The sequence below is a fragment of the Phyllobates terribilis genome, unplaced genomic scaffold (assembly GCF_046119375.1).
Source record: "Phyllobates terribilis strain yellow unplaced genomic scaffold, ASM4611937v1 Scaffold_5__5_contigs__length_657084704, whole genome shotgun sequence".
Lineage (NCBI taxonomy): Eukaryota > Metazoa > Chordata > Amphibia > Anura > Dendrobatidae > Phyllobates > Phyllobates terribilis.
Genome location: NW_027362765.1, coordinates 372342178 through 372609808, shown reverse-complemented (window position 1 = coordinate 372609808; position 267631 = coordinate 372342178). Strand labels below are relative to the sequence as shown.

Below are 267631 nucleotides of genomic sequence, written 5' to 3'. Positions count from 1 at the left end.
ACCAAACCCCTTCCAATCCACCAGAAAAAAGGTTGTCCCTCCTACCCTCTTGGTGGCCAGGATACTCTCCACTTCAAAGACGTCCTCCGCCGAAACCGGAGTAGGAGTACCTGGATTGTCGGAAAAAGTGTTAAGGACAACGGGTTTGAGGAGGGATACGTGGAAGGAGTTGGGAATGCGTAGGGTGGCCGGGAGTTTTAATTTGTAGGCCACTGGGTTAATTTGCCTGAGGACTTCGAAGGGTCCGATGAACCGAGGGCCCAACTTGTAGGAGGGTACTTTGAGCCGCAGATATTTGGAAGAGAGCCAAACCTTGTCTCCCGGACGGAATTGAGGTGGATCCAGACGTCTCTTATCAGCAAATCTCTTCATCCGCTCGGAGGACAGAAGAAGAGCGGACCTGATATTCTCCCAAATAGTAGAAAACTCGCTGACAAGAGACTCTGCGGCAGGGTTGTCCACAGAAGCGGAGACAGGAACTGGAATCCGGGGGTACTGGCCATAGACAATAAAGAACGGGGATTGGGAAGAGGATTCGCTCTCATGGTTATTATAGGAGAACTCGGCCCATGGTAGGAGATCCACCCAATCCGAATGGTGGGCATTAACGAAGTGCCGTAGGTAGCTGGTCAGGATCTGATTGATTCGCTCCACTTGACCATTGGACTGTGGGTGGTAAGCGGAGGAGAAATCCAGGGTGACGTCTAGTAGCTTACATGTGGCTCTCCAGAAGCGTGAGGTGAACTGAACCCCACAATCCGACACGATGTGGAGGGGTAGGCCATGGAGACGGAAGATATGGCGGATAAAGTCTTTAGCCAGCTCGGGTGCAGATGGCAGACCAGGCAGGGGAATGAAGTGGGCCATTTTAGAAAAGCGGTCAACGACCACCCAAATGACTGTACAACCGTCAGAAACAGGAAGATCGGTGATAAAGTCCATAGCAATGTGCTGCCATGGAGCAGCAGGTACGGGCAGGGGCAAGAGATGGCCAGCTGGTAGATGTCTGGGAACTTTGTTACGGGCACAGGATGAACAGGCCGCGACGAAGTCTACAACGTCCTTACGCAGGGTAGGCCACCAGTAATGCTGGGAAATGAGCTGGAAGGTCTTCTTTTGGCCAGCATGGCCAGCTAGTTTAGAAGAATGTCCCCAGCGAAGAACCCTCTCCCGATCTGATACTGCTACAAACGTCTTACCGGGTGGAAGATGAGTCAGATCCAAGGGGGCCACATTCATCACCTTGGAGGAGTCAATAATGTGCGTAGGCTCCTCCTCTAGATCGGAGGACAGGAAGGACCGGGACAAGGCATCAGCTTTGACGTTCTTGTCCGCCGGGCGGAAATGAAGAATGAAGTCGAAGCGGGCAAAAAACAACGACCACCGGGCCTGGCGAGGATTGAGTCTCTGGGCATTTTGGAGATATGCCAGGTTTTTGTGATCCGTGTAGATAATTACCGGGTAGAGAGCCCCTTCTAGCAGATAGCGCCACTCCTCCAGTGCCAATTTGACGGCTAGCAATTCACGGTCTCCTATGGAGTAGTTGCGCTCAGACGAGGAGAAGATTTTGGAGAAGAAGCCGGCGGTTACCATTCTCCCGGTAGAAGATTTTTGGGTGAGTACCGCTCCGGCTCCGGAGGAGGAGGCATCAACCTCCAGGTAGAATTGTTTATTATAGTCCGGACGATGCAGGACGGGGGCAGAGGCGAAGGCTCTCTTTAAGGAAAGGAAGGCCTCCTTGGCTTCAGGCGACCATACCTTGGGATCTGCCCCCTTACGGGTAAGCACAGATATGGGAGCAGTCCGGGACGAGAAGTGTGGGATGAAAAGACGATAGTAATTAGCGAAGCCCAGGAATCGCTGTATCGCCTTCAAACCTTCTGGACGGGGCCATTTTAGAACAGAGGAGAGCTTCTCTGGATCCATTTGTAAATTGCAAATTGCAGGTACGTGTTCACACTATTAAAAGTTTGACAGCCTTTTTTCTGACCATGTGTCCCTCCCATTCAGTCACAGGTGGTTTTAACTAGCTCTACCAGCCCATACATTGTAGGTTAAAAGCCCAAGCAGAGACATATTGTCCATACAGGCTTACAGCCCAAGAGTGGCATATCCAGTGGTAGTGTAGCGTAGTTTCCCATCATACGAAGGTGACCTTGTCGTGGTTGATGGGCACACATAAATTGGCCAAATTATGCGCAAAAAACCTTCATTTTTCAAAGTGACATTAGTCCAGATACAATATTTCTTATATTTTCATGTATGGAGTGCCGAAGTTCTTTTTGCAATTGAGATTACTTTTTTCTTCAGAGCACCCGAATAGACCAGTGAGCGACCCCTCTCTTTTTTCTATTAATCATTTTTGGGATCCCGCTCCTGGAGCATTGCAGCAGGTACGTGTTCACACTATTAGAAGTTTGACAGCCTTTTTTCTGACCATGTGTCCCTCCCATTCAGTCACAGGTGGTTTTAACTAGCTCTACCAGCCCATACATTGTAGGTTAAAAGCCCAAGCAGAGACATATTGTCCATACAGGCTTACAGCCCAAGAGTGGCATATCCAGTGGTAGTGTAGCGTAGTTTCCCATCATACGAAGGTGACCTTGTCGTGGTTGATGGGCACACATAAATTGGCCAAATTATGCGCAAAAAACCTTCATTTTTCAAAGTGACATTAGTCCAGATACAATATTTCTTATATTTTCATGTATGGAGTGCCGAAGTTCTTTTTGCAATTGAGATTACTTTTTTCTTCAGAGCACCCGAACAGACCAGTGAGCGACCCCTCTCTTTTTTCTATTAATCATTTTTGGGATCCCGCTCCTGGAGCATTGCAGCAGGTACGTGTTCACACTATTAGAAGTTTGACAGCCTTTTTTCTGACCATGTGTCCCTCCCATTCAGTCACAGGTGGTTTTAACTAGCTCTACCAGCCCATACATTGTAGGTTAAAAGCCCAAGCAGAGACATATTGTCCATACAGGCTTACAGCCCAAGAGTGGCATATCCAGTGGTAGTGTAGCGTAGTTTCCCATCATACGAAGGTGACCTTGTCGTGGTTGATGGGCACACATAAATTGGCCAAATTATGCGCAAAAAACCTTCATTTTTCAAAGTGACATTAGTCCAGATACAATATTTCTTATATTTTCATGTATGGAGTGCCGAAGTTCTTTTTGCAATTGAGATTACTTTTTTCTTCAGAGCACCCGAATAGACCAGTGAGCGACCCCTCTCTTTTTTCTATTAATCATTTTTGGGATCCCGCTCCTGGAGCATTGCAGCAGGTACGTGTTCACACTATTAGAAGTTTGACAGCCTTTTTTCTGACCATGTGTCCCTCCCATTCAGTCACAGGTGGTTTTAACTAGCTCTACCAGCCCATACATTGTAGGTTAAAAGCCCAAGCAGAGACATATTGTCCATACAGGCTTACAGCCCAAGAGTGGCATATCCAGTGGTAGTGTAGCGTAGTTTCCCATCATACGAAGGTGACCTTGTCGTGGTTGATGGGCACACATAAATTGGCCAAATTATGCGCAAAAAACCTTCATTTTTCAAAGTGACATTAGTCCAGATACAATATTTCTTATATTTTCATGTATGGAGTGCCGAAGTTCTTTTTGCAATTGAGATTACTTTTTTCTTCAGAGCACCCGAATAGACCAGTGAGCGACCCCTCTCTTTTTTCTATTAATCATTTTTGGGATCCCGCTCCTGGAGCATTGCAGCAGGTACGTGTTCACACTATTAGAAGTTTGACAGCCTTTTTTCTGACCATGTGTCCCTCCCATTCAGTCACAGGTGGTTTTAACTAGCTCTACCAGCCCATACATTGTAGGTTAAAAGCCCAAGCAGAGACATATTGTCCATACAGGCTTACAGCCCAAGAGTGGCATATCCAGTGGTAGTGTAGCGTAGTTTCCCATCATACGAAGGTGACCTTGTCGTGGTTGATGGGCACACATAAATTGGCCAAATTATGCGCAAAAAACCTTCATTTTTCAAAGTGACATTAGTCCAGATACAATATTTCTTATATTTTCATGTATGGAGTGCCGAAGTTCTTTTTGCAATTGAGATTACTTTTTTCTTCAGAGCACCCGAATAGACCAGTGAGCGACCCCTCTCTTTTTTCTATTAATCATTTTTGGGATCCCGCTCCTGGAGCATTGCAGCAGGTACGTGTTCACACTATTAGAAGTTTGACAGCCTTTTTTCTGACCATGTGTCCCTCCCATTCAGTCACAGGTGGTTTTAACTAGCTCTACCAGCCCATACATTGTAGGTTAAAAGCCCAAGCAGAGACATATTGTCCATACAGGCTTACAGCCCAAGAGTGGCATATCCAGTGGTAGTGTAGCGTAGTTTCCCATCATACGAAGGTGACCTTGTCGTGGTTGATGGGCACACATAAATTGGCCAAATTATGCGCAAAAAACCTTCATTTTTCAAAGTGACATTAGTCCAGATACAATATTTCTTATATTTTCATGTATGGAGTGCCGAAGTTCTTTTTGCAATTGAGATTACTTTTTTCTTCAGAGCACCCGAATAGACCAGTGAGCGACCCCTCTCTTTTTTCTATGGATCCATTTGTAGACCTGCCTGGGAGATAACATAGCCCAAGAATGGAAGGGAGGTCTGATCGAAGAGGCACTTCTTGTATTTTGCATAGAGGTGGTTCTGCCGGAGCCTAAGCAGGACCTGACGAACATCCCTCCGGTGTGTGGGGAGATCCAGAGAGAAGACCAAGATATCGTCCAGGTAAACCACTATGCAGGAGTACAAGAGGTCACGGAAGATGTCGTTGACCAGCTCTTGAAAGACAGCGGGGGCGTTACAGAGACCAAAGGGCATCACAAGGTACTCATAGTGACCGTCCCGGGTATTGAATTCTGTCTTCCACTCATCTCCTTGACGGATACGGACCAAGTTATATGCCCCTCGTAGATCCAGCTTGGAGAAGATCCTGGCGCCCTTGAGACGGTCAAACAATTCGGAGATGAGCGGCAGGGGGTATTTGTTTTTTATAGTGATTAGATTGAGTCCTCTGTAGTCAATACAGGGACGTAGCGAGCCGTCTTTCTTTTTGACAAAGAAGAATCTGGCTCCAGCCGGGGAGGTAGATTTTCGGATAAATCCCCTAGCCAGATTCTCCTCAATGTATTCAGACATGGCCCGGGTTTCGGTCACAGACAACGGGTAGATACGCCCACGGGGAGGAGTGGCGCCAGGTACCAGGTCGATCGGGCAGTCATAGGGCCTATGGGGTGGCAACGTCTCTGCTTCCTTTTTACCGAAGACGTCCGCATAGGGCCAGTATGGAAGATTAGCTGGAGTAGGCGGAGGGCGAGCTGGGCGGACCGGAACCAGGCAGGTCCTATGGCAGTCTGGACCCCACCGGAGTACTTCGCCGGATCGCCAGTTCAATACGGGTTCATGTGTCTGGAGCCAAGGTAGACCTAGCAACAGGGAGTGAGAGAGTCCAGATAGCACATGGAAGGAGATCTTCTCAGAGTGCAGCATTCCCACCTGCAGAGTTAAGGGTTCAGTGACGAGCAGGATGGGTACTGGAAGGAGTTTACCATCCACGGAGGCAACTGACAAAGGTTCAGTGAGAGGCTTGGTGGGAATATGGTATCTCTCTACTAAGGACTGGGAGATGAGGTTCCCAGCCGCTCCAGAGTCCAGGTGAGCGTTTTCAAAGTGCCGATCCTCTCCCTAGGAGAGAGAGACAGACAAAGTCAGGGAGGGAGAGGACTTACTTTTGTCTAGGACGACCTCTCCGAGCGATCCTAGACACTGGCGTTTCCCGGCCTCTCCGGGCAGGAACGGATCAGGTGCTCCTTGCTGCCACAATAGAAACAGCTCCCCTCGGCCCGGCGTGACTCCTGGCGGGATTTGACCAACTTGGTCTGGTCGACCTGCATGGGCTCGGGTGAGTGCACCCGGGGAGTAACTGAAGAAGAGACAGGTCTCTGGAAGTTAGGAGCAAGGCGGGGAAACTTTCTCTCACGGGTGGTTTCCTTGGTACGTTCCTGAAACCGGATGTCAATCCGGGTAGCAAGTGACACTAGGTCGTCCAGGGTGGTAGGGATGTCCCGACAGGCAAGTTCATCTTTAATCCGACCGGAAAGACCCTCCAAGAAGACGGACAGCAGGGCCTCGTTATCCCAGGCAAGTTCAGAAGCGAGGGTACGGAACCGTATGTCATATTGGCCTACGGTGAGAATCCCTTGGCGGAGACGTAGCAGAGAGGAGGCTGACGAGGTCTTTCGTCCCGGTTCATCGAAGACTTTCCGGAAAGCAGTGAGGAAAGCTGACAAGTTGGATACTAGGGGATCCCCTCTCTCCCACAGGGGATTTAGCCAAGCCAGTGCCTCTCCAGTGAGATGGGACATTATGAAAGCCACTTTGGTGGTAAAGTGATGTGCCAAGAGTTCAAAGTGCAGGGTGCACTGGTTTATGAAGCCCCGAGCTTGAGCGGGGTCGCCTCCGAAACGAGGAGGTGCAGAAAGCCGGGGTCCAGAGCAGGATGCCATGGTATTGATGGGCAGCGGCGCTGCCGGGGTGCGAGTCATGCAACTAGCGGTGGTTGTAGGTGGAGGAGTCAGTGTGTCCAGGCGGGAGTGGACATTCCGCAGGTGGTTCAGGATGGACTCCTGCTGGGATCTCTGACGGGAGACTTCCTGGTATAGGTCTGAGAGCGAGGGAGCTTGGGTACCACCGGGTTCCATGGCCCGAGCGAACTGTTACGGGGCCGGGTGGTGGAACCTCTGTGCCGAGGTGCAAGGAGGGACCCAGAGGGGCGTGACTAAGTATCCACCCGAACCGACCCTGGTCGTACGGAAGCAAACGACACCGTGACCAGGGAGGATCCGGGCTGAGGGATTAGGTGCTACTCTGGGGACGACCTTGTAAGAGAGCAGGTGGCTCCCACGGGTCAGATGACTGGGACTGACCGGTATGGCCGATGGACACGGCAAGCAGGCGGAAGTCTCTGGTAGCTGGCAGGTGGTCACAGTTCGAGGAAGAGGGGCAGGTAACAGTCTTTAGGTTTACCAGGAAGATGGTCACAGCAAGTGACGGCAGGGTCTCCAGGCAGGCTGGCAGGAAACAGGCAGGTGCTCCCAGGTGAGCGGGCAGACAGACGAGGTGGGTAACTGGCAGGTAACTGGTGGGTGCTCCCAGGTGAGCGGGCTGACGGACACAGCAGGTAACAGGCGAGTAACTGGCGGACGCTCCCAGGTGAGCGGTCTGACAGACGAGGCAGGTAACAGGCAGGTAACTGGTGGACGCTCCCAGGTGAGCGGTCTGACAGACGAGGTAGGAACAGTCAGGTAACTGGTGGACGCTCCCAGGTGAGCGGTCTGACAGACGAGGCAGGTAACAGGCAGGTAGCTGGTGGACGCTCCCAGGTGAGCGGTCTGACAGGCAAGGCAGGTAACAGGCTGGCAGGCAGGACGAGGAGTCAGGCTAGCAGCGGAACCTGAGGGCTGAAGCACAGGTGAGACACAGTGCAAACAACTTTGCTCGGGCACCTCCATTTTGGAGGAGGTGCCTTATATATGGGAAGTCCTCCGGCAATTGGCCGGGGACTCCTTAGGACGACGCGCGCGGCCCCCTTAAGAGAGGGGGAGCGCGCGTGCGCGTGCCCTAAGCACAGTGCCCGGGAAGGAGCGCGTGACGGTAGCAGCGAGGGAAGGAGCGCAGGAGGACGCCGCGCGCTGAACAGGAAGGTGAGAGGGACGGCGTCTCTGCCTAGCAGGAGGCAGAGACGCCGATGCTACAAAAAGCAATCCAGAGAACACAGTTTTTCTGCGCCATTTGCTTGTTGGCACTGCAGAATACAGCCAGGTCCTTTCCATATTACAGCGCTAGAAATCCAGCTATTTAAAACTGTGTTTTCTCCGTCACACGGATCACATATACGTTGTCAGAAAATACTGCCATTTCTGGCCTCCATTAAAAATTTCCTTTAGTGTGTCATTGAAGCAATTCACCACAGTTTGCTGCTCAAACTACTTACCTACAGGCCAGGTATTTAAAACTCTGTTTTCTCTATCACACGGATCACATATAAGTTCACTCCAAACTCAGTCATTTGTAGTGAGCGTGGAAGATACTGTCCTCCACTTAAAATGGGCAAGGCACGTGGCAAGGGACGGGGAACTGGACGTGATGGTAATGGTGCATGCAGAGGCCGAGGCCAAGGACGTGGGCAAGCTGAAATTGTGCCACAACAAACACCCACATCTTCTCGCCCGACCTTCCTGTCCCAATTCTTAGGGGTCCTGCAGCACACCACTATTGAACCCAGAGCAGTGACAAAAGGTTGTTGGTTGGATAGCAGATAATGCTTCCAGTCACTTAGCCACCACCACCACCCTGTCTTCCACATGGTCAAGTCTCAGTAGCCGTGAGTCTGGACTCCATATTCCTCACCCTGATCCTCCTTCCTCCCACCATGCCGAGTGCCCGGAGACAAATGATCCCACACTTGGACACTCTGAAGAGCTGTTCACTTTTCCATTCATAGATTCGGGCCTCTTGCCCGGTCCACTTGAAGCGAGGCAAGAGGAGATCGCATGTAGCGATGCCCAAATATTTCAGCAGCCACGGTCATACGAAGGCGACGGTGGGAAGGTATCACAAGAGGTGGACGATGATGAGACACAATTGCCAGAAAGTCAGGAGGAGGACCAGGGTGCGGAAGTGGAAGACGAGGTGGTGGATGATATAGTAACTGACCCAACCTGGCAGGAGGACATGCAGAGCGAGGACAGCAGCACACAGGGGGAGGGAGGCAGAGCACCCCAACAGGCAGGAAGAAGCAGTGTGGTGGCCGCAGACAGAAGGCAGGCAACCGTTCCCCATAACACCAACACGAAGGAAGTTGCCAGTACAACTGTTAGGTCTTCCCGAGTCTGGTTGTTTTTTAAAGACTCTGCCGATAACCCCAAAAAGGCCATTTGCACCACCTGCCAGACCAGCATCAGCAGGGGTGGCAAAACGACCAGCCTGACCACCACCAGCATGATCAGGCACATGGCAGCAAAGCACCCGACTTTGTGGGCCGAACCCCAGGGTCCAGGAACTGTGTCTGCGGGTGGCACCATTGCTTCTTCCGCTGTTGTGCATGCAAGGCAATCACCTGTCCATGGTGCATGCGAAGACGCCTCCTGCCCTGCACCGGTCGTTGCTCACTCTCAAGTAGCAGCATCAGGAAGCATGTCCATGTCCTTGTCCCAGCGCAGCGTTCAGTTGTCCATACCCCAGTCCTTGGAACGCAAGCGCAAATATGCAGCCAATGCCCCACAGGCCACACTATTAAATTCTCACATTTCACGACTGATTGCGGTCGAAATGTTTCCTTTTAGGCTCGTGGAGACAGAAGCATTCCGCAACCTGATGGCGGCGTCCGTCCCTTGGTACTCGGTCCCCAGCCGCCACTATTTCTCCTGGTGTGCCGTCCCCGCATTACACAAGCACGTGTCCCAAAACATTAGCCATGCTCTCAACAACGCAGTTACCGGTAAAGTCCACCTAACCATGGACACATGGACAAGTGCTTGTGGGCAGGGACGGTACATCTCGTTATCGGCACACTGGGTTAACATAGTGGAAGCCGGGACCCAGTCGGACCTTGGGATGGAACACGTCCTCCCGATGCCAAGGATTGCGGGCCCTAGGTCAATCAGGGTTGCCCCCACGGTCTACAGCTCCTGCACCTCATCCTCCTCAGCCTCCATCTCCGAAATGAGCACATCAGTCACAAGCTGGAAGTGACTCGCCCCCTGAGCCATGGGGCACTCGGAGCCGGGCAACAGGGAAACGATGGGGGTAGTAGTGGCAACCCGGTCCGTGGCTCAGGGTGGTCAGACCAGTGGCAGTCCTTTATAAGTTTTAAGTAATGTCCGACTACGCCACCCATGGATTGCAGTCAGGGCTAACCACCGCTGCAGTGCAGACCGCTGGGGCTGATATAAATGTGCTGCACTGAATGGTACAGCTCCCCACGGGAGGAGTATGGCCCCAGGGCAGTATATAATGGATGATGGAGGGGATGATTCCGACCGTGATAGCCAGGAAACGGAGGCCTCTTAAACAGTTCAGGGTCTTTATTAGAACAGGTAAAGTGACCCGGAAACAGGCCCGGCTAGGAGGGGGCCTGGATGTCTGAGAACAAGTGGGAAGCTGGCCCTCGTCAGGGTGAGGGTGTAGGCCTACCGTGCTCTCTGTGCTCCTTCTGGCTATTTCCCTCCTTATAGTGTAACAGCCCACGTTCCCGAGCTCACCGTGTCCTCTCGCCCGTATGGCTTGCAACTTGGGTCCCTTTCTACTCCCGGCCTGGTACTGCTTTGCTGGTCCCTTATGCTGTGGCGGAGCCTCCGGGCTTCTTAGGCCAAGGAACATACAGTCCCCTGCGGACTGGTTATCTGCTGTAAGACTTGGAATCCTCCCAGCCTCAGACACCAAAGTCTGGTAGATTAGTTTCTTTGTCTGCCAGGATAGGCTCACTTCGCCTCTTGTCCCTGGCTCGTGGCTCTCCTACTGCCACACATCCTCTTAGGCTGCAACACAACTGTCTGTCCCTGCTCTGGGACACCTCTCAATCCAGAGACAGGTTGTCCAGTTCTCTCTAACCCTGCCCCCAGCTCCAGCTTTTATAGAGGCAGCCTGCTCCCCCTACTGGTCTGGGACAGGAGGTGCTGCATGCTAATGGTCCTTGACTAGAGGACCTCCCTCTTGCTCTCAGACACAGCTTTATTATATTTGTGGCATCCAGGCCAGGGTGACACAGAAGCACTGCAGCACTGCCTCGGCCAAGCGGCAACAGGCTGTGCTGAAGCTAATATGCTTAGGTGAAAAACCGCACAATGCTGAAGAGTTGTGGACAACTCTGAAAGAGCAGGCTGATCTGTGGCTCACACCGCTGAACCTACAGCCAGGCATGGTCGTGTGTGACAATGGCCGGAACCTGGTGGCGGCTCTGAGGCGAGGCAAGCTCACACACGTACCATGCCTGGCCCATGTGCTTAACCTCGTGGTTCAGCGGTTTCTCAAATCCTACCTGGAGCTGCCGGATCTGCTTGTTAAAGTACGCCGCCTGTGTGCCCATTTTAGAAAGTCCGCTACAGCTTCCGCCGCCCTTACAGTGTTTCAGCAGCGTTTGCAGCTTCCGGCTCACAGACTGGTGTGTGATGTCCCCACGCATTGGAACTCTACACTGCAGATGTTGGGAAGGATTTGTGAGCAGAAGAGGGCAGTTGTTGAATACCAGCATCAACAAGGCCATCGGTATTCAGTTCAGACTCCACACATAAGACCTCAGGAGTGGACATGGATGTCAGACATATGTACCATCCTCCAAAACTTTGAGGACTCCACCAAGATGGTGAGCGGCGATGACGCCATAATTAGCGTCACCATCCCGCTTCTCTGTCTTCTGAAACACTCTCTGCTGACAATCAAAAAGGATGCATTGCAGGCGGAGCACGATGAGATGGAGCAAGGAACTATACAGGGTGATTACACACAGCCAAGCCTCATCTCATCCCAACATGGATTGGGTGACAATGAGGAAGAGGAGGAAGGACAGGAGCTAGTTTCATGCACTATAGACGGTACTACCTGCACAGCTGTCATACCATCTGTTCAGCGTGGATGGCCAGAGTACAGAGAGGAGGAGGAGGAGAACATAGTCAGTCATCCTCTTGGTGAGGACATGGAAGTCTTGTCTGTTAGTAGTCTGGCACGCATAGTTACATAGTTTATAAGGCCGAAAAAAGACAAGCGTCCATCCAGTTCAGCCTATTTCTTGTGCACTGCAGCTATTCCGCAGCGTTGATCCAGGGGAAGGCAACAAAAAACCATGAGGTATAGGCCAATTTACATCATTGAGGAAAAATTCACTTCCCGACACCAATCTGGCAGTAAGATTAAATCCCTGGATTAATTAACTAAGCATAAGATGTAATTTTATTGTTCTCAAGAAAGGCGTCCAGGCCTCTCTTGAACTCATTAAGTGAGTTGGACATCACCACTTCCTCTCCCAGAGAGTTCCAGAGTCTCACGGCTCTGACCGTAAAGAATCCCCTTCTATGCTGGTGCAGGAACCTCCTTTCCTCCAGACGCATAGTGTGCCCCCTCGTCTTTGTCACCATCCTTGGTATAAACAGGTCATGGGAGAGATCTCTGTACTGCCCCCTGATGTATTTATACATGTTTATGAGGTCTCCCCTAAGCCTTCTCTTTTCCAATGTAAATAGGCCTAATTTTGACAACCTCTCTGGGTATTCTAGTCCCTCCATTCCCTTTATTACCTTAGTCGCCCTCCTTTGTACCCTCTCTAGCTCCAATATGTCTTTCCTGAGCACCGGAGCCCAGAACTGTGCACAATATTCTAAGTGCGGCCTTACCAGCGCTTTATACAGAGGAAGAACAATCTTCTCATCATATGCCCCTATTCCTCTTCTGATGCATGCCATGACGCTATTTGCCTTCGCAGCTGCTGCCTGACACTGGGCACTCCAATTTAATTTGCTATTAACCAAGACGCCCAGGTCCTTCTCCATGTCAGATTTCCCCATGGCTGAGTTTATGTTACGCTGCCTTTCCCATGACCCTCGCATTCTCAAAATTTTGGGTGACAGTCATTACTGGTTGGTGACACTTCTAGACCCACGCTACAAGGAGAACTTTATATCTCTTATTCCTGAGGCGGACATGTCTACAAAAATGGGGCTGTACCAGAAGGCCCTTGTTGCGGAACTATTAAAAAAATTCCCATCTGAAAACGCTGGTGGCAGAGGGCACACTTCGTTGGACAACCAAGGAGTACAGGCGAGAGAGACACAACTTCAATCCAGCAGAGGCAGGGGAACACTGTCAAAGTTCTAGGAGAGTTTTCTCAGACCCTCCCATCGCACAGGCCCTGAAGCGCGGGGTACTCTCACAAGGAGTGCAAAGTTTGGGAAGATGCGGAGGGAGTACCTTGCCGACCGTACCAACGTCCTCCGTGATTCCTCTGTGCCTTATAATTATTGGGTATCCAAGCTGGATACGTGGAATGAACTGGCTCTCTATGCCTTGGAGGTCCTGGCCTGCCCTGCCGCCAGCGTTTTATCAGAGCGGGATTTTAGCGCCGCTGGTGGAATTATAACTGATAAGCGCATCTGCCTGTCAACTGAAAATGCTGACAGGCTGACTCTTATATAAATGAACAAGGGCTGGATTGGGCCAGACTTCTCAACACCACCGAATGATAGCAGCGTAACATAAACTCAAATCCAGTGTCTTTTCTTGGGAGGTGTATTTGACGCACCCAGGGGATGGGGACGACTCGGCGCCCGGGCATTGTTGTTGCCTGACCTTGGGGGATGTCGCGGTGGTCGGCTCTCGGGCCCGTACCCTGGGGTCACTCTTAAAAGAAGGGGGGAAGTTATATGGGATAGGGAATGTTCGTGACGCCACCTGTGGTGTCTGGTGAAGATCACCAGCGCTGCGACAGTCCTCTGAGGCCGGTGTTCAGGCAGCTTAGTTGGTGCGGCTCCCCACAGGTGGAGCGGGGCCTCAGGGCAGTGTAGGTGAAGGGATGCAGGACAGAGGGGACCCAGCCGGGTCGGAGGAAGAATAGGCACACACACAACAGTTCACTTCAGTACCTTTACTGGTGGTGTTTCTGGCACAGTCCAGGGTACTTCAGGGTGAAGGGTGCATATCAGGACTCTCCCCAGTGAGCGGGTGTGGGGCCTCCTGTTCCTTGCCTTTCCTTGATAAGTTTCTGACCTGCCTGGAGCTAGGCCTAACTTGGTCTCTGTCTTGCACCTGCTGACCTGGTGGTAGGGCCTTCTGTTGGAGATCACGCTCCCTGGTCTCTTGGGCCTCCGTGACTCCTGACCCTGGTATAACAGTCAGCTTTTGGTGTTCCTGGGACATATAGTTCGCCAGGGGTTCCGGTTGTTTCTGCTGGGTGTAAGGGATCCCTGCAGACGCGGACCCGGTGTCCGGTATATGCTCTGGGGTGAGCTGGTTAAGCTCCTCTGCCCCCTTTTTGTTGCTTACTTACTCCACTCGCCTTCGGCCATGCTCGGGGCCCTCCTTAGGCTTCACACGGGCAGTAGGCCTCGCTATTCTTCACCGCTCTTTAGGCGTCGGCACGCCCTAGGCTCACTAATCTGAGCTCACTGAGTCTGAACTGACCTGACAACCTCTCTGGCTGCAGCAGACTTCACACAGACTTCACTCTCTGTGGACTCCAGACTGAGCTGCCTAGCTCCACCTTCCCTTTTTATATCCCTAACGGGCTCCCTCTGCTGGTCTAAGGTGGAGGTGTGTGAATGCTATGAGGGCCTATTGTGGAGAAGTCCATCCATGCACCCCTCTGGGATCTGTGGCACCAATGCGCAGCAGGGCGCCACATTTCCCGCTAGCAAAGCTCAGTACTCCCGGACTGAAGTAATTTTTATAACAGGTGACAACAATAACTCTTCCCTTTATGGGAGGCACTTTGCTTAAACGTTGCATATAAAACATTAGAGATAATAAATAGATATGTACAATACAATAAGCAACCTCAGAATTCAAGTCTCTTCCGGTGAGGTCCCCTAACAGGGTGTCCATCTCACAGGTTAAAGTACTTGGTAGCTTGAGGGACCTGTCCAAAGCAAACCCTCCACGTAGGCCCTGGGGTGGCTGCAGGGCATGGCGATCCTGAGTTGGACCTCCACTTCTGCCACGCCAGACAGGTTTTTGTTCTGAGGTTACCTAAAGGGGCACTCCAGGGAGTGCAATTATTTACAGCAAACAGTTTTTGGGCTGCACACAGTCCTCAGCCACAAAGTTCTTTATGTACCCTTACGGGTAACTAGAGGCAACCAGAAAAGTGTCCATTTCACTTAGATTGTCCATTATAAGGCAAAACACAAGTTAAGGAATTCATACATGAAAATACACAATATAATACCCCAAGGGCAACTATCTACACTGTCAGAGTTTCCTTCTCTATTCTCTATATCTGACAGGGGTCTGACCTCGTGTGCTACGTGTCGACCTACAGTACGTGGTACTGGGATGCGTGAGGCACTAGTATTTGCACTACCTCCCATTCTGTCAGTTCTAAGTGTTGGGGGACTGCAGGGTTGCCTTAACCTCTCTACGGGACTGGCAAGTATACCATTGGCTGGGCCCTCTTGCTCTGCTCCAACCGGGGATCCTTCTTGAGCAGGCTCTTCTGAAGCACTTACAGGCTCTACTTGCTGTGGAGGGTCTTCTGGCTGTTGAAAGAAGTGGATCACAGGTATTATTACTGCTCCTCCTAGTTGAGGCCAATCTGCCGGGAAATCTCCCAAGTCAGTATGTAGTACTGCTTCTTTAGGCTCCTCCGGTACGGTGAGAGGCACTTCTTCTTGGGACTTTAGCAGGTCTGGACACAACTCCAGATGGTCTCTAGATACCGTTGCAGTCGTTATTCCTCCGTCTTTGCTAATCAAACAGGTCTTCTTGTTATCAAATCTTGAATTTAACACAGTGTAGGGTTCTCTCTCCCACTGGTCATCAAGTTTGTGGTTTCTCCTTTTCCTCTTTAACACCACTTCTCCTGGTGTGAAGAGTTCTGCGGGCGCACTTTTATTGTAGTGGGCTTCCTGCTTGTCCCTTACCCGAGTGAGACTGTCTTCAACACAGGCCTGTACTCTTCTGTACTGCTCCTGTCTGGTTGTGTCCCAGTCCTCAGTGGACATATCTGCTTCTGGTTCTACTACACCAAGCTCCAGGTCCATGGGCAACTTCCCGGGTCTGGCTCGCATGAGATATGCTGGAGTACTATTGGTGGAACTCACAGGTATGTGGTTGTACAGATCTACTAGGTCAGCTAGTAGGTCTGGCCACTGATTTCTCTCCTCTAGTGGTAAGGTCTTCAGCAGGTCGATGACGATGTTATTCATCTTTTCACAGAGACCGTTGGTTTGGGGGTGGTACAGTGTAGTACGGATCTTTTTACACCCGTACAGATCGCAGAACTCCTTGAACAATTCGGCTGGGCCTTGATCCGTCAGCACCTGCTCCGGGTATCCATGGGGCCTGCAGAAGTACGCCTGAAACGTCTTCGCTGCAGTTTCTGCCGTTAGATCCTTGACGGGGGCGACCACCAGGAACCGGGAGTAGTGATCCACCATGGTCAGGGCATAGGAATATCCTGACCTGCTGGGTGACAACTTGACATGATCCAGGGCCACGATCTCCAAGGGACGAGTCATCTTGATGGGTTGCAGGGGTGCCTTCTGGCTGCTGTAGTCTTTTCTTCTGAGGCTACAGGGTCCACAATTCCGGCACCACCTCTCAATGGAACTGCGCATTCCTACCCAATAAAACCGACACTTCAGCAGGGTTTCTAGCTTCTTCCAGCCAAAGTGCCCCGCCTGATCGTGGTAGGCTTCCAACACCATCTGGATGTCTGTCTTGGGCACCATTATCTGCCATACCATCTCATGGGTTTTGGGGTTGACGTACCTCCGGCACAGTTTCTCTCTATAGATGAACAGCCGGCTCTTCTTATTCCACAGCTGCTTGGCTTGTAGAGACTCGCCCTTCTCCAGGGAGGAACCTTCCTGGGTTATCAGCTCTTTGATACGGCTGACAACCGGGTCGCTGTCCTGGGTCTCCTTCCAGCTGTGGTGAGGCAGGGGGTTTAACGTCTTACCGCGATGCCTCCTGGAGGCTCGTTGCTCGTGGACCACTCCATTACGGTATAAGGCAGGTAGCTCAATCTCCTCCAAGTCATCCACTTCTTCTTCAGTGTCCGACTGGTGAGGCATCCTGGACAGGGCATCGACATTGGCGTTCTTGCGGCCCGCCGGGACTTAATAGTGAATTGGTAGTTTGACAGCCAAGCCATCCATCGTTGTTCCATGGCTCCTAACTTGGCTGTTTCTAGATGAGTCAAGGGGTTGTTATCAGTGAAGGCAGTGAATTTACTGGAGGCTAGGTAGTGCTTGAACCGCTTGGTGATGGCCCAGACCAGGGCCAGGAACTCCAACTTGAAGCTGCTATAGTTCTCTGGGTTCCTCTCGGTCGGGCGGAGCTTCCTGCTTTCATAGGCAATCACCTTTTCTCGGCCATTCTGCTTCTGACTCAGTACAGCTCCTAATCCTTTGTTGCTGGCATCAGTGTACAGCATGAATGGTTGGCTGTAGTCAGGGTAGGCTAGGATCTCTTCGCCTGTCAGGATCTCCTTCATCACCTCAAAGGATTCAGCTTGCTCCTTACCCCACTGGAACGGGGGGTTTCTGCCTCTCCCGGACTGTCCTGCCAGGAGATCTTGCAAAGGCGCCGCTTTCTTGGCATAGTCCTTCACAAACCTCCGGTAATACCCGACTAGTCCCAGGAACTGACGTACCTCCTTGAGGCTCTTCGGCTCCGGCCATTTCTGGATGGCAATGACCTTCTCCAGGTCTGGTGCTACTCCCTCTGGACTAACGATGTGCCCCAGGTACTGTACCTTTCGCTTGAGCAGGTGGCACTTTGAGGGCTTCAGCTTCATCCCATACCGGGACAGCGACTAAAATACCTCCTCCAGGTGCTTCAAGTGGTCCTCATACATCTTGGAGTACACTATCACGTAGTCCAGGTATAGTAGTACAGTCTCGAAGTTGCGGTGTCCAAGGCAGCACTCCATCAATCTCTGGAACGTTCCGGGGGCGTTGCAGAGTCCAAACGGCATACTATTGAACTCGCAAAGTCCCATCGGGGTGGTAAAGACCGTCTTCTCCCGATCCTCCTCAGCAACAGCTACTTGCCAGTACCCACTAGTGAGGTAAAGGGTGGAGAAGTAATTTGCAGACTTTAAGGCAGCCAGGGATTCCTCTATACGTGGTAAATGGTATGCATCTTTATGTGTAATGCGATTTACTTGTCTGTAATCTACACACATTTTCATGCTTCCGTCCTTTTCCTGACTAGAACTAGGGGAGCTGCCCAGGGACTACAACTATCCCTTACTACCCCTGCCTTCTTCATGTCGTGCAACATCTCCTTCACCTTCTGGTAGTGTGCTGGTGGTATAGGCCTGTAGCGTTCTTTGATGGGTGGATGGTCACCTGTGGGGATATGGTGTTGAACCCCTTTAATCCTCCCAAAGTCAAGTGGGTGTTTACTGAATACCTATGCGTATTCAAGAACCACCCGATGTACACCCTACTTCTGATGGGCAGGAGTGGTGTCTGTCCCAACATGGAGCTGTTGACACTAATCCTCCACCTGGGTTGCCAGGTCATTATCCTCTACTTCGTCTGGTGAGGTTAAGCACTCCGCCGTGTGTATGGAGTTGTTATTTACTGTGTACAGTTTGGCAACAGTGGCGTAGCGTGGTAATCTAATCTCGTCCTCCCCATAGTTTAGGAGGCGTACGGGCACCCTCCCATTGCGTACATCCACTACCCCTCTGGCAGTCAAGAGTGTAGGCCTATGCTCCGAGCTAAGGGGCTCTACTACTGCCTGGTAGCTCCGTCCTTTGAGACCTATTGCTGCTCTACACCAAATCAGCATTTCACTCATCAGGGAAATCACAATGGGTACCGGGTCTGTCACCCGTACATTACCAATTTCACCGCCTGTTAGCTTTACCTGTTGCTGGTACATAAGGGCTCGGATCTCTTTCTGGAGCGCCCTTCTCTGCCCTGGTCTGGCAGTGTCAGCTATCTGTTGGAGCAAGAACACCACTTCTCCCAAACAGTTACTAACAATATTTGTGCCAAGTACCACATACAAGTCTGTATCATCAGGATTAGTCTCTACTACAATTAGTCCCTGGTCCTTCAGTTCCACTCTTCCCACCTTTACTGCCACATCCTTAACCCTGACTAGGTTAAGGGGGAGGCCGTTTGAGGCATACACGGAAAGATTTGGATCTGGTGGGTGAAGCTAGTCTATGGACCAGAACCTTTTGTAGAGGACATCAGGCATGACGGTTACCTGAGATCCTGTGTCCAGCAGTGCAGGTGTCGCGATGCCGTCCAGCACGATGGACAGGAAAGGTCTTCCTCCCACGAACCTGCGGTACAAGTTTGATGGGCCTGAGGGGTCTACTCCTGGGTGTCGGCCCTCGGCCCCAGGGTTTGCTCGTTTAAAGGACAGCTCCGGACGGCGTGACCTGTCCTGTGGCAGCGGTGGCAGACAGGGTCCTTCGGCGGGCGGTGTTGGTCGCTGGTCCTCCCAGGGGGTGGCATTGTCCTCCTCCTCCTTCTCATCCAGGGGACATCCTCAAGGCTGTCGGCTAGCAGGATCCTTCCTTCCTCCTCGGGCTCCGTCCGCAGCTGCAGGGCACTCAGTACAGTGGTCAGGGTTTTGCTCAACTGACGTACTTCAGAGCGCAGGCTGTCCAGCTCACTAGGGGATGTTGCTAGAACCTTGGCTTCAGCAGACACCGGGGAAAAGGTGGACGCTGCAGGCACTGGGGTGGCCCCACCCTGGTAACATTGGATAGCAGTTGTTTCCAGGGGCTGCAGTCCTTTTATAGCCATGTCCTTAAGGGTGTCAAAGGTGGCATCTGGATGATCCAGGGACCACCAACGCACAGTCCTGCTCTCCTCTTGAGACCTCAGTCCCCGGATAAACTGTTCCTTCAGCATTTTATTTTCATTATCGATGCTGGTTGGACTAACCTGTTTCAGAGCTCGCAGGGCCCCTTGTAAACGCCAGGCATAGTCCCGAACACTGTCCTCCGGTTGCTGAGAGCAGTTGTAGAACCTCATCCGGACGTCTGTCTCAGTACGATTGTCAAAGACAGTCTGTAACTTTTTAAAGACACTGACTCCTGGTCTGCGGCCGACCAGGTTTCTACTTCTCGCTCTGCAGCACCAGTCAATTGTCCCAATACAACAGCGGCTCTTTGCTTGCCTGTCATAGAGTACATGTCCAGTATACCGCATATTTTCCTTTTGAATCCAGACAGGGTATCTGGTTTGCCGCTGTACTGGGGGAGCCACTTCGCTCCAGGGATGTATGGTAGGGCCATGGGTATGACAGGGGTGACAAGCCCTGTTTGTGGAGCGGCTGCTCCGGCCTGCTCAGCGCCAAGCGTGGGTTGATCATCAGGGCAGTTAACCGGTACTCCGGCGTTCTGCTGTTCTTCGGACATTCTGGCGCCCCCCTAGCGAACCGTGGCCTACCTTCTTTTCTTCCGGTAGGCAGCAGCTCCGCAGGTGACGGTCTTCCTTCAGGACCTTGCGTCGCTTGCGTCCTACGTCAGAGCGCTCACCGGGGCTCCTTCCAGGACCTGGCGCTTCCTGGTTTGACGTCGAGGCGTGGGGCGTGTCCGAGACTTCGCGTGCTTCAGCAAGTATGCCTCTCAGTTTCCCGCGGTTACGCCCTTCTTCCCGCTCGGCGGCACAACAATGGCGGCGATCTTCGCCACAGTTAAATACACAGTTCTGACTAAAGGTGCACAGTACCCGGTGACATCGGGCACAACACTCCGTCGTTGCAGCGGGCACGGAATCCTGTTCGTGACGCCAGGAAGAGATGATGCGCCCAGAGGATGGGGACGACTCGGCGCCCGGGCCTTGTTGTTGCCTGACCTTGGGGGATGTCGCGGTGGTCGGCTCCCGGGCCCGTACTCTGGGGTCACTCTTAAAAGAAGGGGGTTAGTTATATGGGATAGGGAATGTTCGTGACGCCACCTGTGGTGTCTGGTGAAGATCACCAGCGCTGCGACAGTCCTCTGAAGCCGGTGTTCAGGCAGCTTAGTTGGTGCGGCTCCCCACAGGTGGAGCGGGGCCTCAGGGCAGTGTAGGTGAAGGGATGCAGGACAGAGGGGACCCAGCCGGGTCGGAGGAAGAATAGGCACACACACAACAGTTCACTTCAGTACCTTTACTGGTGGTGTTTCTGGCACGGTCCAGGGTACTTCAGGGTGAAGGGTGCATATCAGGACTCTCCCCAGTGAGCGGATGTGGGGCCTCCTGTTCCTTGCCTTTCCTTGATAAGTTTCTGACCTGTCTGGAGCTAGGCCTAACTTGGTCTCTGTCTTGCACCTGCTGACCTGGTGGTAGGGCCTTCTGTTGGAGATCACGCTCCCTGGTCTCTTGGGCCTCCGTGACTCCTGACCCTGGTATAACAGTCAGCTTTTGGTGTTTCTGGGAAATATAGTTTGCCAGGGGTTCCGGTTGTTTCTGCTGGGGCTAAGGGATCCCTGCAGACGCGAACCCGGTGTCCGGTATATGCTCTGGGGTGAGCTGGTTAAGCTCCTCTGCCCCCTTTTTGTTGCTTGCTTACTCCACTCGCCTTCAGCCACGCTCGGGGCCCTCCCTAGGCTTCACACGGGCAGTAGGCTTCGCTACTCTTCACCGCTCATTTGGCGTTGGCACGCCCTAGGCTCACTAATCTGAGCTCACTGAGTTTGAACTGACCTGACAACCTCTCTGGCTGCAGCACACTTCACACAGACTTCACTCTCTGTGGACTCCAGACTGACTGCCTAGCTCCACCTTCCCTTTTCATATCCCTAACGGGCTCCCTCTGTTGGTCTGAGGTGGAAGGTGGAGGTGTGTGAATGCTATGAGGACCTCTTGTGGAGACGTCCATCCATGCTCCCCTCTGGGATCTGTGGCACCAATGCGCAGCAGGGCGCCACATATTCCCATACACCTTTTCACACCCACACATGGGTATACGCTTCCTGATTTTGTCTATTTGCTTTTGTCCTCCTCCTTCTCCTCATCCTCCACCACCATATCACCAGGGTGACCGTCGTCCGTGATGCAACACCCACATAATTTTTTTAAAGGGTGTTTATGATGCCCGTGAAAATTTTTTTTTTATACAGTATGTTCATGTATACCCCCCAGGGGTAAATGTTTGTCAGCCCATACACTTAGTGCATGGGCATTACAAGTATAGGAGGCCCACTCCTTTCTAATGGCAACATTTTTTTATGAGGCCCTCCTCCACTTCTCTTCCAAGGGGCATTGAAGTGCCTCCAATTTTTTGGCAGCTCTTGCATTCACTGCATAGTCCAACACTATGGGAGACTCTCTCCTTTCTAATGGGAATTTGTCGTTACTGTGGCCCTGCTCAGTGTGTCTTTAAATTCTTAGTGGGGTTTTTCCTAAAATTGGTCAGCCATTGGACTCACCGCATACCCTATAACTGTATAGCAGACTCTCTCCTTTCTAATGGGAACATGTCGTACCTTGTTACTGTGGCCCTGCTCTATGTGTCTTTAAATTCTTAGTCGTTTTTTTCCCAAATTTTGGCTGCCCTTGCAGTCACAGCATGGGCATTACCACTATAGGAGACCCGCTCCTTTATAATGGGAACATTTTTTTTACTGAGACCCTCCTCTATGTCTCTTCAAAGGGGTATTGGGTTGCGTCCAAATTTTTGGCAGCCCTTGCAGTCACTGGATACGCAATAACAGTATAGGAGACCCACTTGTTAATAATGGGAACAACAAATCATAGCCGGCTGATGGCTCTCTAACAATAGCTAGGGCCGACTGCTGGCCTTTTAAGAATAGTAAGTGCCGTCTGATGTCCCTGTAAAAATAGGCTTTATGACTTTCAGAGTCCCTCCATCATAAATAAAACAGGATGTGTCTGATGATGTGTCACACACCACATTGCCAGATAAGGTTGTAAAATGTTAAAATGACATTTCCCGGTGAATGCATTTGTCTTAAAAATAACGTAAAAGGGGGGCGTGGCCTGGGCTCTGGCATGGATGGTCGTGCTTGATTACTGCTCCTGCTCCCAGGTCACGTAAAGTACTCAAAACCCGGCATATTTTCTATTTAATTAGCTGTGGCCCCTAGTATCCTGTCTCTGTTCCTTCGTGGACTCACCGGATCGCTCATACCGCGGTTGTAGCTGGCAGGACCGAAGAGGACACAGCGGAGACCCCGGAGCGGCGCGGCCTGTTCAGTAGTGGAGCTTCCCGCCTGGGCTGTGACGTGTGCGCCGCGCTGTGTGAGCAGCTGGCATGACGGTGGGACGCGAGACTGCAGGAGACCATGGGGAGTGATCCGGTCGCTCCACCGGCAGCCGAGGAGAGCCTGCGCAGAGAGCGGCGGCGGGTTCCGGGTTAACTGGTGAGCACGTGACAAGGAGGCGGTGACGGTCACCCGGCTTTGCTCCCTGAGCGGAGCAGGAGCCATCGGCCGGTGTCCGGTTTTCTGTGCCTGAGCCGAGCAAGCGGGGATCGGTGGGTGAGGTCCGGTGGGGACGTCTCTGCTGTCCCTGGGGCGTGGGAGTCCGGCGCCATCTTTCCCTATATAGCTCCGCCCACGAAGCCTGAAGAGCGCGAAAGGCGCCATTATACTAATTCCTCGGCTCCTGCCTCTATTCTCTTCAGCTGAGAACCTGTTTAACCTCCAAGCTCCTGGAGAGGATCTTGTTAAGATTCTGGCACCATTTCACAGTCGGCTGTATACTAGGAATAGCTGAATTGAGTATTTCTTATCCTCTAACTACATGGCGAGAATACAGTCCACAGTGCCTGTGGCAACAATAGGACATTAATTCTGATAACACTTCTGGAGGTCCACATCTCTGTGATAGTGACAATATGCTGGAAGAGAAGAGCTGAGACACTTTTATTGTGCTTTGATCATACACAGGCACAGATTCCATTTCAGATTCTTTTATGTACAACTTCTCTTACTGTGTGCTGGGTCTCATCAATTTGTGGAGTGTGAGCTCCATCTGCTGGAACGACCGGGTTACTACATTTCTACAATGTTGAGTTTATAATCTCCACAATTATGCTCAAAGCCTTATAAATATGCTGATATATTGACTTTTCTAATGTAACCAAGTGGTGTCTAGACCTGCTCGTAATCAGCTGCCATATAATGGTTCGCACAGATCATAAAATACGGGCAAAAAGCCTTCAACGACAAACCTCTATAACTTTGTCTACCACACCTAAGGGAGATTTAGCTAAATTTCTATAAAAAAAATTGGGAATGTCACAGCCAGCTGACAGAGAGACTGCTGTGATGCGACTTCTGTGGTTAATGATCTCTCTGACGAGGGCCCGGGCGATTCAGACTGCAGGTCTACCTCGGAGGACTCGGCTCCTCTCTCCAGATCCTATATGAAATCTTTGCTAGAATCTACTGTGCGACCCTTGCTCAAGGAATTGACTGAACTATGATCCGACATAAGACATATAGGGCACAGGGTCGAAACACTTGAAAATACACAGATGGACTTAATAGACGCCTCCAATACCCTTGGCGATCATATCCTTGTCCATCAGCAACACCTTAACTCCGTTTATCTGGCACTAGAGGACCAGGAGAACAGGAGCAGAAGAAAAAACGTGCGCCTCCGCGGGCATCCCCGAGTCGTTTGCACCAGAATCCCTTAAAAAAGTGTCCAAAGAAATATTTGCAGCTTTACTGGGCACTGAAAGAGCGGACGCTATTATCATTGAAAGGGTTCACAGAGCCCTTAGACCAAAGCCCAAACCTAATGAACGCCCAAGGGATATAATTTGTGGTCTCCTCAGTTATGTCGACACGGCTGCCATTTTGTCTGGAGCTAGGGAAAAATCACCCCTGACATATGGAGACGTCAATTTCCAAATTTTCCAGGATATCTCCCCAACTACATTGGCCAAGAGAAAAATCCTCAAACCATTGACAGATGCAATATTAAGCCAAGGCCTACGATTCAGGTGGTTGTTCCCCTTTGGGTTGGGTATTACCAAAGAAGATCGTCAGATCATCATTCGCTCCCCGGAGGACCTGGAAGCAGCCTGGGAGCCTTTACAAATGGACCCCATACCCATTCCCTCGTGGATTCCACTAAACATCGGTTTACCCATTCCACGGCTTGAAAAGCCCGACGATTGGTCGATCAAAAAAAAGTCGGCATCACCTAAGGCCAAAAAGCAAGCGAATAGGCAGCAACATACATGAATGTGACTATCACCTTTCTTTAAATGGACATCGAGACTGATCTCCTATACTGTCCTCTTTCCCCTCGGGGGCTAATGGATAATGGCAGGGGTCTCTCATATTTTTGATTAGTTTACTTGGGAATCTTTGGACCTGGGTTCCCTTCAATTTTTGGTGTGGACCATAAAGGTGTTTCATTCCCATTACAGGTCTATTTTTCAGGTTGAGAACACCGAAGATATGTCTAAATATGGCTAGTTGTACTGGGAAAGGTTCGCTCACTGTGGCGTCCCTCAACACAAAGGGACTGAATAGCCCCGCCAAATGTAGCCAGATCTTGTCCCTTCTGAATAAAGCTCATTCCCAGGTAATTTTTTTCCAGGAAACCCATTTTAAGAGGGTTAGATCTCCCAACATGTCCTTTTCTAAATACCCAATTTGGTTCCATAGCTGTCCAGGGTCGGCTTCTAAAGGGGTCAGTATAGCCTTAAAGAGGGGACTACCTTTCACTTTAAAAGATAGCATCACGGACTCGGAGGGCAGATACGTCTTTGTGAAGGGTTTTCTATCTAATACCCCAATTACATTAGCAAACGTATATGCTCCAAACCAGGGTCAGGTGGAGTGGTTGTCAGATACTTTGGACGCGCTCTCACTGTTCATGGAAGGACTATTAATTTTGGGAGGAGACTTTAATTTGACGTTACAACCGGACTTGGACTCTTCCTCAGGGAAGTCTAAAATTTCTCATAAAGATCGGAGAAAATTGATCAATAAATTGCAAACTATCCACTTATTAGATCCCTGGAGATTGGCCCATCCCAATGAAAAGGATTATACGTTTATTTCCTCCCCTCATGACACGTTCCACAGAATCGATTATTTATTAGTTCAATCCTCGGCCATTAAATTGATCACTTCTACTTCAATCGGATCCATAACATTATCAGATCACGCCCCGATCTTCCTATCGGTTAAAATAGACTCTTTATCGCGACATCCTTCCTCATGGCGTCTGAACGAAACACTCTTAGATAACGCTGATAATGTTTCCCAGATTACCTTCTCATTGCAAAGGTTTTTCAGGGAGAATAAGGTCAACGGTGAACTTACCCCCATGGTATGGGAAGCCCATAAAGCTGTCCTAAGGGGGGAACTGATTTCTCTGGGTTCTCACAAAAAAAAGAAAAGGGACAAAGAAATTTTCTCTCTTCTGCACCTAATCAATGTTATGGAGCGTTTGCATAAACAAAAAAAAAACGGATGGCGTCCGAACAGAGTTGAAGGATTTGAGAGAAAAACTAAAGGACGTACTTAATGTGCGCTCAGCTAAAATTTACGCACGTTGCAAACAAAAAATATATGTACACGGTAACAGAGGTAGCAAACTTACTTCTAGAATGCTAAAGGCACAGAAAGACAAATGCTTCATCAGGCAGATTCGTTGTGAGGGGGGTGAGACCATTTCGGATTCAGAAGGGATAGCAGAGGCTTTCTGCTCATATTATCACTCACTGTATAATCTAAACCCCCATGATTCCATGTCTGACCCTCCTTCAGCACTCCATCGCATACATGACTTTCTCTCTACTCTTGCACTACCGGAGATCTCCGTTTCAGGTCATTCTATTCTACTTGCCCCAATCTCCTTTCGAGAGGTTAAGGAAGCACTTGCTTCTACTCCTAGTGGAAAGACTCCCGGTCCGGATGGTTTCCCCATTATATATTACAAGACGTTCGCAGAGGTATTTGTTCCTCATTTGGTTGAATTATTTAACCTCTTTCTCTCAGGTTCGGTACCTCCACCACAGGCTCTAGAGGCACATATTACTGTGCTTCCTAAGGAGGGAAGAGACCGCACCGTATGCAGCAGCTGCCGTCCTATTTCCCTGCTGAACGCAGACCTCAAACTATGGGCAAAAATTTTAGCTAATAGAATTCACTTAGTATTGGCAGACCTAGTTCACCCTGATCAGCTTGTTTCGTACGTGGAAGGGAGGGAAGGGACAACACTATTAAAGTCTTACAGGCAATTTCGTATGCTAAACACAATCGTCAGCCGCTTATATTACTTTCTACGGATGCTGAAAAGGCATTCGATCGCATCAGTTGGCGTTTTATGGCGTGTGTTCTGCGGAAGTTTGCCTTTTCCCCTTCTTTCATAGACGCAATCATGTCACTGTATACTTTCCCTACGGCTAGGGTCAGGGTGAACGGGATTTTATCTGCACCTTTTAATATCACTAATGGCACCAGGCAGGGTTGCCCTCTCTCTCCTTCTTTATTTGTATTAGTGATGGAATCCTTTATCCAAGCAATCAGACAACAGCCTGGGATTGAGGGTTTGAAGATCAACCATTTAGAGTTGAAGGCTGCTGCCTTCGCGGACGACCTCTTGCTCCTCTTATCCAACCCAAAAATGTCAGTCCCATAGATTTTGCAGCTTTTCTCCTTATTTGGAGAACTCTCCAACTTTAAGATTAACTTAGATAAATCAGAAGCACTGAATATATCGGCTACTGAAAAAGATGTACAAATTTTGAAGAGCCTTGCCCCTTTTAAATGGCAACAACACAAACTTAAATATCTTGGGATATATATAACGGATGATCCCAGTACGCTTTTCAAACATAATTTCTCCCCTCTGATAGGACAAACCGAAACTCTCCTACGCTCTTATAATACTCCTCTTCTGTCCTGGCTCGGTAGAGTCAACGTGTTTAAGGCTGAGTTCACATGATGCGTATTTAATGCGTTTCCGCGGCGTTTTTGCAGTTGCGTAAACGCTGCGGAAACGCATGAAAAACGCATGGTAGAAGGGCAGCAATGTTCCCCAATTGAAATCCGCATGTGCTGTGCCCATGATGCGGATTTTTCCGCAGCGTAAACGCTGCGGTCAAAAATCCGCAGCATGTCAATTAATTTTGCGGAAACGCTGCTCTTTTGCCGCCATTGACTTGCATTAGACCGCATGGAATCCGCATCACTGTATATGTTGATGCGCTTTTCATGCGGTCTAATGTGCGGATGGTACCCGGGTGTGGAGGAGAGGACTCTCATCCAGACCCAGGTACCATTAAAAAAAATAAAATAAAATAAAAAATATATATATTCTCACCTTCTGATGTCCCGCGCAGCGCTCCTGCTTGGTTCGCGGCACTTCGGGGTTGAATGAAGAAGGACCTTCGCTGACGTCAGAGTCATGTGACAGGTCACGTGACGCTGACGTCGGAAGGTCCTAAAGTCTTCACTGCCGGCAGCCGGGACCGAGCGAAGCAGGACACCGGGGGCCATCAGAGGGTAAAGTATATATTTATTTTTTATTTTTTGACATTCACACACTATATAAATCCATGTCGGTTGCATGGATTTATATAGTGTAAAGTTGACAAGCACTTTCCAAGTGATGCTAAAATCGCTTGGGAAGCGCTTGTCAACCCGCATGCGGAAATGAAAGTGAAGACCGCTTCATTTCCGCATGTCCCTGGCAGGAAACCGCATGTAAAATCCGCATGTACAATCTGCATGCATTTTTTCTTGCCAGAGAGATGCAGAAACGCTCAGGAAAACATCCTGAGCATTTCTGCATCGTGTGCACATACCCTAAGTCCTATGTTTTCCCCATGATTTTGTATGTGATGAATATGATCCCAATTCAACTCCCCGTTTCTATTATACGCTCTCTCAATCAATTAATAGCCAAATTTGTTTGGAAATATAAAAAAGCCAGATTACCTTTGAAACTCTTGATGCGCTTAAAATGTGGGGGAGGAGTGGGTTTACCTAACCTAGCTCTTTATCATCAAGCCATTCTTCTGGCAAATTGGTTAAAATTAATAAGATGGGCGGAAAAGGGTCATGATTCGCACATTGAAATGCAACTTCTAGGAAAACATGCATTGAAATACTTATGGACAGACTGCCCCCTTCCTAAAGAGGGACTGGGAGATGTTCTCCTAGCTACTCTACAAACCAGACGTGCACTGGTTCCAATCCAAGCCCCAACTTGTAATTTTCTAGATAAAATACCAATAGGACTTCTCCCCTATCTCTTCTCTCCGGGTTTTACAGACCCTTATGATCTATGGTCCTCCTTACCACTTAAACCCACTTCAGATTTACTTCAGGGGAAAATTCCATGTGTTGACAGTTGGCCACTGGTGGCGGGGAAACGCCCTCTCAATTTTCTACAACACCTACATATTGCCCATTATATGAACTTGATCACAGGATTACCTCAACCCCACACCAAATGGCTTTGGCTTGAGATTCTAACCAAAGTCAATCATTTTGTTCCGAAAATTGTTTCTAAACTTTACTCTAATCTTGCAAACTTGACAGACAATGCCCCACCGTTATTCTTACACTCTTGAGAATCTGAATATTCACCTCTCCCCAAAAGATAAACAAATGATATGCCTCAATTCACATGGTTCTTCACGGTGTGTGGTATCCCAGGAAATGGCGTACAAATTGCTCTCGCGATGGTACTATACACCAGATAAACTTTATCATTTGGGGTTAACTAGCTCTCCTCAATGCTGGAGTTGTGAGGGGTCGCGAGGTACTTTGTCCCATGTCTTCTGGTATTGCCCGGTCCTTCAACAGTTTTGGTCTGAGGTTATGGGAGTTATGCGTTCTCTCAAACTAATAGTTTCAGATTTGACGGTAGTAGAGGTGCTTTTGTCCCTTCCCACAAACAACTTCCACCCTAAAAAACATGAGTTGGCCCCACTGATGTTAGGGGCTGCGAAACAACTGATAGCCTTTAAGTGGAAGCAGCGAACCCCACCAACTTTGGATGAATGGAAATGTAAAATGAGAGACCTTTTCAGGTTGGAGGAATTGACGAGTTGGGACACCCTGACACATGAGAAATGTAGGAAGATCTGGGCCCCGTGGATACATTATACGGGGGGTAACACATCTTAGTCCCTGAGTGTCTGGGGGGCACCACAGTGGTCAGCCGTGTATTAAATCACCGTTAAGTGTTGTGTACAACAATATTAACCCTCCACATATATTGCCAAATTCCGCAAGGAGACTTGAGGGTTTACTGCCCTGAGGGCTCTGGTTTGATAAGGGACGGATATTGCAATGTTCTCTAATGTATACTTAACGTTGGTTTATCTCAAGAGTTGCTTTAATTCTTGGGATGAACTAATGCTTTATTAATACTCTCCTGTAATTGGGAATGTTTTGTTTTGAATTGTTTTGAACTGTTTAATATTTCTCTGCTTGTTTAGAGAAATTTGTTAAATCTACTGTATTAAGATTGTGCAACGCAGTGTTTTTGTCTTCTTAACTATCGGAACCCATATGTATCTCGGTGTTGCATAGTATTTCTTCTTTATTGCAAAATTAAAAATAAAGAATTGAAAAAAAGAAATAAATAAATAACGTAAAAAAAACAAAACAGTAGGATCTTTCTTTAGAATAAAAAACAGCGTCACCAATTTAACCTCAATGTAATCACATTGTTCAGCTCATGCACCTCCTCCTCCATCTCCGAAATGATCACATCAGTCAAAAGCTGACAGCACTGCAGCACTGCCTTGGCCAAGCGGCAACAGGCTGTGCTGAAGATAACATGTTTAATGCTTAATTGACAAACCGCCCAGCGCTGCAGAGTTGTTGAAAGCTGTAACACAGCAGCCTAATCTGTGGCTCTCACCGCTGAACATACAGCCAGGCATGGTCGTGTGTGACAATGGGCGGAACCTGGTGACAGAGAAATGACAGCCGAGGTAGATACGGTTTCCCTCTATGCCAGTCCTTTCACCGAGCTAAAGAATATGGCTCTGGTGAAATACAACTCTCACGAGAAGATTGAAAAACATTGTGCCCACCAGAGGATTTGATTCTGAGGGCTAACCTTTCTCACCCGCTCAAGAGCCCCATAGCAGCTGCAAAGTTAGGGCTATCATGAACTCTCCTGAGGTAGAAGCCAAGGCACACCAGAGGATCCTCTGGTGGGACTGTCCAACCCTGCCGAGAAGCAGTCCTGGCTAAGAAAAGTGTGTGGGAAGGTTCCCGGACTCTCTATGGCTGCTTTTTTACTGAGGAGGAAACACACGCAAACACGGGGAGAACATACAAAGTCCTTGCAGATACCCAGGATCCCAGCGCTGCAAGGCTTCAGTGCTAACCACTGATCCAATGTGCTGCGGTTCACCATCTAATATCTAACAGGCTGGAGAAACTTGCACCTACTGCCACGCTATCTTCAGCTCCTTCGTGAGAAAATGTATTTGGGCAGCCACTCAGTCTACCAAATAAAATTCCTGAGAAGGAAATTGGTGATGGCTTTGCTACTGGTACTGGGAGCGTCTTACCATAGTTTGCTGGAAATATTCCAGGCTGGTAGGAGGCAAGCAAATTCCCACAGAAAAGTACCAGCAGTAATGTTCAGGCCACATTTCAAGTGCAAGCAGCTTTAGAGGACTTCCTGGGAGAAATGACACGCAGGGTAGATACAGTTTCCCTCTATGCCAGTCCTTTCACCGAGCTAAATATAACTCTCAGCAAAAAAAGTTGTGGACTGGCTCCGTACTGTCCCTGGCCACATTCACCTGTCCACGTGTTTGTGTGTTTGTGGTTAGGCGGTCCTTCCCAGTAAGTGCACTGGGGAGGGCACGGGTAATGTTGTGGGACCCGTGCTAGTGGAAGGCGGAGGCGATACCGGGAAATATAATGGCGGCTGCGGACCGAGTGGCAGTTTAGTGTTGCGGCCTGTGGGTGGGTGGGTGGCTGCCTGCATACTTGCACTTGCATTCCAAGTAACAGAAAACCAAGCAGATGGTGGGCTATATCATCAACATGGCCTCACCTCGGCACTATGAACTCTCCTGAAGGAGAAGCCAGGGCTCACCGGAGGAGTCTCCGGTTCCCTGGTGAGCCCGTCCAACCCTGCCGAAAAGCAGCCCTGGCTAAGAAAAGTGTGGGGGAAGGTTCCCGGACACTCTATGGCTGCTTTTTTATTGTGGATCGGCCATGCTTATGCATGTTATTTCTCAAAATGCATTACAGATCAGGCCATTTTCAAACTCTGTATTCAAGAAATTAAATGCGCAAAGAAAGATGTGTGTGTGTCAAAGCACCACAGACAAGTGCGAGTTGATGTTGGACGGGCTGCCATTGCGTCTGCAACAAGCTGCATTAGAGGACTTCCTGGGAGAAATGACACGCAGGGTACATACGGTTTCCCTCTATGCCAGTCCTTTCACCGAGCTAAATACAACTCTCAGCAAAAAAAGTTGTGGACTGGCTCTGTACCGTCCCTGGCCACATTCACCTGTCCACGTGTTTGTGGTTAGGCGGTCCTTCCCAGTAAGTGCACTGGGGAGGGCACGGGTAATGTTGTGGGACCCGTACTTGTGGAAGGCGGAGGCGATACCGGGAAATATAGTGGCGGCTGGGGACTGAGTATGGACACTCGGCCGCCACCGGCATGACGTTGTGAAAAGCTTTTGCCTCCACGAGCCTAAAAGGCCACATTTCAAGTGCAAGCAGCTGTCAAAAATTTGTCAGTATAGTATTGCAGCCTGTGGGTGGGTGGGTGGCTGGCTGCATACTTGCGCTTGCATTCCAAGGAATGGGGTAGGGACAACTGAATGCTGCAGTGGAACAAGGACGTGGGTGGTGATTGTTGCAAGTTTGCAACGACAGGTGCATGGCGGGAGGCATCTTCGCATGCGCCAAGGATCACTTATGATGGGCACACTTTTAGGCAGTGACATGGGAGTCAGAGATGCTTCCAGAGGTCTTCCTGATGCTGTTCCCATGTCTTTTCAGCACTGTATTGCATGTGTCTGATGATGTGTCACACACCACATGGCCAGATAAGGTTGTAAAATGTTAAAATGACATTTCCTGGTGAATGCATTTGTCTTGGTTGAAAGCAATTCAAAAGTGCAAAAACGCATCAAAAACGCTACGTGTGAACATAGCCCAAGTTGTGGAGGAGTATTTTTGTTTTTGGTTATTTATTTTGCCTTATATACAAGTCATTACCCTGGAAAGGATGATCCTTAACATGTTTCCCAGGAAAATCCATTTTGGTTTCGTTTTTGTATGTTTTATTGTGAGTCCGTAAAAGTGGTGTAATACTCTGACAACGTTGCTGACAGCAGTGACCTGGGAGTCAGAGATGCTTCCAGGGGTCTTCGCCTTGCTGTTCCCATGTCATTTGAGAACTGTTCCCATCGATTTGTACAATTTTTAGGCCCTCTGCAGACCGCCGGGGGGAGCCGCCTGAAAAATGCTCGTTGCTCGGGTCGAGTATACCCGAGTATTCCAATGTGCTCAACCCGAGCAACGAGTACCCGAGCATTTTAGTGCTTGCTCATCACTAATTTTTACAAAAGTGATTTTAATTTTTATATTTTTGTCATTTTTTTTTATATAATGTTTTGTTTCACTTTTTTTAATTCTCTTGGGGACTTGAACCATTTTGTCTGACCATTTGTTCTATACACTGCAATATCACAGTATATATAGAAAATAATTGTCTCCTATGAAGCTCAGCCTACAGCACGGCTTTTCAAGTGACAATAGCAACTCATCAGCATTCGTTGCATGGGATCGATGGACACATGAAATGGGGATTCCCTCTCTAGATCGCACGCAGATTGATAGCAGCATTTAAGGGGTTAACAGCAATGATCAGAGTTCAGCTTTGATTACTCCTGTTACAGGCATATGCAGACTGTGTAACATAGGCAGCATCTGATGTGTATGGTGCAGGCTCAGCTCCTGTGTCCGCTCCATACACAGGTAGCCGACATTGTACATACTAGTATGTCCAATGTAGTTGAGGAGTTAAAATTACACAATTTTGAAAAAAGTAAATTTGAAATGCTTTGTGAATATTTATATCAATTCTTGCAACAAAAAAAAACTGTCATGAAGTGCCTTGGGAGTGTGGGCGCTAACCAGGTCCTTACAACTAGGGGCAAGCTAGTCTATCCCTGTCCCCCGGATTACTCCTGAAGGTGGAGATGCCAGGTTCATGTGCCTTGCTATGCTCCTGTATCAACCCTTAACTGTTTCCTCCTCTACCCAGGGAGGTGGGAAGTCGAAGTGTATAGGAATACACCAACCAGACAAACAAGGGAAGACGGACAGGGATAAATGAAAATGATAATCATACAAAATACACTCATTAAACAAGAGAGTGGAACACAGGGGAATTAAAGGAAGGAGAAACCAAATAGCAAAGGATGAGGATCTGCAAACAAAAGTGGGTGGCAAAGCAAAGTGAAACGCTATTGAATTGACGCCGGACACAATCTTATATAGACCGATAAACCTGGGTCTCAATTTCCAAGACGAAACCTTCAACTTATTGTTCTTCGTGGACAACCACACCAAATCACCAACACACAGGTCCGGACCCACCAAACGCCTCCGATCAGCCACACTATGATATTTGGACCCCATCATCTTCAAATTATCAAGATGTAATAGATGAAGAAAACCATTCCTCCTCAAGTACCCCAGAAGAACGATTCCTCATGAAAGAGCAGAATTGAGAATGAAATTCGTATGTCCCGATGAATGGGGACTTGCCAGTGGACTCAAGACAACAGTTATTCACATCTGTACATCTTCCTTAATGGTCATCTTCCCATCCCCAACCTCGGCATACCAGAATTTTGCTTTCTCTCTCCGCCGTTAAGTCACATTGTGCGTGTAAAGCTGTAGTGCTACAGCTAATGAGCCTGGGAAAAAGGTGCCACACAGCAGAGGTGTTGCACCTCTGTATTGAGAATCAAATTTCATGTTGGATGTTTCTAATTCAACTACAGTAGTTGCTTGAGGCAGGCAGATGCTTATCCATCATGCAATATGTCAAGGAAGATGTTCTGTAGCAGAACAATTAAGAACCATCTTCAGCTTAAAGAAGAACGAGGAGTCCTGAAAGTGATGGAACTGCCCCACAGAGCCCTCATCTCACATCATCCCGTCTGTCTGGGATCACATGAAGGGACAGAAGGATCTGCAGAAGCCTCATACACAGAAGATCTGGGGTCAGTTCTCCAAGATGTTTGGAACAATTTCCCTGCAAGTCCTTTCAAAAACTGTGTGCAAGTATAAGTTTACCTTAAAGAACTAATGATTTGATGCTGTTTTAAAAGAAAAGTTTGGTCACATCAACTATTTAATTTAATTTCTTTTTTAGTTCATTTACTTTGCATTTTGTTAATTCATACAAATAAACTATTAACCCCTTCCGGACTGGGAGATTTTGCATTTCTGCACTTTCGTTTTTTTTCCTTCCCTTATTCCAAGAGCCATAACTTTTTTTATTTTTCTGTCGACATAGCTGTGTGAGGACTTGTTTTTCACAGGACAAGTTGTACATTAGAATGACACCATCCACTTCCACAGGTGATTTATTGGAAAATGGGAAAAAAAAAATTCCAGTGGAGGCGAAATGGCAAAGAAAGCCCAATTCCGCAATTGTTTTGGGTTAGTACGATTACACAGATACCAAACATGCATAGTTTTCATTTTATTTAAGTGGTGAAAAAAATGCAGAAAGTTATAAATATAAATACGTCTCGCCATTTTCAGAGAGACGTAACGTTTTAAATTTTCGCCATAAGTATCTGTGTGAGGGCTTGTTTTTGCGCCCCAAGTGAATGTTTTTATTGCTATCACTTTTGGGGTAGATACAATGTTCTGATTGTATTAATTTATATTTTGATAGATCGGACTGTTACAAACACGGTGATACCAAATATGTGTATTTTTTACATTTTTGTTTCTATTATTATTTTTAATGGGGGGGGGGGGAGTGATTTGAACTTTGATATACATTTTTTTTAACTTTTTTTTTTTCACTGTATTTGTTAATTCCCTTAGGGGACTTGAACCTGCGATCATTGATCGCTTGTGCTATACACAGCAGCGTTACAGCACTGCTGTGCAAAGCAAAAATTACAGTCTCCTATGAACGCCAGCTACATAGAATCATAGAATCATAGAATGGTAGAGTTGGAAGGGACCTCCTGGGTCATCTGGTCCAACCCCCTGCTCAAAGCAGGATTCACTAGATCATACAGGATGTATTTCACAGGATTACCATCATGACAGACACTGGGGTCTTCAACAGACCCCTATATGTCATCATAACTCAACAGCACCCCGCGATCATGTGACGGACACGCCGATGGATGGGTGGAATGCTTCGCCCCCCCCGCTGGCGCACATTAAAGGTCGCTGTCAGAGATTGGGGTCAACAGCTTAACAGCCACGGACAGAGCTCCTCTCCACCTGTGGCTGTTAAGAGGCAGATGATGGCTGAAAAACACAGCCATCATCTGCTGGGAAAGATGCTCAGCTTGTGAGCCCGCATCAAAGTCAGAGCTGAAAAAAGGTCGGTAAGGGGTTAACACTTTTATGTTTCGAAAAAATTCTTACTTTGCAGCATTTTTTTTTTTTCTTTTACACCTGGCAAACTTTTGCACAGTAATGTATAGTTGCTAAAATATTTCTATAGTTTGTATGGACATGTGTGACATATTACAAATTCTTTTCAGTATACTTTTACCTCCTAAGGAATGATGAATGTCAAAATTACTTGGATGTGCACAATTTTTGCGCAGTTCTGCTCTCACGCACCTTGTTTATTAAGCCTTTCATGGACAAGTACAAAACACAGTCAGGTTCAGATCCTACTCTGCCCCCATCTACTGTATTTTGAGACTTGCTGGAACATAGCAAGGTAAGTTACTAGAAATAGGAACAAACCTGAATGGGCACATCTAACCCGCAGTGAGATGGCTTTTATGCTCTTTTGATCAAAATAGTGTCAACTAGTGTATGGTGGTCCAGTTTTTCGGTTACACTCTGACAAAGTCACACATGCCATATACATTCATGGTCGAAAGTTTTGGCACCCTTGAAATTGTTCCAGGTTCAGGTGTGTGCCTGGTTTAAGATGTAATTTTCATATTGCCCTCACCTGTTACTTGCCATAGGTGAGTTTGAACAAGAATCACATGCTTGAAATAAAGTTGTTTACCTACAATTTTGAAAAGGTGCCAACAATTTTGTCTGGCCAATTTTTGGTGTTTTGTGTGAAATTATGTCCAATTTGCCTTTTTTGTTTTCTCTTTTTTTTGTGTTGTTCCAATACCCACAAAGAAACTAAACATGTTTATATCAAAACATGTGGAATTGCAATAATTTTCTGGGAGAAATACTTCATTTTCTGGAACAATTTCAAGGGTGCAAAACACTTTTGGCCATGACTGTATATAGCAAAGTCTCAGTGTAGGCTTTGTGCTGTATACAACAGAGTCTGTGTATTATTATGCATTGCTTATATAGCGCCATTATATTCCGCAGCGCTTTACATACATCATCACTCACAATCTACATTCCCTATCAGTATCTTTGGAGTGTGGGAGGAAACTGGAGAGCCTGGAGGAAACCCACGCAAACCAAACAAGGGGAGAACATACAAACTCCTTGCAGATGTCCTACGTGGGATTTGAACCCAGGACCCCAGCGCTAATCACTGAGGCACCGTGCTGCTCTGAATTCTTGTACTAGGGTGGTAGTCATACTGAAGATCGCATAATCCAATTGCGGAAAATGTATTGATGGAAATTAACTGGGAAGAAACTAATTCCATACTTAGGATATTGCAGGGGAGTTACCATTATATATGCCAAAAAATTGGTGGAATGACATAGGTTCTCAATACTGTAAGAGTTTGATATCTGACAAAATTCATAAACTGTACTAGGGACATACAGGTGCATCTCACAAAATTAGAATATCATCAAAAAGTTAATCTATTTCAGTTCTTCAATACAAAAAGTGAAACTCCTATATTATATAGAGTCATTACACACAGAGAGATCTATTATATAGAGTCATTACACACAGAGAGATCTATTATATAGAGTCATTACACACAGAGAGATCTATTATATAGAGTCATTACACACAGAGGGGTCTATTATATAGAGTCATTACACACAGAGGGATCTATTATATAGAGTCATTACACACAGAGGGATCTATTATATAGAGTCATTACACACAGAGGGATCTATTATATAGAGTCATTACACACAGAGGGATCTATTATATAGAGTCATTACACACAGAGGGATCTATTATATAGAGTCATTACACACAGAGGGATCTATTATATAGAGTCATTACACACAGAGGGATCTATTATATAGAGTCATTACACACAGAGGGATCTATTATATAGTCATTACACACAGAGGGATCTATTATATAGAGTGATTACACACAGAGGGATCTATTATATAGAGTCATTACACACAGAGTGATCTATTTCACGTGTTTATTTCTGTTAATGTTGATGATTATGGCTTACAGCCAATGAAAACACAAAAGTCATTATCTCAGTAAATTAGAATAATTAATAAAAAACACTTGCAAAGACTTCCTAAGCATTTAAAAAGGTCCCTTAGTCTGTTTCAGTAGGCTCCACATTCATGAGGAAGACTGCTGACTTGACAGATGTCCAGAAGGCAGTCATTGACAGACTCCACAAGGTCCCAGAGTCTGGAGGAAGACTGGAGAGGCCACAATCCAAGCTGCTGGAGGTCTAGTGTGAAGTTTCCACAATCAGTGATGGTTTGGGGAGCCATGTCATCTGCTGGTGTAGGTCCACTGTGTTTTATCAAGACCAAAGTCAGCGCAGCCGTCTACCAGGACATTTTAGAGCACTTCATGCTTCCCTCTGCCAACAAGCTTTTTGGAGATGGAAATGTCATTCTCCAGCAGGACTTGGCCCCTGTCGACACTGCCAAAAGTACCAATACCTGGTTTACACACAACAGTATCACTGTGCTTGATTGGCAGCAAACTCGCCTGACCTTAACCCCATAGAGGATCTATTATAGAGAATCTATGGGGTATTGTCAAGAGGAAGATGAGAGACTCCAGACTCAACAATGCAGACGAGCTGAAGGCTGCTATCAAAGCCACCTGGGCTTCCATAACACCTCAGCAGTATTCTAATTTACTGAGATAATGACTTTTGTGTGTTCATTGGCTGTAAGCCATAATCATCAACATTAACAGAAATAAACACGTGAAATAGATCCCTCTGTGTGTAATGACTCTATATAATAGATCCCTCTGTGTGTAATGACTCTATATAATAGATCCCTCTGTGTGTAATGACTCTATATAATAGATCTCTCTGTGTGTAATGACTCTATATAATAGATCCCTCTGTGTGTAATGACTATATAATAGATCCCTGTGTGTAATGACTCTATATAATAGATCGCTGTGTATAATGACTCTATATAATAGATCCCTCTGTGTATAATGACTCTATATAATAGATCCCTCTGTGTGTAATGACTCTATATAATAGATCCCTCTGTGTGTAATGACTCTATATAATAGATCCCTCTGTGTAATGACTCTATATAATAGATCTCTCTGTGTGTAATGACTCTATATAATAGATCCCTCTGTGTGTAATGACTATATAACAGATCCCTGTGTGTAATGACTCTATATAATAGATCGCTGTGTGTAATGACTCTATATAATAGATCCCTCTGTGTGTAATGACTCTATATAATAGATCCCTCTGTGTGTAATGACTCTATATAATAGATCCCTCTGTGTAATGACTCTATATAATAGATCCCTCTGCGTGTAATGACTCTATATAATAGATCCCTCTGTGTGTAGTGACTCTATATAATAGATCCCTCTGTGTGTAATGACTCTATATAATAGATCCCTGTGTGTAATTGACGCGCCCCCTGGGCCATATTCTTTAGGGGAATACCCGGAGCCGGATCAGATGGGAGTTGTAGTCTTCCGAGTGGCTATGACCCGGTCCGTGCCCAGGGTGTCAAACTCAGTTGTATGTGGCAGTCCTACAGATGTTACTAAGTTCTTAATGTCGACTACGCCACCCGTTGTATTGCGGTCACTATGGCCGCCGCTGCAGCAGGGTCCGCTGAGGCTGATGGTGTTGGTGCAGCTTTCGGTAGTATAACCCCCAACGGGTGGGGTATAGCCTCAGGGGGTCAGGTGCAGAGGATGGGGGTTGTGGTGGTGCAGCATAGATGTTAAATGAAGACAGAGTCGGGTTGTGCAGTTTAGGGTATTTACTCACTGCTGATGTTCCGGTCACTCCAGCTTCAAGTGACCACCCGAGCCGTGCTGCGTCCACCAGGTCCTGGATTCAGCAAACCCCCAAACAAGTCCGGAGCGTGACCCTGAGCTCTCCTTCTGTCCTTTCCTCTGGCCGTCCCCACTAGTGATCCACCTAGGTCCAGCTCCCTCGGGCCTTCTGTTGGGACACCCTTGGCCTTGGGTTCCCTGACCCTCCACGTGGTATGCCTTCGGGGTGGATGTGGTGGGTGGCCGTGGCAGACGCTGCCCACGGCCTCCGGTCTCTGGCTAGGGTGTGCTTTTGCCCCCACCAGTTTGGGATCCGGTACCCTATTGCCGACTCTTCACCCGGGGATTGAATTTGGGTTCTCAGAGTCCTCTCTTTGTCTCCTCTGGGTCTTTCCTTCTCTGCTCCACTCTCTCTCTGCAGGCTCATCTGGACCTCTGCTTCTTACTCTGACTGACTGACTGACCCTGTTCTTTGATGGTGCCCACCTTATATACACCCTCTATGTGTGAGCTCAGGCGACCAGCACCCAATGAGCTCCTATCTTTACCCAGGCTGCTCCCCCTATCTGCCCCTACACTACTTGGGATGTTCCACCCCCCTCCCACTCCAGCCAGGAACAGACTCGGTCGTACCTGCACATTTCTAAGTGGGAGTACCGTCGGTCTGCTCCTCGGAAATGGGATGTGTGTAGTGCATGCAGCCTACCGAGCTCAGTTCCACACTCCATCCTTACCCGGGAGTGGAATATCACACCTCTGGGTTGAGGTGCAATACCCCTGTAGCAGCCGAATCCTCAGGGTGCTACATTCCCCCCTGGTAAATCACAGCACGTCCTCGGGCTGTAAGACATAAACAACACCAAAACATACAAATTTTTTTCATAAACAACATAATAAAACATATTAAAATATCATATAAAACATTCTCGTCGCCTCTGGCTCCTCCTCCGGTCACTGTGCAACGTGTGACCGGGTAAAGTGCGACAGTCTTTTCTTGAAAAATGGTTTTCCTATAAAACCGGTAGGGAGCGCTTTAGGAAGCGCAACTATATACAAAAGGGGTAGTGGCCGCTCTCAGTCCTCGGCCAGGTATTAGGGAGGAATGACCGCTCTCAGTCCTCGGTCAGTGGGATTTAAGGGTTAAACGGGTAAACAGTTCACACTTGCTGGTCCCAACGGGGACTATATTAGCAACAGTTACAGTTCACTGTGCCCCGACGGGCAACTATATACAGCTTCTACTCCGCTGTACTCAACGACGACGTCCTCCTGCTCTTTCTTTGTGATTCACTTTAGCTTCAGACCCGTCCGGGTCCTCTTGCTCTTCCTCCTCACACCGCAGCTCTTCCTCCGTCAGGCGATGCACATGGAGGGCGTAGGGTCCTTTGGCACACTTGTGCCGGGTGAAGGTGACCTCGTCCCCTAAATACAGGTCACGACCTCTGTGTCCCTCCGGTAGGTGGGACTCAACGTCTCTCCTGGTCACGAAGACGTCGCCTAGGGTGCGGTGGTCTCGGATGAAGCCCCACCCATGCTGCATGTTAAACTTGATCACAGTCCCGGTGGTGCGGGGACTATGCGCTGCACGGGGGTCTCTCCTGGCCCGGCTCTTCTGCTCCACGCTCCTTATTTGAGCTTGCTGTTCCCGGACCCGCCTCTCTCTCCGCTCCCTCTCAAAGACCTCGAGCTGTTGGCGGCAGCACTCAGCACGCTCCGCTGCAGCTGCCCGAGTCTCCTGAGTGAACCCCATGAGGTCTTCTCCGGTGGGGTCCCACTCAAACTGGGTCTCTTCTAGCGGGGGCGAGATCCTCTTTACGGGCTTTGGAGCCGGGATCAGGGGTGCACACATGGCCCCAGCCTTCCTCTGCCGTTCCAGTTCATGATATTCTTGGGGCCAGATGAAAGGCTGCCCATCCGGGCACGTGTGTTGGATAAACAGGTCCTCTCCCAGATGCGGCACTCTTGGTCTTATGGGCGCGGTGGTGTTAGCGCCCGGGTTGCCCGGGCCTTGCGGCCAGGCCTGGGGTATCTGGAAGGTGAAGGGCACCGTAAGGATGGCGGCGCCCTGGGCTACTTGGCCCTGCGACCAGGCCGGTGGCTCCGCGGAGGTAGGGGGCGCTGTTGGTATTGCGTCGCCCGGGGGTACTAAGCCTTGCGACCAGGCTGGTGGTACTTCCTGCTTGGTCACGCTCGGGGTCGAGGCGTGTGACGTCACAGGGGTCGCGGCTCCCGTTTGAGGCCTAGTCTGCGGCGGTGACGTTGCAGCGACGGGCACGGCAGGGGATACTTCGGGCTCTGCGACGGGGAGCTGGGGCAGGTGCGCGGTTTCCCGGTTTGGGGTAGAGACGTCCCCTTTACCTGCCTCCTTTCGTTCGGCTCCCTTCTCGGCGCCGTCTCCGGCCTTCAGTCCTCCTGCGCCATCCTCAGAGGCGGTCTGTCTCCTCGTCTCGGGTGGCGTGCTCCGCTGACGAGTTCTTGTCTGCTGGACCATCTCACGGCTCCATTCTGCTAACGTCTCTCGCTGCACCCGGGCCATCCTCCTTGCGAGGCCCTCCAGAGCGGTCTGCGCACACTCCCGGTCTCGGGGGAGCTGTGCTAGGACCTCCACTAGGCCTAGTGGGGTCGTTGTTTCCAGCAGGCTCCTGACCAACGGGTCGGTGCTGCTCTGCTCTCCTACAGTTGTCTCCAGCAGGCTCCTGGCCAGCGGGCCGGTGCTGCTCTGCTCTCCCTCCTCTGTTTCTAGCAGGCTCCTGGCCAACGGGCCGGTGCTGCTCTGCTTTCTCGCCATCTCCGGGTAAGCTCCTCCGATACTCTTCTCCAGGCTTCTTGCCTCCGGGTGCGCTCTCTCCAGACTGCTCCAGGCGACACCCATCTTTGCTCTCTTCTTCTCAGTCCTCCCACTTCGAGGGCGGTCCCGGGGCCACTTGGTGATTGTCAGCTCCAGGGGCAGTTCTTTCACGCTGACAGACACCTCTAGCATCACAGTCTCTGTTGGTGGGGGCGGTTTCCACTTTTGGCGCCATTTTCGGTCCTGGCCCACGATGGGAGGCGGCCTCTTGCCATCCTCTGGCACGCCCATAATGGCGTCCGCTCTGACAAGGCGGGAAACCTTTGGAAATGGCGGGAATCGTCTCCCAGTGGCGGGAAACTCTGCAGATGGCGGGAAAAAGCTGTTAATGGCGGACAACCGGCGGGAATCGACCTGTGATGGAGTCCGATGGCGGGGACCCTCCGGAACCGGCAGGAGACTTCTTTTTGAGGTAAACTCGTTCTTTTCTTCAGGCACGCAGTACCCGGTTGTTGTGGGCACGTAATCCTGCCGACTACGCCAAAGTTGACGCGCCCCCTGGGCCATATTCTTTAGGGGAATACCCGGAGCCGGATCAGATGGGAGTTGTAGTCTTCCGAGTGGCTATGACCCGGTCCGTGCCCAGGGTGTCAAACTCAGTTGTATGTGGCAGTCCTACAGATGTTACTAAGTTCTTAATGTCGACTACACCACCCGTTGTATTGCGGTCACTATGGCCGCCGCTGCAGCAGGGTCCGCTGAGGCTGATGGTGTTGGTGCAGCTTTCGGTAGTATAACCCCCAACGGGTGGGGTATAGCCTCAGGGGGTCAGGTGCAGAGGATGGGGGTTGTGGTGGTGCAGCATAGATGTTAAATGAAGACAGAGTCGGGTTGTGCAGTTTAGGGTATTTACTCACTGCTGATGTTCCGGTCACTCCAGCTTCAAGTGACCACCCGAGCCGTGCTGCGTCCACCAGGTCCTGGATTCAGCAAACCCCCAAACAAGTCCGGAGCGTGACCCTGAGCTCTCCTTCTGTCCTTTCCTCTGGCCGTCCCCACTAGTGATCCACCTAGGTCCAGCTCCCTCGGGCCTTCTGTTGGGACACCCTTGGCCTTGGGTTCCCTGACCCTCCACGTGGTATGCCTTCGGGGTGGATGTGGTGGGTGGCCGTGGCAGACGCTGCCCACGGCCTCCGGTCTCTGGCTAGGGTGTGCTTTTGCCCCCACCAGTTTGGGATCCGGTACCCTATTGCCGACTCTTCACCCGGGGATTGAATTTGGGTTCTCAGAGTCCTCTCTTTGTCTCCTCTGGGTCTTTCCTTCTCTGCTCCACTCTCTCTCTGCAGGCTCATCTGGACCTCTGCTTCTTACTCTGACAGACTGACTGACCCTGTTCTTTGATGGTGCCCACCTTATATACACCCTCTATGTGTGAGCTCAGGCGACCAGCACCCAATGAGCTCCTATCTTTACCCAGGCTGCTCCCCCTATCTGCCCCTACACTACTTGGGATGTTCCACCCCCCTCCCACTCCAGCCAGGAACAGACTCGGTCGTACCTGCACATTTCTAAGTGGGAGTACCGTCGGTCTGCTCCTCGGAAATGGGATGTGTGTAGTGCATGCAGCCTACCGAGCTCAGTTCCACACTCCATCCTTACCCGGGAGTGGAATATCACACCTCTGGGTTGAGGTGCAATACCCCTGTAGCAGCCGAATCCTCAGGGTGCTACATTATGACTCTATATAATAGATCCCTCTGTGTGTAATGACTCTATATAATAGATCCCTCTGTGTGTAATGACTCTATATAATAGATCCCTCTGTGTGTAATGACTCTATATAATAGATCCCTCTGTGTGTAATGACTCTATATAATAGATCCCTCTGTGTGTAATGACTCTATATAATAGATCCCTCTGTGTGTAATGACTCTATATAATAGATCCCTCTGTTTGTAATGACTCTATATAATATATGAGTTTCACTTTTTGTATTGAAGAACTGAAACTTTTGATGCTATTCAAATTTTGGGAGAAGCACCTGTATTTGTATTTACCCCCCATGCAGAATCTCCCACAAGATAAGACTATATTGAAATAAATCCTTTGGTAAGCTTTCCACTCTTAAGATCAAGGGATATACAAAGTGTTTTTTTTTTTGCATACCAAACCAGAGGGCACTAGGAAACTATAGTAGACCTTGAATACTTAAAGAGTTGTCTAGAATTAGAGAAAACATACCGTAGCTTTTTTTCTTTCAGAACCAGCATCAAACCTGCTCATTGGCTTGTATTTCTTGTATTGCAGTTCAGTCATAATAAATGGGGTTGAGCTGCAATACCATCCACAACCTGAAGACAGGTGTGTCACTGTTTCTGGTAGAAAGCAGTCAAGTTATTTTAGTCTTGCACAACTGTTGAAAAAACAAACAAACAAAAAAACGTTCTGAACATGGACCATCAAGTAGGTCTTCTCGATGCTTAAAGAGATCAGATGACTATGGTCGATATCAAAGATGCATATTTTATTTTCCATGAAAATAATGAAAAACTGGAAGAGGCTCTTGAGAACCATTCTCTAAATTGATAATTGATGTAAGATCAGAGGCAGCGAGGGCATCAGGTCTCTGATCTTACATCAATTAAGGGTCAAGAAAACTTGCTCTCAAAGAATATTACATCTCTATCGCCATCTATCTATCAATATGAGAGAGAAAGAGAGGAGTGCTGATGGGTTTGGACCATATCTATTGTGGACCAAGTTGAGGTCTGAATTGGGCATGCACCCTTTACTGGGTGTGCATCTTGCTGCTATGGTGCTGCTTCTACCTTCTGGATATATATAAAATGTTTCTTCAGCTACTTTGTTATACCTTACTTTATACCTTGTAACAATGCTACTCACTTGGGAACGATCTGAGGTATCACAGGAACCGTTTCTATTTAAAGTCCAGCTGGTTTATTTCAGTTCTCATAAACCACGTCACAGGAAAACTTAAATACAGCCCTTGTACGGTACAAAGTGAAAATACAAAGTAACAAGTCCATACAATAGGGCCGGTTAGCCTGCCTGGCTTAGAGTCCAGCTTCTTAGTCCCTTAGCATAGGCACTTAATCCAGGAGATCTGCACACCTACACACAAACACACTCACGTGTAAGACAAACGGGTCTTATTTTCAGGGGTGGAGATATGGTGAGCAGCCATCACTCTGAACTCTTCTGACACTTATAATCAACCTGTCGTGGCCAATTAACCCTTTTTAGTCCGATATGTATTAAAGCAGTACTCCAGGTATATCTCCCATCCACTAGGTGTCCTACAGCCACCTTATAACCTGATAGAGAGACCTACGTAGTCTCAAAGTCTTGCTTTTTAACATTTATTTTACTTTTGTTAGCCATTAACAAATAAGACTATATATTTTTTTCTCTTATTGAGAGCAACTAGGGTGGCTGGAAGTTGGTGGTGATCCCAGCTGTGCTCCAAACCAATACATTAGTTAAGTGATTTGATGAATTCCATAGAATATGTGGGATTGGTAATATCTACTAAACAATTCAAGACTTGTTCCAAGGAATATCTTTCATATTCATTGTAGACACCGACAGTCAGACCCTCTACTGAGACTACTTAGTCTAGGAGATACAGTTTCAGGAAAGTAAAATCTGCAACTTTCAAAATAATAATCAAATACTAGGTCTCATGTCAACCTGAGTTGAGGCAGTACCTTGGTCCAGACCCCTACACCTGAAAATCCTTTCCTAATAGACAAGAAATCATCATCTTGCATCATTGTGGAGCTTACATAATGGATCTTTTAGAGCTCAATAGGATTGGTCACACATTGGGAAAGACCACTCATCCAAATCGAAGAAGATAAAGGTAGTCTTCAAAGAGCTGTACAATTTTCAGGACAGGATCAGAGAGAAAGTGATAAAAATATAACAAGGCAAACTAAAACTACGTTCATCAATTTTTTCCTCATTAGGAACCTGGCAGAGGTGCAATCCACAGCCTCATCCGCGGTCCACAAAAAATGTTTTATATAATTATTTCCAATGAAAAGAAAATTACACAAAGTCTTATCACTATACAGTTGTGCTCAAAAGTTTACATACCCTGACAGAATTTTTCCTTTCTTGGCCTTGTTTCACAGAATATGAATGATAACAAAAAATCTTTTTCTCCACTCATGGTTATTGGTTGGGTGAAGCCATTTATTGTCAAACTACTGTGTTTTCTCTTTTTAAATCTTAATGACAACCAAAAACGTAAAAATCACCCTGATCAAAACTTCATATACCCTGGTGATTTTGGCCTGATAACATGCACAGAATTTGACAGAAATGGGTTTGAATGGCTACTAAAGGTAACATCCTCACCTGTGACCTGTTTGCTTGCAATCAGTGTGTGGGCATAAAAGCTGAGTGAGTTTCTGGGATCCTTACAGACTCTTGCATCTTTCATCCAGCCACTGACGTTTCTGGATTGTGAGTCATGGGGAAAGCAAAAGAATTGTCAACGGATCTACGGGAAAAGGTAGTTGAACTGTATAACACAGGAAAGGGATACAAAAAAATATCCAAGGAATTGATAATGCCAGTCAGCAGCGTTCAAACTGTGATTAACAAATGGAAAATCAGGGGCTCTGTAAAAACCAAACCACTGTCAGGTAGACCAACAAAGATTTCAGCCACAACTGCCAGGAAAATTGTTCGGGATGCAAAGAAAAACCCACAAATAACATCAGCTGAAATTCAGGACTCTCTGAAAACTAGCGGTGTGGCTGTTTCAAGATGCACAATAAGGAGGCACTTGAAGAAAAATGGGCTGCATGGTCGAGTCGCCAGAAGAAAGCCAATACTGCACAAATGCCATAAAGTATCTCGTCTACAATACGCCAAACAGCACAGAGACAAGCCTCAAAACTTCTGGAACAAGGTAATTTGGAGTGATGAGACCAAAATTGAACTTTTTGGCCACAACCATAAACGTTACATTTGGAGAGAGGTCAACAAGGCCTATGATGAAATGAACACCATTCCTACAGTAAAGCACGGAGGTGGATCGCTGATGCTTTGGGGATGTGTGAGGTACAAAAGCACAGGAAACTTGGTAAAAGTAGAAGGAAAGATGAATGCAGCATGTTATCAGCAAATACTGGAGGCAAATTTGCACTCATCAGCCCGGAAGCTGCGTATGGGACGTACTTGGACGTTCCAACATGACAACGATCGAAAACACAAGGTCAAATCGACCTGTCATTGGCTACAGCAGAACAAAGTGAAGGTTCTGGAGTGGCCATCTCAGTCTCCAGACCTCAATGTCATTGAGCCACTCTGGGGAGATGTCTAGTGAGCAGTTCATGGTAGACAGCCCAGGAATTTATAGGAACTGGAGGCTTTTTGCCAAGAAGATTGGGCAGCTTTACCATCTGAGAAAATAAAGAACATCATCTACAACTACCACAAAAGACTTCAAGCTGTCATTGATGGTAGATGCGGCAATACACAGTATTAAGAAATGGGGTATGTGAACTTTTGATCAGGGTCATTTGGATGTTTTTGGTTGTCATTACGTTTAAAAAGAGAAAACACAGTAGTTTGACAATAAATGACTTCACCCAACCAATAACCATGAGTGGAGAAAAACGTTTTTTTAGTTATCATTCATATTCTCTAAAACAAGGCCAAGAAAGGAAAAATTATTTTTGTGTATGTAAACTTTTGAGCACAACTGTATATGTATTATCTGGATTCTATTCATTTAAACATTTCATACAATTATTTGATGTTTAACAAGGTCTAATTTATGGGTAAAACATTTCCTGCATTCATTATACAAACATGGCTTCTCTATCTGTGTGAATTCTATGATGATTAACAAGATCTGATTTCTGGTTGAAAGCTTTCCCACATTCTGAACATGAAAATGTCTTCTCCCCTGTGTGACTTCTCTCATGTTGATAAAGACCTGTTTGATGTGTAAAACATTTTCCGCATTCTGGGCATGAAAATGGCTTCTCCCCTGTGTGACTTGTCTCATGTTGATGAAGACCTGATGGACGTGTAAAACATTTTCCGCATTCTGGGCATGAATATGGCTTCTCCCCTGTGTGACTTCTCTCATGTCTAAGAAGATTTGACTTCTGGTTAAAATATTTCCCACACTCTGAACATGAAAATGTTTTCTCCTGCGTGTGATTTCTCACATGTACAACATAATATGATTTATTTGTAAATCGTTTTCCACACTTTGAGCATGAATATGGCTTCTCAACTGTGTGACTTTTCTGATGTCTAACAAGACGTGATTTAACTGGAAAACATTTCCCACATTCTGAACATCCATATGGCTTCTCCGGTGTGTGACTTCTCTGATGTCTAAGAAGATATGATTTATTGGTAAAACATTTCCCACATTCTGAGCATGAATATGGCTTTTCCCCTGTGTGAATTCTCTGATGATTAACAAGATGTGATCTATGATTGAAATATTTCCCACATTCTGAACATGAGTATCGTTTCTCACCTGTGTGGATTCTCTGGTGACTAACAAGATGTGATTTCTGGTTAAAATATTTCCCACATTCTGAACATGAATATGGCTTCTCACCTGTGTGACTTCTCTGATGTATAATAAGATGTGATCTCGCGTTAAAACATTTCCCACATTCTGAACATGAATACGGCTTCTCCCCTGTGTGTTTTCTCAGATGTACAATAAGATGTGATCTCGCGTTAAAACATTTCCCACATTCTGAACATGAATACGGCTTCTCCCCTGTGTGTTTTCTCAGATGTACAACAAGATGTGATCTCGTTTTAAAACATTTTTCACATTCTGAACATGAATACGGCTTCTCCCCTGTGTGTTTTCTCAGATGTACAAGAAGATGTGATCTCGTGTTAAAACATTTCCCACATTCTGAACATGAATACGGCTTCTCTCCTGTGTGTTTTCTCTGTATAACAAGAGATGATTTCGCGTTAAAACATTTTTCAGAGTCTGAACATGAAAACGGCTTATCTCCTTCGAGAGCTTTTTGATGTTTCGAACCTCTTCTGTGAATTTTATTTTGCTTTTCAGTCTGTATTGAATCAGAAGATGAGGGGATATCTGGGGTAGTGACAGGTGTAGCCTGTGAGATACCAGGATTATCTGCTTGAAAATCCAACATCAGATGTCCCTCTGAGCTCCTATTACATTCATCTGACAAAAATAAAACAAATTTTTATTATTTTTGAATAATAAAACTTTAAAACTATGTGGCTATTTTATATTATATTACCTCGACATAGCTGGAAATTACAGTTAAACCACGATTCGTAAGGTAACAGCTGACAATCTCCTGTTCTTTATCTCCCACCAATATATTTAAATCATTACTTCTTATACATTTTCAAAAGCACTTAATATTTTCCTGGTGAAGTGGACGGACCATCCTTGAAACACATAGTCTATTAAAGTTTCTCATCTGACCTGGAATCAGCTCGTCTCCTTGCAGCGCCCATAGGAACCTTGGCTCTCTCTTGTTCCTTCATGGTGTCGGATTAATCACCAAATAGCTAAAGATTGCTTCCCTCATAAAGCAGATTTGTCACCAGATTTCACAATATATAGGTAAATAAATTTCTCCAACTTGATGAGGTTGTTGTACTTACTGTGAAAATCCAAGTCAGAATGGATTTCAAATGAGCATATTAGGAGTCCAACTGGTGTTCAAAATTATTCTATTGTTGGTTTTAAAAATCACTACACCAGCCTCTTCAGGTTTAAGAGATCTATTTATGTTTATTTGCAGTTTATGTTGTGGAATCTGGTGACAGATGATCCACTTAGAACAAATTGAACATAAAATTGTTGCATCCGGTGGGGAAGTCGAATTTGGGACTGTAATCTGCATTTACTGCTCACCTGAGCCGTTATCTGTAGGATTCTCCTCTTTACACTGCTCATCATCCCAGATGTCGATCTCCTCTTCTTTTATTATGGTTAGATCGATATTACTGTGCAGATCTTCATTCTGATTCAAAAGCGGTGAAATAAATATGTTGAAAGCCACAGATACTTGAACACATCACATGGAATGAGCAGAAAAGATTATTAAAGGGTTATTCCATGCAAATAAAGAAGTTTTCCCCTATCCCTTAATAAGGGGATAACTATGATCAGCGGGGGTGCGACTGCTGGGACCCAAAGCTGATCCCTAGATTGAGGCTCTGTAACCCCGAGATTGCAGCTATATTGCCCCGTGACATGAGATGAGCATGCTTGGCCTCTGCTCCAGTCATTGTCTATACCAGGGGTGGACAATTAAATTTCCTTTGGGACCACAAGAGACCATGACTGTCACGGAGAGCCAAACCAATAGGCTAAAGTGAATTCTGCTCAATATTGATGTCAAGGAGGACACCGGGGCTGGGAAGGGGGTCACCCAGATCCCACTGCTGCCACCAGTTGTCAAGGAAGAGACCGAGAGAGTCACGCAGACTCCCACCACTGCAACCAGTTTGTCAGGGATATGCAACTCCGCTGCCTATCCTTAGGTAGAGAGACTGTAAGATATGAAGAGTTCCAGAAATCTCACATTTTGGAAAATTTTAATGGACATTCTCTATTTTGATATTCTGTTTTTTTCATATGGGATTATTGAGTTAACTAATGTAATCTATGATCGCATTGTTGGCTGTGAGTTGCCCATCCATTGCCAACTGGCATTGCCAATAGTTTCTTGGCCAAAAACAAGGTTTCTCGCAAAAAAAATCTTAATTTAGTGATCCCAAATATCTTCCTCCAGTACCCCTGACAGACAAATCAATGGATCACATCAAATTGGAATAAATATTAGAGAGGATAAAAGAGCAATCCCTTCACGCCAAAAGGATACAATGATTGGGCAAGCCCAAATCATATGTATAAAATCCGCATGTATGGTATGACACCTTAGGCGTTCTGAAGCAGAGGAACGTCTCATCCGGAATAGTTTGAGGGGAGTAAGATATGACTGATGAATAATATACAGTAAAGCTCAATCATTTTGTTATTGGCGAAAGGATGAGACAACCCCCTCCCATTCCTCCTCCCCAATATTGGGGATCAAGGTTCTCCATTTATCTATTACTGTCAGTGGATTTAAAACCAAACCCATCCATAATAAATATGTATACAGACTGGATATAAGACTTTGTGGACCCTGAGATTTAAGAATACCTATTAAGGGAAAAGATGATATATCTCGGCTTGTGTTTAGATTGGGTAGATGGGATTGAGGCGCCGCCGTGAACTGAAGGTACCTAAAGAATTGGGACCTCGGAATCTGTAATTTAATCTGCCCCTGCTCAAATGACATTAGTATATTTTATTAATTTTATTTTACTCACTTATATAGCGCCATTAATTCCACAGCGCTTTACAGACCCTAACTGGTCCCTCTTCTTCCCAAAGGGAAAAGTATGGAAGAAACATCACGATTTTCGCTTTAGGGGCCGCATATAACATTTGAATCCATGCACGTACCCTGGGACCAAAAGCAAACATAGAGGAATGGCCACTCCAATGAATCAAAGGCCTTGGCTGCATCGAGCGAGGCCAGGGCTCCACTATTTTCCGGTATTAAAGAACTATATTGGACTATGGATCGTACTCTTATGATATTAATAGAGGTTTTTTTTCCCAGGCATAAAACCAGTTTGATCTGGGTGTACGATAGGGAGGATCACTTCATTAAGCCTCATGGCTAGAATTTTAGTAAGTATTTTAAAATCTACATTTAATAGTGAAATAGGACAATATGATCCACACTCCAAGGGGTCCTTTCTGTCTTTTTTTCAGAACAATAATATTGGCGTCCTAAAAGGATTCAGGCAGAGAGCCATCATGTAATGCTTCAGAAAAAACCTCTAGAAGATGAGGTACCGGAACTTTCTGATATCTATGATAAAGTTCTAATGGTAGGCCATCTCGTCCAGGAGCCTTGACCGAGGTCATATCTGTCATTAATTTCCTCTAGAGTGATAACTGCATCTAAAAAAGATTGTTGGAAGGTGCTCAACTTGGTGAATTCAAGTTCTGATAGATATGAAAGGCAATCTGATTCATTGTGAGTAGTTTTGGAGTTATATAGTGACTTATAGAAACTATGAAAGCCTCCAAGGATGACTTTTGCAGATGTGACCACTTGGCCCCCCAGTGTCTGGATCCTGAGAATAGTATTAGTATCATTGTGCCTACGAACCATAGAGGCTAGAAGCTTACTTGACTGATTTTCCAATTCAAAATATGATTGTCTATTAATAAGAATAATTTGCGTTTAGACTCAGAATCTGCCTGTTGAGTATATAGTCTATGAGAGTGTAGCCAATTTACTCTAGTTTCATTAGATGGGTCTGAAATATAAGATTGTTTGGCTTCTTTTAACTTATGTTAAAGCTCAGCATCTTCTTGTGAAGTTGTTCTTTTAATATATGAAATAGTGGAGGATAGACAGCCTCTGAGAAATGCCTTCAACGTGTCCCAAAAGTTAACATCCCTTGGTGCTGAATGTGCCTCCACAAAACATTCCAGTTGATCTGGAATCCTGTCTTATGGACCTATCAGTTTTAAGCAGAAAGGATTAAGCTTCCACGAAGGCCTACCTAATATCTGATCCATTCCGAGAGTTAGTATCATGGGGCTTTGATCTCAGATTCCCCTAACCCCATGTTCCACATTGTCCACCCAGGCCGCTACATTACTAGAGCCAAATATATAGTCGAATCTTGACAGTGTATATCTTGTTGAGGAATGACAAGTATATTCTTTGACTCCAGGGTGGTGTAATCTCCGGAGATCTATCTAGCAATTACCCTCCATATATGTTGACAGAACATTAGAAGATGATAATGTTCTCATTTGTGGATTATCATATAGCCATATTTCATCTAGATTACCATCCATAATCAAATTAAAAAGTCACCCATACACAAGACATGATCATCAGAGTAATTTAGCGCAAAGCTGACTGCCTTTTGGATAATTAAGTTAGCAGGGGGTGGATTATATATACATAGTAGCACATACAGTTAGGTCCATATATATTTGGACAGAGACAACATTTTTCTAATTCTGGTTCTAGACATTACCACAATGAATTTTAAACAAAACAATTCAGATGCAGTTGAAGTTCAGACTTTCAGCTTTCATTTGAGGGTATCCACATTAAAATTGGATGAAGGGTTTAGCAGTTTCAGCTCCTTAACATGTGTCACCCTGTTTTTAAAGGGACCAAAAGTAATTGGACAGATTAAATAATTGTAAATAACATGTTCATTTCTAGTACTTGGTTGAAAACCCTTTGTTGGCAATGACTGCCTGAAGTCTTGAACTCATGGACATCACTAGACGCGGTGTTTCCTCCTTTTTGATGCTCTGCCAGGCCTTCACTGCGGTGGTTTTCAGTTGCTGTTTGTTTGTGGGCCTTTCTGTCTGAAGTTTAGTCTTTAACAAGTGAAATGCATGCTCAATTGGGTTGTGATCAGGTGACTGACTTGGCCAATCAAGAATATTCCACTTCTTTGCTTTAATAAACTCCTGGGTTGCTTTGGCTTTATGTTTTGGGTCATTGTCCATCTGTAGTATGAAATGACGACCAATCAGTTTGGCTGCATTTGGCTGGATCTGAGCACACAGTATGGCTCTGAATACATCAGAATTCATTCGGCTGCTTCTGTCCTGTGTCACATCATCAATAAACACTAGTGACCCAGTGCCACTGGCAGCCATGTATGCCCAAGCCATCACACTGCCTCCGCCGTGTTTTACAGATGATGTGGTATGCTTTGGATCATGAGCTGTACCACGCCTTCGCCATACTTTTCTCTTTCCATCATTCTGGTAGAGGTTGATCTTGGTTTCATCTGTCCAAAGAATGTTCATCCAGAACTGTGCTGGCTTTTTTAGATGTTTTTTTAGCAAAGTCCAGTCTAGCCTTTTTATTCTTGATGCTTATGAGTGGCTTGCACCGTGCAGTGAACCCTCTGTATTTACTTTCATGCAGTCTTCTCTTTATGGTAGGTTTGGATATTGATACGCCTACCTCCTGGAGAGTGTTGTTCACTTGGTTGGCTGTTGTGAAGGGGTTTCTCTTCACCATGGAGATTATTCTGCGATCATCCACCACTGTTGTCTTCCGTGGGCGCCCAGGTCTTTTTGCATTGATGAGTTCACCAGTGCTTTCTTTCTTTCTCAGAATGTACCAAACTGTAGATTTTGCCACTCCTAATATTGTAGCAATTTCTCGGATGGGTTTTTTCTGTTTTTGCAGCTTAAGGATGGCTTGTTTCACCTGCATGGAGAGCTCCTTTGACCGCATGTTTACTTCACAGCAAAACCTTCCAAATGCAAGCACCACACCTCAAATCAACTCCAGGGCTTTTATCTGCTTAATTGAGAATGACATAACGAAGGGATTGCCCACACCTGTCCATGAAATAGCCTTGGAGTCAATTGTCCAATTACTTTTGGTCCCGTTAAAAACAGGGTGGCACATGTTAAGGAGCTGAAACTCCTAAACCCTTCATCCAATTTTAATGTGGATACCCTCAAATGAAAGTCTGAACTTCAACTGCATCTGAATTGTTTTGTTTAAAATTCATTGTGGTAATGTCTAGAACCAAAATTAGAAAAATGTTGTCTCTGTCCAAATATATATGGACCTAGCTGTATTCTCTGGAATTTATCATGGCATTTACCAAAACAAAATCATCCTTCTAAATCTCTACGAGCTGCCCTAACCTCCCATCTGACGGTCTTATGAATTCAGAATGAGACCCCTCTCAAGTAACTTGTGTGGAAAGAATGTAACGACCATTGTACCCATGGTTTGTTTAACCATCTGGCTGAATCTCTAGTAAGATATGTTTCAACCAAAGCCAAGATGAGTGGCTGATAACTTTTGATTTGTGAAAATACCTTAACCCTTTTTCGAGGGGATTTCAGACCCCTTACATTCCATGTCATACATTTCAATTGTGATGCCATTTACCTATAAAAAGAGGAAAGGCAAGGGGAAATCAAACAATTGCAGCTTATATCTACTATTATCATCTTCCCAACACAGCAATCCAGCTCCACCCATTCTATGAAACGATAAGGCTTTCTGCGTAGATATACCATTTCAGTGAGTCCATAGTAATAATATTGCATGAAAATATAGGGGGTCAGCCCTTACTGGACATTGAATGACACTGTGGCTTTAAGGGACCATGCCCTCTGATTATTGCTTTTGGATTAGTCGCCCCCCCCCCAAACCCTCTATTGTTTTGGTGTTCTGGAACGCTTCAACAGATCCCCCTGATTCTGAGATTGTTTTTTCGTGACATATTGTACTTCATGATTGTGGTAAAATTTCTTCGATATCACTTGCGTTTATTTGTGAAAAAAATGGAAATTTGGCGAAAATTTAGCAATTTTCAAAATTTGAATTTTTATGCCCTTAAATCAGAGAGATATGTCACACAAAAGAGTTAATAAATAACATTTCCCACATGTCTACTTTACATCAGCACAATTTTGGAACCAAAATTTTTTTTTGTTAGGGAGCTATAAGGGTTAAAAGTTGACCAGCGATTTCTCATTTTTCCAACAAAATTTACAAAACCATTTTTTTAGGGACCACATCACATTTGAAGTCACTTTGAGGGGGCTTTATGACAGAAAATACCCAAAAGTGACACCATTCTAAAAACTGCACCCTTCAAGGTGCTCAAAACCACATTCAAGAACTTTATTAACCCTTCAGGTGCTTCACAGGAATTTTTGGAATGTGGAAGAAAAAAATGAACATTTAACTTTTTTCACAAAAATGTTACTTTAGACTCAATTTTTTTTATTTTCACAGGGGTAACAAGAAAAAATGGACCCCAAAATTTGTTGTGCAATTTCCCCTGGGCACGCAGATACTCCATATGTGGGGAAAAAACACTGTTTGGGCGCACGGCAGGGCTCAGAAGGGAAGGAGCGCCATTTGACTTTTTGATTGTAAAATTTGCTTGAATAATTAGTGGACGCCATGTTGCGTTTGGAGAGCCCCTGTGTGCCCAAACATTGGAGCTCCCCCACAAGTGACCCCATTTTGGAAACTAGACCCCCAAGGCACCTATCTAGATGCATAGTGAGCACTTGGAACCCCCAGGTGCTTCACAAATTGATTCATAAAAATGAAAAAGTTTTTTTTTTTTCACTTTTTCATTTTTACAAATCAATTTGTGAAGCACCTGGGGGTTCCAAGTGCTCACTATGCATCTAGATAGGTGCCTTGGGGGGTCTAGTTTCCAAAATGGGGTCACTTGTGGGGGAGCTCCAATGTTTAGGTACGCAGGGGCTCTCCAAACGCAACATGTTGTCCGCTAACAATTTGAGCCGATTTTCCATTCAATTTGTTAGCGGACACCATGTCGCGTTTGGAGAGCCCCTGATGTGCCTAAACAGTGGAGCTCCCCCACAAGTGACCCCATTTTGTAAACTATACCCCTCAAGGATTTTATTAAGGTGTATAGTGAACATTTTGAACCCAGAGGTACGACACAGAATTTGATAACATTAGGTCATCATATTGAAGAAGTTGTCATTAGTCTTGAGCGCAAGTGCTTGCTACTTGAGTTTGCATCGGGTACTCAGGTATGCACCATGTACAGCGTGTGCTCGAGTGACATGCTCGAGTCCCTGCTCCGCATGCTTCACGGTTATTAGACACCCAAAAAAAAACATGCGGGGATCGCTCGTGCATGGCAGGCAATCCCCGCAAAGTTTTTTTGGCCGTGAAGCATATGGGGCGGAGACTCAAGCATGTCACTCAAATACCCACGATACTCAATGCATACCAGAGCACCCAATGCAAACTCAAGTAGCGAGCACTTGCGCTCAACACTAGTCGCCATATCGTCATCTTTTTTTCTTACTTTTGAAAAAAATCCCAACCCCATCACAACCCTAACCCCAAACCCAGCCCTAACCCTAGCCCAACCCTAACCTGAGAGTTTATTTTTTACGCCGTTCCTCATGCGGTATAAGTGATTAGATGACTTTATTCTTCGGGTCGGTGTGATTACAGCAATACCAGAATCATATGGGGTTTTTATGACTGACAGCTGTCACACACTAAAAGACGCATTTTTTGTAAAATCTAGTTTTTGCATCGTCATATTTTGAGAGCTATAATTTTTCCAGATTTTGGCAGACAGTCATGTGACAGCTCGTTTTTTGCGGGATGAGTTGACGTTTTTATTGGTGCCATTTTCAGGCACGTGACATTTTTTGATCGCTTTCTATTCCGATTTTTGGGAGGCAGAATAAACAAAAACCAACAATTCAGGAATTGTTTTTTTTTATTCTGTTCCGCATGTGGTAAAATTGATAAGGCAGCTTTATTCTTCGGGTCAGTACATTTACAGCGGTACCACATTTATATCGTTTTTCTATGTTTTGCACTTTTACATAATAAAAGCAATTTTATAGAAAAAATTATTTTTTAGCATAGCTTTATTCTGAGAGCTATAACTTTTTTATTTTTCAGCTGATGGAGCTGTATGGCAGCTTGTTTTTTGCGGGACGAGATGACGTTTTCAGCGGTACCATTTTTATTTATATTTGTCTTTTTGATCGCGTGTTATTCCATTTTTTGTTTGGCGGTATGGTGATAAAGCATTGTTTTTTGCTTTGTTTTTTATTTTATTTTTTTACCGTGTTTACTGAAGGGGTTAACTAGTTGGACAGTTTTATAGGTCAGGTTGTTCCGGACGTGGCGATACCAAATATGTGTACTTTTATTGTTTTTTTTTTATAATAATATTTATTGATGGGTACATTATATTTTTATTTTTGGTGGATTATATATATATATATTTTTTTTTATATTTTTGCAATTTTTTTTTTTTTTTTTTCACTTTCTGATAGTTTTTATACTTTATTACTTTGTCCCACTATGGGACTTTCACTTTTTTTTCTCTGATCGCCTGCATGGCACAGGAATGCAGCACCATACCTGTGCCATGCAGGCTGTCAGCGCTGGACAGGGAGAAGATAGTTTGGAGATGCACTGCCCATGTCCAAAAAATCTTCCTGCTGTCTGGTGACCCGGATGTTGTCATGACGACATCGGGTCGTCATGGCAACATCCTGGAAGCTGCGGCAGACATCGCTGGAGGCCGGAAGAGGAGGTGATTATCGGCGATCACCTCCCCTTGCCACCGCAATGCTGCGATCGACTTCGATCGCAGCATTGCGGGGGTTAATGTGCTGGGAGCGGTGCGGGACCGCTCCCTGCACATAGCCCTGGGTGTCAGCTGTGACAATCAGCTGACACCCGGCAGCGATCGCGCCCGCACAGCCTGTGTGCGGGCGAAGTCGCCAGGGCGTACTAATACGTATCAGGTCCATAAGGCCCAGGGCACAGATACGTACTAATACGCCCTAGGTCATAAAGGGGTTAATATCATCGTTATAAAAACTGTTATTCTTATCTTCCGGCATATATCCTCTTTTTAATTAATAAAGTTGGTGTTTTCTTTCTGCCTCCTGGTCTGCTGGGCCGTACTTGAATCCTGCCTTGCGGTGTTCTTCAGACAAAAAGACAGTAAAAATAATAAGTAGATATCCTGGCAATATTCAACCCATAAACAACAACTGTCAACATAATTGAAAAAAGGAATGAACTAAGCATTCCTTGTAACTCTTCATCTCGGGGAATACCGTCACTGATCACAGTGTAAGGTATGATTGGGTCTCTGGTGGTGTAAAAACACCCCACAAAAGTTCCCACATATGCAAGAGTATGTTCAGCCATTCAAAGCCCAATATTCAAGCAAGGGAAGGGTGGTGCAAAGAAAGTTAGTCATCCCTTTCCAGGCTCCGGGGGCAGCTGAAGCCATTCCAGTGCCCTCATCTGGGGTGGTAAAGAATATAGTAGAATTTTGAAAAGCTATTGGGAGACGAGCAGGATAAATGATAATGTTAAATGAGTAAATGATGCCTCAGTCTTTGAGTTTCTTCTTTACGTCCATAAATTGAGCTCTCTGTTTCTGCAGTTCCACTGAGAAATCCGGAAAGATAGAAATCGTGGAGTTGTACTTAATGGGGCCTTTTGGTCTAGATAACAATAAGGTAGTAACCCTGTCCTTACAATTCAACAGCCTAGCAAGGAAAGGCCTAGAAGGGGCGCCCAGAGGAGGGGGTTTATGCTGGGACTCTAGGGGCCCTTTCCACTGCAAATACTGGGGAATATTCATCTCCCTAAGTAGATTTAAGCCAATTTTCCAGGAAGATTTCAGGCTGCAGTCTCTTCGCTCGCTCTGGCAGACCCATGATCCGTATATTGTTCCTCCGCATCCAGTTTTCCAAGTCGTCATCTTTTTGGCGCTAAACGTTTATGGACCCACCAAATTTAGTCAGTTTTGCGACCATAGGTGGTATTTTGTCTTCCAGGTCCGACACCCTTGACTCAGCTTCAGAGACACGGTTTCTGATAGGCTGAATGTCCTGATGCAGTAGGCCCACATCTGAATGAACCTCCTCAATTTTCCCCGTCAAAGAGGCTTTGCAAGTGGATATAGCTTCTAAAAGTTGATCAGCAACTTGTTTCAAAGTCATTTCTTCCTGTCCTCCTCCCTCCTCATCATCAGACATGTGGTCCATAGGTTGATCAGTTGAGGTTTTGGCCGTTGAGAATATTATCCCTTTACGTGACCAGGAGGTTTCTAAAGGATCCCCTCTAGCGAAATCTGTCAATTTATCAGCTATGTTTGAATTCTTCCCCCGACTCATCTCAGAAAGCAGTATAAGTATGGTGTATTTAAGAGGGTTTATTCTGATGGTAAATTATGTGATGTTCTCAATCAACAGTCTCTTTTAGCTGGACAATACTGCCACCTATGGTCCCTGCCAAAGAGGCGCGCCAAAACTTCCTTTATAAAGTTAAATGTCAACTCCACAAATAAAAGAAAGAATGATAGTTCCAAATTACGTTGCATATCTCCTAGTAGATGTTCCAATCTCTCTGTACCAGCTGTGTGGCCGCAAGAAAGTGACATGAACTATGTCTCCAGCACTACAGGGCATTCACTTCACCCTCCAAGGCCCTAAGGACGCTGTGCATCTTCTATTTGCTTATCTGCTTAGCCTCCAGGGAGGCCACAGGGCCGGTTCTATATGGTGCTCTCCCGCTGCACTCCCCAAGCAGCCACAGCCCTGGCCCTCTGAAGGGAGACCACCCGCTAGCCGATACCTCTGATGGCGCCTGTGTGCAGCGCCACCGCTCCACTGAAGGTTTTCTCCGCCGGAATCCACGAGTCGAACCGGACCGGAGCCCTCTCCGTAGCAGCTCCTCAGAAACCCTGCGGTTCCCACTTATCCGGACTGGAATCCCGAGTACAAGAAGACGACCGGAATCTAGTAAGTTGAGGATAATGAAGAGGATGGCGGGAGCTCAGCTCTCAAGCGACCTCTCTGCACCGCAGCATCCCCACTCCCCCCTCATTTTCCTTTTTGTAATTTTTAAAATGTAAAAGATGAAAATATATATATATATATATATATATTTTCCCTAAAATACAAAAGGAAATGTGTCATCTTTAACTTTAGGCCTTTTAGAGATCATTTCATCTTCAGCTTGCTTAACTGTTCACAATAACAGTCATTTTGACCAAGGGTGCCCAAACTTTTCCATGTCACTGTATACAATTGCATACAATAAAAAGGAATAACAAGAGAAAATTACTAAACCTCATGTTGCAGGAATGGCTCTAATCTTTATGGAGAGAAGCACTCAGATTAGGAAAATGGGACACTCTCACAGAGAACTATGCCTTCTAGAACAGGGGTCTCAAACTTCGCTAAGTATATGGGCCGCACTTAGAAAAAATGTGAATTTGAAGGGTCTCATTCTTTGCAGGATGAGACGAAAATTTTAATACCATATTGTTTTTTCTATACACCTTTTGGATAATTTTTTGAGCATTTTTGTTTTTAAAATTGTATTATTTTAAATGGCATTCATTTTATGGGCTATAGTACAGTTGTATAGTTTTTACAAGTTTACAGTTCCACAGTTTTTACAATTTTTATTTCCTTTTTGTGCCCCCTAATTGGCCACATGCAGTGATTTTTTTTCTTATAATTAGCACCATATAATAATTCTTACCAACTTCTTATAGTAATATCCCCCATATTGTAGTAGTGTCTGCATTTTGTAGTGATGTGCCCATCCCAGTCCCCATCTTGTAGTAATGTGCCCATCCCAGTCCTCATCTTGTAGTAATGTGCCCATCCCAGTCCTCATCTTGTAGTAATGTGCCCATCCCGGTCCCCATCTTGTAGTAATGTGCCCATCCCGGTCCCCATCTTGTAGTAATGTGCCCATCCCAGTCCTCATCTTGTAGTAATGTGCCCATCCCGGTCCTCATCTTGTAGTAATGTGCCCATCCCAGTCCTCATCTTGTAGTAATGTGCCCATCCCAGTCCCCATCTTGTAGTAATGTGCCCATCCCAGTCCTCATCTTGTAGTAATGTGCCCATCCCGGTCCCCATCTTGTAGTAATGTGCCCATCCCAGTCCTCATCTTGTAGTAATGTGCCCATCCCGGTCCCCATCTTGTAGTAATGTGCCCATCCCGGTCCCCATCTTGTAGTAATGTGCCCATCCCGGTCCCCATCTTGTAGTGATGTGCCATCTCGGGCCCCATCTTGTAGTAATGTGCCCATCCCGGTCCCCATCTTGTAGTAATGTGCCCATCCCGGTCCCCATCTTATAGTAATGGCCCATGCTGGTCCCTAACTTGTAGAACATTCAACTGAAAAGAATCACTGACTTTGGTGGCCCTGAGGACCAGGCCGCAATCATTACCGGGGCTCCAGTGCCCGCTGGCCGCATTAAGCAGCCTCAGGGGCCGCGTGTTCGAGACTCCTGTTCTTGAATGATCCAAGGCAGACACCAAAACTCTGATTTTTATTAGGTCAAGGTTACGCCCACATACCTCCCCTTAGGGAGCTCATATGGGGGCTGGTTGTGCGATGTGCTAGGAATGTTAGAATTTTATGAGATCCCTAACTTTCAAGATATCTTCGCCCCTGGAGGTCCCAGGGGATAGATATTGCTGTCATGTATTTTATTGCGATTTTACCTGTCCATAGAGTTAAAACATGGCATGGATAGCACCATTGGACCGATATTCAGTTGGAGGGGTTAGAGTGGCCTTACAGTGATGTGAGTGAATGCGTTATGTTTTTCCCGTTGCTACGACACAGAAAATATATCTCCCATAAATATCAGAGTGATGCAAACCCCAATATTCATCACTGACCACTAGCTCCAAAAAGTCTCAGAACAGGGCTTTGATCAGAGGAAGAGCTATTCCTGGGAAAGGTACTTCCCGCCTCTGCAGAATCTAATCTCAGTCCTGGTGGCTCATACCCAGAGCTAATCCTTTGTTGTAATTATGTCACTGTAGATCAGAGGTCTCAAACACGCGGGCCGCATGAGGCCCCTAAATCTGCTTTATGTGGCCAGCAGGCACCGACCCCTTCATGATCCTGTCCTGGTCCAGGAGGAGCCGCTGACAGCAGCGCTGCACTGCCGCGCAGAGATCGTCTTCCAGCACAGCAATTCCAATGCCAGCCGCCGGCCAATCAGAGGCCAGCAGCTGACATTTGTGTGCCCGCGCAGCGAGTATGACGTCACTGCCATGCGCAGATGTCAGCGGCTGGCCTCTGATTGGCCGGCGGATGGCATTGATTGGAAATGCTGTGCTGGGAGACAGTCTCTGTACGGCAATGCAGCGCTGCTGTCAGCGGCTCCTCCTGGACCAGGTCAGGATCGTCAAGGGGTCGGTGCCTGCGGGCCACATCTGCAGGAAGGACGCCGACGGAACGGAGGACAGGTGAGAATCATCTTTGTTTTTTCCCTTTTATGTGTGTGAAGAACATCACAGGGGGCACATAGCCACAAGATGGGGACCTGGATGGGGCACATAGCCACAAGATGGGGACCTGGATGGGGCACATAGCCACAAGATGGGGACCTGGATGGGGCACATTACTACAAGATGGGGACCTGGATGAGGCACATAGCCACAAGATGGGGACCTGGATGAGGCACATAGCCACAGGATGGGGACCTGGATGAGGCACATAGCCACAAGATGGAGACCTGGATGGGGCACATTACTACAAGATGGGGACCTGGATGAGGCACATAGCCACAAGATGGGGACCTGGATGGGGCACATAGCCACAAGATGGGGACCTGGATGAGGCACATAGCCACAAGATGGAGACCTGGATGGGGCACATAGCCACAAGATGGGGACCTGGTTGGGGCACATAGCCACAAGATGGGGACCTGGATGGGGCACATAGCCACAAGATGGAGACCTGGATGGGGCACATAGCCACAAGATGGGGACCTGGTTGGGGCACATAGCCACAAGATGGGGACCTGGTTGGGGCACATAGCCACAAGATGGGGACCTGGATGGGGCACCTAGCCACAAGATGGAGACCTGAATGGGGCACCTAGCCACAAGATGGGGACCTGGTTGGGGCACATAGCCACAAGATGGGGACCTGGATGGGGCACATAGCCACAAGATGGGGACCTGGATGAGGCACATAGCCACAAGATGGAGACCTGGATGAGGCACATAGCCACAAGATGGAGACCTGGATGGGGCACATAGCCACAAGATGGGGACCTGGTTGGGGCACATAGCCACAAGATGGGGACCTGGTTGGGGCACATAGCCACAAGATGGGGACCTGGATGGGGCACCTAGCCACAAGATGGAGACCTGAATGGGGCACCTAGCCACAAGATGGGGACCTGGTTGGGGCACATAGCCACAAGATGGGGACCTGGATGGGGCACATAGCCACAAGAAGGGGACCTGGATGGGGCACATAGCCACAAGATGGGGACCTGGATGGGGCACATAGCCATAGAATGGGGCACATTGCCACAGGATGGGGACCTGGATGGGGCATATTAGTACTAGATGTTTGCCATTATTACTATATGGTGCTAATTGTAAGACAATATTACTGTATGTGGCCAATTGGGGGAAACAAAATTGTAAAAGTTAAAAAAAAATCAATAAAAATAAAGCATGAAAAAATATTTGGCAGTAAAAATGCTGTTTTATATATAAACTAAAGTAAACACAAAAAAGTGCACGTTTATTATCGCCACATCCGTAATGACTCAAGCTATAAAAAAATAAACAAGGAAAAAAATGTTCAAAAAGGTGTATACAAAAAAAAAAATGGTATCACTAAAAATGTCACTTTGAACAAAGAATGCGGCCCGCCAAATTCACATTTTTTCCATGTGCGGCCCATATACCCAGCCGAGTTTGAGACCCCTGCTGTAGATGGTCACTACTTCAAAGGCGGTTGAAGTGTTGCATCCCGAGGATGCAGATAGCGGTGACAGATGGCAGCAGCAGACGGACAGTGGGTGAGGGCATACTGCGGCCTGTGGCCACTCTTTTAGCCCTCCAGCTGTCTCTGTCTGCGGGCTGAACCGGAACAGCCAGAGGGCCGGATGTGGCTCATGGGCCACAGTTTACCCTGCTCTGGTCTATGTGAATGCCAGAAATAGCCAAGCACTATACTTCGCACTTCCATTCACAATGAATGAAGCATGCGCACCTCCACTCCATTCAGGATGAGGCCATAGACTCACAATATAGGATTTACAGAGCCCAAATCTAAAGATTGATGACGATACCAGCATTTGGACCCCCAGTGATCAGCAAGTTATTCCCCATCCTATGTATATGGAATAACATGTTGTTTTGAGAATAACCCTTTAATTTGCAGAACGACCAAAAATAACATTACAGCAAATAGCTGGAGGTCTGCTAAATAAATCCAACCTGCCGGTTCCTTATCACAAACTATTCCATAGCCAGAAAACTGCAGGAAGATCAAGACATGTAATGTCTGTGGTCAGCTGCCTTCTCCGCCATGTATAATTCATATAATAATGAAGATTAGCAGAACAACACGACCTACGCAGCCGCCTACATCAGATTCCTAGAAATTTTTCTCCACCTACCTGATGATCCTGTGAACAGTCCTGCGGTCCGGGATGTCTCTCTGCCGTCGTCCTCTTACTGGTTCTTACTATAGGGGACACATAAGAAAATCACTTCATTCTTTATATATAAGTAAATTAAGGGTTGACAGCTTTGGAAAACTCTAACTACTTTTAGACTGCTCATAGACTTTATACATCCAGGCAGTCCACACTTTACCCTGTGATGTTCTAGAACATCAATGCAGTGTAGGCAGCTGGCACAAGATCGTGTAATTGTGGGGATGCAGAGCCGGCTGTCAGGCACTGACAAACTTCCCAGAGAAAGGATAAACATGGTATATTACCATCATCACCTTCTCAGTCTCTGTGTAGACAATCTTGAACCAGTTCTTGTTTATATAGTTTAGAAAGGAGCAGCACTGACCTTACTTCCACCTCAGGACCCAGTGAACATGTGATCACTGGGTATATGGAGGGAACAGGAGACCCAGTCTTGGAGACCCAGTTAGCTCTGCTATATAGGCAGGAGGCTAAAATTACCCTGTAACTAGGCCTAATATATAAGCCCCAGTTATAGGTGTAATCAACAATAAAAACATGTTGAAATGCCTCTCCCCCAAAGGTCTTTTAATACCTTAAGGGGGCATAGTGTGTTAAAATAAAGTAAAACATAAGTAAAAAAAAGCATAAATAAAAAAAAAAAAAATACAAATAAGGCACCACCGGTCTGAATTGCTTTTTCTAGCCCCACCCCTATTGAAAAAAATCTGTCCAATATACTGTATAAAAATAATTTCTACTGAAAAGAAAAGAACCATGTAAAATATTTTTATCAGTCCTTTCTGGTCATAAAAAAAATGGGAAAAATACACACGTTCCTATTTTTCTTAACATTTTCCGCCAAGATCAGCAAAAAAAAAAGGAATATAAAAAGGACGTAAAAATTAAGCTTCATTTATCGCGAAAAAAAAGAGGCAAAAAATTATTTGAACGCCTGAATGAGAAAACTTTTTTAGCGCCATTAAAATCATATGTTTGTTGAAACCCCAAAAATGTGGCTGGTCAGGATCGATGGTCATGAATTAATTAAGAATTGCAATGATGGTAATAAATGTACTAGTAAGTTTTATTAGAACTTTTGCTCTGTTTTCGCACCTTCTTATAACAGCTGCATGTTCTAATCACACACCGATCTCATCATTAATATGGAGGAGCATGTGGCCAGACACGACACTCTACATCCAAGACACAAGCTCAGGTCCTGTGTGTTAAATTGAAGAATGCAAAAAGGTCTCATCATTGGCCTCAGTGGTGATCAAGAAACACATCACAGCTCCTGTTCCGGTGTTTGATAGCCAAGGTCAAATGTTTGAGTGGACTATGAGTGTGGGGTTTAGTAAGGTTAGTTTTACTTATTTTTTATATCCTTCTGAGCTTTTTATTTTTTATTATTATTTTTCAGTAGCTGGTCAACCCTTTAGGATTTTCCTAAAGCGGCCAACCCCCTTAACTGATCCGTGTATTTAGTTGTGTCTATTACCTGGTGATGTGCGGGGCCGGTGCTCCTCCATCATGACATCCTTGTACCGATCCTTGTGTCCTTCCAGATACTCCCATTCCTCCATGGAGAAGTAGACGGTGACATCCTGACACCTTATAGGAACCTGGCACACACAATGATACCGTCATCCTCCCGATCCCTTTATAGCATCACTGTATAATGTCCCAGCATTCCCAGCAGTGTCACCTCTCCAGTCAGCAGCTCAATCATCTTGTAGGTCAGTTCTAGGATCTTCTGGTCATTGATGTCCTCATGTATCTGGGGGTGCGGTGGAGGCTCCGGGATTGGGCTCAGGGTTCCTCCCCATCCTTCAGACACAGGGGCCTGATAGCGATCACTAGAGGTCTTCTTCACCACCATGTAATCCTGTGTATGGGGAGATGCAGTAATAAATATCACTACAGACTTATTATTACCATAGATAGGAATGATGTCAGAGATTGTGATGATGTCACATCACCTCTCCAGTAATCTGGAAGAGTATCTCTAGGGTGATATTCAGTATACTCTCCGCCATTTTTCCGTCTCGGATTCTATCCATCCTTAACCGGTGAATCAGGATAATTCTCTTATATAGAAGATATCAGAATAGAGGATCCGATATTGTAGGGACCTGAATGGGAAGAAGATGAGCAGATCTCAAATCCTAAAGAATCCTATATAATAATATAATTATTGGAGATAATAATGGGATACATTTATAGGAGGATTATGTTGCTTAGTGATAGTATATCATTGGAACATGCTGACACTTTATAATCTGTGGTGATATGACCTCTGGATACTCCACTAACCCCCAAAAGTCACAGCTGTGACTCAGTGCCGCGTCACCTTCAAGGTGTCTCCCTGAACAGTGGCGCTCCCAACACCAGACTACTGCAGGAAACTGCAGCTCGAAAAACAGTGAGGGACGCAGCGCTACACCAGGACTATAACTGCCTTATTGTTAGGATCAGTATGGGGTCAGAAATCCACCAATTATTAAAGGGGTTGTCCATTTTATCTTTATTTTAACAGATTTGTTGGGGCCATGTCCCCACCCTGAAAGAAGTGTCATTAGTGACTACTGAGCATATGTCAGTTGTCAATTCAGATGTATGCTCAGTACGAGCTTACTTCTCACCGTGTGATATTCTTTTCAATGCACAGTGACAGTGCGCTCCCTCGCTGGCTCTAATGAGAAGTGACCAGGCGGGAAAAGAGAGCAATGTTAGTACTCCTTGGAAGGAAAAAAAACACAGTGAGCAAATCTTTTTGATTGACTCTAGTTACAAACTGTGACATAAAAAAACAAACAAAAATGAGAACAGAATAAAAGAAAATCAAAAAAGCTCTAAAATAAAAGTAACACATTATTTTATGCCACATTTGGTGTCAATTTAAAGGAGGTTGTCCAGTCAAAAGTGATCAGTCTGCAGTCACTCTGTGTGATTGCAGACTTATGAATCCCCCCAGCGCACGCACTGTACGCTGCGGGGATTCGCCGGTTTCAGACGCGGGACTGATGAGTTATACAGACCCCCGGTAAGTGGGCATGGACTCCAGGCACTTGTATTGACGTAAAGAAAAAGAGGAAATGGTGCCAACTCAAATAATCATAAAGAAAAAGATGAAATGGAGTTCTATTGGCATAAAAAATATAATGTTAGTAATTACAGGAAAATTCCAACCTAAATAAATTTCACAATAAATCACTAAGACAAAAGTGTATGGTGATAGAAGAAATGGCGCCATAAGGAACAAGACCAAATATTGCAAGATGCCCAGTGTATAGGACTAAGTGTCAGGAATCATATAAGGGATACCGCATGTAGTCAGTGTATGAAAGACCATTATAGGCCACAAAAATCACATAGGGAGAGCAGATCCCAAAGTAGTCCTTACCAAAAAATAGGTCAAGTCAGATATGGAACACCACTGTATGAAGCAGATGGTAGGCACACGAGTTCCATATCTGACTTGACCTATTTTTGTGGCCTATAATGGTCTTTCATACACTGACACTTAGTCCTATACACTGGGCATCTTGCAATATTTGGTCTTGTTCCTTATGGCGCCATTTCTTCTATCACCACGCACTTTTGTCTTAGTGATTTATTGTGAGATTTATTTAGGTTGGAATTTTCCTGTAATTAATAACATTTATATTTTTTATGCCAATAGAACTCCATTTCATCTTTTTCTTCATGATTATTTGAGTTGGCACCATTTGGCTGGTACCGGCATTGTGGTTTGTTATACATATTTGGTCTTCGTATAATTTACTTGTATTGACATGTAACACCAATAACATCAGCCCTGATACGGCGACATGGAAAGAGAGTAAGAAAGTTCTGTCTGTTGGAATGCAACAATAAAAAATGACAAAACTATAAATAAATACTTAATGATAGGAAGTAGGCTGGTCGTGAAGGGGTTAACAGTCCCTGTACCCAGTAATGGGGGGTCTCCACATACCTCCTCCTCCTGCAGAGCTCCACACTGGATATATGGCTGCTCTGTGCTTACAGGACCTGTGGTGATGTCACACATGGATGGGAGGAGTCAGAGATCACATGACCAGGAGGCTCAGTGCGCAGGACTGCTGTGCTGGTTGCCATGGTGCTGGGTCTCACTTTCCTTCTGCTGTTCCTATATCTCTTATATTCCTAGTTATACGTCATCTAATGTAAGCGTTATCATATCTGATGTCGATTAACCCATAAAGAACCCGTGTATTCTGCATCCTCGCGACCTGACAATTTTCTTTATTTTGCATGATCCAATTTCAAAAGCTGTAACATTTTCTTTTTTTTTTGGTGTTTTCAATATTTTTTTCTCTTTACGGCTTTTACCGTATGGGTTAATGAATTTCATACTTTTGATTGTTCTTTTACAGGTGCGGTAATACCAAATATGTTGATTTTTTTTTTATTTCTCTGTTGGTATTGGACATAAAAGGAAAGTGATTTAAATTTTTTATGTTTTTGTAAAAATTTTTTTTATATATTTTTGTTAATTTTTTAAGTCCCCTTTGGGAACTTAAACCGGTGATGGACTGATTACTGGCTCAAATCTGAATACAGCACAGTATCTACAGGGCTTCACATCGAGTACTGATGGCAGCCCATCGGCACTTGATAAGCGCATAGAATGACACCACCAGTTTAGATCGCATGTCTTAAATACCACTGTCAAGAGACCAACAATGGCATGGGCAGCACGGTGGCTCAGTGGTTAGCACTGCAGCCTTGCAGCGCTGGGGTCCTGGATTCAAATCCCACCAAGGACAACATCTGCAAGGAGTTTGTATGTAGGCATGAGCGAACATTTCAATTTTCGGTTCGGAAAGTTCGCCAAGCAAATTGATATTCGCTGAATTTATTCGTCAAACATTTCCGAATCCCATAGGAGTCAATAGGGGGACCAAAAAAAATGCATAGAGAACACCTAGAAATGGGACCAAAAGCTGACAAAACACATCAAATTAGGTATAGACACCAGGGAAGTATCATCAATTGACCCAGAGTACAAGTACTATAATTATTATTACTGTGACAGCGACATTTATTCAGATACATGTCAAAAGGGGTCACCGACTGGTACAACAGGAGAGAGGACCCTGCCTGCGAGGGAGCACTGGCACGGACGTGGTCTGTAGAATCACTGTGCCACGGACCCCAGAGAGCCTGGAGGGGCGTGACTAAGCGAGCACCGGACTGTTCACTAGAGCCTCTGATGGTGAGGTTAGACTTGGCTCCCGATGAACGCCAGGTGCCACTCCAGGACAGACCAACGGACGCGCAGCAGTATGTATCAGAGTGCAGCAGGCAGAGTCAGTATCAGGAGTGCAGCAGGCAAAGTCTGTATCAGGAGTGCAGCAGGCAAAGTCTGTATCAGAGTGCAGCAGGCAAAGTCTATATCAGGAGTGCAGGAAGCAGAGTCTATCAGGAGTGCAGAAGGCAGAGTCAGTATCAGGAGTGCAGCAGGCAAAGTCTGTATCAGGAGTGCAGCAGGCAGAGTCTGTATCAGGAGTGCAGCAGGCAGAGTCTGTATCAGGAGTGCAGCAGGCAGAGTCAGTATCAGGAGTGCAGCAGGCAAAGTCTGTATCAGAGTGCAGCAGGCAAAGTCTGTATCAGGAGTGCAGAAGGCAGAGTCTGTATCAAAGTGCAGCAGGCAGAGTCAGTATCAGGAGTGCAGCAGGCAAAGTCTGTATCAGAGTGCAGCAGGCAAAGTCTGTATCAGAGTGCAGCAGGCAAAGTCTATATCAGGAGTGCAGGAAGCAGAGTCTATCAGGAGTGCAGAAGGCAGAGTCAGTATCAGGAGTGCAGCAGGCAAAGTCTGTATCAGGAGTGCAGCAGGCAGAGTCTGTATCAGGAGTGCAGCAGGCAGAGTCTGTATCAGGAGTGCAGCAGGCAGAGTCAGTATCAGGAGTGCAGCAGGCAAAGTCTGTATCAGAGTGCAGCAGGCAGAGTCTGTATCAGGAGTGCAGAAGGCAGAGTCTGTATCAAAGTGCAGCAGGCAGAGTCAGTATCAGGAGTGCAGCAGGCAAAGTCTGTATCAGAGTGCAGCAGGCAAAGTCTGTATCAGAGTGCAGCAGGCAGAGTCTGTATCAGGAGTGCAGCAAGGACTGGTACGCAACCTTACACAACTTAGACTGCAGAACAGGAAGGTTCCACTACAGCCAACCCAGTAGAGGGAGACCCAATCATGATTCTCCACATTTCAAAAAATTAGGGCCTAAAACCTGCAGCAGCAGCAAGAGCAGGCACAGAAGCCATATCACAGACTGCAGTTTCAAGAGATCAATGCAGCACACTCAAAACAACAAAATCGCCTACTCTGTACAGTCTGCAATTGGGGTGCAAAAGTCCTTGGAGATCCATGACTTGTTCATCTTGATGAAAGTTAGGCGGTCTACACTTTCAGTTGACAGCCGGGTACACTTATCAGTCAAGACACTACCAGCAGCGCTGAAGAGACGTTCAGAGAGATAAAACCTCCAAGGCGTGAGAGGCGAGCTCAGGCCATTCATCCATTTTTGAAGACCAAATGTAAAAGGGTTAAAATCCTCCCTGATGGTATTCATATTAAGCTCTAGATACTCCTCCACCATCCTCTCCAGTCGTTTACCACGTGTCAGACTTGTACTCTGTTTTGCTGGTACATGAGCTGGGGCAAAAAATGTTTGAAAGGACTCCCAGAAATTGCTTCTGCCATTTACTCTGCTGCTGCGGCTAATGTTTTGGCGTTGACGAACTGACGTGCCAGAGGTTGAAAGACTACAGCTGCGATGCACACTGTGTGCCTCACTGTTATCGTGGGGAAAACGTCTATTAAGGTTGTGACGCGCCCCCTGGGCCGTGTGTGTGTGGGGATACCCGGTACCGGACCTTTTGTGGATGCTGGGGGTTGTAGTCCTTGCGTGGCGGGGACCCGGTCCCGTGGCTCAGGGTGGTCAACCCAAATGGCGGTCTATTTATAAGGTTTTGTGATTAAATGTCCGACTACGCCACCCGTGGATTGCGGTCAGAGTGAACCGCCGCTGCAGGGCCGACCGCTGAGGCTGGTGTTGCGGGTGCAGCTGAGAGTAGTATAACTCCTCACGGGAAGAGGCAGTAAATAGGGATGTTGGTGGTGATGGTGCGTGGGAGCAGCAGTAACCACACGGAGTCTGTCATGCAATTCAGGGTCTTTACTGTTGGTGGTATTAAGGGACCCGTCCGGAATACAGATTAACAATGGAGGCCTGGTCAGTCTGAGAGCAACTGGAAAATCCCGCTGGTCAGGGGGAGTTTGTAGGCCTACCGTGCTGACTTCACTCTTTCTTGGCTATCCCGCTGTAGTGTGGTGGTAGCCCACGTCTCTGAGTGTACCGTGTTGTTCTCGCCCGTATGACTGGCGACTCGGGCCTTCCGTACTTCTCACCCCTCCGGGGCAGTAGTGGTCCCTCTCGTGTGGCTGAGCCTCCGGGCTTCCTTGGACCAGATGACTTGAAGTCCCCTGCATGGTGGTTTTCTGCTGCTGGGCTTATAACCCTCACAGCCTCGGACTCCAGTTTCCGGCTTTGCAAGTCTCTAGCCAGGATGAGCTCTGCTGGCTCCCCTCCTGGCCTTGTGTTCCTCCTCTGCCTACAGGGACTCCTCAGCCTGCTGCTGACCTGTCCCTATCTGCAACTTCACTGGAACCTCTCTGGAACTTGACTCGAACTAGTCTCTCTAACCCCGCCCCAGGTCCAATTTATAAAGGGCAGATTTCTCCCCTCCCTGGACTGAGGCAGGAGGTGCTGCATGCTAATTGTCCCCAACCAGGGAACCTCCCACCTGCTCTCAGACATGACATTGCTGCCACTGTGGCGACAAGACCTGGGGTACCACATTTGCTTAAAAGCTTGTTTCGATACTCCAACATAAGCGGGTCCCTTTCCAGGGCGGAAAGCATCTGGCAAAATTGACTCTTATAACGTGGATCTAACAGAGTGGCAATCCAGTAGTCAGCATTATTTTGAATCCTAGCTATACGGGGATTTTGTTGCAGATAGTGCATCAAGAAGGCACTCATATGTCGGGCTCTTCCAGGAGGTCCAAAGCCAGGCTGTATTGTGGGCTGCATAACACTGTTGCTTGATTCCTCCATCCCCTCCTGCCAACCACGTTCAAACGAGAGGGTGATTATCCTTTTCATCCTCTGACAGCTGCTCACCCATCACCTCTTCCTCCTCCATTAGTTCCTCGGCTCTTGCACCTTCACTAACAGTTTGCCTGGTATCACCAAACCCCCTCAATCGCTGTAATCCACCATCCGCCTGTGTGACGACAGTCTGGAAATTTGAGCCATTAGTATCCCTTCCGCATCCTCCTCTTCTTTTGGGGCCACGACCTCCTGCCGCAGGTTATTCAAAGTTTGCTCCAGAATGTATATGACCGGAATAGTGATGCTGATGACTGTATCGTCAGCGCTAACCAGTTTAGCAGCCATTTCAGAAGGGTACAGAGGTCCTTAATCTGTTCCCACTCCGCAAACGTGATATGCCCCAAGTCCGTACTGCGTTGCCCCAAGCTATACATCATGACATATTGCGTCAGAGCTCGTTGCTGCTGGCACAGTCGCTGCAACATGTGCAGAGTGCAATTCCACCGTGTCGGCACATTGCAGATCAACCTGTTAACTGGCATGGATAAAGACCTCTGTATCGATGCAAGTCGATGACATGAGGGGTGCGAACGGCGAAAGTGAGCACACAGATTCCGTACTTCGTGAAGCAGCTCATCCAGGCCAGGATAGTGGCGGAGAAATCACTGTACCACCAGGTTGAGGACGTGAGCCATGCAAGGCACGTGTGCGAGCTAGGGCCGCTAACAGGTTCGCACCGTTATTGCACACGGCCTTCCCTGGCTCTAGGTTCAGTGGAGACAGCCATTGCTCAAACTGAGCCAGGAGAGCTGCACACAACTCTTCACCTGTATGACTGCGATCTCCAAGGCATATTAATTTGAAGACTGTCTGATTGCGGTGAGCCCTGACTGCACAGTACGGAGGTGGTGTGTATTCGCTCCACACCCTTGGAACGCGGGTCTCATTAAGCAGAGGTTGAGTGTGCAGGTGGAGGCCCTAGAGGAGGTGGAGGACGCAGAAGCAGCGGAGGAAGTGGGAAATACAGAGGTTTCTTCTGCAAGCCTTGGGTATTCCAAGATTTGTGGAGCAGCCCCTTCCCCGCCTGCCCCCACAGCCACCAGTCACCCAGTGCCCAGTCAGTGAGATGTAACGCTCTTGGCCATGCATACTCGTCCAGGTGTCTGTGGTGAAATGCACCCTGTCACATGTAGATTTAGACAAGGAACTGGTGATGTTGTCTGCGACATGCTGGTGTAGCGCAGGCACAGCTTTCTTAGAAAAGTAATGGCGACTGGGCAACTGGTACTGGGGGACTGCGATGGCCATCAGTTTTTGGAAACCGTCTGTATCTACCAGGCGGAAAGGCAGCATTTCCGTGGCCAACAGATTGGAGTTGGTGGAATTCAACCTCTTAGCTTTGTCATGCGTTGGATGAAACAATCTTTTACGTGACCAAAACTGCGGGACCGAGAGCTGGCTAAGGTGCTGAGAGAGGGCAGAGTATGGTGAACCGGAAAAACTGGTGGAGTGTAACTGAGGTGCAGATGTTACGGTGGATTGAGAAACATGCGGTGTGCTCAGGGAAACAAACACAGGAGGTGTCACTCAGCCTGACTGGAGCGGGTAAAGAACCGGAGCTTCTGCGATGGGAGACCTGCGTGACAATACTTGGCACGGTAACAGAGGAGGAGGAAGAAGCAGCGGATGTGTTTGATGGGGCAGCTGATGGTTGTTGAGGTGCGTTGGTTCGCATTTTAGCGCGGTAAGATTCCCAGCGTAAAGAATGTTGTTTGAGCATCTGAACGTTCATGCATGTAGTAGTCAAATTATTGCAGTTTTTCCCTCTACTGAGTTTTTTATCTCAAAGTTTGCAGATAATGTGAGTTGGCTCATCCTTTGCAGTGCCAAAAAATGCCCATGCTAGGCAACCTTTGCTGACCCTGCAAGCTGCAGACCCGTGACCGCTACTGGCCACAGCCACAGTTGTGGCTAAGGATGCAGTGCTCCTCGTGCTTGCATCACTCTGTGTCTGCGTCGTAGGGCGAAATGTAACCTCCTCATCTTCCTCCTCCACCTCCTCAGATGAGCTACTCGGCTGCGTTCACACCAAGTAGGATCTTCACCTCGTCATCATCCAATGCGTTATTGTGGCGCCCCTGCGGGTCCAGTTGCCACAGAGGTACTGCATCTCACCCAGAGGTGTGGTACCCCACTCTCAGGTAAGGACGGAGTACTACCCGGGACCCACACACCCACATCCAATACACTCCACTTCAGGAGGGAAGGGCGAGATTGCTCCTAAGGGAGAGCACAGTCCCTGGTCCCTAGTTGGAGGGTGGAACTAGTAGAGGGGGTGGGTGGAGGAAGAAGTTCAGTGGAGCACAGACAGAAAGAGTATAAAAGACAGATAGAAACCTCTAGAAAGGGTTCAGAGGGGAGTCCTGCTCAGGTGAGCAGTGCAGGAGGGTACATTCTCCTGGCTCCAGTGCTTGGAGCAGGAGTTCAGTGGAGAGAGAGGAGTCGGGCCTAGAGAGAGAGGCCCAGGAGGAGAGAAGACGGGAGCAGTAGGAAAGGCTCCAGTGAGACAGAAGGGATCCCAGGGGCACGGCGAGTGCAGGATGCCACCTGTGCGCCTGAATTCACGCTGACGTGGAGGGATCAGGCCGCAGAAGGGGACCGGCCCCAAACTAGTGGAGAACAACCAGGCTCAGCTAGCCAACCGGAGGCTGCAGAATTTTCAAGGTGTTGCAGCCGAAATCTACAATTACATGGCTGAAAAGGTGGCCACATAGGGTCCAGGGGACTTAGAGTAAGTCGCCCGACAAGGCCCGAGGCCACTGGCTTGGGACACTGATTGTGAGGCACAGGGCAGGAGGGTGAGAGCCCGCGTAGTGAGACGACCTGGAAAGGTACATAGAACGGGGTCCTGTCCAAGTGCTCCTGAGATACCTGAGAGTTTGCTGGATCACCACCCCAGAGGACACAGGACGACGTGGGTGGTTGCATACCGGTAACTGTAACTTGGAGAACTTAAGAACTGTGAGTAAAACCTGAAGACTGCACCCCACTGTGTCCTTGAATAATTGCTGCGCCATCACCTGCACTACACTGCACCAACAATATCTACCTCCACAATTCTTCATATAGTGCCCTGGAGCTTAGCTCTGCCTGTGGAGAGCTGAACCAACTCTGCTGCGTCACCATCAGCTCCAGTGGATCTGCACCGCAGCGGCGGCCCCATATAGCCGCATACCACAGGTGGCGTCACGAACATTATCTCCAAAAATTTATTCCCCTTTTACTTTTCCTTCAATTAATTGACCGCCCATGGCTACGGACCGGGTCACTGCCACTGTGACAACCCCAGCACCGACCAGCCCGGCTACCGAGTACCCCACGGCCCCAGGAGGCGCGTCATCCTCGCCCTCAGAGTGACCCCTCTCCTCTTGTTGCCCTGACAGCACAGTACAGTCCGCATGATCCTCAGGTATCTGAGTCTCATCGGGATCACCTCCCTTCTCTGTGGTTAAAGTCTGGTGACGAGGGTCAGGAACCTGCTCCGACCCTACTTCGTCCTGCCCCGAATCCAAGCTAAAAAAATTTTGGGCATCGGTGCAGATGCTTTCCTCCCCTTGACTCTGTGACTGTTTGGAGTACACTTCTGATGTCCATGGTGTAGAATGGGTGAAGAGTTCTACAGACTCGCCCATCTGTGGTTCGCTACAGTCAGTTGGGCAGTTGGCCAGTTGTGAGGCTGGGGGGGAAGCACAGGTAATTGGAGTGCCACCTCTGTGGACTGTACTGAGTGTGATGTTGAGGTGGAGGAAGAAGAGGAGAGGGCACTGGAAGCAGAGCTTGCCATCTACTGGAGCATCTGCTCTTTCTGGGCCTCATCAACAAGGCGCATCGCTGTGCGGTTGCCAAAGGAAGGGAGTGCAGTAGGCCGTCCACTAACATAAGTTTTCAGTTGTCTTTGGATAGGACCTGTTTGTGTTGGTTCACTCGTGATTTCACAAACATTACCACGTACCCCACGTACACCTTGAACACCAAGCCTATTCCCCCTTCCACCACGCCCTCTCTTTTTCCCACTCATGTTGGTCAGATCAGGGGCGGACCTACCGCCCATGCAGCCGGTTCATTGAACGGGGGCCCCCGAGGGAGAGGGGGCCCCTCCAGCCTCCAGCAGGGCTGCCATCAGGGCATGACTGCCCTGACTCCAGCATGGGGCCCGGCCGGTCGGGGCCCCCTCGGAGCCCTGTTGGGGCCCCCCTCTTGTGCGTCTCCTCATGGAGCCCCCCCCGCAGGACCCCCCGCCGTCACATGACCGGAGATGTCACTGCGCTCAGAATGTGCCCCCGGCCCCATGCTGAGCGCAGGGACATCTCCGGTCATGTGACGGCACCGGCACAATACTTACCCCTCCCCGTGCCTCCGCAGCGTCTTCCGCGTCCTCTGACTGTGACGTCTCAGGTCAGAGGGCGCGGTGATATGTTTACAGCGCGCGCGATCTCTCCTGAGCTGTCACAGCGGGAAGACGCTGGCGACGCTGTGGAGTCCGGATCAGCATCAGGTGAGAAGCGAGGTGAGTATTTGATTTTTTTTTTTTATGTATGAGGGCATGGGGCATTATATGGTGGGGGGAGAGTGGGTGTGACATCCTGCATGGGGCATTATATGGTGGGGGGAAAGTGGGTGTGACATCCTGCATGGGGCATTATATGGGGAGGGGGGTGGTGTGACATCCTGCATGGGGCATTATATGGGGGGGTGACATCCTGCATGAGGCATTATATGGTGGGGGGAGAGTGGGTGTGACATCCTGCATGGGGCATTATATGGGGGGGTGGTGTGACATCCTGCATGGGGCATTATATGAGGGGGTGACATCCTGCATGGGGCATTATATGGGGGGGTGGTGTGACATCCTGCATGGGGCATTATATGGGGGGGGTGACATCCTGCATGGGGCATTATACGGGGGGAGAGGTGACATCCTGCATGGGGCATTATAGGGGGGGTGACATCCTGCATGGGGCATTATACGGGGGGAGAGGAGACATCCTGCATGGGGCATTATAAGGGAGGGGGGTGTGACATCCTGCATGGGGCATTATATGAGGGGGTGACATACTGCATGGGGCATTATAAGGGAGGGGGTGTGACATGCTGCATGGGGCATTATAAGAGGGGGAGGCGGGAATTGACATCCTGCATGGGGCATTATATGAGGGAGGGGGAGGGGGGAATTGACATCCTGCATGGGGGCATTATATGGGGGTGGGGGGGTGTGACATCCTGCATGGGGCATTATAAGAGGGGAAGGGGGGAAGTGACATCCTGCATGGGGCATTATAAGAGGGGAAGAGGGGAAGTGACATCCTGCATGGGGCATTATAAGGGAGGGGGGTGACATCCTGCATGGGGCATTATAAGAGGGGGAGTGGGGAATTTACATCCTGCATGGGGCATTATATGGGGGTGGGGGGAGTGCGACATCCTGCATGGGGCATTATAAGAGGGGAAGGGGGAAGTGACATCCTGCATGGGGCATTATAAGAGGGGAAGGGGGGAGTGTGACATCCTGCATGGGGCATTATAAGAGGGGAAGGGGGGAGTGTGACATCCTGCATGGGGCATTATAAGAGGGGAAGGGGGGAAGTGACATCCTGCATGGGGCATTATAAGGGAGGGGGGCGTGACATCCTGCATGGGGCATTATAAGGGGGAAGCATGGGGGCCAATATTCTGTATGGAGCGTTATATGGGGGACAGTATTCTGTATGGAGTGTTATATGGGGACCAGTATCCTGTATGGAGCATTATATGGGGACCAGTATCCTGTACGGAGCATTATAAGGGGGTCAGTATCCTGTATGGAGCATTATATGGTGCCCATAATACTGTATGGAGGACTATACTGTCCGGTCTGCACTGTGCGCTGTGAGGATTCGCCGGTTTCTGAGCTATTGTAAAATTTACAATAGATATCGCTCATGTAATGTAAGAAGTGAAATCTTCGGGCTTGTACTATATATATATATATATATATATATATATATATATATATATTTATATGTATATATATTTCTCTGTGGTATCTGTGCATCATGAATCATGGTATGTGTTAAAGGGGCCACTGAAACTCTGTCGCCCAGAGCCCACAAAAACCTGGAGCCGGCCCTGGGGGTAAGTACCGTATATTCCGGCGTATAAGACGACCTGGTGTATAAGACGACCCCCCTACTTTCCTGTTAAAATATAGAGTTTAGGATATATTCACCGTATAAGACTACCCCTTTTCCAACGCATACCAAACACCGGTAAAAATTAAAAAAAAACAGATTTGAATTTAACATGGTCCTTTTTTAATTTAAATTCTTATGACATGCAGGTATATAGCAGGAAAACTGTCACTCATAAACATATTAAAATAGGGGGGACCCCACGTCATTTTTTGGGGGGGTCCCCCATTCTAATAGCTAGTAAAGGCTAGGTATTCAGCTGGGGGCTGATATTAGTAGCCTGGGAAGCTCCGTGGGTATTACCCCCTTCCCAGGCTTCAAACATCTGCCCCAGCCGTCTGCTTAACCTCCGCTAGAGACTATAATGATGGTGGATCCCACGCCAATTTTCTTTTTAAAAAATCCTTTATTTTAACACTAAATGACAATTGAGGGGTTAATAAAGATGCAGTCCCTAAATTATTAATTTTGTAATTAATTTTTCCCAAAAATGTTGACGTGGGGCTTCGCCATATTTTTGTGTCCAGCCAGGTACAGCAGGCAGGAACGGGCTGCCCCCAACCACCAGCTGCCTATTTGTACCTGGCCGGACACAACAATATAGGGAAGCCCTTTTTTTTTTAATTATTTCATGAAATAATTAAAAAAAAAAATACGTGGGGCTTCGCCCTATTTTTGTGTCCAGCCAGGTACAACTAGGCAGCTGGGGGCTGGAATCTGCAGCGCAGGGAGGCCCAAGCTTTCTGGGCCCCCCCCCGCTGCAAATTGCTGTCCGCAGCCACCCCGGAAAATGGCGCGTTCATAGAAGCGCCATCTTCTGGCGCTGTACCCAACTCATCCAGGGCCCTGGTGCGGTGGCTCACTGGGTAATAAAGGGGTTAGGGCCAGCTTGGCATTATCAGCTGGCCCTAAGCCCGAAATTCATGGGGTCACGCCAATATTAGACATGACCGCCATGAATTTCTAGTAAAGTAATTAAAAAAAACACAACACCCAGAATAAAGTCCTTTAATTGAAATAAAGACACAATTTTTTAATGTTCTAAATTAAACCATACTTACCATCACGCCCATTCCAGCTGAAGCCAACGATCTCCTGCAATAAAAGTAAAATAATAAAGCAACCTCATCCTTACCTCTCCATGGTTCCCAGGACCGGTCCAGCTCTGCTACATTCACATGACAGGCTGCACCGCAGCAGAACGCTGCCATCCAGCTTGCCATGCGGCAGACACTGAGAAGCGCAGGCATGCTTGTGCTCCTCAGTGTCTGACTGTGACGGCATCCAGATGAGCCGAGATCATGTCCAATGAACTCGGCTCACCTCATGCACGTCACTGACAGCGTGGGAAAATTCTCCTGCTCCCCGCATGCGCAGTAGAAGTTTCCCACGCTGTCAGTGACGGACGTCCAGGAGGTGAGCTGAGTTCATTGTCGGCTCATCTGGATGCCGTCACAGCCTGACACTGAGGAGCGCAAGCATGCCTGCACTTCTCAGTGTCTGCGGGATGAGAGGCTGGATGGCAGCGTTCTGCTGCGGTCCAGCCTGTCATCTCGATGTAGCAGAGCTGAAGCTGTCGTGGGAACCATGGAGAGGTAAGGATGAGGTTGCTTTATTATTTTTCTTTTATTGCAGGAGATCGTTGGCTTCAGCTGGAATGGGCGTGATGGTAAGTATGGTTTAATTTAGAACAATAAAGGATTGTGTCTTTATTTCAATTAAAGGACTTTATTCTGGGTGTTTGTGTTTTTTTTAACTTTGACTATGGGGTTAGTAATGGGGGTGTCTTATAGACGCCTCTCCATTACTAACCTGGGCTTGATGTCAGCTGGCATTATAAGCTGACATCAACCCCAGCCCTATTACCCCCTGCCACCGCACCAGGGCAGCGTGGAAGAGCGAGGCTAAGTGCCAGAATTGGCGCATCCTATGGATGCGCCATTTCTGGGGCGGCTGACGGCTGGTGTTTCTAGCCTGGGAGGGGGCCAATATTCATGGCTCCCTTCCTGGGCTATTAATATCAGCCCCCAGCTGTCTGCCTAGCCTTTGCTAGCTATTAAATTAGGGGGGACCCCACGTCATTTTTTTGGGGGGGTTCCCCATTTTAATAGCTAGTAAAGACTAGGTATTCAGCTGGGGGCTGATATTAGTAGCCTGGGAAGCTCTGTGGGTATTACCCCCTTCCCAGGCTTCAAACATCTGCCCCAGTCGTCTGCTTAACCTCCGCTAGAGCCTAAAATTAAGGGGAACCCCACGCCAATTTTTTTAATAATAAATCCTTTATTTTAATACTAAATGACAAGTACAGTAACCAACACTATCACTGTACTTCATATATATGTGACTGACATGTTTCTATCTATCTAATCTATGTGTGAAGCTCTACTCTGTCTGTTATAAATTGTCGGGTACCGCTGCTGAATTGCCGGCCGGCTTTTTTAAAGAGACAGTGCATGAAAACACTATTATTTGTTTTAATAAATCCTTTACACTAAATGACAAGTACAGTAAGCAATACTGTCACTGTACTTCATATATATGTGACTGACATGTTTCTATCTATCTAATCTATGTGTGATGCTCTATTCTTTCTATTCTAAATTGTCGGGTGCCGGCTTATGCCGCTGCTGAATTGCCGGCTTTTTATATATTGTCACAGAAGCGATGCGAACTTCCCTGCTCCGGACACAGCGCAGCGCTTCTGTGACAAGTGAAAGCTGTCAGCACAGAAGCCCTGCGCTGTGTCCGGAGCTGGGAATACGCAGCGATGTGTCAGTTTCAGCACAGAAGCGCTGACTGTCTGGACCTACCGCCGCCGTATTTTAACTCCCTCCACCTTATATTAACTCCGACATGGCAGGGATACGGCCACGGCAGCTTATTAACACCCCCAGAGTATCCCCGCATGTCAATTTCTGAAAGTTCAAAAGCATTACCGGCGTATAAGACGACCCCAGACTAGACAGAAGATTTTTCAGTCTTCAAAAGTCGTCTTATACGCCGGAATATACGGTATATCAAGTTTTATTTTTTTTAAATACAATTAATTAACTAGGAGTGGGGGGAATCAGAGATGCACGGGGGGATGACAGATGCACGGGGGGGGGGCCCTTCATGCCCCCTATGAAGGGCAGGGGGGGCCCCAAAAAAATTCTAGCACAGGGGCCCAATACAGTCTGTGTCCGCCCCTGGGTCAGATACAGTGGTAGGAGCACGTAATTAACTAAAGAAAAATATGTTTTTTTCCTGTGCAATAGCTCAGCACACACCTGAATTTCAGCGACACTAAATGACAAAGTAAGATATGGCCTGCCGTATAACCTTACTAACTGACAAAAGAAATTTATTAGTGTGCATGAGGCCAATAAAACCTACGAGATATTCTCCAAACAATTTCAAACTGAGATGTCCCCTGCTGTATTACTTTAGGAACAGAAGAAATTTTTTTTTGAATGTGGATGAGGCCAGTATGACAAAGAATATATGCTCCAAAATATTTCAAACTCAGATCTAGCCAGCTGTATCACTTTACTCAGAGCAAAAAATATTTTTGGGTTACTCTGCATAAGCTTTGCGTCCAGCTGACTTTGACCGCCACTGACATAGTAGCTGGCTTATAGCACTGTATGACTTTTGGCACAGAAAAAATATTTTTTGGACTGGGCCAGGTAAGAGAAGTTTTGTTTTTTTTTACTATGAAACCAGGACAAGTTCAACGCCACTATAATAGGATCTGCCTTTTAGCAGACTGGATCAACTTTGCCACAGTAAAAAACCTTTGGTGGACTCTGCCTGCCAACCAAACATATATATACTGTAGGTTTGACTGTGCGTACAAGATGAATTTGACCGTCACTGACATATTAGCTGGCTTATAGCACTGTATGCCTTTTGGCACAGCAAAAAATATTTTTTCTACTGAGCGTAGAAAGAGAAAAAATGTATTTTTTTTACTCTGAAACCACCTGAAGTTCAACTCCTCTAAAATAGTATCTGACATTAAAAATAACTTTAGTGCACACAGCTTTCAATATCACAATAGCAAAAGAAAAAAACTGATTTTGTGCTCTGCAATAAGAAGCTCTGCAGACTGTGCAGAGCACAATGTCAACCCCACTAAATGAAAAGGTGCACTGCGCTTGCTTGATCACATTAGCTAGTGCAAAAAAAGATTGAAGGTATACTGAGACATGGAGCTCTATACCAGCGGTGCACAGCACTATTGTATGGCATGGGCCCTATGTTTCTGTCAGAATCTCAGTACTTGCACAAGAACACCAAAAATGTGCTGCACCAGCGGTTGCAGAGGTACAGAGGCCAGGAGTTATCTACACTATCTGACTACCATACAAGCGCCCATCTATCTAGCTAATATCTCTCATTACACAGGAGAACACTGAGCTGCGTCTGTCTCCAGCAGTGACATGGATATAATGGCGCTGAGGGAACATGGCCGCTTTTTATATTGAGAGGACATGTGATTTCCACAGCCAATTGCAGAAGCCCTTATGTCTGGACAGTGTAGATGCTTCCTGCGCTATGATTGGCTGGCCACGCTTTCCTCAGTTAAAGTTACCACAGGAAAAGAAAGCTAAGAAAAAACAGTGAGCCACTGATCTGACCTGTTCTAAGCTCTCCACAGCGCCAACACTCACCTGGCACATGTCACCGCTCATCATACACTTGCACTATGCTAACAAAACTGTTCAAAACGCCGTGGTTGCCCTGTATTCGCGGTTCCACGCAAATTCGACAAACTTTTCCGATTTTAAGAAAATATGCTCGCCTTTGCGATCACGAATCCGAATGTGCCATATTCGTGCCAAATTTGAAACTTTCGAACATTCGCCGAACAAATTCGCTCAACACTTATTTGTATGTTCTCCCTGTGTTTGCGTGGGTTTCCTCCGGTTTCCTCCCACACTCCAAAGACATACTGACAGGGAATGTAGATTCTGATCCCCAATGGGGACAGTGATGATGTCTGTAAAGCGCTGTGAAATTAATGGTGCTATATAAGTGAGTAAAATAAATAAATCTAAAGGGTTAATGGCAGCGATCAGCATCAGTAGCTGCTGTTATAGGCACAGCCAGCTGTGTAATACAGCCAGCATCTGGAGAGTATGATGCGGGATGAGCTCCTGTACATTGGGTACACCAGTACACCCATTGTCTATAAAGGTTTAAAATTACATCTTTATGATAAAATTATATTCAACATGTTCTTTGAATATTTGCATCAATTCTTCCAAAAAAAAACCCCTCAAAGAACCCCTTTGGCATTAAAGTACATCACACCTTAAAACAGATAAGCAAATCGATTAGAAGCTAATCGATTTCAAGACAAATTTTGATAAACTCACCAAAGTCTGAGATTTCAAATACTCAGAGGCGGTCATATCGCCAGTACAACTGCATCGGGGCCCGGAGGCACCAGCGATTATTTCAGCTGGATGTGCGTCCTCAACTGACATGACATGTATTGAATCGCAGGGGACCCGACAGCGCCCTGTGCAGCAAATCATGCCACTGGCCAATCGGAGGCTGGTAGCTGACGTCAGCATGCATGTGACTGGGACGCATGGCAGTGACATCATGCACCATGGCATGCACACCAATGTCAGCTGCCGGCTCCTAAGCCTAGTAAAGAATAGGACACCGCGCCGTGAGTAGAATCGTCTTTTTGTTGCGGAAAAAAGGCAAAAGTTTTACAGTACAAGCAAAGTGAATGAGATCCATGCACATGTTGCTTATTTTTTCCTTGCAGATTTGGAGCAGATTAAAATCTGCATCATGTCAATTCTTGCAAAGTTTTTCACCCATACTAATGAGTGGGAAAAATGCTCAAAAAAATGCAGGTAAAAATCTGGCAACGAAAAGGAATTTTATGCAGTGTTAAAGAAGTTGTCCGACACTTTTTTAAATTGCCCAATGTATTCATCATGTGGGCATAAGTATATTTGTAAATACCTTGTGTTGCTGATAATGCCTGTAAGCGGCGGTATCGGTGGCCGCTCACAGAGGGGAGATGACCCTACCCCTGCAGCCCTACATTCTACAGGATAATGGAGAAGGAGACAGTAGGTCCAGGGGTTGCAGCAGCTCCAGTGTTGGTGAGGCAGCAGCTCTGGTGAGATGGCAGCAGGGTCATTGCAGGCTGTAAGCTGATCTGAAGAGATGGGTTTTCAAGTTCCGCTTGAAAGTTCCAAATGTAGGGGATAATCAGACATGTTAGTATACAGAATTCTACAGAATGGGGGATACTCAGGAGAAGTCTTGCAGGCGATTGGATGAAGAAATATGATTGTGGAGAAGAGAAGGAGGTCTTGGGAGGACCAGAGTTTATGTGGTGGGAGATATCGGACGATTAGTTCAGAGATACAGTGGGGAAAAAAAGTATTTACTGTGAGATGCTGTGCCGGAATAGTCACTGCTCCCCACGCCGGGACTCTGTGCGTGGGGAGCAGTGACCATTCACTCTTCTCAATAGCGCGCACACTGTGCCTGCAGCGCGGCTCCTGCTGCTGCCCTGAGGTCATGTGTGCCCACTATTAAAGACCATGACTATTCATTACAACCCATCGAACACTCGCATAGCACTCGCATGGCATACGGTTTTAGGTGACAAAAAAATGCATCATACTTGCCTGACACTCTCCCAACTTTTCTGGCTGAGAATCTCAGCTTCTTTTATATATGCAGATGTGAGTGAAGCCTAAAGATAAGCGGATAAGGAAAATTTTTAATTTGCCTGTTTGCTCAGATTTTACCATAGAATTCAATCTGCATGTAATGTCCATATGTTGTCTTTTTTAACATAGAAAATACTTTCATGTGAACATAGCCGAAGGCTCAGTACAGTTAAAAAAGCTTTATGTATGAAAATATTCAGACAACTTAAACTAAATTCACACTTATGATCAGAGTTATGATTTTCTGTTTTGTAATAGCAAGAAAATAAAAAACCTGATGCGAATTGCAAGCATCAATGGCACCAGATAGACCGCATTGACTATTGTTTTTTTTTTTGGCATTCATAATATTCTGCCTTTTTTTCCAGTAAAACTTGAGACAAAACCACCTACCCATGCAGGGAAAAAGATGACACAAAAATCGTGACAAAAATGTCTTTGTCATACTGCACTTGTCATCTCGTGGCCCCTAGCTCTTCAGCTGAAGTCACACAAGCTCCACATTCTTCACCCCTGTACTAGACATGTCCTCTCTTCCTTTTGAAAAGCTATGGCTCTGCCTATGATTTCCTCCACACAGGGTGTTTCTGTGAGTGTGAACAGTCCCTCTGACATGTCCATGGCTGTCTGTCAGCCCTGCACTCTGCCTGCGGTCTCTTCAGAAACTCCCAGCAGTAAGCTGAGACATGGCGCTGCTTCTATGATTCTATGATTCCCTCTGTATAGCAGTCACATATGTAATGCATGTTTCCTATGTGAGCAGGCTCCGGGGAAGTATTGATACAGTGGGCGGGGAGGACACAGCGGTACTTACAGCCCTGCAGCTCTCATTGCCGGCACCTACAGTGAAAAGTGGAGCAGTCACTCCAGAGAGAGGACGGGAGGGAAAGGGCTGTCTGATGAGAGCTCTCACTGACCCAGGGACATGGTGCTTCTCTGTGTGAAAGGTAACATGGCGGTACTGCAGAGGGTGTCATAGCGAGCACATTGTAGCAGCAGCACGGCTTCTGCTGCCGCTCTGCTGTCTGTGTGTCTGCTATTTAAGACCATGACTATTCACTGCACCCATGGGAGTGGGTTGTAGGGAATATTCATGGGCTTTAATAGCGGGCACACTAACCGCAGAGCACAGCAGGAGCCATGCTGCGGCTCCAGTGTGCCGGCTATTAAGGCAAATTAATATTCATTGCTCTCTACGCCCATGGGCGTGGGGAGCAGGGAATATTAATTTTCTTTAGTAGCAGGCACACCGCAGGCTGCAGCCGTTGCCTCCTGTGCCCTGCTCATCCCCCCACACCAGCCACAGTATGTAGTATGTACTATGGCTAGTATTCGGACTATAAGACGCACCCCCCCACTTACCTCCAAAATTTTGGAGGAAAAAAGTGCGTCTTATAGTCCGAAAAATACCTACTTTTTTTCCCCACTGTATATGGGGGAGACAGATTGTGGACGGCTTTGTGTGTTAGTAGCTTGAAGTGGATACATTGAGGAATTGGGAAACAATGAAGGGATTTGCAGAAGGGATAAGCGGAGGAGTAGCGAGGACAAAGTGGATTAGTAGGGCAGCAGAGTTAAGAACAGACTGGAGAGGAGTGATGATGTGATTAGGGATTATGAGGTCCCACATGGAGTCAAGACCATCCCAGTGATGTGGGCAGCTGGAAGGAAGAGGTGGTTGTCACACTGTCCCAACTACAATGCAAAAAATGGAGCAGGGTGCAAAAACACCGCGGCCGGCCCCTAGGCAGTACGTCGACTGCTACTGACTACCACGCTGACGAATTGAGCACACCAAAGAGAGCTCAAAGCAGCTCCGTGACAAGACACAGGTGGTTATAATCACCGATACATGGACCAATAAGCACAAGCAGGGACGTTATATGTCTCTAATTGCCCACTGGGTAAATGTGGCGACGGCTGGGCCTGAGTTTTGGTGCATGTCCTACCACCACTGAGGATTGGTGGATGTTTTTTGGATGTTTCTCTGTCCATGTTGCCTCCTCCTCCGTTTCCTCCAACATCTCCTCATTCAGTCAGTGTAACACCTGCACCACCAACTTTAGCACAGAAAGGGGAAAACGACAGCAGGCTGTTCTGAAACTCCTCTGTTTGTGGGAAAAATCCCACACCGCGCAGGAGCTGTGGATGGAGCTCATATAACAGACCAATGAGTGGTTGGTGCCACTGAACCTCAAGCCTGGCCTGGTAATTTGAGATAAAGGGCGAAATCTCATAGCAGGTCTGGGCCTAGCCAGTTTGATGCACATCCCTTGCCTGGCACATGTGCTGAATTTTGTGGCACAGAGCTTCCTTAAAAATTAAATCGATATCTCAAAGCTGATGATGAAAGTGCGGGCAGTGTGTGCGCGTTTTCGGCGTTCTCATTCTTTTGCTGCTCGCCTGTCTGAACTGCAGCATCACATCTGCATTCCCACTCACCGCCTCCATCGAACTCCACCTTGCATATGCTGGAGAGACTGTGCGAGCAGCAGCAGGGAATAGTGGAGTTTTAGCACACAAGGGTTGGGTAAGTCACTCTGCAGAACCCCACTTCACCACCAACGATTGGGCCTCTATGCAGGACGTGTGTGCCATGTTGCGCTGCTTCAAGTGCTCCACGAAAATGGTGAGCGCTGATGACGCCATCATCAGCGTTACTCTCCCACTTCTATGCTTCTTTGAAATAACGCTTCAGGCGATGATGGATGAGGTGGTGGCACAGGAGGAAGAGGATTAAGAATAGTTTAGAGATATTTGAAGAGACAGATTATGTGTGACATACAGAAGTAGTGCGGTTGCTTTAAAAGCATTCAGCAACTATTAGAAGTAACACAAGCACAGGAAACAGGAAGTGTTGTGCTCCAGAAGCATTCAGCAACTAGAGGGGTTAAAACAGTCACAGGAGAAGTGGAGTGTTTTAGCAGAGCCCCAGGGGGATTGTGGGGAAGTTGTTTACTGTCTGGCTGGAGCCCAAGAGAAAGGTGGTGTGTGTGTTCTGTATCTCACAGAAGCCCCCTGCAAGTGAAAAGGATTCAAGTCAGGAGTGAAGCTAAGCACAGGTCAGGTAGAGTTCCTGAACTAACAGTGCAGAGTTTTGTCAGGCAGAAAGATAATGACTGGAAGAAATGGTGTCACAGGGATCCTCTCCCTCAGCAAACCCTCCCCCCTCTCCTCCTTCTCACTGTGCTGTAAAGAATGCTGTGTTCATTAATGTGCCTTTGCATTAGAACTGTGCTGTCTTGTACTACTGGGAAGACTGTGAACTGCTGTGCTGCTAAGGAAACTGTACTGTTTGTCACTGGAGCCTGTTGCGCATAAGACTTAACTTGCACTGGCTGTGCGGCGTCTTATTAAATGCTACTGTTCTACGGTTTATGAGGACTCTTGTCAAGTGTGTCTGGTCAGCAAGTGAAACAACCTACGTGTCTGTGCCTGAGGGTCAATACCCCTGTGTGACTGAAAGAAGCTGCAGCACATGAAGGGCCGGCTCCAGGTTTTTGTGGGCCCTGGGCGAAAGAGTCTCAGTGGGCCCCTTTAACACATACCACGATTCATGATGCACAGATACCGCAGAGAAATATATGTATAGTACAAGGCCGAATATTTCACTTCTTACATTACATGAGTGATATCTATTGTAAACAGTATAGTCCTCCATACAGTATTATGGGCCCCATATATTGCTCCATGCAGAATACTGGTCCCCATATAACGCTCCATACAGGATACTGGTCCCCATATAACGCTCCATACAGGATACTGGTCCCCATATAACGCTCCATACAGGATACTGGTCCTCATATAACGCTCCATACAGGATACTGGTCCTCATATAACGCTCCATACAGGATACTGGTCCCCATATAACACTCCATACAGGATACTGGTCCCCATATAATGCTCCATACAGGATACTGGCCCCCATATAACGCTCCATAAAGGATACTGGCCCCCTTATAACGCTCCATACAGAATACTGGCCCCCACATAATGCCCCATGCAGGATGTCATCTCTCCCCCCCATATAATGCCCCATGCAGGATGTCATCTCTCCCCCCCATATAATGCCCCATGCAGGATGTCACCTCTCCGCCCCATATAATGCCTCAAGTAGGAAGTCACCTCTCCCCCCATATAATGCCCCATGCAGGATGTCACCCCCCCCAATATAATGCCCCATGCAGGATGTCACCCCCCCATATAATGCCCCATGCAGGATGTCACTTGTCCCTCCCCCCATATAATGCCCCATGCCTCCATGCATATAAAAAAAAAATCAAATACTCACCTCACTTCTCACCTGCTGCCGCTGCTCTGGACCCCTTACCCGCACTGGCATCTTCCCGCTCTGCACTGCCTGTGACGGCTCAGGAGACAGCACGCTGTAGAGACGTCACCGCGCCCTCTGAATTGAGACGTCGCAGTGCAGCAGCCGCGGGAGAGACCGGAGCTGCGGCGGAGGCACGGGGAGAGGTAAGTATTGTGCTGGGGCCCTGAGCAAGCAAGGGGGGGAGTGGGCGCTGACATCGGCACCGCACCACTCATGGGTCCCATAGCACGCAGGGGTGCCCGACGGTGAGTGGGCCCCCCCGCCTGCTCAGGGGCCCGGGTGCTGACGCCGGCCCTGAGCACATGGTCTGGTCACCCTGAGTAACGGTTCCCCCAGGATTCCAAAGAATTCATGTAACCTGTCTACCTGTAACCCTATCTGAACCTAGTGGCGTGCATGTAACATATGGATGGCTTTGTAGGTCAGTTAGTAGCTTTAAGAGGATATGTTGTGGAACTGGGAGACAATTACGGGATTTGCAGAGGGGAGAATGGAAGACAAGGGGCGACAGAATTGGATTAGTAGAACAGCAGCAGAGTCAAGCACAGACAAGAGAGGTGTGATAATGCAATGGGGGATGATGAGGTCCTATACACCTCAGACCGAGGACAGCTTGTCGTTACCCCTGGGCAGTCTGGCACACATTAGCCAATACATGCTGCTGTGCCTGCACAATGACCGTCAAGTTTCCTGGATTGTTTCAAGCGCTGATTACTGGGTGCCCACCCTGCTGGATCCCCGGTACAAGAACAACGTGCCATCCTAACTTCTATTACTGGAACATGATTGGAAAATGAGGGAATATAAGCGCACATTGGTAGGTGCACTACTGGCAGTGTCCTCTCCAGACAGCGGGGGCTCAGTGGAAGTAGAGGAAGAGGAAAATGATCAATGCAGCTGGGAAACCGGCACCACCACGGAAGGGAGGGTTAGAATGGCCGAAATGTGGAATACCTTCCTCAGCATGCTGCAACATCCAGCATCACTATCTTATATGGTCCGTATTAGCTAGAGGCAGCGTTTCTGTTATGCCTGTGGGGCAACTCACTCAGGATTAATAGGTTTGACACAGAACTAGGAGATGTAAACGTGGACCTAAACTTCCTAATTGGCCGTCGAGTTGCTTCACGTTCCTTCTAAAGAACCGGATGACAGAGCAGAGTATGAATTAAGTACAAGAGGAGAAGTGTGCTGAACAAAGGAATGAAGGAGTTTGTATGTTCTTCCTGTGTTTGCCTGGGTTTCCTCCGGGTTCTCCGGTTTCCTCCCACACTCAAAAGACATACTGATAGGGAATTTAGATTGTGAGCCCCAATGTGGACAGCGATGATTATGTATGTAAAGCGCTGAGGAATATGTTAGCGCTATATAAAAATAAAGATTATTATTATTATCTCAAAGTGAGTAAAGTAAATAACAAAACACGACAATGAATAAAGCAATTACTCTTAAAAAATATACAGCCTATTTACTAAAGTTAAACAGAAGAGAGGTTCAAAGTATAGCAAAGAAACAACAAGGTGAAAATCTAAATGAATCTACCACCAGCAGGAAACTCCTGCTGGGGGACTGAATATAAAATATAAAGCTGCACCCAAAAGGTGATAGGTGGACAAAGGAAAACACCTGTTTTAAGCAAGACAGACTGCAGCCAGAAAACAGAACCCAAACACTGAGAGAAAAGGTGTGTCTCCTGTGGCTTGGGAGAAAGAGATGCCGACCACAAAACACAAGCTCAAGGGATCGAATACATGAGCATGACAGTTTCAACAACATGGTGGAAGAGTATGTGTCCTCACGTCTCCACGTACTGAGTGATGGGTCTGGCCCATTTAACTTCTGGGTCTCCAAATTGGACACATGACCTGAGCTTGCCCTTTACACCTTGGAGGCGCTGGCCTGCCCTACGGCAAGTGTACTGTTGGACCATGTGTTTGGCATGGCAGTATGTGTGATCACAGATCACCGTATGCACCTGTCAACAGCCAACGTGGGCAAGCTCACATTCATTAACATGAACAGGGAGTGGATGCCACAGGACTTGTCCGTACCTTTGGCTGAATAGAAAAAAAAGTAAAGTGATGAACTGGGATACAAACTGGTGTGCATACAGCATGTAAGCGCACGTTCACACTAGCCACTGAACAGAAAAAAACAAAGACATAAACATATTAAGTAAATACCCTGCAGTGAATAAATAAACCGCAATTGTGAATGAAAATAACATAGGGTACTTAGTTAACATAATTTTGATCAAAAAAATGCAAAAGCCATCCCACCACTTCACAGTGACCCTATTTTGGGACGGTCTTAACTCTAATAATTAAACCTTACTATTTGTCAAGTGACTTGCATGTCGATAAGGGCTGAGAAATACTGAGCCCAGCTAGTAGACACACAGCCATGGGGAACAACATGAATATAATGTCCAGCGCAAGGAAAAGGTAGGCTACACCTTTATATGCACATGGTGCAAACAGACTGTCTAAAAAAAGCAGTGGGATGGCTTTTGCATTTTCTGATCAAAATTATGTTAACTAAGCACCATATGTGCTCCAAAAGATATGGGTGCAGAGGACACACAGCTCCTTTTGGCACAGTACTCCCACAGGGGGGTTGCAGGGTGCACACAGCAGCTTTTTGGCACAGTACTCCCACAGATATGGGTGCAGAGTACAAACAGCAGCTTAAAGGCACAATACTCCCACAAGTGGGGGGTGGAGAGTACAGACAGCGTTTTTTTGGTGCAGTACTCCCTCAGGCACGGGTGCAGAGTACACACAGCGGCTTCTGGCACAGTACTCCCAGAGGCAGGGTTGCAGAGAATACACAGCGGCTTCTGGCACAGTACTCTCACAGATATGGGTGCAGAGTACACACAGTGGCTTTTTGGCACAGATTTCCCACTGAGAGACATGTAGAGTACACACAGTGGCTTTTTTGAAGAGAGTGCTACCTAACACTGTCTCTCACTCCAGCCGCCTCCTTTCCCTACACTAATCAGAGCATAATGGTGGCGGCACTCGTGATCTGTCCTTTCTACAGGCTGGACCACGTGGTGCGCCGGCCAATCACAGCCATGCCAGTACTTGGCATGGCAGCAATGGCTCCGGAAGTGCTCACAGCCTAAAAGATTGTTGATTGGCTGTGCTCCAGCCTTTCAACAAACTTTATTAGTCTTCCGAACCCGAACAGAAAACCAGACATACAGAAAGAAGTCAGGGTTTGGTACCAGACACTAGGTGGCTGGAACGGACCCTGATCTTTACACTTTACATCACTATTTGTAATATCTTTATTGTCTGCACAGTCCCCTGTGAAATGTAAAGGGCTTCGGAATATGTTGACGCTATAGACATAAAAATTATTATTATTATAATTATAGATAACAGGGCGCTTTAAATAACGAGAATCCGATGAGTAAGGAATGATGCCGTACATAACAAGAAAGGGTGCTATATAATAACGGGCAGCAATATACATAATGAAAGGAGGATATATATATACATATATATACATATATATCATATATATACTTACCTTGTAATGTCTTCACATCCTGTTCCGTCCAGATGTGTCAGGATCCCAGAATTCCAGGCGGCGGAAGTTCGCCGACCACCATATTGGGACACCCAAGTGATGGCAGTCTCAATATGGAAACCGCTGGTGGTACCAGCCTCTTGCGGGGTTATCACACACTGTATACGCCGTAAGCACCACCACACACACACTCGGTATATGCCATACGCACCACACACACTGTATACGCCGTACGCACCACCACACACACTGTATATGCCGTACGCACCACCACACACACTGTGTACGCCATATGCACCAGACACACACTGTATACGCCGTACGCACCACACCCACACTGTATATGCCATACGCACCACCACACACACACACTGTATACATAGTACGCACCACACACACTGTATACGCCATACGCACCACCACACACACTGTATACGCCATATGCACCAGACACACACTGTATACGCCGTACGCACCACACCCACACTGTATACGCCATACGCACCACCACACACACACACACTCTGTATACATAGTACGCACCACACACACACACTGTATACACCATACGCACCACCACACACACTGTATACGCCATATGCACCACACCCACACTGTATACGCCATACGCACCACCACACACACACACAGTCTGTATACATAGTACGCACCACACACACACACTGTATACACCATACGCACCACCACACACACTGTATACGCCATATGCACCACACACACACTGTAGACGCCGTACGCACCACACCCACACTGTATACGCCATACGCACCACACCCACACTGTATACGCCATACGCACCACCACACACACTGTATACGCCATACGCACCACCACAGACACACACACTCTGTATACATAGTACGCACCACACACACACACTGTATACGCCGTACGCAGCCTCTTGCGTGGTACCACCAGCGGAACACCGTCGCAAACACGCCGTACATGCCGCCGCCGGGATCAGCCGAATGATTCACTGACCGCCGCCATCTATGTACAGGAGGAGCGCATGCGCAGTTTTAATGTGACCGCTATCGGCCTGCACAAAGATGGCGGCGATCTGATTTACTGCGCGGGGAGACAGCTCAAACGAGAGAGCACATGAGGGAAGAAGACAGCACAGGGGTAGAGAGAGAGAGCAGACAAGGGGGAGAGCACATGGGGTACACAGGTCAAAGAAGAGAGCACATGAGAGGAGAAGACAGCAGATGGGGGAGAGAGACAGAGCACAGGGGAGAGACAGAGCACAGGGGGGAGACAGCTCAAATGGGACAGCACATGGGGAGAACACAGGAAGGAGAGAGACAGCAGACAAGGGGGAGAGAACATGGGGTAGACAGGTCAAAGAAGAGAGCACAGACGGGAGAAGTCAGCACATGGGGGAAAGAGAGAGTGGATAGGTGGGTGAGCACATGGGGGGAGAGATTCTCAACTCTGCAAAGCCTGTCCTCATCGTGAGATTACCACCCTCCCGATGCGAGAGCATCGGGCCTCCATCTAGTATATATATATATATATATACATACACACATATACACACACACATACATACACAGTCTGCCCAGTGTACCAGTGTAACATAGAAGTGTACAGCTCTGAATAAGTATTCAGCTATGAACTATACCAGAATTTAATATGATGTATACAGACTGCACCTTTTCATCTATAACCATTGCATTCTAATCAACACCTCTGTTCACCCATTCCTCCTACAGGTATGTCACTCAGCTTTCTACAGGTATGTCACTCAGCTTTCTACAGGTATGTCACTCAGCTTTCTACAGGTATGTCACTCAGCTTTCTACAGGTATGTCACTCAGCTTTCCCCATGCTGTGATTTTTCCCTACCTCTGCTGGCTGTACTCTCTTGATATGTCTTTCACCTAATCACTGCTCTACCCCCACTCTTATTTATGACCCCCTTGTTTACTCTGGCATGAATATCCTGCATCTGGCTCAGTCTTAAATATCTGATAAAGATGAGCAGAGGCCAATCCCCTCTGTTTCACACCTGCATACATTTTGAAGCAAATATATTGTGAGCACTATGTCTGCAAGATGTCAGTCTGCTCAGTGTACCATACCAGTGTAACACAGAAGTGTACAGATCTGAAGAAGTAAACAGCTATGAATTTTTGGCGCCCCTGAGGGTTCGGTCGCCACAGAGGTACTGCACCTCTCCCAGAGGTGTGGTGTCTCCCTTTCTCTCAGGTAAGGAGGGAGTGCTGCATGGGACCCCAACACCTGCATCCAACACTACACTACCCCAGGCCAGCAGGAGGAGCAAGACGCAATGTAGTTTTCTGCTGAGCTCTGACCCTAGTTGGGGTGGGGGGAACCCAAAGTTAGGGGGAACCAGTAGTGGGTGTGGGTGGAGGAAGAAGTTCATGGGAGCACTCATACAGTAAAGATATAAAATTGGGAAGCCTTCTTAGGGTGGCAGTCTAGTAGTTGGTGAACAGCTTGGGAGCAGAGTCTCTCTAGGAGCTCTGCTCCATTTCAGGGGCCCAGGACTGAGGCCCAGGAGGGGAGCAGGGAGTAGGCTCCGATCAACAGACGGGATCCTAGGGGGTACGGCGAGTGCAGGCGGCACCCGTACACCCCGAACCTGCCAGGTGTCAGGAGGATCTAGGCCACAAGAAGGGGACCGGCCCCTGGCCCAGTCGTGCAGCTTCAAGCCTCGGCTGGAAAAACCGGAGGCTTCTGACTTCTATAGCAGAAGCCAAACTCTCACTTCAATCCAAAGTAAGGTCGAGCAGGTCTGAACAACTCCGACAGACAGGGGGGACTCCGCAGCACCCGAATAGGATTCACAGTGAGAAGCGTAGGGCAGGAGGGAGTAAAGACCCAGTGTGAAGTCGGTCTAGGAAGGTACATATGAAAGTGGGGTTCTGCCAGGTACACCCGAGCTGCCTGAGAAAGGACCTAGCCCCTGTCCGGTGAACGCAGTGCGACACGGGAGGCTTGCACCAGTACTGTGCACCTGAGGAACTTGAACAGAACTGTGAGTAAACTCGGATGACTGCACTGAACAGCTTCAGCTCCTTCATTTCACTGGTGCCTTTTCCCTCCCTGCACTACAACGCCCAGCGCACCTTCTCCATCTTCTCTTACACTGCCCTGAGGCCTGCTCCACCTGTGGGGAGCCGTTCCATCTTAAGCTGCCCTATCATCTGCCTCAGAGGACTGCCGCAATGCTGGTGATCCTCACCAGACACCACAGGTGGCGTCACGACAGTTTTTCCCTCCGCCAATAAGTTCCCCTCTTTCAGTGATCGCCCTGGGCCACGGACCGGGCCGGCCACCGTGATCTCCCCTAAGAGCAGCCATAAGGCCCGGCTGCCGAGTACCCCATGGCCCTGGGGGCGCGTCAAATTATACCAGAATTGAACCAGAAGGGAGCTGAAGGTAACTGGATACTTAGTCACTGTAAACAATGTTTCTGTTTGTTTTCACTCTCTCCTCTATAGTCCTTCACTTAATACTAAACCCCTTTATCCAAACACCTAGTAAGGAACTGGTCATCTCTCCCTCCATTCTCCCCATCCATGTTACCTCCTCCTCAGGACTGTTCCTCAACATACAATCCTTTGTCTCCAAACACAGATATCCACCTCATGCCCTCTCCTGCTCCCACTTACTAACACTTTCTCTGCTCCTCCTCACTGCCGGAGATATCTCTCCAAATCCCGGCCCTCCTCACCCCATCCCCACAGTCAATTCTACCTCTCATCCTTGATCTATAACAAATTTCCGTAACCTTTCTAACCTTATACCCATCCAGCCAGTCCATGCTTCCCCTGTCCCTCTAAGGCTAAGTTCACACATTTCATTTTTTCAGGGGTGTTTTTCTGCAGCAAAACCTTATCCCTTGGAAAGAAAGAAGCTGCTTTAAAAATGCAGGTTTTGGTGCATTTTTGGTGCATTTTCCAGAATCCCAAAGTTCTGCTTTGCTTCCACCACAGAAGCATGAACACTGGTCACCAATGCAAGACATATGTGAAACCATATTAACCAGAATTTCAAATGTACAGTGGGGGAGGTGAATTGTTCAGGAATAGTTTAGCTAAGACAATGACAGTGCATTGAGTTTGTATAACACTATTTACTTTCACACTATGGTCTGCCATTGAGTTGCACAGGCATTGTTTAATTTCACATCTGCCTGGGCCACAGGTATTGTTCAATCTCATAGGTAGCCTAGCCAATGTTTACACTGTACACATCACTAATTTAATTAAACTCTCCTCATTAAAACTACCATCTCAGTGACCAAGACAAGATGGTAAAATCACAAAAATAAATGAGTTTCACATACTGCTATACTTGCTTATTTTCATTAAAAACGCAGCAAAACCTGATAGCTATGTTCACACTAGGCATTTTTCAGTGCTTTTTTCACTACCCATTACTTCCAATGGGTGAAAAACGCTGAAAAAATATTGAAAGAAGTGACATGCTCTATTCTGCAAAAAAACGTGCAAAGCACAAAATTGTGATCAATCAAAAACCAAGGTGTGTGCATGAGGTTTCTGGAATCTCATACTTTGCTGGTACTGTAAAACGCAGCTGAATATTTGCACAAAAAAAACGCATAAAAAACCGCAATGTGTGAACATAGCCTAACAGGAGCCCTATGGAACACTCGCTCTGTCTGCAACAAACTTTCCTACATCCATGATCTTTTCTTTACTAACATACTCTCCTTTCTCACTTTCACCGAAACCTGGCTCACCCCCTCTGACACAGCCTCTCCAGCTGCACTTTAGTACGGTGGATTCCACCTTTCCCACCCCCCCCCCCCCCCCGCTCCAATGGCAAGCATGGTGGAGCAGTTGTTTTTCTCCGGTCAGATAACTGCTCCTTCTCTCATATCCCAATGCCACCCTCCGTTACTCTTCCCTCTTTTGAGGTGCACTGTGTGTGCATCTACTCCCCCTCCAACTGGCTATCATTTAGTGCCCCCCAGGGCCAGCCACCACCTTCTTTGACCATTTCACCACCTGGCTACTTCATTTCCTTTCCGCTGACATCCCCACTATCAAGGAAGAAAAAAAAAAAAAAAAAAACTCTTTAAATCTCTTAGTTTGCGAGTGTGAACGAGCTGCGTGTGTCCGGAGCGTAAGTGCGAACGAAAGTAAGTGTGTGACTTGTTTTTCAGTGACTTTGGATTCAGGGAGTTTGGAAGGGAGGACTTAGGACTGAATTGCTGACTGTATTTCATTCTTTCTTTACTTTACTTTTTGCTTAATTAATCCACCTGACCTACTTATCTGATTCCCCCGTCCATACTTGATACTTAACTGATCCCCTGCCGATATCTAATTGATACACTTGCACATCCCTAATTGATCCCCGTCCATACACCTATATATAAATAATTGTGTTTTGTACTTGTATATATATACTGACTGTATCCCCATATTTAGAATGACGTCCATTTTGGCCGGAGCCGTGCAGTGTACATCTTGCGCAATGTATGCATTCCGTGAGCAACCGCTCGAGGATCCATACTGCTGCGAGAGATGTGAGCATATCGTGCACTTGGAAGCCCAAATTCTGGATCTAAGTGCTCAGATAGCGGTACTGAGGAGCATCGACAACATGGAACGGAGTTTGCTGCTCACCGAGCAGACACTCAATGGGTCAATACTGGGGGTGGAGCATAGAGGGGAAGTGCAGGCTGAACAGGCAGGGAGCTGGATAACAGTTAGGAGGGATAGAGGGAAGAAGTATAGGAAGGCTGGTTCAGAACCGGCATTATTGGAGCACGACAGATCCTCTGACCGCTGGGGGAGTGTATGCTCCAGTAATGAGGGGGAGGGGGGGAAGTGTAGGGCAGGCAAGACAGGTTCTGGTAGTGGGTGACTCTATTATTAGGGGGACAGACAGGGCAATCTGTCACAAAGACCGGGATCGCCGAACGGTGTGCTGCCTCCCTCGAGCTCGAGTCTGGCACATCGCGGATCGAGTTGACAGGTTACTGGGTGGGGCTGGCGAAGACCCAGCGGTCATGGTCCACATCGGCACCAATGACAAAGTGAGTGGTAGATGGAGGGTCCTTAAAAATGATTTCAGGGACCTAGGTAGGAAGCTTAGGGCAAGGACCTCCAAGGTAGTTTTCTCAGAAATACTACCAATCCCGCGAGCCACACAGGAGCACCAACGGGAAGTTAGGGAGGTGAATAAGTGGCTAAAGAGTTGGTGCAAGGCAGAAGGGTTTGGGTTCATGGAGAACTGGGCTGACTTCGCGGTCGGCTACAGGCTCTACCGTATGGACGGGCTGCACCTCAATGGGGAGGGTGCAGCGGTGCTGGGGAAGAAGATGGCTAATAGTTTGGAGGAGTTTTTAAACTAGAGACGGGGGGGGGGAACCAAGGAAATAGGTGGGATGTGAGGCAAGCAAGGGGGAAGGGGAGAAGTGAATATAATGAGGGTGGAGAGGAGGGTGGGGATAGTACAGTTAGATCGTTAGAGAAGAATAGGATGCTAAATAACCCCAAAGTTTTATCTTGCATGCTGACCAACGCAAGAAGCCTGACCAATAAGGCGGATGAGCTGCAGGCGCTTATATCGGAGGAGAGGTATGACATCGTAGGTATAACAGAGACTTGGCTAGACGATAGCTACGACTGGGCGGTAAATTTATTAGATTATAGTTTATTTAGAAGGGACCGGAAACAGGGGAAAGGCGGAGGAGTCTGCTTATATGTAAAGTCATGTCTAAAACCCAGACTAAGGGAAGATATAGGAGAGGGAGAAGAGGGGGTCGAGTCCATGTGGGTAGAGATAGAGGGGGCAAAAAATAATAATAAAATATTACTGGGGGTCTGCTATAAGCCACCAAATATAACAGAGGAGAATGAGAATCTGCTATTAGGACAAATAGACAAAGTAGCAAAACATAATGAAGTGATTGTAATGGGGGATTTCAACTACCCGGATATTGACTGGGAAACAGAAACCTGTAGATCTCAGAAAGGAAAAAGGTTCTTGACAAATATCAAGGATAATTATCTCTCCCAACTAGTGCAGGAACCAACGAGAGGGAAGGCCGTGTTGGACTTAATATTGACTAATAGGCCTGATAGAATAACTGAGGTACAGATAGGGGGGCACCTAGGTAATAGCGACCATAATATTATCAACTTCAAAATGCCCTTCAGTAGGGTTATCAATAAGGGAACAACAAAAACATTAAACTTTAGGAGGGCGAAGTTTGATCAGCTGAAAGAAAACCTTCAACTTATTGACTGGGACAAAGTTCTTAATCAAAGGAATACGAATAGTAAATGGGAAACCTTCAAAAGAATTCTGAATACTCAGTGCGAGAGGTATATACCGTATGGGAATAAAAGGGCCAGAAATAAGAGGAAACCAATATGGTTGAACAAGAACGTAAAAGGGGCGTTAAATAGCAAAAAAGAGGCATTCAAGAGATTAAAACAGGAAAACAGTAAGGAGGCACTAATGTGTTACAAGGAAAAAACGAGAACCTGTAAAAAACAAATAAAAATAGCGAAGGAGGAAACAGAGAGACGTATTGCTAGGGAAAGTAGATCAAATCCCAAACTGTTCTTTACGTATATAAATAGTAAAAGGATTAAATCGGATAATATTGGACCGATAAAAAGTGATGAAGGCAAAATCATAGAGAAAGATGAGGATAAAGCTAATCTATTAAATAATTTTTTTTCGACAACTTTCACAAAGGAAATAGAACTAACAGGAGAAATGAGAAGTGACAAGCTTAATCCTCCACTAAGTATGACAAATCTAACCCAAGTTGGGGTACAGAAACGCCTCAGTAACATTAAAATAAACAAATCACCAGGACCTGATGGCATACACCCACGGGTACTAAGGGAACTAAGTAATGTGATAGACAGACCGTTATATCTTATATTTAAGGACTCTGTTGAGACTGGGTCTGTGCCACTTGATTGGCGACAGGCGAATGTAGTGCCAATATTCAAAAAGGGAGCGAAAAGTGACGCCGGAAACTATCGGCCGGTGAGTCTGACGTCCGTTGTGGGCAAAATTTTTGAAAGCTGCATTAAAGAGGCAATTACGGAGCATCTTGATGCTAATAATCTTTTAATACCGAACCAACATGGATTCATGAGGAATCGCTCCTGCCAAACAAACCTGATTGACTTCTACGAGGAGGTTAGCTCTCGAGTAGATCATGGGGAACCAGTGGATGTCGTGTATCTCGACTTCTCAAAAGCGTTCGATAGCGTGCCACATAATAGGTTGCTATACAAAATGAGAATGATGGGGCTGGGGGAAAATGTCTGCAAGTGGGTAGCTAACTGGCTAAAGGATAGAAGGCAGAGGGTGGTTATAAATGGAATATACTCAGATTGGGTAAGCATCACTAGTGGGGTACCACAGGGGTCTGTACTAGGCCCAATGTTATTTAATATCTTTATTAACGACATAGTCAATGGGATAAATAGTAAAATATCAATATTTGCAGATGACACAAAGTTATGTAAAACAATTAATACAAAAGAGGACAGTGCAGACCTACAGAGGGATTTGGATAAGCTGGGTAGGTGGAGCATTAAATGGCAAATGAGGTTTAACGAGGAGAAATGTAAGGTCATACATATGGGAAGGAAAAATGGAAGTCACCAGTACTCACTGAATGGGAAATCATTGGGGAATTCAGAGATGGAGAAGGACTTGGGCATCTTGATTGATAGCAAACTAAATTGGAGTGCCCAAAGTCAGGCGGCTGCTGTAAGGGCAAACAGGGTAATGGGATGTATCAGAAGAGGTATAGCTGCAAAGGATGAGAACATTGTTCTTCCACTGTACAAAGCACTGGTCAGACCACACTTGGAATACTGTGCTCAGTTATGGGCCCCAATATATAGAAAGGATATAAATGAGCTTGAAAAGGTACAAAGGAGGGCAACAAAATTAATAAAGGGAATGGAGGGACTACAATACCCAGAGAGGTTGGCAAAACTAGGACTATTCAGCCTGGAAAAGAGAAGGTTGAGGGGGGACATAATAACTGTGTACAAATATGTTAGGGGACAGTATAGAGATCTTGCCCGGGATTTGTTCAAAAGGAGGGATATTACGGTAACAAGAGGGCATTCACTAAGACTGGAAGAGAAAAGGTTTCAGCACCAGCATAGGAAGGGGTTCTTTACGGTAAGAGCAGTGAGAATATGGAATTCACTGAGTGAGGAGACGGTAATGTTGGATTCACTACACCAGTTCAAGCGGGGACTGGATGCATTTCTAGATACCAGGCAGATTTCAGCATATACTTAAAAATAAAATAAAATAGTAGGTTGATACAGGGATTTATTTATTCTGACTGCTGGTTTCAGAGTCGGGAGGGAATTTTTCCTCAGGTGAAGATTGGCTAAATCATTTGGGGTTTTTGCCCTCCTCTGGATCAACTTTAGCAATTACAGAACTAACAGGTCGAACTTGATGGACGCAAGTCTTTATTCGGCTTTACAAACTATGTTACTATGTTACAACATCCCTATTGACACTTCCCACTCATTTGTCTGTAAGCTTCTATCTCTCACTTCCTTCTTCGGCCTTGCTCAGTGGTCTTTCCGCAGCCACTCACAAAGATGGCCACACACTGGATTTCATCTTCACCCACTTCTCTTCCCTATCTAACCTCTCTAACTCACCTCTCCCTCTTTCTAACCACAACTTACTCACATTCTCTTTCCTCTCCCATCCAGGTCCACAATCCCCCGTCCACAAACTTGCACACCCCTGCAGACATCTCAAACACCTCGACCTACACTCACTCTTTGAATCCCTTCTCCCTCTTACATACATAAATTCCTTACACGATGCAGATGCTGCTGCCGCTTTATATCATACCACAACAGCTGCAGCTCTTGAATCGGTCGCCTCCCTCACACATACCAAAGCTCGCACAATCAACAGGCAACCCTGGCACAGCAACCTGACTAAAGAGCTGAGACGGGCTTCCAGGGTTGATGAGCGGAGATGGAAAAGGTCCCACTCCAATGAGCACCTCACCGCATTCAAACAGTCCTTCACTACTTTCAAGTCCACACTCATCAAAACAAACCTACTTCTCATTTCATCCCTGTCTCACAACCCTAAACAGCTATTCAGTACTTTCAATTCTCTCCTCCATCCCCCCACTCCCCCTTCCTCTCCTCTCATCTCAGCTGAAGACTTTACCTCATTCTTCAAGCAGAGAATTGACAACATAAGGCAAAGCTTTAGCCTAAAATCTGTTTGTCCCTGGTATGTGTCCTGCACCCAATATCTGCTGTACCCATTAATCCCTGCTTGTATGAATCTGTTTGTCCCTGTTTATCACCTCACTCCTTTGATCCCAATTCACGCTAGTCCCTATCTGTCTACTTCCTGAATGAATTTAGCCTCCTTCCTAATTACTCCCCCCCTCCACCTTGTGTTCTGTGTCCAGTCTCCCTGCGGCTCCTTCCTCCTGCCTTCTGATCACAGCTGATCAAACTCCATGTGCTGTTAAGAGCTTCATATATCCAGAGTCCAGAGGTCTGGCCAAGACCCTGGGTCTGGCTCTGAAGGGTCGCGCTTAAGGGTCTTATCTGAAATATGCCAAAATAGGCCAGAAGGTAGGAGTAACTATTTACTAATTGTGCTTAGTTTCTCTTTCTCTTAAACCTTCATTATGCTTACATACGCCCTTACTGTCTTTGCACCACTAATCCTTACTCTCCTTCGCTATCTGCAAACCCCAGCACTCTCTAACCAAATAATCATCTCTCCTTCCCTCTTACCGCCCCACCTGAACTCATCTGCAGACCTGCTCATCAACCTCAGATCTATCCTACCAAAACATAAAACAAGCCGAACACTCTCCTTCTCCCACCTGCTCTCCCTCTCTCTGCTTCTCCTCACTGCAAACTACCGCAACCTCTCCTGCATAAAACCCGTGCCCCTGAGGCCCACCCCCCTGCTCCCTCTTTCTGGAGCACTCTGGAACGTCCACTCTGTCTGCAACATGCTCCATTTTGTCCACGACCTTTTTACCTCTCGGCATCTCTCCTTCCTGGGCATCACAGAGACATGGTTGACACCCTTTGACACTGCCTCCCCTGCTGTGCTGTGTTACGGTGGCCTCCACTTCACCCACACTCCTCCATCCTGGTAACAGACATGGTGGAGGAGTGGGTCTTCTCCTTTCTACCAACTGCACTTTTAGCCCTATCCCACCTCTACCCTCCCTTCTTTTGAAGTCCACTCTGTCCGCATCTATTCTCCCTCCAACCTCCAAATGGCTGTCATATACCAACCTCCGGGCCTGGTCACTACCTTTATTGACCAATTCTTCTCCTGGCTTCTTTACTTTCTCTCTGCTGACATTCCCACAATGATCATGGGCGATTTCAACATCCCCACTGACACTCACCAGTCAACAGCATCCAAACTCCTGTCGCTTACTTCATCATTTGGACTTACTCAGTGGTCCTCCCCACCCAACCACACAGACGGACACACACTAGACCTCATCTTCACCCGATTCTGCTCCCTATCTAACCTCACAACCTCCCCGTTACCCTTATCTGGCCACAATCTACTCACTTTGTCATCCCTGTCCTTCTCACCTATCACCCATGTCCAGCAACTAGCATACCCCCGCAGAAACCTTGCACATCTAGACACAGACACACTCTCTGACTCTATTCTAACACATCCATATCCTCACTCCACGAAACAGACAGCGCTACTGCTTTCTACAATGACACTCTCACATCAGCTATTGACTCGGTTGCCCCTCTTATGCATGGCAGAGCGCGGTGAGTCAATAGGCAACCCTGGCATAACAACCTCACTAAACAGCTTCTGCAAACGTACAGGGTTGCGGAGCGGCGTTGGAAGAAAACACATTTGTAAGATGACTTCACTGCATTCAAACAAGCAACACTCGCATTCAAATCAGCCCTCACTTATGTTAAAGAGCCCTACTTCAGAACCCTCATGTCTTCCTTATCCTACAACCCTAAACAGTTATTCAACACTTTTAACTCTCTTCTCCGCCCTCCACTGCCCCTTCCAACCTCCGTCATCTCTGCTGAGGAGTTTGCTACACACTTCAAAAACAAGATTGACCAAACACGGCAAGTCTTTACTGTCTGACCACCACAACCCCTTTGTTTCCCAGACCATTGCCCTTCCCCCATAACCTCCCTTTCCAACATTACGGAAGGAGAACTCACTCGCCTTCTCTCCAAATCACACCTCACCATTTGTGTACTCAACCCCATCCAACCTCCTCCCCAACCTCTCCCCCACACTCGTCCCATCCCTAACCCATCTCTTCAGCCTATCACTAACTTCTGGTACCTTCCCCGCTGCCTTCAAACATGCCACAATCACGCCCATCCTCAAAAAGCCATCCCTCGACCCAACTGCCTTCTCCAGCTACCGCCCCATATCACTGCTCCCATTTGCCTTCAAACTCCTTGAGCAACACGTTCACACTGAACTTTCCTTTCACTTCTCATCTAACTCTCTCTTCGACAACCGACAATCTGGCTTCTGCCCCCACCATTCCACCGAAACTGCCCTTACCAGAATTACTAATGACTTACTTACAACCAAAGCTAACAGACAATTCTCTGTACTCCTTCTTGACCTGTCCTCTGCCTTTCACACAGTTGACTACTGCTTCCTACTACAGATCCTCTCTTCCTTTGGCGTCAAAGACCTTGCCCTATCTTGGGTCCCCTCATACCTTTCTAACTGCACATTTAGCGTCTCCCACTCCCACGCTACCTCCTCATCCCGCACCCTCTCTGTTGGAGTCCCTCAAGGCTCTGTCCTAGGACCCCTTCTCTTCTCAATCTATACCCTTGGCCTGTGACAGCTCATAAAATCCAATGGCTTCCAATACCATCAGTATGGTGATAACACCCAGATGTCACCTCTCTGCTGTCCAGAATTCCAGTATGTCTATCAGCCATATCCTCCTTCTTCTGCTCTCGCTTCCTCAAGCTCAATGTGGACAAAACTGAACTCATCTTTCCCCCATCTCGTGTATCTTCCCCACCTTTGTGATCTTTTTATCACAATAAATGACACCACACTTTCCCCAGTAACAGAAATCTGCTGCCTCGGAGTAAACCTTGACTCTGCCCTGTCCTTCAAACCCCACATTCAACCTCTCGCCACCTCCTGCAGCCTCCAGCTCCAAAATATTTCCAGAATCAGTCCTTTCCTCAACCAATCTACTAAACTGCTTGTGCATGCCCTCATCACCTCCCGCCTCGACTACTGCAACATCCTCCTCTGTGGCCTACCTGCTAACACTCTCGCACCCGTCCAGTCCATCCTCAACTCAGCTGCGCGACTGGTTCATCTCTCACCTCGCTACTCCTCTACTATCCCCCTTGGTAAATCCCTTCACTGGCTCCCAATTGCCCAGCATATCCAGTTCAAACTACTAACACTGACCTACAAAGTCATCCATAACCTTTCCCCTCTGTACATCTCTGAACTAATCTACCGATATATTCCCTCATGTAATCACCGGTTCTCCCAGGACCTTCTTTTCTCCTCCACACTTAATCGTTCCTCACCCAATCACCTTGAAGATTTCTCACGAATATTCCCCATACTATCGAATTCTGTGCCTCAACACGTCCGATTAGCTTCCACATTTGTATTCTTCAGACGGAACCTGAAAACCCATCTCTTCAAACAAGCCTACAGCCTGCAATGACCTTGCTTGCTGCCACCTCAACACCAGAGCTACTGCAACCACCCCAACCTACTGTCTCCTTCCCTGTTCCTGTAGAATGTAAGCCTGCAAGGGCAGGGTCCTCTTCCCTCTGTATCAGTCTATCATGGTTTAGTTTTGTTTACTGTAAATGATGTCTGTATCTGATATGTAACCTTTACTTATGTACAGCACCGTGGAATCAATGGCGCTATATAAATAAATAATAATAATTATAATAAAATCCCCACAGCCCCTTCTCATAACTACTCAACTCTCCTCCTCCAAAACCAGCTTCTCCGCCATCATGGAAGATCAACTTTCCTCTTTACTCTCCAAATCACATCTCGCCACCTGTGAACTTGACCCAATCCTGTCCCAACTCATCCCAAACTTTACCACAGTCTTCATCCCAACCCTAACCCACCTCTTCAACCTATCACTAACAACTGGTGTCTTCCCCTCATGCTTCAAACATGCCTCGATCACACACCCCCTCAAAAAGCCCTCCTTTGACCCATCCTCTGTCTAGCTATCGCCCCATATCAATTCTCCCCTATGCCTCAAAACTACTGGAACAACATGTCCATCTTGAACTGTCCTCCCACCTCTCCTCCTGCTCCCTCTTTGACCACTTACAAACTGGATTCCGACTGCACCATTCCACTGAAACTGCCCCGACTAAAGTCACCAATGACCTACTAACCGGCAAATCCAAGTGACACTACTCTGTCTTCCTCCTCCTCCTGGACCTGTCATCTGCCTTTGACATAGTGGACCATTCCCTTTTACTACAGAATCTCTCATCTCTTAACATCACAGACTTGGTCCTATCTTGGACCTCATCATACCTAACAGACAGTACATTCAGTATCTCCCACTCACACACCACCTCCTCATCTCACCCCCATCCGTCGGTGTCCCCCAAGGCTCAGTTCTAGGACCCCTGCTAGTCTCCATAAACATCGTCGGCCTCGGACAGCTCATAGAGTCTCATGGCTTTCAATATCACCTCTATGCTGATGACACACAGATCTACCTCTCTTGACCTGATATCACCTCCTTACTAACCAGAATCCCACAATGTCTGTCCACTATTTCATCTTTCTTGTCTGCTAGATTTCTAAAACTTTACATGGATAAAACCAAATTCATCATCTTTTCACCATCTTATTCAATCCCAGCCAACTAACCCAAGTCAATGGCTGCCCAGTCTCCCCAGTACTGCAAGCTCAGAGTAAACCCTTGACTCTGATCTCTCCTTCAAACCTCATATCCAAGCCCTTTCCACTTCCTGCCGACTCCAACTCAAAACTATCTCCCAGATCTGCACATTCTTCAACCATGAATCTGCAAAAACACTAGTGCATGCCCTCATCATCTCCCGCCTCGACTACTGCAACCTCCTGTTCTGTGGCTCCCCTTCAAACACTCTAGTACCCTCCAATCTATCCTAAACTCTGCTGCTCGACTAATCCACCTGTCCCCCCGCTATTCCCCGGCCTCTCCTCTCTGTCAATCCCTTCACTGGCTCCCCATTGCACAGAGACTCTAGTTCAAAACCCTAACCATGGCATACAAAGCCATCCACAACCTGTCTCCTCCATACATCTGTGACTTAGTCTCCCGGTACTTACCTGCACGCATCCTCATGAGATCTCCTTCTCTACTCCCCTCTTATCTCCTCTTCCCATAATCACATCAAGATTTCTCCAGTGCATCCCCCCTACTCTGGAACTCTCTACCTCAACACATCAGACTCTCGCCTACTGTGGAAACCTTCAAAAGGAACCCGAAGGCCTACCTCTTCCGACAAGCGTACAACCTGAAGTAACCCTCGCTCCACCATATCGCTGCGCGACCAGCTCTGCCTTCTCCTACTGTATCCTCACCCATCCCTTGTAGATTGTGAGCCCTCATGAGCAGAGTCCTCTCTCCTCCAGTACCAGTCGGTGACTCGTTTTTGTTCAAATTATTGTACTTGTTGTTTGCTATGCATAGCCCTTTTCACATGTAAAGCGCCATGGAATTAATGGCGCTATAATCATAAATAATAAATATATATCTATATATCTGTGGCTTGGTCGCCTTAAAAGGAGGGGGGCCCAAACATATTTCTTGCTCAGGGGCCCCAAGGTGTCATTGTCCTCCCGAAATACTTATCAATAAAATAGTAGGGTACATGGGATAAGTCAGTGTCTAATGCTGTTAGGCAGGGAGGGACAGATCGCTGCTGTCAGTGTGCTACTCTGCTCATTTTTTGCATTTGTGCATCCAATATTTTTTATGCCAAAATATACAAACATTTAGGCTATGTGCCCACGATGCAGAAATGCTCAGGATTTTTTCCTGAGCGTTTCTGTATTTCCCTGGCAGAAAAAAAAGCATGCGGATTTTACATGCGGATTGTACATGTGTTTTTCCTGCCAGGGACAAGCGGATGTGAAGCGTTCTTCACTTGCATTTCCGCATGCGGGTTGTCAAGCGCTTTCCAAGCGATTTTAGCATCACTTGGAAAAGTGCTTGACAACTTGGTCACACTATATAAATCCATGCAACCGGCATGGATTTATATAGTGTGACCCGAGAGAATGTCAAAAAATAAAAAATAAATCTATACTTACCCTCTGATGGCCCGCGCTGTCTTGTTTCCCTCTGTCCCGGCTGCCGGCAGCGCTACACTGAAGGACCTGCCGACGTCAGCGTCGCGTGACCCATCACATGACTATGATGTCAGCGCAGGTCCTTCAGTACATCGCGAACTGTCGGCATGCGAGGAGGAGCGCAGCGGGGGCCATCAGAAGGTAAGTATAATCTTTATTTTTTTTAATTCTTTTTTTTTACAGTTTTCTATGGTACCCAGGTCCAGAGGAGAGTCTCCTGTCCTCTAGACCTGGGTACCATCCGCACATTAGAACGCACGGAATGAGCATCTGCATATACAGTGATGCGTAATCCATGCGTTCTAATGCAAGTCAATGGCGGCGAAAACGCAGCACTTCCGCAAAATAATTGGTAGTGCTGCGGATTTTTCCGCAATGATAATCCGCAGCCGAAATTTCCGCAGCATGTGAACAGCACATGCAGATTATCATTGGGGAACATGGCAGACCTTCTACCAAGTGTTTTTTTAAGCGTTTCTGCAGCGATTTTGCCGCTGTGGAAACGCTTAAAAAACGCATCGTGGGCACACAGCCTTAAACTCCAGTTTAGTGTACGTGAGAAAGTGTGCGTGTCACAAAGTCTGTCTCGTTTGCACATGCTGTACGTGTATTCCAGTATTGCTGCCTGTTGCTATACTTTATTTGCACTTTATCTACCATTTTTTTGATGGTAGATAAAGTGCATTCACCTTGCATTTGGTACCATGTTAATGAGTTGATAAAAGATTGATTGCTGTCAGTCAGGGAAATATAATTCTAGTCTTGCAGATATGATACCTGTTAATGGCTAACGAAAAAAAAAATAAATGATGTTACAAAGCGAACTTTCAAGATCACTTGTGTCTTCAACTGGCATGGTATAACAAAGTATCTGAAGAAGCATATATACATACCGTGTACGTTACTTCAGATACTTTGTTACACCATGGCTAATGAAGGGATTAATATATGGATTATTCTGTATAAAAATATAGTTTTCAAAACCAGAAAATGCACTAGAAAATTACACAAAGTGTTATCACAATATAAAAGGAGAGCTATCTGGATTGTATTCACTTAAAAGATGTTTATTGATAATTGCAAACATTTTATACATTATATACAATTCTTTGATGTTCAAGAAGATTTTATTTGCAGATAAAAGATTTCCCACGTTGATAACACAAATATGGCTTCTCATCTGTATGAATTCTCTGATTATTAACAAGATCTGATTTCTGGTTAAAACGTTTTCTCCTGCGTGTGATTTTTCACATTTACGGCATAACATGATTTATTTGTTAACCCTTTTCCACACTCTAAGCATGAATAATGCTTCTCAGCTATGTGATTTTTCTGATGTCTACCAAGATCTGATTTAAACGCAAAACATTTCCCACATTCTGAACATGAATATGGCTTCTCCCCTGTGTGACTTCTCTGATGTTTAATAAGATATGAGTGAGCTATAAAACGCTTCCCACACTCCAAGCATGGATAAGGCCTGTCCCCTGTGTGAATTTTTTGATGACCAACAAGATGTGATCTCTGACTGAAATATTTCCCACATTCCGAACATGAATACGGCTTCTCCCCTGTGTGAATTCTCTGATGTATAACAAGAATAGATTTCTTGTTAAAACATTTCCCACATTCTGAACATGAAAATGGCTTCTCCCCTGTGTGCGTTCTCTGATGTATAACAAGAGATGATTTCTTGTTGAAACATTTTTCACAGTCTGAACATGAATATGATTTATCTCCTTTGCGAGCCCTTCTGTGATATTTTCTTTTCTTCACAGCCGGCGATGAATCGGAAGATGAGGGGATATCTGAGATAGTTGCACGTACTTTACGTGTAGCTTGTGAGTTATCAGGGTTTTCCGCCTTAAAATCTGACGTCAGATGTCCCTCAGAGCTCCTGTTACAGTCATCTGCCAAAAATTGAACCAACTTTGATTATTTATTAATAATAATAGAACTTTAACTCCTTCACCACCAATCCTGTTTTCACCTTCCTGACTAAGCCAAATTTTATAATTCTTGACCAGTGTCACTTTATATAGTAACAACTCTGGAACGCTTCAACATATCCTAGTAATTCTGAGAATATTTTTCCATGACGTGTTGTACTTCCTGATAGTGGTAACTATTGCTCGATATGATTCACATTTATTTATAAAAATATTGAAAATTTTATTAAAAAAAAAAAAGTGAAAATTTTGCAATTTTCATGTTTTGAATTTTTATGCCCTTAACCAGATATTTATTATGCATTTTGTGTACTATATAACTAACATTTACCACATGTCTACTTTACATCAGCATAATTTTTTAACTTTTTTTTTTTGTTAGGAAGTTAGAAGGGTTTAAAAGTTTATCAGCACTTTTTCATTTTTCCAACAAAATTCACAAAACTAATTTTTTTTATTTTTTTTTTTCCATTTTTTTTTTTTTTTAGGGACCACGTCACATTTGAAGTGACTTTTGAGGGCCCTATGTTACAGAAAAGATCGAAAAGGACACCATTTTAAAAAAACTGCACCCCTCAAAAGTGTTCCAAACCACATTCAAGAAGTTTATTAACCCTTTAGGTGCTTTCACATAAATGAAAGCAAAGTGGAAGAAAAATAATCAAACATTTTAATAGTTCCCAAAAAAATGTTGCCTTAGCCCCACATTTTTCATTTTCACAAGGGTAACAGGAAAAATGGACCATACAAGTCGTCGTGCAATTTCTCCTGAGCACGCGATGTGGTGGAAAACTACTGGTTTGGACACACGGCAGGGCTTGGGAGGAGCGCCATTTCGTCTTGAATAGATTGTGGACGCCATATCACATTTGAAGAGCCCCTGGCATGCAAAAACAGCACAAACCCGCAAAAATGACCCAATTTTGGAAACTACACTTCTTGAGGAATTCAACTAGGGGAATGGTGAGCATTTTTAACCCTCGGGAGACTCACAGAATTGTAGAACATTGGGTTGAGTAAATTAAAAATTACAATTTTTTTCCACTGAAATGTTGCTTTGGCACAAATTGCCTCTTCAGAGAGGAAGAGGACTAGAACGCATATGAACTAAAAAGTTAATATCGACCCTCTAACAAGACTTGCCATATGACTTGGGATAAAAGCCAATAAAAGGTTTCCTCACTCCGACATGCAAGGCTTGACTTGTCATTATCCACAAGGTGAAACGTTACCCCTTAGATCCCAGTCTTAAGCCTCTGACCTAGCCCAATCAGATCTTATACTTTGCACTAACAAGGGGCAATACCCCGAAACACTGTCAGCAAATTTATATTCTGGTCTTGGCTTTTATCCTAAGTGATATTGCAAGGCTCATTAAAGGGTCGATATTGACTTTTAGGATTGCCGCTTCCAATAGGTGGCACTAGAGTTTATTGGTATATTTTATTCATTTTTTTGCTCTTTATTTTTTTTAAACTTTTTTTTTTTTTTTCACTTTTTTAATTTAGTCCCTGTATGGGACTTTACCTTTTATCACTCTCATCAATGATATAATGCATTGCAATGCACAAGCACTGTAATGCATTATACAGTGGTTGCAAAAGTATTCACCCCCCTTGGCATTTTTTACTGTTTTGCTACCTCACAACCTGGAATTTCACTGTTTTGAGGGTTTGCATCAGTTCATGTAAAGAACATGCCGACAACTGTGAACATTCGGTTTTCTTTTCGTTGTGAAGCAAACAACAAATAGGACAACATAACTGAAAATTTCAGTGTGCATAACTATTCACCCCACTAAAGTCAGTACTTTGTAGAGCCTCCTTTTGCTGCAATTACAGCTACAAGTCACTTTGGATAAAATTATTATACATTCCTCAAGGTAAAACTGCTGCAGCTCCTTCGAGTTAGATGGTTTCCTCTGGTGAACAGCAATCTTCAAGTCTGATCTCAATTGGACTAAAGTCTGGGCTTTAGTACCCCGACTTGTACTTCTCAACAACTGTGTCCCTGACTTGTTTGGAGGTCTCCTTGGTCTTCATGGCGTTGTTTGGAGATCTCCTTGGTCTTCATGGCGTTGTTTGGAGATCTCCTTGGTCTTCATGCTGTTCTTTGGAGATCTCCTTGGTCTTCATGCTGTTCTTTGGAGATCTCCTGGGTCTTCATGGCGTTGTTTGGAGATCTCCTGGGTCTTCATGGTGTTGTTTGGAGATCTCCTTGGTCTTCATGGTGTTGTTTGGAGATCTCCTTGGTCTTTATGGTGTTGTTTGGAGATCTCCTTGGTCTTTATGGTGTTGTTTGGTTAGTGATGCTTCTTGCTTAATGGTGTAGCAGCCTCTGTGTCCTTTCAGAAAATATAAAGTGTATATACTGACGGACATGTGACACTTAGACTGCACAGAGGTGGACTTCCTTTCACTAAGCATGTGACTTATAAATGGTAATTGCTTGCACCAAAAAATTTTAGGGGCTTCATAGCAAAAGGTGTGAATATATATGCACATGCCAATTTTTTGTTATTTGATCCCATAAATTTAAATTTATACCTATATTTTTCTCACTTCACCAACTTAGTCTATTTGGTGCTGATGCATCACACACATAATGGAGTACAAAAATATTTAATCACATGTTGTAATGTAACAAAATAGGTAAAAAGCCAAGGGGGGGGGCGTGGCCTAGCTCTTGATGTGAGAGGTCGGGTGGCAGTGCCTCTCCACCACCATTAGCTTCAATTATCCTGCACAGAGCCCGAACCAGCCAAATCCCTTATCAGGAACTGCTGTCTGAGGGTCCCGGGAGTCAGAGGCGAGCTTCTGCCAGACTCAGAGAGTCCAACATGGGCCGCAAAAGGTAGAAGGATGCCGGGGCCTGCAGCAGTGCCTCAGCCCAAGATGGCACCGAGACAGAGGAAGAGGCGGGAAGGAGGAACACAGCCTATGCACGGAGGCTGGAGGCTTCAGCACGGCTGCACAGGTATGCGAGGGGCATGAAGGCAGATGAAGAAGGAAGTGAAGGCAGTGAGAAGCATGGAGATGAGGAGGAAGATGAGGAGGAGATGCCTGTGCCGGTGCTACATAATGAACAGCAGGAGGAGGGGGATGGTGACACTGTGCTGGCAGCTGAAAGTTCAGATGAGGCAGAGCCGACTCTGCGAGATGTATTCCAGGCTGTCTTATACTGCAAGACTGCTTTAACTGCTCTGACAAAGCAGGTGAATGGTCTGAAAGCCGACATGGGAGGCATTGAGGCTTCTATGCAGAAAGTTACAGCCAGATTGACTGAGGTGGAGGGCAGAGTTGGTGTAACAGAAGATCATTTAACCTCAGTGCAAAAGACGCAGCAACAGCACACTCAGAGGATCACGGTAGTGGCTAACAAAAATGATGACCTGGAAAACCGGTCACGCAGGAACAATTTGCGTATTGTGGGCATCCCTGAAAGAGCTGAGGGTGCTGACCCCACGACCTTTGTTGAAACCTGGCTGCTGGGAAAGTTTGGGTCTAATATCCTGTCGAGGGTGTTTGCTGTGGAGCGTGCACATCGAGTGCCCATGAGACCCCCAGTGCCTGGAGAGGGTCCTCGTACGATGTTAGCCAGAATCCTGAACTGCAGAGACCGGGACACTATCTTACGTAAGGCCAGAAAATTGACAGATCTTACCCTGGAGGGCAAACGCATTGAAATATACCCGGATTACTCGGCTGAGGTGCAAAAGCTGCGGCTACGGTATTGTGAAGTGAAGAAACAGCTCCGCTCTTTGAATGTGAAATACTCTACAATTTATCCTGCCAAATTAAGAGTGGAAGCCTTTGGAAAGGTCAATTTTTTCCCGTCACCGGTAGAGGCCGCCTCGTGGTTGGAGCGGAACCGGAGCAAATTGAGAGAAGCTGAGGACTCGGCACGGTGAATGCACGACCCTGCTATCCTGACCACTGGACAGGGTTGTGGCTCTACATTGCTCTGCGAAACCGCAGAGGAGGGGGAGAAACCCCCGCTGGGATCTACGTTTTATAGTTTTATAGTTAATTTGTTTGATTAATGGTTCGGGACTATGCATACTATTGATTATGTGGTGGAGAGACTGCCAATGCTGGAGGAGGACACGGCGCATGTTGATATGCGGTATACTACGATGTTGCTCAGGTTCTTTGATCTCCCACTCTCACGTTGGGAAGAGAGTGACAAGAGAAGGGTGGGGGGAGGGGGGGAGGTGGATGGGTTGGATTTGCGGGAAAATGGGGTTGCTTATGCTGTTTGACCTGGTATGCTTGGGAACAAAATGGAAAGATGTTACTTGATGATGGTGGATTGTTTTTTCTAATGCACAATGAGTAACCGTACGGTTCGGATTTTAAGTTGGAATGTACGTGGTATATCTGACAGGATTAAGAGGGCAGCAGTTCTGAATCACATCAGATCTTGTGATCCTATGATTGCGTGCTTACAGGAGACCCATCTCACTAGAGATACTAGGCACTGGCTATCGAGAGGGTGGATGTTAAAGACATATCATTCCACTTATTCCTCGTACTCCAGGGGGGTGTCAGTCCTAATACACAAAAACGCACATTATGAAGAGCTGGCAGTGCAAGTAGACAGTGAAGGGCAGTATGTATGGATTGCGTGCAGATTGTATGGACACAAAATGATTTTAGTGGCGTTATATATCCCTCCACCTTATTCTAAAAAGGAACTTCAAGCAGTAATGGACTTGACGGCCAGATGGGGGGAGGCTCCGATGTTGATTATGGGAGATGTTAACAACACCATGAATGATTACTGGGATAAAGTACGTCCGGCAGGTATGGAAGCTGGACGGGACGGAATGACTGCATTTGGCACCTACGTGGGGGAGCTGGGGCTGGTGGATCTGTGGAGAGTACGAAATGAGGGTAAGAGGACCTTCTCGTGTCATTCGGCTACACACGGAACACTGTCAAGGATAGACCTGGCTTTTGGGGATACTGCTATGGATGGGATGGTTGGGGAGGTGGAATACCTACAGAGGACTCTATCGGATCATAGTCCTATGGTTGTCACGCTTCTAGTGGGATCTGCTCAGGGTCAGAGGGGAGGTTGGCGTCTTCACCCGACGTGGCTTAAAGTGGTGGATATGGGTGGCATAACCAAAGAACTAGAGCACTTCTTCCAAGTGAATGAAGGGAGTTCTGAGGCCACAGTGGTGTGGGAGGCTATGAAGGCATTTACGAGGGGACTCTTTATAAGTGAGATCTCACGGTGTAAGACCAAAACTAAATTGGCAGATCAACAAATAAAGGATGACTTGACAAGGGCAGAGGCAGACATGATTTTGGCGCCAACGAGTGTAGCTCACAATAGACTAAAATTGGCACAGGAGGCAGTTAATAAACTGCACATGATGCAAGCTGAGAGGAAAAGGGCATTTCAGCAAGCCCAATTCTTTGAGGAAGGAGAGAGAGTGGGTCACTTGTTGGCGGTGATATCTGCGGCACAGAGGGAGTCTTCCAGGGTGTACAGGTTGAGAGACCAAGCGGGGACGACTCTGACAGACACAAAGGACATATTGGAGGTCTTCAAGGAATATTACATGGCACTGTACAATTCAAGAGTACGGGACACGGAGGGGGCCGTAGAGGAATTTTTGGAAGGCATCTCACTGTCTAAATTGTCTGAGGAAGATAGGATGAGGTTGGATGAACCTGTGAGTGTGGAGGAGGTGGAATGTGCAATTCTGTCTATGCCCAATAACAAATCACCGGGTGCTGATGGTCTACCTGGGGAGGTGTACAGGGAGCTGGTGGAACTGCTAGCTCCAAAATTGAAATCTGTGTTTGATGAGGCTTTGGTGAAGGGGGCGTTACCGAGATCAATGGAGGAAGCGGTGATAGTGGTTCTGCCAAAGGAGGGGAAAGACCCCATGGATGCGGAGTCGTATAGGCCCATATCGTTGTTGACAACGGATGTCAAAATACTCACTAAGATCCTGGCCACCCGGCTCACCGGGGTTGCGCATACTGTTATTCACGAGGACCAGTCGGGCTTTATGCCCAACCGCTCCACGGCTGTTAACTTGAGAAGATTATTTCTTAATATGCAGCTGCCTGCTGATAATGGTGGCGGGAGAATAGTGATGTCATTGGACGCTAGAAAAGCATTTGATAGCGTGGAATGGAAATATTTATGGAAATAATGGGATTTGGCCCCGCATTCATGGCCTGGGTGAAGTTATTGTACTCATCCCCAAGGGCGGTAGTTAAGGTGAATGGTGAACGGTCCGGGATGTTTGACTTACATAGGGGCACAAGGCAGGGGTGCCCGCTGTCCCCGCTATTGTTTGCGGTGGCAGTGGAGCCCCTGGCGGCCAAAATAAGAGCTGAGAGAGGAGTGGTCGGATTTAAATTTGGGAGGCTGGAAGAAAAAATATCACTGTATGCCGATGACATCCTGTTATTTCTGGAAAATGCAGGAGAGGCATTGGGGTGCACGATGGATGTAATTAAACACTTTGGGAGCATTTCGGGACTGGAGATAAACTGGCACAAGTCTTATGTCATGGCTGTAGATAGATGAGAGGGGGAAGCAGCTCCAGCTGGTTTCACAATTTAAATACCTTGGGATATGGGTGGCGCTTCCATTGACACGATTCACGGATCTGAATTTAGTTCCTCTGCTAGAGAAATTTAAAAAGAAAATAGGCGCATGGTGCCAATTGGCTTTGACGGTGACGGGTAGAACTAACCTGATTAAGATGGTCCTTATGCCACAACTAATGTACGTTTTGCACAACTCACCGATATGGCTACCAAAAAAACGGTTTCAGGGTATTGATTCTATCTTCAGATCCTTGATATGGGGCAAGAGGCAGGCAAGGATTAAATTGGGAACGCTGCAAAATGGGAAGGAGGAGGGAGGATTGGCCGCACCCAATCCCTGGGTCTATTTCTTGGCAGTACAAGGCCAGCATGTCAGGGGATGGAGAGAACCCGATTGTGGAGGGGCAGCTTGCCGGGTGCTGGTACATGTGTCGGGGAGACGCCCACTGGTCCAGGCGTTAGAGGATGGTACCTTTAAGAAATTGGGAGCAATATATCCTACCTTAGGCTTGACTCAGAAGGTATGGGACACTATTAAAAAGATCAGGGGGGGTGGACGGGCTGACTAAGTACTCACCGGTGTTGGGCAATGAACATCTGCCGGAACTTAATAAGCTGTGTCAAATGGGCAATTGGAAGGCGCAAGGAGTGAGATATGTGTGCCAGCTGCAGAGTGGAACGGACCTGAAGACCTTTGAGAAATTGAGAGAAGAATTTGATTTGCCTTTGGTGTGGGGATTTCAATACTATAGGCTTCGACATGCTTGGAGGGCACAGTGTGGATTGGGAGCCATGATGGTTCAGGGTGACATTGTACTAGACTCTGTATGTATGAAGGGAGGGACGAGGGGAGTCATATCGAGCTTATATCATGACCTACTGCACTCCTATCTGGGGGGAAATCACTTCATTGCAAAGAGTAAATGGGAAAGGGAGGTGGGTACCCTCACAACAGAACAATGGGAGGCAATTCTAGAATATGTCCCGAAGATCTCTCTAAGCGAGCAGGCACGGATCTCCCAATTATACATAATACATAGGACATACAAAACACCGCTGCGCCTGTACAAGGCGGGCTTGAGGGGAGATTCCAGTTGCCCTAGATGTGGCACGGACCAGGCCGGACTGCTACACATGCTATGGTCATGCCCACGGCTAGTGGCTTATTGGTTGGTCGTTGTTAACAAAATTGAGAGGGCTTATACATGTACAATTGACAGAAACCCGGTGCTGTGTGTTTTGGGGGAGGTGGATAGAATACCTGTCTCAGAACATTACAAAGTGGCGATAGCGCGATTGCTATATGTGGCACGCAAACTAATAGCACGAAAATGGACAGATTCGGAACCCCCCACTAGGAGGGAATTTATTGCTCAGACACGTACGGTAATGCATTTAGAGGAAAGCATTTACAGGCGGAGGCATGGAGAGAGAACTTTTGGGAAAATATGGTCCGCATGGATGGCGGTAATATGATTGTCAATGTTCCCAGGTATGCCCGGCATAAGGAGTATTGGCGGGAGGGGGGAGGGGGGAGAGGGTTTTGACTGTATTACTACACGTTATGTGAATTGTTATATGTATATTGATAACTGTTTGCTGTAAATTTTTGAAACCTAAATAAAAATAATTGGTTTAAAAAAAAAAAAAAAGCCAAGGGGGTGGGGGGGCCAATACTTTTGCAAACCACTGTTATACCAACAGAACACCTTGTAGACTATGATTCCGGCATGGTCTAACAGGCCAGCATAGCTGGCAAACACAGAGGTCATTTGGCCACGGTTTGCCATGACTATCATCGGCAACCCATGATTGCGTCGCAGAGAATGACGATTGGAAGGGAGAGGGAGCCCCTTCCATCTCACAGCGTTCTAAGTGCTGCAATCACTATGGACTGCGGCATTTATAGGGGGCTAAACAGTTGGGGGTGATGCGGGCACCACACTTGGCTGTGACAGCTCGGGCTTGTCTATCACTTAATCACTTGTCTATCACATACCTCATGTGCCCGCACGATCGCCAAGATGTACCTGTACGTCCATTTGAGAGAACGCACTATCGAGGATAGGTTAAGTAAGGGCATTTTTAGAGCGTTATCAACAAGCTATACAGTATCATAGTGTCGTTTTAATCACCAAATAGCGAAGATTGCTTCCCTATCAAGCGGATTTGTCACCAGATTTGACGATACATTGCTAATAAATATCTTTAACCTGATGAGGTTGTTGTACTTACTGTGAAAAAAAATCAAATCAGAATGGATTTCAAATGAGCATATTAGGAGTCCAACCGGAGGTTAAAATCATTCTAATATTGGTTTTAAAAATAAGTACATCAGCCTCTTCAGGTCTAAAAGATCTATTTACCAATGTTGCAGTTTCTGTAGTGAAATATGGTGATAAATCCACTTGAACAAATTAAACATAAATTAGTTGCAACCAGTGGAAAAGTCGAATATGTGACTGTAATCTGCATTTACTGCTCACCTGAGCCGTTATCTGTAGGATTCTCCTCTTTACACTGCTCATCATCCCAGATGTCGATCTCCTCTACTTTTATTATGGTTAGATCGATATTACTGTGCAGATCTTCATCCTGATTCGAAAGCTGTGAAATAAATATGGTAAAAATGACAGATACTTGGACACGTCACATGGAAGGAGCAGAAAAGATTGCTGTTCTACAGCCAAATTGTTTCACAGGAGAAAACAGTACCTAACTACCATATTTTTTGGACTATAAGACGCACCTAGGTTTTAGAGGAGGAAAATACAAAAAAAATTGAGGAAAAAATTTGGTCATGACGCGCTGTAATGGGGGGGGGAGATCTGCTGCTGACAATGTTATAGGGGTAATGTCCCCCAATTCTGTACTAATATCCCCCATCCTGGTATGTATTTATGTTGCCCAGCCTGGTATATATGGACCCCAATCCAGGTATACATGGTATTGCATCCTGGTATACATGGCACCCCATCCTGGTATACATGGCATCCCCATCCTGGTATACATGCCCCCCCCTTTCTGATATACATGGCCCCCCATCCCCATCCTGGTATATATGGCCCCCATCCGCATCCTGGTATATATGGCCTCCATCACATCCCCATCTTGGTATACATGGCCCACCCATCCTGGTATAAATGCCACCCACCCCCCCATCCTGGTATACATTTCCTCCATCCCATCCCATCCTTGTATACATGGCCCCCATCACGCCGCACACATAATAAATAATTCTCACCTTCTCACTACGTCCTGTTCCGATGCCAGCAGCTGATTTCAGTGTGTAAGCAGCGCATGTCACAGCCATTAGCCCCCACATGCTGGGGTCAGCTGCCGGAATATACACTGCTCCCCACGCTCGGGACTATTGGAGTGTGGAGCAGTGAATAGTCATTCTCCTTATTAGTGGGCACACTTACCCACAGCCGCCGGCTCCTGTCCAGCCGCTGAAATCTTGTGTACCTGCTATTAAAGAGAATGAATATTCACTGCTCTCCACTCCCATGGTCCTGCCCAACTCTCGGCACCGGCTTCAGTGCATTTAGGTGGGCGGGAATATGGGCGTGTGGAGAAGTGAATATTCAATTTTTTTTTTTAACAGAGGGCAGTGTTAGCTGCAGCAGCCGACTCCTGCCTCCTGTGACCCACTCTTCAAACGCTGCTGCTCCCCCCCACAGCCACACTATTAGGTACATCCGGACTATAATACGCACCCCCCACTTTCCTCCAAAATTTTGGAGGAAAAAAGTGTGTCTTATAATTCAAAAAATACGGTAATTTTGTGGTACTGAATATCATGCTTAAATTTGCTGATTGGCTCTAATTTTCAAGATCCAGAGGAGGTTGTAATTACTTATGACATACTTTCCTGCAGGCTTATAGAAAAATTGCATCTTTATTATTTCCTCGTCATTATTACATTGTTAGTAGCTAGTCTATTACATCACCTATTTATTCTATTGAGCTTTCCGTATTCTATCATCTTAGTGTGACAAATCAAAAAAAGTGCCAACTCCGCTCCGATGACGCAATCTTGATTACAGTTGCATCACCTACTTTTATAAATGCTCTCTGTGTAAGGTATACAGTTTTAGGATTTCTTAGCTTAGTTTCTTAGCATATTGACATGTTTAAGTTTTTTTCAGATATGCCCTGTTATTGCATTAACAAAGCGGATAGTTTTTGCTACATACGCAGAGAAGTCACTTTTGCATCACAAAGACTAAACTTGACTACCATGATAAGGAAAGCCTACAACCTGTATTTTGGCTTCAGAATAGGAAATCAGGACAAGAGTTGGACTCCACATGTATGCTGCACATCTTACCCAGTGGTTGCATGGGAAGAGGCAATCTATGCCTTTTGCAGTCCAAATGATCTGGAGAGAGCCAACCGATCACACTACCAATTGCTATTTCTGCATGGTGTGCCCCATTAGGAAAGGAGTTTCAAGGAAGAAGTGGACTTTACAGTATCCAAACATTCCATCTGCAATACGCCCGGTACCACATCCAGAAGAATTGCAGATTCCAAAAGCACCAGAAACATTTTCAGTCGAGACAAGTGAGGAAGAAGAGGGCGCTGGGAGTCATGAAGCATCTTCCTCTCACGACCCAGACTTTCTATGAGCAACCTCAACTGAACCACACCTCATAACTAGGGATGAGTGGACCCGTGGATGTTCGGGTTCGTCGGGTTCAGCCGAACTGTAGTTTAAAGTTCAGTTTGATATCCAAACTTGATCCAGAACCAGAACCCAATAGAAGTCAATGGGAACCTGAAGTTCGGAGCTTTAAATGGCTGTAGTTATGGCTAGGGGGCTGCAAAAGAAAGTAACATCGTTACCGCCAGTCAGAGGAGTGCGGGATCACGCTTTCAGATGTCAGCGTGATCCTGCAGCTGTGACTGTGACCGGCAGTAAAAAGCTTACCCCGGGTCACAGGCATCGGCTAATGAGACTACTACCCCCATCAGCCGACGCCTGCTGTCACTGTGAACAGCGAGCGCAGGCGCCGCTGATGGAAGTAGTCATCAGCCGGCGCATGTGCTCCAAATGAAAAAATAAGAGTTAAAATTAATAAATATATTTTCAAATAAAAATAAAAAACACATTATACTCATCTTAACGCCTAATCCCCAATGCCCATGTCACTTGTAAAAAATAATAAACCACCATAATACTCACCTATCCGCCGTAATCCCCACTGTCACAAGGCGATCTCACTTGTAGAACAGTCACACCGGCTAGGCCCAGAGCTGCTACGAGAGTTCGCCCATTATTGCACATCACCAGTCCGAGCTTGAGATTCACCGTCACTAAACACTCATCTGTCTGCTGTTCGATCACCGTCCACAGCTCCTGCGCAGTGTGGAATTTGTCCCCCAAATAGATGCGTTTCAGAACAGACTGCTGTCATTTCCCCCTGGCTGTGCTGAAGTTGATGGTGCAGGTCTTAGTTTTACCGGATGAGGAGGCAGTGGCGTAAGCGGAGTAAGGAGGAGGCAACCTGGACAGAGAAACGTCCAGCAATCCTCGGTGGTGTTAGGACATGCGCAGAACACCTTCCGCCTTAGGCCCAGCTGCCACTACATTTACCCAGTGGGCAGTTAGGGAGATGTAACATCCACGTATTGGTGTTTATGTGGAGTTTGGCAATGATGGCATTGCGCAGTGCACACCTGATTTGGTCTAGAACATGTGTGTGCAGGGGAGGGTTGGCGACCCTGAGAAAGTAATGGCGGCTGGGAACAACGTACTGCGGGACAGCCACCGCCATCAGTTTTTTATAACTGTTCGTCTCCACCAGCCGGAATGGCAGCATTTCAAAAGCCATGGCACGTAGGTGAGTAGGGGGTATTTCCTCTTTCTCTAGAGGGTTTGGGGGATGGAGAGCTGAAAACGTCCATGCGACGGTGTGGAGATGTTCGGTGACACTGCTGGTGGTGGTGCTGTCACAATCTCTCTCTGCGAGATGGCAGGTGGCCCTGTTGATCGTGAGTGGGAGGAAGAGGCCGAGACCACAGCAGAAGAGGGAGCTGGAGGAGGCTCAGATCTGTCATGCTTTTTAAGGTGTGTACTCCACTGCACCTCTTGCTTGGAATTCAGATGCCTTGTTTTGCAGGCGGTGCTCAGATTTATGCCTCACTTCAGGGTCTGATGGCACAGCGTCCAAACCGCCCGTGTCTTGTCGTCAGCACATTGGCTGAAGAAATGCCACGAGAGGGTGCTCCTTTGAGCTGGCTTTGTTGTTCTCATTTCATCGGTGGGGTGGCCAGTAGCAGCCAACATACTGGCTAGGGGCAGCCGGCTGTGCTTTTTCACCGTGCTCCCTCTTTTACTATGCTGCTGGGGCAGCATGACCACCACCTCTTCCTCTGAGCTGCTCACGTCACATGGATGGCCTTCGCTCCATGTGGTGCCCAGGACCTCATCATACCCCGCATCATCTTCCACCCACTCCTCACCCCTGCCCTACTTGCCTGTCTGCATAATGCAGAAAGACACTGCAATTGGTAACTGTGTTTTGTCATCCTCTGAGATGTGCTGCAGTGGTCCACTGACCCTCCCACATTCTCATCCTTCAACATAACAAGTGGTTGGGCATCAGTGCACTCAGTCTCTTCCACTTCTGGGGCAGGGCCAGGTGGATGGCCCACGAAATCACAGCCAGCAGAGTCATCAAAAAGCAGAAGAAACTGCTGCATGACTTGGGGATCAGACTGCTTGGCTCATCTGCAAGGGGGTGAGATGGAAGCTGGTTGACCAGGTCCTCAACTCTGCGTTTTCTGCAGGGTACTTGGTGGAAGATAATGAGAAGGAACTGGAGGCACTCTCAGCCATCCAATCTAACACCACTTTAACATGTTCTGGCCTCAACATTCCTTTAGCAGTATTCGGCCCTACGAAATGATGCAGAACGTCCTGTTGCCTGGGTGCACCAGCACCAGAGGAAGGTGTTTCATTTTGGCACGTAACAGGCACAGAACGACCACGTCCTCTTCCTGCAGCCGCTACACCAGCACCACCATGGCCACGCCTTCGTCCCCTATTTGATGCTCGACTCATTTTTTTAAGTGGGTTTAGGCACACAACTCGCACAGAAACAGGTGCAGAGTATGACTTTTGTTAGGCACACTACTGTACCCGCACAGACAAGGCAGCAGAGTATAACATTTTTTAGGCACACTACTCGCACAGACACGGTTGCAAAGTATAACTATTTTTTTAGGCACAGTATTCCCAAAGACACAGGTGCAGAGTACACAGAGGCTTTTTGGCACACTACACCTGCAGACACGGGTGCAGAGTACACACAGAGGCTTTTTGGCACAGTACTCCCACAGACACAGGTGCAGAGAACACACAGAGGCTTTTTGGCACAGTACTCCCACAGACACAGGTGCAGAGAACACACAGAAGTTTTTGGCACAGTACTCCCACAAACACTGGTACATAGAACACAGAGGCTTTTTGGCACAGTATTTCTACAGAGACGGGTGCAGAGTACACAGAGGCTTTTTGGCACAGTACTCCCACGGAAGTTTTTTGGCACAGTACTCCCACAAACACGGGTACAGAATACACACCAGGGTTGTGGAGTCGGTAACCAAACCTTTGACTCTGACTCCTCAATTTCCATGACACCGACTCCCTCATACACGGCTCATGTTTAAGTGATAAATTTACTGTAGCACAGACTCATCTCAGCTAAAAGTCTAGACCCTTAGATCAGGAATAGGACAGACATTTATAGGACATTTCATAACTTTCCTAAATTCTTATGAAAAAATATTCCCCACAAACTGCATTGAACTACTTTACCCAAATTATTATATATTTTAGGAGTTGGAGTCAGTCCATTTTATACCGACTCCACAGCCCTGATACACACAGAAGCTTTTTGGCACAGGACTCCCACATTTACAGTTCGGGTTCGCTCATCCCTACTTATAACACAAAGTGAACTAAACGATCTTGTTAGAGGTTTGGATCTGACCAAGAGTAAAGCTGAGCTCTTAGGTTTCCGGCTACAGGAGTGGAATGTTCGCATTTCTTTGTTCTACAACTGTGATAAAGATCTTGTTCAATACTTCTTCATTGAGGGCGATCTTGGGGAATGCAACATCAACAGTTTAATAAGCCTCTTCAAGATGAGGAGTTTCTCCGGTTTTGGGAAACTAGAGAGCCGATAACTGGAAATGTGTCCTTAATGATTCATTTCTTACACTCACATCAAGACTTATTTCCAGCAAACTGCAGAGCAGTGAGTGACGAACAGAGATGATCTGATTATCATAGAAACAAGAGCTAACTAAAAATTGTTATAGTATATTTTATACACAGATTTGAATTTAGAGGTCAAAATCATTAAGAAATGGCTCATTTCAAAAAGGAACCTGACTTTTGAAAATATGTACAATGTTATTAAAGGGTTTTTCTACCCAAAAAACAAGTTATCATCTATCCCTTAATAAGGTGGTAACTATGATTGGGGGGTGTCTGACTGCTGGGACCCCCAACTGATCCCTAGAATGGGGCTCTGTAACCCCTATTTGCAGCTGTATTGCCTCGTGAGGTGAGAATGCTTGGCCTCCGCTCCATTCGTTGTCTATGCAAATGCCAGAAATAACCAAGCGCTGTACTCCGCACTCCCATTGACAATGAATGAAGCGGAGGCCGAGCATATGCACCTCCACTCCATTCAGGATGAGGCCATAGAGTCACATTATAGGATTTACAGAGCCCCAATCTAAAGATTGTTGACGGCGGAGCCAGCATTCGGACGCCCAGTGATCTGCAAGTTATTCCCGAACCTATGGAATAATTGGAATAACGTGTTCTTTTGAGAATAACCCTTTAATTCCCAGGATGAAAAAAAATAACATTACGGCAAATATCTGCAGGTCTCCAGTATAAATCCAACCTGTCGGTTCCTTATCACAAACTATTCCATAGCCAGAAAACTGTGAGAAGATCCAGACATGTAATGTCTGTGGCCAGCTGCCTTCTCCGCCATATATAAGTCATATAATAATGGAGATTGGCAGAACACAAGACCTGCACAGCCGCCTACATCAAATTCCTACAACTCCACCTACCTGATGATCCTCTGAACAGTCCTGAGGTCCGGGATGTCTCTCTGGCGTCGTCTTCTTACTGGTTCTTACTGTAGGGAAAACATAAGAAAATCACTTCATTCTATATATACGGTAAGTAATTTAGCGATTAGACACTTTGGGAAATTCTTAAACTACTTTTGGACTGCCCATAGACTTTATACATCGAGCCAGTGCACACTTTACCATGCACTGATGTTCTAGAACATTAAAGGAGTTGTCCAGTACTTTTTTCAATTGCCCCAAAGTATTTAGCATTTGCCTATAAGTGTTTTTGTAATCACCTTTATTTGTCTGTACTGCCTGTGAGTGGCGCTATAGCTGCGCTCCACGGCGAGTGATGGGCTGTGGGCGAGGTTACCCCGCACGTCACACCCAGCATCCACCACACGCTCTCCCTCTCCTCATTCATTAGGAAAGCGCGTGGTGGATGCTGGGAGTGACGTGCGGGGTATCCCCGCCCGCAACCCAGCATCCACCGCGGGAACCACGTCACTGATGTCACGCCTCACTTGACGTGACATCAGCGGAAGAAAAAGTCAGGGGTCACGTTATGCCTGTGAGCAGCCAGCTATAGCACCGCTCACAGGCAATACATACAAAAATAATTACAAAAACACTTATGGGCACATGCTAAATACATTGGGGCAATTGAAAAAAGTACTGGACAACTCCTTTAATGCAGTGTAGGCAGCTAGCACAAGAACATGCAGTTATGTGGGGCTGTCAGGCACAGCCAAACTTCCCAGAGAGAAGATAAACATAGTTTATTACCATGTATACCTTCTCAATCTCTGTATACACAGTGTTGGACCTTTGCTTCTGTACACAGAACTTATTTGCTTTAGTGAACATGTGATTATTGGGTGTAGGGAGAGAACATGAGCTGCCGGGTCCTAGGAGACAGCTTCAGCTCTCCTATGTAGGAGGCTGAAATTACCCTGTAACTGGGTCTAATATACCAGCCCCAGTTACAGGGGAAAATCAGCAATAAAAAGTATGTATTAATATGTTAAAATGCCCCTCCTCACCCCCAGAGGTCTTTTAAGACCTTCAGTGGGGCACATTGTGTAAAATAAATGAAAAGGTAAATAAATAACAATAAAAAAAGCAGAAATAAAATATACACAAAAGAATTAATAAAAAAAAAATATATATATATATATATATAATCAAAAAGGCACTACCAGTCTGAATCGCTGTTTCCAGACCCACCCCAACTGGGAAAATATGTCCTATACATAAAAATAATTTCTACTGAAAAGGGAGGAGCAATTAAAAATATTTTTAGAGGACCTTTCTTGCTGTAAAGAAAAATAAATATGAAAAATAGCCATATTGTTCCTTCTGTTTTTTTAACCCTCCAATATCAAAGAAAAAAAAAAAACAATATAAAAATGAAAAAAAAATTAAGTTTAAAATTATTTGAACATCCGAGCAAGAATTTTTTTAGAGCCGTTAAAAGCGCATGTACGATGAAACCTGAAAATGTGCTTGGTCGGGCGCGTGGGAAAGTGGCCCAGTCATGAATTAGTTAAGAAATGCATTGATAGTAACAAATGTACTAATAAGTTTATCAGAAGTTCTGCTCTGTTTTCAGTTCTTTTTAAGACAGCCATACATTCTGATCACACACTGCTCCCGTCATTAATGTGGAGGAGCATATGACCATGATTGGCCGCAGCGGTGACCAAGAAACACATCACTGCTCCTGTTCCAGTTTTGATGGCCAAGATCAAATGTCTGAGTGGACCATGGAATGAGTGTGGGGTTTCGTAAGGTAACTTTTACTTATTTTATATCCTTCTGACCTTTTTCTTTTACTTTTTCAATAGCTCGTCAACCCTTTAAGATTATCCTAAAGCAGCCAACCCCTTTAACAGATGTCTATTACCTGGTGATATGGGAAGCTGCTGGTCCTCCATCAACACATCCTTGTACCGATCCTTGTGTTCTTCTAGATACTTCCACTCCTCCATGGAGAAGTAGACGGTGACGTCCTGACACCTTAGAGGAACCTGGCACATACAATGATACCGTCATCCCCCGATCCCTTCATAGCGTCACTGTATAATGTCCCAGCATTCCCAGCAGTGTCACCTTTCCAGTTAGCAGCTCAATCATCTTGTAGGTCAGTTCTAGGATCTTCTGGTCATTGATGTCCTCATGTCTTCGGGGGTGCGGTGGAGGCCCCGTGATTGGGTCCAGGCTTCCTCCCCGTCCTTCAGACACAGGGGCCTTGAAGCGCTTACTAGAAGTCTTCTTCACTACCGTGTAATCCTGTGTATGGGGAGATGCAGTAATAAATATCACTACAGACTTGTTATTACCATAGATAAGAATGATGTCAGAGATTTTGATGACGTCACATCACCTCTCCTGTAAGCTGGAAGAGTATCTCTAGGGTGATATTCAGTATACTCTCCGTCATCTTTTCGTCTCTGATTCTATCCATCCTTGACCGGTGAATCAGGATAATTCTCTTATATAGAAGATATTAGCAGAGAAGATCCGATATTGTAAGGACCTGAATGGGAAGAAGATGAGCTGATGTAAAATAATATAAATTACTGGAGATAATAAGAGGAGACATTTATAGGGTTATTATGTTGTTAAGTGATAGAATATCATTGGAAAATGCTGCCACTTAATTATCTGTGGCGATATGGTCCTCCACTAATCATGAAAGTCAATTCTCTGATTCAACGCTGCGTCACCTTCAAGGTTTCTCCCAGCACAGCGACACTCCCAACACCAGACTACTGTAGAAAACTGCAGCTCGAGAAACAGTAAAGAGGGACACAGAACTAGACCAGGGCTGTAACTGCCTTACACTTAGGATCATCCACCAATTATTTAAGGAGTCGTCCATTTGATCTTTATTTTAACAGATATGTTGAGGACACGTCCCCACCCTGAAATGAAGCATCATCAGTGACATCCATTTTCAGGGGCTGGAATAGAGCCTACTCTACTGAACATGTGTCAGTTGTCAGTCCTGATGTATGCTAAGTACAAGCTCCCTTCTCACAGTGCGATATTCTTTTCAATGCACAGTGACAGTGCGCTTCCTCGCTGGGTCTAATGAGAAGTGACCAGCCGCTAAGAGAGCGCAATGTTAGTACTCATTAGAAGGAAAAAACACAGTGCATTATACTTTGCAGCTGTTTTTCAGAAGCTGGAACTGGGGCTTTAGTGAAGGTGGAGGGAATTATGAACAGTTCCAAATATCATTCAATTTAAAAAATAAAAATAAAAAAAAAGCCTTCAGGCCTCTGCTAAAAAGCTGAAGATGAGGAATTTCACCTTTCAGCACGACAATGACCCTAAGCGACATCCAAATCAACAAGAGAACAGCTTCACCAGAAGAAGTGCAAAGTTTTGGAATGACCCAGCCAGAGCCCAGACTTCAGTACAAGTGACAATCTGTGGTGACCTGAAGAGGGTGCTGTACACAGGAGATGCCCCCGAAATCTGACAGATTTGGAGCTACTGCAAGGAAGAGCCGGCAAACTCTAGATGTATCGGGCTGATAGGCTCCGACCCAAGAAGTCTGAATGCTGCCAGAGATTCAAAAGCTTCTTCAATAATGTATTAGCTTAAAGGGGTTGTCCACTACTTTTACATTGATGTCCTATCCATAGGATAGGGCATCAATGTATGATCGCAGGGGTTCCGCACGCAGCACCCCCGCAGATCAGCTGTTATCGGTGCCGGTGGCGGCAGCCGCCGTCCGGAAGTGCTAACCTGCGGGGCTCCGCTGTCAAGTGGTAGTGGCCGCAGCGGTGTACTGCACATCCGCCTCCTATTTAACTGAATGGTAGGCGGATGTGCAATACACTGCGGCGGGCACTACCACTTGACGGCGGAGCCCCACAGATGAGCACTTCCGGCCAGTGGCCACCGATAACAGCTTATCGGCGGGGGTGCCGGATAGGGCATCAATGTAAAAGTAGTGGACAACTTCTTTAAGGATGTGCAGATTTATGCAAATACATTGTTCGTTCTTTATTTTCTATTTACACCTAAAAAGATTTCAGTGTATTTTTCAATGGAATTGTACAGATTATGGGTGACATTAAGGCTATGTTCCCACACTTTGGGTTTTTCAGCGTATTTTGCTGCAGATTTTCATGCAAATTTTCAGCTGCGTTTTGCAGTACCAGCAAAGTCTATAAGAAACCAGAATTCTCTGTTCACACATGTTGCTTTTTCTTTCCTGCGTATTTTGTGCCTTGGTTGGGTTTATGGAAAATTAGAGCATGTCACTTCTTTTAGCGTTTTTTCACCCATAGGAAGTAATGGGTGGTGAAAAAAAACGCTGAAAAAAAAAAAAGCATCAAAAAACGCAGGTAAATTTCTTCAGCGTTTTTGATGGCAAAATAGAATAGGGTTCTTTTTTTTTCACAGAACTTCATTCATGTACATTCATAAATAGAGGCAGAAGAACAGTGAAAAAAAATGCTGGAAAAATGTATAACAAAACGCAGCAAAACCTGCAGAATGACGCAGCTGATTTCCTGCCAGAGATCCGTTTTGCTGCAGATTTCTGACTGAAAAAAAACCTCAACATGTGGGGGACATAGCCTAAGATGGAAAAAGTTCTGAAATGATTCTTCTTGGATTTTTTTTTTTTTAATATATGATAAACACCTGTCATTTCAACAGGGGTGTGTAGACTTTTTATAGCCACTGAATAGGATCAATAAGCGTTACGTGCATTTAAAAATGACGTCATTGAAAAACACAAGCCGTCTCTCAAAGAATAACATCAGCCCTCACAAGGCACCATCGAAGGAAAAGTAACAAAGGTCCGGCTGTTGGAATGCAACAATAAAAAAGCCAAAAATATAAATAAATGCTTAATTATAAGCAGTAGGCTGGCTGTGAAGAGGTTAATGGTCCCTGCACTTAGTAATGGGGGGTCTGCACATACCTCCTCCTCCTGCAGAGCTCCACACTGGATATATGGCTGCTCTGTGCTTACAGGACCTGTGGTGATGTCACACATGGGTGGGAGGAGTCAGGAGATCACATGACCAGGAGGCTCAGTGCGCAGGACTGCTGTGCTGGTTGTCATGGTGCTGGGTCTCGCTTTCCTTCTGCTGTTCCTATATCTCTTATATTCCTAGTTATACGTCATCTAATGTAAGCGTTATCATATCTGATAGTGATTAACCCCATAAATAACCCGTGTATTCTGCATCCTCGCGACCTGACAATTTTTTTTTTTTATTTTGCATGATCCAATTTCAAAAGCTGTAACATTTTCTTTTTTTTTTGGTGTTTTCAATATTTTTTTCTCTTTACGGCTTTTACCGTATGGGTTAATGAATTTCATACTTTTGATTGTTCTTTTACAGATGCGGTAATACCAAATATGTTGATTTTTTTTTTATATTTGAGATGATTTGAATTTTTTATATTTTTGTAAAAAAAAAAATAAATATATTCATATATTTTTTTTTAAGTCCCTTTTGGGAATTTGAACACCTGACTCAAATCTAAATACTGCACAGTATTGCAGTATATATAGAAAATCACTTAATCTACAGCTAAACTTCAGGACTTCACGACAGAGTGAAAGATACTCGATACGCATGGAATGACACTCCCCTCCCCCCCCCGTCTAGATCGCATGCCTTAAATACCGCTGACAACGGCATCTAAGGGGTTAACAGCAGCGCTTCGCTCAGGCTGCTGCTGTTACAGGCAAAGCCGGCTGTATAATACAGCCAACATTTGATGGGTATGGGACGGGCTCAGCACCTGAGTTCGCTCCCTACACAGGTAGCTGACATTGGACATACCAGTATGTCATAGAGAAAAATTAAAATTCATAAAGACATCTCCGGAGAAGGAACATATCAACCTCACATTGAATATATGGGATTAATTATAACTGGGGAAGTCAGAAAGAGCTGACACTTCAACTTCCATTGAAGTAAAGAGCTTCTAGTGACCAGGTAATTACAACAGGGGGATTTGCTCTGAGAGCCAGACACTAAGCCTGGGGTTTGTGTATTCAGAGGTGGAGAAGTACACTTTCAAGCAAGAGCTTCCTCTGTTCAAAGCAAGGGTCCCAGACTTTTTGGAACCAGTGGTCAGTGAAGAATATTAGAATTTGCATTGACCCGATACTTATGGGAGATATATATTCGGTGTTGTAGCAAAGAGGCAAACAACGCATTCGCTCACATCACCATAAGTTCATTCTAACCCCTCAAACTTAATCGGTCTGATGGATGATGCTTTCCATGTCAAGTTTCATCTCTATAGAAAGGAAATATGATGACAATATCTCCCGCCTGGGACCTCCAGGGGTGTAGATATCCTGAAGTTTGAAGATCTCATAAACTTCTAAAAGACCTAACACATCCCACAACCAGCCCCCATAGAGCTCACCAAGGGTAGGTATGTGGGCATAACCTTGATCTAATAAAAATCAGAATTTGGGTATTTGTATTTTGTCAGTCCTGGAAGGACAGGCTTACTGTTGGTTCTGTCCACTTTCCTATGGAGTACCTCCCTCCACTAAGCTCTGAGCCATTTCCGTGACACAGGTTTAGTACTTTTTCCTTTGTTATCCCTTTCATCACATGTGATTGTATATACCGTATTGCTTTATCCCCATTTTGTAACATCTTTGTATGCTTTTTTAAACATTGCCTACCTTGCCAGATTAAATACATAAAATTTTAAATTCAATAACTCTACTCCTCTTGCGTTGTAAAATGCACCCCTGAAGCCATACATTACCTGTAACAGATGACCAATTGGCCTGTATAAATGATTGGTGGTGGTAGCTGGTAGTTCATTTTGTTATTGTGGAGTTGGTAGTGGGGCATGTGTATATATATATATATTGTAAGCCGGCGCTGTTCACACCGTGCAGTAACTGAGGCAGTGACCCAAGCAAGTCCAACATAAACAGCTTTATTCAGCAACTCACGGGTAAACAGGACAGTCCTCCGGTTCGCAGCCGGGTTAACATGAGTCTTTAAACAACGGTTGCCGTGGGCAATGGCCACGCTGGGCCGCTCAGAGCCTGACAGGTGCAGAGGCTCCCAGGCGGTGGTTCAGCCACCCTCAATCCTGCTGAGCTTTCCTGCTGTGCTCCTAGCAGGTTCCAATAAAGAACAACACTAATCCTTAGTGCAGGGTTTTAAAGGACCTGTGACAAGAACCACTGGAAAACCCGGGTTGGAGGGAGGAGGCCGCCCCACTGCCTCCTGTGACCTCCTCCAAGAAATGAAGGCCCTGCCGGGTTTTACTAATCTGCCTTAGCCAGATAGCCTGACCAGGTCAATGCTCACCTTCATTCCTGCATTGCAGCCGCAGCTGTGTCTGTGACTGCAATGTACTAGGTCTCTGTACACATTCTGGGAGATATATAACTTCCCTCGTATATGATCCCGGTCACTGCCTCACAATATATATACATATATATATATATATATATGCACTGCTCAAAAAAATAAAGGGAACACTCAAATAACACATCCTAGATATGAATGAATGAAATATTCTCATTGAATACTTTGTTCTGCACAAAGTTGAATGTGCTGACAACAAAATCACACAAAAATCATCAATGGAAATCAAATTTATTAACCAATGGAGGCCTGCATTTGGAGTCACCCACAAAATTCAAGTGGGAAAACACACTACAGGCTGATCCAACTTTGATGTAATGTCCTTAAAACAAGTCAAAATGAGGCTCAGTATTGTGTGTGGCCTCCACGTGCCTGTATGACCTCCCTCCAACGCCTGGGCATGCTCCTGATGAGGTTGTGGATGGTCTCCTGTGGGATCTCCTCCCAGATCTGGACTAAAGCAGCGAGACATGATGTCCCAGATGTGCTCAACCGGATTCAGGTCTGGGGAATGGGCGGGCCAGTTCATACCTTCAATGCCTTCATCTTGCAGGAACTGCTGACACACTCCAGCAACATGAGGTCTGGCATTGTCCTGCATTAGGAGGAACCCAGGGCAAACCGCACCAGAATATGGTCTCACAAGGGGTCTGAGGATCTCATCTCGGTACCTAATGGCAGTCAGGCTATCTCCGGTGAGCACATGGAGGGCTGTTCGGCCCTCCAAAGAAATGCCACCCCACACCATTACTGACCCACTGCCAAACCGCTCATGCTGAAGGATGTTGCAGGCAGCAGATCGCTCTCCACGGCGTCTCCAGACTCTGTCACATGTGCTCAGTGTGAACCTGCTTTCATCTGTGAAGAGCACAGGGTGCCAGTGGCGACTTTGCCAGTCCTGGTGTTCTGTGACAAATGCAAAGCGTCCTGCATGGTGTTGGGCTGTGAGCACAACCCCCATGTGTGGACGTCGGGCCCTCATACCACCCTCATGGAGTCGGATTCTAACCGTTTGTGCAGACACATGCACATTTGTGGCCTGCTGGAGGTCATTTTGCAGGGCTCTAGCAGTGCTCCTCCTGTTCCTCCTTGCACAAAGTAGGAGGTAACGGTCCTGCTGCTGGGTTGTTGCCCTCCTATGGCTCCCTCCACATCTCCTGGTATCTGCTCCATGCTCTGGACACTGTGCTGACAGACACAGCTACCCTTCTTGCCACAGCTCGCACTGATGTGCCATCCTGGATGAACTGCACTACCTGAGCACCTTCTGTGGGTTGTACTGTAGACACTGCCTTATGCTACTGTACCTCTAGGGGTGAGAGCAATGGCAAAATGAAAAAGTGACCAAAACAACAGCCAAAAAGGATGAGAACAGAGAAATGGTCTATGGTCACCACCTGCAGAACCACTCCTTTATAGGGGGTGTCTTGCTAATTGCCGATCATTTCTACCAGTTGTCTGTTCCATTTGCACAACAGCAGGAGAAATTGATTCACAATCAGTGTTGCTTCATAACTGGACAGGTAGATTTCACAGAAGTGTTATTGACTTGGAGTTACATTGTGTTGTTTAAGTGTTCCCTTTATTTTTTTGAGCAGTGTATATATACATATGTATATATATATGTATATATATATATATATATATATATATATATATATAATATATATATAATATATTCCATGCATTGGAATCAAAGGTGTATATACCATACGCTCACTGAGTTCCCCAAAAACCGGCCTAGTAGTAGAAGCAGTCACAGCTTCGTCCATCACTCGTCAGTCAATTACATAATGTCCTGACAATTGAGGCAGCGGAATGGAGTCTCCATGAAAAATTGGTGGCAGTGGTGGGATCTGCGTGAATCTCTTTGCCATTAGCCTTGACACAGTACACCCAATGTCGGTAAAGGTTTAAAATGACATAGTAGTGATAAATTAATGTCACGGGGCATGGGCGTACCCAGGATCAAAACTAGGGGGGGGGCAAGCCATGGTCACAGATACCGAAGAGAAATATATATATAGTACAATGCAAAGATTTCACTTCTTACTTTACATGAGTGATATCTATTGTAAATTCCACAATAGCTCAGAAACCGGCGAATCGCTCCACACAGTATACTGGCCGCCATAAAATGCCCCATACAGAATACTGGTCCCCATATAACGCTCCATACAGGATACTGGCTCCCATATAACGCTGCATACAGGATACTGGCCCCCATATAAATCTCCATACAGAATACTGGCCCCCATATAACGCTCCATGCAGGATACTGGCCCCCATATAACGCTCCATGCAGGATACTGGCCCCCATATAACGCTCCATACAGAATACTGGCCCCCATATAACGCTCCATACAGGATACTGGCCCCCATATAATGCTCCATACAGAATACTGGCCCCCATATAACGCTCCATACAGAATACTGGCCCTCATATAATGCTCCATATAGGATACTGGCTCCCATATAACGCTCCATACAGAATACTGGCTCCCATATAACGCTCCATACAGGATACTGGCCCCCATATAATGCTCCATACAGAATACTGGCCCCCATATAACGCTCCATACAGAATACTGGCTCTCATATAACGCTCCATATAGGATACTGGCCCCCATATAATGCTCCATACAGAATACTGGCCCCCATAAAATGCTCCATACAGAATACTGGCCCCCATATAACGCTCCATACGAAATACTGGCCCCCATATAACACTCCATACAGGATACTGGCCCCCATATAACGCTCCATACGGAATACTGGCCCCCATATAACACTCCATACAGGATACTGGCCCCCATATAACGCTCCATGGAGGATACTGGCCCCCATATAACGCTCCATACAGAATACTAGCCCTCATATAACGCTCCATACAGAATAATGGCCCCCATATAACGCTCCATGCAGGCTGTTCCCCACACATAATGCCTCATGCAGGCTGTTCCCCCCCACATAATGCCCTATGCAGGCTGTTCCCCCCACATAATGCCCCACGCAGGCTGTTCCCCCCACATAACGCTCCATACGAAATACTGGCCCCCATATAGCACTCCAAACAGGATACTGGCCCCCATATAACGCTCCATACAGGATACTGGCCCCCATATAATGCTCCATACAGGATACTGGTCCCCATATAACGCTCCATACAGGATACTGGCCCCCATAAAATGCTCCATACAGAATACTAGCCCCCATATAACGCTCCATACAGAATACTGGCTCCCATATAACGCTCCATACAGGATACTGGCCCCCATATAACGCTCCATGCAGGATACTGGCCCCCATATAACGCTCCATGCAGGATACTGGCCCCCATATAACGCTCCATGCAGGATACTGGCCCCCATATAACGCTCCATACAGAATACTGGCCCCCATATAACGCTCCATACAGAATACTGGCTCCCATATAACGCTCCATACAGAATACTGGCTCCCATATAACGCTCCATACAGGATACTGGCCCCCATATAATGCTCCATACAGAATACTGGCCCCCATATAAAGCTCCATACAGAATACTGGCCCTCATATAACGCTCCATACAGGATACTGGCCCCCATATAATGCTCCATACAGAATACTGGCCCCCATAAAATGCTCCATACAGAATACTGGCCCCCATATAACGCTCCATATGAAATACTGGCCCCCATATAACACTCCATACAGGATACTGTCCCCCATATAACGCTCCATACGGAATACTGGCCCCCATATAATGCTCCATACAGAATACTGGCCCCCATATAACGCACCATGCAGGCTGTTCCCCACACATAATGCCTCATGCAGGCTGTTCCCCCCCACATAATGCCCTACGCAGGCTGTTCCCCCCACATAATGCCCCACACAGGCTGTTCCCCCCACATAATGCCCCATGCAGGCTGTTCCCCCCCATATAATGCCCCATGTAGGATGTCACCCCACCTTATAATGCCCCATGCAGGTTGACACACACGCCCCCCTCCTTATAATGCCCCATGCAGGATGTCACACACCCCCCCTCCCTCATAATGCCCCATGCAGGATGTCACACCCCCCTCCCTTATAATGCCCCATGCAGGATGTCACCCCCCCCTTATAATGCCCCATGCAGGATGTCACCCACCCACCCTCCCTTATAATGCCCCATGCAGGATGTCACCCCCCCTTATAATGCCCCATGCAGGATATCACCCCCCCATATAATGCCCCATGCAGGATATCACCCCCCCTTATAATGCCCCATGCAGGATGTCACCCCCCCCTTATAATGCCCCATGCAGGATGTCACACCCCCACCTCACCCCCCTCCCTTATACTGCCACAGGCCTCCATACTATAAAAAAAAAAAATGAAATACTCACCTCACGTCTCACCTGCTGCCGCTGCTCCGGACTCCAGCGTCGCCGGCCTCATCCCGCTCTGCGCTGTGACAGCTCAGGAGAGAGCGCGGTGTAAAGACGTCACCGCGCCCTCTGACCTGAGACGTCACAGTGCAGCAGCCGCGGAGGATGCAGGAGCTGCAGCGGAGGCACGGGGAGAGGTAAGTATTGTGCCGGGGCCCTGAGCAAGCGGGGGGGAGCGGGCGCTGACGGTGAGGGCCCCCCGCCTGCTCAGGGCCCCGGCATTTGCTCGGGTGCGCCGGGTGCTGACACCGGCCCTGGTGTGCGGCTTGCGTGCCTGCTTCTAGGGGGGGGCAGCTGCCCCCCCCCTGCCCCACGGTGGGTACGCCCATGTCACGGGGTTACCGCGACAGGTTGGAGCCAGGAGACCAGAAGGCTCCTGCTCCAGCTCCGAGAAGAAGCACATCTCCATCATTTTAAGTGTGTTTATTTTCTTCCAGCATAACAGGGGTTAAGCGGCCATGTTGGAATTTGCTGAGCTCGGTTAGCCAGTCCTTTTCGCTGTATAATCTGGGCTCTGATACTAATCCTTGTCAGAGATAGTTTTGCTGCAAGACTAGGAGGGAGTGAAGTATCTAATGAGAACGAGTTTGGGAGGAATAATTTGTGACTGGTGTCAGGTTTGTATGCGTGGCTATTGCTTATCCTTCTCCATTTTGGTTTATCCCCCTACCTTCACACCCCGGTGTTTCCCTCTGTCCGTGTTGCCCTGTTTGTCGTGTTGGTGTACTATGGTGCACAGTAGCGCCCCTCTTCCCCGGGTGGTTGAGGAGAACAGACGGAGGGCTACGCAGGAGTGAGGGCGGAGGCCACGGCATCCTCACCTTCAGAGGTATCCCGTGGAATAGGGCAAGCTAGGGCTCCCCCTAGTGTTAGGGTCAGGGTAGGAGCCCCTGATCCCTGTTCACCCGACAGCTGTGTCGTGACAATTAAATTCAATCTTTTCTTTGAATATTTGCATCAATTCTTAAAAAAAAAAAAAACCTTTGGCATTAAAATACTTCACACCTTAAAACAGATAAGCTAATCAATTTCAATACAAATTTTGATAAACTCATCAAAGTCTGTAATTTCAAATACTTATAGATAAAATAGTAGGGTAGATGGGATAAGTCAGAGAAGAAGGATAAACAGCAGCACATGACTTCGGGTGCTCTATCCCATAATGCATTGCAATAACACAGCAACCAATCAGGAGGCATTATAGGTGTGTCACTGCCATTATAAAAACTCAATCAGGAGATAGTGCAGGAATTCTGTGGGGAATGGAAATAAGAGGGGACATCACTGAGCTCAGTCAAATAAGGACGTAATACACAGAATGTTCAGCATACAGATAGTGTGTGACAGCAGGGAGGATCAGTGTGTGCAGAGAATTGAATTAATATTATAATTGTGAAGAAAAAAGAGTCACTGTCAGATACTGTTAGGCACAGAGGGACGGTAAAGGGAGAGAGATAGGAGAGTCACTGTCAGATTGTTATGACTGAGCCCTTACACTCACATAGGGATGAACAAACCAGGGGAGCTGTTAAACCTGCACACCACAGGTTCATATACAGGCTAGGCAAATCCCTAACCTGACCCTGATTTGTCCCTCCCTGACCGCAGAGTTTGGCACCCTAAAATTACTCAATGCCACCCCCACTCAACGTTGGCTGACCCTGAGTGTGCTTAACTGCACCGTCAACAATACACAGCGTAACCCGAAACAACAACACAACTGTCATGGTTGTGTCAGAGGTGACAAACTGTCGCCCTGCAGTGGGTTGCAGGAGATCTCTACGTTTGGCATTGCAGACAGCTTCTTAGACAAAAGGCTGTCTTTAGGACCGAGCGGCTACCTCTCTCTTGCTAATTAGCTCTCTGGCCTGGGTGTATATATACCTGGTGTGTCTGAGAGGGAGTCGCCGGCTATATCCATTTCTACTTGTGAAGCTTAGCCGGAGCAGTACTTCATCCTCTCTGGAGCTTGAGACCGTGTGCTTATTTGGAGTTCATCTAAAGCTAAGCCATTTCCCCTGTTTTGTCCACCCCTGTTGTCTATAGAGTTTAGTAGAGGTTGACTAGTACTCTTCTTCCGCTACCTATCCCTAGTAGGCCATGGACACACTTGTCCATGGATTTTATTACTTACCTACCGGTTTCTGCAGGCAAGACGGTGGTTTTGGTCATAGTAGATAAGTTCAGTAAAATGGTTCACTTCATCGCATTACCTGCACTTCCCAAGACAATTGCTCAGGTGTTCATAAATGAGATTGTGAATCTTCATGGGGTTCCCTCCGATGTGGTGTCTGATCTGGGGACCCAGTTTGTTTCCAAGTTCTGGAAGGCATTCTGTTCTCGACTGGGGGTGCAGCTATCCTTTTTCTCTGCCTTCCACCCTCAGTCGAATGGTCAGACCGAGCGTGTCAAACTTGGAGACATACCTCAGGTGTTCCGTCTCTGAAAATCAGGAGGATTAGGCATCCTACTTACCGCTGGCAGAATTTGCCATCAATAATCATCGTCAAGAATCCACTGGCAGGTCACCGTTCTTTGGTGCAGAAGGTTATCATCCACAGTTTGGTACCTTCAGTGAGGGAGGAGCAGTTTGCTTTGTCGTTCTCCACGGTATGGCAGTGTGTTCTGTGTAATTTAAAGACCATGGGAGACAGGTATAAACGTATGGTTGAGAGAAAACGCTTGCCAGGTCCAGACCTGAATGTGAATGACTTTGTATGGTTTTCTACCAGGAATATAAGATTGAAAGTTCCTTCTTGGAAGCTAGGACCTAGGTATATTGGTCCCTATAAAATAACCACCGTCATTAACCCAGCAGCATTTTGTCTTGAACTTCCTCAGGCCCTTAAGGTCCACAATGTGTTCCACAGGTCCTTACTCAAAAGGTATGTAGAACCTCTTGAGCCCTCACCTCTACCACCACCCCCAGTAATGGTTGATGGTAATCTGGCATCCCAGATTTCGAGGATTGTAGATTCTCGTCTCCAACGTCGTTCTCTACAATACTTGGTGCACTGTAAAGGCTATGGTCCAGTGGAGAGGATGTGGGTTTCAGCGTCAGAGGTGAACACTCCCAGGTTGGTTCGCTCATTCCATACCTCTTTTTCCTGAGAAACCCGGTCCTGAGTGTCTGGAGGCCACTCATAGAGGGTGGGGGGGGTACTGACACGGGTGTGTCAGAGGTGACAGTCGCCCTGCAGTGGGTTGCAGGAGATCTCTACGTTTGGCATTGTAGACAGCTTCTTAGATAAGAGAGTGACTTTAGGACCGAGCAGCTACCTCTCTCTTGCTAATTTGCTCTCTGGCCTGAGTGTATATATACCTGGTGTGTCTGTGAGGGAGTCGCCGGCTATATCCATTTCTGCTTGTGAAGCTTAGCAGGAGCAGTACTTCGTCCTCTCTGGAGCTTGAGGCCGTGTGCTTATTTGGAGTTCATCTAAAGCTAAGCCATTTCCCCTGTTTTGTCCACTCCTATTGTCTTTAGAGTTTAGTGGAAGTTGACTAGTGTTCATCTCCTTCCATCCCTAGCCATAGCCATACGCCAGGGAGAGTAGGGCGAGGCACACGTGCAGTGATTGCTGAGGAGGCAATATAGGGACGGTAGTTGAGACAGAGTGACACTAGACCAGACTAGGAGGTCTCCACTTCCCCCCTTTCCCTAGTGTCTGGGCTTCCTTTCCCTTTTCTCTCTGTGTTGCACTAAGTCTTTCCCACACCTGGCGTGACAACAACAGAGTGTGCACAGAGAGTGTGAGACACAGTTCTAAATACATGTTCACACAGGCATACATGAAAGATGGAAGAAAAAGAAAGGAACCCAAAAAGACCTTTGGTATACATGAAAATCCCTGTTACGGGTCCGGGTGGTGGAACCTCTGTGCCGAGGTGCAAGGAGGGACCCAGAGGGGCGTGACTAAGTATCCACCCGAACCGACCCTGGTCGTACGGCAGCTAACGACACCGTGACCAGGGAGGATCCGGGCTGAGGGACCAGGTGCTACTCTGGGGATGACCTTGTAAGAGAGCAGGTGGCTCCCACGGGTCAGACGGCTGGGACTGACCGGTATGGCGGATGGACACGGCAAGCAGGTGGAAGTATCTGGTAGCTGACAGGTGGTTACAGTTCGAGAAAGCAGGGCAAGTAGCAGTCTTTAGGTTTACCAGGAAGGTGGTCACAGCAAGTGACGGTAGGGTCTCCAGGCAGGCTGGCAGGAAACAGGCGGGTGCTCCCAGGTGAGCGGGCAGACAGACGAGGCAGGTAACTGGTGGGCTCTCCCAGGTGAGCGGTCTGACGGACTCAGCAGGTAACAGGCGGGTGCTCCCAGGTGAGTGGTCTGACGGACACAGCAGATAACAGGCGGGTGCTCCCAGGTGAGCGGACTGACAGCCAAGGCAGGTAACAGGTGAGCGCTCCAGGTGAGCAGGCTGGCAGGCTCGGCAGGTAACGGGCAGATAACAGGCTGGCAGGCAGGACAAGGTGTCAGGCTAGCAGCGGGACCTGAGGGCTGAAGCAAAGATCAGACACAGTGCAAACAACTTTGCTCGGGCACCTCCATTTTGGAGGAGGTGCCTTATATATGGGAGGTCCTCCAGCAATTGGCCGGGGACTCCTTAGGACGGCGCGCGCGGTCCCTTTAAGAGAGGGGGAAGACTGGAGGACGCTGCGCCAGGAGCGGGGAGGTGAGAGGGACGGCGTCTCTGCCTAGCAAGGGGCAGAGACCCCGATGCTACAGTACCCCCTCCCCTTTAGGCCCCCTCTTTTTTTGGGCAGAAAGAAATTTTTCAAGGAGAAGCGGGGCGTTGATGTTCTCCCTGGGTTCCCAAGTTCTCTCCTCAGGACCAAACCCCTTCCAATCTACTAGAAAAAAGGTCTTTCCTCTTACCCTCTTGGTGGCCAGAATACTCTCTACCTCAAAGACGTCTTCAGCGGAAACCGGAGCAGGGGGAGCACCTGGATTGTTGGAAAAAAAGTTAAAGACAACGGGTTTGAGGAGAAATACGTGAAAGGAGTTGGGAATCCATAGGGTGGCCGGGAGTTTTAATTTATAGGCCACTGGATTAATTTGCTTGAGGATTTCGAAAGGGCCGATGAAGCGAGGACCTAACTTGTAGGAGGGTATCTTGAGCCGCACATGTTTGGAGGAGAGCCAAACCTTGTCTCCCGGACGGAATTGAGGCGGATCCAGACGTCTCTTATCAGCGTATCTCTTCATCCGCTCGGAGGACTGAAGAAGTGCAGACCTAGTACTCTCCCAAATGGTACAAAACTCGCTGACAAGAGACTCCGTGTCAGGATTGTCCACAGAAGCGGAGACGGGAAACGGAATCCGGGGGTGTTGGCCATAGACAACAAAGAACGGGGACTTGGAAGAGGATTCGCTCTCGTGGTTATTATAAGAGAATTCCGCCCAAGGAAGTAGGTCCACCCAATCAGAATGGTGGGCATTAACAAAGTGCCGGAGGTAGCTGGTAAGGATCTGATTGATCCGCTCCACTTGACCATTGGACTGAGGGTGGTAAGCGGAGGAGAAGTCCAGGGTGATGTCCAGCAGTTTACATGTGGCTCTCCAGAAGCGTGAGGTGAACTGAACCCCTCGATCCGACACGATGTGGAGGGGTAGGCCATGGAGACGGAAGATATGGCGGATAAAGTCCTTAGCCAGCTCAGGTGCAGACGGGAGACCATGCAGGGGAATGAAGTGAGCCATTTTAGAAAAGCGGTCCGCAACCACCCAAATGACAGTACACCCGGCAGAAACAGGGAGATCGGTAATGAAGTCCATAGCGATGTGTTGCCATGGGGCAACAGGTATGGGAAGCGGCAGGAGATGACCGGCTGGTAAGTGTCTGGGAACTTTGTTGCGGCCACAAGATGAACAGGCAGAGACGAAGTCTACCACATCCTTACGCAGGGTAGACCACCAGTAATGCTGGGAAATTAGCAGAAAAGTCTTCTTTTGGCCGGCATGGCCAGCTAGTTTAGAAGAATGACCCCAGCGAAGAACCTTCTCACGGTCAGGAACCGCCACGAACGTCTTGCCGGGTGGAAGACGAGTCAAATCCAAGGGGGCCACATTCATCACCTTGGAGGGGTCGATTATGTGCATAGGCTCCTCCTCTTGGTCGGAGGACAGGAAGGATCGAGACAAGGCATCATCTTTGATATTCTTGTCCGCCGGGCGGAAATGAAGGATGAAATCGAAGCGGGCAAAAAACAAAGACCACCGGGCCTGACGTGGATTAAGTCTCTGGGCATTTTGGAGATATGCCAGATTTTTGTGATCCGTGTAGATGATCACCGGGTATAGAGCCCCTTCAAGCAGATAGCACCACTCCTCCAGCGCCAATTTGACGGCCAGCAGTTCTCGGTCTCCTATGGAATAATTGCGCTCAGAGGAGGAGAAGATTTTGGACAAAAAGCCGCAGGTTACCATTCTCCCGGATGAAGACTTTTGGGTGAGCACCGCTCCGGCTCCAGAGGAGGAAGCATCAACCTCCAGGTAGAACTGTTTGTTGCAGTCCGGACGGTGCAGCACAGGGGCAGAGGAGAAGGCTTGCTTCAGGGAAAGGAAGGCCTCCTCAGCTTCGGGTGACCATACCTTGGGATTTGCTCCCTTACGGGTGAACGCAGATATGGGAGCAGTCCGAGACGAGAAGTGTGGAATGAAGAGACGATAGTAATTAGCGAAGCCCAGGAATCGCTGTATCGCCTTCAACCCCTCTGGACGGGGCCACTTTAGGACAGCAGAGAGCTTCTCGGGATCCATTCGCAAGCCTGTCTGGGAGATAACATAGCCCAGGAATGGAAGAGAGGTCTGCTTAAATAGGCACTTCTCGTATTTGGCATAGAGGTGGTTCTGCCTGAGCCTAAGCAGGACCTGACGAACATCCCTCCGGTGTGTGGGAAGATCCGGAGAGAAGACCAAGATGTTGTCCTGGTATACCACCACGCAGGAGTAAAGAAGGTCACGGAAGATGTCGTTGACCAGTTCTTGGAAGACAGCGGGAGCATTGCAGAGGCCGAAGGGCATCACACGGTACTCATAGTGTCCGTCCCGGGTATTAAATGCCGTTTTCCACTCGTCTCCTTGACGGATACGAACCAGGTTATACGCTCCACGTAGATCCAGCTTGTAAAAGATCCTGGCGCCTTTAAGGCGATCAAATAACTTGGAGATGAGCGGAAGGGGGTATTTATTTTTAACCGTGATCTGATTGAGTCCTCTATAGTCAATACAGGGGCATAGCGAGCCATCCTTTTTTTTGACAAAGAAGAATCCGGCTCCAGCCGGGGAAGTAGACTTCCGGATGAATCCCCTAGCCAGATTCTCCTCTATGTACTCGGACATGGCCCGGGTTTCAGCCACAGACAATGGATAAATACGCCCACGGGGGGAGTGGCGCCAGGTACCAGGTCGATCGGGCAATCATATGGCCTATGAGGTGGCAATGTCTCTGCTTCCTTTTTACCGAAGATGTCAGCATAGGGCCAGTAAGGAGCCGGAAGACCGGGTAAATTAGCTGGGGTAGGTGGTGGACGAACCGGAACCAGGCAGGTCAAATGGCAGGCCGGCCCCCACCGGAGTACTTCACCGGAATGCCAGTTCAACACGGGTTCATGTGTCTGGAGCAAAGGTAGGCCTAGCAATAGGGAGTGGGAGAGTCCGGGTAGCACATGGAAGGAGATTACCTCAGAGTGCAGCATTCCCACCTGCAGGGTTATGGGTTCCGTGATGAGCAGAATGGTCACCGGAAGGAGTCTTCCATCCACGGAGGCGACTGACAATGGTTCAGCCAGAGACTTGGTGGGAATACGGTATTTCTCAACCAGGGACTGGGAGATGAGGTTACCAGCGGATCCAGAATCCAGGTGGGCGAGTTCAAAGTGACGGTTCTCTCCCCAGGAGATAGAGACAGACAAAGTCAGCTTTGGAGAGGACTTACTTTTGTCTAGGGCGACCTCTCCGAGCGGTCCTAGACACTGGAGTTTCCTGGCCTCTCCGGACAGGAACGGATCAGGTGCTCCTTACTGCCACAATAGAAACAGCTCCCCTCGGCTCGGCGTGACTCTTGGCGAGATTTGACCATCTTGGTCTGGTCGATCTGCATGGGCTCGGGTGAGTGTGCCCGGGGAATGACAGAAGAGGAGACAGGTCTCTGGAAAGTAGGAGCAAGGCGGGGAAACTTTCTCTCACGGGTGGTCTCTTTGGTGCGCTCTTGAAACTGGATGTCAATCCAGGTAGCCAGCGACACCAGGTCATCCAGGGTGGTAGGAATGTCCCGACCGGCGAGCTCATCTTTAATCCGACCGGAAAGACCCTCCCAGAAGACGGACACCAGGGCCTCGTTATCCCAGGCAAGCTCAGAAGCGAGGGTGCGGAACCGTATGGCATATTGGCCCACGGTGAGACTCCCTTGGCGGAGACGTAGCAGAGAGGACGCAGATGAGGTCTTACGTCCCCGTTCATCGAAGACTCTCCGGAAAGCAGTGAGGAAAGACGACAGGTCGGACACCAGGGGGTCCCCTCTCTCCCACAGGGGGTTAAGCCATGCCAGTGCCTCCCCAGTGAGATGGGACATGATGAATGCCACTTTGGCCCGGTCGGAAATAAACTGATGAGCCAAGAGTTCAAAGTGCAGGGTGCACTGGTTTATGAAGCCCCGAGCTTGAGCAGGGTCGCCTCCGAAACGAGGAGGTGCAGAAAGCCGGGGTCCGGGGCAGGATGCCATGGTATTGGTGGGCAGCGGCGCTGCCAGGGTGCGAGTCGTGCAACTAGCGGTGGTTGCTGGTGGAGCAGTCAGTGTGTCCAGGCGGGAGTTGACATTCCGCAGGTGGTTCAGGATGGACTCCTGCTGGGATCTCTGACGGGAGACTTCATGGTATAGGTCAGAGAGCGAGGGAGCTTGGGTGCCACCGGGTTCCATGGCCCGAGCAAACTGTTACGGGTCCGGGTGGTGGAACCTCTGTGCCGATGTGCAAGGAGGGACCCAGAGGGGCGTGACTAAGTATCCACCCGAATCGACCCTGGTCGTACGGCAGCTAACGACACCGTGACCAGGGAGGATCCGGGCTGAGGGACCAGATGCTACTCTGGGGACGACCTTGTAAGAGAGCAGGTGGCTCCCACAGGTCAGACGGCTGGGACTGACCGGTATGGCGGATGGACATGGCAAGCAGGCGGAAGTCTCTGGTAGCTGACAGGTGGTCACAGTTCGAGAAAGCAGGGCAAGTAGCAGTCTTTAGGTTTACCAGGAAGGTGGTCACAGCAAGTGACGGTAGGGTCTCGAGGCAGGCTGGCAGGAAACAGGCGGGTGCTCCCAGGTGAGCGGGCAGACAGACGAGGCAGGTAACTGGCAGGTAACTGGTGGGCGCTCCCAGGTGAGCGGGCTGACGGACTCAGCAGATAACAGGCGGGTGCTCACAGGTGAGCGGTCTGATGGACACAGCAGGTAACAGGCGGGTGCTCCCAGGTGAGCGGTCTGACGGACACAGCAGATAACAGGCGGGTGCTCCCAGGTGAGCGGACTGACAGCCAAGGCAGGTAACAGACAGGTAACAAGTGAGCGCTCCAGGTGAGCAGGCTGGCAGGCTCGGCAGGTAACGGGCAGATAACAGGCTGGCAGGCAGGACGAGGAGTCAGGCTAGCAGCGGGACCTGAGGGCTGAAGCAAAGATCAGACACAGTGCAAACAACTTTGCTCGGGCACCTCCATTTTGGAGGAGGTGCCTTATATATGGGAGGTCCTCCGGCAATTGGCCGGGGACTCCTTAGGACGGGGCGCGCTTTCCCTTTAAGAGAGGGTGAGCGCGCACGCCCTAAACACACTACCGGGGAAGGAGCGCGCGCCGGCAGCAGCGGGGAGAGAAGAGCTGGAGGACGCCGCGCCAGCAAGGGGCAGAGACGCCGATGCTACAACCCCCAGACCCTAAATGTAACAAAATGGGAAAAGAGCTTAGATTGGAAACACGCAAACAAATTACAGGAGAAACAATAGAGAAGACCTCCGCAAGATAATCCTTCACTGGAGAGCTGGGACTCTAAACATCCATCTAACTTGGAATATAGCCAGAAAAGACTGCATGTGCCAGGAGAGTATAAATAACCCCTCCCAAGATGTTATAGGACAAACTAAAACGAGGAAGTGAAAACACCTGCACAGAAGCAAAAGTGCAAAGCAAAGACAAGAGCATTATCAACAGCTGGATAGAGACAACACAGGCTGTGGTCTAACAGAGAGGGAAACCGACCCACAGCTAGAGATCACCGCATCAAGTCTCACAGTCAAGCCATGACAAATATACTGTTAGGCACAGAGGGATCATATAGGGAGAGAAATAAGATAGTGACACTGTTAAACGGGGAGAGATGGTATGGGTAGAGAGATAGGAGAGTCGCTGTCTAATACTGTTAAGCAGAGAAGGATGATGTGGTGAGTAGTGTTGAGCCACCCCCGTAGTGTTCGAGTTCGGTTCGGTTCGTCGAACACCCGTGTGTTCGCCGAACTGTTCGTCGAACTGTTCGTCGAACACCTTCGAACACCGTTAAAACCAATGGCAGGCAAACAAAAACACATAGAAACACATAGAAAACACCTTCAAAGGTGTCCAAAAGCTGACAAACTGCTCAGAAGACACAACTAACACATGGAAAAGTGACAAGTACATATAGTCATGCGAAAAGAAAAGAGGTGGAGGAGTAAAAGGAGGGGGAGACACAGATATAGGCATGTCATGCCCTTCTAAAATCCAAAAAGTGAGAAGCCGAGACGGCCAGTCCGCTCCTGCCCGTGCCACCTCCGTGTCGCCGGGTTTGTGCCAGAGCCGCGGTGAACCCTGACGGCCAGCCCCCCTCTCCCAATACTGGTGCCTGTCCGCTGGTGGGTCGAGAGAGCCCCCCTGTGGTGGAGGCAGCTCTAAGCTTTTTAATTTAAATTGTCCCTCTAATTTGAATGAATACACTTTAAATCCATTTACAAGGATCTATTGGAGGGCAAGTCTCATGCCAGCAGCCGCGTAATTCCAGCTCCAGTAGCGTCCACTAAAGCTGCTGCAGTTAAAAAGCTTTTATAAGGATCGAGCTCGGCTGTCCACCGCAAGGCATCCTAGTGCCAGTCCCAGCCCCTATGCCTTGGGGTGCCTCCTGATGCTCTTCACTGAGTATCCCGTGGTCCCGAAGCATTTCCTTTGAAAAAATTAAATGTCCAAACTACAGGTGGTGTAGCTTGCTTAACAGCCGGGATAATCCGCTGACTAGCAGACACTGCTACTAGGCACAAAGTATTTCCTGGGCTAGATGCAGTTAAAAATTTGTAAGTAGATACTCTCGTTGGATGCTGAGAAAGCATTCCATAGAGTCTCCTGGCACGCCATATATGATTCTCTTAAAAAGCTTGGGGTAGGGGTCTAGGGGACCCTTTTATAGCCAAAATCACGGCCCTGTATCACAATACGTCACCTAGGCTGAAGATAAATGGAACTGTAGCACCGAGGGCTCGGTTGCTACAGACGTATTGCACCTCACCCAGAGGTGTGATATCTCACTCTCAGATAAGGATGGAGTGTGGATCAGGACCCGACACCTGCATGCATTACACCACATTGCCGTGGGGCAGGGCGACCAATATGCCCCTGAGATGGGCACGACAGTCCCTGTCCCTGGCTGGAGTGGGGGGAGGGAACACTGAGGAAGGGGAACCCTGCAGTGCAGGAGCAGGGAGGAAGCAGTTCCTGGGTGCATTGAGAAGGGAGTATAAAAGGTGGGCACCATCTTAGTTCAGTGCAGAGAAGTCTGAGCAGAAGTGGCAGGGAGCAGGGGCTCTGCATGAGCTCTGCTCCGGAGGCGGGCCTAGTAACAGAGGCCCAGGCCTGCAAGAGGGAGAAGGAAGGAAGAGGAGCGGAGAAGGCTCCAGGAACGAGGAATGAAGGGATCCCAGGGGTGCGGACGGGCGAGTCGCCACCGCACGCCCGAATCCACCTGCGTGGAGGGGTCAGGCCAAAGGGGGAGACCGGTCCCCGAACTAGTGGAGGCAGGAAACGACCCTCAGCTAGAAACCGGAGGCTCTGACATTTTATGTGGCACAGCCCCTTGCTCCACCCGCTAGGAAGGCACCACATAGGGTCAGGGAAACTGGCGCCAAGTTTACCAAGAGGAGGCCCGAGGCAGCCGGACAGAAGTGTTGTTAAGAAAGGCCAGACAAAGGACACACAAAGGGGGTCCTGTGAAGCGCTCCAAAGTTATCTGGGAGTTGTCTGAGCCCCTCACCTGGTGAGCACAGTACGACGTGGGCAGCCGTTACCTGCAGACGTGGTCTGGATAATAAGAACTGTGAGTAAAGGCCCTGAACTGCATCACTGACTCCGTGTCGTTACTGCTGCTGCCCTGCACCATCACCCCCATCCTCCGCATACACTGCCCTGAGGCTATACTCCTCCCGTGGGGAGTTATGCTACGCTCTGCTGCACCCACAACACCAGCCTCAGCGGTCTGCCCTGGAGCGGCGGTTCACTCTGACCGCAATCCACGGGTGGCGTAGTCGGACATTTAAACATCAAAACCACATAAATAGTTCCGCCACTGGTTTGACCGCCCTGAGCCACGGAACCGGATCGCCGCCACGAAGACTACAACCACCAGCATCCACCAAAAAGGGTCCGGCTCCGGGTGTCCCAAGGCCCAGGGGGTGCGTCAGAACATTTTCATCACCTTTCACAATCACCAATGGGACAAGGCAGGGATGTCCTCTGTCCCCTCTCTTATACATCCTAGTGACGGAGCACCTGCTCTCATCAATTCGCCATAACCCCAATATTAGGTGGATTGAGGTGGGAGGCACCGAGTACAAGTGCTCTCTATTTGCTGATGATGTCCTAGTATATATCACTCAATCACATATATCCATCCCTGCTGTTATGGCTGAAATAGATCACTTTGTTACATGGTAAAATTTTAAAATCAATGCAGCGAAGTCTGAGGCCCTCGATGTCTCCCTCCCTAAATCCATATAGGATGCCATCCAGTCCAACTTTCCCTTTGCCTGGCCCTCACAGGGTATCAAATACTTAGGAATTCCTATTCATAGAGACCTCTCCCATCTATGTTATCTTAATTTTGGGCCCTTTATTGAACAATTCCATACAGACCACGGTTGGCAAGTTAGAACTGTAAGATTCACTACGTGAACCACTGGTGTTTTGTGGAAAAGCACATGTACACCGCGTTCCAAATTATTATGCAAAAAGTGTTTAGGAGTGATAAGGGAAGAATTTGTTTGTTTGTCAGTTAAACTCATTGATGGTGATGTGTGTCAGGGCTCTTTATATCACTGTAAGCAATTGCAGACACCTGTGCTAATTAGTTTGGCAGGTGTGTCCAATGAAAGGCAAGACTACTTAAGAAGGCTCTCTCACATTATTAAGCAGCCTACATTTTCTGCCAAAATGGGAAAGAAAAAGGATGTGTCGGCTGCTGAGAAGCAACAAATTGTGGAGTGTTTAGGTCAAGGCATGACTACAATCAACATTGTGCGATGATCAGGATGAAGTGTCTTGGCAATCAAGAAGTATGTAGCTGATTCACAGTACACACGTGTGCGTGCTGATAAGGGCAAATTGAGGACTCTTTCCTACAGGCAATTACGTCAGGTTGAAAGAGCAGCGGCAAAAAAGCCTTGTCATAGCAGCAGACAAGTTTTTGAAGCTGCTTGTGCCTCCAACGTCCCCCGAACAACAAGATGCAGGGTCCTTCAGAGGTTTGCAGCTGTGCATACGCCATCCTGTCGACCTCCTCTATCCACTTCACACAAGCAGAAACGGCTCCAGTGGGCCAAACATTACATGAAGACTGATTTCAAAACTGTTTTGTTCACGGATGAGTGCCGTGCAGCGCTCGATGGTCCAGATGAATGGAGTGGAGGATGGCTGGTTGATGGACACCCCACGCAAACACGGCTACAGCGCCAACAAGGAGGAGGTGGAGTAATGTTTTGGGCTGGAATCATGGGGAGAGAGATTGTCGGCCCCTTTAGGATCCCTGAAGGCGCTAAAGATGAACTCCATAATGTATGTGGATTTTCTCAAACAGCACTTCCTGCCATGGTTCAAGAAGAAGAACCGTGTATTTCACAGCAAGATCATTTTTCTGCATGATAATGCACCATCTCATGCTGCACATAAAACATCTGCATCTCTGGCTGATATGGGCATAAAAGGGGACAAACTTATGGTGTGACCCCCATGCTCCCCTGACCTCTACCCCATTCAGAACCTTTGGAGCATCATTAAAAGGAGTGTCTATGATGGCGGGAGGCAGTTCACATCTAAGCAACAGCTCTGGGAGGGTATTCTGTCCTCATGCAAAACAATTGAAGCAGAAACCATCCAAAACCTGACAAATTCAATGGACGAGAGAGTTCAGAAGCTCCTTTCGAACAAGGGGTCCTATGTGAAAATGTAACATCACCTAGAATAAAGTTTTGAGTTGAAAACTGTTTGATTTCAGTTTCTAACAACCTGCTAATGCTTATAATTTCAAAAATGACCATTTTTTTGGTCTTTATTAAAATGAAAAGGTTGATCGAAAAGTTTGGGGGATCTAAGAGTGTGGCAACCCAGTAGTCATGATTACTTCGAATTCTGACAATATGAGGGTCATGCTGCAGGTAGTGCAGCAAGAAGGCACTTATGTGTCTTGCGCATCTCGGAGCCCCAAAATTATTTTCCGGGCTAGATGCAGCTAAAAATTATTTTTAATTTTAAATCTGGTGAAGCTTATTATAGATGGCCTAATAGGATCAGTGCTGCACACTGCTACAAAGCCCAAATTATTTTCCAGTCAAGATACAGATAAACATGATTAGTAATTTGAAAGCTTAAAACGGTTGGTAGGGTGATTTTAACCAATCATCAAGCTTTTACTCTCCCCAGGATGACACAGGGGTAGAAAAGTCGTTTCGGATCCATGATTTGTTCATCTTTATGAACGTGAGTCTGTCTACATTATCAGTGGAGAGCCGCGTGCGCTTATCTGTCAGCACACCACCAGCAGCGCTGAACACACGTTCAGACAGAACGCTGGCTGCGGGGCATGACAAGATCTCCAAGGCGTAAGTGGCTAGCTCCGGCCATTTATCCAGATTGGAAGCCCAAAAAGAGCAAGGGTCCAGTGACACAGTCGTGGCTTCAATGTTTACTTGGAGATACTCCTGTACCATCGTCTCTAGGCGTTGACTATGTGTCAGACTTCTTGTCTCCTGTGGCCTTGCAAAGGATGGGCTAAAAAAGTGGTGAAATGATTCCGCAAAATTGATGTTACCAGCAGATACTGTGGTTATGTTACGGTTTGAGTGCTGAACACTTGACGGTCCCACGGTTGGCAAGTTGGAACTGTGAGATTCACTACGTGCACCACTGGTATTTTGTGGAAAAGCACATGTAAGATTCTGCAACAGTCTCTGCTGATACTCCTGCATGCGTGCATCCCTTTCTATGGCAGGAATAATTTCTGCAAATTTACTTTTGTACCGGGGATCTAACAGTGTGGCAACCCAGTAGTCAGGATTATTTCTAATTCTCACAATTCGAGGGTCATGTTGCAGGTAGTGCAGCAAGAAGGCACTCATGTGTGTTGCGCATCCAGGAGCACCAAGTCCCTGTTGTGTTGGTGGCGAGGTAACAATCATGCTTCCTTCCTCTGTCCTCTCCCCCCAACCTCGCACAACAGAAATGTGATCAAGGTCTCCCTCATCTGATGAGTCTTCCATCAGTTCGTCCTCCACTTCTTCCTGGGCTCCTGCACCTTCCTCACTAGTTTGGCTGCTACCATGCGCCCTGGTAAAATCATCTCCCCCACCCTCACATGCCTGCCGCCTTGGTGCTGCCGACCGTCTGGACCTTGCAGATGTTAGCCCTTCCGCATACAACTCCTCCTCCTCTACTTCCTCCACCTCCTCTTGTGCCACCACCTGACTCCGAATTCTGTTTAACATGTGCTCCAGCATGTAAATCACCGGAATAGTCATGCTGATAATGGCATCGTCAGCACTAAACATCTTCGTCGCCATTTCAAAACTGTGCAGAAGGGTGCATAGGTCCCTGATCTGAGACCACTCCTCCAGCGTGATTTGCCCCACCTCTGAATCTCGTTGGCTCAGGCTATACGTCAGAACGTATTGCACCAGGGCTTGTCGGTGCTGCCACAGTCGCTGCAACATGTGCAGAGTTGAATTCCACCGGGTAGGCACATCGCATTTTAGCCGGTGAAGTGGCAGGCCCAACGACTTCTGTAGAGATGTAAGTCGCTGAGCTGCGGGATGCGAACGGCGGAAGTGAGCACACAGCGACCGTGCCCTCTGCAGAAGGCCATCTAGTCTGGGATAGTGGGCTAAAAATTGCTGGACAACCAGGTTCAACACGTGAGCCATACAAGGCACGTGTGTGACATTGCCCCGGCGAAGGGCCGCACCCAGGTTTGCAGCATTGTCGCACACGGCCTTCCCTGGTTTCAGGTCCAGTGGAGACAACCATTCATGAAATTGGTTCTCCAGAGCTGACCACAACTCCTCAGCTGTGTGACTCACATTTCCCAGACATTTCAATGTAAAAACCGCCTGATGACGTTGAGCCCTACTGCCAGCATAGTAAGGAGGTGTGCAGGATCCCTTCTGCGCAGTTAGAAAGCTTGTGGCATGACCAGACAGGCTTTGGGTGCAGGTGGAAGACCGAGAGGAGGTTGAGGAGGCAGAAGCAGTGGAGGAACTTTGACATAAAGAGGATTGACGCACAACTCGTGGGGACGGCAAGACTTGGACAGCAGCCCCTTGTCCTGCTGTCACCATAGTTACCCAGTGCCCAGTCAGCGACATGTAACGCCCCTGTCCATGCCTACTCGTCCAAGTGTCTGTGGTGAAATGCACCCTGTCACACACAGAGTTTCTCAAAGAAGCGGTGATGTTGTGTGCGACATGCTGGTGGAGTGCAGGCACACCTTTCTTTGAGAAGTAGTGCCGACTGGGCATCTGGTACTGGGGCACTGCGACGGACATAAGGTCTCGAAAATCCTCTGTGTCCACCAGGCGGAAAGGCAGCATTTCTGTAGCCAAGAGCTTGCAGATGGTGAAATTCAACCTCTTAGCTTTCTCATGGCTAGGAGGAAATGGTCTTTTACTTGTCCACATCTGAGGGACCGAGGGCTGGCTATTGTGCTTAGACGGGGTTGATAAGGGTGTCCCCGGCAAACTGCCGGTCTGTGAGGAAGATGCAGGCGGACATGTTAGGTTGCCTTGATCCAAAGGTGGTGCTATCGATGTCGGACAGCACTCAAGACCAGCTGGTGTTACCACCTCCAAAGAAAATGATGACCTGCCAATCACGCTGGCTGTTGCGGGTAAAGAGGTGGCAGGTCTGCGCCCCAAAACAGGTGTGACTGCTGTCCCCCCAGTCACAGAGGATGAAGAGGCCGCGGATGCACAAGATATGGCAGACGGTGGTTGGCCCGGCCGGCTAGGCCGCATTGTAGCACACTGAGCTTCCCACTGCAACTTATGCTTCATGTCCATGTGCCGGTTCATGCATGAAGTACTCAAACTATGTATTTTTTGGCCTCTACTTAGCTTTTGCTGACAAATGTTACAGATAACACGAGTTGGGTCATCTTTATCGATCTGAAAAAATGCCCAGGCTATGCAAGGCTTAGCACCCATGCGACCTGAAGAGCCACCACGACTTGTGGTGAGAGGCAGAGTTGTGTTTGAGGATGCAGTTGTTGACGTGCTTCCAGTACTACGTCTCTGTCCAGGAAGGCGCAACCTGACCTCATCGTCACTAGCATCTTCCTCCACCTCCTCTGCTGACCTCATCTCTTGGCTGACTGTGGGTTGACAGTAAGTGGGATCTCCGACCTCATCATCATCACCCTGTGCGTTATCACACCCGTCGTCCTCAGAGCCAACCTGTTCCTGCCCTGACAAAAAACTAAAGTTGTCGCTCCAATCAGGTATTTGAGTCTTATCATCGTCTTCCTCATTGTCTCCACCAACAGGAGTTACAGTTTGGGAATGAGGGTCTACATTATGGTCAGAACCTTCTGCGTCTGGTCCTGGATCCGACTCATAAAGATTCTGGGCATCAGTGCAGATCATTTCCTCGTCTGGATTCACAGAAGCGCTGGAGTCGACCTCTGATTCCCAGTAAACAGCTCTGCAGACTCAACCATCTGTTCTACCTCATACTCAGACGGGCAGCTGGAGATTTGGGAGCTGTGAGGAAGCAAGTGCGATTTGGGTGACACCTTTGAGGACTGGAGTATTTGTGATGTTGAAGTTGATGTGGAGGAGAGCCCACTTAAAGGAGCACTTGATATCCGTTGAAGCACCTGCTGTTTTTGTGCCTCATCTGGAATTTGTAGCGATTGGCGTGGCCGTAAGAAAGGGATCTTATCACATTGTCCGCTAAAAGAAGTAGACATTTTAGTTTGGCTGGAAGATGGTCTTTCTTCTGCACCTACCCCACGGACACAACCTTTTTTCCCCTTCCCAACACGCCTATTCCCCTTTCCACCAGCAGCAGGCCTTTTTCCACTCATTTTGGTGGTTAACTAATTCACAACTCTGGAGTTGTTTGCACAAAAAAACAATGGATGGTAACCGAGCAGAGCTGAGTGGCCAAACTGTGGTATTAGGCCAAAACTATTGGCTGGGTTAGATGCAGAAAAAAATTATTTTTAATTTGCAACCTGATGGAGGTCAGTATAGATGGACTAATAGACCAAGTCCCACACACCGCTAGAAGCCCAAATATTTTTTCAGAGGTAGATGCAGAAAATTTTTTTATTCAATTTGCAACCTGATGGAGGTCAGTATAGATGGACTAATAGACCAAGTCCCACACACTGCTAGAAGCCCAAATATTTTTTCAGAGCTAGATGCAGAAAAAAATTATTTTTAATTTGCAACCTGATGGAGGTCAGTATAGATGGACTAATAGACCAAGTCCCACACACTGCTAGAAGCCCAAATATTTTTTCAGAGCTAGATGCAGAAAAAAATTATTTTTAATTTGCAACCTGATGGAGGTCAGTATAGATGGACTAATAGACCAAGTCCCACACACCGCTAGAAGCCCAAATATTTTTTCAGAGCTAGATGCAGAAAAAAATTATATTCAATTTGCAACCTGCTGGAGGTCAGTATAGATGGACTAATAGAACAAGTCCCACACACTGCTAGAAGCCCAAATATTTTTTCAGAGCTAAATGAAGAAAAAAATTATTTTTAATTTGCAACCTGATGGAGGTCAGTATAGAAGGACTAATAGAACAAGTCCCACACACTGCTAGAAGCCCAAATATTTTTTCAGAGCTAAATGAAGAAAAAAATTATTTTTAATTTGCAACCTGATGGAGGTCAGTATAGATGGACTAATAGACCAAGTCCCACACACCGCTAGAAGCCCAAATATTTTTTCAGAGCTAGATGCAGAAAATTTTTTTATTCAATTTGCAACCTGATGGAGGTCAGTATAGATGGACTAATAGACCAAGTCCCACACACTGCTAGAAGCCCAAATATTTTTTCAGAGCTAGATGCAGAAAAAAATTATTTTTAATTTGCAACCTGATGGAGGTCAGTATAGATGGACTAATAGACCAAGTCCCACACACTGCTAGAAGCCCAAATATTTTTTCAGAGCTAGATGCAGAAAAAAATTATTTTTAATTTGCAACCTGATGGAGGTCAGTATAGATGGACTAATAGACCAAGTCCCACACACTGCTAGAAGCCCAAATATTTTTTCAGAGATAAATGAAGAAAAAAATTATTTTTAATTTGCAACCTGATGGAGGTCAGTATAGATGGACTAATAGACCAAGTCCCACACACTGCTAGAAGCCCAAATATTTTTTCAGAGCTAGATGCAGAAAAAAATTATTTTTAATTTGCAACCTGATGGAGGTCAGTATAGATGGACTAATAGACCAAGTCCCACACACCGCTAGAAGCCCAAATAGTTTTTCAGAGCTAGATGCAGAAAAAAAATATTTTTAATTTGCAACCTGATGGAGGTCAGTATAGATGGACTAATAGAACAAGTCCCACACGCTGCTAGAAGCCCAAATATTTTTTCAGAGCTAGATGCAGAAAAAAATTATTTTTAATTTGCAACCTGATGGAGGTCAGTATAGATGGACTAATAGACCAAGTCCCACACACTGCTAGAAGCCCAAATATTTTTTCAGAGCTAGATGCAGAAAAAAATTATTTTTAATTTGCAACCTGATGGAGGTCAGTATAGATGGACTAATAGACCAAGTCCCACACACCGCTAGAAGCCCAAATAGTTTTTCAGAGCTAGATGCAGAAAAAAAATATTTTTAATTTGCAACCTGATGGAGGTCAGTATAGGTGGACTAATAGACCAAGTCCCACACGCTGCTAGAAGCCCAAATATTTTTTCAGAGATAAATGAAGAAAAAAATTATTTTTAATTTGCAACCTGATGGAGGTCAGTATAGATGGACTAATAGACCAAGTCCCACACACTGCTAGAAGCCCAAATATTTTTTCAGAGCTAAATGAAGAAAAAAATTATTTTTAATTTGCAACCTGATGGAGGTCAGTATAGATGGACTAATAGACCAAGTCCCACACACTGCTAGAAGCCCAAATATTTTTTCAGAGCTAGATGCAGAAAAAAATTATATTCAGTTTGCAACCTGATGGAGGTCAGTATAGATGGACTAATAGAATGATGCTATGCCCAAAAGATTTTACTTCACTAGGTGCAGTAAAAAAATTGGTATTCTATACACAGGTGGTATATCTTGCAACACAGATAGGCTACTCCACTGACTAACACACTCTGCAATAGGCCAAAAAGGATTAGCTTTGCTAGATTCAGCCAAATGCTGTGAAAAAAACTTGCACAGCACTGGCACAGACCTGCCTGGCAAAAACTGATAGGAACTGATGTAACCTAGTCCTGAAAAGGACTCCAATTACAATTAGTCTTTACTCCCACAATCTATCTATTTAAGAGCACAGACCTGCCTGATAAAAGTCGTAGGAAATGCTGTAACCTAGTCCTTAAAAGGACTGCAATCACAACTATTCCCTACTCCCAAGCTATCTGTATATTTGTGCGAAAATTGGCTTGAAATTAACAAGGTATAGCGCACACAGCAACAGCGGTGCCGTCTAACACGCAGCTGCAGCAGTGAGAAAATGGTGGCGACGGGGAAAATGGCTTGGTCTTATAGGGCAAGGACATGTGACATACACTGCCAATGACACATGCCCTTGCTTGTGTGAAAAAAAGCACTTCGCTCCGTGTGTGCGCTGCTGATAGGCTGACAGATTGCACCTCCCCACTGCAAATGCGGGAAAGAGAAAAAAAAATGGAGATCTTCATTGTTCCTGCAGAGATCCATCCCCTGCCCCTCCCCCCGCCCCGCTGTACACTCAAACTGCGTATTAACATTAATTTTCATCATTACTGAGAAAAAATCCAGTTATGATTTTGGTGCACGAACAGTTATCGAACATAACCTCGAACAGCCGAATTTTTCTCAAATTGTTCGTGTTCGCCGACCGGCTCGAACACCGCCCAAAACAGCTCGAATTTGAGATTGGCGAACAGTTCGAGTAGAACAACGCTCATCTCTAGTGGTGAGAGATATAGGAGAGTGCATTTTTGATACTATTAGTCAGACAGAGACGAAATGGACAGAGAAGAGAGTCAGTGTCTAATACTGTCTGGCAGAGAGATAAAGGGAGATAGGAAAGTGACAGTCTAATGCTGTTAGGCAGGGAGGGACAGATACAGGGGCAAACACTGACAGCTTGGGGCCCCTGTGCAAGAAATGTTTGGGCCCCCCTCCTTTTATGGCAACCAAGCTATACATATATATATTTATTTAATAGTCTCCTCTCATTATGTTTACTGAACAAATATATAAACGCAATACTTTTGTTTTTGGTCCCACTTTCCATGATCTAAGACTTTTTCTCTGAACACAAAAGGCCTTTTTCTCTCAAATACTTTTCGCAAATTTGCCAAAATCTGTGTTAGTGAGCTCTTCTCCTTTGCCGTGATAATCCATCCACCTCACAGGTATGGCATATCCAGAAGCTAATTAGAAATCATGATTATTGCATGGCCACAATAAAAGGCCCCTCCAAAATGTGCAGTTTTATCACACAGCACAATGCCACAGATGTCGAAAGTTTTGAGGGAGCGTGCAATTGGCATGCTGACTGTAGGAATGGCCACCCGGACAGCTGCTGCAACAACCGGTTTGCATAACTAAAGAGTTTCTGTGCAAACTGTCAGAAACCATCTCAGGGAAGCTCATCTCCCCCAGATTACAGTTCGTCGTCATAACCGAGTGGGCAAATATTCACATTCAATGGTGTCTGGCACTTTGGAAAAATGTTCTCTTCACAGATGAATCCCGGTTTTCACTGTACAGGGCAGATGGCAAGGCTTTGTGTATGGCGTCGTGTGGGTGAGCGGTTTGCTGATGTCATCGTTTGAATGGAGTGGCCCATGGTGGCGGTGGGGTTATGCTATGGGCAGGCGTATGTTATGGACAACTAACACAGGTGCATTTTATTGATGCCATTTTGAATGAACAAAGATACCGTGACGAGATCCTGAGGCCCATTGTTGTGCCATTCATCCACGACCATCACCTCATGTTGTAGCATGATAATGCACAGACCTATGTTGCAAGGTTCCTGGAAGCTGAAAACATCCCAGTTCTTGCATTGCCAGCAAAATCACCGGATATGTCACCCATTGAGCATATTTGGGATGCTCTGGATCGGTGTATACTATAGTGTGTTCAAATTCCTGCCAATATCCAACAACTTCACACAACCATTGACACGAAGTGGAGCAACATTCCACAGGCCACAATTAACAACCAAATCGATGCGAAGGAGATGTGTGGCACTGCGTGAGGCAAATGGTCGTCACACCAGATACTGACTGGTTTTCTTCCCCCAATACTGTAAAACTGCACATTTTAGAGTGGGCTTTTATTGTGGCCAGCCAAAGTCCCACCTGTGCAATAATCATGCTGTCTAATCAGCATCTTGATATGCCACACCTGTCAGGTTGATGGATTATTTTGGTAAAGGAGAAGATCTCACTAACGCAGATTTTGACAAATTTGTGAACGATATTTGAGAGGAAAGGGCCTTTTGTGTACAATGAAAAGGTCTTAGATCTTTGACTTCAGCTCATTAAAAATGGAGCACAAACAAATGTGTTGAGTTTATATTTTTGTTCAGTGTATATTGCCATCACCTATTACATAGTGGCCGTCTCATGTTATGTACAGCAGCGTCCCTTACATATCGGATTCTTGTTATTATTGTTAGTTATAGTTTTCTGTTCTTTATTACAAACCGTCTTCTCTTGTTAGAAATAAAAAGAAATGATGGCTGATGGAGCAATGGAAAGTTTCTTTTCTAATGGAGGCAGCTGATGGACCGGTCTTCTGGTCAGATGCTGCCCCATCAGCAGTCATTTTATATCTAACAACCCAGGACTCTAAGTAATAAGGAGAGGGTGTTGTGATTAACAAGAACGAGAATACGCTATGTAAGGGTCAGTGCTAAATATAACAAGACATACTACTATGTAATAATGGGACAGCACTCTACATAACAGAGGATGCCACATAATAAGGGAATGCCCCATGGACATAACTAGAGTATGATACGTAATATGGAAGGCCTCCAGTAATAATCTCCTCCATACTGGGCCCCTTCCTGGGATAATGTCCCCCATCCTGGTATAATGAGTCCCTCGGATTAACAACCAGATGTAATAGTCGCTGGGGGGCTCCCCTCCACCTCTGGGCCCCGATGCAGCTGCACCAATGATATGTCTGCCCCTGGCCAGATAGCTGCTGTCAGTGTGCTAAGCAGCTCATTTTTTGTATTTGTGCATTTTGGTGCAACCAGTATTGTATATTTTGGCATAAAAAATAAACATTTCAAAAGCACAGACAACCAGTTGAAAAAAGATTGATTGCTGTCAGTCAGAGAAATAAAATTCTAGTCTTGCAGATATGATACCTTTTAATGGCTAACAAAAATTAAATAAATTATGTTACAAAGCAAGCTTTCGCGACTACTTATGTCTCTTCATCAGACATGGTATAACAAAGTATCTGAAGAAACATACAGTTGTGCTCAAAAGTTTACATACCCCTGAATAATTTTTCCTTTCTTGGCCTTGTTTCAGAGAATATGAATGATAACAAAAAAACTTTTTCTCCACTCATGGTTATTGGTTGGGTGAAGCCATTTATTGTCAAACTACTGTGTTTTCTCTTTTTAAATCTTAATGACAACCAAAAATATCCAAATAACCCTGATCAAAAGTTCACATACCCTGGTGATTTTGGCCTGATAACATGAACAGAATTTGACACAAATGGGTTTGAATGGCTACTAAAGGTAACATCCTCACCTGTGACCTGTTTGCTTGTAATCAGTGTGTGTGCATAAAGGCTGAGTGAGTATCTGGGATCCAGACAGACGCTTGCATCTTTCATCCAGCCACTGACATTTGTGGATTGTGAGTCATCGGGAAAGCAAAGAATTGTCAACGGATCTACGGGAAAAGGTAGTTGAACTGTATAACACAGGAAAGGGATACAAAAAGATATCCAAGGAATTGATAATGCCAGTCAGCAGCGTTCAAACTGTGATTAACAAATGGAAAATCAGGGGCTCTGTAAAAACCAAACCACGTTCAGGTAGGCCAAAAAAATTTCGGCCACAACTGCCAGGAAAATTGTTCGGCATGCAAAGAAAAACCCACAAAATAACATCAGCTGAAATTCAGGACTCTCTGAAAACTAGCGATGTGGCTATTTCAAGATGCACAATAAGGAGGCACTTGAAGAAAAATGGGCTGCATGGCCGAGTCGCCAGAAGAAAGCCATTACTGCGCAAATGCCACAAAGTATCTGTTACGCTCACGCCCAGACTGACTGGCGTGAGCGTGGTTAGTGGTCCCACTGGGCCACGAACCAAGGAGTGCCTGGAGGGGCGTGACTAGGGGCCTCGCCAGATCCGACCATGAACACACGGATGCTTAATGGACTCTGTGGTCCGAGGAGGGTCGTGGAAGGTGACCCAGGTGCTACTCCAGGTCAGACCCCGGTCACAGCTGTTGATCCACACCGGGGAATGCAGGAACCAGCAGGTTTGGCTGGTATGCAGACAGGCGGGTACTGGCAGGCACGGCTGGTATGCAGGCAGGTGGGTACTAGCAGACACGGCAGGTATGCAGACAGGCGGGTACTGGCAGGCACGGCTGGTATACTGACAGGCCGATACTGGCAGGCACGGCTGGTATACTGACAGGCCGATATTGGCAGGTAGGAAAACAGGCTGGATATGGACCAGTACAGACTGGGATACAGGAACAGAGCAGCAGGTGCGGTGGACAAGCAGAGCAGGACCGTAGGCGCGGAGGACAAGCAAAGCAGAACCGCAGACGCGGAGGACAAGCGGAGCACAGCAGAGCAGAACCGCAGGTGCGGAGGACAAGCGGAGCAGAGCGGAACCGCAGGCGCGGAGGACAAGCGGAGCAGAGCGGAACCGCAGGTGCGGAGGACAAGCTGAGCAGAGCAGACCGGAACCGCAGGCGTGGAGGACAAGCGGAGCAGAGCAGAACCGCAGGTGCGGAGGACAAGCGGAGCAGAGCAGAACCGAAGGTGCAGGCAGACAGGACAGGACTCTCTTCACATGGAACAGACTAGGAAACACAGGAAGATAGCTAGAACACAGGAGGTAGATACGGAGGCAGGGAAACGGGACAAGCAGAACCAGATACACACAAGGTCCTTGCAATGAAGTAGCGAGTGGACACAAAACTCACAAACAGAAGTACAGAGACGAGTTGGAGTTAGGTACTGGTTCAACACAGGAGGAAAAGGGAAATATCGGACATAGAGACAAACAGGTAACAGACTAGGAAACAGTTCAGTGCCGGGACACCTCCTCCTCCCAGCCCGGGGCTCAAAGCATCGCCCCACTCCTGACGCCGGCCTCCTGAAGCAGCGACCCTGCCACCTGTGACCCTGCTCCACTGCCGCCAACCCCTCAGTAAGCTACCGTAAAATGGGACTAAAAGACACACCACTATTTTATTTCAAAAATATTTTTTCCTATTTTTCTCCCTAAAATTTGGGATGTGTCTTATAGTCCGCAAAATTTGGTATGTTACTTCAGATACTTTGTTACACCATAACTAATGAAGGGATTATTATACGGATTATTCCTTATGAAAAGATAATTTTCAAAACCAGAAAATGCACTAGAAAATTACACAAAGTGTTATCACTTTATAACAGGATATTATCTGGATTGTATTAATTTAAAAGATGTTTATTGGTAATTGCAAACGTTTCATACATTACATACAATTATTTGATGTTCAAGAAGATATGATTGGCAGATAAAACATTTCCCACATTGATAACACAAATATGGCTTCTCCTCTGTATTGATTCTCTGATTATTAACAAGATCTGATTTCTGGTTGAAATCTTTCACACTTTATCAACACGAAAATGATTTCTCTCCCGTGTGACTTTTCTGGTATCTATGAAGATGTGATTTCTGGGTAAAATTTTTCCCACATTCTGAACATGAAATTTTTTTCTCCTGCGTGTGATTTTTCACATTTACCACATAACATGATTTATTTGTAAACCCTTTTCCACACTCTAAGCATGGATAGTGCTTCTCACCTGTGTGACTTTTCTGATGTCTACCAAGATCTGATTTAAATGTAAAACATTTCCCACATTCTGAACATGGATATGGCTTCTCCCCTGTGTGACTTCTCTGATGTCTAAGAAGATATGATTGAGTTATAAAACACTTCCCACACTCCAAGCAACAATAAGGCCTGTCCCCTGTGTGAATTTTCTGATGACCAACAAGATGTGATCTCTGACTGAAATATTTCCCACATTCTGAACATGAATACGGCTTCTCCCCTGTGTGAATTCTCTGATGTATAACAAGAATAGATTTCTTGATAAAACTTTTTCCGCATTCTGAACATGAAAATGGCTTCTCCCCTGTGTGTGTTCTCTGATGTATAACAAGAGATGATTTCTTGTTAAAACATTTTTCACAGTCTGAACATGAATATGGTTTATCTCCTTTGCGAGCTGCTGGATATTTCATACCGATTCTGTGAATTTTTCTTTTCTTTTTAATCTGTGATGAATCAGAAGACGAGGGAATATCTGGCAAAATGGCACGTACTTCATGTGTAGCTTGTGAGATATCAGGGTTTTCTGCCTTAAAATCTAACGTCAGATGTCCCTCTGAGTTCCTTTTACAGTCATCTGCCAAAAATTGAACCATATTTGATTATTTATTAATAATAATAGAACTTTAACTCCTTCACCCCAATCCTGTTTTCACCTTCCTGACTAGGCCAAATTTTATAATTCTGACCAGTGTCACTTTATATAGTAACAACTCTGGAACGCTTCAACATATCCTAGTGATTCTAAGAATTTTTTTTCGTGACATGCTGTACTTCATGATAGTGGTAACTATTGGTCGATATGAGATTGTGTTTATTTATGAAAATATTGAAACTTTCGCAATTATAATGCTTTGAATTTTTAGGCCCTTGAACCATATAGTTATACCACACAAAATAGATAATAAATAACATTTACCACATGTCTACTTCACACCAGCATCATTTTTGAAACATAATATTTTCGTTAGGAAGTTAGAAGGGTTAAAAGTTTATCAGTAATTTTTCAATTTACCAACAAACTTTGCAAAACCAAGCAAAAAGCCTTTGAGAGGCCTGTGTGACAGAAAACACCCAAAAGTGTCACCATTTTAAAAACTACTGAAAACCACATTGAAGAAGTTAATTAAACCTTTAGGTGCTTCACAGGAATTAAAGCAACGTGGAAGGAAAAAATTAACATTTTCATATTTCCCACAAATTTTTTATCCCTAAGCCCCAAATTTTTCATTTTCACAAGGGTAACAGGAAAAATGGACCATACAATTCATTGTGCAATTTTTCCAGAGTACACTGATACCCCATATGTGGGGGAAAACTACTGTTTGGGTGCATGGCAGGGCTCAGAAGGATGGAGCACCATTTGACTTTTGGAGTGCAGAATTATCGGCATAGATAGCATACGCCACGACACGATTGTAGAGCCCCTGACGAGCCTAAACAGTAGAAACCCCCAAAAGTGACCCCATTTTGAAAGCTAGACCCATTAAGTTATTTATCTAGATGTGTGGTGAACACCTTGAACCCAAAGATACGTCACAGAATTTTATAACGTTGAAAATGAAAAAAATTATTTTTCCCACAAAAATATTGCTTTAGCACTAAAAGTTTCATTTTCACAAAGGTAACACGAGAAGATGGACTATACAAATTGTTGTGCAATTTCTCCTCAGTACACCGATCCCCCATAAGTTGTGGAAAACTACTATATGGGCACGAGGCAAAGCTCGAAAGGGAAGGAGGGCCATTTTGTACTCATTTAATTTTGACATTTCTTTGATTTTATCGCTTCCTTTTTGACTTTCTAGAATATAAAATCCATATACTGTAATAATAAAGAATGGCTGTTCCTACATAATGGTTTATTTTTGGGCCTTCTGTGCGACCCTCCTTTCCCGTTTTACATCCTTCCTTTTTCCTATTGGCTCCTATAGGTAATTCCCTACCATTTCCTATTTTGAACCTGGATAGGTTTTTCTGACTCACTCCCTTGGACATGTCAGATGATCAATTGGTATAATGGGGATCCACTAATCCTGGCCCCATAAAATGGTATTTTACGACTTAGTTTTTTGGGTAGTCTGATGCTGTCTACGACTATTAAGTATGATATGGTTTGTTCCATGGCGTGGTTATAATATCGGCGCTAGACACGCTATTGGAACAATATAAATGTTACGCTCATGCCCGGACTGACTGGGCCACGAATCGAAGAGTGCCTGGAGGGGCGTGACTAGGGGCCTCGCCAGATCCGACCACGAACACAAGGCAGCTTAATCGACTCCGTGGTCTGAGGAGGGACCTGGGAGGTGGCCCAGGTGCTACTCCAGGTCAGATCCCAGTCACAGCTGTTGACCCACACCGGAGAATGCAGGAACGGGCAGGTTAGTCTGGTATGCAGACAGGTGGGTACTGGCAGGCACGGCTGGTATGCAGACACGTGGGTACTGGCAGGCGCGGCTGGTATGCAGAGAGGTGGGTACTGGCAGGCACGGCTGGTATGCAGACAGGTGTGTACTGGCAGGCACGGCAGGTATGCAGACAGGCGGGTACTGGCAGGCATGGCAGGTATGCAGACAGGCGGGTACTGGCAGGCACGGCAGATATGCAGATAGGCCGATACTGGCAGGTAGGAAAGCAGGCTGGATAGGGACCAGTACAGACTGGGATACAGGAACAGAGCCGCAGGTGCGGTGGACAAGCAGAGCAGAACCGCAGGCGCAGAGAACAAGCAGAGCAGAGCAGAACCGCAGGCGCGGAGGACAAGCAGAGCAGAACCAAAGGCGAGGAGGACAAGCGGAGGAGGGCAGAGCAGAACCCAGGCACAGAGGACAAGCTGAGCAGAGCAGAACCGCAGGCGCAGAGGACAAGCAGAGCAGAACCGCAGGCACGGAAGACAAGCGGAGCAGAGCGGAACCGCAGGCGCGGAGAGCAAACGAAGCAGAGCAGAGCGGAACCGCAGGCGCGGAGGACAAGCGGAGCAGAGCAGAGCGGAAAAGCAGGCGCGGAGGACAAGCGGAGCAGAGCCCCAGGCACGGAGAACAAGCGGAGTAGAGCAGAGCGGAACCGCAGGTGCGGAGAACAAGTGAAGCAGAGCAGAGCGGAACCGCAGGCGCGGAGGACAAGCGGTGTAGAGCAGAGCGGAACCACAGGCGCGGAGGACAAGCGAGCAGAGCAGAGCGGAACCGCAGGTGCGGAGGACAAGCGGAGCAGAGCAGACCGGATCCGCAGGCACGGAGGACAAGAGGAGCAGAGCAGAGCGGAACCGCAGGCGCGGAGGACAAGCGGAGCAGAGCAGAGTGGAACCGCAGGCGCGGAGGACAAGCGGAGCAGAACCGCAGGTGCGGAGGACAAGCGGAGCAGAGCAGAGCGGAACCACAGGCGTGGAGAACGAGCAGAGCAGAGCGGAACCGCAGGCGCGGAGGACAAGCAGAGCAAAGAGGAACCACAGGCGCGGAGGACAAGCGGAGCAGAGCCGCAGGCGCGGAGGACAAGCGGAGCAAAGCAGAGTGGAACCGCAGGCACGGAGGACAAGCGGAGCAGAGCAGAGCGGAACTGCAGGTGCAGGCAGACAGGACAGGGCTCTGTTCACATGGAACAAACTGGGAAACACAGGAAGATAGCTAGAACACAGGAGGTAGATACGGAGGCAGGGAAATGGGACAAGCAGAACCAGATACACACAAGGTACTTGCAATGAAGTAGCGAGTGGACACAAAACTCACAAACAGAAGTACAGAGACAATGAGTTGGAGTTAGGTGCAGGTTCAGACACTGCAGGAAAAAGAAAGGATCGGACATAGAGACAAACAGGTAACGGACTAGGAAACAGTTCAGACAGGAACTGACACTGGAACGAGATACAGGTAACGGGCCTGGGTACTCAGCCCCCAGGGTGGCGGAAACAGACTAGAAGTCACAGATACCGGTAACGGGCCTGGGTACTCAGCCCCCCGGGGTGGCGGAAACAGACAAGATACAGGACAGGACCTGGCAACTCAGTTGCACAGAGCACACTGAAAGAAAGCGTTGCTCAGGCACCTCCTACTGGGTGGAGAGGGTTTAAGTATCCAGTGACTCACAGCAATAGGCTGGGGACGCATTAGGACTGCGCACACTGTAACTTTAAGAATCAGGAAGTAACAGCGCCGCCGCCCTAAGCAATCAGACAAGAGACATGCACACAGCAAGTAATGGAGCAAAGTGTGCAGCCAGGACTGATAGGTAAGTTGGCGGTCTTGCATGGTGGGAGATGGTAAGCCATGCCAGCACACCGCCAGGGATGTTACAATAAATATGGGTATGCAGGGATTAGGACACTTAAATCTACATATACAGATATTCCATGTATATCTTGAGATCACGTATGTCAACCTACACGTACATCTCTTTGTTCAACTGCAACTCTATGCAAGGTCTGTAATCCGTGGTTTATTTTTAATGGTGGGAGTAGAAAGTAAGTCATCTTATCACATGCACTTTACATACAGATGGTTCTGATAGAGTAACTATCTGCTCTGCATCTTTTGACAAGTGACATGTCCTATCAGCACTGTCTGTACTAGCACATACAGATGCATTTTGATATACCAAGGTTAGTCAAATTCATTATGCTTAGGAGTGATTCAGGTGGATATCTGCTTATAATTGCAGAATTCTGTGCCTTAAGATCTTTATGCCCGGTTATTATTTCAGGGTATATATTATATTCTGTAACATATGTTGTAGCACATTGCACCATTGTTGTATGACCCATTGTTTTGCTATTTTATCATAGATTAGCAGAATGCGTTTATACGCGTCTGTTCATGATTATCTATGCGTGCCGCACGTGCGCATTGTTCATAGGTTAGAACTGCACATAGGTAGTAGTACGCTGCGCCATCTTACTATGACTCGTTTCATGTATATCTCATTATAGATCAGGATTACGTGCTTGGGCGCTTCTATTTCTGATTTTGCATGATTGCTGTGCATACGCCTTGTTGAGCATCAGCAGGGACATCTGTCTCCGTAAGGCCTACGCATCATCGTAGCTATCGGCGTATTCCTGCCCTCTGTACTACCGCGCATGCGCGTTGCTGGGTATTGGCAGAGACATCTACCCTCACTAGCGCAGCGCATCATAACACTTCCGCTAACAGACGGCCAAACCCCAGCCGTGACTGCTATGTACTTAATGAATGACTAGTAATATATTTGAGTTATTCCAGCTCCAAAAAGTTATATTAAAAAATTCCAGGTTTTTATTACATCATTTTAAAATCTGATGAGGTCACAAGGTACATGGAAATTCACATAGCAGCTAGAATTTTTCACTTCTTTTTTGCATTGATTCCACGTGTGACCACACGTTGTTCCTGGCTCCGACACGCTGAAATTCGTGGAGGGTGAGCTGACTTCCATTTGTTCTCTATTGTTATACTGATCTATTGTGTTTTGCACTCCTTTATGAGATGTGTTATATATGACTTTTCACCAAATAGCTAAGATTACTTCCCTATAAAGCAGATTTGTTACGAGATTTCACAATACATTCTTAATAAATCTCTTCAACCCGATGAGGCTGTTGTACTTACTTTGATAATTCAAGTCAGAATAGATTTCAAATGAGCATATTATGAGTCCAACCGGAGGTCAAAATCATTCTAATATTGGTTTTAAAAATCACTACACCAGCCTCTTCAGGTCTAAAAGATCTATTTAATAATGTTGCTGTTTATGTTGTGGAATTTGGTGACAAATCCACTTATAACAAATTGACCATAAAATTGTTGCTTCCAGTGGTGAAGTCGAATATGTGACTGTAATCTGCATTTACTGCTCACCTGAGCCGTTATCTGTAGGAGTCTCGTCTTTATATTGCCTCTTCTCCCCCCAGATGTCGATCTCCTCTTCTTTTATTATGGTTAGATCATTACTACTGTTCAGATCTTCATCCTGATCCAAAAGCTGTGAAATAAATATAGTGAAAATTACAGATACTTGAACACGTCACATGGAATGAGCAGAAAAGATTATTAAAGAGTTTTTCCACCCAAAAAAACAGTTATCCTCTATCTCTTAGTAAGGGGCCTAACTATGATCGATGGGGACGTTACTGCTGACCCCTCAAGCTGATCCCTAGACTGGGGCTCTGTAACCCCGAGATTGCAGCTGTATTGCCCCGTGACATGAGCATGCTTGGCCTCCACTCCATTCATTGTCTATGCAAATGGCAGAAATAGGCAAGCGCTGTACTCCGCACTCCCATTGACAATGAATGGGTAAGATTATGTCCGGGACAAACGTGCTCTTCTCTCCTCCTTACTAAAACAAGTGTGTTTTGTGAATTGTAGATATACTGAACGGTTTAATGTAAATAGCATAATGTGTACAGTTTTATGACTATTTTACATGTGGATGACCTGTATGTATTTTGATAATATTTTAATGTGTGTTAAGAAAGAGACAGCATAGGAATAAGACTAAGAAATAGTTAATATAGGTAGGAATGGGAAGTGTAGTGGGGGGCACTGTAGTTCAGGAAGTTAGATAGGTTCAGTACAGAAGTAGTTAATGTGTTCAGAGAACTCAACCCAGTTGGGAGGGGTAGGAGTAGATATAAGGGAAAGTATACTATTTCCTGGTTAGGGTGGTTGGAGATAGATGCAGAGTTAAGATAGTGACAGAGTGAGAGATTAGATGAAAGGCAGATTAGGCCAGTGGGCTGATCAGCACGGAAGAGTACAGAACTTTTGGAAGCAGCATGCAGACAGCCGCCACTAATTTCGGCGGTCCTTCCCAGGATATCTAGGGCCTACAACCCAAATTAGGTACGGAAGCGAGTGCCTTATTCATCTTCCAGAAGGTGAAGCCAGATGGGAAACCATGTCAGAGAAGTGGGCCAGAAAGCATGGAAGCTGAGGAGCCGGAAAGGGGATCTCAAGGGCCAGAGGTGCCATTAAACAAAGGAAGAGCTCAGGCTGAACAAATGGACAGAGTGGAAACATACTGTGATGTAACTGTGATTGAATACCAGATGTTAAGTAAAGCTGAACTGTTTAAAAAGGACAAAGAGTCTGTTTTGACTGTGTGATTGCATCTCGATCCGGAATCGTGGAGCAAGTGGAGTCCTCAGGATCAAAAGTGATTGTTATCCACTTTACACAGACCACAAAACAGACGGGACATTATTTACTTGTCGAGTGCCAGAGTGTGGGAGAACAACAGCCCCTGGCCCATGACTACCGCCCTATGCACCTTACAAATGGAGTGGAGGCTGAGCATGAGCACCTCCACTCCATTCAGGATGGGGTCATTGAGTCACATGCTCAGGCTTACAGAGCCCAAACTAAAGATCTATGATGGTCCCAGCATTCAGACAATGATCAGTAAGTCATGCACCATTCAGGAAATAATATTGATTTGGGAATATGTCTCTAATTAGCAGGACGACCAAAAATAACATTACAGCAAATAGCTGCAGGTCTCGTGTATAAATCCAACCTGTCGGTTCCTTATCCCAACCTAGTCCATAGCCAGAAAACTGTGAGAAGATCCAGACAACCTGTAATGTCTGTGGCCAGCCATGTATAAATCATTAAATAATGGAGATTGGCAGAACACAAGACCTGTACAGCCTTCTACACATCAGATTTCTACAATCTTCTCTCCACCTACCTGATGATCATTTGAACAGTCCTGCGGTCCGGGATGTCTCTCTGGCGTCGTCCTCTTACTGGTTCTTACTGTAGGAAACACATAAGGAAATTACTTCATTCTTTAGATATAATTAATTTATGGGTTGACCGCTTTGGGAAACTCTTTAACTACTTTTAGACTGCCCATAGATTTTATACATCCAGGCAGTCCACACTTTACCCTGCACTGATGTTCTAGAACATCAATGCAGTGTAGGCTGCTCACACAAGATCATTCAGTTATGCGGGAGGGGAACCGGCTGTCAGGCACAGCCGAACTTCCCAGAGAAAGAATAAACATGGTTTGTTACCATTATTTCCTTCTCGATCTCTGTATACAGTGTTGAACCATTGCTTGTATATACAGAACTTACTTCCTTCTCTAAACCCACTGAACATGTGATTATTGGGTGTAGGGAGAGAACAAGAGCTGCCGGGTCCTTGGAGACCGCTTCAGCTCTCCTATGTAGGAGGCTGAAATTACCCTGTAACTGGGTCTAATATACCAGCCCCAGTTACAGGGGAAATCAGCAATAAAAAGAATGTATTAAAATGCCCCTCCTCCCCCAGAGGACTTTTAAAACCTTCGGTGGGGCACATTGTGTAAAATAAATGAAAAGGTAAATAAATAAAAAAGCAGAAATAAAATATAAAAAAAGCATTAATAAAAAAATAAAAAGGCACCACCGGTCTGAATTGGTGTTTCCAGGACCTCCCACACTGGAAAAAGTATGCCTAACATATAAATATAAATTCCACTGAAACTGAAAGAACAATTTAAAATATTTGTAGTGGTCCTTTCTTGCCGTAAAAAAATGTGGAAAATAGCCACATTGTTCCTTCGTTTCTTAACATTTCCCACCCAATATCAGCAAAAAAAGAAAAAAAAATGTAAAAATTACATAAAAATTAAGCTTCAATTTATTCAAACGAGAACATTTTTTAGAGCCATTAAAATCGCATGTACGATGAAACCTGAAAATGTGCCTTGTCAGGAGGGAGGGAAAGTGGCCCAGTCATGAACTAGTTAAGAAATGTTTTGAATGTTACAAATGTACCAATTAGAAATTTTATCAGCAGTTCTGCTCTGTTTTCGCTCCTTCTTATGACAGTCATATCTTCTGATCACATGCTGCACCCGTCATTAATATGGAAGAGCATGTGACCATGATTGGCCGCAGTGGTGACCAAGAAACACATCACTGCTCCTGTTGCAGTTTTGATGGCCAAAGTCAAATGTCTCAGTGGACCATGGAATGAGTGTAGGGTTTAGTAAGGTTAATTTTACTTATTTTATATCCTTCTGACCTTTTTCTTTTAATTTTTCAGTAGCTTTAAAATTATCCTAAAGCGACCAACCCCTTTAACTGATCCGTGTATTTAGTCGGGTCTATTACCTGGTGATGTACGGGACCGGTGCTCCTCCATCATCACATCCTTGTACCGATCCTTGTGTCCTTCTAGATACTCCCACTCCTCCATGGAGAAGTAGACGGTGACGTCCTGACACCTTATAGGAATCTGACACATACCATGATACCGTCATCCCACGATCCCTTCATAGCGTCACTGTATAATGTCCCAGCATTCCCAGCAGTGTCACCTCTCCAGTCAGCAGCTCAATCATCTTGTAGGTCAGTTCTAGGATCTTCTGGTCATTGATGTCCTCATGTCTTCGGGGGTGCGGTGGAGGCCCCGTGATTGGGCTCAGGGTTCCTCCCCGTCCTTCAGACACAGGGGCCTGACAGTGCTTACTCTCACTAGAAGTCTTCTTCACCTCTGTGTAATCCTGTGTATGGGGAGATGCAGTAATAGATATCACTACAGATTTATTATTACCATAGATAGGAATGATGTCAGAGATTGTGATGACGTCACATCACCTCTCCAGTAATCTGGAAGAGTATCTCTAGGGTGATATTCAGTATACTCTCCGCCATCTTTCCGTCTCTGATTCTATCCATCCTTAACCGGTGAATCAGGATAATTCTCTTATATAGAAGATATCAGCATAGAGGATGCGATATTGTAGGGACCTGAATCGGAAGAAATGAGCAGATGTCAAATCCTAAAGATTTTTATATAATAATATAATTACTGGAGATAATAAGGGGAGACATTTACAGGGGTATTATGTTGTTAAGTGATAGTATATCATTGGACATATCTGTGGTGATATGACCTCTGGATCCTTCACTAATCCCTGAGAGTCACGGCTCTGATTCAGAACTGTGTCACCATCAAGGTAACTCCCAGCACAGACTACTGAAGGAAACTGCAGCTCGAAAAATTGTAAAGAGGGATGCAGCGCTACACCAGGGCTGTAACTGCCTTATTGTTAGGATCAGTAAGGGGTTGGACTACCATCAATTAATTAAAGGGTTGTCCATTTTATCTTTATTTTAACAGATGTGTTGGAGACATGTCCCCAACCCTGAAACGAAGCGTCATCAGTGACGTTTGTTTCAGGCTTACTGAGCATGTGTCAGTTGTTAATTCAGGTGTATGCTCAGTATGAGCTCCCTTCTGACTGTGATATTCTTTTCAATGCACAATGACAGTGCCCTCCCTCGCGGGCTCTAATGAGAAGTGACAAGCCTGCAAAAGTGAGCACTGTCAGTATGCATTGTAAGGAAAAAAGGCAGCGAGCATGGACCATCCCCGCCCCCCTAAAGTGATGTCTGATTTGGGGGAGGGGCTTGTCTCTGGTCTCCTTACTTGCCGGTTTAACTTTTTGGCCATAATTCCAAAAGAAATGTTTGGCGCAAAGCCAACACTGTGTATCATAAAGGAACACAATACCCACAGTAAAGCATGGTGGTGTCAGCATTATGCTTTATGGCTGTTTTTTGGAAGCTGGAACTGGGGTTTTAGTGATGGTCGATAGAATTATGAACAGTTCCAAATATCATTAAGTTTTGAAACAAAACCTTCTGTACTAAAAACATGAAGATGAAGAGGAATTTTACCTTCCAGCAGACAATGACACTAAGCGACCTCCAAATTAACATAAGAAAGGCTTCACCTGAAGAAGAGCAAAGTTTTGAAATTACTCAGCTAGAGCCCAGACCTGCTTAATCCAAGTGACAATCTGTGGGTGAACTGAAGATGGCGCTGTACACAGGAGGTGCCCCCACAATATGAAAGATGAAGAGCTACTGGGCCGTGGGGTACTTGGTAGCCGGGCCGGTCGATGCTGGGGGATGTCACAGTGGCAGTGACCTGGTCCGTGACCCAGGGCGGTCAATAAAAGGGGTTTTAAAGAAAAGGGAATATAGTTTTTATAGTTTAATGTTCGTGACGCCACTTGTGGTATACGGCTATATGGAGCCGCCGCTGCGGTGCAGATTCTCTGGAGCTGTTGGTAATGCAGCAGAGTTGGTTCAGCTCTCCACAGGTAGAGCTAAGCTCTAGGGCGGTGCTGTGGTGATTATAGATGAGGTAGATGTTGTTTTGCAGTGTAGTGCAGGGGATGGCACTGATAAAAATGCTAGGACACAGTAGGGTGCAGTCTTCAAGGTTTACTCACAGTTGTTAGACTCCAGGTCACCAGTACCGGTATGTGACCTCCCACGTCATCCTGTGTTCACCAAGGAAGGAGTTCAGCAATCCCTCAGGTAGTTCAAGGGCACTTAACGGGACTCCCTTCTGTGTGCCTTCCTCGGTCGTCTTGTAAAGGACATATCGATATTCATGCTATAGTTACTTTTATAGTTACTTCATTTTTGATTGCTTGCTTCTAAAATCATGTTATTATTACTCCTTGCATAGCATACATTCTTTTATTCTTTTCTCCTGCTTCACATGCAATTTTCTCACAAGAACCTTTTCTCTCAAGAACATTCTATGAAATACCCTGCTCCTGTTATCTAACTAGTCTGAGCCGGGATGTATAACCTTGTAACTTTCCATCATGTGCCGAACTAATGATAATATTCCGTAATAATTGTACTAACATTGGTTTAAGCCTGTAGTATGGCTGTAGATGATTGGCTATTGATATAATCAAAACAATATATAATGCTAACTAAAATAAACGGGATTAGAGATTCACCGAATCCTCCCATACAGAGCGCTGTCTCCGTCTGGTTCCCTGATTGCAATCAACCTTGTAACATAATAATTTGAAACTCACTTGGTCAACCGTGAAGGGTCATTGCTGCCCTCCCTTAACAGTCTTCCTGCGCTGGCTCTCACCCTCCTGCACTGCGCCTCGCAACCAATGTCCCAAGCCGGTAACCTCGGATCTTGGCGGGCAACCTGCAGTTCCCTAAATCCTGTGTGGCTACGTTTTCGGCAATTTAGCTGCGGCTGTGAGCAACTACACCCTAAAAGTGCAGAAGCCTCCGGTTTCCTAGCTGAGCCTGATAGTTCTCCACTAGTTTAGGGGCCGGTCCTCTCTGCGGCCTGATCCCTCCACGTCCTGGTAGATTCAGGCGCACAGGTGGCATCCGCACTTCCCATGCCCCTGGGATCCCTTCACTCCTGGAGCCTTCCTCTGCTCCCATCCTCTTTCACTCTTTCCTCCTGGGCCTCTCAACTCAGGCCCGCTCCTCCTGAGCAGAGCTCCTACAGAGCTCCTGCTCCCACTACTTCTCCTCTCAAGACTGATTCTTCTTGGTAGGATTTTTTTTTTACTTGACAAAAAACTGTCATTTTAACAGGGGTGTGTAGACTTTTTGTATCCACTATATATATCTATCAATCATTACAACTACGATCAAAAAAATCTGCGAGACCCTTGTAAAGCCATGACCTGTTTCTGTGGGGCCAGAGCCCTGCAAACCTCCTCCTGAGGGCATCACAGCTCTTCTTCTGATTAATAGGCCCGGTGCGACGTCATGTGTGCATCACTTCACAATGATGACATTATGTCTGGCCTACTAATCAGAAGATCCAGGGATGCGGCAGGTAGCAGAAGGTTCGCAGGGCTGTGGCCCTACAGCAGTGAACTATTGGTGTGACCGCTGGATCAGGGTCTAGCAAATCCTAATGAATGACTCTAGTTACAACCTGCAAAATTGAAAAAAATGAAAATGAGAGCAAAATAACGGAAAATTAGAAAAGTTTTAAAATAAAAGTAAAAATATTTTATGACACAATTGGAGTCAATTTTAAAAAAAAAAATATATATATACACTACCGTTCAAAAGTTTGGGGTCACGCAGACAATTTTGTGTTTTCCATGAAAACTCATACTTTTATTTATCAAATGAGTTGCAAAATGAATAGAAAATATAGTCCAGACATTGAGAAGGTTAGAAATATTGATTTTTATTTGAAAGAATAATTTTCTCCTTCAAACTTTGCTTTCATCAAAGAATGCTCCCTTTGCAGCAATTCCAGCATTGCAGACCTTTGGCATTCTAGCTGTTAATTTGCTGAGGTAATCTTGAGAAATTTCACCCCATGCTTCCTGAAGCCCCTCCCACAAGTTGGTTTGTTTGATGGGCACTTTTTGCAGACCATACGGTCAAGCTGCTCCCACAACAGCTCAATGGGGTTAAGATCTGGTGACTGCGCTGGCCACTCCATTACAGATAGAATACCAGCTGCCTGCTTCTTCCCTAAATAGTTCATGCATAATTTGGAGGTGTGCTTTGGGTCATTGTCCTGTTGTAGGATGAAATTGGCTCCAATCAAGCGCTGTTCACAGGGTATGGCATGGCGTTGCAAAATGGAGTGATAGCCTTCCTTATTCAAAATCCCATTTACCTTGTACAAATATCCCACTTTACCAGCATCAAAGCAACCCCAGACCATCACATTACCTCCACCATGCTTGACAGATGGCATCATGCACTCTTCCAGCATTTTTTTCAGTTGTTCTGCGTCTCACAAATGTTCTTCTGTGTGATCCAAACACCTCAAACTTTGATTTGTCTGTCCATAAAACTTTTTTCCAATCTTCCTCTGTCCAGTGTCTGTGCTCTTTTGCCCATATTAATCTTTTCCTTTTATTAGCCAGTCTCAGATATGGCTTTTTCTTTGCCACTTTGCCCTGAAGGCCAGCATCCCGGAGTCACCTCTTCACTGTAGACGTTGACACTTTCGTTTTGCCTGTACTATTTAATGAAGCTGCCAGTTGAGGAGCTGTGAGGCGTCGATTTCTCACACTAGAGACTCTAATGTACTTGTCTTGTTGCTCAGTTGTGCAGCGGGGCCTCCCACTTCTCTTTCTACTCTGGTTAGAGCCTGTTTGTGCTCTCCTCTGAAGGGAGTAATACACACCGGTGTAGGAAATCTTCAGTTTCTTGGCAATATCTCGCATGGAATAGCCTTCATTTCTAAGAACAAGAATAGACTGTCGAGTTTCACATGAAAGTTCTCTTTTTCTGGCCATTTTGAGAGTTTCATAGAACAAACAAATGTAATGCTCCAGATTCTCAACTAGCTCAATGGAAGGTCAATGTTATAGCTTCTCAAATCAGCCAAACCGTTTTCAGCTGGGCTAACATACTTGTGCAATGGTTTTCTAGGATTTTCTAAACATCCATTAGCCTTCTTACACAGTTAGCAAACACAATGTACCATTAAAACACTGGAGTGGTGGTTGTTGGAAATGTGCCTCTATATACCTATGTAGATATTGCAATAAAAACAAGACGTTTGCTGCTAGAATAGTCATTTACCACATTAACAATGTATAGAGTGTATTTCTGATTCATTTAATGTTAGCTTCATTGAAAAAAAATGTGCTTTTCTTTCAAAAATAATGAAATTTCTAAATGACCCCAAACTTTTGAACGGTAGTGTAAGTATTGCTAGTTTTTACCAATTCCCCCTCAAAATAAGCGTTATATGCACTTAAAAATGGCGCCATTCAAAAAAGAATAACATCAGCCCTCACACGGCAACATCGAAACAAAGTAAGAAAGGTGTGGCTGTTGGAATGCAATAATAAAAAAACAAACAAAAAAATAAAGTGCTTAGCTATAAGAAGCAGGCCGCTCGTGAAGGGGTTAATAGTGCCTGTACCCAGTAAGGCCTCGGCCCCACTATCAGTATTTGGTCAGTTTTTTTTCTCAGGAGTGGGTGATAAATGCAGAATTGGTGACTTGTTTCTATTCTACCTTTTCTCTGATCCTCACCTGGTTTTGGCTCCAACTCCTGAGAGAAAATACTGACCGAATACTGACCGAATACTGATAGTGGAGCTCCACAAAATGAATCTCAACATACCTCCTCCACCTGTAGAGCCTCACACTGGATATATGGCTGTTCTGTGCTTACAGGACCTGTGGTGATGTCACTGTCATGTGATCAATGTCACAGAGTCACATATGTGGGAGGAGTCAGATCACATGACCAGGAGGCTCAGTGCGCAGGACTGCTGTGCTGGTTGCCATGGTGCTGGGTCTCACTTTCCTTCTGCTGTTCCTATATCTCTTATATTCCTAGTTATACGTCATCTAATGTAAGCGTTATCATATCTGATAGTGATTAACCCCCTAAAGGACCCGTGTATTCTCACCCTCGCAACCTCACAATTTATTATTTTTTTTAATCATCTAATTTCAAAAGTTGTAACATTTTTTAGGGATTTCAATACTTTTCTCTTTACGACTTTTACCATATGGATTAATCAATTTCATACTTTGATTGATTGTTGTTTCACCTATATCAAATATGTTTATTTTTTCAAATTTTTATATTTGTGCTGGGCATAAAGGAAGGTCACAGTCTAAGGGCGCATTCAGACATCCATCCAAATCGGTCCGAGATCAGATGGCAATGCCCGGAGCATTCTATTGACCGTGTGTGTGTAATAGTGGGGAAGGACGTAGCCTTCCTTCGGCACTGATGTAGTTAAAGGAGAATGTTCCCGGAGTAATACCTCTCTGAACTGTTGTTAGGCCAAGCTAAGGGGTTAGCTGCAGTGGTCCTGTCAGTAGAGTAGAGGGGGAACTTTGTGCCATGATCAAGCCTCAAGTGTTTATAGAGCTTCTTCCTGACATAATTCCTTGTAGGCTGCAGTACTTGTAACCAGCCACAAGATGCCACTGTCCCGGGTGCAGATGTCAGGTTGGGTCTGCCAGCAGTATTGCAGACAGTGATGGGGTTAATTGTTGTGATGACAGCTCACAGAGGGTGGGCCCTCTAGGAAACCTGTGGTGAGTTCCCCAAAACAAGTCAGTAGAGTTAGGACAGTGAACCATACGGGCAGCCTGAGTATATGGTGGCTGCTAAGGTAGATGGGAGCTCCGTACCCTCAGACAGTGGGATCACCAGTGTGAAGATCTCCCTACGCAAGAGTCCTGTTAGCCAGCCAGAGAAACTCAACGGAGGTATTGAGGACCCGGGGAACTTCTAGTCTGCAGGTAGCAGAGGAAGACAGATAGGACTCCAGGTTAAGACATGGAGGAGATACTGTACAGACCAAAAGTTTGGACACACCTTCTCATTTAAAGATTTTTCTGCATTTTCATGACTATGAAAATTGTACATTCACACTGAAGGCATCAAAACTATGAATTAACACATGTGGAATTATATACTTAACAAAAAAGTGTGAAACAACTGAAAATATGTCTTATATTCTAGGTTTTTCAAAGTAGCCACCTTTTGCTTTGATGACTGCTTTGCACACTCTTGGCATTCTTTTGATGAGCTTCAAGAGGTAGTCACCGGAAATGGTCTTCCAACAATCTTGACAGAGTTCCCAGAGATGCTTAGCACTTGTTGGCCCTTTTGCCTTCACTCTGCGGTCCAGCTCACCCCAAACCATCTCGATTGGGTTCAGGTCTGGTGACTGTGGAGGCCAGGTCATCTGGCGCAGCACCCCATCACTCTTCCTTCTTGGTCAAATAGCCCTTACACAGCCTGGAGGTGTGTTTGGGGTCATTGTCCTGTTGAAAAATAAATGATGGTCCAACTAAACGCAAACCGGATGGAATAGCATGCCGCTGCAAAATGCTGTGGTAGCCATGCTGGTTCAGTATGCCTTCAATTTTGAATAAATCCCCAACAGTGTCACCCGCAAAGCACCACCACACCATCACACCTCCTCCTCCATGCTTCACGGTGGGAACCAGGCATGTAGAGTCCATCCGTTCACCTTTTCTGCGTCGCACAAAGACACGGTGGTTGGAACCAAAGATCTCAAATTTGGACTCATCAGACCAAAGCACAGATTTCCACTGGTCTAATGTCCATTCCTTGTGTTCTTTAGCCCAAACAAGTCTCTTCTGCTTGTTGCCTGTCCTTACCAGTGGTTTCCTAGCAGCTATTTTACCATGAAGGCCTGCTGCACAAAGTCTCCTCTTAACAGTTGTTGTAGAGATGTGTCTGCTGCTAGAACTCTGTGTGGCATTGATCTGGTCTCTAATCTGAGCTGCTGTTAACCTGCGATTTCTGAGGCTGGTGACTCGGATAAACTTATCCTCAGAAGCAGAGGTGACTCTTCGTCTTCCTTTCCTGGGGCTGTCCTCATATGAGCCAGTTTCTTTGTAGCGCTTGATGGTTTTTGCAACTGCACTTGGAAACACTTTCAAAGTTTGCCCAACTTTTCGGACTGACTGACCTTCATTTCTTAAAGTAATGATGGCCACTCGTTTTTTCTTTACTTAGCTGCTTTTTCTTGCAATAATACAAATTCTAGCAGTCTATTCAGTACGACTATCAGCTGTGTATCCACCTGACTTCTGCACAACACAACTGATGGTCCCAACCCCATTTATAAGGCAAGAAATCCCACTTATTGAACCGGACAGGGCACACCTGTGAAGTGAAAACCATTTCCGGTGACTACCTCTTGAAGCTCATCAAGAGAATGCCAAGAGTGTGCAAAGCAGTCATCAAAGCAAAAGGTGGCTACTTTGAAGAACCTAGAATATAAGACATATTTTCAGTTGTTTCACACTTTTTTGTTAAGTATATAATTCCACATGTGTTAATTCATAGTTTTGATGCCTTCAGTGTGAATGTACAATTTTCAAAGTTATGAAAATACAGAAAAATCTTTAAATGAGAAGGTGTGTCGAAACTTTAGGTCTGTACTGTATAGGATCCAGAAACACTGTTGATATTGAAGAAGATTCTCTTGCGCTACAGATTAGAGTCACAGAGATACTTCACCTAAAGAGGGAACCAGGGCTGACGATGTTGCCAGGGAGATGATAACCTGTCGGGCCTTACCCATTATATCTGCCTGTAAATATTGTACATACAGTGGTGGCCAAAAGTATTGGCACCCCTGCAATTCTGTCAGATATTACTCAGTTTCTTCCTGAAAATGATTGCAATCACAAATTCTTTGGTATTATTATCTTCATTTAATTTGCTTGCAAGGAAAAAACACAAAAGAGAATGAAGCAAAAATCAAATCATTGATCATTTCACACAAAACTCCAAAAATGGACCTGACAAAAGTATTGGCACCCTCAGCCTAATACTTGGTTGCACAACCTTTAGCCAAAATAACTGCGAACAACCGCTTCCGGTAACCAAAAATTATTTTCTTACAATGCTCGGCTGGAATTGTAGACCATTCTTCTTTGGCAAACTGCTCCAGGGCCCTGATATTTGAAGGGTGCCTTCTCCAAACTGCCATTTTGAGATCTCTCCACAGGTGTTCTATGGGATTCAGGTCTGGACTCATTGCTGGCCACCTTAGAAGTCTCCAGTGCTTTCTCTCAAACCATTTTATAGTGCTTTTGGAAGTGTGTTTTGGGTCATTGTCCTGCTGGAAGACCCATGACCTCTGAGGGAGACCTAGCTTTCTCACACTGGGCCCTACATTATGCTGCAAAATTTGTTGGTAGTCTTCAGACTTCATAATGCCATGCACACGGTCAAGCAGTCCAGTGCCAGAGGCAGCAAAGCAACCCCAAAACATCAGGGAACCTCCGCCATGTTTGACTGTAGGGACCGTGTTCTTTTATTTGAATGCCTCTTTTTTTTTCCTGTACACTCTATGTTGATGCTTTTTCCCAAAAAGCTCTACTTTTGTCTCATCTGACCAGAGAACATTCTTCCAAAAAGTTTTAGGCTTTCTCAAGTAAGTTTTGGCAAACTCCAGCCTGGCTTTTTTATGTCTCGGGGTAAGAAGTGGGGTCTTCCTGGGTATCCTACCATACAGTCCCTTTTCATTCAGACGCCGACGGATAGTACGGGTTGACACTGTTGTACCCTCAGACTGCAGGGCAGCTTGAACTTGTTTGGATGTTAGTCGAGGTTCTTTTTCCACCATCCGCACAATCTTGCGTTGAAATCTCTCGTCAATTTTTCTTTTCCGTCCACCTCTAGGGAGGTTAGCCACAGTGCCATGGGCTTTAAACTTCTTGATGACACTGCGCACGGAAGACACAGGAACATTCAGGTCTTTGGAGATGGACTTGTAGCCTTGAGATTGCTCATGCTTCCTCACAATTTGGTTTCTCAAGTCCTCAGACAGTTCTTTGGTCTTCTTTCTTTTCTCCATGCTCAATGTGGTACACACAAGGACACAGGACAGAGGTTGAGTCAACTTTAATCCATGTTAACTGGCTGCAAGTGTGATTTAGTTATTGCCAACACCTGTTAGGTGCCACAGGTAAGTTACAGGTGCTGTTAATTACACGAATTAGAGAAGCATCACATGATTTTTCAAACAGCGCCAATACTTTTGTCCACCCCCTTTTTTAGGTTTGGTGTGGAATTATATCCAATTTGGCTTTAGGGCAATTCTTTTTGTGTTTTTTCATTGAAGACAAATTAAATGAAGATAATAATACCAAAGAATTTGTGATTGCAATCATTTTCAGGAAGAAACTGAGTATTATCTGACAGAATTGCAGGGGTGCCAATACTTTTGGCCACCACTGTATTCCTCTTCCCCAAGTAAAGTCCAAGTTATGGTTAAGAACCTCGTGTCCTCTGAATTTATTGCTGCCCTGGTCCCTGAAGAGAAATGCCTGGAGACAGCCGCGATCGGATGGTCTGAAGTAAGTGGAGAGCACCACATACACTGCCACACATCAGAGGGAGGACACATATTGTCTGTAGGTTGCCAGAGCGAGCAGGGGCTACAGCTCTCCCACGACTACCTCGCTGGGGCACCTTACTTGTGCGTGTGTGCTTTCTTATCTTTTGGATTAACTTGCCCAAAAGATGGTCATTTTTGTGCAGCATTATAAAAATGGTCCAGAGTATTATGACCCTTAGTAATCACCTCACACTGATCAGAGATCTAATAGGTGAATGTATATACAGCAGAGACTGTGTCCTGAAGGATCTCACATCTCAGCTATGGAATCTGCCTCACAGTCAGACTGCTCTAGTTATCCCATGCAACCAATCAGAGCTCAGCTTTCACTTTACCTCAGCAGCTTGAATGCTGAAGGCTGCACGCTGGTTGCTGTAGGTGATCTGTGTTGAATGTCGAGGCGAGTGGACGCTAACGAAGTTATTCGTGAATTTTAGAAGTTTAAAAAATTAATGGAAATGGATAAAAAATGATCAAGAGATTATAAAGGGAGTCCATATTGTTCTAAAAAAAAAAACGGATATTTCGAGGCAACCAACACACGAGTGAACAGGATTCAGAGATGCGAGCACGTCCACAAAAAAAACTAAGAACTTCAAAAAATATTGAATTGCTCGTTTCTAGAGAATTTGGTTACCGCATTCTGAATTTTTTCACAGTGTTTTTCGACAATTGCATCACTCGTAATAAGCGAAACTTGCAAAAAGAATGTAAAATTCTCTCAGATGCCAAATTGAGGTGTAGGATTAAAAATTAACGTCAAATGGTGCTGATGTAACTATGTTTACCTCGATTCCTCGCCAATTATTGACCAGGCATTTGAAATCGACCGTCGCATTGTCTTTGTTTTTCGACTTTTAGACGTTGGACAAAAAGGACTAAATTATTTTGTGACTTGATGGACATTTGCCATGGCATGGCTATAAACACTTATTACGCTTGCCTTGAAAAAATATACATAGCAGCATCTGCAGTGTACAGTAGCATTTTAACGCAATCAGTTGACAAAGAAAAACCAAAGAATGAAGATGCTGGAAATGTTGCAACACATTTAAGGCAGTGCGGGTAAAATGGAGGTCAACGCTATCACTGATATGTTTTAGAGATCGCAGGAGAGGCACGGATTTCTTTACAAAAAGTATATTGGAGACAGAGACAGCAAAACACTTCGCAAAATTTTAAATGCAAATCTGTATGAAGATGAAGGAAGCTACTGTCGTGAAAAAAGAATGTGTCAGCCACATAAAAAGAAGGATGAGCATGAGAATTCGCAATGTGAAAAAAATAACAAAGGTACCAGTGGGAAAGTTATTGGTGAACTCACCAAGTATTATGGCTGGGCTCTTCGCAGACATGAAGACTCCATCGAGGAAATGAGAAAAGAAATATGAGGCACACACCATCATAAAAATCCCACCAATGATAAACCACAACAAGACAACTACCCACTGGGTAAAGAGAGCTGGTGCAAGTGGCGTAAAGCCAACCTTCCATCACGATAAACCACCTCTTACTGCGGAGGTACTTGAGGTAATAAAACCAATAGATGAAGAGCTGTCATCGAATGATTTGCTGGAACGTTGTGTTGGAGCAGAAATTCCAAATAACAATGAATTGCTCAACTCACTCATTTGGACTTTTGCTCCGAAACATCTTCATTCGGGTGTAAAGATTGTGAAGATAGCTACGTTTTTGGAAATAATTATCTTTAACTAGGGATTTAGGCCAATTCTTAAAGTAATGGAGGTGATGGGAATGACCATTGGACAGCTAGCGGAGATGTATGCACATACTCATTTAAGTCGCTCGGAGCGGTGTTCATCTGAATCCGTTCGAGATGACACATCTCATTGCAGAAAAGAGAGGCGCTCTGCAGGAATTTTATGAGCATGAGGAAGGATCACTGTATGGTCTTGGAATAACTAATTGATCGTAAGTAAACATGTCTCTGTGTAATCAGTATGAAAAATGTTAACACGTTTTTCTCGAAACCACTTTTTTCAAATCGGTGGCCACTTTATCTACAGAACCAATTCGTCAATTGAGTTTTCATATATAAGTGTCTATCTCATGTACCAGAATCAAGTTGAAATCTTTTTTTTGTAATTTTGACAAGCCTCCAATTGTGCCAAAAATCGATAGACAATTTTCAGCATGAAGCAATTTTTTTTTTATTTCATTTTTTAAAAAAATTCTGCTACCAGAGATAGCAACAATCACAGTAATTAAGAATCTCTTTGCTTTTTTTCCGTTTCAGACAAGTACAATTGCCGGGATCGTGGCCACCATTCACTACCGTTTTGTTTTCCCTGCCCACTTCACTGCATTTCTACAGTAGATATTTATACTCTTTTCATGATATAAAAATTTGTAAGCATACTTATACTGTAAATATATTGTAAAAAAAACCTTAGCCCAAAAATCCTTACACTTTTTCTACAAAAAAAATAGCAAAAATAGAATAAAAATCGAGCGTCTAGACTAGAAGACTCTCTTACAGCCCACTAGCCAAGCACTATATACACAATGGATATACATATATGATGGTCAGATATGAAAATATAGGTGGTAGTACAAAAAGTACGAGCAGATGATACAAAAGTCAGTTACCAGTTGGATGCTAGGCCTTGGTGCTGCACAGCCACATGGGAGGTTTGGGGTCCAAGTGGTTTCTGGTTTCTTCCAATTTGATACGTCGTGACCTCCTTTAGAAGAGAACGCTGGGACACAGCTTCGCACGAGCAATTAACCCTTTTGTCAGTCACTCCCTTTCCCGCCCCCAGGATGGTCCTAGTTTCCCACCACTTGAGTCTGGTAGCTGAAACTCCAAAACCTATGATGGGTCATAGGAATGTGGTTGTGGCGCCATTGGATCCAGCCGGACCCCGCTATGCTTGGAGACCCAACGTGTTTCTGCCTCAATATTGAGGCCTCATCAGGGGAGTGTACTTATCATTACAGCGGACCTACAAGTTCAGCATATAACTGGTATATAGGAAAAAAATGAAATGGACGGTGCTGCAGTGGCAGAAAACACCTCCAAGGAGACGGGCAGAGTCCTGCACTGTGTGACAAATTACACTCCCCTCATGAGGCCTCGATATTGAGGTAGAAACGCATTGGGAGTTCTTTGTGGTTTTTGTTTGGGGTACAATTTATAGGTAACATTTGGGCACCGCCCTTGTAAGGGTGGGAGACAAACAGGGCACGACAGGGGTGGTCAGATGTGTACACTTTTTTCCCTGTCCAGGACCATCTGTCTCCGAGCTGAGGATTTCGCTTTCAGGTTATCATAGGTGAATTGGGTGAGATTGTGACATTTTTTATGAGCACTTTATTAATATTGTTGATTTATTGTGTATTAGGTTTTAACTACATTAAAAGTTAGCGTTTATACTCTTTTTGCTGTATATACATATCTATTTCCGGAAGGACTACTATTGCAATATCCAGGATTGGTTGGACAATTTTGCTGTTTAAAAACTGTAGGGGAACAAAAGCACACAAGACAATCTGGTGATACCCTTTTATCTGCAATGGAAAGTAAAAGGAAAGTGCTCACCTGAGCAGGTTGTGTGCAGGCACAACTCCTATTAACACCTGATGATATCAGCTGCTGCTGCCGCTTGGCTGGGGGATTATCTCCTCCAGGATAGTTGACCAAATTGGACGATAACACTGGTTTTACTTACACTGTTAATAAAAACCGTTCAACTTATCTTGGTCCTAAGGATTCTTCAGTACAGCAGCGCAGCCGTGTTAAAAATATTTGAAGAAATGTATATATGTACATACAATCATGGCCGAAAGTGTTAGAACCCTTGAAATTGTTTCAGAAAATGAAGTATTTATTCCAGAAGATTATTGCAATTACACATGTTTTGTTATACACATGTTTATTTCCTTTGTGGGTATTGGAACAACACAGAAAAACAGAGGAAAAAAAAGGCAAATTGGACATAATTTCACACAAAACCCCCAAGATGGGCTGGACAAAATTGTTGGCACCTTTCCCAAATTCTGGGTAAACAACTTTATTTCAAGCATGTGATGCTCATTCAAACACATCTGTGGGAAGTAACAGGTGTGGGCAATATGAAAATCACACCTGAAACCAGATAAAACTGGGAGAAGGTGACTCAATATTTGCACTGTGTGTGCCACACTAAGCATGGAGAACAGAAAGAGGAGAAGAGAACTGTGTGAGGACTTGAGAACCAAAATTGTTGAACATTATCAACAATCTCAAGGTTACAAGTCCATCTCCAGAGATCTTGATGTTCCTTTGTCCATGGTATGCAACATAATCAAGAAGTTTACAACCCATGGCACTGTAGCTAATCTCCCTGGTCATGGATTGCAGAGAAAAGTTTATGAAAGGTTGAAACGCAGGACAGTCCGGATGGTGGATAATCAGCCCCAATCAAGTTCCTAAGTAACTCAAGCTGTCTTGCAGGATCAGAGTGCATCAGTGTCAGTGTGAACTATCTGTCGACATTTGAGTGAAATTAAACTCTATAGCAGGACCCCGCTGCTGACATTGAGACATAAAAAAGCTAGACTGCAGTTTGCCAAATTGTCCGTGAGTAAGCCAAAATCCTTCTGGGAAATCGTCTTGAGGACAGATGAAACCAAAATAGAGCTTTTTGGTAAAGCACATATTGACTGTGTGGAAGACATCATGAAATCTGAAGGTTACCAAAGGATTTTGTATTGCAATGTAGTGCCCATTGTTAGAAACTGGGTTTGCATCCTAGGTCATGGGTCTTCCAGCAGGACAATGACCCTAAACATACTTCAAGAAGCCCCCAGAAATGGATGGAAACAAAGCGCTGGAGAGTTCTGAAGGGGCAGCAATGAGTCCAGATCTAAATCCAATGAATCATCTGTGGAGAGATTTTAAAATTGCTGTTGGGCGAAGGCGCCTTCACATATGAGAGACCTGGAGCAGATTGTAAGAAGAGTCGTCCAAAATTCCAGCTGAGAGGAGTAAGAAGCTGATGGTTATAGGAAGCAATTGATTGCAGTTATTTATTCCAAAGGGTGTGCAACCGAATATTTCGTTGAGGGTGTCCGGCTCATTTTTGGAGTTTTGTGTGACATTATGTCCAATTTGCCTTTTGTTTTTCTTTTTTTGTGTTGTTCTAATACACACAAAGGAAATAAAAATGCGTATAGCAAAACATAATTTTCTGGAACACTTTCGGTCATCGCAGTATATATATACATATATATTACTTCAAATACTTTGTTATACCATGGCTGATAAAGAGACATACGTAGTTGGGAAAGATTTCTTTGTAACATCATTCATTAGATTTTTTGCTAGCTATTAAAAGGTACCGCATCTGCAAGAATATAATTTTGTTTCCCATAGGGCTCCTGCAGATGACCGTTTGAATCGGATGTGTTCTATCCGGATAGAACTTGCACCCATGTTATTCAATGAGGACGTTCCCATGTCCAATTTTTTTGTCAAACTGAATGGCTCGAGGAAAAAAAAAAATCGTAGCATGCAGAAGTTGCCTTCGAGAAGCTGATGTCACTCACCTCATGTCAATGGGACCATGAAAAAAATCGGACCACACTTGGATGACATCTAAATGCGGTATGATTTTCACAGACTGAAATAATGGCGAAGATGGAGAAACTTTTTTTTTGTAACTCTCCACCTCCGGGAAAAGTGGATCTTAGCATTAGCATAACGGCGACCGATTTTCTCGGATGGAGAGAAAAAGTTCATCTGCACCTAATCTTACTCAGAGCAATAAATTCCTGATTTTATACTATGTCAACTGCATGAAGTTAGTCATAAGTGCCATAGAAGATGTGGGATGGGCCATAAATCTGAAGCTGAACAATTCCAGTCTGATTAAAAGGACAAAATTTATGAGATTCATTGTAACCTCCAACAGTCAAGACTGTCTACGGAGACTAGTCTCAGAGATATAGTTTCAGGAGAGTAAAATCAGCATCTTTAAGAAGAATAATCAAATATTAAGTCTCCTTTCAACTTCAGTAGAGGCAACACCTTGCACCAGAGATCCCTGCAACAGGAAATCCTGCATAATCATGGAGCCTACATACTGGATCTTTGTGAAGACAAGAGGATTGGTCATTGGGAAAGCACACTCATCCAAATCAAAGTCTGTCTCTTTTACAGGTATGTCTCCTGTTCCCTGAGTAGAATATCCCTCAGATCTGATTGCCAAGACTTCTCCCGAGTATCCCCCATCCTCTGGAATTCTGTGCCTCAACACGTCCAATTATCCGCCACATTCGGAACATTCAGATGGAACTAGAAAACCCATCTCTTCAAGAAAGCTTACAGCCTGCAGTGACCCCCGGCCACCTCAACACCACAGGAGCTGCCGCAACCCCCAACCTATTGTTTCATTCCCCATTATCCTGTAGACTGTAAACCAGGGCTGTGGAGTCGGTAAGCCAAACCTCCGACTCCTCAATTTCCATGGCACCAACTCCACGATTCCGACTCCCTCATACATGGCTCATGTTTAAGTGATAAATTTACTGTAGCACAGATTCATCTCAGCTAAAAGTCTAGACCCTTAGATCAGGAATAGGACAGACATTTATAGGACATTTCATAACTTTCCCAAATTCTTATGAAAAAATATTCTATTGTACCTAATTTATTATATATTTTAGGAGTCGGAATCGGTCCATTTTACACCGACTCCACCAAAATGGGTTCCGACTCCACAACCCTGCTGTAAACCCCCAAAGGCAGGGACCCTCTCCTGTCTGTACGGTCTGTCATTGTTAGTTTGTTCATTGTATTCTATATTTATATTTTGTATGTAACCCCTTCTCATGAACTGCACTATGGAATCAATGGCGGTCTAAAAATAATAATAATAATTGCTAAAGGAAGTCTTCAAAGACCTCTACAATTTTCATGTCAGGATCAGAGGGAAATGAAAATGAAAATGCCCTAGAAAATGACAGAAAGTGTTATCATAATATATATCGGTGTGTTATCAGGATTCTGCCGTCACTCTAATAAGGAAAAACAAACGATGCAGTTACAAAGACCAGTGCAAGAAATGAAAGAGTAAAATAACCAAGACAAGTATCAGAAATATATAAAGAAAAATAACAGTACACCTAAAACAAGCGTACTATAGAATATACCTGTAAGGGCTATAAAACTCAATGAATTGAAAAAAAACTACAAAAAATGTGTGTAGCCAGAATGAGAGTATAAAAGTATATAACTTTATTATAACAAGATCTTAAAAGACAAGTATTAAAACTAGGGGAAACACTATTTAATATAACTATAATAACGTAATATATATTATCTGAATTCTATTCCATTAAAATATGCATATTGGTAATTGCAAACATTTCATACAATTCTTTGATGTTCAAGAAGATCTTATTTGCAGATAAAACATTTCCCACATTCATAACACTCCTCTGTATGAATTCTCTGATTATTAATCTGATTACTTGTTGAAATCTTTCCCTCATTATCAACATGAAAAAGGCTTCTCCCCTGTGTGACTTCTCTGGTGTCTATGAAAATGTGATTTCTGGTTAAAATGTTTCCCACATTCGGAACATGATAATGTTTTCTCCTGCGTGTGATTTCTCACATGTACAACATAATATGATTGATTTGTAAACCGCTTTCCACACTCTAAGCATGAATATGGCTTCTCACCTGTGTGACTTTTCTGATGTCTAATAAGATCTGATTTAAACGTAAAACATTTCCCACATTCTGAACATGGATATGGCTTCTCCCCTGTGTGACTTCTCTGATGTTTAAGAAGATATGATTGAGTTGTAAAATATTTCCCGCATTCTGGGCATAAATAAAGCCTCTCACCTGTATGAATTCTCTGATGACTAACAAGATGTGATTTCTGATTGAAATATTTCCCACATTCTGAACATGAATATGGCTTCTCACCTGTGTGACTTTTTTGATGTCTAACAAGATCAGATTTAAACTTAAAACATTTCCCACATTCTGAACATGAATATGGCCTCTCCCCTGTGTGACTTTTCTGATGTCTAAGAAGATATGTTTGAGTTGTAAAACATTTCCCGCATTCTGGGCATGAATACGGCTTCTCCCCTGTGTGAATTCTCTGATGACTAATAAGATGTGATCTCTGATTGAAATATTTCCCACATTCCGAACATGAATACGGCTTCTCCCCTGTGTGAATTCTCTGATGTATAACAAGAACAGATTTTTTGCTAAAACATTTCCCACATTCTGAACATGAATACGGCTTCTCCCCTGTGTGTTTTCTTAGATGTACAACAAGATGTGATCTATTTCTAAAACATTTTTCACATTTGGAACAGGAATACGGCTTCTCCCCTGTGTGTGTTCTCTGATGTATAAGAAGAGATGATTTCTTGTTAAAACATTTTTCACATTCTGAACATGAAAATGTGTTATCTCCGTCGAGAGCTGCTGAATATTTAATACCCCTTCTGTGAATTTTACTTTGATTTTCAGTCTGTGTTGAATCAGAAGAAGAGGGGATATCTGGGATAGTGGCACGTACTTCATGAGTAGCTTGTGAGATATCAGGATTTTCTGCCTTAAAATCTGACATCAGATGTCCCTCAGAGTTCCTGTTAAAGTCATCTGTCAAAAATTGAATCAAATGTGATTATTTATGAATAATACAATTTTAAAAGTGCATTGCTATTTTACTAACACAAGAAAAACAAGCCCTCGCACAGCTCAAATCAACAGAAAAATCAAAATGAAAAAAAAAAAGTCAGAAAACGGAGACACAAACAATTTTTTTATTTTACAAATTTCAGAATTTTTCTGTCATCACTAAGATAAAATACAAACTATACAGGTTTGGTGTCGCTGTAATTGTACTAAAAGTCAAGGTTATTTTAAATGGAATTGTGGGATTTTTTTGCTAATTCTCCACATTTTGATCCCTCTAAATTATAACTTGTCCCACAAAAAAACAAGCCCTCATACAGCTTCGTCCCCAGAAATATAAAAAAGTTATGACTTCTGAAAGACTGAAAGAAGAGGAAAGCACAAAATAACAAAAATTAAAATGGGCTGTGGTGGGAAGGGTTAAATAAAGGGTTACTGAGGATATTGCAAAATACAGAATGAAAGCAATATGCAATTTAATTGAAATAACTAGGGCTGAGAATTCAGGTTGCACAGCTATTTGTCTATTTAGAAAAACTAAGTTGCTGTGGTTCAATACTTTTTTCATGCAGTGCCTTAAGTAGCAACTATTTGTGACATATAAGGGAAACCCTTCCATCTTTGGATTAAGGATTGAACAGTGCGCTGTGAGATATTTTATTTATATAAGCCAACCCTGCTTTACTCTTTTCCACAACTTTATCCCTGACCTGTCTGATGAGCTCCTTGGTTTTCCTGATGATGTTTGATCACTAATGTTCTCACACAAGCCTCTGAGGCCTTCAAAGAACAGCTGTAGTTATACTAAGAAGAAATTACACACAGTAATTAAAGTAGCCAGAGCACGCTATGTTCGCTGTACATTAACCACTGAAATGATATTGTCAATCTCTGCGTGGTCACCGGCTTCAGACAGCTCCTGACTATCGCGGTGAACCAATGGGTTGATTGCCTTTTTTTATTACTAGGGAACTGATGGGTTGTTATGGCAGTTGGGGGTCCTGCAGAAGGTCCCCCCGTTGCCACCATCTTGGACTTCCAGTGAAGCCCAGTTTGTGGGTGCGCATCATAGGAGAAGGTATTTTTCACTATATACTGCAATACTGCAGTATTAAAATATATAGTATAAGCGATCAGACAATCGCCGATTCAATAATAGAGTAAAAGTGATGAAGAAAAATATAAATATGGGAACCTTTTTTTGAATTCTCACCCATTAAAAATAAAGAAATAAAAAAATAAACATGTTTGGTATCGCCACATACGTAAAAGTCCAATCTATCAAAATATTAAGATTAACCTGATCTGTAATGCCGTAATAAAAAAATAAAAAATACACCAGAATTTCATTTTTTGGGGGTTGCTGCAACACTAAGAATATGCAATAAAGTGATAAAAACATTGTATCTACCCCAAAATGTTTTCAATAAAAACATCATTTTGAAGCGCAAAAAAAAAAAAAGATTTCACACGTCTCTATCGACAGTAAATTGGATTTGTCACCAGATTTCACAATACAGGCAAATAAATCTAAGTGACCTGGTGAGGCTGGTGTACTTACTGTGAAATTCCAAGCCAGAAAGGATGTCAAATGAACATAATAAGAGTCCAGCTGGAGCTCAAAATGCTCAATTTAATATGTGAATTTTACAGCCATTCCGATATTAGTTTCAAATATAAGTACCCCAGCCTCTCCAGGTGTAAGAGATCTATTTAATAATGTATGTAGTTTACGTTATGAAATCTGGTGAGAGATCCACTTTAGAAAATTGAACATAAAATTGTTGCCTTCAGTGAAGTTGTATATGTGACTGTAATCTGCATATAATATATCTGCGCTATAATAATAAATAATAATAATAATAATAATAATAATTTATTGGCTACAACTCACCCGAGCGGTCATCTGTAGGAATCTCCTTCTTACACTGCTCATCGCCGCTCACATATTTTTCTTCTTTTACCATTATGTCTGTAATACTCCGATGGTTCAGATCTTCACCCGGATTCAAAAGCTGTAAAACAAATATTCTAAAAGTGACCAGATACTTAGAGACCTCACATGGAATGAATAGACGACCAGAAAAGATCATTAAAGGGTTATTCCTCCCCCTCCCCCACAAAAAAAATAAACAAGTTATCCCCTATCCATTGGGGACTGGCGGGGGGCCCAACTGCTGGGACATCCAGAGATCACGTGAATGCAGCTTTGCAGCCCCTTCCTGAAAAGAGCAAAGATGCGCATGTTCGGTATCTGCCCCGTTCACTGTCTATGGGAGTGACATAAATAGCCAAGCCCTGTACTTCCCAGTCCCATTGACAATGCATGGATGAGCTGATGTTGAGCATGCGCATCTTCACTCTTTCAGGATGGGGCTGTAGAGCCACATTCTCGGGATATAGATCCCCAATCTAAGGATCAATGGAGATCCCAGTGGTCAGACTCCCACTGATCTAGTTATTTCTTATCCCATAGATAGGGAATAAACCTTTCATTAGCAGAACGACCAAAAATCACATTTTCCATGTAAATTCAACCTGTTCGTTTCTTTTCCCAACCTTTTCCATAGCCAGAAAAGTGTGGAGAGATCTAGTCATGTAATGTCTGTGGTCAACTGCTGTCATGCAGTGTGGGAAAGACTAAGTGCAACACGAAGGAAAGAGGGGAGGGTAGCCCAAACACTAGGGAAAGGGGAGTGGAGACCCCTAGCCAGATCTAATATCACACTACCTGTCCTACTATCCCTATATAGGTTCCGCACCAATCGTCAAATAGGAAACCTAATCCCTAGAGCTAGGCCCTAGATAGGGAGGAAGGGGGGTGAGCACTGGTCAGTCCCCACTATAAACTAAAGACAACAAGGGAGACAAACAAAGGGGGGAAAACTTAGCTTGAACGCCTGCATCTCTCTGGCGGACGCCAGAGAGATAACACCAAACGTCCTCCAAGGGCACCAGAGAGGAAGCTAGCCAACTGCTATTGCTCCAAGCCTTCACAAGGAAAAATGAGAATATCACCGGCGACTCCTTGCAGCAGACTGAGAGTTTATAAACACCCAGACCAGGATAGGTCAATCAGAGCAGGAGGGAGGTTGCCGCTGGTTCCAAAAGTCAGAAGGATTCAGAAGGCATCTGCAATGCCAAACGCAGTGACCTTCTGCAACCAGATCCAGAGCAACTGTCTTACATCTGACACACCCGTGACAGTATTCCCTCTTCTACGAGTGGCCTCCGGACACTCAGGATCTGGTTTCTCAGGATAAGAGGTGTGGAATGAAAGAACATGCCTGGGGGCATTCACCTCTCATGCTGAAACCCACATCCTTTCCTCTGGACCATAACCCTTCCAGTGCACCAAGTATTGTAGGGAATGACGTTGGAGACGAGAAACTACAATCCTCTAAATCTGAAACTCCAGATTACCATCAACCATTATTGGGGGCGGCGGTAAGGGTGAGGACTCAAGAGGTTCCACATATTTCTTGAGCAGAGACCTGTGAAAGGCATTGTGGACCTTAAGGGCCTGAAGTAGCTCAAGACAAAACTGGGTTTCTGACGGTTATTTTATAGGGACCAATAAACCTAGGTCCCAGCTTCCAAGAAGGAACCTTCAACTTGATATTCCTGGTAGACAACCACACAAAGTCATTCACACTCTGGTCCGGACCTGGCAAGCATTTTCGGTTAGCCATACATTTGTACCTGTCTCCCATGATCTTCAAATTACTCAGAACCCCTCGCCACACCGAGGAGAGCGACGAAGCAAAACGTTCCTACTCAGGAACTCCCGAAGCCCTTCCCCCACTAAAAGTACCAAACTGTGGATGGTAACCATATGCACTAAAGAACGGTGACCTGCAGGTAGATTCTTGGCAATGATTTTTAATAGCAAATTCTGCCAGCGGTAAGTAGGATGCCCAATCCTCCTGGTTTTTGGAGACAAAACACCTGAGGTAAGTCTCCAAATTCTGATTAATGCGCTTGGTCTGTTCATTCAACTGAGGATGGAAGGCAGAGGAAAAGAACAGCTGCACCTCCAGTGTAGAACAGAACGTTTTCCAGAACTTGGAAACAAACTGGGTCCCCCAATCTGCCATCACATCGGAGGGAACCCTGTGAAGCTTCACAATCTCATTTAGGCTGCGTGCACACGATGCGTTTTTCATGCGTTTCCGCACACCATGGTCCCCAATGGCATTCCGCAATGTCAATGCACATGCTGCGGATTTTTCCGCAGCGTTTCTGCAGCGCTCATAAATCCGCAGCATGTTCATTAATTTTGCGCCGCCATTGACTTGCATTGAGACGCATAATATCCGCGTCTGTACATTTGTACAAGCGGATAACATGCGTCTCAATGTGCGGATGGTACCCAGGTCTGGAGGAGAGGAGACTCTCATCCAGACCTGGGTACCATTGTACCTGTGAAAAAAAAGAATAAAATAAAAAATAAAGTTTATATTCACCTGTCCGGCGGCTTCTCTCTGCTTGCTGGCAGCGCTTCTCCTTCCAGGACCTGAGATGACGTCAGGCTGTCTCGCGATGTGCCGGCAACCCGGAAGAAGCCAGGACGAGCGCTGCAGCACACGTCGGGGCATCGGGGGTAAGTATAGCTTTATTTTTTTTATTTTTACGGTCACACTGTATAAATCCATGCCTTTTGCATGGATTTATACAGTGTGACCTAGTTGTCAAGCACTTTCCAAGTGATGCTATCGTCTGGAAAGTGCTTGTCAGTCCGCATGCGGAAACACATGCGTTAACCCATGTGGATACGCATGTGAATCCGCATGTATTCCGCATGTATTCTGCAGGAAAAACGCATGCACAATCTGCATGCGTTTTTTCTGCCAGGGAGATGCAGAAATGCTGCAGAAATTTTCTGCTTCATTTCTGCATCGTGGGCACATAGCCTTATAAACACCTAAGCAAGATTCTTGCCATTCAGAAATGCCGGTATTGCGACGAAGTGAACCATTTTACTGAACCTATCTACAACCACCAAAACCACAGTTTTGCCTGCAGATACCGGTAGGTCAGTAATAAAATCCATAGACAAGTGTGTCCATGGCCTGCTAGGAATAGGTAGCGGAAGAAGAGTATCAGACAGATGGGTATGGGATACTTTAGAACACAAGCAAATGCTACAAGATACGTGTTCAAACACATCCCGGAGCAACCCCGGCTACCAAAAATGATGAGAAAGGAGGTCCGCAGTTGCCTTACCACCTGGATGACCAGCAAGCACAGAGTTATGATGTTCCTTAAATAATTTGCGGCGCAGGTTAGATGGTACAAATAACCTTCCTGAAGGGCAGGAGGTAGGGGCGTCCCCCTGACTCTCCAACACCTCACCCTCCAGTTCAGGGTACAATACCGAAATGACTACTCCCTTCTGTAATATCGGGGCAGGGTTCTCATGGTCACCACCACCAGGGAAGCTCCGGGACAAAGCATCAGCCTTAACATTTTTGACTCTTGGACGGAAAGTGACAACAAAATTGAACCGAGTAAAAAACAGGGACCATCTAGCTTGCCTAGCATTGAGAAGTTTAGCCGATTGAAGATATGACAGGTTCTTATGGTCAGTGATAACAGTAATAGGATGGATAGCCCCCTCCAACCAATGTCACCATTCTTCGAATGCCAATTTAATCGCCAAAAGCTCGCTATTACCCACGTCACAATTTCTCTCAGCCGAAGATAATTTCTTAGAAAAGAAAGTGCATGGACGCCATTTACCAGGGGACGGACCTTGAGAAAACACAGCCCAAACCCCACCTCCGACACATCAACTTCCACAATAAATGATTGGGAAACATCGGGTTAACTGAGTATAGATGCAGTGGCAAAACAGCTCTTTAGGGAGGAAAAAGGCGGGGCAGCATCCGACCGTTTGGAAAAATCAGACCCCTTCCTTGTCATGTCAGTGAGGGGTTTCACAATTACTGAATAATTTTGGATGAATTTCCGGTAAAAATTAGTAAAGCCCAGAAAACGTTGTAGAGCCTTCAGGATCTAGGGACGATCCCAATCAAGGACAGTACGCATCTTCTCTGGATCCATCCGAAAACCCAAAGATGACAACAGGTACCCCAAAAACTGCACCTCCTGGACGGCAAAAACACACTTTTTTTAGTTTGGGATATAGTTTGTTATCCCTTAATATCTGAAGCACCTGTTTAACATGCTCCGGATGTGTCTCAAAATCAGATGAGTAAACCAAAATATCATCCAGATAGACCACCACAAACCTCCCCACAAAATGATGGAAAATATCATTAATGAAATTCTGGAACACCGCAGTTGCATTGGTCAAACCGAAAGGCATAACCAGACTCTTGAAATGTCCTTCCGGGGTATTGAACGCTGTCTTCCATTCACCCCCTCTCTGATTCTAACCAGCCTGTAGGCTCCCCTTAAATCCATCTTGGAGAATACCTTAGCTCCCACAACCTGGCTGAACAAATCTGGAATCAGAGGAAGACGGTATGAATCCCGGATGGTAATTTGATTTAATTCCTGGAAATTTAAACAGGGACGTAGACCATCTTTTTTCTTCACGATGAAGAACCTTGCCGCCATGGGCGAAGATTAGGGGATTATATGTCCCTTCTCCAGACTTTCCGCAATTAAATCCTTCATGACTTGTTTCTCACGGGCAGAAAGATTATACAGTCTGGCCTTTGTTAGTTTAGCTCTGGGGGTCAGGTTAATAGGACAGTCATATGCACGATGAGGAGGCAAATCCTGACATTCCCTCTCAGAAAAAACGTCCTCAAAACCACAAATGCACGTAAGGTCTCTGTAGAGACTGTAGAAAGGGAAATATTTAAACAGTTCTCATGGCAATAATCTCCCCACTCAATGATCTCCCTGGATTGCCAATCCACCAATGGATTATGTTTCACCAACCAGGGTAGACACAAAACAATTCGGGTGGGAAGATTGTCCAGGACATAGCAAGGTATTATCTCACAATGAACCGACCCCACCCTCAGTTTTACACCATGTACAATCTGAGTCAGAAATTTCTGTGCAAGTGGCGCTGAGTTGATGGCGAAGATGGGAATGGGGTTAGCTAAAGTACAGCAAGCAAGACCATGAAGTCTCACAAACTCAGCATCAACCATGCTGACTCCAGCTCCACTGTCAACAAACAGAAATGTTCTCTGTTTTGCTCTCTAGCACCACCTCTGCTGTCAGGACAAACCGGGAACTGCAGGTTGGCGATAAATGCACTCCTTGCTTATCCAACTCCAGACTACCAAGAGTTAATTGAGTTTCCCTTTGCTTAGGAATCGAAGGACAGGCCCCAATAAAATTTCCCTCTTTTCCACAAAAAAACACACACCCTTTTTTTTTGCGAATCTTTGGGGAAATGTACGATGCAGAGGCACCCCCTAACTGCATGGGTTCTTCCACCTCCCCCCCGTACTGGTTCACCGCCAAACCGCCTTCCCCCCCTACAAAGAAGCATTATCTCGAAAAGAAGGCTCCGGAGAAGGTGGTCTCACCCACCTATCTCGAAGACGTCTTTCAACATGTATAGCCAACGACATTGGCAGCCTCCAAGGACTCTGGGGTTTCATATACTGCCAAAGCATCTTTCAACTTTTCAGTAAGGCATTGACAAAATTGGCTTATAAAAGCTGGGTCATTCCATTTTGTATCAGTTGCCCATCTTTGGAATTCGGAGCTATACGTCTCCACTGACTGATTTCCCTGATGAAGGCGACGCAACCTGGACTCAGCCAAGGAGATTCAGTCAGGGTCATCATAAATCCCTCCACAGACTGGAGACAAACCAAACCCCGCAGCAAAGAGAAAGCCCAGGATTGAGGATCTCCTTGCAGCAGTGAGATCACAATTCCCACTTGTTGCTCCTCATCTCCGTGGAGGAGTAATGATGAAGTTTAAAATACAGTTTGCAAGCTTCCTTGAACACAAAAAACTTGTCCCTTCTGCCTGAAAACCTGTCCGGGAGGGCAACTTTGGGTTCAAGGTAGACCGGCCTACCTGCAGAGACTCCAACATTAGGGACCAGCAGCCGCTGTTGCGGCTGCTGAACCTCATAGTGGAGGTCAGTCACCTCTAGAGACAGCCTTTGCAGCTGCTCTGACAGCTCAACAATGGGATCCATGAACACAGAGAAAAAAAAACACACCCGAAAAAAAAAAACACACACACACAAAAAAAACACGTGTCAGTTTTTTAAATTTTTTTTTTATATATATGCACGGCCGGTGATAATTTCACTCACTGTGTGGGAAAGACTAAGTGCAATACGAAGGGATGAGGGGAGGGTAGCCCAAATGCTAGGGAATATGGGAGTGGAGAACCCTAGGCAGATCTAATATCAACCTACCGGTCCTACTGTCCCTATATAGGTTCCGCACCAATCGTCGAACAGGAAACCTAATCCCTGTATATCCCTTGAGCTAGGCCCTAGATAGGGAGGAAGGGGGGAGTGAGCACTGGTCAGTCCCCACTATAAACTAAAGACAACAAGGGTGTCATGCAAGGTGTGGAAAAGACTAAGTGCAACACAAAGGGAAGAGGGAAAGGTAGCCCAGACTCTAGGGAAAGGGGGGGGGGAGTGGAGACCTCCTAGGTTGATCTAGCGTCACCCTGTCTCCCCTAACATCCCTGTATTGGTTCTTGACCAATCACCGCACGCGTACCTCTCCCTGTCTTTCCCTGGCGTTTGGCTCAGGCTAGGAAAGGGAGGAGATGAGCACTATTCGATCTCCACTAAACACTATAGACAACAAGGAAGGACAAACAGGGGTAAATAGCTTAGCTTTAGACGACTCCAGACAAATGCGCACTCGTCCTCAAGCTCCAGAGAGGACAAAGTACTGCTCTTGCTAAAGCCTTTACAGGTAGTAATGAATATCGCCAGGGAGTTAATTAGCCACAGGGAAGTAGCCGCTGGGTCCTAGAGACAGCCTCTAAGAAGATGTCTGTAATGCCAAATGTAGAGATCTCCTGCAACCAGCTGCAGGGCGACTGTCTGTCACTTCTGACACACCAGTGAAAAGGGAGACAAACAAAGGGGGAAAACTTAGCTTGAGCAGACACCAGAGAGATAACATCAAACGTCCTCTAAGGGCACCAGAGAGGAAGCTAGCCAACTGCTATTGCTCCAAGCCTTCACAAGGGAAAATGAGAATATCACCGGTGACTCCCTGAAGCAGACAGAGTTTATAAACACCCAGACCAGAGTGTGTCAATCAGAGCAGGAGGGAGGTTGCCGCTGGGTCCAAAAGTTAGAAGGATTAAGAAGGCGTCTGCAATGCCAAACGCAGTGACCTTCTGCAACCAGATCCAGAGCGACTGTCTGTTACATCTGACACACCCATGACAGTTGCCTTCTCCGCCATGTATAAATCATATAATAATGGAGATTGGCAGAACACATGACCTGCACAGCCTCCTACATCAGATTCCTACAACCTTCTCTACACCTACCTGATGATCCTGTGAACAGTCCTGCGGTCTGGGATGTCTCTCTGGCGTCGTCCTCTTACTGGTTCTTACTGTAAGAAACACATAAGGAAATCTATTCATTCTTTATATAAGTCATTTAGGGGTCAGACACTTTGGGAAACTCTTTAAGAAATTCAATGATTGTAACAAATGTACTACTATGCTTTATCAGAAGTTCTGCTCTGATTTTGTTCCTTCATACGACAGCCGTCTCTTTTGACCGCACGCCGCTTCCATCATTGATATGGAAGAGCAGGGACCAGAGACGTCATTCAGCATCCAGGACACAAGCGCAGGTGCTGTGTGTTACAATGGAGGATGCAGAAACGTCTCACCGTTGGCTGCAGTGGTGACCAAGAAACACATCACCACTCCTGTTTTTGTGTTTGATGGTCAGAGTTAAATAACCATGTAACAAACTGTGGAGGTTTAGTAAGGTGAAATTTACTTATTTTATATCCTTCTGAAAGTTTATTTTAATTTTTTAGTGGGTGGTCACCTTTTCAAGATTTTATTAAAGCAGCCAACTCCCTTTAACGGATCTGCATATTTAGTCCTGTCTATTACCTGGTGATGTGCGGGGCTGGGGAACCTCCATCATCACGTCCTTGTACCGATCCTTGTGTTCTTCTAGATACTCCCACTCCTCCATGGAGAAATAGACTGTAACATCCTGACACCTTATAGGAACCTGACACATACAATGATACTGTCATCACCCAGAATCCTCCAGTGTCGTTCTGTATAATGTCCCAATTCCCAGCAGTGTCACCTCTCCAGTCAGCAGCTCAATCATCTTGTAGGTCAGTTCTAGGATCTTTTGGTCGTTGATGTCCTCCTGTATCCAGGGATGCGTTGGAGGCCCTGGGATTGGGCTCAGGGTTCCTCCCCATTCTTCAGACACAGGGGCCTGACAGCGCTTGCTAGAAGTCTTCTTCACCACCATGTAATCCTTTGTATGGGGAGATGCAGTAATAAATATCACAACAGACATTTCTACAGTTCCTCGAGTTACAGTGCAGCTGAAATGTTTGTGAACAATCAGATTTTTTCCATATTTCTGCATAAATTTGACCTACAACTATATGACATTTTCACATAAGTTCAAAAAGTAGATAAAAAAAACTAAATAAAACAAATGAGTCAAAAATATTACATTTTGTAATTTTTGAAATAAGGAAAATGATCCAGTATCACATGTCCATGAGTGGCAAAAATAAGTGAACTTTTAGGATTAGCAGACAATTTAAAGATGAAATTATAGTCTAGCGGTTTCAATCAGTGGGATGATAAGGTATGAGTGGGCGACTTGTTTTATTTAAAGAGCATGGATCTATCAACGTCTCATCTTCACAAAACATGTTTGTGGAAATGTTTCATGGCATGAACAAAGAAGATTTCTGAGGACATCAGAAGAAGAGATGTTGATGCTCTTCAGGCTCGATAAGTTAGTAAGTTACAGAACTATCACTAAAGAGTTCGGACTCCACCAATCCACAGTAAGACAAATTGTGTACAAATTGAGGCAAATCAAGAACAACAAAGAGTAAGGCATATAATAATCTCCGAGGTCTCAAAGGAACTCAAGGTAACCTCTAAGCCACTAAAGGCCCCTCACACATTAGCTAATGTTAATGTTCATGAGTTCACCATCAGAGGACAATCAACAGCAATGGTGTGTGTCACAGCAGTAACTCGCATGCAACTCACTGTGTTAATCGTGAGGCTTCTCCTCATGTCAGGTCGTTTCGCTTTGCCTTTGGCAGCATTGCTGCATCTGCATGTGGTTTCCAGTTGGTTTTAGGGAGGCGTGACCGGTCTCTGCAGAAATTTAACCCTGCTGTGTCCTGCAGAGATTAGGTTCTCCAGCCTGTCCTGTGCCTGCATGGTCTATCTTAGGCAGCTCCTGCCACCACTGTCTGCCTGGACGTTGGTTCCTAACCTGCTAGCACCTTGTTTTTTTTTACGTGACTTCGTATTCTGTCTTCTGTTATCGAGTCAGCCTTTTTACTCTCCGTTTGACTTCTTCATCTCCATCCCCTTGTGTACTGTGAACCCGTGCTACCTGCCACGACCTTGGACCATCTGACTACGCTTCTGTCTCGCCCTCCTGTACCTTGCACCTTAGCCTCTGATCCTCTGGTCAGCTGCTGCACTCCCGAGATCCGCCCTGGAGTGGTACCTGGTGTCTACTGGCAGCCCAGCCTATCCTATCCTCACCATTTGAGGTACTAGTGAAGACCCGACCCGGTTGACACTTAGTCACGCCCCTCCAGGGTAAGCCCGGCCCATGGCGCAGTGGGTCCACACCCACCAGCGTTACAGTGTGCATAGCAAAATTGCGAGGAGAAAGCCACTGCACTCTAAAAAGAACATTGCTGCCCAACTGCAGTTTGATAAAGCTCACCTGGACGGCCAGATGGCTACTGGCATAATGTTTTCTGGACGGATCGGACCAAAGTAGAGCTTTCTGATTTATATGAGAATCATTATGTCTGGAGAAAGAAAACACTAGATTACTGCCTTAAAACCCCATACCATCTGTGCCACATGGTGGTGGTAGTATCATGGTTTGGGCCAATTCCAATGCATCTGGGCCACAACAGCTGCCATCATTAATGGAACAATGAATTTTAAATTATACTAGCAAGTTCTAGAGGAAAAAGTCCCCACATCTGTCCATGAGCTGAATCTCAAGAAAACGTGGGTCATGCAGCAAAAGAAAGACCCAAAGCCACAAGTCGTTCTACAAAAGAATGGTTACATAGGAACAAAAGTATTGTTCTGGAATGGCCAAGTCACAGTCCTGACCTTAATCTTATAGAAATGACATGGAAGGAGCTGAAGAGAGTAGTTCATGGGAGAAAACCATTAACATGACAGAGGTGAAGCTGCTTTTTAGGGAGGGATAGGATACAATTCCTCCATCAGATGTACAGGACTAATCAACGACTACCGGAAACGTTTAGATGCAGTTTTTGCTACACAAGGGGTCACACTAGATACTGACAGCAAAGGTTCACATACTTTTACCACTCACAGATATGTGACATTGGGTCAGTTTTTCCATTTAAAAAAAATTATAAAGTCTAATATTTTTCTATTTATTTGTTTGATTTTATTCTTTATCTCCATTTAGGACTCGTGTGAAAGTGTAACCTAGTTTTAGGTCAAATTTATACAGAAATATGTAAAATTCTGAAGGGTTCACAAACTTTCATGAACAACTGAATATCCATCTGCTATTACCATAAATAATGAAGTAATGTGACATCCGAATCTCTCACCTCTCCAGTAATCCGGAACAGAATCTCTAGGGTGAGGTGGAATATCTTGTCTCTGTCCTTATTCATTCTCGATGGGTCAGTCAGGAAAATTATGTTATCAAGAAGATCTCCACCTAGAGGATCCTATGTTGTCGGAATCTGAAAGGAAAGAGGATGAACCGATGGAAAATCATACAAAATCCCATGGAAAAAATATAATTACTAAGGAGAAGAAGGGAAAAAAAATGTAAATGGTTAACAACCTAGTAAAGAGTCCTCAGCTGTGGATGGAGATGTGCGGCAGACAACGGCTATATTTAATAGATGACGCCGTCTCTAACCGCCTCCGAGTTCCGACCCGCTGTCCATCTCATATCCTGAAAAGTAAAAAATGTTATGGGTCTCGGAAAATGGTGACACAAGCAAGATTTGTTGTTTTTTTTTTACAAATTTCCGATTTAAAAAAAAAAAAAAAACTATTCATGTTTGGTATCTGTGTACTTGTACTGACCCGGGGAATCATATTGCCAGGTCAGTTTTACAGTATAGTGAACACATTTTTTTTTTCAATTTCAACGCACTTGGATTTTTTTTTTCCCCCGATTTCCAATGCATCACATGATAAAATCAATGATGCCATTCAAAAGTACAAATTGTCCACCAAAAAAAATCACGCTCTCATGTTGACGGAAAAATAAAAAAAAAGTTATGCCTCTTGGAAGGAAAGGAAAAAAAAACAAAAGGGGTTAAGAGATCTATGGACTACATATAGATCTCCTTGAGAATCTACCTCCAGAGATTATTTTAAATGAAAGCGGGCGTTCCCAGAGTGAGACATGTTGAACAGGAGAGCAGACCGTCAGTCATTATATGTCTCACACTGGTAACGCCTCCTTTCATTTATAACAAGATTCTAAGGAAGTCTGTGTCCCTCAGCTTAAGTGTCCATGAGCTGAAGTGTCTGAAATTTGAATTAATCCTGAATAATATGATGCATGCAGACTGTACCTTACCGGCCACCACCGCACTCTAATCAGCATCTCTGTTTATCCATTCCTCTTACAGGTACGTGACCCAACTTTTCCATCCTGATTTCCATGCAGCCTTCCCTATATCTCTCTGCTCCTACTATATACTAATGGTACGTGACCCAAGTTACACTACCCACCCCCCACTTTCATTTATGACCCTGCTTACTGAACCTTTGAGTATCCTACATCTGGTTCAGCCTTAATCAGCTGATCAAGATGAGCACAGACCACTCCCCTCTGGTTCACAGCTGAATGCATTCTGTAGGCCATATATTGAGAACTAGGAGTCTGTGTCAGACTGAAGTCTGTGTCCCTCAGCTTAAGTGTCCATGAGCTGAAGTGTCTGAAATTTGAATTAATCCTGAATAATATGATGCATGCAGACTGTACCTTACCGGCCACCACCGCACTCTAATCAGCATCTCTGTTTATCCATTCCTCTTACAGGTACGTGACCCAACTTTTCCATCCTGATTTCCATGCAGCCTTCCCTATATCTCTCTGCTCCTACTATATACTAATGGTACGTGACCCAAGTTACACTACCCACCCCCCACTTTCATTTATGACCCTGCTTACTGAACCTTTGAGTATCTTACATCTGGTTCAGCCTTAATCAGCTGATCAAGATGAGCACAGACCACTCCCCTCTGGTTCACAGCTGAATGCATTCTGTAGGCCATATATTGAGAACTAGGAGTCTGTGTCAGACTGAAGTCTGTGTCCCTCAGCTTAAGTGTCCATGAGCTGAAGTGTCTGAAATTTGAATTAATCCTGAATAATATGATGCATGCAGACTGTACCTTACCGGCCACCACCGCACTCTAATCAGCATCTCTGTTTATCCATTCCTCTTACAGGTACGTGACCCAACTTTTCCATCCTGATTTCCATGCAGCCTTCCCTATATCTCTCTGCTCCTACTATATACTAATGGTACGTGACCCAAGTTACACTACCCACCCCCCACTTTCATTTATGACCCTGCTTACTGAACCTTTGAGTATCCTACATCTGGTTCAGCCTTAATCAGCTGATCAAGATGAGCACAGACCACTCCCCTCTGGTTCACAGCTGAATGCATTCTGTAGGCCATATATTGAGAACTAGGAGTCTGTGTCAGACTGAAGTCTGTGTCCCTCAGCTTAAGTGTCCATGAGCTGAAGTGTCTGAAATTTGAATTAATCCTGAATAATATGATGCATGCAGACTGTACCTTAACGGCCACCACCGCACTCTAATCAGCATCTCTGTTTATCCATTCCTCTTACAGGTACGTGACCCAACTTTTCCATCCTGATTTCCATGCAGCCTTCCCTATATCTCTCTGCTCCTACTATATACTAATGGTACGTGACCCAAGTTACACTACCCACCCCCCACTTTCATTTATGACCCTGCTTACTGAACCTTTGAGTATCCTACATCTGGTTCAGCCTTAATCAGCTGATCAAGATGAGCACAGACCACTCCCCTCTGGTTCACAGCTGAATGCATTCTGTAGGCCATATATTGAGAACTAGGAGTCTGTGTCAGACTGAAGTCTGTGTCCCTCAGCTTAAGTGTCCATGAGCTGAAGTGTCTGAAATTTGAATTAATCCTGAATAATATGATGCATGCAGACTGTACCTTACCGGCCACCACCGCACTCTAATCAGCATCTCTGTTTATCCATTCCTCTTACAGGTACGTGACCCAACTTTTCCATCCTGATTTCCATGCAGCCTTCCCTATATCTCTCTGCTCCTACTATATACTAATGGTACGTGACCCAAGTTACACTACCCACCCCCCACTTTCATTTATGACCCTGCTTACTGAACCTTTGAGTATCCTACATCTGGTTCAGCCTTAATCAGCTGATCAAGATGAGCACAGACCACTCCCCTCTGGTTCACAGCTGAATGCATTCTGTAGGCCATATATTGAGAACTAGGAGTCTGTGTCAGACTGAAGTCTGTGTCCCTCAGCTTAAGTGTCCATGAGCTGAAGTGTCTGAAATTTGAATTAATCCTGAATAATATGATGCATGCAGACTGTACCTTACCGGCCACCACCGCACTCTAATCAGCATCTCTGTTTATCCATTCCTCTTACAGGTACGTGACCCAACTTTTCCATCCTGATTTCCATGCAGCCTTCCCTATATCTCTCTGCTCCTACTATATACTAATGGTACGTGACCCAAGTTACACTACCCACCCCCCACTTTCATTTATGACCCTGCTTACTGAACCTTTGAGTATCCTACATCTGGTTCAGCCTTAATCAGCTGATCAAGATGAGCACAGACCACTCCCCTCTGGTTCACAGCTGAATGCATTCTGTAGGCCATATATTGAGAACTAGGAGTCTGTGTCAGACTGAAGTCTGTGTCCCTCAGCTTAAGTGTCCATGAGCTGAAGTGTCTGAAATTTGAATTAATCCTGAATAATATGATGCATGCAGACTGTACCTTACCGGCCACCACCGCACTCTAATCAGCATCTCTGTTTATCCATTCCTCTTACAGGTACGTGACCCAACTTTTCCATCCTGATTTCCATGCAGCCTTCCCTATATCTCTCTGCTCCTACTATATACTAATGGTACGTGACCCAAGTTACACTACCCACCCCCCACTTTCATTTATGACCCTGCTTACTGAACCTTTGAGTATCCTACATCTGGTTCAGCCTTAATCAGCTGATCAAGATGAGCACAGACCACTCCCCTCTGGTTCACAGCTGAATGCATTCTGTAGGCCATATATTGAGAACTAGGAGTCTGTGTCAGACTGAAGTCTGTGTCCCTCAGCTTAAGTGTCCATGAGCTGAAGTGTCTGAAATTTGAATTAATCCTGAATAATATGATGCATGCAGACTGTACCTTACCGGCCACCACCGCACTCTAATCAGCATCTCTGTTTATCCATTCCTCTTACAGGTACGTGACCCAACTTTTCCATCCTGATTTCCATGCAGCCTTCCCTATATCTCTCTGCTCCTACTATATACTAATGGTACGTGACCCAAGTTACACTACCCACCCCCCACTTTCATTTATGACCCTGCTTACTGAACCTTTGAGTATCCTACATCTGGTTCAGCCTTAATCAGCTGATCAAGATGAGCACAGACCACTCCCCTCTGGTTCACAGCTGAATGCATTCTGTAGGCCATATATTGAGAACTAGGAGTCTGTGTCAGACTGAAGTCTGTGTCCCTCAGCTTAAGTGTCCATGAGCTGAAGTGTCTGAAATTTGAATTAATCCTGAATAATATGATGCATGCAGACTGTACCTTACCGGCCACCACCGCACTCTAATCAGCATCTCTGTTTATCCATTCCTCTTACAGGTACGTGACCCAACTTTTCCATCCTGATTTCCATGCAGCCTTCCCTATATCTCTCTGCTCCTACTATATACTAATGGTACGTGACCCAAGTTACACTACCCACCCCCCACTTTCATTTATGACCCTGCTTACTGAACCTTTGAGTATCCTACATCTGGTTCAGCCTTAATCAGCTGATCAAGATGAGCACAGACCACTCCCCTCTGGTTCACAGCTGAATGCATTCTGTAGGCCATATATTGAGAACTAGGAGTCTGTGTCAGACTGAAGTCTGTGTCCCTCAGCTTAAGTGTCCATGAGCTGAAGTGTCTGAAATTTGAATTAATCCTGAATAATATGATGCATGCAGACTGTACCTTACCGGCCACCACCGCACTCTAATCAGCATCTCTGTTTATCCATTCCTCTTACAGGTACGTGACCCAACTTTTCCATCCTGATTTCCATGCAGCCTTCCCTATATCTCTCTGCTCCTACTATATACTAATGGTACGTGACCCAAGTTACACTACCCACCCCCCACTTTCATTTATGACCCTGCTTACTGAACCTTTGAGTATCCTACATCTGGTTCAGCCTTAATCAGCTGATCAAGATGAGCACAGACCACTCCCCTCTGGTTCACAGCTGAATGCATTCTGTAGGCCATATATTGAGAACTAGGAGTCTGTGTCAGACTGAAGTCTGTGTCCCTCAGCTTAAGTGTCCATGAGCTGAAGTGTCTGAAATTTGAATTAATCCTGAATAATATGATGCATGCAGACTGTACCTTACCGGCCACCACCGCACTCTAATCAGCATCTCTGTTTATCCATTCCTCTTACAGGTACGTGACCCAACTTTTCCATCCTGATTTCCATGCAGCCTTCCCTATATCTCTCTGCTCCTACTATATACTAATGGTACGTGACCCAAGTTACACTACCCACCCCCCACTTTCATTTATGACCCTGCTTACTGAACCTTTGAGTATCCTACATCTGGTTCAGCCTTAATCAGCTGATCAAGATGAGCACAGACCACTCCCCTCTGGTTCACAGCTGAATGCATTCTGTAGGCCATATATTGAGAACGAGGAGTCTGTGTCAGACTGAAGTCTGTGTCCCTCAGCTTAAGTGTCCATGAGCTGAAGTGTCTGAAATTTGAATTAATCCTGAATAATATGATGCATGCAGACTGTACCTTACCGGCCACCACCGCACTCTAATCAGCATCTCTGTTTATCCATTCCTCTTACAGGTACGTGACCCAACTTTTCCATCCTGATTTCCATGCAGCCTTCCCTATATCTCTCTGCTCCTACTATATACTAATGGTACGTGACCCAAGTTACACTACCCACCCCCCACTTTCATTTATGACCCTGCTTACTGAACCTTTGAGTATCCTACATCTGGTTCAGCCTTAATCAGCTGATCAAGATGAGCACAGACCACTCCCCTCTGGTTCACAGCTGAATGCATTCTGTAGGCCATATATTGAGAACTAGGAGTCTGTGTCAGACTGAAGTCTGTGTCCCTCAGCTTAAGTGTCCATGAGCTGAAGTGTCTGAAATTTGAATTAATCCTGAATAATATGATGCATGCAGACTGTACCTTACCGGCCACCACCGCACTCTAATCAGCATCTCTGTTTATCCATTCCTCTTACAGGTACGTGACCCAACTTTTCCATCCTGATTTCCATGCAGCCTTCCCTATATCTCTCTGCTCCTACTATCTACTAATGGTACGTGACCCAAGTTACACTACCCACCCCCCACTTTCATTTATGACCCTGCTTACTGAACCTTTGAGTATCCTACATCTGGTTCAGCCTTAATCAGCTGATCAAGATGAGCACAGACCACTCCCCTCTGGTTCACAGCTGAATGCATTCTGTAGGCCATATATTGAGAACTAGGAGTCTGTGTCAGACTGAAGTCTGTGTCCCTCAGCTTAAGTGTCCATGAGCTGAAGTGTCTGAAATTTGAATTAATCCTGAATAATATGATGCATGCAGACTGTACCTTACCGGCCACCACCGCACTCTAATCAGCATCTCTGTTTATCCATTCCTCTTACAGGTACGTGACCCAACTTTTCCATCCTGATTTCCATGCAGCCTTCCCTATATCTCTCTGCTCCTACTATATACTAATGGTACGTGACCCAAGTTACACTACCCACCCCCCACTTTCATTTATGACCCTGCTTACTGAACCTTTGAGTATCCTACATCTGGTTCAGCCTTAATCAGCTGATCAAGATGAGCACAGACCACTCCCCTCTGGTTCACAGCTGAATGCATTCTGTAGGCCATATATTGAGAACTAGGAGTCTGTGTCAGACTGAAGTCTGTGTCCCTCAGCTTAAGTGTCCATGAGCTGAAGTGTCTGAAATTTGAATTAATCCTGAATAATATGATGCATGCAGACTGTACCTTACCGGCCACCACCGCACTCTAATCAGCATCTCTGTTTATCCATTCCTCTTACAGGTACGTGACCCAACTTTTCCATCCTGATTTCCATGCAGCCTTCCCTATATCTCTCTGCTCCTACTATATACTAATGGTACGTGACCCAAGTTACACTACCCACCCCCCACTTTCATTTATGACCCTGCTTACTGAACCTTTGAGTATCCTACATCTGGTTCAGCCTTAATCAGCTGATCAAGATGAGCACAGACCACTCCCCTCTGGTTCACAGCTGAATGCATTCTGTAGGCCATATATTGAGAACTAGGAGTCTGTGTCAGACTGAAGTCTGTGTCCCTCAGCTTAAGTGTCCATGAGCTGAAGTGTCTGAAATTTGAATTAATCCTGAATAATATGATGCATGCAGACTGTACCTTACCGGCCACCACCGCACTCTAATCAGCATCTCTGTTTATCCATTCCTCTTACAGGTACGTGACCCAACTTTTCCATCCTGATTTCCATGCAGCCTTCCCTATATCTCTCTGCTCCTACTATATACTAATGGTACGTGACCCAAGTTACACTACCCACCCCCCACTTTCATTTATGACCCTGCTTACTGAACCTTTGAGTATCCTACATCTGGTTCAGCCTTAATCAGCTGATCAAGATGAGCACAGACCACTCCCCTCTGGTTCACAGCTGAATGCATTCTGTAGGCCATATATTGAGAACTAGGAGTCTGTGTCAGACTGAAGTCTGTGTCCCTCAGCTTAAGTGTCCATGAGCTGAAGTGTCTGAAATTTGAATTAATCCTGAATAATATGATGCATGCAGACTGTACCTTACCGGCCACCACCGCACTCTAATCAGCATCTCTGTTTGTCCATTCCTCTTACAGGTACGTGACCCAACTTTTCCATCCTGATTTCCATGCAGCCTTCCCTATATCTCTCTGCTCCTACTATATACTAATGGTACGTGACCCAAGTTACACTACCCACCCCCCACTTTCATTTATGACCCTGCTTACTGAACCTTTGAGTATCCTACATCTGGTTCAGCCTTAATCAGCTGATCAAGATGAGCACAGACCACTCCCCTCTGGTTCACAGCTGAATGCATTCTGTAGGCCATATATTGAGAACTAGGAGTCTGTGTCAGACTGAAGTCTGTGTCCCTCAGCTTAAGTGTCCATGAGCTGAAGTGTCTGAAATTTGAATTAATCCTGAATAATATGATGCATGCAGACTGTACCTTACCGGCCACCACCGCACTCTAATCAGCATCTCTGTTTATCCATTCCTCTTACAGGTACGTGACCCAACTTTTCCATCCTGATTTCCATGCAGCCTTCCCTATATCTCTCTGCTCCTACTATATACTAATGGTACGTGACCCAAGTTACACTACCCACCCCCCACTTTCATTTATGACCCTGCTTACTGAACCTTTGAGTATCCTACATCTGGTTCAGCCTTAATCAGCTGATCAAGATGAGCACAGACCACTCCCCTCTGGTTCACAGCTGAATGCATTCTGTAGGCCATATATTGAGAACTAGGAGTCTGTGTCAGACTGAAGTCTGTGTCCCTCAGCTTAAGTGTCCATGAGCTGAAGTGTCTGAAATTTGAATTAATCCTGAATAATATGATGCATGCAGACTGTACCTTACCGGCCACCACCGCACTCTAATCAGCATCTCTGTTTATCCATTCCTCTTACAGGTACGTGACCCAACTTTTCCATCCTGATTTCCATGCAGCCTTCCCTATATCTCTCTGCTCCTACTATATACTAATGGTACGTGACCCAAGTTACACTACCCACCCCCCACTTTCATTTATGACCCTGCTTACTGAACCTTTGAGTATCCTACATCTGGTTCAGCCTTAATCAGCTGATCAAGATGAGCACAGACCACTCCCCTCTGGTTCACAGCTGAATGCATTCTGTAGGCCATATATTGAGAACTAGGAGTCTGTGTCAGACTGAAGTCTGTGTCCCTCAGCTTAAGTGTCCATGAGCTGAAGTGTCTGAAATTTGAATTAATCCTGAATAATATGATGCATGCAGACTGTACCTTACCGGCCACCACCGCACTCTAATCAGCATCTCTGTTTATCCATTCCTCTTACAGGTACGTGACCCAACTTTTCCATCCTGATTTCCATGCAGCCTTCCCTATATCTCTCTGCTCCTACTATATACTAATGGTACGTGACCCAAGTTACACTACCCACCCCCCACTTTCATTTATGACCCTGCTTACTGAACCTTTGAGTATCCTACATCTGGTTCAGCCTTAATCAGCTGATCAAGATGAGCACAGACCACTCCCCTCTGGTTCACAGCTGAATGCATTCTGTAGGCCATATATTGAGAACTAGGAGTCTGTGTCAGACTGAAGTCTGTGTCCCTCAGCTTAAGTGTCCATGAGCTGAAGTGTCTGAAATTTGAATTAATCCTGAATAATATGATGCATGCAGACTGTACCTTACCGGCCACCACCGCACTCTAATCAGCATCTCTGTTTATCCATTCCTCTTACAGGTACGTGACCCAACTTTTCCATCCTGATTTCCATGCAGCCTTCCCTATATCTCTCTGCTCCTACTATATACTAATGGTACGTGACCCAAGTTACACTACCCACCCCCCACTTTCATTTATGACCCTGCTTACTGAACCTTTGAGTATCCTACATCTGGTTCAGCCTTAATCAGCTGATCAAGATGAGCACAGACCACTCCCCTCTGGTTCACAGCTGAATGCATTCTGTAGGCCATATATTGAGAACTAGGAGTCTGTGTCAGACTGAAGTCTGTGTCCCTCAGCTTAAGTGTCCATGAGCTGAAGTGTCTGAAATTTGAATTAATCCTGAATAATATGATGCATGCAGACTGTACCTTACCGGCCACCACCGCACTCTAATCAGCATCTCTGTTTATCCATTCCTCTTACAGGTACGTGACCCAACTTTTCCATCCTGATTTCCATGCAGCCTTCCCTATATCTCTCTGCTCCTACTATATACTAATGGTACGTGACCCAAGTTACACTACCCACCCCCCACTTTCATTTATGACCCTGCTTACTGAACCTTTGAGTATCCTACATCTGGTTCAGCCTTAATCAGCTGATCAAGATGAGCACAGACCACTCCCCTCTGGTTCACAGCTGAATGCATTCTGTAGGCCATATATTGAGAACTAGGAGTCTGTGTCAGACTGAAGTCTGTGTCCCTCAGCTTAAGTGTCCATGAGCTGAAGTGTCTGAAATTTGAATTAATCCTGAATAATATGATGCATGCAGACTGTACCTTACCGGCCACCACCGCACTCTAATCAGCATCTCTGTTTATCCATTCCTCTTACAGGTACGTGACCCAACTTTTCCATCCTGATTTCCATGCAGCCTTCCCTATATCTCTCTGCTCCTACTATATACTAATGGTACGTGACCCAAGTTACACTACCCACCCCCCACTTTCATTTATGACCCTGCTTACTGAACCTTTGAGTATCCTACATCTGGTTCAGCCTTAATCAGCTGATCAAGATGAGCACAGACCACTCCCCTCTGGTTCACAGCTGAATGCATTCTGTAGGTCATATATTGAGAACTAGGAGTCTGTGTCAGACTGAAGTCTGTGTCCCTCAGCTTAAGTGTCCATGAGCTGAAGTGTCTGAAATTTGAATTAATCCTGAATTGAACCTGAAGTGAACTGAAGGTACCTGGATACTAAATCACAGTAAACAATGTTTGTTTTTGTTTTCACTCTCACCCCCTTAATCCTTCACTTCTTTCAACCACCCCTAATCCCTACACCTGGAAAGGAACTCTTCATCTCTCCCTCCATTCTCCCCACCCATCTCACCTCTTCCTCAGAGCTATTCCACAACATACAATCCTTTGTCTCCAAACACAGACAGCCACCTCATGCCCTCTCCTGCTCCTACCTCATAACGCTTTCTCTGCTCCTCCTTACTGCCGGCGACATCTCTCCAAATCCTGGCCCTCCTCACCACATCCCTACATTCACTTCCACCTCCTACCCCCGATCTATCCCAAACTCTCGAAACCCTTCTAACCTTACACCTATCCGCCCAGCCCCCGCTTCCCCAGTTCCACTAACAGGAGCTCTATGGAACGCTCGCTCTGTCTGCAATAAACTTTCCTACATTCACGATCTCTTCATCACTAACAAGCTTTCCTTCCTCGGAATCACTGAAACCTGGCTCACCCCCTCCGACACAACCTCTCCTGCTGCACTTTCGTATGGCAGATTCCACCTCTCCCATACCCCCCGCCCCAACGGCAAGCACGGTGGAGGAATAGGTTTCCTCCTCTCAGAAAACTGCTCCTTCACCCAGATCCCACTGCCGCCCGCAATTACTCTCCCGTCTTTTGAAGTGCACTGTGTGCGCATCTACTCCCCCTCCAACCTCCAACTGGCTGTCATCTACCGCCCCCCAGGATCAGCCACCACTTTCTTTGACCACTTCACCACCTGGCTACTTCATTTCCTCTCTGTTGACATCCCCACTATCCTCATGGGCGACTTTAACATCCCCATTGATACTTCCCTCTCAGCTGCCTCTAAGCTTCTATCCCTCACTTCCTCCTTTGGTCTTACCCAGTGGTCTTCCACACCCACCCACAAAGACGGCCACACGCTGGACCTCATCTTCACCCGCCTCTGTTCCCTATCTAACCTCTCTAACTCACCTCTCCCTCTCTCTGACCACAACCTACTCACATTCTCTTCTCTCTCCTCCCCGGGGCAACAATCCCCACTCCACAAACTTGAATACCCCCGTAGAAATCTCAAACACCTTGACCTACACTCTCTCTCTGAATCCCTCCTCCCTCTTACAGACATTAGTTCCTTACATGATGCAGATGCTGCTGCCACTTTATACAACACCACAACAGCTGCAGCTCTCGATTCGGTCGCCCCCCTCATGCATACCAAGACTCGCACAATCAACAGACAACCCTGGCACACCAGCCTAACTAAAGAACTGCGACGGGCCTCCAGGGCTGCTGAACGTAGATGGAAAAGGTCCCACTTCCATGAGCACTTCATCGCATTCAAACAGTCCCTCACTACCTTCAAGTCCACACTCACTGCAGCAAAACAAACATACTTCACATCTCTCATATCCTCCCTGTCCCACAACCCCAAACAACTATTCAACACCTTCAATTCTCTCCTCCGTCCCCCAGTGCCTCCTCCCTCTCCTCTTATTTCAGCCGAAGACTTTGCCTCATTCTTCAAGCAGAAGATTGACACCATCAGACAAAGCTTTTGCCTAAAGCCCCCACAGCCCCTCCCCACACCTACTCAACCCTCCTCCTCCAAAACTACATTCTCCACCATTTCTGAAGATCAACTTTCCTCCTTACTCTCCAAATCACACCTCACCACCTGTAAACTTGACCCAATCCCGTCCCACCTCATCCCAAACCTTACCACTATCTTCATCCCAGCCCTAGCCCACCTCTTCAACCTGTCACTAACAACTGGTGTCTTCCCCTCATGTTTCAAACATGCATCAATCACACCCATCCTCAAAAAGCCCTCCCTTGACCCATCCTCTGTGTCTAGCTATCGCCCCATATCACTTCTCCCCTATGCCTCAAAACTACTGGAACAACATGTCCATTCTGAACTGTCCTCCCACCTCTCCTCCTGCTCCCTCTTTGACCGCCTACAATCTGGTTTCCGACCGCACCATTCTACTGAAACTGCACTGACTAAAGTCACAAACGACCTACTAACCGCCAAATCTAAGCGACACTACTCTGTCCTCCTCCTCCTAGACCTGTCATCTGCCTTTGACACAGTGGACCACTCCCTCTTACTACAGACTCTCTCATCTCTCGGCATCACAGACTTGGCCCTATCCTGGATCTCCTCATACCTAACAGACCGGACATTCAGTGTCTCCCACTCACACACCACCTCTTCATCTCGCCCCCTATCTGTCGGTGTCCCCCAAGGTTCAGTTCTAGGACCCCTGCTCTTCTCCATCTACACCTTAGGCCTGGGACAGCTCATAGAGTCTCATGGCTTTCATTATCACCTCTATGCTGATGACACACAGATCTACCTCTCTGGACCCGATATCACCTCCGTATTAACCAAAATCCCACAATGTCTGTCTGCTATTTCATCCTTCTTCTCTGCTAGATTTCTAAAACTTAACATGGACAAAACAGAATTCATCATCTTTCCGCCAGCTCATTCAACCCTCCCAACTGACCTATCCATCATAGTCAATGGCTGCCCACTCTCCCCAGTCCCTCAAGCTCGCTGCCTCGGGGTAACCCTGGACTCGGAACTCTCCTTCAAACCACATATCCAAGCCCTTTCCACTTCCTGCCGACTCCAACTTAAAAATATCTCCCGGATCCGCACATTCCTAAACCATGAATCTGCAAAAACACTAGTGCACGCCCTCATCATCTCCCGCCTTGACTACTGCAACCTCCTGCTCTGTGGCCTCCCCTCTAACACTCTCGCACCCCTCCAATCTATCATAAACTCTGCTGCTCGACTAATCAACCTGTCCCCCCGCTATTCCCCGGCCTCTCCTCTCTGTCAATCTCTTCATTGGCTCCCCATTGCTCAGAGACTCCAGTTCAAAACCCTAACCATGACATACAAAGCCATTCACAACCTGTCTCCTCCATATATCTCCGACCTAGTCTCCCGTTACATACCTGCACGCAACCTCCGATCCTCACAAGATCTCCTGCTCTACTCCCCTCTTATCTCCTCCTCCCACAACCGTATACAAGATTTCTCCCGTGCTTCCGCCCTACTCTGGAACTCTCTACCCCAACGTATCAGACTCTCGCCTACCGTGGAAACCTTCAAAAGGAACCTGAAGACCCACCTCTTCCGACAAGCCTACAACCTGCAGTAACCACCGCTCCACCATACCGCTGCACGACCAGCTCTACCCTCACCTACTGTATCCTCACCCATCCCTCGTAGATTGTGAGCCCTCGCGGGCAGGGTCCTCGCTCCGCCTGTACCAGTCGCTGTCACATTGTGTTCAAGATTATTGAAATTGTTCTTGTATTATACCCCCTTTTTCACATGTAAAGCGCCATGGAATAAATGGCGCTATAATAATAAATAATAATAATAATAAGGCGGATTCTCATGAGATCTATGTCCTGCCCGTAGATCTTAATGGCTCATTTACATATTATCAAGTTATTTTATTCAGCTTCCTATGACCTATATGCCCATATAGACGGGTTAGGAGGGATATCCTATTGACAGATTCTCTTTCGAGTGTTTACAGCTGATCAAAGAGATTCGGGAGACCCTGGTCCAGCGGTCACTTCAGTATTCAGATGCCAGAACCCTGCCAGCCTCCTCCGACCTGCTGGAATCCCCGCCTCTGCTTGTGATTAGTGGTCACGTGTAGCACCGCAATGATGACGTCAGGTGGAGCCTACTAATCAGAAGCTTGGATGTTGGCAGGCAGGAGGAGGTTCGCAGGGTTCTGGCATCAGAATACAGATATGACCGCTGACCAGGCTCTCCTGAATCCTTTTGATCAACTCTAGTTACAACCTGTAAAATAAAGGCCCCCTCCAATCCCACCCACAAAAAAAAAATGAATATGGCCAGACTGACAAAAAAAATTAAAAAGAATAAAAAAGTAACACATTTTTTTACACCACAATTGTTGTCAATTTAAAACAAATTAGAACGACGGAGTGATTGATAGTTGTTTTTTTTTTCAATCTCTCCTTAAAATAAGCGTTATATGTACCTGAGAATGGCGCCAAAATCAAAAATACAAACCCCCCCGTCAAAGAATAACACCAGCCCTCATACGGCGACAACCACTCTTGAAATGCAACTATAAATAATAAAAATATCAATAAATGCTTGGCTCTAAGAAATAAGCCAGTCGTGAAAGGGTTAACAGTCCTCACACAGTAAATGGGGGGTCTCCACATACCTCCTCCGCTGCCTGCAGAGCCCCACACTGGATATATGGCTGCTCTGTGCTTACAGGACCTGTGGTGATGTCACACATGGATGGGAGGAGTCAGAGATCACATGACCAGGAGGCTCAGTGCGCAGGACTGCTGTGCTGGTTGCCATGGTGCTGGGTCTCGCTTTCCTTCCGCTGTTCCTATATCTCTTATATTCCTAGTTATATGTCATCTAATGTAAGCGTTATCATATCTGATAGTGATTAACCCCATAAATGATCCGTGTGTTTTTTTTTCTTAATCTTTAGCTGTTTCATCATCATATTCCAAAAGATGTAGCATTTTTTTGAGATGTTCGGTCAGTGCGGCCGCATGACATCATCTCTCTCCCCATCAGGGCTCAGAATCTAGATTCCCTATCAGTATGTCTTTGGAGTGTGGCAGCAAACCGGATAACACAGAGGAAACCCACGAAAGACGGGGAGAACATACAAACTCCTTGCAAGATGTTGTCCTTGGTGGGATTTGAACCCAGGACCCCAGCGCTGCAAAGCTGCTGTGCTAACCACTGAGCCACCATACAGTGCTAACCACTGAGCTACCTTGGTTTTAACCCCTTCACGACATATGATGTACAGTTACGTCATATGTTGTGTCCCTGATTTTGATGCGGGCTCACACGCCTAGTCTTCATCTCTTCCAGCAGATGGTTGATTAAATCCGCCCGTGGCTGTTAACCTGTTAAATGCCACTGTTAATCTCAGACAGCGGGATTTAACACGCCACCGGCATTGGGGAGTGTCATTCCACGCGCCCGTGACATGATTGTGGGGTCGCCGGTGAGTTACCATGACAGCTGAGGGTCTGCTGAAGAGCTCCGTTCTTGTCATGACGATCCTCCTGTTAAAGCGTTTAGCTGGCGTTCATAGGAAATGATGATTTTCTCTATACGTAGCGGTGTTGATGCATTATTATGTATAGCACAAGCGCAGCTTCAAGTCTCTTAAGGCAGGGACATCAAACTCAAATACACAGAGGGCCAAAATTAAAAACTTGGCCAAAGTCGTGGGCCAACCTTGATATTTTTTGAAAAAAATGTCTACAATTGAGGAAGTTTTTCCTACTCATCAAATATAACAATGAACTTTTTCATATGGAAACAAACTTAAGTTTTGCTTAAACATTAGATCCGGAACAAGAAAAGTTTAATACTATAAACACATGTGAAATCAAATATCAAATAAATGACATCTGTGGCATTAATTTCTTAAATTAATTTTGTTAATAATCTTATGCCTCTTTCTCTGTAACCTTCGGAGTTTAATTTCAATGGTAACCTTTTTTTCACAGGCTAAAAATAATAATCATTTCCTTTAATGAAAATCCAACCATTCAAGTCCATGCCTTGGAGTAGCAAGGAAAAATGCATAAAGAAAACATTCACACAATAAATAATAATGACAAAATGGAGAAATTCCAGTAAAAGTGATGAAGACATGTAAAGGAATAACATTAATTGGGACAGAAAAAGGAAGGGAGGGTTGCGGAGGAGAAGGTAAAAAAATGGGTTGGGGGAATCTGCCTAGTGTAGGGAGAACCCCAATACTGCAGGAGAAGTTAGGGTTGTGGAGATGTGGTAGATAACAGCAAATAGGCGATGCAAAGGACGGGGTAACTCTCAAATAGAAAGAAATATAGGGAAGTAGGGAACATCAGAAGTACATAAACATAAAATGGTAGGAAGTGAACAAAAAGGGTAAGATTTCAATACAACTACAGAACACACTCCACGGAGATCGGAGCTGTGGGGCAACGAGGGGAGGTGAGTATTTATTTTTAAATCAATGAGAACAGAGTGGGGCCCATTATACAATTTGGAGGGCTATATGGGGCTCATTATACTGTATGTAAGTTTATGTGGGGCACATTATACCATATGGAAAGCAATGTGGTTCCCATTATACTGTATGGAGGACTATGTGGGGCCCATTATACTGTGGAGGACTATGTGGGGCCCATTATACTGTATGAAGGACTATGTGGGCCCATTATATTGTATGGAGGACTATTTGGGACCTATTATACTGTATGGAGGACTATGTGGGAGCCATTGTACTGTATGGAAGGCAATGTGGAGCTAATTATACTGTATGGAGGGCTATGTGGGGGCCATTATACTATATGGATGGCAACGTGGGGATCATTATACTGTATAGAGGCCCATGCAGGACCAAATATACTATTAGAAGGCTATGTGAAGGCTGTTGGTTGTTCACAGTCAGCTGTGTCTAAAATCTGGACCAAATACAAATAACATGGGAAGGTTGTTAAAGGCAAACATACTGGTAGACCAAGGAAGACATCAAAGCGTCAAGACCGGAAACTTAAAGCAATATGTCTCCAAAACAGGAAATGCACAACAAAACAAATGAGGAACGAATGGGAGGAAACTGGAGTCAATGTCTGTGACCAAACTGTAAGAATCCGCCTAAAGGAAATGGGATTTACATACAGAAAAGCTAAACCAAAGTTATCATTAACACCTAAACAGAAAAAAACAAGGTTACAATGGGCTAAGGAAAAGCAATCGTGGACTGTGGATGACTGGATGAAAGTCATATTCAGTGATGAATCGCGAATCTGCATTGGGCAAGGTGATGATGCTGGAACTTTTGTTTGGTGCCGTTCCAATGAGATTTATAAATATGACTGCATGAAGAGAACATGCAAATTTCCACAGTCATTGATGATATGGGGCTGCATGTCAGGTAAAGGCACTGGGGAGATGGCTGTCATTACATCTTCAATAAATGCCCAAGTTTACATTGATATTTTGGACAGTTTTCTTATCCCATCAATTGAAAGGATGTTTGGGGATGATGACATCATTTTTCAAGATGATAATGCATCCTGCCATAGAGCAAAAACTGTGAAAACATTCCTTGAAAGAAGACACATTGTAATGCACACGCCCGGACTGACTGGCGTGTGCGTGTTTATGTAGTGATTCCACTGGACCCTACCGGAGAGTGCCTGGAGGGGCGTAACTAAGTATCGGCCCGATCCGACCAAGGTCGCACGACGGCATACGACGCCAGTGCACCAGGGAGGAACCGAGCAGAGGGACCAGGGTCTACTCCAGGTCAGACTCCGGACATGGCTGTTGGCCCACACCGGGGAATACAGGAACTGGAAGGGTAGGCTGGCACACTGGTATGCAGACGGGGAGGTATTGGCAGGTACAACAGGTTGGAGCACAGAGAGGATAGGACCCAGTACAGACTGAGACTTCTGGAACAGAACCGCAGATGCGGTATACAAACACAGCAGGGTGAGACCGCCCGGAGCGGCGGGCAAGAGCAGAGCAAGACGAGACCGCCAGGAGTGGAGCAAAGGGTCAGAGCAGAGCGAGGCTGCCGAAGCAGCGAGCAAAGGGTCTGAGCAGAGCGAGACTGCCGGAGCAGTGAGCAAAGGGTAAGAGCAGGGTAGGACTGCCGGAGCAGTGAGCAAGAGGGAGCAGAGCGAGACTGCCGGAGCAGCGAGCAAAGGGTCAGAGCAGACTGCCGGAGCAGCAAACAAGAGGGAGCAGGGCGAGACTGCCGGAGCAGCGAGCAAGAGGGAGCAGAGCAAGACTGCCAGAGCAGCGAGCAAAGGGTCAGAGCAGAGCGAGACTGCCGGAGCAGCGAGCAAAGGGTAAGAGCAGAGTAGGACTGCCGGAGCAGTGAGCAAGAGGGAGCAGAGCGAGACTGCCGGAGCAGCGAGCAAATGGTCAGAGCAGACTGCCGGAGCAGCGAGCAAGAAGGAGCAGAGCGAGACTGCCGGAGCAGCGAGCAAAGGGGAGAGAGCAGAACGAGACTGCCGGAGCAGTGAGAAAGAAGGAGCAGAGCGAGGCTGCTGGAGCAGTGAGGAAAAGGGAGAGAGCAGAACAAGACTGCCGGAGCAGTGAGAAAGAAGGAGCAGAGCGAGACTGCTGGAGCAGTGAGGAAAAGAGAGAGAGCAGAACGAGACTGCCGGAGCAGTGAGAAAGAGGGAGCTGAGCGAGACTGCCGGAGCAGCGAGGAAGAGGGATAGAGCAGACTGCAGGAGCAGCGAGCAAGAGGGAGCAGAGCGTAAACCGCAGGAGCGAAGAGCAGAGCAGGGCAGAGGAGACAGGACACTGTTCACACAGAACAGGCAGGAAGGGAAAGGCGGAACCAGAAACAAACTAGATACTTACAAAGAAGTAACGAGAGAGCACAAAACTCACAACTGAAGTACAGCGACAACGAGAGGGAGTTAGGTACAGGTTCAGACAACGCAGGAAAAGGGAAGGGACGGACATAGAGGCAAAACAGGTAAAAGATAGGGGAGAGTTCAGACTGGAACTGAGTGTACGGAGGAGACCGACACTGCAGCGGGATACAGGAGCGGGTCTGGGAATACGGCCCTCAGAGAGGCGGAACGGACAGGCAAGGAGCGTGTTCAGACTGGCCTGGAAATACAGCCTCCAGAAAGGCGGAACGAACAGGCAAGGAGCATGTACAGACTGCAGGTTAGGGTACACAGATAGGACACAGTACAGACACGGGAACAGATACTGCAAGACAGGTAACATAGACAGGACCTGGCATGTCAGAGACAAAAGCCAACTGACAGGGCAAGATGCTCAGGCATGGGTTAATTGGAGCAGCTGGTTTAAATACCAGGTGACAGACAGCAATAGGCTGAGGACGCACAAGGGGTGTGCCCACAGCAGGTACAAGAAACAGGAAGAGATCGGGCGCCGCCCTTAAGCAGCAGAAACAGAGGCAAACAGACAGCATGGAGGGAAGCCAGAGAGACATTCTGGATTGGAGATCAAGTGCGCGCTCTTGCACAGTGGGAGAAGGACCACTATGCAAGGACGCCGCCAGGTATGTTACAGTACCCCCCCCCCTTACGCCCCCTCTTCTTCAGGCCTGCCAGGATCTTCCGCAGGGATTTCGAGGGCCAATCCTTCACTTCAAGGAGATTACATCTACAGTCCACAGGAAAAACTGGTCTCAACAGGGTAGCTAGGATGCTACCTCCCATCCAGCCATCCTTAGCAACAGACGAAATGGGTGGAATACCAGAAACAGCACACAAGGAAGTCTCTCTCCATATATTTTCAGGTGGCACCCCAGAGGGTACAGGAGACAACTGGAAGTCCTCCACCGGGTTGGAGGGGAGCAGAGACTTGGGGGTAACCTCTGCTTCGAGGTACATCTTGTCAAGCTCACAGGAAGAAATAGGCGGGTTATCAGGTACAGGGTGAGGAAAAGTCACTGTCTCTTTATCTGGTGGTACCCCGGAGGATTCAGGAAACAACTGGAGGTCCTCCGCCGGGTCAGAAGAGTGCAGAGGCTTGGGGATAACATCTGCTTCAGAGTACACTAGGTTGGACTCACTGGACGAAGCAGGCGAGGTATCGGGTGCCGAGTATAGGAAAGTCTCTGTCCATTCACCACCAGGTGGCACCCCGAAGGGTTCTGGAGACAACTGGAGGTCCTCCGCCTGGTCGGAGGGGTGTAGAGACTCGGGAATAACCTCTGCTTCGGAGTACACTAGGTTAGACTCACTGGGCGAAGCGAGCGAGGTATCAGATCCAGGATATAGGAATGTCTCTGTCCATTCACCACCAGGTGGCACCCCGAAGGGTTCTGGAGACAACTGGAGGTCCTCCGCCTGGTCGGAGGGGTGTAGAGACTCGGAAGTAACCTCTGCTTCGGAGTACACTAGGTTGGACTCACTGGACGAAGCGAGCGAGGTATCAGGTACAGAGTATAGGAAAGTCTCTGTCCTTTCGCTACCAGGTAGCACCCCGAAGGGCTCAGGAGACAACTGGAGGTCCTCCACCAGGTCGGAGGGGTGAAGAGACTCGGGGGTAACTACCACTTTGGAGTACCCATTGTCAAGCTCACAGGACGGAGCGGACAAAGTATTGAGTACCGGGTGTAGAGAAGTCTCTCTCCATTTGTCATCGAGTGGTATCCCGGAGGATTCGGGAGGCAACAGGGGGTCCTCCGCCAGGTAGTAGAGGTGCACAGACTCGGAGGTAATCACAGCTTCGGAGCATCCTTGGACATTCTCACCGGTGAAAGTGGGTGAAGTATCTGATGCCGGGTGCAGGAAGTTCTCCTGTGTGGAGTCTGGATGGGTAGTAGTCTCTTCGGGCAGGAGAACTGGTGCACTACCCACGCACATTACCCGTTGGGGCTTCTCCGGGATATATGGAGATGAAGCTTCAGTAGGGACTTCAAGGTTGGGGTCAGGAGGTCTCTGGGAGGACAGATGCTGGCGTGACGGCTTGCCTCTACGTCTAGCACGTCTGGACTGCCTCTTGAGGTTGGGAGAAGGATTCCGGAGAGAGTAGTCATCCAGAGAGGATTCTGGGTGGGCCGTAGTCTCATTGGGCTGGAGAACTATTGCGCTACCCACACACATTACCCAACGGGGCCGCTCCAGAATATTGGGAAGTGAAGCTTCAGCAGGGGTCTCTGGGTTAGGGTCATCGAAGACCATTAGAAAGGCCACCAGGAAGGCCTGTAGGTCCAGGACAATAGGATCCTGTGCTTCCCATAGGTGGGTGATCCATTTCAAGGCATCACCCGCTAGGTAAGACATCATGAATCCCACCTTAACCCGATCGGTGGGAAAATAAAGAGGGTAGAACTTGAAGTGTAGCATGCATTGCTCCACAAATGCACGACTACGTCTTGGATCCCCATAGTATCGTGGCGGATCCGCAGGAAAGAGTGCTGATAGATCCATCTGGACGGGTGCGTAATTAGCCAGGAACTCAGCTGGAAGCAAAAAAAAAAAGTAAATTTCTTCTAGATGTACGTATTCGCGGACAAACGTCTCAAAAAGCGAAGGCCATGGGGCTCAACGGGAACCATGGCCTGAGCATACTGTAATGCACACGCCCGGACTGACTGGCGTGTGCGTGTTTATGTAGTGATTCCACTGGACCGTACCGGAGAGTGCCTGGAGGGGCGTAACTAAGTATCTGCCCGATCCGACCAAGGTCGCACGACGGCATACGACGCCAGTGCACCAGGGAGGAACCGAGCAGAGGGACCAGGGTCTACTCCAGGTCAGACTCTGGACATGGGTGTTGGCCCACACCGGGGAATACAGGAACTGGAAGGGTAGGCTGGCACACTGGTATGCAGACGGGGAGGTACTGGCAGGTACAACAGGTTGGAGCACAGAGAGGATAGGACTCAGTACAGACTGGGACTTCTGGAACAGAACCGCAGATGCGGTATACAAACACAGCAGGGTGAGACCGCCCGGAGCGGCGGGCAAGAGCAGAGCAAGACGAGACCGCCAGGAGTGGAGCAAAGGGTCAGAGCAGAGCGAGGCTGCCGGAGCAGCGAGCAAAGGGTCTGAGCAGAGCGAGACTGCCGGAGCAGTGAGCAAAGGGTAAGAGCAGGGTAGGACTGCCAGAGCAGTGAGCAAGAGGGAGCAGAGCGAGACTGCCGGAGCAGCGAGCAAAGGGTCAGAGCAGACTGCCGGAGCAGCAAACAAGAGGGAGCAGGGCGAGACTGCCGGAGCAGTGAGCAAGAGGGAGCAGAGCGAGACTGCCAGAGCAGCGAGCAAAGGGTCAGAGCAGAGCGAGACTGCCGGAGCAGCGAGCAAAGGGTAAGAGCAGAGTAGGACTGCCGGAGCAGTGAGCAAGAGGGAGCAGAGCGAGACTGCCGGAGCAGCGAGCAAAGGGTCAGAGCAGACTGCCGGAGCAGCGAGCAAGAGGGAGTAGAGCGAGACTGCCGGAGCAGCGAGCAAAGGGGAGAGAGCAGAACGAGACTGCCGGAGCAGTGAGAAAGAAGGAGCAGAGCGAGGCTGCTGGAGCAGTGAGGAAAAGGGAGAGAGCAGAACAAGACTGCCGGAGCAGTGAGAAAGAAGGAGCAGAGCGAGACTGCTGGAGCAGTGAGGAAAAGAGAGAGAGCAGAACGAGACTGCCGGAGCAGTGAGAAAGAGGGAGCTGAGCGAGACTGCCGGAGCAGCGAGGAAGAGGGATAGAGCAGACTGCAGGAGCAGCGAGCAAGAGGGAGCAGAGCGTAAACCGCAGGAGCGAAGAGCTGAGCAGGGCAGAGGAGACAGGACACTGTTCACACAGAACAGGCAGGAAGGGAAAGGCGGAACCAGAAACAAACTAGATACTTACAAAGAAGTAACGAGAGAGCACAAAACTCACAACTGAAGTACAGCGACAACGAGAGGGAGTTAGGTACAGGTTCAGACAACGCAGGAAAAGGGAAGGGACGGACATAGAGGCAAAACAGGTAAAAGATAGGGGAGAGTTCAGACTGGAACTGAGTGTACGGAGGAGACCGACACTGCAGCGGGATACAGGAGCGGGTCTGGGAATACGGCCCCCAGAGAGGCGGAACGAACAGGCAAGGAGCGTGTTCAGACTGGCCTGGAAATACAGCCTCCAGAAAGGCGGAACGAACAGGCAAGGAGCATGTACAGACTGCAGGTTAGGGTACACAGATAGGACACAGTACAGACACGGGAACAGATACTGCAAGACAGGTAACATAGACAGGACCTGGCATGTCAGAGACAAAAGCCAACTGACAGGGCAAGATGCTCAGGCATGGGTTAATTGGAGCAGCTGGTTTAAATACCAGGTGACAGACAGCAACAGGCTGAGGACGCACAATGGGTGTGCCCACAGCAGGTACAAGAAACAGGAAGAGATCGGGCGCCGCCCTTAAGCAGCAGAAACAGAGGCAAACAGACAGCATGGAGGGAAGCCAGAGAGACATTCTGGATTGGAGATCAAGTGCGCGCTCTTGCACAGTGGGAGAAGGATCACTATGCAAGGACGCCGCCAGGTATGTTACACACATAAGGTCAATGTCATGTCCTGCAAATAGTCCAGATCTCAATCCAATTGAAAATATTTGGTGGAAGTTGAAGAAAATGGTCCATGACAAGGCTCCAACCTGCAAAGCTGATCTGGCAACAACAATCAGAGAAAGTTAGAGCCAGATTGATGAAAAGTACTGTTTGTCACTCATTAAGTCCCTGCCTCAGAGATTGCAAGCTGTTATTAAAGCCAGAGGTGGTGCAACAAAATACTAGTGATGTATTGGAGTGTTCTTTTGTGTGTTTGTTTTTCACAATTCCATATTTTTTTCCTCAGAATTGAGTGATTCCATAATTTTTTCCCTCTGCTTGGTCTGAAAAAAATTACCCTTACTGAGTACCACATTTTTAATCTTGATTTCTTTTAGTGTTTCTTAAAGCCCTAAAGTTGCCATTTGAAATGACTTTAGTTTTGTGCCATGTCTGTGATCTGCTTTTTGCAACAACATTAAACAACTGAATGAACATCCTCCGAGCCCGGTGATTCCATAATTTTTGCCAGGGGTTGTATACTGCACAGCTCATGGTCCTCCATATACTATAATGCACTCTGCATAGTCCTCCATAAAGTATAATGCCCAGCTCATAGTAATCCATAAAGTATAATGCAACTCAGTCATCCATAAAGTATAATGCACAGCCCACAGTCCTCCATAATGTATAATGCACAGCCCACAGTCATCCATTATTATTTATTTATTATTATTATTTTATAAAGCGCCATTGATTCCATGGCGCTGTACATAAGGGGTTACATACAAAATAAGAATATCACTACAGTAAACAGACTAACAAAGATAGACTGGTACGGAGGGAAGAGGACCCTGCCCTTGCGGGCTTACATTCTACGGGAATAGGGAGGAGACAGTAGGTTGGGGGGTTGCAGTAGTAGTAGCTTCGGTGTTGTTGAGGAGGCAGCGGGGTCATGGCAGGCTGTAGGCTTGTTTGAAGAGATGGGTTTCAGGTTCCATCTGAAGGATCCGGATGTGGTGGATAATCGGACGTGTTGAGGCACAGAGTTCCAGAGGATGGGGATATTCGGGAGAAATCTTGGAGGCGATTGCGTGAGGAACGGATAAGTGTGGAGGAGAGAAGGAGGTCGTGGGAGGACCGGAGGTTACGTGAGGGAATATATCGGGAGATTAGTTCAGAGATGTACGGAGCAGAGAGGTTTTGGATGGCTTTGTAGGTCAGTGTTAGTAATTTGAACTGGAAGCGCTGGGCAATTGGGAGCCAGTGAAGCGATTTGCAAAGGGGCTTAGCAGAGGAGTAGCGAGGTGAGAGGTGAACGAGTCGTGCAGCAGAGTTGAGGATGGACTGGAGGGGTGCGAGAGTGTTAGCAGGGAGGCCACAGAGGAGGATGTTGCAATAGTCGAGGCGAGAGATGATGAGGGCATGCACAAGCAGTTTAGTAGAGTTAGGGTTGAGGAAAGGACGGATTCTGGAAATATTTTTGAGCTGGAGGTGACAGGAGGTGGCGAGAGCTTGGATGTGGGGTTTGAAGGACAGGGCAGAGTCAAGGGTTACTCCGAGGCAGCGGGTTGTCGGTACAGAGGAAAGAGTGATGTCGTTTATTGTGATATATAGATCAGGTGGGGAAGATATGCGAGATGGGGGAAAGATAATTAGTTCAGTTTTGTTCACATTGAGCTTGAGGTAGCGGGAGGAGAAGAAGGAGGATATGGCTGCTAGACATGCTGGGATTCTGGACAGCAGAGAGGTGACGTCTGGGCCAGAGAGGTAGATCTGGGTGTCATCAGCGTACAGATGGTACTGGAAGCCATAGGATTTTATGAGCTGTCCCAGGCCAAGGGTATAGATTGAGAAGAGTAGGGGTCCTAGGACAGAGCCTTGAGGAACTCCAACAGAGAGGGGGCGGGTTGAGGAGGTAGCGTGGGAGTGGGAGATGCTAAATGTGCGGTTAGAAAGGTATGAGGAGATCCAGGATAGGGCAAGGTCTTTGACGCCAAAGGAAGTGAGGATCTGTAGTAGGAGGCAGTGGTCAACTGTATCGAAAGCAGAAGACAGGTCAAGTAGAAGGAGTACAGAGAATTGTCTGTTAGCTTTGGCTGTAAGTAGGTCATTGGTGATTTTGGTAAGGGCAGTTTCGGTGGATTTTTGGTTGTCGAAGAGAGAGTTAGATGAAAAGTGGGAGGAAAGTTCAGAGTGAACGTGTTGCTCAAGGAGTTTGGAGGCAAATGGGAGCAGCGATATGGGGCGATAGCTGGACAGGGCGGATGGGTCGAGGGATGGCTTTTTGAGGATGGGCGTGATTGTGGCATGTTTGAAGGCAGCAGGGAAAATACCAGAGGATAGTGATAGGTTGAAGAGGTGGGTTAGGGATGGGACGAGTGTGGGGGTGAGGTTAGGGAGGAGGTGGGATGGGATGGGGTCGAGTGCACATGTGGTGAGGTGTGATTTGGAGAGGAGATGAGTAAGGTCTCTTTCCGTGATGTTGGGAAGGGAGGTTATAGGGGTAGAGAAGTGGTGTGGAAAACAGAGGGGTTGTGGTGGTCGGACAGTGAAGACTTGCCGTGTTTGGTCAATCTTGTTTTTGAAGTGTGTGGCAAACTCCTCAGCAGAGATGATGGAGGTCGGAGGGGGCAGTGGAGGGCGGAGGAGAGAGTTGAAAGTGTTGAATAGTTGTTTGGGGTTGTAGGATAGGGAAGATATGAGGGTTGTGAAGTAGGCCTGTTTAGCAGAGGTGAGTGCTGATTTGAATGCGAGCGTTGCTTGTTTGAATGCAGTGAAGTCATCTTGAGTATGTGTTTTCTTCCAACGCCGCTCCACAACCCTGGACGCTTGTCGAAGCTGTTTAGTGAGGTTGTTGTGCCAGGGTTGCCTGTTGACTCGTCGCGCTCTGCCATGCATAAGAGGGGCGACCGAGTCAAAAGCTGATGCGAGTGTGGCATTGTAGAAAGCAGTGGCGCTGTCTGTGTCATGGAGTGAGGATATGGATTGTCAGTGGTAGAACAGAGTCAGAGAGTGTATGAGTGTCTAGATGTGCAAGGTTGAGGAGGACAGGGATGAGAATGTGAGTAGATGGTGGTCAGATAGGGGTAGGGGGGAGGTTGTGAGGTTAGATAGGGAGCAGAGTCGGGTGGAGATGAGGTCTAGTGTGTGTCCGTCTGTGTGGGTGGCTGAGGAGGACCACTGAGTAAGTCCAAAGGATGAAGTAAGCGACAAGAGTTTTGATGCTGCTGAGTGGCGAGTGTCAGTGGGGATGTTGAAATCGCCCATGATGATTGTGGGAATGTCAGCCGAGAGAAAGTGAAGAAGCCAGGTGGAGAATTGGTCGATAAAGGCAGTGATCGGGCCCGGGGGTCGGTATATGACAGCCAATTGGAGGTTGGAGGGAGAGTAAATGCGGACAGAGTGGACTTCAAAAGAAGGGAGAATAAGGGAGGGAAGAGGAGGAGTAGGGCTAAAGGTGCAATTGTTAGAGAGGAGAAGACCCACTCCTCCACCATGTGTGTTTCCAGGGCGAGGAGTGTGGGTGAAGTGGAGGCCGCCATAACACAGCGCAGCAGGGGAGGCAGTGTCAGAGGGTGTTAGCCATGTCTCTGTGATGCCCAGGAAGGAGAGATGACGAGAGGTAAAGAGGTCGTGGACAAAGTGGAGCTTGTTGCAGACAGAGCGTGCATTCCACAGTGCTCCAGAGAGAGGGAGCAGCGGGGTGGGCGTCAGGGGGACAGGTTTTGCGTAAGAGGGGTTGTGGTAGTTTGCAGTTGGTTTGATGCGACAGGTGGGAGAATTGGTGGAAGGTGCAAGCTGTGGGGATCCAGGATTGGGAGATATGTCGCCAGCAGTGAGGAGAAGCAGAGAGAGGGACAGCAGGTGGGAGAAAGAGAGTGTCCGGCTTGTTTCATGTTTTGGGAGGATTAATCTGAGGTTGAGGAGCAGGTCTGCAGATGAGGTTAGGTGGGGAGGAAGGAGGGAAGGAGAGATGATGATTTGGTTAGAGGGTGCTGGGGTGTGGGGATAGCGAAGGAGAGTGAGGATTAGAGGGGCCAAAACTGTAAAAGCATATGTAAGCATGTTGAAAGTGTAAGGGAGAATGAGAAAGAGAATCTAAGTACAAGTAGTAAATAGTTCTTTGTACCTTCTGGTCACTTCTGGCCCATTTCTGGCATATTTCTTTCCTAGTCCCTTAAAAAGCGACCCTTGGAAAGCCAGACCAGTCCATAAAGTATACTGCCCAGCTCATAGTAATCCATAAAGTATAATGCACCTCAGTCATCCATAAGGTATATTGCACAGCCCACAGTCCTCCATAAAGTATAATGCACAGCCCACAGTCCTCCATAAAGTATAATGCACAGCCCATAGTCCTCCATAAAGTATAATGCACAGCCCATAGTCCTCCATAAAGTATAATGCACAGTCCATAGTCCTCCATAATGTATAATGCACAGTCCATAGTCCTTCATAAAGTATAATGCACAGTCCATAGTCCTCCATAAAGTATAATTATTATTATTATTTTACTCACTTATATAGGGCCATTAATTCCACAGCGCTTTACAGACATTATTGGCACTGTTCCCATTGGGGCTCACAATCTACATTCTCTATCAGTATGTCTTTGGAGTGTGGGAGGAAACCGGAGAACCCGGAGGAAACCAACACAAACACAGGGAGAACATACAAACTCCTTGCAGATGTTGTCCTTGATTGGATTTGAACTCAAGACACCAGCGCTACAAGGCAACAGTGCTAACCACTGAGCCATGGTGTTGCCCATAATACACAGTCGATAGTCATCCATAAAGTATAATGCACTACCCATAGTCATCCATAATCTATAATGCACAGCCCATAGTCATCCATAAAGTATAATGCACAGCCCATAGTCATCCATGTAGCATAATGCACAGCTCATAATCATCCATATAGTATAATGCACTCCCCATAGTCCTCCATACAGTATAATGCACAGCCCATTGTCATCCGTGTAGTATAATGCACAGCCCATAGTTATCCATAAAGTATAATGAACGGCCCATAGCCATCCATGTAGTAGAATGCACTGCCCATAGTCATCCATAAAGTATAAAGCACAGCCCATAGTCATTCATAAAGCATAATGCACAGCACACAATCATCCATATAGTAAAATGCACTCCCCATAGTCCTCCATACAGTATAATGCACAGACCATAGTCATCCATGTAGTAGAATGCACAGCCCATAGTAATCCATAACGTATAATGCACAGCCCATAGTCATCTATGTAGTAGAATGCACAGCCCATAATCATCCATAAAGAATAATGCACCCCCATAGTAGTATAATGCACGGTCCATAGTCATACATAGTAGTATAATGCACAGCCCATAGTCATACATAGTAGCATAAAGCACAGCCCATAGTCATACATAGTAGTATAATGTACAGCCCATAGTCGTACATAGTAGTATAATGCACAGCCCATAATCATCCATAAAGAATAATGCACCCCCATAGTAGTATAATGCACAGCCCATAGTCATACAAAATAGTATGGCCACTGATTTATAAATAAATAAATACTCACCTTCCATTTGCTCCCCCGCCGCGTGTGTCCTCTCCTGAAGCCGGCAACTGACTTCAGAAAGCGACGGGAGAGCATGATGTCACTACCATATGACCCCAGGCATGTGCACGTTGATGTCAGCTGCTGGCCTCTGATTGTCCGGCAGAGTTTATTGCCGCACACGGGTCTGTGCGGTGAAACACACTTCAGCTGGATGTGTGGCTGAGGACGCACTTCCAGTTGAAGTGTCTGTTGGCATCGGAGGGCCCCTGACCCGCAGTCGTTACGCCAAAGCTCTTGTATAAATCCAACCTGTTGGTGTCTTATCTCAACCTTTTCCATCGAGAAAACTGTGAGGAGATCCAGACAACCTGTAATGTCTGTGGTCAGCTGCCTCCTCCGCCATGTATAAATCATATTGACATAGAAAATATTAAGAATGTTTCTCTTCCTCCAAACCCCTCTTACCCCCTCCCCTATAGTATTTGTCAAAGGAACAAGAGCTTATGCTCTAGAGAAGTGGCTTCTATGCAAATAGCAGGAGCCACCAAGTGTCCACTCTAATTAACATACGAATGTAGCTCATAGTAGCATAGGTTTGTAATAAATAGACACCGGGCTAAAAGAGGAAATGGGTCGTTTAAGCTTCAAAGTAATTCTATATCACTCTCCACAATAGCCAGGACATCCTCATTTGCATACTCCCTTTGCTCACCAGACGTGTAGGCACCGACATGAAATATGGAATATCGGAAGTCCTATAATTCCGATTATGATGGGACACATCTTTTTAGCAGCAGAGTTAGCCAAGGAATGATACGCATATTTTTCCGGATCTGTGAGCCCTTCCGGTGAGCTGTGGCACAAAAGTACCAACATAACCAACGGTAATTATGTCATGTCTAGTCTCTAAAGAAAGGTAAATTCGTAATAAAAAATATGGTATCACTTGCAAACTTCTGTCTTCAACCAGTTAGAAGTTATCGCAAAAATTAGGGATTTTAATAAAAACATGAAGGGTGGAGCCCACGCCACGTGAGGTCATCACAGGGGAGTGTGTTTGCAGGTCCCCCCTTCAGCATAAAAGATCCAGCTTAAGATGGGTCCATACTCATGCCGGGAGGTATATATTCTATAAGCAGGGGTCACGTTCGATAATGGTCAAATCAATTGGAGCGCCTACCCTCCAGCTAAACTGAATCGTCTCTGCAATCTGTATAGTAAATTCTTCTTTAACCCTCCGTCACATACAATATCGGTTCTAACGAGTTCACATACAATGTGACTGTCAGGCGCAGGCTAGAAAAATACCTATAATATCTAATGTTTGCAATTTCAGTGCTCTAAAAGTGATCAGTGACCTTCATAGGGATGTAATAAAAGAGACTACACATAATCAGGTGCAAAAAAAACCCATTTACTTAACATAAAACTAATAACTCTGAAATACAAACATTTCAAAACTCCCGCCAAATAGAAGAGATGTGCCTGTCAGGTCTATTGTATGTGACGGAGGGTTAATTTTTAATTTTGTGTAACTGTATATTCTGTACTGTATTGTCCCCCTTTGTAAAACCTTTGTATATTTTTCCTAAACACTGCCCCCCTTTTGGATTAAACATAAAATTTAATAGTCCTGTTTCTTTTGCTCTGTAATCGTTCCTTCCCCGAAGCCATATACGCTACCAGGAAGCAGGCGTCCAATAAGGCCTGTATTATATCTTAAAACGGATCGTGGTGGCAGCAAATAATCGTAATTGGGCTATCGTGAAGCTGGCAGTGACCATACTGGAGCGTATACACATATTCTATGTGTTGGAATCCAGAGGTGTGTCAGCCACAATCTCACTGCTCGCTTGCCATTAGCTACGTAGTGAGTAATCGGGATTGTGTGACACATATAATAATGAAGATTAGCAGAACACACGACCTGCACAGCCGCCTATATCAGATTCCTACAACCTTCTCTCCACCTACCTGATGATCCTGTGAACAGTCCTGAGGTCCCTGATGTCTCTCTGGTGTCGTCCTCTTACTGGTTCTTACTTGAGGTGACACATAAGGAAATCACTTCATTCTTTATATATAAGTAATTCAGGGATTAAACTCAATGTAATGATTGTAATTAATGTACTAAGTTATATTACAAGTTTTGCTCTGTTTTCACTCCTTCAGAAGCCACACCCCTTTTTATGACACCCGTATCTTCCGATCACAAGGTGCTCCCATCATTAATATGGAGGCGCATGTGACAACAGATAGAGATCTCATCATTGGTGGCAGTGGCGACAAACAAACACGTCAACGCTTATGTTCTAATGTTTGATGGTCAAGATCAAATGTCTATGTGGACCACGGAACGAGCAGTGGGGTTCAGTGTCAGGGAAATATTAATGTCAGGAAAATGTTCGTCCATATTTGCCTGACATAGATGTTCACCTCCCTCCCTTACTCCCCTTCTGCTCAGCACAAAAGCTTCAATTAGCACAGTCATGAGGGAGGCCTTACACAAACAATGCCAGTACAAGCTAACTAAAATGCAAATGTATTTCCTCTTAACACAGACCTGAGATAGATTGACATCTTCTGCCAGGCCAGAGATTGGAGGAAAGAGGAAATGGTCTGTTAAGTTCAAAGGCACTCACAAACAATTCCCGGCCACCAGCCATAGCCAGGTCGACTCCGATATGAAATATGGAATATTGTGAGTTCCATACGTCCGACAATAACGGGACCCATATTTTTATTGACTGAACCAGCCCAGGAATGCATCCATAGTTTTCCAGGGCTGTAAGCAAAATCTGGGAGCTGTAGCGCAAAAACACCAGGATAGCAGACTGCAACTATGCGATGTTTGGTCTCTACATGAAAGTAAAATCATAATAGAAAATATGATATCACTTTTGGGCTTCTGGAATCAACGCGCTATGAGTTATCCCAAAAAAAAGGTTATTAATACAAATATGAAGGGTGGAGCCCAGCCCCTGTGATGTCATCACAGGGGGTCTCTCCCTTCAGTATAAAATAGTTTGTTGAGGCTAAAACCGTGTTCTTTGCCCGGGAGTATATGTCTATCATAGCGAAGGACCCTGTTCGATTACAGTAAATGGAGCGTCTCCCCTCCACCTACACTGTGTTCCAAATTATTATGCAAATAATATTTTCTCAGATTTTCCCAAATTACCTATATGAATTGCAGTCATTGTAATTTTCCAGTCAAATAACTATTAGAGTACAATTGAAAGGTTTTTGTACAAACTGCCTATGATAACAGTATATTTTTAAAAAAAATAAAATACTCAAACTGCACTCAAAATGCATGTTCCAAATTATTATGCACAGCAGAGTTTTCAACCTTTTCATTTTAATAAAGAACAAAAAATGGTCATTTTTGCAATTATAAGCATTAGCAGGTTATTACAAACTGAAATCAAACAGTTTTCAACTCAAAACTTTCTTCTAGGTGATGTTACATTTGCACATAGGACCCCTTGTTCGAAAGGAGCTTCTGAACTCTCTCGTCCATTGAATTTGTCAGGTTTTGGATGGTTTCTGCTTCAATTGTTTTGCATGAGGACAGAATACCCTCCCAGAGCTGTTGCTTAGATGTGAACTGCCTCCCGCCATCATAGACACTCCTTTTGATGATGCTCCAGAGGTTCTCAATGGGGTTGAGGTCAGGGGAGCATGGGGGCCACACCATAAGTTTGTCCCCTTTTATGCCCACTCCATCCATCTGGACCGTCAAACTGTTTTGTTCACCGATGAGTGCCGTGCAACGCTCGATGGTCCAGATGGATGGAGTGGAGGATGGCTGGTTGATGGACACCCCATGCAAACACGGCTACGGCGCCAACAAGGAGGAGGGGGAGTAATGTTTTGGGCTGGAATCATGGGGAGAGAGATTGTCGGCCCCTTTAGGATCCCTGAAGGGGTAAAGATGAACTCCATAATGTATGTTGAGTTTCTCAAACAGCACTTCCTGCCATGGTTCAAGAAGAAGAACTGTGTATTCCGCAGCAAGATCATTTTCATGCATGATAATGCAACGTCTCATGCTGCACATAACACATCTGCATCTCTGGCTGCTATGGGCATAAAAGGGGACAAACTTATGGTGTGACCCCCATGCTCCCCTGACCTCAACCCCATTGAGAACCTCTGGAGCATCATCAAAAGGAGTGTCTATGATGGCGGGAGGCAGTTCACATCTAAGCAACAGCTCTGGGAGGGTATTCTGTCCTCATGCAAAACAACTGAAGCAGAAACCATCCAAAACCTGACAAATTCAATGGACGAGAGAGTTCAGAAGCTCCTTTCGAACAAGGGGTCCTATGTGCAAATGTAACATCACCTAGAATTTAGTTTTGAGTTGAAAACTGTTTGATTTCAGTTTCTAATAACCTGCTAATGCTTATAATTTCAAAAATGACCATTTTTTTGCTCTTTATTAAAATGAAAAGGTTGAAAACTCTGCTGTGCATAATAATTTGGAACATGCATTTTGAGTGCAGTTTGAGTGTTTTATTTTTTTTTAAATATACTGTTATCATAGGCAGTTTGTACAAAAACCTTCCAATTGTACTCTAATAGGTTTTTGACTGGAAAATTACAATGACTGCAATTCATATAGGTAATTTGGGAAAATCTGACAAAATATTATTTGCATAATAATTTGGAACACAGTGTATATTGAATCGTCTCAGCTATCGTATAGTGTAAGTTATCTTCTTTTATCCTGTTTATTTTATGTAACTGCCTATGTATTAATGTCTCCTTTGTAACATCTTTGTATATATTTTTCTTGAACACTGCCACCCTTTTGGATTAAATATAAAATTTAATAGTCCTGTTTCTTTTGTTCTGTAATCGTTCCCTTCCCCAAAGCCATACCCGCTACCAAAACGCAGGCGTCCGGCCAAGCCTGTATTATATTTCAAACTTGGCCGGTGGTGGCAGAGAATAATAATAACTGGGCTATCGTGAAGCTGACAGTGACTGTACGAAGGGCGTTAAACACGGATTCCAGGCTTTGGAACCCAGAGGTGTGACGCCACACGCTCACTGGTCGCTTACCGATACCTACGCAGCGAGTAGTCTGGATCGCATGTTCGCAACGCTGGATGAAATACTGACAGCGCAACGGCACGGTGAGATATCGCGTGATCTCCCCGGTGTCGTCCCTCTTTTGGAATCCCTGACATTCAGTAAGATGAATTTTACTTAATTTATATCCTTCTGAAAATCTTTTTCATTTTTTCAATACCTTTAAGTTTTTCCTAAAGCAGATGTGTTTAACACATGTGTGTATTTAGTCGTGTCTATTACCTGGTGATGCGCTGGGCTGTGAACCTCCATGATGACGTCTTTGTACCAATCCTTGTGTCCTTCTAGATACTCCCACTCCTGATCTGACCTAGATGGTGACATCCTGATCCCTGCATAGCGTCACTGTATAATGTCCCAGCATTCCCAGCAGTGTCACCTCTCCGGTCAGCAGCTCAATCATCTTGTAGGTCAGTTCTAGGATCTTCTGGTCACTGATGTCCTCATGTATCTGGGGGTGTGGTGGAGGCCCCAGGATTGGGCTCAGGGTTCCTCCTCATCCCTCAGACACAGGGACCTGACAGCGATCATTAGAGGTCTTCACTACTGTGTAATCCTGTTTGTGGAAAAACACATTTATGAATATCATTAGAGTCATTTCCAGAGTTCTTCATCTTTCCAGTTACAGTTATGCTCAAAAGTTTGTGAACCCTTCAGAATTTTTTATATTTCTGAAAAAATTTGATCCAACACTATATCATGTTTTCACAGAAGTCCTAAAAGTAGATAAAGAGAACCAAATGAAACACAGGAGTAAAATATATTAGATTTTTTTATATTTTAAATGAGGAAAATTTTCCAATATCACCTCTGTAAGTAGCAAAAATTTGTGAACCTTTAGGATTAACAGATAATTTCAAGGTGGAATTAAAGTCTAGTGTTTTCAATCAACGCAATGACAATCAGGTGTGAGTGGGTGACCTGTTCTATTTAAAGACATAGATCAGGGATATATCAAAGTCAGATTTTCACAACAGATGTTTGAGGAAGTGTATCAAGGCAGAAGCAAAGGAGATTTCTGAGGACTTCAGAAGAAGAGTTGCTGATATTTATCAGGCCGTGTTACGCCGGCCACTTACATGCCTTCCAATCGCCTCCCTACTCACCATGTGTTTTGCTCTGCTCCACCCCGTACCTGATCATCACCCTGAGTTGCCTTGTGCTGGTTCTGAGTCATAGGGGGGCACGGCCAAACTCTGCAGGAATTTGTATCCACTCTGTCCTGCAGAGATTTGCTTCCCCAGCCTATCATCTGCTAGCAGAGTGCTTTTGTACTGTCTCCTGTTATTGATCCGGCACGTTTACCCACTTTGTTTGACTCTGACTTTAAATAGTGAACCCATGCTGCCTACCGCTACCTTGAACGTCTGACAATGCTTTTGTTTTTCCCTCCTGTACCTCATACTCGTGTCTCTAACCCTACGGTCAGCTACTGCAGTACCAGGGAGTGCCCTGGAGTGGTGCCTGGTGTCTCTACTGGCAGCCCAGCCCTTCTCCCCATCAGAGGCCCTAGTGAAGACCCGGTAGACACTTAGTCACGCCTCTACAGGGTAAGTGCGTATCATGGCGCAGTGGGTCCATTCCCACCACTGTCACAGGTTGGTAAAAATTACAAAACTATTTCTAAAGAGTTTGGACTCCACCAAGACAGGTTGTGTACAAATGGAGGAGATTCAAGACCATTATTACAGTATCTTCCTCAGAAATGGCCAATCAACAAAGATCACTCTGAAAGCAAACTGCATAATAGTCACAAAGGAACCCAAGGTAACCTCCAAGTAACTAAAGGCCTCTCGCTTTTAGCTAATCTTAATTTTCAAGAGTCCACCATCATGAGGTGCGACTATGCAGATGTCGGCCGTTTCGTGTCTGAGTACATACGTATCTTACCAGCCTTCACAAACTTTCAAGCACTATTGTACGGCATTCATTTGTCATTACCATAGATAAGTCTGACGTAATGTGACGTCACCAGAATCTCTCACCTCTCCTGTAATCCGGAAGAGGATCTCTAGGGTGAGTTGTAATATCTGCTCTGCAGTTGTAACTCCATTCTTCTTAGATCAGCAGAATTAAATGAGGTGTTCATTTTATCTTTATTTTAACAGACGGGTTGGGGACATGATTTTGTCACACTTAAAGGGGTATTCCCATCTCCAAGATCCTATCCCAATATGTAATAGGTGTAATAATAATAATATTAGCAATACAATTAGAATTAGAAATGTAGTATAGTATTTTTGATTCGCTATGTCTCTTACCTCATGTGCAGGAATCGCAGGACCTTAGGTATCCATGGTTACGACCACTAGCAGCTAGCTAACTAACTCACTTTATCAGTGGACGTAACCATAGATACCTAAGGTCCTGCTATACCTGCACATGAGGTAAGTGGCATAGCGAATCAAAAATACTATACTACATTTCTAATTCTAATTGTATTGCTAATATTATTATTATTACACCTATTACATATTGGGATAGGATCTTGGAGATGGGAATACCCCTTTAATACATCATTATAACAGGTTCTCCCAGTTCTTCTTCACAGGCTGCACAGTTACATTGTCCATATAATGGCTGCTGATGGAGGAGCATGTGATCAGACCTGTCCATCAGCCTCCTCCAATTAAAAACCCTGCACGTGAAAAAGCCGAGTTTCAATTGGTGGAGGCTGATGGACCAATCTTGTCTCCTCCATTAGTGACCATTATATGATTAGGAGAACTGTGCAGCCTGTGGTGAAGGAAGAGGAGAACATGTAATATTTACCCAGGGTGGCATTAGTGACACTGATCCAGCTTCTTTCTGGTTGGTTGCAAAGTGGGATCAGTGAGTGCACGGATGAAGTCGAGGAGCCTACACCCAGCTTCTTTGCACATAAACAAGACAGCAGAACGTCGTACTCATGGGTGAGAGTTGCAGACACCCAGTGGTGGCATCTCATGAGTGATGGATGTCCATCACTCCATCTTGGATTTGATTACAAGATCCGAGGTAGGAATAGTTTGGGGAATTGACTAGTTCTGAGTAATTTGCATACTGCAAACCATATTTATAACTTGATTTTTCCGTATGGCATATAATGGTCCTCCTTATGATCCATAAATTAGTCTTATATGAAATTATGGTGGGGGGGTTAAGAACGGCTGGAGAGATAAAAGGTGCCTTTAAAAATGCATCATGATGAGCTGATCTGCAGTAACTAGCAGCGGCCACTAAACGATGTATGGATTGTCGTGTTCAGCTCCATGTCTACACCTGTCCACTGATAACAGCTGTTCGGGAAAGGGTGCCGGGTGTCAAACCCCCATAGTTATGACATTGATGAGCTAACACAAGGGTAGATCATCAATATCATAGTAGTCGACAAGTCCTTTAAAGTGTTGTTTTACGCGAGGTCATATCTAGTGTAGTGTGCACTGTATTCTACATGATGGTGCATGTCTACTGAAGAATACACGGCTGCCTCTGAATCTGAAGGAAGGCTGCCCACTCACTCGTGGAAACTGGTGCGGTAGTCATAGAAATCGTCACTACCAGAGATGCTGAGCTCCTACATACGGCGTTCACTCCAGAAAACTGGCAGAAATTCAAAAGGCGAAGAAGTCAGACTGGATCCAGGTTGAGGAACCATGAGGATCTGTATATCAGACTTGTCAACTTTTCTAAGTTGCTCTCTGGAAGAGTCAGGATTGCATTACATGTTTTTTTTGTTATTTTTTTTTGCATAAACATGTCCACTTTTTTGAAAGACCCCAGTTTCCCGACCATACACACTTTCCCTCCTTATTTATACCCAGAAAAGCCGGCTTGCTGGAGGGTTTTGCAGCAGCTGGGAGACATTCCCACCCAGTCAGTTTTGTTTCTTTTCATTTACTTTAATTGTGGCAAAAAATAGTAACAGCGCAACTCATGTAAATACACCCTCAAAGGGTCGTTACCAACAAGCTATCACTTATCCACCTGATGACACAGTGTTTTCTGTTTGAACCGGAAGTAACTTTCTCACCATAAGCCTATGAGACTCACATTTAGGTTCTCATAGGATTGCATTAAGAAAGCGACTTCAGGTCCAAAACAGTAGGACGAGGTCAGTGTTCGTTTTAGGGTGACTGCCCCCTACTCTCGCACTACATGATTTTTTATTTTTATCTTTAGATTGGACATGGTCACATTTGTTTGATGGAATTATGTTTTGGTTGTTTTTTTTTTGCAATGTTTTAATGCAACCTAATAAACAATGATTTTAGGTGTATGACCTGTGAATATAGTGATAACCAGAATAGGTGGCGATGGGTAAATATATTAACAACCACCATAAATGAGGAGGGCACCATCTAATAAACGGGATCTACCTGCAGCATCTCATGAATAGTGTTCGAGTTCGGTTCGGTTCGTCGAACACCCGTGTGTTCGCCGAACTGTTTGTCGAACTGTTCGTCGAACACCTTCGAACACCGTTAAAACCAATGGCAGGCAAACAAAAACACATAGAAACACATAGAAAACACCTTCAAAGGTGTCCAAAAGCTGACAAACTGCTCAGAAGACACAACTAACACATGGAAAAGTGACAAGTACATATAGTCATGCGAAAAGAAAAGAGGTGGAGGAGTAAAAGGAGGGGGAGACACAGATATAGGCATGTCATGCCCTTCTAAAATCCAAAAAGTGAGAAGCCGACACGTTCAGTCCGCTCCTGCCCGTGCCACCTCCGTGTCGCCGGGTTTGTGCCAGAGCCGCGGTGAACCCTGACGGCCAGCCCCCCTCTCCCAATACTGGTGCCTGTCCGCTGGTGGGTCGAGCGAGCCCCCCTGTGGTGGAGGCAGCTCTAAGCTTTTTAATTTAAATTGTCTCTCTAATTTGAATGAATACACTTTAAATCCATTTACAAGGATCTATTGGAGGGCAAGTCTCATGCCAGCAGCCGCGTAATTCCAGCTCCAGTAGCGTCCACTAAAGCTGCTGCAGTTAAAAAGCTTTTATAAGGATCGAGCTCGGCTGTCCACCGCAAGGCATCCTACTGCCAGTCCCAGCCCCTATGCCTTGGGGTGCCTCCTGATGCTCTTCACTGAGTATCCCGTGGTCCCGAAGCATTTCCTTTGAAAAAATTAAGTGTCCAAACTACAGGTGGTGTAGCTTGCTTAACAGCCGGGATAATCCGCTGACTAGCAGACACTGCTACTAGGCACAAAGTATTTCCTGGGCTAGATGCAGTTAAAAATGTGTAATTAGATACTCTCGTTGGATGCTGAGAAAGCATTCCATAGAGTCTCCTGGCACGCCATATATGATTCTCTTAAAAAGCTTGGGGTAGGGGTCTAGGGGACCCTTTTATAGCCAAAATCACGGCCCTGTATCACAATACGTCACCTAGGCTGAAGATAAATGGAACTGTAGCACCCTGAGGGCTCGGTTGCTACAGAGGTATTGCACCTCACCCACAGGTGTGATATCTCACTCTCAGGTAAGGATGGAGAGTGGATCAGGACCCGACACCTGCATGCATTACACCACATTGCCGTGGGGCAAGGTGACCAATATGCCTCTGAGATGGGCACGACAGTCCCTGTCCCTGGCTGGAGTGGGGGGAGGGAACACTGAGGAAGGGGAACCCTGTAGTGCAGGAGCAGGGAGGAAGCAGTTCCTGGGTGCATTGAGAAGGGAGTATAAAAGGTGGGCACCATCTTAGTTCAGTGCAGAGAAGTCTGAGCAGAAGTGGCAGGGTCTCTGCATGAGCTCTGCTCCGGAGGCGGGCCTAGTAACAGAGGCCCAGGCCTGGAAGAGGGAGAAGGAAGGAAGAGGAGCGGAGAAGGCTCCAGGAACGAGGAATGAAGGGATCCCAGGGGTGCGGACGGGCGAGTCGCCACCGCACGATAGAATCCACCTGCGTGGAGGGGTCAGGCCAAAGGGGGAGACCGGTCCCCGAAACTAGTGGAGGCAGGAAACGACCCTCAGCTAGAAACCGGAGGCTCTGACATTTTATGTGGCGCAGCCCCTCGCTACACCCGCTAGGAAGGCACCACATAGGGTCAGGGAAACTGGCGCCAAGTTTACCAAGAGGAGGCCCGAGGCAGCCGGACAGAAGGGTTGGTAAGAAAGGCCAGACAAAGGACACACAAAGGGAGTCCTGTGAAGCGCTCCAAAGTTATCTGGGAGTTGTCTGAGCCCCTCACCTGGTGAGCACAGTACGACGTGGGCAGCCGTTACCTGCAGACGTGGTCTGGATAATAAGAACTGTGAGTAAAGGCCCTGGACTGCATCACTGACTCCGTGTCGTTACTGCTGCTGCCCTGCACCATCACCCCCATCCTCCGCATACACTGCCCTGAGGCTATACTCCTCCCGTGGGGAGTTATGCTACGCTCTGCTGCACCCACAACACCAGCCTCAGCGGTCTGCCATGCAGCGGCGGTTCACTCTGACCGCAATCCACGGGTGGCGTAGTCGGACATTTAAACATCAAAACCACATAAATAGTTCCGCCACTGGTTTGACCACCCTGAGCCACGGAACCGGGTCGCCGCCACGAAGACTACAACCACCAGCATCCACCAAAAAGGGTCCGGCTCTGGGTGTCCCAAGGCCCAGGGGGCGCGTCAGAACATTTTCAGCACCTTTCACAATCACCAATGGGACAAGGCAGGGATGTTCTCTGTCCCCTCTCTTATACATCCTAGTGACGGAGCACCTGCTCTCATCAATTCGCCATAACCCCAATATTAGGTGGATTGAGGTGGGAGGCACCGAGTACAAGTGCTCTCTATTTGCTGATGATGTCCTAGTATATATCACTCAATCACATATATCCATCCCTGCTGTTATGGCTGAAATAGATCACTTTGTTACATGGTCAAATTTTAAAATCAATGCAGCGAAGTCTGAGGCCCTCGATGTCTCCCTCCCCAAATCCATATAGGATTCCATCCAGTCCAACTTTCCCTTTGCCTGGCCCTCACAGGGTATCAAATACTTAGGAATTTCTATTCATAGAGACCTCTCCCATCTATGTTATCTTAATTTTGGGCCCTTTATTGAACAACTCCATACAGACCATGGTTGGCAAGTTAGAACTGTAAGATTCACTACGTGAACCACTGGTGTTTTGTGGAAAAGCACATGTACACTGTGTTCCAAATTATTATGCAAAAAGTGTTTAGGAGTGATAAGGGAAGAATTTGTTTGTTTGTCAGTTAAACTCATTGATGGTGATGTGTGTCAGGGCTCTTTATATCACTGTAAGCAATTGCAGACACCTGTGCTAATTAGTTTGGCAGGTGTGTCCAATGAAAGGCAAGACTACTTAAGAAGGCTGTCTCACATTATTAAGCAGCCTACATTTTCTGCCAAAATGGGAAAGAAAAAGGATGTGTCGGCTGCTGAGAAGCAACAAATTGTGGAGTGTTTAGGTCAAGGCATGACTACAATCAACATTGTGCGATGATCAGGATGAAGTGTCTTGGCAATCAAGAAGTATGTAGCTGATTCACAGTACACACGTGTGCGTGCTGATAAGGGCAAATTGAGGACTCTTTCCTACAGGCAATTACGTCAGGTTAAAAGAGCAGCGGCAAAAAAGCCTTGTCATAGCAGCAGACAAGTTTTTGAAGCTGCTGGTGCCTCCAACGTCCCCCGAACAACAAGATGCAGGGTCCTTCAGAGGTTTGCAGCTGTGCATACGCCATCCTGTCGACCTCCTCTATCCACTTCACACAAGCAGAAAAGGCTCCAGTGGGCTAAACATTACATGAAGACTGATTTCAAAACTGTTTTGTTCACGGATGAGTGCCGTGCAGCGCTCGATGGTCCAGATGGATGGAGTGGAGGATGGCTGGTTGATGGACACCCCACGCAAACACGGCTACAGCGCCAACAAGGAGGAGGTGGAGTAATGTTTTGGTCTGGAATCATGGGGAGAGAGATTGTCGGCCCCTTTAGGATCCCTGAAGGCGCTAAAGATGAACTCCATAATGTATGTGGATTTTCTCAAACAACACTTCCTGCCATGGTTCAAGAAGAAGAACCGTGTATTTCACAGCAAGATCATTTTTTTGCATGATAATGCACCATCTCATGCTGCACATAAAACATCTGCATCTCTGGCTGATATGGGCATAAAAGGGGACAAACTTATGGTGTGACCCCCATGCTCCCCTGACCTCTACCCCATTCAGAACCTCTGGAGCATCATCAAAAGGAGTGTCTATGATGGCGGGAGGCAGTTCACATCTAAGCAACACCTCTGGGAGGGTATTCTGTCCTCATGCAAAACAATTGAAGCAGAAACCATCCAAAACCTGACAAATTCAATGGACGAGAGAGTTCAGAAGCTCCTTTCGAACAAGGGGTCCTATGTGCAAATGTAACATCACCTAGAATTTAGTTTTGAGTTGAAAACTGTTTGATTTCAGTTTCTAATAACCTGCTAATGCTTATAATTTCAAAAATGACCATTTTTTTGGTCTTTATTAAAATGAAAAGGTTGATCGAAAAGTTTGGGGGATCTAAGAGTGTGGCAACCCAGTAGTCATGATTACTTCGAATTCTGACAATATGAGGGTCATGTTGCAGGTAGTGCAGCAAGAAGGCACTTATGTGTCTTGCGCATCTCGGAGCCCCAAAATTATTTTCCGGGCTAGATGCAGCTAAAAATTATTATTAATTTTAAATCTGGTGGAGCTTAGTATAGATGGCCTAATAGGATCAGTGCTGCACACTGCTACAAAGCCCAAATTATTTTCCAGCCAAGATACAGATAAACATGATTAGTAATTTTAAATCTGGTGGAGCTTATTATAGATGGCCTAATAGAATCAGTGCTGCACACTGCTACAAAGCCCAAATTATTTTCCAGCCAAGATACAGATAAACATGATTAGTAATTTGAAAGCTTAAAACGGTTGGTGAGGTGATTTTAACCAATCATCAAGCTTTTACTCTCCCCAGGATGACACAGGGGTAGAAAAGTCGTTTCGGATCCATGATTTGTTCATCTTTATGAACATGAGTCTGTCTACATTATCAGTGGAGAGCCGCGTGCGCTTATCTGTCAGCACACCACCAGCAGCGCTGAACACACGTTCAGACAGAACGCTGGCTGCGGGGCATGACAAGATCTCCAAGGCGTAAGTGGCTAGCTCCGGCCATTTATCCAGATTGGAAGCCCAAAAAGAGCAAGGGTCCAGTGACACAGTCATGGCTTCAATGTTTACTTGGAGATACTCCTGTACCATCGTCTCTAGGCGTTGACTATGTGTCAGACTTCTTGTCTCCTGTGGCCTTGCAAAGGATGGGCTAAAAAAGTGGTGAAATGATTCCGCAAAATTGATGTTACCAGCAGATACTGTGGTTCTGTTACGGTTTGAGTGCTGAACACTTGACGGTCCCACGGTTGGCAAGTTGGAACTGTGAGATTCACTACGTGCACCACTGGTGTTTTGTGGAAAAGCACATGTAAGATTCTGCAACAGTCTCTGCTGATACTCCTGCATGCGTGCATCCCTTTCTATGGCAGGAATAATTTCGGCAAATTTACTTTTGTACCGGGGATCTAACAGTGTGGCAACCCAGTAGTCAGGATTATTTCTAATTCTCACAATTCGAGGGTCATGTTGCAGGTAGTGCAGCAAGAAGGCACTCATGTGTGTTGCGCATCCAGGAGCACCAAGTCCCTGTTGTGTTGGTGGCGAGGTAACAATCATCCTTCCTTCCTCTGTCCTCTCCCCCCAACCTCGCACAACAAAAATGTGATCAAGGTCTCCCTCATCTCATGAGTCTTCCATCAGTTCGTCCTCCACTTCTTCCTGGGCTCCTGCACCTTCCTCACTAGTTTGGCTGCTACCATGCGCCCTGGTAAAACCATCTCCCCCACCCTCACATGCCTGCCGCCTTGGTGCTGCCGACCGTCTGGACCTTGCAGATGTTAGCCCTTCCGCATACAACTCCTCTTCCTCTACTTCCTCCACCTCCTCTTGTGCCACCACCTGACTCCGAATTCTGTTTAACATGTGCTTCAGCATGTAAATAACCGGAATAGTCATGCTGATAATGGCATCGTCAGCACTAAACATCTTCGTTGCCATTTCAAAACTGTGCAGAAGGGTGCATAGGTCCCTGATCTGAGACCACTCCTCCAGCGTGATTTGCCCCACCTCTGGATCTCGTTGGCCCAGGCTATACGTCAGAACGTATTGCACCAGGGCTTGTCGGTGCTGCCACAGTCGCTGCAACATGTGCAGAGTTGAATTCCACCGGGTAGGCACATCGCATTTTAGCCGGTGAAGTGGCAGGCCCAACGACTTCTGTAGAGATGTAAGTCGCTGAGCTGCGGGATGCGAACGGCGGAAGTGAGCACACAGCGACCGTGCCCTCTGCAGAAGGCCATCTAGTCTGGGATAGTGGGCTAAAAATTGCTGGACAACCAGGTTCAACACGTGAGCCATACAAGGCACGTGTGTGACATTGCCCCGGCGAAGGGCCGCACCCAGGTTTGCAGCATTGTCGCACACGGCCTTCCCTGGTTTCAGGTCCAGTGGAGACAACCATTCATGAAATTGGTTCTCCAGAGCTGACCACAACTCCTCAGCTGTGTGACTCACATTTCCCAGACATTTCAAAGTAAAAACCGCCTGATGACGTTGAGCCTTACTGCCAGCATAGTAAGGAGGTGTGCAGGATCCCTTCTGCGCAGTTAGAAAGCTTGTGGCATGACCAGACAGGCTTTGGGTGCAGGTGGAAGACCGAGAGGAGGTTGAGGAGGCAGAAGCAGTGGAGGAACTTTGACATAAAGAGGATTGACGCACAACTCGTGGGGACGGCAAGACTTGGTGAGCAGCCCCTTGTCCTGCTGTCACCATAGTTACCCAGTGCCCAGTCAGCGACATGTAACGCCCCTGTCCATGCCTACTCGTCCAAGTGTCTGTGGTGAAATGCACCCTGTCACACACAGAGTTTCTCAAAGAAGCGGTGATGTTGTGTGCGACATGCTGGTGGAGCGCAGGCACACCTTTCTTTGAGAAGTAGTGCCGACTGGGCATCTGGTACTGGGGCACTGCGACGGACATAAGGTCTCGAAAATCCTCTGTGTCCACCAGGCGGAAAGGCAGCATTTCTGTAGCCAAGAGCTTGCAGATGGTGAAATTCAACCTCTTAGCTTTCTCATGGCTAGGAGGAAATGGTCTTTTACTTGTCCACATCTGAGGGACCGAGGGCTGGCTATTGTGCTTAGACGGGGTTGATAAGGGTGTCCCCGGCAAACTGCCGGTCTGTGAGGAAGATGCAGGCGGACATGTTAGGTTGCCTTGATCCAAAGGTGGTGCTATCGATGTCGGACAGCGCTCAACACCAGCTGGTGTTACCACCTCCAAAGAAAATGATGACCTGCCAATCACGCTGGCTGTTGCGGGTAAAGAGGTGGCAGGTCTGCGCCCCAAAACAGGTGTGACTGCTGTCCCCCCAGTCACAGAGGATGAAGAGGCCGCGGATGCACAAGATATGGCAGACGGTGGTTGGCCCGGCCGGCTAGGCCGCATTGTAGCACACTGAGCTTCCCACTGCAACTTATGCTTCATGTCCATGTGCCGGTTCATGCATGAAGTACTCAAACTATGTATTTTTTGGCCTCTACTTAGCTTTTGCTGACAAATGTTACAGATAACACGAGTTGGGTCATCTTTATCGATCTGAAAAAATGCCCAGGCTATGCAAGGCTTAGCACCCATGCGACCTGAAGAGCCACCACGACTTGTGGTGAGAGGCAGAGTTGTGTTTGAGGATGCAGTTGTTGACGTGCTTCCAGTACTACGTCTCTGTCCAGGAAGGCGCAACCTGACCTCGTCGTCACTAGCATCTTCCTCCACCTCCTCTGCTGACCTCATCTCTTGGCTGACTGTGGGTTGACAGTAAGTGGGATCTCCAACCTCATCATCATCACCCTGTGCGTTATCACACCCGTCGTCCTCAGAGCCAACCTGTTCCTGCCCTGACAAAAAACTAAAGTTGTCGCTCCAATCAGGTATTTGAGTCTCATCATCGTCTTCCTCATTGTCTCCACCAACAGGAGTTACAGTTTGGGAATGAGGGTCTACATTATGGTCAGAACCTTCTGCGTCTGTTCCTGGATCCGACTCATAAAGATTCTGGGCATCAGTGCAGATCATTTCCTCGTCTGGATTCACAGAAGCGCTGGAGTCGACCTCTGATTCCCAGGCTATAGTATGAGTAAACAGCTTTGCAGACTCAACCATCTGTTATAACCTCATACTCAGACGGGCAGCTGGAGATTTGGGAGCTGTGAGGAAGCAAGTGCGATTGGGGTGACACCTTTGAGGACTGGAGTATTTGTGATGTTGAAGTTGATGTGGAGGAGAGCCCACTTAAAGGAGCACTTTATATCCGTTGAAGCACCTGCTGTTTTTGTGCCTCATCTGGAATTTGTAGCGATTGGCGTGGCCGTAAGAAAGGGATCTGATCACATTGTCCGCTTAAAGAAGTAGACATTTTAGTTTGGCTGGAAGATGGTCTTTCTTCTGCAGATGTTACTGTTGCTTTAACACCTACCCCACGGACACAACCTTTTTTCCCCTTCCCAACACGCCTATTCCCCTTTCCACCAGCAGCAGGCCTTTTTCCACTCATTTTGGTGGTTAACTAATTCACAACTCTGGAGTTGTTTGCACAAAAAAACAATGGATGGGAACCAAGCAGAGCTGAGTGGCCAAACTGTGGTATTAGGCCAAAACTATTGGCTGGGTTAGATGCAGAAAAACATTATATTCAATTTGCAACCTGATGGAGGTCAGTATAGATGGACTAATAGAGAAAGTCCCACACACTGCTAGAAGGCCAAATATTTTTTCAGAGCTGGATGCAGACAAAAAATTATTTTGAATTTGCAACCTGATGGAGGTCAGTATAGGTGGACTAATAGAACAAGTCCCACACACTGCTAGAAGGCCAAATATTTTTTCAGAGGTAGATGCAGAAAAAAATTATATTCAGTTTGCAACCTGATGGAGGTCTGTATAGATGGACTAATACAACAAGTCCCACACACAGCTAGAAGCCCAAATATTTTTTCAGAGCTAGATGCAGAAAAAAATTATATTCAATTTGCAACCTGATGGAGGTCAGTATAGATGGACTAATAGAATGATGCTATGCCCAAAAGATTTTAATTCACTAGGTGCAGTAAAAAAATTTGTATTCTATACACAGGTGGTATATCTTCAAACACAGATAGGCTACTCCACTGACTAACACACTCTGCAATAGGCCAAAAAGGATTAGCTTTGCTAGATTCAGCCAAATGCTGTGAAAAAAACTTGCACAGCACTGGCACAGACCTGCCTGGCAAAAACTGATAGGAACTGATGTAACCTAGTCCTGAAAAGGACTCCAATTACAATTAGTCTTTACTCCCACAACCTATCTATTTAAGAGCACAGACCTGCCTGATAAAAGTCGTAGGAAATGCTGTAACCTAGTCCTTAAAAGGACTGCAATCACAACTATTCCCTACTCCCAAGCTATCTGTAGATTTGTGCGAAAATTGGCTTGAAATGAACAAGGTATAGCGCACACAGCAACAGCGGTGCCGTCTAACACGCAGCTGCAGCAGTGAGAAAATGGTGGCGACGGGGAAAATAGGGCAAGGACATGTGACATACACTGCCAATGACACATGCCCTTGCTTGTGTGAAAAACAGCAGTTCGCTCCGTGTGTGCACTGCTGATAGGCTGACAGATTGCACCTCCCCACTGAAAATGCGGGAAAGAGAAAAAAAAATGGAGATCTTCATTGTTCCTGCAGAGATCCATCCCCTGCCCCTCCCCCCGCCCCGCTGTACACTCAAACTGCGTATTAACATTAATTTTCATCATTACTGAGAAAAAATCCAGTTATGATTTTGGTGCACGAACAGTTATCGAACATAACCTCGAACAGCCGAATTTTTCTCAAATCTTTCGTGTTCGCCGAACGGCTCGAACACCGCCCAAAACAGCTCGAATTTGAGATTGGCGAACAGTTCGAGTAGAACAACGCTCATCTCTACTCATGAACTAACAATCCAATCTACATTTCTCAATTGGTGCATATTAAAGATAATATATCTCTTGCTAAATAGCTGGCACCTACTGATGGAAGTCTAGGTTAGGTCGTTTAAACATAAATGAATACTTGAAGAGAAAAAATACGACCATATAAACCCAACACAATTATAAAAATTAACTTTTATTCATAAATAGTGTAAAAAGTTTCCTTCATAATATAGGGTACAATGCAGAAATACAGAAAAACACATATCATGTAGAAAAAACCGTCTCACTGAAGGGACGATGCGATCCGCATATATAGGGGGCCTCGGCGCCACAGCAAAAACATGAACTAACAAGTGAAAACATTTTTGGGAAAGAGGAGATGCTAACTAATAGTGATCACCAAAATGATCAAGAAATAAATAAATAGATAGTGATCAATAGCAATATCAATCTATGAAAATATGTCAATTTATTAAATACAAATGTTTCCTGACACATATACATGTAGTAACAAACTAACAAACATATAAAACACCATAAGGATAAATATATTAATACATGCACCGAATGCACGATTCAGACTGAACAAAAGGGGGTAGAGGATAAAAGTTTTCATTGGAGTCCTGTTTTAAATAAAGTTTATTTGGCAAATGAAAAAAAAAAGTATACACAGTATCAAACATTACAACCAGAGTTGATCAAAGAGTCTGCAGGACCGTGGTCTATTGGCCACATTTGTAGTCCTTGGCCGCTGGATCCGAGCCCTCGATCCTCCACCTACCTGCCCACTGGCTCCTCTTCTGATTAGTCAGCCCAGTGGAAACTCATGTGTGTGTCACTCCGCAATGATGACGACATTGTGTCGGGCTTACTAATCAGAAGACGAGCCGGGATGCCGCAGGTAGGAGGAGGCTCACAGACTCCCGAAGTGACCACTGTACCAGGGTCTCGCAAACTTTTTTGTTCAACTGTACTGTAGCTACAAACTAAATGTAAAGGGAAAAAAAAGAATACAGTCAGACCAACAGAAAGGTAAAAAAGTAACATAATTTTATGCCACAATTGATGTCAATTTTGATAGATTTCCCCATCCCCCCTTCAACATAAGAGTTATGTGAGCCTATAAATGTCACCAGAGGAGTCAGAGATCACATGACCAGGAGGCTCAGTGCGCAGGACTGCTGTGCTGGTTGCCATGGTGCTGGATCTCACTTTCCTTCCGCTGTTCCTATATCTCTTATATTCCTAGTTTTACGTCATCTAATGTAAGCGTTATCATAACAGATTAACTCCTAAAGGACACGTGTATTTTGCACCCTCGCGTCCTGACAATTTTATTTTCTCGTATTTTCATCTTCATGTCCCAAAAGCTGAAGCAATTTTTTATTTCAGTCAGTGGAGCCACATGAGGGATTTTTTTTTTACGGCAAGAGTTGTAATTTGTAATGGTCGGCCCTTCTATCACTTTGGGTCTCTGTATATAGAGTCGGCATACTATTCTAGGAAAATCTGCGCTCCAGGAGGCAAATAGCGCTCCGTCCCTCCCGAGTCTCACCATGTGGCTTAGCAGCATTGCACAGCCACATATGGGGTATTTCTACATTAAGCAGAAATTGTGGGACAAATTTTGGTGCCATTTTTACCCATTTCCCAGTGTGAAAATGTAAAATTTGGGGCTAAAACTAAATTTTTGTGGTAAAAATTTAATTAGCGCATTTTTCGGACTATGAGACGCCATATTTTTCCTCAAATTTTGGAGGAAAGTGAGGGGTGCGTCTTATAGTCCAATATATATACATATACTGTCGCTGGGGGTGTGGGGAGAGCTGTAGTGGCGAAGGAGAGGGCACAGGAGGCCAGCTGCAGCCTACACCGTGCCCGCTACTAAAGAAAATGAATATTCACTGCTCCCCAAGCCCATGGGCGTGGGGAGCAGTGAATATTCATTTTCCTTAATAACGGGTACATGTATCGGGTAACGGGTTCCTGGTATGTATGACACCCTTCATCCCGGTATGTATGACACCCCTCACCCCTCTTCCTGGTATGTCTGGCACCCCTCATCCCTTTTCTTGGTATGCTTGGCACCCCTCCATCCTGGTATGCTTGGCACCCCCTAATCCCCATCACGCTGCAAACAAAAAAAATAAACAATCATACTCACCTCTCCTCAAGCGCTGCGTCCCACTCTGCTGCCAACAGGGATCTCACTGTGTGAGCCGCTCGTGGCGCAACTGTCACTGTAAGATGCTGTGCCGAAATAGTCACTGCTCCCCATGCTGGGACTGTGTGCATGGAGAGCAGTGATCATTCACTCTCCTTAATAGCGCTCACACTGTACCCGCAGCGCGGTTCCCGGGTTGAAGGGTGCCATACATAGTAGGAAGAAGGATGAGGGGGGCCATACCAGGATGAGGAATGAAGGGTGCCACGCATACCAGGATGGGATTGAGGGGGGCCATACATACCAGGATGAGTGATGAAGGGTACCATACATACAAGGATGGGGATGAGGGGTGCCATGCATACCAGGATAAGGATGAGGGCCACGTATAACAGGAAGGAGGGGGCCATATATACCAGGATGGGAGATACAGAATTGGGGGACATTACCCCTATAACAGTGTCAGCAGCAGACCCCCTCCCCCTTAACAGGGCATCATGATCACATTTTTTGCTTACATTTTTTTTTTCTATTTTCCTCTAAAACCTAGTTGCGTCTTATGGTCCGATGCAACTTATAGTCCGAAATATACAGTATTTTTTTCTTCCCTGTCCAATGGTATAAAATTCTGTGACCAACCTGTGATGTTCATATGATCACTGTACCCCAAGTTGATCATTGAGTGGTGTAGTTTGTAAAATGAGGTCACTTATGGGGTGTTCTGAAACTTCCGAATACATGTATGGTATTGGCGCACTCAGGAGAAATTGGACAACAAACTGTAGGGTCCATTTTTTCCTATAAACCTTTATAACAATTAAAAACTTAGGCTTAAACAACATTTTAGTGGTAAAAATGTAATTATTCTTTCTTCACCGCCCAATTGTATAAAGTTCTGTGAGGCAAATGTGCTGTCAATATGATCACTGCACCCCTAGTTGAATTCATCGGGGAGTGTAGCTTGTAAAATGGTGTCAATTAGGAGGGGTTCCTCTAATATGGCATCTCAGGAGCTCTGCCAATATGACATGGCACCCTCAAACCATCCCAGCAAAATCTGAACTCCAATATGGCGCTTCTTCCCTTCAGAGCTTTGCACTGTGCCTCAAAAGTAGTTTTTGACAACATATGGGGTATTGGCATACACAGGAGAAATTGCACAACAAATTGTAGCATTCTACCGCTCATTTTCTTCTATTATCCTTTATGAATATTAAAAACTTGGGGTCAAAGCAACATTTTAGTGGAAAAAATGCTAATTTTCCATTTACTCAGGCTGATATACAATTCTGTGAATCGCCTGAATGTTAAAAATGCTCACTACTCTCCTAGATGAACTCCTCAAGAGATGTTGTTTCCAAAATTGGGGGAATTGTTGGGGTTACTGCTGTTTTGCCACGTCAGGGGCTCTTCAAATGTGACATGGCATTCGCAATCTATTCCAGCCAAAATTGAATTCAAGAATTCAGTTGGAGCTCCTTCACTTCAAATCCCTGCCGTGTGCCAAAACAGTAGTTTTCCCCCACATATGGGGTATCGGTGTACTCAGGAGAAATTGCTCAACAATTTTTGGGGTCCATTTTTTTGTGTTACCCTTTTGAAAAATGAAATATTTTGGGCAAAACCAACATTTTTGCTGGAAAAAGGCATTTTTTCATTCTCAACGTTCTAAAATTCCGTGAAGCATCTGGGGGTTCAAAGTGCTCACCACACATCTAGATAAGTTACCAAAATGGGGTCACTTGTGGGAGGTTTCCACTGCTTAGGCACAAAAGGGGCCCAGCAAAAGTGACATGGTGTCTGCTATCTATTTTGCACTCCAAAAGTCAAATGGTGTTCCTTCGCTTCCGAGCCCTGTTGTGCCCCAATTAGTAAATTTGCCAGCATATATGGAGTATGAGCGAACTCAGGAGAAATAGCACAACAAATATACAGTCCATTTTTTCCTGTTACCCTTGTGAAAATACAAAATTTGGGGCTAAATCAACATTTTTGTGGGAAAAGGTAAAATTTTAATTTATTTCCTTCCACATTGCTTCAGTTCCTATGAAGCACCTGAAGGGTTAATAAACTACTAGAATGTAGTTTTGAGCACTTTGACAGGTAGTTTTTAAAATGTTGTCACTTTTGGATATTTTCTGTCATATAGGCCCTGCAAAGTCACTTCAAATGTGATGTGGTCCCTAAAAAAATTGGTTTTGCAAATTTTGTTGGAAAATTGAGAAATTGCTGATCAACTTTTAACCTAAGAAAAAAATTATGTTTGAAAAATGATGCTGATGTAAAGCAGACGTGGGAAATTTTAGTTACATCACACAAAGTAGTTAATGAATATCTGGTTTAAGAGCATAAAATTAAAAAATTGCAAGATGTTCAAAATTTTTGCCAAAATTCCGATATTTGCACAAATAAACGCAAAAAATATCGGCCTAAATTTACCACTTGTCACGCAAGGTGTGGGAAAGACTTAGTACAACACAAAGGGAAGAGGGAAGGGAAGTCCAGACTCTAGGAAAAGGGGGGAGTGGAGACCTCCTGGCTGATAGAATATCACCCTGTCTCCCCTAATATCCCTATATTGGTTCTTCACCAATCGCCGCACATGTTCCTCACCTTATCTTTCCCTGGCGTATGGCCCTGGCTAGGGTAGGAAGGCGATGAGCACTAGTCGATCCCCACTGAACAATAAAGACAACAAGGGAGGACAAACAAGAGAAAATTGCTTAGTTTTAGATGACTCCAGACAAATGAGCACACGTCCTCAAGCACCAGAGAGGAAGAAGTACTGCTCTCACTCAAGCCTTCACAAGGAGTAATGAATATCGCCGGCACCTCCCTCTGATACACAGCGGGTATTTATACACCCAGGTCAGGGTGTTAATTAGCCAGAGGAAGGTAGCTGCTGGGTCCTAGAGACAGCCTCTAAGAAGGTGTCTGTAATGCCAAACGTACAGATCTCCTGCAACCAACTGCAGGGCGACTGTCTGTCACTTCTGACACCCCCGTGACACCACTATCATGAAGTACAATGTGTAATGAAAAAAACAGTCTCAGGATCACTGGGACATGTTGAAGCGGTCCAGAGTTATTACCTCATAAAGTGACACTGTTCAGAATTGTAAAATTTGGCCTGGTCAGGAAGGTGAAAACAGGTTTAAGGTTCAAGGGGTTAAAAACTAGGAAGCCGATAATGCACTCCTAATACTTTATATGGATAAATCTTGCTGTCAGGTTCCGCTTAATTGATAGTATAGGGAGAGAGATCAGAGAGTCACTGTCTGATACTGTTAGGCAGGGAGGGGTATAGGGAGAGAGATCAGAGTCACTGTCTGATACTGTTAGGCAGGGAGGGGTATAGGGAGAGAGATCAGAGAGTCACTGTCTGATACTGTTAGGCAGGGAGGGGTATAGGGAGAGAGATCAGAGAGTCACTGTCTGATACTGTTAGGCAGGGAGGGGTATAGGGAGAGAGATCAGACAGTCTCTGTCTGATACTGTTAGGCAGGGAGGGGTATAGGGAGAGAGATCAGAGAGTCACTGTCTGATACTGTTAGGCAGGGAGGGGTATAGGGAGAGAGATCAGAGAGTCACTGTCTGATACTGTTAGGCAGGGAGGGGTATAGGGAGAGAGATCAGACAGTCTCTGTCTGATACTGTTAGGCAGGGAGGGGTATAGGGAGAGAGATCAGAGAGTCACTGTCTGATACTGTTAGGCAGGGAGGGGTATAGGGAGAGAGATCAGAGAGTCACTGTCTGATACTGTTAGGCAGGGAGTGGTATAGGGAGAGAGATCAGAGAGTCTCTGTCTGATACTGTTAGGCAGGGAGGGGTATAGGGAGAGAGATCAGAGAGTCACTGTCTGATACTGTTAGGCAGGGAGGGGTATAGGGAGAGAGATCAGAGAGTCTCTGTCTGATACTGTTAGGCAGGGAGGGGTATAGGGAGAGAGATCAGAGAGTCACTGTCTGATACTGTTAGGCAGGGAGGGGTATAGGGAGAGAGATCAGAGAGTCACTTCTCTGTCTGATACTGTTAGGCAGGGAGGGGTATAGGGAGAGAGATCAGAGAGTCACTGTCTGATACTGTTAGGCAGGGAGGGGTATAGGGAGAGAGATCAGAGAGTCTCTGTCTGATACTGTTAGGCAGGGAGGGGTATAGGGAGAGAGATCGGAGAGTCACTGTCTGATACTGTTAGGCAGGGAGGGGTATAGGGAGAGAGATCGGAGAGTCACTATCTGATACTGTTAGGCAGGGAGGGGTATAGGGAGAGAGATTGGAGAGTCACTGTCGAACAATCTTAGGCAGGGAGGGGCAGACAGCTGCTGCATGCTGCTGTCAGTGCGCTACAATGCTGAAATTCACTCAATAATACTGCTGTTATGTGCAGTTATTTTTTGCATTTGTGTATTTTGGTGCATCAAGTATTGCTCTTTTTGAGCATAAAAAGGTATCTAAACAGCACAGACATCACTAATTCCATTCTGTTGTGTGACAAAGTGTGCGTGTCACATCCTGTCTGCATCTACCATACATATTCACCAATATTGCTGCCTGTTGCAGTAATTTTTTTGCAGTTCACTTAGGAATTTTTTGGCTTTCATCTAGCATTTATCTTTGAGAAGAACTTGGACGCAAAAAACAACAAACCTTCTTCTGTCTGACTAGCTCAGTGTCTCTATTTCTTAAGCCAGTGACTTGTTATTTAACGGAAGAAGGTAGCTTAAGGTGCGGAATAGAGTCTGGGAGGCAGAGGCTCATGAAGTGCTCAGCCACACCCCAAAAAAATTCAGCCTCATTTGCATAAGAAATTAAGCATATTTTCAGTAATGATGCAATGGATGGCCTCGTAAGATTGCCTTATGTTTCAAAGTCCTACATGTCCATATAAGAAGTTTGGATAGAGTGGAATAAGCAGACAGACTCCCTTTAAATAATAATAATTTTTATTACTATAGTGCCAACATATTCCGCAGCACTTTATATTTTAGAGGGCACTTGTACAGACAATAAAGACATTACAGAATAACACATAACTCACATACCAAGTGAGGGCCCTGCTGCTCGCAAGCTACAATCTATGAGGAAATAGGGAGACACAAAAGGTAATTGATAAACAGTGCTTGTATGGTATGGTCCCGCCATCAATATAATAAGTAGGGCAATCACATAACTGTCACGCAAGGGGAGGGAAAGACTAATTGCAACACGAAGGGAAGAGGGGTAGGAAGCCCAAACACTAAGGAAAGGTGGCAGGAGACCCCTAGGCAGATCTAATATCACCCTGCCTGCCCTATCGTCCCTATATAGGTTACACACCTATCGCCCAGCAGGAACCTAAGCCCTGAATGTCCCTAGAGCTTGGCCCTAGATAGGGAGGGGACAGGGTGAGTACTAGTCAAGCCCAACTACAAATTAAAGACAACAAGGTAGACAAACAAAGGGGATACACTTAGCTTGAGTAGACACCAGAGAGATAACGCCAACTGTCCTCCAAGGGAACCAGAGAAGAAACTAGCCGACTGCTAGTGCTCCAAGCCTACACAGAGGAACATAGAACTGTCACTGGCGACTCTCTGGAGAAACTGAAACTATTTAACTACCCAGCAAGGGTGTGTCAATCAGCAGCAGAAGGTGGAGGTCGCTGCTGCGTCCTAAAGGAAGAAACATATACCTATACTACAGAGATGAGGTAATCAAGAAGGCATCTGCAATGCCAAGCGAGGTGACCTTCTACAGCCGGCTCCAGAGTGACTGTCTGTCACACCTCACACACCCTTGACAATAACGCTGCATGAACTGGTCACCAGCCAGTCTGTGTACAAGTACAGACATAGTAAAGACATTCAGTTAAGTGCATGGAGTGTGTGTGAACAGATGATACGAGGGTCTTGATTTTGAAGATAATTTTGTAGGGAAAAAATGGGGATGTTAGTCTAAAAAAATGCTTTTTTATGTGATGCTGTGGGTTTTGGGAATTATTCGAACTGTCCTGGGTAGTGCATTTCCAAAGAACTGGTACAGCACGTGAGAAGTAGATTGTGGACCCACTGCGCCACGGCCTGGGGAGAGCCTGGAGGGTCATAACTAAACAAACTCCTGTGTTTTCACTTATGCCCCTGATGGTGGGGTTAGACTTGAGCCACAGGTGGACGCCAGGTGCCATTCCAGGAAAGATCCTTGTACCGCAGCACTTGACCCCAAGGGTCAGGACAGTAGACATGGACTCAAGAGTCCAACGCAGGACTGAATTCTGATGCACCGTGAAGTGGCCCTCTATATTCTCTCCCTCTCTATTTTGATTGATAGCTCTTACTTTACAGAGCTAAAGAAGTGCAAAGATAGATGGAAAACAAGTAGGTGGGAAGGTGAACTGTTTGACCGGGGGCACCGAGCGCCAGTACTTGGTTTGTTCGGTCATTCTGTGTTGAGGGATTCACTTTAAAAAGATATACTATTCTAGGCTTATCATTTAAACACAGATTATTTTAGTGCAGTCAGTCAAAATATACTGACGTGTGCAATTAACACCACAGGCTTATTCTTTCCTCATTCAGATAAAAGAAAGAGCGACACTGATAAAATACGGGTTAATATAAGAGAAGACACTCGTGCCACATCATCTGCCAGTAGGAAAGTTGTAGCTACAAGTAGCAGCACTGTTAAGCACTAGACACAGTCCACAGTTGTCCTTCTTTTTTTTATTCCAATAGATGTTTGAAGGAGGTAGAAGCAGAAGACATCGTGGATAATGTGACCTCTGACGGTGACATTGAGTTTGAGCCAGTCTTCAGCTCATTCCTCCACCTCCGTTGCCACAGAACTAATTTCTAGAGCTGCATTCACAAGTAGTATCCGGTCATTGCCATTATCTTCAACTGCTTGTCATACTCCAACTACTCCTTCTCCTTCATTCCATCATCAGTGATTTATATCGCTTTATTTGTCCAGGAAACAACGCAATATGACAAGTCATCTGCGTGAGAGACAAATGTCACAGGTGTGTCAGAAGTGACAGACAGTCGCCCTGCAGTTGGTTGCAGGAGATCTCCACGTTTGGCATTGCAGACACCTTATTAGAAGCTGTCTCTAAGACCCAGCGGCTACCTTCCTCTGGCTAATTAACACCCTGTTCTGGGTGTATAAATGCCTGCTGTGTTCAGAGGGAGGTGCCGGCGATATTCATTACTCCTTGTGAAGGCTTTAGTGAGAGCAGCACTTCTTCCTCTCTGGTTCTTGAAGACATATGCGCACTTGTCTGGAGTCATCTAAAGCTAAGCATTTTCCCTTGTATTTCCTCCATTGTTGTCTTTAGTGTTCAGTGGTGATCAACTAGTGCTCATCCCCTTCCTTCCCCCTAGCCAGAGCCAAACGCCAGGAAAAGAAAGGGCGAGGAACGCGTGCGACGATTGGTGAAAAGCCAATATAGGGACGTTAGGGAAGACAGGGAGATATTCAATCAGCCAGGAGGTCTCCACTCTTCCCTTTCCCTAGAGTCTGGACTTCCTTTCCCTCTTCCCTTTGTGTTGCACTAAGTCTTTCCCACACCTTGCGTGACACCAAATGATCTGACACCTGGGCCTAGCTGCTGGTGCTGCAGTTGCTAATGTGACACTTAGTTGCTTCCATTGCCTTTAGGCAAATAATTGTCTATATTCACTCTGAAAGAGAATACCCACTGGCATTATTTCTCCAATAAAAGTTACTACTCTGTGCTCTCATATTGAGGATGACAATTTCAGGGAACAGCCAAAGTTATTAGGCAGCACGGTGGACTCTACTGACATGTGGAACTGCAATTACGGCCAAGGACAGTACATATCATGTGGCCAACTGGGTCAATATTTTGAGTGGCTGCGGCGATGAAGCCCCAGTGTAGCAGTGACACCATGGTTGAGCACTAGCGATGGTTCCAACAGCAAGCAGTATTTATCAAACTCCTCCACAATGGTCATTTTCTCCTACCCTACATGGGCAGGCCAGAACTTTGCTTCTCTACCCTGCCCTCACCCATATTGTAAATTCACATGCTGTCTTACAGCTATTGAGTCTGAGAGAGAGAAAACACAAGTGGCTCCACTGTATTTAGCTACGAATTTCATGATGGCTGTCTTTCAACCAACTACAGCTTAGTAAAGTATTAAGCGACAATGCCAGGGACATATCAGCTGCAGTGGTGTAGAGTGGAGAAGGAAAAGGAGGGAAACGGGGCGATTGTCCAGGGGGTCCAACTTCTATGAAGGAGAAAGTCCCCAACCACCACTTCTTCTTGAACCATAACAGTGCTGTTCAGCAAGAAAGATGAATGAAACAGCCAGAGGCTCCTTTGACATCTCGGACAGCACCTTCAGTGATCAAGATGACAAGTTTCTCTGCATGATGAAGTGAGCTTTGTCATCACAGTAGCTGCCCCATTAGCATTTTTTGGGGTCAAGTCTCTTATTCTGATTCCATAACTAGGCTGCAAATGTGGGGCTCTTGAGACAGCATTTCTATTATGGATGTCTGTATTGAACCAGTACTCACACCAAGAAACTTCATCAGATAGCTTGACTCGACTGCAAAGGCATGTATG

At 46.1% G+C, this 267631-nt stretch overlaps 1 protein-coding gene and 1 pseudogene across 1 annotated transcript; both read right to left on the bottom strand.

Moving 5' to 3' along the window:
• Positions 1-48463: 48463 nt before the first annotated feature.
• Positions 48464-223477, bottom strand: LOC141271570 (uncharacterized; annotated as a pseudogene).
• LOC141273218 (uncharacterized) lies at positions 115459-133991 on the bottom strand. Its single transcript, XM_073684788.1, has 7 exons — positions 133875-133991; positions 131313-131465; positions 131039-131218; positions 130833-130956; positions 128921-128988; positions 122302-122422; positions 115459-115581 (listed from the first exon to the last, which is right to left on the bottom strand). Exons 2-7 carry the CDS (start codon positions 131391-131393, stop codon positions 115493-115495), a joined length of 663 nt encoding a protein of 220 aa, XP_073540889.1. The 5' UTR covers positions 131394-131465; positions 133875-133991; the 3' UTR covers positions 115459-115492.
• Positions 223478-267631: the final 44154 nt, after the last annotated feature.

Coding starts and splice junctions, on each gene's coding strand:
- LOC141273218 (XM_073684788.1), bottom strand. CDS start 131,393: ATGGATAGAATCAGAGACGAAAAGATGACGGAGAGTATACTGAATATC. Junction 131,219..131,312: donor TCTTCCAGCTTACAGGAGAG/GTGATGTGACGT, acceptor CCCCATACACAG/GATTACACGGTAGTGAAGAA. Junction 122,423..128,920: donor ACTGTTCAGAGGATCATCAG/GTAGGTGGAGTT, acceptor TTTATTTCACAG/CTTTCGAATCAGGATGAAGA.